Here is a 288,358-nt window from a genome sequence, read left to right on the forward strand (position 1 = left end):
GAAGTCCTGCTATATCCTATTGCCCAAGGGAAAATTTGAATTTACAATCTAGATTGAATCAAAGTTTAGATTATGGCTTGAGTTTTTAACACTGGGTTTTTCTTTCTGGGTTATGGCTTTGTAATCCAGATAACAGCTGAAATCTCCCTGTTTCTTGAATTAATTTCATGAAGTTAATTCAAATTCCAAGTCCATACCTCCTTGCCTAACGTTTCTTCAAACTCCCATGTATGAGTTTCTGATCATCTTCCTTTACCACATGTGGTGTCTGTTCTGTCCCATGTCAGCTCATATGTGAAAACTCACCTTCTGTGTCAATTTCCATTCAAATGTTAGTAGGCACACACACACCCCATGTGCACTAGACAGTTTGTATGTGTGTGCAGTACGGTAGTGTGTGTGTGTGTGTGTGTGTGTGTGTGTGTGTGTCAGTCAGAGGGGACTGGGATGGAGTAGGAGGTTTATAATGGGGCATTATTCCTGTTCGTAAATTTCTTAACTGCTGTGCTAATGGGCCACGTGGAAACTGAAGAGCGGCAACAGTGGGTATATGAAGAGTAGAGAATGAGCAGATGTAATAATTGGTGGCTATGAGAGAATGATATTTTAAAAATGGAATGTTCTGTGAATGAAGAAGCCAAGGGAAATATTTTTCAAACTTTTTTGACCATAACTCTCAGGAAAAAAATCTGACACCCACCCAGCCCTGTACCCCCATAAAATATTACCTATAATTCAAGCAAAAGTTTCATGAAAAAATACCCTTATTACATGCAGTGATTGTGGATATTTTCTTTTCTATTTTATTTTGTAAAAATGCTGCAGCTCACTAGATTAACTTCATGACTCACCACTGGCTTTGACTGGAAGTTTGAAAACATGGTGGGGGTGATGCCCTAGGGTAAAAGCCTGGGCCATGGAGGTGGGTGGGTTGGGAGAGGAGTAAGGCTGCTTGAGTTGACAGAGTTGGGAACTGCAAAGCTCAGGTACTGTATGATCACTCACAGTGCTATCCAAGTTCCCCAGGATGGTGGTGGGACTAGTGGATCAGGGAAGGTTGTAATACACGAGCCCAAGTCATCAGTGAACATAGAGGAACCATCAGGATGTCACTCAAGGTCTAAAAGGAGGATCATGAGAGGGCAGGTTGGAGAAAACCTCAGAGGTAGTGTTTTTCTCTGAGTGGAGGAGTACTGGTGGTTTAGAAGTGTTCTAATCATCCTTCTGGTCCCCGGCACCCATGGCACAATACAGCTGCATTGCACAGGTGGAAAATCCTTGCTGATGGATTCATTCTTTTGACACACATTCATTCAGCACCCACTAACTTACCACCAGATCCATACACTTCTGTGTGCTGCTTTGTTCTTCCTAAGAGCATCCTAGGGGTTCACAGCTACACCTGGGGCGCTGCCTGATAACGTCATCTTTTTCCTCCCATACTTACCTTCTGCATGAACACAGGAGTCAAATGCAAGAAAGCGATCAGAACGGGTAAAAATCTGAACTTATCGCATAAGACTTGAAAATGGCTCCTGACACCATTATAACATAGATGTTAGGGCCAGATTACATGACTCATACGGTCCGAGACTAACTTCAGTGCCTGCGAGAGTGCTGGAATAAGTAAGCAGTGAATCTGCAGTCTGATGATGAAAGACTCAGGTCACTGGATTCCAATTATTACTTCAAACATCATGTCCCTGCTTCAGGCCCTTTGGGAGAAGCCTGTGTTTGAAAAGATCACCGTTTATTTACCCCTTTCCCGGCTCAACATCCATCTGTAGCTCTGCAAGAGTAAGATAGAGGTTGCTATCTCCAGCTCTCTATCCATTGGCAAAGTCTGGGGTCTGTTGGACCCATGTGAACCCGGGATCCGTTGCTCACCAGCTTTCCCATCTAGATGTCAGTTTTCCATTTATAAAATAGGGTTCTTGTGCCTGAAACACATAGTACGATACCTGGCACAAAATAGATCTCTAAAAATATTATTTCTGTTGCCATCCTTCCATTTATCTTCCCTCCTTATGGTAGATGGCTTATTCTCAATTTTCACCCCTCGATGTGTACCATTTCCCGTGTTCCTTCTAGCGAGAGGCAGAATATATTTTTCTGCCCCACTGAGGCTGGACCTGGCTACTTGATTTGATCTTGGGCATGTGACTTGCTTTGGCCATTGGCATATTAGCAGATATGACACAAGTGGAGGCTTGAAATGTGTTTTTACGGTTGAGCTTATTCACTTACAACCCCACTTTTTCCCATGAGAACAACAGGCCTCAAAAAGCTGCTGGGCCGGGGAGGATGGGAAACCTGTGCAGAGACCTGGACCCAGCCTGCAGCTTGGAGTCAAGCCCAGTGGAACCCAGCCTAGATCAACTGAACCCTAACTGATCTTCAGAGGGAGAAACAAGTGCTTATGGTTGTAGGTCTCTGAGCTCAGTAGCATTATTGTAGCAATAGCTAACTGATAACTACCTTAAAGTTTTCACCGTCCATAATAAATGCTGCATACATTAAGTAGCAGAGAGAGTAACTTTTCTAGGGAAGCAGTAGCATAAAGTGAATCACTGGTGCATAAAAGGGACTAGAGCTTTATTCTTCTGCTAAGCCTGAAAAACATGTAGCAGGTGTCACTTGGCCAAAGCAAGTCACATGCCCAAGATCAAATCAAGTAGCCAAGCCCAGTATCAGTGGAGCTGCAACTTCCCCTCCATCGTTACTTGTGGGTAGGAGATTTCATATCAAAATGAAACTGTATGGATAGTAGTTTCATTTTCGGATAATAGATAATATTTGGATAATAGATAATAATGCCAGGATTATTGTTTCTCTGAGACTAGACCCAAACTATTGTTAAGAGAAAAAATAAGCGTATTTTGCACGAAGCTAGATTCTATTGGCTTCAGAAGAAAACTAATTCTTACTGGGTGAGGTCGTTTGCTCTTAGGTAGTCATAAGGTAACCCGAACCATCATGGTGGAGAAACTAAAGTGTGTCCCTGCCACGCATGGGACAGAGCCCCCCTCTCTCTACTTTGCAGCCTGAGAAGGAAAGCAGAGGAGAAAGGGCACCACCGCACACAAGTCCTGGAGACATCTTTCACATTCGTCTGCAGACTCGTCTCCCATGGGAGGGTGGAATCCAAACAGATGGGGGCAAGAAATGGGAAGGAGCAGAGCAGAGAGAGGGGCTACAGGAGAAGAGGGATGAAGGCGTGCTGGAGACAGAGTTGGGAGACCTTGGGGCCCCCAGAGCGGGTCGAGCATTAGTGAGCTGGTGGGCGAGTGAGGACGAGAATTCCAGATGCGCTCCACTTACCAAGCCAGGGGTCAGACATGAGCTGTGTCTGCCTAGCACACCATTGAGATAGAGATAGAGGGGACTTGCTTTATTTTCTGATTCTCACAGGAGCACAGCATAAACTGGCAGCTGTTCTGGGTAAGAACAAAGCACCGCTTCTGTGGGACTGTCCCTGTGGGACATCCTCTGAAGGCCTAAGCTCTGAGGTTTTGTTCTCCCAGCTCCAAATGTGTATGGAGCAAGAAACAATGTTAGTTAAGTAAAGCCACTTCTTCCGGCCCATCTACTGTGTCTGCTGTAGAATACCTTCTTGAACCTTCAGTAGAACGTCCTGCTGAGTTCAGAGTGAGCTCCTTCTGAGGAGGACGGGCGTGGCGCTTCTTCCAAAGGGGAAGCACCTGTTTCCTGATCACCTGGCAGCGCCCGGCCCTTCCGCTTTGGCCTGTAATTCCTTTAGCCCAAGGGACCATCATGCATATTTCTCTGTTTACCCAGGTTCCCCCTTTAAGTAGTGAGGGACATCCCACTGTGAGACGAAAAGAAGGTAGGGTCCTGATGCACCCTGCTTAAATTCTATTCTATTTCAAAAGTAAAAATGTTGCTCAGAGAAGTCCTACCTCTGAGTTTTCTGGTTGTATTTCTCTTTCCTCTGTTTGTATGACACTTGGGATAGATCCAAGTTTTGTAGGGCCCCGCGCTTATACAATGTGAAGGGCCTGATTTACGAAAAACTGTAAAAGAACCGGGTGGAGCTAGGTACAGAAGTGGAGCTTTACTTAGTTTGAGACTGGAAGGGGCTGGTGTAAGTACCTGGACCTGAAACATGGGCTTTCTTTGCTTCATGGTAGTCTGCCTCTGACTGCAGCTGATTTAACTTCTCCCCTTTTTGTCTAGGAGGGTGGGAGCCAGGAGCCAGAGCCTCCTCGGGGGGCGGGGGAGCGAGCTTCCTCCTGGGCTCCCTGTGGGAATGTCCTTCAGTTTGTCCTCGGCCTGTACCACCAGGCAGGGGTACCCTGCAAACAAGGCTGCTCGCCATGTCCTGTGGTGTCACCCTCAGGAGGGCTCCAGCAAGGGCCTAGCCAGGCTGCTGGGGCAGATTCATCTCTCCAGACCATAAAATGAGTGGGATCCTCATGCAGAGGTCTTGACACATGTCAAATGTCACCCTCAGCCCTTTGTCCCCTAGGTGGAGCCTACTGGTAGAGCTGGGAGATGCTGTGATGTACCAGAAACATCTACTGGCCTTTCCTATTTTCTCAAGGAGCACACCCAACCTCCCCAAAGGCCACTTTGTCTAAAACGGTCTCTTCTAAGGCTTCCTTTTCTTAAAATGTCCACAGCTGACCATTCTTTCAGGTAAGAAATGTATTCGGGCTTTTTGCCCTGCAAACAAATCTAAGAAAGGACAAGAAAGGAACCAGGGCAGGTGTGGAGCTCTAGATAGCCAGAAGCAGTGCACAGCGTTTGGAGCCCTACTTTTGGATACATTTTTTCCAGCTGTTGAGTTATTCTTTTGTCACTTCTCTCAAGGAGAGCCTGACTGGCCTGGTTATGGTCATGTGTCCACCTCTTGTTCATGACAGACCAGGTCATCCTGAGTGATGGTCCTGTCAAGATGGCATAAAATGAGGAGCTGAGGTTCTGCAAAGGGGAGAATCTGAGAGCTGCTACAGAAAATGGGGGCGGGACGCAGGGTGGTGCCTGCACTAGATGGATACCCTAGGTAGAAGCGCCTTGTTTCACAGTCTGCCATCTGAAGAGACTTTTGCAGTAGTGTCACTTCACCATGAGATTCATTAACAGAGTCCAGGGCGTGAGGAGATGGGGCACAGGGGAATTTGATGGACAGAGTGTTGGAGGTTAGTGCCAAATGAGATGGGGTTACTAAGAGGAGGAGGATGGGCCCTAACCAGAAACTGTGTGGAGTTCACCAGTTCGTCTTGGTAGAACTCTAAGTTTTTCCTATAACAAAGCACTATCCTTTTACAGTAGCCATTTTCAAAACCGTATCCAGGCATCTCAGCCCAAATGGGGGTCAGAGAGTAAAAGAGGTAAGCTCAGAGGAGAGAGCAATTAGAGAGCAACTTTGTCTTTACCAGCTGAGTCTAAGGCTCTGAGCAGCATCTCTGCAAGGGATTCCGGGAGCTCTGAGGTGTTGAATGATCAGAGGCAAAGCCACCTGGGAGATATTTGTGGGGAACTCATAAATGCCATGGGAAACTATGAAAGGTTGCTTCTCAGAAAAAACAGAGGACAAATAAACCACTTTTGGATTTTAAAAAGGCAAACAGGGGCTTCCCTTGTGGTACAGTGGTTAAGAATCCGCCTGCCAGTGCAGGAGACACTGGTTCGAGCCCTGGTCCGGGAAGATCCCACATGTCGCGGAGCAACTAAGCCCGTGCGCCACAACTATTGAGCCTGCGATCTAGAGCCTGCGAGCCACAACTACTGAGCCCATATACCACAACTACTGAAGCCCGCGTGCCTAGAGCCTGTGCTCTGCAACAGGAGAAACCACCGCAGTGAGAAGACCGCGCACCACAACGAAGAGATACCACCGCCCGCCGCAACTAGAGAAAGCCCGCGCGCAGCAACGAAGACCCAACACGGCCAAAAATAACTTAAAAAAAAAAAAATGCAAACCAATTTGACATCACAGAGTCCAGTGGAAAGACTTACTGTATCAAATAGCAGGTCACAACAGATGCTCGGGGTCTACACCGCAAGGCCTTGATAGTCATAAAATGAAGGTGTCATTGCTGGACTGCAACGTACTCCAACTTCAGGGTTTCTGGGATCGTAAGTCACTTGCATGGTCAAACTGTGGCAATAGTTCCTTTCCCAGCAGATTCCTCAGGCTCAGAACACACGCAATGAGCAAATCTGTAGAGTGCTTGTCGCGGTGAAGGACCTCGGGCTCTTGCCAGCTAGGAGAAGGGCATTTGGTTATTGTCAGAGGCTGAGCAGAGGTGAGCGGCCCCATCTTTCTTCCTGCAAAGAGCAGAAAGACCAGTGCTCTGTGGTCTTGCCTCTTCTTGGCTTCCTAGGTTCCCCTCTCCCCCACTTTTAGAACAGGTGTATTTCCTGTCCACATCCCCCTGAAACCACTGGGCTCTGCCTAGAACCACTGATGTTCATCCCTAATCCATTCTGGGCTCCTGTCGCTCATTCAGCTGTGCTGCCCTTGGCTTTTTATCCCACTAGAAGCTGCTGCACTAAGGGGAACAGGCCACTGTGTTTGTTCTTTCAACTACACAGAGAAGCGGAAAGTACCTGTGTGTCCTTCACCAAGGAACATTTTTAGTTGGTTCCCAATGAGGCTTTTCTTTTCTTTTTTTCTTCCCAAATGCCTAGATTTATTCTTGGAAGCAGCCCCTTACTGCTGCTGCGACATGTCTCCTTGGTTATGCCTAAGTAGGATCGTTGAGCCAGAGTCCCTCGTTATCTGTTTTACGATGAGCGAGATGCTCTTCTGCTTCACAAAAGAACACCGAGCTTGTAGGAAATGCCCTTGTTTCAGCTCTTGGCTGCTCCAGCTGAGGTTTTGTTGGCCAATTTTAAACTCTCTCCATAAGCCTTGTGGGCTTTGACAATCTTAAGCAAATACACGAAACCCACGATCTGAGTTCATCACTCCCTGCTTAAACATCTTTGCTGGGTCACATGCCAAAGCTCAGGCTCTTCATAAAAGGCTACATAAAAGGCCCTTCACGATTTAACTGCAGCCAAATATTCAAGCCTCCTCTTTTTTTTTTTTTAATAGTTCTATTATTTGATTAGTGAATTTCTTTCTTGTTCTTCCTTTTTTTTTTTTTTAAAGAAGATGTTGGGGGTAGGAATTAATTAATTAATTAATTAATTTTTACTGTGTTGGGTCTTCATTTCTATGCGAGGGCTTTCTCTAGTTGTGGCAAGCAGGGGCCACTCTTCATCACGGTGCGTGGGCCTCTCACTATTGCGGCCTCTCTTGTTGTGGAGCACAGGCTCCAGACGCGCAGGCTCAGTAGTTGTGGCTCAAGGGCCCAGCTGCTCCGCGGCATGTGGGATCCTCCCAGACCAGGGCTCGAACCCGTGTCCCCTGCATTAGCAGGCAGATTCTCAACAACTGCACCACCAGGGAAGCCCAAACCTCCTCTTGTTCTACCATGACCAGACACTACACCCCAGGCGTGCAACCTCACTCCTTTCCTCTAAAACTGGCTGCCCAGCCCTGTACTTCCTCTACCCATATTAGGTCCTCAGCTGGGAACACTCCTCTTCCCCCATCCCGGTCTCCTGGATGGTGGCATCTCTCCCAACTAAAGTTCATGTGTCTCCCTTCTGTGTTTCCATGCTGATGGGCATCCCTCCTCTGGGACACTTATCAAGGTTCATTTTTATTATTTGCAGACATCTCCCTTCCTTGACCATGAGTTTCTTGAAGACACCAGGTTCTTATTCTCACCTTTCAAGCCTTAGTACGGGGTCTGGCCAGCGCTGGAGCCCAGTAAATATTTGATGAGCAGAATGAACAGTTCTGCAAGGGCAACTTTTCCTTAGATACCAGAAAATTAGCCCTTTTAAAATGGACACACATCCCTGCAGGGACCGGATGTTTGGGGAAGGATTCACACCCATTCTCCCCTCAACTGGCTCTCCTCTGGCCAAAGGGGCCAGAATTCCCGGGAGGTCGCTATGCCTCTCCTGATGGTCTGTTTCCTGTTACTAGCTAAAGGAAACTATATACCATTGTGTTTGCTTTCTTTCTTTTTTCCTTTCTTGGAGGACAGGAAGTTCGGGGTGAAGCCAGTGCTTCCTGGTATAATTATTCTACAAACCTCCTCCCCCTTTTGCCTTTTCTCCTTCTTAGCTCTTGCCTTCTGACTTTAGTTGAAGAGGTTGCATGGTTCTTTTATATCCGTGCTTTTCATTGAAAGCCGTGTCACATCCTTCTGGAAGCAGGTGGGACATAAATAATAAATGAGAGATGAACATATGATACAGTGCTCTTATGTTGCTTCACAACAAGCCTTGCTGCTAATGCGAGAGGTTTCCCAGTCCGTCTGTGGGTGTGTGCCCCTGCCCTCCCCCAGTGCACACCCTGGATACTTGGTCACACTCACGAGGCAGTGTCATTGTTTATATCATCCCTAGCTGGACCTGGGGAGAAAGTCCTTTGACTATGTCCTTCTCCAGAGCACCTCTCACAGATTTCAGAGAAGGGGTTCCGTGCATGCAATGCATTCATCTTTATTGTAGATGGACCACGCTGACGTGCCTGCCATGTGCTTTGTAGGAGATTCTGAAAAAGTAGGGTGATTAGAAAACTACTATGCCTCAGCATGACCACCTTTCATTAGCATCTCTGTACACATACACACATATACACATGCACACAATTTTACATACACCTTTGAGGCGTTGGGAACTCTGGTTTAAAAACCCATTCTCTACAAGATGGCTTAAATAGGATGCTGTTCCCGGTCAGGGATGGCTACATCCTAATCACAGCTACATCATATGTGGGTGAATAAATATGTGATAAATGCCAAGGAAATGTTGAAAACAGAACAGTATGATGGTTTTGCTTTACCTGCTTTAAAACTACCATAATTAAAAAAGGCATGGTGCTCAGATGGCCAACAAACACATGAAAAGATACTCAACATCACTAATTATTAGAAAAATGCAAATCAAAACTACAATGAGGTAACACCCCACACCGGTCAGAATAGCTATCATCAAAAAATCTACAAGTAATAAATGCTGGAGAGGGTGTGAAGAAAAGGGAACCCTCTTGCACTGTTGGTGGGAATGTAAATTGATACAGCCACTATGGAGAACACTATGGAGCTTCCTTAAAAAACTAAAAATAGAACTACCATATGACCCAGCAATCCCACTACTGGGCATATACCCTGAGAAAACCATAATTCAAAAAGAGACATGTACCACAATGTTCATTGCAGCACTATTTACAACAGCCAGGACATGGAAGCAACCTAAGTGTCCATTGACAGATAAATGGATAAAGATGTGGTACATATATACAATGGAATATTACACGAAATTGGGTCATTTGTAGAGATGTGGATGGACCTAGAGACTGTCATACATAGTGAAGTAAGTCAGAAAGAGAAGCACAAATATTGTATATTAATGCATATATGTGGAATCTGAAAAATTGGTATAGACGATCTTATTTCCAAAGCAGAAATACAGACACAGATGTAGAGAACAAACATATGGATACCAAAGCAAGGGTGGGATGAATTGGGGGATGGGGATTGACATATATACACTATTGATACTATGTCTAACATAGATAACTAATGAGAACCTACTGTATAGCACAGGGAATTCTACTCAGTGCTCTGTGGTGACCTAAGTGGGAAGGAAATCCAAAAAAGGGGGGATATATGTATCCATAGAGCTGATTCACTTTGCTGTATGGGAGAAAATAGCACAATATTGTAAAACAACTATACTCCAGTAAAAAATTTTTTTAAAAAGGCATAGTACTGACACAAGTACAAAAATTAATAAATGGAAGAGAATATGGAAAGGGATCCAGGTCAGTCTGGAGACAGTGTCTGATAAAGGTGATGACGTCACTCAGGGTTCAATCACGGAAGCGGAACCACTCTCAATGATACAGAGCGGCGGTTCTGAATAGAGGCGAGTTGGCCCCGAGGGACATTTGGCAATGTGTGGCGGCGTTTTGTTTTGTAGCCCCAACTAAGGGGCAGGTGCTACTAGTGTCTAACAGGTAGAGGCCAGGGAGCTGCTGACATCCTACAATGCACAGGACAGCCTCACATAACACAGAATTCTCTAACCCAATGTTAATAGTGATGAGGTTGTGAAACCTTCCTGTAGAGGATTTATTATTTGCTAAGGACAATACACTTATAAAGGTAACTTTACTAATATTCAGGGACATGGACACTAAAAGCAATGAGCCTTTGTGACCACAAGATTGACCCAACTTAAAAATATAGAGGCCCTTCAAGGGTGGTCGTGGTGTGGGGAGAAGGAGAATTTAATTTGTGATGGGTTGTTATGGACTGAACGTTTGTGTCCCCCCAAAATTCATGTCAAAACCTTACCTGCACAATGTGATGGTATTAGGAGACGGGGCCTTTGGGAGGCGATTAGGGTTATAAGAGGTCATGAATCGTCTCACCAGTGGGATTCACGCCCTTGTCAGAGTTCCCAGAGAGCTTGCGCCCTCTCTGCTCTGCCAGGTGAGGCTACAACAAGAAGCCGACGGTCCACAGCCTGGAAGAGGCTCCTCCTCAGACACTGATCATGCTGGCACCTGATCTGTTATTTATAAGCCACCCAGTGTATGATACTTTGTTATAGCAGCCCAAGCTAAGACATTGGTATTACTGTGAATTATAGGAGCATTTTGGAGTGATTTTCAGATATAATCATGGATACCAAAATATACGCATCTTTTATAATAGTACTAATCCAACTTCTGGGAATCTAATAAGTAAAAATAATTTCAGTTTTTAATGATATAGCTTCTAGTTTATGTATTATAGCCTTGTGGACATGGGAACAACTATTATAAATACGTAATGCTACATATTTACTACGTTTAAAACATGGTGAAGTTCAATACCACGGTTAACTTGGACATCTGGTTAATGCAAATAATGTGATTAGCAATATATGGATCATGGAAATATAGATAGATTCCATATTTGAAAAGAATCCTGCAAAACAGAAAGTATGTGAGGGCACATGTCAAATTGTCAACAGTGATTACAATGTGTGTATTGTGAACAAGAGGAGGAGGCTGCCCATGAAATGACAGTATTTTGTGTAGACATTGACTGTATCTATCATGTGTGCTGACTTCAAAGACCTAAGCGTCTGCAGAAATGTGTCCGTCTTACATTTGAAGACTTTGGGTGCTTGCAAATTCCTACAGGAGCCATATTCTGCTGGGCCTTTTTAATATATGCTTTCTTTCTCGTGGGAAAAGCTCTGTATGCCACCTACTCCCAGGTCCAAGTATCAGCCCCACTCATGCAGCTAATTCCTACTCATCTTTTAAGACCCAGCTTGAGGGCCGCCTCCTCTGAGAAGGCTTCTGAAAGCCCCCGCTAGCCCCACAGTCTGGGTAGGGACCCCTCCTCTGATTTCTCAATGGGTCCCACATCACCAGATCCTGCCTACTTTTCCAGCCCCTAGAATAGCAACACGCAGCATGACGGGCAATCAATGTTTGCTCACTAATGAATCAGTTTCAGATTTTCTGACAGACATTTTACATTTGTTTTCTGGTGGCCGTTAGAAGTGTGCCACAATTCTTGTCAACCTAACACTACACCAGAGTGAGGCTTAGCCAAGGGGAGAGACTATATTATTAAAGCCCCCATCCCTCCCCACTGCACTCAAGCCCCCCCACTACCCCCCATCTCTGAATACAATGCACATATTGAGATTTTCCCTCTTCACCTGACAGCTGGGTCTCTGATATCCCGGGAAAAATATATTTCCATTTTTAACCTTATAGAGTAAAACTACATTGAGCACCTATGGGGTCCCATTAACCATGTAGAATGTCGTGTTTGTTTAAACACATTCAGGGTCCAGAGACTGCTTACAATGTTGTTACTCAGCCTAATGCTCTCACGTGCAGAGTCTGGATGTCAGAGCAAGCTCGATGAATTTGTATTTACAGTCAAAACAGACCTTCAGAAAAGCTAAGGAAGATCCAGCACTGCCTACACGTGTCTGAAACCTCCGGACCATGCAGAAACCATGGGAAAGAGTCCCTGTCCTCTGATTCCCCTGTGGCCCTCTATGTGGCAAGGCAAGATCGAGGGGTGTGGTGGGGAGAATGGCAGTTATCCTAGGCTTTAGGGCATATGGGTATTTTACTGTCTACATCTAGAGCAGCTTGCCGCTGTAAAGGTACATCACAATGATGTACCTTCAAGGGTACATCCAGTGATGTTCCTTTTGTTCAGGCATCAGTGCCAACCACTGAGAACAGCCTTCTCCTTAAGATTCTGGGAAGAAGACTTTGGTCTAGCTTGGTCACCTGTCTACCTCTTGGTTAGGAGAGGACAAACAACCTTAATTTATGGTCCCATCAAGACCACAGCAAAGGGGGCGTTAACGCTACAAAAGGAAAGTAAGATGCTGTTATCAAAAAAAAAAAAAAAAAGCAGCAAGGAAGCATGGCACCCAAATATCTACCACTACCTGAGGCTTTCATATGTAGCCTCTGTGCGTTTTCACCTGCCTCCTCATTATACCAAGGCACATGGGAAGGACTGCTTTGTTCCCTCCCCATGCATCCCCACGAGCTACATTAAAAATTGAATTTCCCGGGGCTTTCCTGGTGGTGCAGTGGTTGAGAGTCCGCCTGCCGATGCAGGGCACACGGGGTCGTGCACTGGTCCGGGAAGATCCCACATGCCGCAGAGCGGCTGGGCCCGTAAGCCATGGCCGCTGAGCCTGCGCTTCCGGAGCCTTGCTCCGCAACAGGAGAGGCCACAACAGTGAGAGGCCCGCGTACCCACCTTCCAATGAGGTTCCTTATATTCAGTGTAATCCGATTCAACCTGCATTTGAAAACGTGTAGGGTGGGGTTATAGGGTCCCTCTGGGGCCTGCCCTGTCCTTTAGCATGAGCTGGGTCCCTTGAAACCTTAAGGACAACCATTGTGCGTGTCATCTTGCTTTTGGTGGTTTGGCATTTTACAGTTTCTTATCTTAGTGAAAAGGCTTCAGATTCTGGGGTTCCTCCATTTTCCTGGGCAAGTTCTCCCACTCTACCATTTACAAAGGCAGTTATTAAGTGTTCTGTTGATCCTTGAGACTCTCACACCAATTCTCAAAGATCCTGAAAGAGAAACAGTCGTATTGTTTTCAGCTTGAAGAGGTTTCCTCCCAGAATGTCACCCTTACCCAGACTCAGGGGACATGAAGAAAGGTAGGGTGTACATGGCCTGCTGATGCTGGGAGGGGGTCCACCGCAACCAGTTGTCCTCCTGGCCCCCCTGCCTTCTCTGGGCTATCCCCAGTTCTTTGCACGGAGCCGGAGGTAGGGCAATGAGAGTACCTACAAGTGAGGAAGTCCTCGTGAGACTGCAGCCCCCTCCCACCCTTGCCCATCCACAAAAATATCCCAAACTTCTTCAAACGAACATTTTCATCTCCAATTTTTGAATAAGTGAAACTTGAAGTTTTGATGCCTTATTTATTTTAAAATCAAATTTAACTCCTTCCCACACAGCCCAGATGTTCCTTCATTTTTCCTATTTTGACTTCCTCTTGACATGAATGATGAATGGTGGAAATGAGGGCCAGCGAAGGTGTCATTGCAGACAACGCTGTGCTCCTTGAAAGGTTCATGACCTGTGGATTCCCCCAAATCTTTACCCAGAGCTTCTCTGCCGCCTCGAGACCCTGGTGATCTTGCCTCTGAACTTGGGAAATGGGTGAGCCTGCTAATTCAGGCACCCTCTGTCAGCTTGCAAATGCTGGCACAGCACAGAGACGGATGAAGAGCCCGAGTAAAAATCAACCTAAAATAAACGGTATTTGAAGACCTCGAAGCAGATTAATTTAGACATGGTTTGAAAAAAGAGTGGATTGGCTTTTTTTTCCCCTTAATTTCTTCGTTGGGATTTGGAGATTTTCTTTTTTTAATGGTCGAGCAAAAGATTCAAATTCTATCCCTTTAATTTCTTACTTCAAATGGCTGCAGAGAGTAATGAAGGCTCAACTTGGCTCAAATATTTTTCCTTTGTTTAGAGCAGGCAATTAACGAGGGGACACTCGGGCTTCTGGGTAAAAGAGAGCTCGTTCTACCCTCCTAGCTCCCACTGCAGAGAGAGGGAGAGGCAGATATTAAACGCTGTTCAAAAAAATTAAATAAGTAAAGAAGAGCCCTGGTCCTTGAACTACCTCTAAAAGATATCCTATTACATTTTTTCAGTGTTTCCTAGGAAACCAGTTCAGTGTAAAAACATATTCTTTGTCTTCTGCTCTTTGCAAAATTGTTTGAACCATCATATCTCATAAAAGGTTGCTCCACCAGCAATTTGAACAGCATTAAAAAAAAAGCTTAATCTGCAGTTTGCTGCACCAGTGACGGTGATACACCTTTATCGGAGGCTTGAATGCTTCAGACTGTATTTGCTGAAAACGGATAAGATTATGCCATTATTTCTGAAGTGTCTGTGAAATCAAATCTTGTTGTCTTTTTCCCCTCCATATCATGTCTTTTTTCCCCCAACATACCCACGTTGCATTAAAAAAAAATCTCCTAAGATGGTTTTAGGAGATTCTTCTCAGTACTTACACAGCAGAGCATCAAAGAATAGAGAAATAAATCTCTCTGTCTGTCTGTCTGTCTCTCTCTCTCTCTCTGTATTCAGCACATATGTGCTTGGTGTCCAGCACTGATATGCTTCTGTGTCCCCAGTGTCATCACTGGGTCACAATCCGCTAATGCCCACTCTGCTGTCTTGAGTCATCTCTGATTTATCTTCCACTATCATTGCATGTTTAGTTCTTATTGTGGTTTTGCAGATTGAGGTATTTGAGTGTGTACTGGGGTGGGGACCTCATGAGGGTCAAGGGTTTAGGACACTGGGAGATTTCTTTGTTTGTTTGTTTTTGACACCTGAAATTTCAGTTGCTAACTTCATCTCCTATGTGAAGGCCCTTTGGAAAACAGGAGCAGCATCTCCTTCGTACTGACGTGGGCGTGCACATACGGAATATCTGCAAGATGGGCTGCACGGTGTTGTCTGCACCATCGGAAGAGTGTCGCTGAGGGGTTAATCTGACTGCCATCCCTTGTGTCATTAATCACTTAGCTTCCTGCGGTGTTGGCTGTCTCTTGGTTTCTGATAGGCACTCTTTGTCATGTTAAAAAAGCATCCCCAAGCCCACGTCACCTAATACGACACAAGGTGATTAAAAGCACTGGCTATGGTGTCACCCAAATGTACATCCTGGATCCACAAATCGCCAGCTCAGTGAGCATGGAAGTTCTTCAATTCTTCTGTGCTTCAGTTACCTTATCTGTCAAATGGAAATGACAAAGGTAGGATTCTTGTGAGGATTAAATGAGCTAATGCTGGGAAAACACGTAACCCAGTACCTGGTACCTGGTGAGTGTGTAATCAGTGGTTTGTGACAACTGCTAGCAGTAATTTTGTTTCTGTGTGGACGTGTGTGGAGACTCAACTCTTACTATCTCACGTCTGATGATAACTTAGTTTAGCAAATTTCTTGTGCGCCTACAGTTTCAGGTTCGGTGTCAACTGTAGACTTACAAAGGTGAAAAAGATTCACTTCCTGCCCTTGATGTGTTTACAGTCAAGTGGAGAAGCAAATCTTTCCAATGGATTGTGGTACAAATTAGAAACCTTTATGCACAAGCTGCTTTGGGGGACGAGAGAAGGAAAGCCCAGCTCTGCCTGGGAACTCAGAGAAGGCTTGGAGGAGGCAGGGTACCTCAACCAGGTGTTGATGTAGCAATTGTGGTGGTTGATTACATTTCATTTTTGTAAATGAAATGTTTTTATGTGCACAGAATGTGGCAGGCTGCTGATATCCTGCAGTATCCATTCCCCCTTCTTTTTTTTAAAGTCCCAGCACACGCCTGAGTTTTAGCAGAGCACAATAAACTGAAGTTTCCCAGCTTCCATTGATGCCTGATGTAGCCCTGTGGTTACACTCCTGTCCCTGGGATGTGCTAAAGAGTTCCGTGCAACTACTGGGATTAGCTCTTAAAAATGGCTGGGGAGGGCTTCCCTGGTGGCACAGTGGTTGGGAGTCCGCCTGCCGATGCAGGGGACGCAGGTTCGTGCCCCGGTCCGAGAGGATCCCACATGCCACGGAGCGGCTGGGCCCGTGAGCCATGGCCGCTGAGCCTGCGCGTCCGGAGCCTGTGCTCCGCGATGGGAGAGGCCACAACATTGAGAGGCCCGTGTACCGAAAAAAAAAAAAAAAAGGCTGGGGATGGTCCACCACTCTCTCCTTTGCTCTTCCGGTTGACTGAGAAAATGGCACAATTAGAAACGCTTCTCGGATCCAAAGAAGGAAGGCACACATTGAAAGTTGCAGAGCTGCCCCACCCATGCTGGATCACGTGCTTTGGGGCTGTTACATGAGAGTGAAATAAGTTTCTATCTTTCAGCCTCCACGTTCTGCTGTTACTTTTTTTCAGTAGTTAAATATGTACTGCATAGCGTATGGTGTCAGGCAGTGAATTAGGAATGGGGACGCCTGCTTCTTGCCCTCAGCCCTGCCAAGAAAGAGCAGCGTATTATTGAGCCACCTCTCGTGTCATGATTTCGTCTTCTCCAAAAGGAGAGGGGTGTTGAACTCGATTTCTCAGCACCGTGAGATATATGCTAATGACTCTCACTGACATTTTTGGTATAATGCTTTACAGTTGTAACAAAGTAGTTTTTCTCTTGAAAGAAATGTCACAAACTCTTGGGATGAGACATCCCAAGGGATGGGCTTGGGACTGAGTGAGTGGTACATCCATCCAGGCTAAATGGAGCTGAGATTGGAAACGCTCTGGACCCAGACAGGGCAGCACTGCAGGTGTGCTCAGGGAAAACGGCTGTGAGGGTGTTGGCATAGAGTCCAAGGCACCAAAGCAGACAGGCAATCCAAGACCGCCGGGCGTCATGCTGGTGCCACAAGTATTGCCTCAACAGCAAAGGCGGTGAGTGAACCTACAGCTGTGTTCCTCGCAGTGCTTTCTGGGGCCCGTTCTCGAGGCCAGAGAGTCCTGCCCAGAGGCACCACTGGGGCCAAGGAGACAGGAAGAGTCCTGGCAGCAGGGAAGGCAGGATTCAGTGACAGGACAACCTGTTCTCCCCAGCCGGCCATCTGAGAAAGGAGGAGGGGCACAGCACTGTAGTGTTTGGATCCCCCAGGCCTCCGAACAGGCATCGTGTGGCTGAGATGGCCGCAGCAGTGAGAAAGAGCCAGAACCCTATCGGGCCAAGCAGGGCTTTTGTTTAACGAGGTCTGGCTGGCTGCTTTTGTTGGCAGATAAGGAGTGTTTAGGGGAGAGAGAAAAAAGAGACATTTTCATTATCAGCAGGATGGGGACTCAAAGTAATTTATTTAATTTGAAGATTTAAAGGACTAGGATCCCATTTTGGATGCCAAGTTGGAGAAGAAGGATACGGTGGGATTCTGGGTTTTGTAAGCACCAGTAAACGTTCACCTCATGTGCCTTTTTTTTTTTTTTTGCGGTACGCGGGCCTCTCACTGCTGTGGCCTCTCCCGTTGCGGAGCACAGTCTCCAGATGCGCAGGCTCAGCGGCCGTGGCTCCCGGGCCCAGCCGCTCCGCGGCATGTGGGATCTTCCCGGACCGGGGCACAAACCCGTGTCCCCTGCATTGGCAGGCGGACTCTCAACCACTGCGCCACCAGGGAAGCCCCACCTCATGTGACTTTTACACACTTCTGTGAAGTAGACGGGGCCGCCATCATTGTCTACTTTTGCACATGGGGCAAAGGACATGCCAAGAGTTTGAATGACTGCCCCACAAATGGGGAGGCCAGCTCAGACTAGACCCACAGACTCACAGTGAGATGCACTTCCTTCTCAGCTGCTTTGCCTTGTGAGAAGTGAGAACTCCAGATTGCCAGATGAGGGCTGACTGTCCCTAAGAGCCTCTAGGGGGCTGGCCTTGGTGGGCCTGGTCTTGGAGCACCTCACCCTCATGACACCACTCCCACTGAGCGCTGCTCTGTCCCTGGGCCCAGGCCTGTCTGCTGCTCTGGCCAGGTAATTAGAGAGGATCTTTTTGGGTCACTCTTTCCTGAGGACAAAACAAGCCCTTTGGTTTCTCAATTAGAAATCTCAACAGATTGAGTGACAAGGAGAAGTTTTTGATCTTGCTGTTATAGTCACCTAATTAAAATGAGAGGCAGATGCTCCAACACCTAGTAATTTTCACCTCACTTACTTTAGCTCCAGTTACAGCCCTTCCCTACTGACTTACACTGTTTTAATTACAAAGTCAGAGGGAAATAAGACTCTTTACCTGTTTCTATTCATACATGTCAGTCTAACACATTATCTTTTCTCCCCAAGCAAGAAATGGGATTGCAGGACTTCTCTTCACTCTGGAGACAGAGGGGGATAAACCTTTGGTTCTTAAAATTAAACACCAATAAGAATTCAACGCAGCCAACACCTAATCAGACTTCAATAGACAATTTTGTTTCAGACAACAAATGTATCCTTTTCCCAGGAATGGAGGAGGCAGGTCTTCAGAACCACTGCATTTGGTATTGTCTTGGAATGCACACTTTGGAATAGAAACCTTCCTTTTCAAAGTTAATCGGTTATTGACTCGGACCCTATAGATCAGGGAAAGTTAATCGTGTCAGAGGTCGTTCAGTTTACCGAGTACGTAATTAAGTAAATAACACCGTGCAGCAGTTGGAATTATGTGTATATTTTATACCAGAACTACCAAAGTTGGTGCCAGCCAAGCCTTCATCTTTACTAAAAAGCATATTTGTGGGCTTCCCTGGTGGCGCAGTGGTTGAAAGTCCACCTGCCGATGCAGAGGACACGGGCTCGTGCCCTGGTCCGGGAGGATCCCATATGCCGCAGTGCGGCTGGGCCCGTGAGCCATGGCCGCTGAGCCTGCGCTCCGCAATGGGGGAGGCCATAACAGTGAGAGGCCCGCGTACCGCAAAAAAAAAAAAAAAAAAAAAAAGCCTATTTGTGTACTGAGAAAAGGCTTGTGGACTGGGAACAGGGCTTCAGCTGGCAAACAAATAAACAAACAAGCAGCAACGCTCCAAGCAAGCAGAAAGAAAACAGTGGGGTTAAGAAGAAGGGTGATTTTCCTCTCCCTCTGAGTGAAATCTGTCTGAGGTTACCAGTTGAGCAGGCAAGTGAAGATGCTGGCTTCCTCAGAGGGCTATGGAATAGCCCGACACGGCGACTGGCTGGGCCGCGCTGCCCCCAGGGCAGGAGGTAGGCCAGCCACCCGCTCCAGACAAGAGGGCCCTGCCTCTTCTGCACCATGTGCCCTCATACCAAACAGCATGTGAACTCTAGGACAGCCAGTCTCAGCACTGGCAACATGGAACATGGGCAGTGATGTGGCAGAGGAAGATCGTTACCTAGGTGGAGGCCATCTCTACCTTCTGTCTCCCATCGGGAGAATCGTCCCACCATTGACATCAGAGATGACGTCGAATTGTTTAGTTGGTACCCATAGTGCCAAAGTGGCCAATGGGCCTAACATGAGAAGTCAGCAGGGGTATTTCTTTCTTACCTCTTCTTCTCATACTTACTTTACCTCATTCTTCTATGAAGGGAAGGGTAGGCAAATGCTTTACCCTTCTAGATATAGGGCATTTCTTCGACTCTGTTCCCAATTAAGCCTGCATTCTCTTAAGCTTCTTACATTTCTCTTGTGCTCTGTGAGGCTCGGGTAAAAGGAAGAAGCCCTGAAAGCCAGGCCTTTCATCTTTTTCTTCCACTGAGGCAGCCCTTGTCACTGCCCCTGAAGTGGGAGGGTGCATCTCAAGAAGGGAGGTCACGGAATTCGGCTTCAGCTCTTTTTTTTCCTGCTTTGTTGACAGTTCCTCATAACACTGCTGGCATCAGGACTTTGCAGACGCAGGAAGGAAGAGATGTATTCTTTAATGATGGAAAAATATTAGTGCACAATACCCTTAAAATAGAACGTGTGCGCCTGGCCTTTATTTGGGGGATTTTATTGTTGTTAGCCACCGCTCCTGGGAAATGCTCTTGGGGGGCTTTTCCCCTTTGGTGAAACAGAATAATTGTGTAACCTGAGGTGTCCCCGAGAGAGCTGAGGGGATGATGTCAACACACAGGTTTTGGAAACATGACTCCATTTTTATTTCAATCACTGTTCCAATAGATCCCTCCTCTCCAAACTCCAGTTTCTGTAAAATAAGAAGAATCATACATGTGCTGCTGCCCACCCTACTAGGCTGTTCTGAGGATCTAATAATAGAACGGACAAGATTATGTCTGCGAACTGTAAAACGCCCCCGACGTAAATTGTCATGTCATCGACAAGCAGAAGCCCTGCTCCTCTTGGGTTGGCACCATTCCACGTTTCATCTTTTATGAAGCAAAAGTTAGCCCTATTATTGACATTCGTGCTTACGCACTGACATGGGCCAGGTCTGCAAAATGTTCTGTGTCCACACCTGAGAACTAAGTTTCTTACCCTCTCTCTCAAACACCCACTTTCTCACCACCCTGTAACATGGTCAGGGCAGGTGTCATGATGAACAGGATGACAGAGAGCGTTTGGCTCACAGACAAGAGTTCTCATCATCTTCCTCATCCTAGGAGACCCCTGGGAATCCTGCTGGAGTTTCTTTCATGCTGGTTACCTGGCATTGCTCTTGTGTAATGTCACCTTCATCTGTTTTTTTTAAAAAATGAAAATCGTCAATGAGAAAAATGCCTCCAATTTCATGGTTACTTACTTTCCCCTTCATTAGCATCCCCTTATTTGGACCGTTATTGCAGCTCCATCAGCGGGACCAGTAACTTGCTCTGGGGATGATGTTAGTGATTCTCAAGGGAAAATCTCCTTTTATTTGAAGAGATTAGGAAGATTAGGAAGAATAAAAAACTGCTAGTCACCTCGGCCAGCATCCGTGGGCTGCCAGCGACCCGTGTCCAGGCCCCTCTGCAAAGGTCTTGTCTCTCACTCCTGAGACTGTAATTTATGACAGTTCACATTTGACCAGAAAGTGCTGAGGTGGAATGCATGTTTTACCAGGAAGAGGGGTGAAAGACCTCCCAAAGGGTCTACCTTCAGCAGACACTGGTTCTGACCCCTGTGACATGTTTGGTATTAGACACCAAGAGGAAAAAGCCTCATGACAGCAGCTGTTGGCACATGTGTGCAGGGATGTGTTTGCAGAGGGGGATGGGGAACTCCCCACCACTCATCTGCCTCTCTTGATTTACTCAAATTTCATTTCCATTTGCTAGAGGGACATCTGCACATTTTTCTGCCCAGTCACATTGAATGCACATCAGTTCAGATATAGCTCTCTGTTGAGGTCAACTGCCCCCCACCTCCAGGCATCCCCAGGGGGTTAGAGCTAAGGATACACAATAGTCTAAATGGAATACTGAAGATCCCCATCTGTCTGGCAGGCCCGATCAATAAATGTGAGCCCTTCCTTCCCAATTCTGTACAAGAGACACATCACCACGTGGGGTTAAGACAGGCGTGAGGTGTGGGTTTCTAAGGGTTATTGAGTCCAAGCACCCAGCTGTGGCAGTGCTCAGCCAGGAGGAGGATTACACTCTTAATTGTGTTATTTTGTTACTAAAGGGTCTTTGAAATTCCCCTTACCCCTTTCCCTCGAGCAAAATATCCCATGTCTGAAATTGATTAGTACTCCCCACTTTTGTTTTGTCTGACGCTTTTGTTTCACTTGCTGAATGACTTTTTTGGAAAGAGCTTTTGTTCATGCAAACGCCTAGGCACTATGGTTCTGGGCATCTTGTTTGGCTTCTGCCAACTTAGGAGACTGAACAATGAGACCAGTTTGTGTTTGCTTGGCATGGCACTTAAGGAAAGCAGGCAGGTCTAAGACATCAGCTCTGGCCCCGTGAAATACCTAGCCTGTTGGCAGTGCTGGGACAGCCACTCCTGAGAGCCAACAGTCTGAAAACATCTGGCAGAAGCCACCAACCCTGTAACAGGCAAGCAGGCAAACACAACAATTCAAAATCTAGGTTATCTGAGGCACTCCTCAGGCCTGAGCAGGGACATCCCTGGGGCTCCAGCTAAAATACAGGCTGCACCTGTTCAGCCTCTGTCACCTCTTCACCAGACAAGAACAAAGCTGACTTCAGCAAAAGCCACCATCCCAAGTATCAGGTTGCACTGCAGGGACTGTCTACAGTGTGATCTGAGCTCCAACCGACCCACTTGCCTCGGCCCAGATGAAGGAATTTGGGATGCCCAGCTGGGGAAGAGTGAGGCGTGTCTGCGGGCCTTCCTGTGACAAAGGATGGCAGAGTGATTTGGGGATGAAGTTTGGGAGGAGCGAGTGTCAGGTCTTTTTAGCTAGCATTACTCTAATGATATGAATGAAGAGGGCATGAAAGACAATAAATTCGTCCTTGGAAGAGTGTTCTACTGCCAGCTTTGGGATCGTGGCAAGTCCTTTCACTCAATGGACCAAAGCTTTCTCATTTTTTAAAATGAAAGGGTCGGACAAGCTGTTGGCCATTCTCTCCATTTGACATTTGGATATAACCAGGCAGGGCAAACCCGTCAGTCACGTAAGAAGGAAGCTCTTCTGACCGACAAAAGGAAGAATGGTCACAGAGCTGATTCAGTTCTGTTTCCTAAAGAATCCGAAACTGGATGTGGGATTTTCACGCATTGCTCCTAGCAATTTGGCATGCCACGTGGTACATTGCCCAGCAGCCAGCAGCCTCTTCCTGGACCATTTCCACATTACTGCCAGGTAGCTTTCCAAAGCACAAACATATATATGTGCTTGTGGCTTTATAGTCTCCAAATGCACTCCACTGTCCATCAGCTAAAATCCTAGCACATGGTCCACAGGCCGCTCCCGATCGGACCCCAACCCCCTTCCCAGCCCTGGCCCTGTCAGGCTCTCTCACAGACCCTGCTCAAGGTCCACTAAACCTTCTGTGTCCCAGTCACAGCACCTTTGGCACCTTTGTACAAGTTTTCCCTTCTGCCTGCCCTAGCTGTCCAGAGAACTGATTCCGTAAGGACCAGCTCGTGTGTAGCCTCGAGCCCCAAACCTCTGGGCCTTTTCCTCAGCACTTTGTTCCTGTCTCCCAACGGCAATTACAGAGGCCGTGTCCACTCTCCTTATAAATGAGGAGGCAGCAACTATATTCTAGTCAACTTTTGTGCCTGACAGCGCCTCGCCCTATGGGTGGGATTCAAGTAACACAATTGGAAATGAGTTATCAGAAGGTGACTAGATCATTGTAGGTGTAAATTGAGGTCCAGCCGCAGCTTCCCACACTCAAACTGACCCAAAACACTTGTAAAAAATTATTTCAGAAGGTCAAAAGTAAAATACTACAGCTGAAGACTTATTTAAATAACTGTTTTAAAAATATTCCAGAGGGGGAAGAAAAGCCCTGATCGAGGCATTTCAAAAGGCTACGCTGCAAAATGAAAATCAAGTGCTGCATTGCACCATAGCTCTGACCGTGTCTTCTGGCTTACAAGAGATAGATGCGAACAAAGAGTAAAATCCTGCACCCTCCACCTTATTAATATGTAAAAAGGCTGAAGTCACATCTGTGCAAGGATTTTTTTTTTTTTTGCGGTACGCGGGCCTCTCACCGTCGTGGCCTCTCCCGTTGCGGAGCACAGGCTCCGGACGCGCAGGTTCAGCGGCCATGGCTCACGGGCTCAGCCGCTCCACGGCATGTGGGATCTTCCCGGACCGGGGCATGAACCCGTGTCCCCTGCATCGGCAGGCGGACTCTCAACCAGTGCGCCAGCAGGGAAGCCCAGGTTCTATTTTTAGTGGACCTTACATAGTAAAATCCTAGCCTTGATCTCCTTAACTATCAAGCCTACCATAAATGTTTGATGATGAACAAGCCCATAAAAAGAAAATGCGTGAAATGAATTGAGGGAGTCAACGCATGCTCTGCCTTTTAATTACCAGTGGCTTCTGCTCCGATCCTGCTCCAGGCTGGGTGCAGGCAGAGAGAACACTTCAATAATTTGGGGAGCAGGGTGTGGGTATTGCAGACAAATGGTTCTAACTACATTGTGATTTATGCTTTGGAAGCCAAATAGAGATGGAGGAAAGAGGAGCACCCTAGGCAAAAAGGGGGAAATTATGAGATAAATAAAAGCATTCAGGACACAAAAGAGAATGTAGAACAGTCTTGCTTTATTACTTTTAAGTAATAAAGAGCCTTTTCCTTGCCTTTTTGTCTTTTTTTCCCTTCTTTTTTTTCTTTTTTACAACATACATTAAGTCGTGAATCAGATGTTAGGGGGTGTGGAGATGGAAGGAAAATTGGTGACATCACAATATTTTTTACAACTTTACAACAAATATAAATCTGAGTTGGTTGCATCTACCAGTGTCTAGCAAGGGTGGAAAGCAAAGGCACACTCAGGTTTATGGACCCTCTCCCCACACGCTGTGGGGAGCAAAAGAAAAAGGGAAAATACTTAAATGCAGAAGACCAGCTCAATACCTGTGGGCATTTCAGGGTTAACACCACAAGTGATGGGTTGTGGGATACAGGGACTGGGGTGGAAGTTTGACACGGGACTCTGTAACACAGCTGAGGCATTGATGCCCGCACATGGGGACGAGAGAGCAGGTGTTGCACCTCAGTACTTCTGGGAGTGAAGCTTGGGGGAGAGGGTAGCAGGGTGATACATACCCACATCTTCCTAAGTTCCACATTTCTAAAGAAAATAGAAGGAAGAAGACAACATCTCTGTTCCTAGCAAAGTTTCATGGTTTCAGGGTACAGAGTTCACGGGGTGTGAACATTGATTCCACTAACAAAACAAACAAAACAAAAACATAACACAAAAATAACAAAAACCTATCCCGAACAACAGCAAAACTGCAAGGGGTGTTTGGAATAAAAGGCTGTGCACGTGCCCTTGCGACACGCCCAGGTCTCACTCTGTTTACGGAGGTACCACTTTTCACAGCCAATTCAAAATTATCCCCAACTGTCTTTTCTAGAAAGTTTTCTTTTTAAGACAATACTAAACCCAGAAGATCAAACTGGAAATGAAAAAGAGACAAAGAGACCACTAAATATACTGTTTAGCTGTTTTTAAAAAACCGATAACAACCAACAATGCTCACAGTTTACAGTATGTTGACAATTCTTTTGTTCGTGATAAGAGTAAACAAAAGTCCCTTGTGTGTGCTTGAGCTAATGAAAACCAAGGGGAAAAACACACGCCCGACCCCCTCCCCCTACAAACAATACCCGCAAAAGGATAAAGAAATTTAAAAAAATTAAAAACCTTTTGCCCCAGTCAACGTTTTTGTAGCATCCATTGTTGTTGGCCTTGTACTTGGAGTTACTCATTAATCACAGCAGGGACCAGCCTGCCTGCATCTATTTCCATGTCATTTCTTTGTGAGCATTGCACCTGTGTGCTGCGCACATGGCTTGGAGACTCCACCCAGGTGCTTGCCCAACCTCACTGCTGTGTTCTCCAGGCAGTGGACACAGCAGGAATGAGGACTGGGATGTTAGTCCCTTTTCTGCTGGCTAATGAGGATATCATCATTTTGAAATGATCTGAGAATACAAGGGAAGCAGGGAGCTCTGGAGGAAGAAAGGAGATTTGCCACCCACAACACTGGGGTCCACGCTTGGCAGCATGGCCAAAGGGTGGTTGGAGTTGGCACGACCAGAAGAATGCGTGAATCAGAGGGTGTGGTGTCGCCCAGCTTTCCCAGGCTGCAGGATTGTAACCATCACCACTGCATTGTTCTTCCATCTGCTGGACGCTAATCTTCCAGAGGGCTGGACTGGGGGTGGGGGGAGGGAGGGTTAAATAAATATCTGCATTTATTTCAAATGGGGGAAAAGTTGATCATAATGACAGTTTGCAAGTGTACACAACTCAGGGTGTAAGGCACAAATTTACATGTGGAAAACAGGCTATTCACAGATGTAACCCCACGAAAAACCTGTGTGATCAAACCATTAATTGATGCAAGGTAGCAGCCAGCATATTAATTAGTTCACACGGTTGGTGGATTTTGTTTTCTGTCTCACATGCAAAGTGAAATGAGATGGCGTATCACAAGCTGGTGCCTTCACAGAAAGTAGGAACCACTGACAAAGCCATGTTGGCAGCAATGGGACGCGATGTTCCATTCTAAAAGTTCCTCTCCTGGTTGCTTCAGAAGTTAGGATCTGGAAGGACTTTTAAACTAATTACTCTTTTGCATGTTATAAGCCAGGGACCTGACCAGCAAATTTAACTGGTAGATTTAAATAAATATTCCCCTCTTAAGTTTTTCCTTTAGCTAGATATCAGTCCAAACACAAGCTCAGGATTCCAGCTGCAACTTACTTACTCAGTGAATTTATTGTAAAAATAAACTCAATTATTCCAGTTAATGGATTTCACGTTAAATAGTTTTAACTGTCAAAGGACTTTCTGAAGAGCTGTTCAGAGGACGGTATGTGGAGAGTCCTTTCCTTAAGGAAAAAAGCGTGAAAAATAAATAGTTACTTGCGTTAACGGTCAGGTTATTTCATTAAAAGAGAGGAGCAGAAATTTATGACATAGTTGCCCAACATGGCATTCATCTGCTATAACAGAAAGCTGTAACACTGGTGGGCATTTCACAGTATCTGCGCATAGTAAACTTCTGCCCTTGTTAACGTCTGAGTTAGAATTATCAATGAATTCTTTTTTTTCTTTTTAATTGTCATGATTTTTAAAAATGTATCTGTGTTTTGCAGGTTGGAACGCTAGCCCAGTTGGGCAGCGCTTGGTGCAGTCATGGACACAATGTTGCAATTGCCGTTCACGCGCGTGTGTGTGCATGTGTGTGACGTGCGCGTGCGCGCAGACTTGCGCGCAGGCGCACACGCGGGGCTGGGTGGGTGGGTGCGTATGTGCTTTTGGCTCATGTTTGTGATGCTGATTGAAGTCTTTCGTGAGTCCGACCTGTTGCAGGGCGTGGGGGAAGAGTGAAGGAAGAGAATGGAGGTGAGTCCCGCGTCGCGAACCTTCACCGAACAGCTTGGCCCAATTTTCAAGAGCGCCCCCCCCCCCGCCCCCCGCGTCTCAGGGGAGGACCCAGAGTCCTGGGCGCCGCCGCGGCCGTCTTGGTCGAGTGGGTACTCAGCAGCCGCGAACCTTGCTGAGCTGAGCGGGCGCCTAGCCTTTCCTGCTGGTTCGACACCTGACCCCTCCCCCAGGGATTATGTACACGCATCGTTGGGCTTCATGGAGGTGGAAAGGGGGGCAAAGGAAGGTTTGGGGGGCACGTCCGGCTTTAGCGAGGGCGTGCGCTTCAGCCCCGCCCGGGTCAGTGAGTTGTAGGCGTTGAGGCTGGGCTGCCTCGAAACAGTCACGGCCTGGCCCGAGGGCTGCGAGCTGTGCACCTGGATGGAGTCCACCCTCTGCGGGGCGGGGGGTGGGTTGTCTCCCCGGCCAAAGCTCTGGTTTCTGGAGAGGTGGGAGGAATTGGAGGAGTTAGTATTGTTTCTTTTGAGCGTGGCGGCCTGGTGGCTTCTCGTGAGCGAGTTCGTGGGGTAGCTCCTCTTATAATCAAGCCCGTAGGACGAGGAGTGGTGCATCTCCAGCCGCTTGCTCAGGCCGTTCTGAGACAGGGAGGCTCCGGGAGGTCCCAGGGAGGCCTCCCGCTGGGGGACTTTGGGGGGCAGGCTGTCCAGGTTCTCCACCAGGTTCACCCCATGGTTGGGACTCTTGCTGCTGAGATGTTCCTTGATGGTCTTATATTCCAGGGTGGCCGCCTGGTCCTCCAGCGCCAACTGGGCCACCTCGCTCATTTTGGGCTGGTCCACGTACTCGTGCTGGTAGCCCTGCTGCGTGATGGGCAGCACGACCACGCTGGGGATGTGGCTGGGGGAGGCCCGCAGGGGCAGGTCGGTGGGGATCACGGGGGAGCCCATGGGGGGCATGTCCTTGGTGCAGGCGTTGATGAGGTTCTGGTTCCTTTCCCACTCGCGGCTGCCGCGGTTGGGCTTGCGCTTCTGCTGCAGCGTCGGGGTGGACTCTGGGGTAGGCAGGGCGGCCAGGTCCAGGTGGTGCTGGTCAGCCTTGATGAGCATCTTAGCGGTGTTGCTGGGAGTGGCGAGCTTGCCGTTGTGCATGAGTGGCGTGAGGATGGCCTCCGGCTTGGGGTCTTTGGACTGGGTGTCCCCAAAGAGGCCGCTGAGCTTGGTGACGCTGCTCATGGAGCCGCGGCGCGAGTGGGCGAGCTCCTTCTCCTTGCGGTGCACGGAGGACACGTCTTTGCGACGGTGATCACAGACGCAGTAGACGATGATGCCCGAGAAGACGGCTCCCATGACAAAAGCCAGAATGACCGCAATGGCCAGGAGGGTGACAGGAACGAGCTGGTCGTGGCCTTTGAGATAACTCTCCCGAATCACTCCTGCAAAATGCATCGCATATGGTGTTAAGAAATGAAAGCAGACCGTGAGGCTGATTTTTGTTTGGCATGCACCCAGTTAATTAATAACAGTAATAAGTGAGAATAGCACCTCCACAGAACTCGTCTTCAAGACACCGTTTGCCAATCGTTAACTAATTAATCCTCCCCACCCCACCCCCAACTATGTAAATAGACTTCAATTGTTGCCCTCTTTGTGTTCTAAAAGTGTTTCCCCCTCTTTTCAAGTATAGGCTCTTTCTACTTTGCTTCACTCCATGGAATATGGAAGTTTTTCCTTTCCAACATTTATCCTTCTTTCCCTCTCATCTCTTTTCAATCCTCCCGGTCCTAAAACTGCGAGATATTTTGAGTCTGGGGGAATAGGCAACAATTTTATGCATGTTAAATGAACAAACTGCACATCACTCCAGGCTTCCAGGGACTTTGCTGATGACTTCCTGTGGGCAACATGGCCTCTATCTGGAGAAAAGCTGGTTAGCATTTCAACCAACTGGGGGAAAGACAGGGTGTACCATTTATAGTGTAAGAGAATAGCTAAAGTGCACAGATTACAAATATTTATGCTGATTTTGCATCACTTCTACAAGGGAGAAGAAAAACCCTTGCACACTCAATTTCAGATAAATATGCTAAATGTTTGAATGAAGCTCTTCCCTTACTTGAGCTGAAAGAATATTTAGAAAAAGAGACCATTTGGGCTCCTGTAGTGAGTTTGAGAAGTGTCAGGTATCATTATTACCGCTAGGGTTTGTTGTCACGGTGAAATTCTTCAGCAGAGCTAATCTCTTCAGTTTAATAAAAATTGTGTGGCTCTACCTGTCAATAATCTTACACTACGTAAACCAAGATGCCGTGTTTCTGAAGAAAGTGGCTTTCCCTGGTCCTGCTTAATTAGCCACCAAGCTGAGAGACTAATCATATGCAAACACTGAAGCTTTTATTTTTTAATACCAAGTGAGAATACACATCACAATTGTCAGATCTTAAGTGCTTGATGCAGTAGCTAAAAAAATAAAATCTCAAATACCTCAATTCCTGCCTCTGGAGAGTGAAAGAACATGAATACATTAGAGGCTCTGCATGGGCTGAGGAAATGTAAACATTGTTCCTATTATGGAAATGATAGTAAGACAGAAAATGTGCCTTCTCTGGTCTCAGGAGACACATTTTTCATCGACTAAATCAACTCTTTCTGGAATATGTTTAATGTGTTTTACTGGCAGATATCAGTGGCATAGAATTAGAATGAAATGAAATAAAAATCTCTATCCCTTCCCAAAGCCACAACACACAGCCCTTACACTTCTGCTGAAATGCTTTGTGTCACAGCTGAGACCTTGAAGAAATGCAGCTTTGTCACGGAGTTTTTCTGCTAAAATATTTTGATGGGTGAAGCAGTGGTTTTAAATCTCAGAAACCTTAGCCTGAAGAAGAAAACGTTCTCTTTTCTTTGTGAACTCTCCTCCTCCCCCCAATTGTGACATCACAGTTGGTTGCTGTGGAAATGATTGTCCTGTGACAAAGGATTGTGACTTCAGGTGGGGGGATAAATAGAAGCAGCAAATATCTCTTGAGAAATAAAGATTCTGTGATTAAACAAATGCCCTTGGTAGTGAAGGGCAGGGGAGGTAATTCACCCCAGGGAAAAGATAGTAAGACACTGAATGATTTCCGTATGTGACACTTGTCAAATATTTCAAGATTTATCTTCATGAACTTTTAAGGGGTAGAAACTGAGAAGCAAAAACGAGCCGGAAATTCAGCTGTAACCCACACCTTATGTGTTGTGGAGCTCCCCAAACAGTGGGGTGTCTTGTATCCAAATATGTTTTAATACCTAGTCACCAAGGAACTGTGCCAATGAGAATTTCTTCCTTAAATTTGCATTTCCTTGTTGTAATGCTAAAATAGCAACTGATTTTCTTTCAATTTTGGTTTTGAGTGGGTTTCTACTGAACATCATTTTTAACCACCTACATATGATGGCACAAAAAATGTACACCTGTGAATAAAATGGGTTTAATTTTGCTTATTGGTGATGTCACCGATGCGGGGTACTAAATTTTTTCATAGCAGTGGGTATTTCGTGGGTCCCTTCCAGCCAACTGTATTTACGGGGGCTGGGCCTCCCCAGTAGATTCATACCTGTGATAGGTAGTTATCTACAATTGACTTGGGATTTTACAATTTAAATTACCATCTCAACAAGAGAACTATAGAAAGCCGGAGGCTAGAGCAATCCCTTTGTTTCCTTTATTGTTTAATTGGGAGAACTCCAGAATTTTAAAGTTTATCTATTGCTCCTTTACTTTTAGCTCCCAAATAATTTTCTTTCATGTCTGAAGGTCCTTAACTGTCTTAGACTCATGGACCCCACTCGCTTTTTCACTGGGAAAAACTTTTAGTGGATGATATTTGAGTTCAGGTTTCTGGTTGTTAACAAATCAAGCAGGGTCTGACCTTTGAGAAAAATAGTGTCTCAGATGGCTTTCTCTGGCTCATGTTGTTATGTAAATAGCGTCCTTAAAAATCTTTCTGCATATACATCCCTCTTGCTTATAGCTGATTCACTTTGTTATAAAGCAGAAAATAACACACCATTGTAAAGCAATTATACTCCAGTAAAGATGTTAAAAAAACCAACCAACCAAACAAAAAACCTTTCTGCGTTTCTTCGGCTTTGAGATATCCACCGTGAAGCAGGTGGCTTCCCTCATCCACCTGTGCACATTCAGAAACCCCACGTCCAAAGTTAGAAACAGATCAGAGATTAAGTTGAAAGTCAAGAAGATAAGACGTTAAAAGTTATTTTTGGAAAACACCTTCCAAACTGAAAGCTTTCTACTTATATCATGAAAAAGGGCAAATGATTAAATCAACTTTTTGCCAATGGTCACTGCACAGGCTTGAACACACCAGACTTGTCAGTGAGGCCGGGGGTAGTGCAACACTAGAGCTCTCCAAAGGCCTGGAGTTTTAAGCTCCCATTTACTGTTGGGTGACCTTTGGGCAAATGACTTAACGTCTCTGAGCCTCAGTTTTTCCCATCTGTAATGTGGGGTTAACACACTTAATGCCTTACTGTGTAGTTACAAGAATCAGTTTAAATAATGATTAAGAAAGAGCTTAAGTGCTGTAGTTTGCTGGACAAATCTAAAGGTCAGAGGAAGCCACAAAAGAGAAATGGTGGGTTAGTAGTTCACCGAGGGCTTAAGAGTAACAGTCATAGGCTTTGCCATTAGAATCCATTTGCTATAGGTCTCCCAGGGGAGGGATAGACCTGTTCTTTCCAGCTCCAAACCTTCGGCTGTCCAAATGTTGCCAGAGGGTTGCCAGAGGTCGATGAGGCAACATCGGTAACATGTACCTCTGTTTCAGGACTGCCTATAGGTCCTGAGTTTTGAAATAAGTAAAACAACAACAGTGGGAAATGTTGAGCAAAACACAGAGATTATATACTCCTAGTGGAGGAATAATAATCCTGCAGTCCAGCTCCTTGAGGGCAGGGACCATATTTTATATGCATTTATAATCCTAACCATCCCCAGGGCTCTTAGGTCGGACACTTAATAAGTGATTATGAAAGAAATGGGTTTGCAGTACATTGTAGAGACATGTTTTTAAATGGACTTCTCAATTTGCTGGGTCATCTTTGGAGTGACTATGTATAACCTTGCTTCTGAAATCACAGAAACATATCTCTAATCATGCAACAGAATAATCATACTAACATCCATTAGGCAAAAGAATCTATACAGGTGCTCAGTATGTATTCAAAATAATAATAGGATAAACTTTTTTAAAAATGAAGACATTTGTTCTGGGATAATTCCACAAGAGAGGGTGAGGGTAAATGGGTTATTTGTAACAACTGAGTGCGCCAGTAGAATTAACTAGTTCAGAACAAGTGCGTCTTTACAAAGGGCTGGGGCTGGAGGAACATCATTGCTTCAGGTGCTGCGATGACACCCTGGGGAAGCGGAGGGCCTTTGTAGGGTGGTATACTCCCTCCCCACGTTCCCCCACTGTAGAGGGGGAAAGTTGGCTCCAGCCTGGGCTGTTGAAATGCCTTCCTCCACCAACCCCTGGGCCTTCTGCTGTCACCAGTTGAAAATGGGGCATTAGTAATGAAAACAGTATCTGAAAAACCCTTTGCATTGATTAATTAACCGCCAGCTATTTCTCACCAGTCATGAGGTGCTAAATGGTTATTCTTTCCACCTTCCTATTGCAGGAAGCAAGACACACAATGGCGTAGAGATTTCTCTGAAATCATGCCTTAAATTGGCAGAACTGAGAAAGAATAGAATATCCACTTTTTTTTTTTTCCTCTGAGGTGAGAGAGTTTTCAGATGCTGCTAGAAGGAGGTCTCGGAGGGGCAGTTTGAAGCTCTTTAGAGGCTGAAGCGATGAAAAGATTACGAACAACCCTGCCCTCCAGGCCCTACCATATGTAATTCAAAATAAGAACAATTATAAACTGCAAAATAAGAGGAAACCCAACACAGTTCTAACTTTTCCTATGATGACTATATCAATGCACTCTGAAATCTCACACATCAAATTCTTTATTTAAATAATGGTTTTTGGTAGCTCGCGGGTACTCTGCTGTTGTCTCTAGTCTGCACAGGGAGCCCAGCGCCAGGCTCTGGGACAACATACCTCAGAAAATATGCTCTCCTAACTCAGGGCTCGATGGTGATGTTCTTGGTGCCTTGACTGTCATTCTCCTGGACTAATAAGGTTTTGGTGGCAAGCATCTTGCAGCAAACATTTACTAAGCACAGATGAAAGTACTATGCTGGGTTTTGGGGAGACAAAGGTGAAGGAGGCACAAACCCTGTGATCCAGTCGGGGAGAAGGTAGGTGCGCACACATCAACTACATCCAAAGTGCGGAAGCGTCATGAGATGCATTGCTTCTACCTAATATGGATGGGCAAAGGCTTTATGTAGGAGGTGACATTTGAGCTAAGTGTAAAGGGTGCGTAGGATGTCAGCTCAAGTGGAGACAGCAACAAGAACCAAGGCATGGAGGGGAGGAAGGTGAAGGCTGTGTTCAGTAATGGCCAGTGGTCCAACTTCCTTCTAGTCTCTTAGCTGTAGGCACCAGCCTCTCCGCTGCATTCGCACTTGCTTCTGGGCTTTCACACAGGCTGCTCCCTCTGCCCGGAATATCCCTGCTTACCTCCCATCCCACTGACCTTCTCCTTTAGGTCTCAGCTTACATGAGGAAGCCTTCTCCAACTCCCTCAAGCCAGTTTAGCTCTTCCTTCTGTAAGTGTCCCCAGAGCTCTGCACCTCTCTATCCTAAAATCATCAAGGAGAGATTTCCTGCTGAACCCCCAGGCATAAAGTTGCTCAGTAAATAGCTGTTAAATAAATAGTAAATGAATGCATGAGTGAATGAGTACTTGCAGGGGAAAACTAGGAGTGAGTGCTAAACACCATTTGGAAGCAGGCTGTGAAAAGCCATGAAAGTCTGAAAAAGATATTTAGAAGACATGTCAGTTTTGGAAGGAAAGTTATTGGTTAATTTACCTGTCATTTCAATGGTCTTCTTGCTTGAGAAAGCTGACCATGGAGTCAGAGCGGGGTTCAGCTTACTCTGTTTCACATTGAATCCATTATTGAAAAAAATACAGGCTTCAAAGAGTCAGTACCTTTGCATCAAAAGCACAGCCAGTCTACTTGAATTTATTATTACTGTTACTAAAATTAAGACTCTGTCTTCAACTGTACTTATCCCCTGCATCATACAGACATACCTGGGAGATGTTATCTGTCCTATGAAAAAATGAAGCCAAACAGACCAAGAAAAATACATGAACTCTATTGCACCTATTAAAGTAAGTCCCAAGGAAGAGCCCTACCCATCCCCATCCCAGTTACCTTGCTAAGTACGTGAGGCCTTGGGCAGACAGTACCTTGAAATGGTTAAGTGCACACTTTCCTCTCTCACCCCTGTTCACTGGACTGCCTGTGTCAGAGCTGCTGTGATATGATGGATGTGTCTGTCGCCATAGTGAAGTGATTAATAGGCATCTGTATAAAGCGGACCTGGTGACCACAAAGACAACAAAGCCCCTCTGTGTCCTTTAGAGAAATATGCAAAGGCAAAAAGGAGGATGGACATTTCCTCCATCGTAGAGCCGGAGTGGGGTTCGTGTTGGGTCTGAGAGCTAAGAAGGATGGCAAAATACCAAGAAAAGCCCTGGAGTGGGATGCCCTAAAAATAGACTCTTGATTCTGCTTTGTAGTAAGACAAGCCTGTAATTCCCTTGAAATCCTCCTAACAACTTGGGTGGATGGAATCTAACAACCCAATCCTTCTTGTTTGAAAATCTTATTGCAGCAAAATGCCAGCCTCACAGTCCTGCAAGGCAGTGCGAGTGAATGAACGAGTCCCGGGCCAAGCATCACCCTGCTAACCACAGAGGGCCTGCTGTAATCCCTATGAAAGAGAGAAAAAAGCAGATAGGGGGAAAACCCTAACTGGAGACAATTTATCCTCAAAGCCACACCCCAGCCCACAGAGATGACCACACGGGAAGTGCAGTGGGCGCTCTCTGTGGTTATCTCGGCAGGAAGCAGCCTTCTCCTTGTCTTACTGCATAATGCGAACCAGATGGCTTAGAAATGAGCTGAACTGCCAGCAGCCGTGGAAATGGACTCAGAGTTTATAACTCAAACTTTCCTTTTTCTTTTATTTTCAATTTTTTTTTTCCTCCCCCTGGCAGGCTGAAGATTAGGTGCCGGGAGGGGCCATGGTCTTCAAGATGTGTCAAGTTCATGACTGACCATGCCAAAGTAGAGGCAGCTTCCTGGCTGTTTAATATCCTCAGTTCAGAAGCTATTTTAGAACTCATAAATTGAAATAATACTGACTGTGGCTGTCTGCAGATGAATCCACTTCCATTTCTATCACCTTTGAAATTGATACATTTTTACTTCTTGTTGGGATGCCATCGCAAGAGGGAACGGGGGAATGAGCATACAACTTCATTTTTCCCTCTGGGCCAGTGGGAGTTCTGGGTTCACTGTTCCTCCTCTGCTCCACTGCTTTAGACCCGGCACTGCCAGGGGGAGTGCTACACCCAGAGTGGAGATTGAGGTCTAGACCGGGGGTCATGATGAGATCGTTTAAAAAAGCCATGCTCTGGAATGTTGATCTGTGGTTCCATGTGTTAGGACTGTCGCTGTCTTTGTAATGACTATTTCAGATGGGCAAAGTTTTAAGCAGAATTTGCATGGTTTATCTTCCTTCCTTTTGAGGCTTTCTTTCTAATAAGGCTAGAAACCCAACATCTAAATAGGTTTTGAAACCAGACAAAGCATTTCTGTTTTCCAGCTTCCTGGTCCCATCTTCCTTTGCTCTCTTAAGAGGCATCAAAGCTACAAAATAGGGAAGTGGATCTCCTTATAAAATTGTGAAATTCAGGTGATTCTTTGGATTATTTGCAGTGCTTTGATTTTTTTTTCTCTGCCAAATGAAGATAAAACAAATATGAGGAAATAGGTTTGTTTGAATATTCCTAAAACTTAAACTTGCTGGAAATATAGTTCTTGGGATCTTGGGTTATAGATGGGGCTGGGTATTATTGGTTAAGAACGTAAATCTTGAGGTCATAAAGACCTGGGTTCAAGTCTTGGATCTATAAGTAACTAGCTGTATGATCCTGGGCATTGTGCAGGACACATGTTAATGCTCAATTAATAATGTAAGGGGAGTGTTTCTAGAATTTCTGACAAGTTACCTGCCTTCTGCATGGTCTCAGATAGGCTATTTTAATGGAACGCTCTGGTTGGGTGCAAGTGTATTAGCCAAGAATGGAGCAATAAGGATTTAAAAATACAACAAAATCTTGGAAAGTGACCTTAAATAAGAGCCCATACAACTTGGAAGGGGTCCTAAATCAGTAATACTCAGCGTCAGCATCACCAAGAACTTGTTAGAAATACAAATCCTTGGGTCCTCGTCGGACCTTCTGAATCTGAATCTCTGGAGATTGGGTTCCGAAATCTATGTTTTAATATGGCCTCCAGATGACTTGTATGTTCACTAAAGCTTGAGAGGCACTGCCCTAAATGATATGAATAATATTCCAGAAAACAGCATCAAGGTGTTATGCTTTAAAGTCCAACCCCAGACACCCCTGAGGCAGTGTATAGCCAGACTTTCAAAATTATTTGTAAAAAAATGAATAAATAGTCTTCCTTGATGTTCACTGAAGCGTGACTCTTTAGTGGGTCTCGTGTATGACATTTTCTTGCAGTTGCCATATTCTGACAAAGAATACAAAATGGATAAGGTTTTATTGGAGAGACAAACACATCCCTCACACTTTCCCTTGGTACCTGACAAAAGCTTGACATATGGCCTAAAATGTTGTACCACTACTTCCGTAACAGAATCAACCCAATATGCCAGAGCGAAAAGCTGCTGGAAAAATGCACATGGTTTCTTTATTTGCCTCAGCATAAAGACAGGGGAATTGTTGATGCTCCCCAACTCTGTCACAGGGGCCATCAGGTAGTGGGTGGTACTAGAGAGCCCAGTCAGGACTGAGTCTCAGGGACAGAAGAAGCAGAAGCTTGGTAGGAACTCACTATCGAATAGAGCAACCTCCTTTAAAGCTTGCCTCACATGTCACCTTGAAGTCAACTCCACTCAAGCAATGCACAGCCATCAAGCAACATCTGATAATGACTCAGGGGATCTTTTCCCTCACCCCTCCATGATCAGACAAGAGAATAAGAAACTCAGCAAGATTCTTTTCCTTTCTTTTCTGGATGGAAGGAGGGACCCGAGCTCATGTTTCATTCCCCATTTTAAGGTGCTGCTTTAGAGTAATAAAAATGCCTGGTACAAAAGTGCCCTCAGCGGAGCTCCGTGCTTACACATCTGCTGAGTTGAACTGAATCTGCAAATCCATAGAATTACATAAGACATTTTAAGTTACATTAAATTTCTGCTGTGTGCTTTTAAATCATGGAGTGCAAGACCCATCATCACTTACGGTGTATTTATTACCTTAACAAAATGTCAGATGATTGTGTCCAGTGTTATCTATTATTTAAGAATAATAAGAGGCTGTAGGACTGGAAACAACAAGCTCTAATATGTCCAAAAGGTTAGGCATAACGCAGTTTGCTGCCTTATAAATTTCTTGACATCCTTTTCCCTTCTAATAAAGCATTGTCAGTGGTGACTATACTGAACTTCCATTATTTCTATACAGTTCATAATGGCTGCCCCTGCCTTTAGCGAAGAAATCTAATTGCAGATACTTATTTGAAAAAGAGTGCATCTTTTAAAAAATACAAATTTTAAAAATAATTGCATTGGGAAGTTCCTGTTATCCCATTAAAAAGGAATCTCTTCACAAAGATAATGCCCAATTGTAGACTTACAAGAGCTTAAAAAATACTCATTAAGGATGACAGTCCTTCATACCGCCCATAATTAGCTTTCTGACACCGATTAAGAGCTGTGTACTCTGTACCCAGTATATGTGAATTTATCCAACTGCGTTTCACTAGTAGACTCCAGGGCCTTTCTACCACTAAAGTGCTGGGAGACTGACCTCTGATACCGTTCTTGCAGGTCTGCTCAGGCCCGCAGTGCAGTCCACGTGCTTTGCAGGACTTCACCTGTTTATTACTTGCACAGCCTGTGTCTCCCTGGGACCAGCGAGTGGACACAGCTCTTCTGTCCTCTTTCTCTCTATGGCAATGGCATGAATTATGTATTCTGAGCAACTCTTGCAGCTTTTAAGGCCATTCTCATGTATAATGTCAAGAAAAGAGAGGCTGTCCGCAAGAGATTTCCCGGTTTCCACTCTTTTGCCCTTGCTAGACTACTTTGTTGGTGGAGCAGCAAGGTTTGCAAAGTAAAACTTGTGTGTTACAAGCATTTTTTTTTAACTCCAAGAAACGAGGCTATCAGAAAGACAGTTTTGAGACAAAGCTAATATTATTTTCCCATTATTACACATGCTCCAAAATATATGTCGACTCTTCACAATTTTATTGTTAGGACAAAACAAATTTGAGATGAACACAGTGCAGCTGAACCAATTAAAGAGCACTTTTTTTTTTTTTTGCAGTACGCAGGCCTCTCACCATTGTGGCCTCTCCCGTTGCGGAGCACAGGCTCCGGATGCGCAGGCTCAGCGGCCATGGCTCACGGGCCTAAGCTGCTCCGCGGCATGTGGGGTCTTCCCGGACTGGGGCACAAACCCGCGTCCCCCGCATCGGCAAGAGGACTCTTAACCACTGCGCCACCAGGGAAGCCCTAAAGAGCACATTTTTAACTACACCAGATGTTCAGTTAATATGATCATGCCTAACCTAGTCCCTGTAGTCCTTGAAATTTCCATTAAGCTGTCAGAAAACTTTGTCATTTGTGTGTGTTTTTGTGCAAAAGATAGGAGGGAATGGAAAAAAAAAAAAGACTGAAGGAAAAGGGTGGGAGCAAAATGAATTCATGTCAAGGGTGATGTGGCTTGAAAAAGTGGCTACAGATTAAAGTAAGTAGCACTTTTAGAAGGTGAATTGATTTTTTTAATACCCCAAGGTTTAAGTTGCTGATTTTAAAAGAAAAAATTAAAGTCTCGATAATCATAATTTAAGTTCTTCATTTTTTTTTGAGAAAATGATGTTAGGCAAAGAGAAAAGGGTTTAACTGGTATCTCTAGGAAAGAACATTCAAATATTGGTGTTCAGATTCAGGCAGGCAGGGAGATGAAACAGCTTTCTACATGGCTGACATTTAACTTTTGTTTTTTTGCGGTACGCGGGCCTCTCACTGTTGTGGCCTCTCCCGTTGCGGAGCACAGGCTCTGGACGCGCAGGCTCAGCGGCCATGGCTCACGGGCCCAGCCGCTCCCCGGCATGTGGGATCTTCCCGGACCGGGGCACGAACCCGTGTCCCCTGCATCGGCAGGCGGACTCTCAACCACTGTGCCATCAGGGAAGCCCTGACATTTAACTTGATTTTTCTTCTACCCTTTCCACAATAATCTCATCAAGACCTTAGATAAATTCAGCAAGTTGTCAAGAGGATGCAAAATTAATTAGATCAAATCTACCTCTCTGCCCGCACTGCTGAAAGAACAATTACAGCCGACCACGTGGGCATCCTCCCCGCCACACGCTCACAGGGAAACTTGCATGTCTTCCAGTAGAGAGCAAAGCACCTGACCTCACAACCTATCATTTTCCTGGGTGCCTCAAAGAAAAGCCAGAGACTGCAAATAGATTCCTTTTCAGTAGGTGATAAAGAGATATTAATTTAGTAAACAAATAAATGGTGGCACCCTGGATTATATTAGCATTTCTTTCTCAGTCTCTCCACCAATTTCAAAATCTGTTCTGGATGAAAAGTCTGCCATGTGCCCTGCACCCCAGTGTTTAAACTAAAGTGATAGAGAAGGCCGAGTCTGGAGTTGAGCTTGCTTGGGGCTTTACCTAGGATAGCGCTCTTAGCTTGGCAAGGATCATCTACAGAAAATGCCAGTGATGTGTGGAAACACACTTTAGATCCAAAATTGATGCAAGATTCCACTTCCCAAGCTTATTGTGTGTACGTGCAATTAACCACCTAATATGATTGAATAATCAATTTATTATATATCTGTCATCTGTCAATCTCTTGACCTCTGTATTTCCTTCCCTACCACCCATCTTCCTTCGTATCACCCACTGCTTACAGGTAAAGCCAAAACCCCTTAGCATGACTTTTAATCTCAGTTCCCTTTCTGGCCCTTTTAAATGCTTCTCTTCCTCTCAGACTTCACTCTGCCCCACTGCTAGCCAGGATGTCACCTGTGTGTACCCCCCGCTAAACTGCAAGCTCCTTGAGTGCAGGGCTTATGTTGGATCAGATCAGTGTGTACTGTAGCATTCAGCAGAAGGCTTATGTGTAGCGCATGTTTGCTGAACGTCTGTTGAATGAACGAAGAAAGAAGTGAACAAACGTTGCCATTTTGCCTTTCTTTGGGACTAGGGTTATTGTTACCATTATTACATTTTCTCTTAAATCAACTATTAAATTAACTATTATTTTCTAGTGCTCTGATTCCAGTTCATATCCTTCAAAGTTGTGGAAATGAGAAATGAAAACAAAGGCAGCCGTATAATTGAAGAAGAAAAATCACTCCATATAGTTTACATAACTGTTGATAAAAACCTGAGGTTAAATTAAAATTAGAAAGAAACAGTAGTTTTAATCATACCCTTGTTTAGGAACAGTTTGACTTCTAAGCCTTCTTCACTTAAAAGTGGTATTTGGAAGCTTGCTTTCAGTGATAATTTTTAAAATTACTCTAACATATTTCAAACGCATATACAACTTTTAGTGATATTTCTCTGGAATTAAATACAATGATAATATTTTTCACAGGATGAAATCTTTACTTTAATTCCTCTTATATGGGTTATTTTAGATTTTCTAACAGTTGAAGGGCAAATGTAGACTAGAGATTAGATCTTATATACTCACTGGAGAAGTTATCAGTAACCTCTTCAGTAGGCTTGCCAGGTAGCAAATAAATATACAGAACTTCTGGTTAAATTTCAACTTCAGATAAATAATAATGTTTTAGTATACGTATGTCCCGTGCAGTAGGTGGGGCATACTTATACTAAAAAATTATTCATGGTTTCTCTGAAATTCACATTTAACTGAGCACTCCATTTTATGTAGCAACCCTACTCTTCTGCCTCCGAATAATGGGCTTCTACTGGTTCCCCATAAATATTCTTCAGACTCACTCTAAACTTTCGGAGATTAAAATAGCTTAACAGAGCATAACAAAAATGATAGTAAGCCTTTATGGGGCAGGTTTAGCACAATTTACAAATTTAAAAATATACTAATGGACTAAATTTCAAGAATTGTATCTTCATCAGCAACAACAGCAACTTAGATGCCAACTTTCTTATGAACTTTGAAAGATACTTTTCCTCTAACCCTCAAAACCAGAAATAAGGAAACTCAGGGCTTCCCAGGTGGCGCAGTGGTTGAGAGTCCGCCTGCCGATGCAGGGGACATGGGTTCGTGCCCCGTTCCGGGAAGATCCCACATGCCGCGGAGCGGCTGGGCCCGTGAGCCATGGCCGCTGAGCCTGCGGGTCCGGAGCCTGTGCTCCGCAACGGGAGACGCCACAACAGTGAGAGGCCTGCATACCACAAACAAAACAAAACAAAACAACAACAACAAAAAACCAGAAATAAGGAAACTCTAATTCAGAAGCATTGTTGGAAGAACAGCAACCAGTCCCCCATCTCTTAGTGTTCCCTGGCCCTGACCATGCATGTTCCTACCTGGTTGAGTTAGTCGTCGATTGTTAGGTGGAAGTTGCAGCCCTTTGTCCCCCCGCTAGCAGCCCCTTCCCCATCAAACAGAACCCCTCTCAACCCCCTTCTCTGAGTTCTCTTCCAAGACGGTCCTGTTCTACCATCACATTTAAAAATGGCTGTGATACTATAGGTTTTACTAATAAAAGCTATACATATTACCATGGAGTTAAGGTTTTTTTGTTTTAAATAGAGCTCAGGATGTTCAAAAAGAGCCTGAGTTTGCCAGCATTTCCACAAAACTTTTAAATATGAGTCCTGTACCAGATGTACCTCACTTCCCTCATCCTCCCTGTCAAGTGATATATGACTGCTATAATATTGGCACTGAAGGGGACGACTAAAGGGGCAGAGAAGCCGTTTCCAAGTGCTATGTCCTTGATGTGTTCAGCCAGGTTGTCTTCAGTTGTCTAATATCTTTTTCTAAAGTCTGCCGTGCACCGTTTTGCCTTGTTCACAGAGACAATAGCGGTTGTAAAGGCTTTTTGGTGCATTTTTGCGTCTTTGTGTGCTTCATCTGTCTCGCAGTTTGATATTTCTTGGACAGGAACTATGTCTATCTCTAGTTTAGCCTCTAATTCCTTATATTGGCATCCAATACTGCGCTGTAGAGCCAGTAATAAATTTTGCTTGAAGACTCCTCAGAAAACATTTTTGTTATGTAATGTTACTGAAGAAACGGCAGAGAAAATGCAGTCCAAGTTTAGGAGTCAGGGAAAGAAGAGAATCTTATTTTTCTCCCTTTATTACCGTCATCAGCAATAATTTTCTCTGTAAATAAGATCACCTGCATATGACTTGCTAGGAACCAAGAAATCACTTTCCCCATTGGGAGAACTGAGATGCTTTAAAATCCTTCATCCATTAGATTTTAAGCGTTGCAGATTGTTAAAACACAGAAGCTGTCGGGCCAGGCTCTGTTACCAAATATACTCTCTCAAAATGGGATTTCCTAGCCTGTTCATGAAGAAAGCCTGGCTCTGTGGGTTTGGGACTCAAAATAGGTAAAGTTTGAAAGAGAGAAAAGGGAAAGAAGGGTCAAGTGTAGGTTACTGCCAAGTCAGGGGAACATGCTGTAGCCCAAGAGTCCTTACAGATCTCAGAAAAGTAGGCGGGAAGCAGAAGTGCTGGAGGTAAACTTCCCCGGGCCACAATTTGGGAAATAACGAGCTGCTGTCTACACTTGGATGCTCACTGCTGGTCTGGAGAATCATCTCGCCAGATGCTTAACAAGCCTAGAATGACTAATCTCTTTTTAGTCTAAATCCATTTTACTCTCAATTCCTACTTGACCAAACTTCTCATCCCTAATCGCAAAGCTCAGTAGTTGGAAGAGAAATCAGAAGAACACCAGGTCGTATAACTGCAGGGCTCAGAGCCCAGCTAGAAGGTAGGGCCATTATTCAGTCTCGTTCTTCCAAATGCCAGAAGCACAGTTTTGGTCTAGGTTAATCATCACTGGACTTTTTAAATTGCTCCAGGCCAGAGTTACCCACACGTTACTCATCAGCTACCAATGCTACAGTCCTAGTGAAATCAATGAGCCTCACTTACCATGTTATTTACTTTTTATACCTCTGTGTCCCTATACTTCCTGAATTAGTAGTTACTTAATATTTAAATTACCTTTAAGGTGAGTTTCCAGTGGAAACTTTATATAATTATCATAAATGGAAAAAAGTGTCACTTTTCATAAATAGAAGGTAACCATAAAAATAAAATTAACTGAAAGCAAAACAATGTTTGTTCCAGCTAGCTCCAGCTGCATGGCAAAGCCCCCAATCTAAAGCCTGTTCTTTCTCCTCAGAAGGGTAGTAGCAAGTTTCTGGAGTTGTTAAAGCACCAAACTGAGACTTTTGCCTTGACATAACCAAGAAGATGGAAAGAGAAATGAAAGGGGTGTTAACTTTCCACCACATGATTCAGTATTCTTGAAGGCCATGGTGTCTCTGAACCATCTAAATCAGCTCATGTAAGATGTGACATGTCCTACTTGGAGGCTGTGATGCCTTTGAGGAATAAATAATTGACTGTAGAGAGGATTGTTGATAAACTCTATGATTTATACAGTTCCATTCAGGATTGTCATGCAGTGTGGCCAGTATACTCATCATTCTTCATAGACCTTCTGAATCTTACCGGAATGTTATTTCCCAAACTAAAAATTGCTTACAAAATAGCTTGTACATTGATTAACATATATTCACCATTTGCTGTACATTTTAGGTTAAATTATTCATTTGATCCCTAATTTAAATTCTGTTTCTACATCTTTTCCTTGTCTGTAATGACATCTTCTTGACTAAATATAATAATGTGATAATATCTTGTTTTAAAGATTTCCCAAAATATATAAGCACATATATAAGCTCTGGCATTTCCAATCAAATGGGAACATTTTTGTATATATTGACTATTTCATCAGTTTTTTGAGAGCTCACAAGAACTCTAGAAAATAAACTCTGAAGTAGGGGATTTTCTTCTAATCTGACTTATTCTTGTGTCTTTATGGCAGTGGTCCATGATTACATTAGACATTTATGCTACACAGCTCTCTTGGCAAATCTGTCCCTGGCTAATTTCCTCACCTATCTTGCAGTCTTCTTGGAAATCAGGTTTTGGAGGATTATTGCTTTTGGTCAGAAACAAGAGGCACAGGAGTGGCTATTAATTCCCAGTATTGCTTAACCTAGAAAAGAAAGCTCTTATTTCTCTTGCTGTGGGAAGGAGATGAGGGGAGACAAGCCAGATCTAAAAATAAACTGGATTTTCTTTCTTATTCATATGTAATTAGAGCCCCTTTGTAACTACTCATTACCACCTCGATAGTTATAGGATGAATAAATAATATATATTTTTAAATGTGGCAAAACCAAGAAAGAAGTAGCCAGGGCTGCTTCTAATTTATCAACTTGGTGATTAAAGGGCTGGCTCTAGAGGCTCCAGACATCTAGGGAGCCAGAGATAAAACAGGGCAGTTGGCTGTGTTTTTACTAATGAATCTAGGGCTTGAAAGATATCAGGCAATTTTAAAGAAAAGCAGCAAGGACAAGAGATATTAGACAAGGCCAGTAGGGTAATGAAGGACAAGGCCAGTTACTGAGCGAGAAAATTACTTCATTTTCTGTGATAATACTTGTGTGTGCTTTGTAGCTCTCTTCTCACGCTTTGTTAGTATGGCTGTACATATATATACGTACAGCATCGGAATGCTACCCCCAGTGTAGAAGGAAAGAGCCTTGGAACGTTCCGCAGAGGGGCAGAGGGCTTGGGTCTATTATTTTGAAAGGGGGAGGCTAAGAACAATGGTAGCAGAAGGGGGTTAGATTGCAAGGTGAGGAACAGTGCTTTGACAGAACGTGAGGGACGCACAGGATTAAATCAAGACGAAAGACACAGCAAGGAAAAGAAAGAAAAAGGCAAGCAAACATACTCTGGAAATGCAGAACTGTTTGGAGGATGAGCTGGGACCCGGAGTGGGATCAACCCAGTGGTGCTCAACATTTCTGCAGAGCAGAGCTCTGGGCTCGTTTGCTCACTGGTCTTTTTTCAGCAGCCAAAGTGAAAAGGGCATGGGACACTTGACTCCTCAGCTAGCTGGTCAGCAGACACATTTTCTGCTTAGTGGGGAAATGTGCGGTATTTTACAAACAGTTCCAGAGTATATTTAGCTCCTAAAGCTGGGGCACACAAATGTCACATTCCCATAAGACAATTGGCCCAGTGAAAAGAGCACCCACCAGAGGCCCGCAGAAACCCCATTAAACTCTTGCATCCCAGGAGGTGCTGCACACCTGGATGTGACATCATTAAGGCACCCACGTCAGGGAATGGAAAGAAGCGAGGGGATCACAGGTTGGGTCAAGTTAAAGGACGTAATCATGAGTCAGAAAAGAAACAAGACTTTTCCAACGGAGAAGTAACGCCATCACCAAGTCATACCACACAGTGCTTGGCAAAACAAAAGTTCAAAATAAATCATGAACATTAAACAGAAAAACACTTCAGAGCAAAATGGAAATTAAAATCATAAAAAATCATGACAAAAGGAACATCAAGCTACATTACTTTTTTATTTTTAAAGTTTCTGCGTAACAACTCATTGTCATTGCCCTATCAAATACACACGTAATCAGTTGTCAAAAATGAAGCTCAAATTTGACAGGGCAAGGCAAGGAGTTAATAGCACGAGAACAGTGATCATGTTAAACACCCATGCAATCACCTCTGCCACCATTGTTTGACAATCTGTAGACTGCTTCCAGCTTTGTCAATATTCATAATAAGACCCAAGAGAATGAACAATGCCGAATTTTAAAATGATCTGTCAAAGTGTTAATTGGACTCTTTGATAACCTCCCTCCCTCGGGAGAGGTAACGATTGGAGAAAATTCACACCATCCGTCTCAGTGAAGCGAAGAGGAAATGACTGTAACCAACAGCTAGATATTTGGTTGACATATTTAATGCTTTACTGGAAAGGCTGTTTGGTTTTTCAGAAAGTTGCAGTGGGCAAATACAAAGTGATTTTTACTGTGTTGTCTGTTCTTGAGAACTCGGCCAAGACTAACACATCTGCGGTCGGGAGCCACACAGAACAAATAATGGCACATGCTAGGGCTGGTGGCCTGCTGGGATAGTTCTGCCCCGTCACGAATTGGCCTGGTGCTTTCTTGTGATGGTTAAGAGCAGGGATCTCACCAATTTAGAGGCTGCTGAGACAAAAGCCACTTAAAAAAAAAAAAAAGATTGGGGCAGGACATATTAACAGTAAGAAGTTATAGAAGAATAATAAAATCGATTAAGGGGATATATTAAAGAACGAGTTAAGGGACTTCCCTGGCGGTCCAGTGGATAAGACTTCACCTTCGGACGCAGGGGGTGCGGGTTTGATCCCTGGTAGGGGAGCTAAGATCCCACATGCCTTGCGGCCAAAAAACTAAAACAGAAGCAATATTGTAACAAATTCAGTAAAGACTTAAAAAAAAAAAAAGTTAAAAGGACTACATCTTCCCATTTTGGGCTTGGCATGTAGCAGCAGAAGGTACGACATTCTCAGGAGATGAGCCGCCAAAAAAAAAAAGGTGAAAATTTAGTGTGTGAGTCTGCCTAGCAAACATTCTCTAAAAGTAAAGATGGAAATATGTATACAGAAAACCCTGGGGGAAGACACGATAGAGACTGTCTTCCAAGGGTCACTGTGGCTGGTCTGCCCTTGAGACTCAAATCCCTGCTTGGATGAAACTCTTGAAAACATATAGAAGTAAACAAGGCTGAATGGGGGGAAACAGCTCGCAACATAACTGAGCTTTTCAGTCTCTGATTTACAAGACTTTTTTGGACAAGTAAAGGCCTCTTTGGTTGCAGCTGCAACTAAAGTAGGATGTGTTACCAGAAGCAGCAAATGGCGAGAAAAGAGATGACATTTCCTGTCTCTAGTTGAGCAAAGAAAGCCAGGGAGAATTTAGGACAGTTCACAGTAGAGTCCCTTTCATTTAGTGCAGCTTCCTTTCCATTTTAAATGCATAGCAATTCTGCTTGATTAAATAACATATTTTTGTTTTAGCTGTTATCCTCTAAGGGCAATGAAGTGCGTCCCAGGACCTCAGCTCTATTCAAATTCAGCACCATGTGAGAGTGAGGGATGCTACCAGCCAGAAAAGACTCAACTCTGCTATTTCTCCATTCACTGATTAAACGGGCTTTTACTTTGATTACACGTACTTGCCAAAGCCCGCACCGCATTCCATCCCATTATGGGGGGAAGAGAGGATCCAGAAATCACTGAACGAGCTAAGAGGAGTGGAAAGGGATCTCAGCGGCCAGTATCTGCTTTGGGCCAAGCCATGCCTCTCTTGGGTGGAGGAAGCTTAGAGGCTGTGTTATTTGTTTTGTGTGGTTTCTCCTTGGTCAGGGAATCATTGTGGATCAAGCCTAGCATAGAGGATCGGGTTGCAGCCTTTTCTGAGACGCTTTCAATCATAGTGTGTTGGAGGTTCGTTCCTTAAATGCTGCTATGATTCAGCTGGAAGCAGTTCCGTAGTCCTCCCCACTTTTCCCTCCCTCTCCCCCCAGAGGAAGAGGTACTTCCAAGGCCTTACCCTTCTTGTCTTGGTGATTATGGGAAGACACTGCCCCCAAAGAGTCTGTGCTGTCAGGTGAATCCTTCCAGTCCAGCATTCCTCCCCTAGACTCATACCCCTCTTGAGCCGCCGAATTGGACGTGGTGGTGCTGGGCAGGAGGGAACTGGAGTGCCCTGTTTTCATCACAAATATAGTTAGGGAAAACATCACCGGAGACACCCGCTCTCCCTTTGCTCAGAGGCCAGGAGGTTGGACACCCACTCTGGCTGTAAAAGACTCAAAGGAGATTGTCCTAGAAATAACAAGACTGGTGGGTAGGATTCAGCAGAAGACCCCTGAGATTGTCCTAGAAATAACAAGACTGGTGGGTAGGATTCAGCAGAAGACCCCTGAGATTGTCCTAGAAATAACAAGACTGGTGGGTAGGATTCAGCAGAAGACCCCTTGTACTTGTAGTTAGAGGATGAAGGGCCAGATCTCGTCTCTGCTGCTTGCTCGATGAGCCTGAGGGAATCCCTTAAGCTCTCTGGGCCTTGGTTGGTTTTCCCTGTGCACAAAGTGGAGATGATGTCGTTTACCTCCCAGTGTTGGAAGGATAAAGTGACATCACGTTGAAAGTACCTAACAGTATCTGACACACAGTAAGCGCTCAAGAAGTATCCGAGTCCTTCTTTGGTATTCTCACAGCAGCACTAAGGTAGAATGTGTCCACTCTGGGGACAGCGTTTGTGACGGATGGGGCAGGTTTATGGTAGTGGGTGAGCCTCTGCCCCGTCACAAACAGCTCAGCGGCCCTGAGCCTTTCCCATGGAGGACGTGTCTAGTTTTCAGCTGCAACTCAGCCTCACAGGCATTCCTCTTTGCGGGGGAAGTGACTGCTTTCTAAAGGGATCTGCTCCCACCCCCTCCTTCCTGGAACAGAGGCCTCAACTGCTCCATGTTGTTATGGCTGTGCCTTTTGTGTCTTATTCCAGCCAAGTTAGTTTCGTGGTTTCATGACTCATACGAGTGAGAGGTGGTTTTCTGAGGCCACACTGACTGATCCAATTCCGATTAGAAAGGGATAGCTTTTTGAGATCCAGAGCAGCCAACCCTAGGATAATGCCAGAGGAAGGATGGCTAGGTTGGGAGTTACGGCAGAAACTGGATGTTTCCTGTGAACACATTTCTAAGCTTTCCCCCCCATCATTCCACAAGGTTAAATGCAGATCATATCTGGTGCTTTGATCTAAGCTGTCACAATGATTTAAAGAAGCCCCACTACCTGTTCTCTCTGGTGGAAATAAAAAATCACCTCTCTGTGATTTTCCAGTAGAGTCTTTGGCTTATTAAAGCATCTTACCTACAGCAGCCTCTTGAACAATTTTTAAAAAGACATCAAGGCAACCACTGTGAATGTGTAATTGGGGCCTTTGGTAGAAAGTAGGACAGATTCACAAGTGGCTCCAGCCTTGGGCTGTGATCACCGCATATGTGATAAATATGATACTAGCCACCAGAAAGAAAGATGATAATGAATGCACTGCATTCTTCTCTTTTACAATTATGATTGGAAGTTGGATTCCTAGGAGACTTTAATACTGTAAATTACATACTGTGTATACACACACACACATACACACACGTGCGTGTGTGTGTGTATGAATAAAGCGGGGAAAAGCAAGCCAGCCAAGTGGCTTATCTAAGCTATAGGATTTCCATGGAGGCTCCACACTTGAAGTGTTACCACAAAGCTCTGGTAACATCTAAGAGGCCCCTTTCTGTGTAGAGCTTGTTTGGCTCTTCCACAGCTTCAAATATCCGCTTTGTTGCAAATAGTCTAGTTCGCATCCAACCGCTAAAAACCTGTTCATTGAAAAGTAAAGAATTCTTGCGTCTAGACTTTTTGTTTTTATATTTCTGGGTTTCACATCTCATCTCCCAATACTGGTAAGAGAACAAGGGTAGGAAAATTATTAACCTGGAATTGGCAATACAGACTTTCTTTTACTTCCTTTATGCTTATATTGAGGTCTAAAATATAGCCCTATTTTCTACTCTTGAATTCAACAATGCTCTCGTGCAGTATACGGTCAACCTAAGAGACTTCAGCACCCAGCCTAAGCAAACAATTAGAAATAGCTTTGCAGGGAGTCAGGAAGGGGGGAAGGAAAAATAGAAGCCTCTCCTCCAAGTAGCAAGAATTTCTTTTACCTGAATTGATATGCATTTTGAGCACTTTCAATTTAACTGTGTTCAAGGGGCAATTTTATGGTAATGCCATTAAGTATGGTTTAGGGAGAACATTTCTTAATACGGTAATCTAGGGGAAATAGATGCCTAAGGGACACATTCTCTGTAGAAAGATTTCCTGGACCATATGCTGCAAATATATGGAAAACTCATTGGTAATGGAAAGCTATGGCTATGAGAGGAAATTAATGTGGACCAGATGGTAGTTAGGTAGGAAAATGTTTCACACAAATGTGAGAAATCAGCTCCTGCCTATTGCTGAAGTGTTAGTCTAATACCCACCACATCTCCATATTCTACATGTAAATCTAGAGAAACCATGCATCTGATGTTCTCAAATGGAAAAAAAAATAGCGCAGCATGAGGTTTGTAATCTTTTAAACTTATGCTTGAGGACAGGCAATATGTGTCATGGGTGAAGCAAACAGTTGGAGAAAGCAATGCCTGATTCTCAAGAATTTTAGAACTACCATGTAGAAGCACCATGAAGCAGCCATCCTTAGTTTGAAATCAAAGAGGTGTATTATTATTACCTCTCCACCTGTTAAAAGGAAATCACTTATATTCCTTCTTAGAATCTGATTCTACAGGCTATATTGTTTTTGTGCATTCCCTAAGAGACTGTAACCAAAATAATGCTACAAAAATAGGCAATCGTTTGTGGATATGGTATTACATGTCAACAATTTGGAACCTATAATTTTGTGTTGTTAATCCAGTATGAAAAGTCATATTATCATCAATGGAGCTTATGGTGTATTATTCTTATAATATACAAAGAAATATTTAAAAAGTTAACTTTAATATGCATCATATTGTTTCTCTATATCTACAAGTCTTTGTAATTCTAGAGGTTAGAGATCCTTCAAACTACTCTAACCTATTAACAATGATTGTACCCAGTTAGACACAGAAGAGACACTAAATCAATACAAGAGAGGATGAGAGAAGGAAGATAATCAGGGTCCAATTCACTAAAAAAGGGTTCTTGTATATGTAAGTGGTGTTGCACAGAGCTTTTGCCACACAGAGAGTTTGCATGGCTTACCGAACGATCCCTTTTTCAGAGTTAGGCAGTTCTGGTTCTGCGGGTCACCCTATGAGTCTGTACTCAGCCACTGAACTTTTTATGGGAACATGCAAAGGACACAGCTAGACACAGTGGGTGCATTTTGGACTTTGGGGTTGGCTTCCTAGTCTACATCCATGCTCATAAAAACAGCAATTTGCTTTTTTCTTTGATGGTTCAAATATAGCACCTAATCCAGTACCTGGCACATAGTAAGCACTAAACTAATGTCTACAAATGAATGAGTTAAATCTCTTCTAGGTTTATTAGCTCCAAAATAAGCATCTCTTGCAGTAGTTTGTGAAAAGAAAGTCTCCTCTGTTTTTGTAAGTACTGTCTGGACCAGCCCTCATGTTGATGGTCAGTTAATCATCTAACCCCTTCACACCCGGGAGAGATTGAGCCTGAAATGGACAGGGTCATTAGTTGAAAGGAAAATTCCAACTCTTCTTTAGTTTCATCACAGAAACCGCTGACCGAGCGAATGGGCATTGTTCTTTAAAGTGTTAACACGGAGGAATTAATAAGTTCCTTTCCTTTTATAAAGGCAGTAAGAGAGATCCATAAATTGAAGAGTGATTTTTGTTCATAAAGAGCATCCCATGGTTTAATTATTCTATCTATATGAGAAATTACCTGGGAGTTAAAATTGGCCGTAGTACTATTGATGAATGCTGGGGTTACTGGTTCAGTTAGATTCAAGACCTGAATTTCTCAATATCTGATAAAGATTATTCAATTATAGGAAATGACTGCAAAGTATGATATTGGAGAAGTGCAGATGCAAAGTGGGTTCTCTTTGTGAAGGGCAAGCTAAGCTAGATGACACTTGCCTCCTGAGAAGTGTTTCTTCCACCTGTTGGTGTTTGACATTCTGGCTTGAATCATAGACGAGAGAATGGTAAAGGTGGATGAATTCAGTGGGCTCATCTACGCCATGCTGCCTCACTTCACGACAGGAGAAACCGGGCATTGTTTTCCCTACCTGCACAGCCCCAGTTTATAAGATAGTCTTTAGGACTTTCAAAGAGGCTTTTTATTTATGCTAATTAGACACAGGAGTGAGAGTGTCCACAGAGCTATTAGATGTATTTGTAGCCATCTTGAACTATTTTTTTGAATCCTGAATCCACCTTGCTTTCTTTTCTTCCTCTTTTTTTCTTTTCTTTATTTTGTCCCCTTCCTCTATTACCTACTTCTACATTTAAAGACTGACCTAGAGCTGTTATTGTTACGTGTCTTCAACATAAGTTATAAAATGTGTATCAGTGAAGCTTGTAGTCCCCATCATAATGCAGAAGCTTAAATTTCCCATTACATATATGTTGTTCATTATCTTTAAAAAACACATGAATAGTTTACCTTAATAAACATTTGGGGAGGCTTTGAGAAATGGAACTGGAACATTTCAACTACAGTTTAACTTTTCTTCTAAAGAGTTCGGAATAGTCTGTTTATGGACTTAATGGCTTTGTTTAGTATAGTGTCTGTATATTTCAGAGCAGGAACAATGGGGTAAATCCTGTTTGCACATCATTTCCACTGCGTCACTCTTCCTTGTATACATTTAAAGACGTTTCACTGAAGATAGGTCTACGTATTCATACTCTTTGTGTGATTAAATTTCGATGGCTATATTGGAAAGCTTTGCCTAATAAGAACTTAGTATCTGCACTCTGTATAGATTTTCCTGCAGAGGGTATTGTTCTGAAAGTAAGCATTTTGGGGAATGATACTATCAGTTAAGGAGCTATGGCCTATGAGTTATAAGCACTATTCTTTTATCTTGGATGTACTTATGTCCAGAAGCAATTTCTTCTCCCTCAAGAACTCATTAAATGCATTCACCAAATTCCCTAAGGTTGGCATATTTCATGTTCTGTGGATTAAAAATGTAGGACTCATTCTCACATGTCAGTTGTCTCATATATGTAGAGTAATTTTTGAAGCATCATGAAATCTATGAATAATTTTAGTGAATTGGGGCCCTGAAGTAGCAAAGAATCTGGTCCATGATGTTTAGAAATGAAGATTATAAACTACCACAGGATGAATGGCTCGAAGAATAAAAAAAAAACAACCCATAAACTGACCATATACTGTGTTGTAAGACATTTCATGATCTGGTAGAGGAGTTGAAATGTCTATAAAAAATAATGAGAATTTAAAAATTAATTTTAAAATAAACGTAAAATTCGAAAATACTCAAGAGGTTTAGTGAAACAGGATTTCTCAAATATATTTCCATTGCTATTAAATTATGAGTAATATCTTCCTTACCATTCAGTGCCACGAAGGAATCTGAAAGACAGAAGGGAGGAGTAGGTTACTTAACATTTAACACTCTGCTCAGTGTGACTTCCGTAATAAGTGGGAGTGAGCTGATACAGAGCTGTGCTAACATACGATCCCCAATACTAAGTAAGCGCTTTTTACTTTCTGCTTGTAATAGAAGATGCTTCATATTTGGTCCGATTTCATATCCTTATACTATCTCTTTCCCAAGTGAGCTTCCTCAAAGTCATGCCTTTGTTGCCAAGAGGCGGAGAAAAAGCAAGTTAGTGGAAGGAATGTTAACTGCGATTATATGTAAGCCCTACTCCATACAGAGGGATGTGTGTGTGGATAAAGTGAGTCACATCTGGACCACACTTACAAAGCACATTTTCTTTACATTCTCTCTCATTTCATCCTCCCAGCCATTCTGTGAGCAACTGTCCACTATCACAATGTTCTGAACTCAGCAGGAGTTTTAGTTAGGAAATTAACAAAAATAAAAATCACACATACAGGCAGCATACATTTGTGTGTGTGTGCACGTGCGTGCCCCCGCTGTGTGTCTGGGTCATGCCACTTGTTCACTCAGCCTGCTACTCAGCCTCTGACACTGGCTCTTTATGGTTTCCTCATTTTCCCTAAAACTCCTGTTAAAGAGTCATTGTGTACCAAATATCTAAATCCTTTGAATGCTTGTGTGTGACTGGATATGTCTGACAGAAGTAGGTCATGCTCCAGTGGGCGCCCAGGAGCAGAGAAGCCACTAGGAAAGGCGTTACCTCCTGCCCGGAGCAGGCACCCTACGTGCCTCAGCAGGAGTGGGGATCGAGTTACTGAGCACACGAAAACACAGAGGCTTGACCAGTGAGACGGAAGAGTAAATCACTGGCCTGGGGCCTGAGGGTCTGCCCTGCGCTCTGCCTGAGGACCCAGGCGTGGTGTAAGCCTGCTGGTGTAGTGGATGCTCTAGAGAGCCAGTAACACTTTCACATTTTTCATATATTTACCTATTCAATCCAAATGGACACCCCTATTTTTCTAGATGCCTATATCATCGGATCATAAAAATATGGAGAAAATTATTCGCTAAAAACAGCTAATTAAGTTCACTCAGACATACATACCAACCGAAACCTGATTCCCTAAAAATGGGGCCATAAGGCACAAACGTGATCAAGACCCACCAAATCAAACATCAAATTGTTTCACTGCAGACACATAGCAGATCTTTTGGGCTCCGGACGCGCAGGCTCAGTGGCCATGGCTCATGGGCCCAGCCGCTCCGCGGCATGTGGGATCTTCCCGGACCGGGGCACGAACCCGTGTCCCTTGCATCGGCAGGCGGACTCTCAACCACTGCGCCACCAGGAAAGCCCCCTATGCTAATTTCTTAATTCAGATTTTGTGTGTGAAGACAAGAAGCTTTTTCCGGTATATATTTGCAAACAAACAAACAAACAAAATATGACCAAGAATTTGGAGATGAGGCTCTGTGGCCCTATTTATTTGATTGTCTGTTCTCTAGAACATGGCTCAAAGATTTAGAGTTATATCCATGATTTTCATTGTCAAATATCAGAAGTAATATAGTTTCATTCCCTTAGGAGCTATTTTTGGTGCCCTTCTGAATACAGGCTTCTTGAAATTTATCACGTACAACATTTAAAACATGGCAAACTAAATGTTTTCCAAGAGTATGGCATTATTCTCTAAATTAGCATTAATAAAGCATTTTCAGGAGAATATTGATATTAATCAGATCACTGGACAACTGGGCAGACCTTTGACCAGGTTCCTTTATATAAAGTTCTAAGTAAAACGTTGGCATGTAATAACTTTTGAAATGACCTCTGAGATTAGTATAGCAGGTCAGTTCCTATAAAAAGGTTATTTTGAGTCACCTCGTATGTAGTGGGTTCTTTCTGAAATTTTTTTCTACTGCAAATGGTAATAGACCTAAATCTAATTTAAAAAATAATTTTGTTAATCGATATGTTCAAGAGAAATAAAATAGTCCCATTCAATTAAAAAGCTAGAGTACAGTGATCAGCCTTTTTATTATTTGGCTGAAAATCATGGCAATAACATATCTTTAAAAACAACAAAACTGGTTTTAAATGGAAGTGCTGATGTAACTTACTGCTCTGCTGTAGTAGACATCCTCTAGAGTGAATTTGTTCACTCTATGTGAACAAATGAATGTAGGTGCCAGCACTTACGGCAACAGCATCGGCAACAGAGGCTTCAAAACACAGTTTTCTTTGATATTTAGAAGGTGATTTCTGTTATTTATGCATGTTTTAGAGGCAGCTGCACTCAGTTTCACATGTGGGGTCATGTTTCTAGGCCAGTCTATAAAAGCATCTTTTTTATAGAATAAATACCCAAATGGATAAAAAGCTCTACTTACTGTGACAGTCTCCCAGGCCATCTGTGTTGCCACGCTCTATGTCCTGTTCAAAAGTCAGTCTTCCAAAAAAAAGGAGGGAAGAGAAGAAAGAGAGACACAAATTCAATGATATGAGTCTATTGCAGGATGCATCTTAAGTTTCACTAAAGCAACTAACACAGTTTGATAAATTGAGTGACAGATGCCAAAAAAGTAGGTAACGGCTCGAAAGTTTATCTCCAAAGCTTACAGAAATGAGTCCTTTGTGAATCTCCCAAGAGAAGCCATGTTTTAGACAGTTAATTCAGGTATTATTCAGGGAGTTAATTAGTTTGTGGATTACCTATATCACTCTTTGCCTCTGATGCCCTGAGCATTTCTTAAATATCTAAGTTTACATGTTAACACACACTCCTTACGTAAGTGATACAGACGTCTCTAAATTAGAAAAAAGTCTTTTCCTCTCTTTTGCCCCAACTCTTGCCTTCCTAGACCTTTACTTGTTTCTTTGCTTAGAAGTAGCTTTGTATAACAAAGTGTTCAAATGGTCAGCGGCTATGTGGGACCGAGAGGATGGACATGGCGGTGCATTTTGCTGAGACCACTCAGGTGTTTCGTTCACTGCTGCCCCAGGCCCAGTCCTCAGGAGTATTGCCCTCATGCTCCCCTACAGGCTCACTCTTCTTATATAAGGTCACCTTTGGGCTGTATAAGCTATTAACGCCATTAATAAGATCAATCCTAATAGAATGTATTTTGATTTTTAAATAAGCACACTGGAATACTCCAAAGGAGTCTTGTCCTTTTTTGGGGGGAACTTTGCACTTCTTTCTACACCATAACTGAAACTCCTGTTTTGTAACTGCCTTCAGAGTTTACTTATGAGCCATATAGGAAAACTTTTTGGAAAGTCACACCTTGATCTAATAACGCACCATGTTTGTTTTCCACTGTTTTTGTGTTGTATTAAAAATCAAATTCATCCTCAAAGGCTAAAGATTTCTAGTGCTAATGAAAGCCAGTATGCACCAGGCCCTGAAGGCCACTTTCCAAAGAGAGTTCCACATGTTTTTGAACAATGAAATGTTCTCATGTTGACTTTAAAATGATTCTTAAAAATCAGTCTGCCTACTTTTGGTCACACCTTGACTAAAGAAAGGAGACAGGTCATTTCTCAGCTTCCCTCACTGTGCATTGTGATCCTTTCTCCTTCACTTCAAGGTTCCGGTGAAAAGATGCAAAGCTTTAACACTGTAGTAGGTCAATATTGCTACTCACAAAGTTGATCTAACAGTAAATGGTGAGTCAACCCTTTGCATTAGTCAAATTTCCAGGTCAGACTTGATAGTTACCATTAGCTCTGTATATGGAAATACTTTCCCTCAAATTATGCAGGTGGTCATCAGATATGCCCTCCTGTCTGTTGACTAGCTATTCTCAAATGGGAGAGGAGGCTCAGAGTGATGTGAGGACCATCCTTTTCGCCCTTTAGATCAGAGGAAGTTGAAGAAATGGCTAAGAACTGTGCTGCCATCTGGCACTTCCCTTGAATTGCCATAACCTGTCAAGGACATGCGTTGACTATTTTTCCAAATGTCACTTTGGATTTCACATCCACTGAAGTAAAAGCATAAAACCTTTGAGCTAATACCATCCAGGCGTTTAAAGTCAGGGTAACAATTCTAAGCATCCAAATCACATGCATGGCAGACTAGCTTGATCTAGCTGATCTGCTGGAGAAATGCCAAGAATTGATTTTACTGCCTAATGAGTAATAGGGTCAACTGTCCTTCGGTGCAGGGGAGAGGTTTATTGCATGTATACACTGTGCTTGCAGTACAAACGCATTGCTTAACAAATGCTCAGCAGTTTCTTCTCAGCCCTGGATGGTCAATTAGAAGAGCCAGTTTTGCTGTGGCTGGACAAACCACATCGCTAATCTAATTGGTACCCTCCTGCTCCCTTTCTCTGCTGTTCTCGCACTGTGATGATCCAGGCATGTACCATCTTGTCCCTCTCTCCAGGGAATACGTAGAAGTCCACTGTGTTGTTTCTCTCTGTTTTTAATTAGTCTGAGGATGGATGATTAATCAATTGGAAATCTGCCACGTGATGTTGGGTTGTTCTATGAAATGGGAAAAGGAGGGAGAACGGCCGGCAGTCGTATTGATGAGGTTTGTGCACAGAAGGCTGAGTGGCGGTGGTGTGTGTGAGCGCAATTTATTGTACGTCTAGGCCGCTTTATACTCTCCCACACCTCGGGCTCCTTACCTACTGCCAGGTGACAGATGGGCACAGGCACCTCCTTCCTTTACCCACCCACAGTAGGGGTCTCTGGAAGCGATACAGGTTCTGTAGGAAGAGGATGACTGTGAGCTACCTAGGACTCTTTTCTAAGCACCGTGGACTTGCTAATGATCAATGAGGCAAATACATACTTTTTGCACTTCCCATGTCGTTCACACCGGCCAAGGGGAACCTTTATCACACAAGTGGAAAATGCAACATACAGAGAGCTGCTTGCTTTGTCCAGTTGCATGCCCATAATCCTCTTGTCTTCTACTCCGTCATAGCTGCACCTAATTTTATAAGGCAGGATAATATCATTCATAGTCTCTCTTGGGTCAGTTCTCTCTTTCCTGCCACCACCCTTACAGCCCACCTCCCAGCGCACAAGGTCAGATCTCTTAATCTGATCCAACTGAAAGGGAAACAGAACCTTATGTGTGCACCGCCCCACACACATACACATAAACACACAATGTATGTGTTTATATAAACACACATTATTAGCAAGGAGAAAGTAATGCTTTTAATGTATGAAAAGATTTTTACAAATAATACTACAAGTCACCTAAGTGCATAAAATCTAAGTCTGCCATGATTTCTCTGAATGGAAAAGGTAATAAAGTAACGAATAGTTACTAGGAAAGAACCAAACATTCTACGCACTTTTCAGGGTTGTAGACGCTCATCTCCTCCAGGAAAAGGCTGTCATTTAGGAAACCACTGTTTCCTATCCTGGCCAAGAACTTCAAGATGATTCCTTTCTCTGATCCCAGGAAAACCACAGTGTGATTCTGATATGGCCCAGCAGCGGTGTCCACCGCAATTTTGGTCAGGCGGTATCTAAAATGACAGGATCACATTTTTTATCTCTTCGTTGGTCTTTCATTAAAGTGTCCCCTTTTCCACTTCAAACAATTGGGATAGAGCTTTCTAGTAAAAACCTCAAGAAAAATACATGCATATAAATAATGCTCTCAAGCTGTTCTGCTCCTTTATTTCCATATGTAGAGCATTAGTATGGCTCCAGGGGGGAGGAAAGAGGTATGTATGTGTGGAGGCCAAGTTACGTAATAAATACGTAGCCATCACCATCTGAAACCACTCAGCAATTATCCCTTCCATGAACAACAAGGGAAGACTGATGTCTGCTGTGAAGAGGGGAAGAAATAATAAGTGAATTCATTTAACATTTCGCAATGCAAAGTACTAAGCACTATGCGATCACAGCTAACATTTCACTGAACACTGAAAAGAAAAGCAGCGGCTACCATTTTTCCATACTCTTCCTCTGAGGTGCCAAGACTTGTCAACAAAATGTCAGACTGGAAAGCTTTCTGTTTGTGTACAGAGGGGTAGAGAGTTCTGAAGGATGGGGAGGTAGAGTGCTCATGGCAATATTAATAAATAAATGGATATACAAGCCAGACAAGATCCACCTAAAGCCAAAGATGAAGGGCATTAGTCCTCTTGCCTGCCTAGATAAGTCCTATTGGGCACGCTCCTTCTCTGAAATCCCATAGCCGTTCAACACTCCACTCTTCTTAAACATCATGGCAGGAACCAGGAAACATGGACTCTTCTGCAAGTTACATACCATGGTTTCCATCTTATGGGCAAGAGCCATTATAGTATTGGGTTGCCCAAAATCTGCCTTCGGTTTTTAAGTAAAAATAAAAGACACATTTTCACTGAACAACATATTCACCCTTTTGTTCCACTACCTTCTGCCATTTTTCAGGCAACTTCATAATTCCATCTTTCCAAAACTTTTAATCTTTTTGAGCATGGAACTGTTCCAGGTGCCTTTTACAGTCTTCCAGGGAATTGAAATTTTTCCATTAAGAGAATTTTGTAAAGACCCAAATAAATGGAAATCCAAAGGTGCAATGTCTGGTCAATACAGCGGATGAATCAGAACCCTGGCCAAACCATAACAGTTTTTTTGCCTGGTCATTGAAGAAACACGCGCTCTTGCATTATCTAATGCATCATATAATTCTGGACGCTTTTCATCAAGTGCTGCGTTCAGTTGGTCTAATTGGGAGCAGTAATCGTTGAAACTGTTTGGTTTTCCGGAAGGAGCTCACAATAGAGGACTCGCCTCCAATCCCACCATATATGCAACATCACCTTCTTTGTATGAAGACCGGCTTTTGGTGTGGTTGGTGGTGGTTCATTTCGCTTACCCCACGATCTCTTCCATTCCACATTATTGTACAGTATCTACTTTTCATCACCCGTCACAATTTGTTTCAAAAATGGAGCGTTTTCATTACATTTAAGCAGAGAATCGCATGTAGAAATATGGTCAAGGTTTTTTTTTGGCTTAATTTATGTCGAACCCAAACATCAAAGCGATGAACATAACCAAGCTGGGGCAAATGATTTTCAACGCTTGATTTGGATATTTTGAGTATGCTGGTTATCTCCTGCGTGGTATAATGTTGATTGTTCTCAATTAATGTCTCGATCTGATAGCTATCAACGTCAACTGGTCTACCCGACCACGGAGCATCGTCCAGTGAGAAATCTCCAGCACGAAACTTCGCAAACCACTTTTGACAGGTTCGATCAGTCACAGCACCTTCTCTATACACTGCACAAATCTTTTCTGGCATTTCGGTTGTGTTTTCACCTTTCTTGAAATAATACAGCATAATATGCCGAAAATGTTGCTTGCTTTCTTTCATCTTCAGTATTAAAATGGCTACACAAAAATTCACCGATTTTCATAAGTCTTTTTTAAAATGCACACTGATACGACAGCTGTCACACACAACCTAACAAAATTGCTTCGAATGAAGTTAAAGACAACTAAGTTCTACTAGAGCCATCTTATGGAAAAAACGGAATGAACCTTTTGGCCAACCCACTGCTTTAATATCTTTAAATCAAGTCACTGTTTAAAAATGGTGGTAAAGTTAATTAACATTTTGTTTGATGACTGCCCAAACTGGATGGGACTTGGGAAAGCCTGTTGAACTGTTTGGCAGTAAGCCCTAAATAAACATGAGACGGAGGAGTATTTAATGCTGTCACAGATTTCTAAGCAGCTATCCGTTCTCCGTTGGCCACCACTTCAGACAACAAATGCTCAAGTATGAACCCTTCATGCTGGTTTACTTGTGCAAATGCTCCGTTACTCCATGCTCCGTATGACAGCTAACAATCTAGGGACAGTGCTCGGATGACGTCTGCAGCATGCTTTGCAACCATATCCAACCAAACAGGTATCTACATCCATTGCCTGATTCTCTTCACTGCTCCTCTACTCTTACGCACATGGGATGAACAGGCTAACGCAGAAGGAGATATCTTTGTTTCTCTAATTGCTGGCAAGTGTCCAGTGAGCCTGAAACTATCTGAACTGTGTTCACTGGGAATGTGGTCATGGGGCTTGGTGGCATCCACCCATGTGCCCGGGACTTCAGAGCTGAATCAATGCCCAGGATAAGAGAAGATGTTTGTGGCATTTCAAATTGTGATCCACTGATGATAGGTTCTGTAAGCATGGGAAGGAACAGGGGACATCCAGTGAGGACATGGTTTGCTTGACACCCACCTGACCATCGTCCTCAGGAACCATGGCTTGTTGATGATGGAGGGCACGGCCTCATCCATGAGCGGGTGCGTTTTGATGAAATTCAGGGTATCGTCAGGAAATTCATTGGAGGTTGCATATTTTTCTAAGGAGGATGAGCCAGCGCAGCAGCCTGGCCTAAAAAGAAACAAAGGGAGGGGGCTTATATCACGCTTTATGGCAAATTCTTTAAATGAACTGCTTCTCTGTGCGTATTGCATGAGGGAGAATATACCGTAGGCTGAGAAGAGGAAGCTGAACAATGCATAATGCCACCAAAAAATATGCTTAGATTTCCTCAGGGCCACCTCCTCACTCCATAGAGAAGCCTGAGCCAGGACAGTTCAGCCTCGGCTGGGAGCAGCTTGGCTTCTCCGCCAGAAGCACCCACCCCATAAACAGTGATGGAGCTTGAAACAAGTGAGGGTTTGGTTTGCACGTCTCCGGGACTGCTCTGTCTGTCTTAAAACACTGCTAGAGGGCTTCCCTGGTGGCGCAGTGGTTGAGAGTCCGCCTGCCGATGCGGGGGACACGGGTTCGTGTCCCGGTCCGGGAGGATCCCACATGCCGCGGAGCGGCTGTGCCCGTGAGCCATGGCCGCTGAGCCTGTGCGTCCGGAGCCTGTGCTCCGCAACTGGAGAGGCCACAACAGTGAGAGGCCCGCGTACAGAAAAAAAAAAAAACAAAAAGCAAAACACTGCTAGAATTTCTGGAGGCATTTGCTCCACAAAAAGAGACAATTGGGCTTTTTCACAAATGTAGAAAACAAAGGCGTTCAAAAAGCTGCCAGCCTTACGTACCTGCTAGACTCAGTGTAACCATCTCTCATTAATAGGGGGTCAGAGAACATTTGGGTTTTGTTTTTTATTGTTTTTGTTTGATTTGGGTAGGTATGAAAAGCCATTTACAATGAAATTCTTGCCTGAAAAGGCATTTTTAAAATTTCTGAACAATGACACTGAAAATTCATTTCTAAAAGAAATTATGTGGTTTTAGGAGTCAAGGGCACATCTCAGCAAAGTCAGATCAGAGAGACACTGGCACCAGTCTTGTCCAGACACCTGCTTTGCCCACTGGTGCAGGAGAGAAAAGTGGACCCTGACAACACTGGCAGGGTCTAGCCCCAGGCACACGCTTTCATGGCACTAACCCAGTCAGCCAGTGAAAGCGCCCAGATATCTGTAAGAGAGACATGCCAGCACGTGGAAGGATGAAAGCAAACATGCTGCCACCAGTAGAAAGTCACTTGAAGTATGTGTCCTGGTGACAGCTGAGTGACACCATCTTTCGATACCCAGGGGAGCATATTACATAAGTACTCCCGAAACCTGATCCCTTAAGCTTAACTCCCCTTCCTGCTTACCTGGAAGGTAGCTAAGAATCCTAGGCAATGACTTAGAGAAGCTATCTGAGGTTACCAGGGTATGCTTTTTACACCTAGTCTGCTCTCCATAAAGAACAGAGAATGCACATGCCATTTAATTCAGGGGATGAAAATGGATGAACTGTAGGGGTTTCTCCCATGGGAACAGTGTTTCATATTATCTAAGTTAGTTCAATTAAGTGAATTGGGCTGGGTATTTTGTGTGGGGGATTGGATGTCGGAGGAGAGAGTTGGAAACCAAAAAAGTTTAGAAGACACTGGGTTTCCTTCCACAAATTAAGTGGAGGAAGCCGAACACACAGGGATGTTTCTATATAACTTAGATTTCGAATGCTGTGATGGGAGGTATGCAGTGTGTGTCACATAAACAGGGCAGGCACAGGGCTGGGAGAGAGTTTCATCCTGTCCCAGTTAGGAGGAATGAGTTAACTGGTTTAGTGTGAGGATTTGATAGATATTCCACAGGACCAAAAGGTCTCTGTATTGTCTCTCAACAATAGGTTCCTCATGAAAGCACTTCTGGGGCACATTTTGGGGAGGGGAGAATCAACAGTGCATCTGGACCCCAAGCAGACCAGAACCTGACAGACCAGAGACATCCTAATAATGACCCATTGTACCTGCTGCCCTTGGCCCAGAGTCCGGGATCAGCTCTGATCCAGTCTAGTCACAAACTCCAGAGAACACCATTTATATTTTACATTTTTTTTAAGGCTGAAAGACATGGGTCTCTGCAAAACTGAAGAGAAGCGGGGAGGGGCGGTGGAAATCATCTCCCCAGAGATGTGAACTTGCGCAACTCACTTTATACCTCTCTGGGCCTCAATTTCGTCAACTATAGACCATTGGGGCTGCTGGACCAGATGACTCCTGTCATCCTAGGATTGCATTGGATAATCCACAGATAGAGAGTCTAAGCAAAAGACTAGAGAGTCGCTGTTTTGAATACAACTATAGGTAATTTGGGGTTTCGGTTAAGGGAATGAAGGCAAACGGCCTCACCGGCCTTTCTATTGTGTTGGCATTTGTATCTGCGTGGCCAGCATGGAAGGCACTAGTGTGCAGTTTATGAGATGCTTATTATCAGGGGAGCAAATGGCACCATTTCTAGAAATTCAAGAAAGCCGTATAAATATCTGCACATACCTAGGCTTAGGCACTCGTTCATCAGGAACTGGTGTCCACGTGGAATCTGGAGACTTCTGTTCTTTGAATCTCCCAGTAAAAACAATGGCGACATCATGCATGTCATAGGCACACACTGCAGACCCAGGGATGCTGCAGTAGGACATTTCACACAAAGTGTTATTCATGCAACAGTCACGCATGCAGTTTGGAAAATATACTCCAAAGTAACTTTCCTAGTACGGGCGGTTGAAATTTAATGTTCGCATCCTGAACACTAGAAATGTAAGGGATCCTGGCTCATAAGGAGAATGTTTCTGTGACTCAAATGTGCATCAGTGGCCTTAAAGAAAGGGCTAGTTACAGCAGGATCATAGAGGAACATCTCTTTATGTCTTGTGTCTGGCACTGCTTTTGTTTATAAAGGAGGAATGGGCGAGCTGGTGATTTATAAGTTTCATGAACTCCCTGAAATGATCAGTCTTTAAACCAAAGATAAAACGTTTGGACAACATTCTGCATCTCTAATACTGGTGAAAATGGGAAGTAAAAGTGCCCCTACTGTTCACATAGTCCTTCTTTGAATTTGGTTCCTCAAGCCAAGGGCTTCAGGAGTGAGGATGTACGCGTGAGGAACCCAACCATATTTTATGTTAGTCAGTGTACGTTGCAAAGTTTACTTCCTGTTTATTTGCATAAGACTAAACAATTGAAATCTCTAAAGCACCAACACTTTGCAAATAAAATGCTCTATTAAGTGCTAAATAATAACAATGACAGTAATCTCTACCTATAATTACATTCTTGCCTGACACTCCTAGAAGGATTTTGGGATTTTTTTTTTTTCCATCAGTGGTGAACAGACATGAATTATTCATTCATCTAGGTACACTGCTTAAACCCATGTTTGTTTTTGACTACGGTCGTTCCTTGATTTTGATCAAATAAATTTCAGCCACTGGCTGGCCAACAGTTTTAATCGGGCTTTGAGGTAGTGGGTCACTGCACACAGAGGCATCCAGGGCAAGACACAAGCACTTTGCAGCATAAACATCATCCAGGGAGAAAGAATGATTTAGTCCTGATTTTGCAGATGTTGAAAGGATACGGAAATCACTTCATATATGATTAGGAGAATTTTATGCCATCTTTAATTTCATAACACAGTTATGAAGTATTACTAATAAAGCAAGAAATAGGGAGAGGATTAGAAAGCTTATTTAAAACAAGGTGGCAGGATGAATTTTAAAGTATGTAGCGTGTGTGTGTGTATTCATAGTACTGAGTCTGTAATAAGAAAATGATCCCCATTTGTTTTGAAATTTCAGAACCCCCAGCATTATTTAATTTTGTAAGACTCTCTCCACATCTCGCTTTCCTAAAAGAGGTGTACCTATTTACCTTAAATATTAAGAAAAATAGGATAAATATTGAAGTATTTTATGAGGCACTTCCTAACAACTAGAGATGCCCTAGGGTTTTATAATCTTCCTAAGGTTATACTCATTTGTAAATCCTTTCTTTTTCCTTCCCTGCTTTATTCCCTCCCTTTCTTCCCATCTTCTGTCCATTCAGCATATATTTATGGAATCCCTAATCTCAAGCAGTGAATGTCAGTAAATAAGGGCATCCTGCTCTCAGCTGACTCACAGTTCAGTGTGTAAGAAAACAACAGCAACAACAACAACAGTGATAATAACAACGATAACAAATATTCCAACACAATCTGGTAAAAAGAGGTATGTGCAGGGTTCCACGGGAGGCAGCTGGAGCCGCGGCTTGGGGCATCCCCGGGGGTTCAGTGGGCAAACCTGGCAGAGAGCAGGGCATGAGCAAGCTCCAGTAAGCCCTGTGCGCTGGAGGAGGAGCCCGTGCCTGATCACGAGGGAGCCTGCATGCTACGCCAAGGAAGCTGGGCTTTATCCCCAGGGCAGAGAGGAGCAGCTAAAGGATTTGAAACAACCTGACATGATGAAGTGTGTGCATGTGTGGAGGAGCCCGTGGAGAGGGATGAAACCAGAGGGAGTAAACCAAGAGAGGGACTATAATTTATATATGAAAACTGGTATGCATATCTTTGCCATTTTCTGATTTTACTAAACAGACACGGTTTCTGAGACTGCATTAGCACGCACTAATTGAATGTTTCCTAGGGCCCTTTTAAGAAAATTCTTTACATGGGAGTATACATAATACGCAGGAATCTACTACTCTATTGTAATCGTGAAGTGACTCACCCTCTCAAAAAACATACACAAAAACTAGAAATGTGCTCTGAAACTCCACTGGCACCTACATTCTGTGTTCCAAAATAGTATTCTTTTTCAACACTACTAGATACATCGGTTCCAGCAGTCAAGGCCTGAATTTTTTTATCTTTTCTATCCTCAAGTCTAAAAATTCCTTCAGATGGTTGCAGCTTATTTAAACCGAACTCAATACCTCTTGCTGCAGTATGGGTTTGTGTTTTCATATCTCTTCAGTGGGAACTCTTGACTCTTGCCCTCCATATAATTGGAGAACATTATTTCATCTTTCAGCTAGCTCTGTTCTGGGCTCTACCCAATTCTTAAGCATTTCTTCCTAGCGGCTATCCTGTCATCTAGCCACTCATCAAGTTCTTCAAAGTTTTTGTAAAAAGTATGATCCAAAACAAAACAGTGCATTCCTTATGGAAGATTATATGGAACACACAGAATTCTACATGGAAGTGAGAATATAGCACATGTATTTCAATTTCATGACAGAGTTAGGATCATTTCCACACAACGGTGCTAGTACTCTAAGGTTTGGGAGAGCCAAGTACCAGGGAACATAGTGTCCCTGTTCCTTCTGTTCTTTAGTCTCTACACATTTCACTGTTCCAGGGGCAGTTATTAGTGTGCCGTTTAATAGCTCAGTGTCTTCGCTTAAGTAAATACAAAAATAAGGGTGAACAGGCCGAGACGGTATTTCTCCGTGCAACGTTTGATGACTTGTAAGCCATCAGTAGAACCCTCCAGAGTCAGACAGTAGTGCTGTGGTTGGGATCCTGGTTCCTCTGGCAGGATAATAACCAGGGTCCCTTAGGTGGGATGCAAGATGGACTCATCTAATTCCTAAATTTCACTCTGTAGCATTTTAATAAGTTTCCAGTATTTTTACTTCAAAAATTACTGATCTAGTCATAGAAATATTAAAAGTCAAATAAAATGTTAGATGACCTAGAAGGGAAAGGAGGAACGTTCTTGAGTTCCAAAGCTGCTGCTTCCACCCATTGGCTACCTGGACCAGATAGTATAATTGAACTCAGTTTCCTCAAGTGTAAAAAGAAGGCAGCAGTATTCACTTTTCAAGATTACTGGAGGGATTGAGGAATAGCGCATGAATAGTGTTTATACCCCAGGCATATGAAAAGACTATATTGTTATAATTTATCTAATTACTTTCTCCAGAATCCTACTCTAACAGTGCTTATAAGTGACTGATAATTTGTTGATGAAAACTGAATGTTAAGTGCTTCTTAGCTACAAATAGTGAATGGCAATTTTTCCGTCAGTTGCAAATCTTGTGTGTTAGACGACAACCCCTTGGGAAAAGGAAGCCAGGAAGGACCGATTAGGTCCACACAGCCAGGGCATGGTTACCTGTTATAAGGTGTGGAAAAGGTTGCCAGGACAACATCACGGCCATTAATACGAATCACATCTGTAACGGCCTGGAGGATGTTGAAATAAAAATGAGAGTCCCCTGGAACTGAGCAGTTCAGGCGAGCTTTAAGGAAGGATGTCCACTGTTTCTCCAGGACTCTTTGTGACCCTCCCATGTCATTCTTACAAACCTGAGCCACTCTTGGGAAAACTACCTGCAGAGGAAAAACATGGAGAAAGCGGAATGCACTTACTTTTTGTGGAGATCTTAGTAGAATTTGCCTTTCTTAGAAAACAGAAACAGAACAACAAGGTGCTTAACTTAATCCTGTGTTTCTAAAATCAGTAGCAAAAAAAAAGAAGGGAAAAACTCAGCATTGGAACAGCATGTTTTGAAAGATAAGGCTGTGGCATTTAATACAGAGCCATAAATCCTTCAGGGGATCAGCTCCCAGCCACATAAACTCATTTCCATACAGACTGCTTAGCTTTTTATTTCCTCAAACAAAAGCACACTTGTATGCACCGTCTCTGCCATGCTCACTAGCTGCCTCTGGGCTCTGCATCTCATGCTCTGAATTCCTCTAACTGTGCAAGCCCCCCTGGCAGTGAATTGTGCCCTCTAACTTAGTGATCTTGATCTACTCTCTGATAAAAATAACTGAAATAGACATCCCCTAAGTGTTCTATTGCTTTTTGTAATACAGTCAAGACCCTTGGTTCTCTTAAAAGATATTGAATATTTACACTCTCTCTGGAGCGACTCAATTTAAAACAAAAAAACCCTGATGAGTGGACCTGGAAACCACATCTTAAGGTACTTGAAACTCAGTATGAAATCAACCCAACATCTGTCTATTAAATTTTCAATATGAACATTTAAGAGGTTTCCCCGTAATCTGTTACTACTCAGAAAAAGCATACAGGGGTTTGAGGAAGCGAAATGTTTCACTTCCACCCGTCTTTGGCTGGATCTTCTCAAAACGATGACCTTGTCATTCGATTTATGGTTCTTATTTCAAAGTCATTGATAACCACACTGGCCCCAAATGGAGACATCCTCCCCGCTTACCTTTCCCATGGTGTTGTACTCCACCGCTATTTCTCTAAAGAAGAAGTAGATGTAGTCTCCATAGTCTACCGCTTGGACAAAATACGGTTCTGTGGACAAATGGGCACTTTAATTGGGGACATGTCACACAGAGTTAAAAGAACTGCAATCAGCTGCAACCAAAGACATGTTATTAATTAAAAGCGTAGGGCCATCAGACATTTGGTTAACACTAACCATTTCTAGTGACTTCACACATGCAAGTGCTGGTGATTTCAGAAAGCATTTAAGCCTACAGATCTTTATCTTTCAGAAGCAGTTGCAATGAACAGTGAAGAATAAATGAGTTTTGCATATCTATGTCATTTTATTTTCCACAATACAACGCTCAAATTACAGAATGGATTTTGTACACATCCCTTTGTCACCCTTGACTCATACAGTGTTGTGAACAGCTTTTTTCCTGTTCCCCACCACCTCCAATCCCCTGTTCCCTTCCATGAATGAAGTGTTTAGTTGTTTTCGCGTGGGACTCTGAAATGAGAGCTTGAAGCAGGAAAGATACATGTCACGTGTTCTATTATAGTGGCATTGGTAGTTTTGATAACACTCCAGAAACTCATGGGAAGTGAAAAGGGGAGGTAAATCAATCAACTGGGGGCAGAAGGTGCAATTTCCACCTTCCTGTCCGTGAGAAGCCATCACTAAAATGCAACTACAGTCTGGTCCATCCAGGCTCTGAATCTCCCTCAGGATATGTATCTCCCCCACCTCCCCTCCTTTTCTTCTTTTGTTTGTTCACCTTTCAACCATTTTGAATCATGCTTGACGGTCCGTAGGGTTGGGCTGTCTCCGAGACTCCGGTAGATGACTGCATCAATGGCAAGGAAGTCAGTCACTGTAGCAGAGTACAGTTTTCCGTCTTCGAAGAGAAAGAGAAGAGGTGGTCGGAGTTGCAGCAAGACAGTGGGCATGCGGGAATAATAGAGGCCTCCCCCCGCCCCAGCTTTCCTGTATCAGGTAGATAAGATAGGGCACCTGGGAAAAGCCCAAGAGTCTCTGGGAAAACACTTGGCCCACATTCCTAACCATTTTCAATTGGGATCCTGAGAGATGAAACATTTTTCATTTTTTAAATTGCACGGCAATTTCTAAGCAGCAGCTCAGGGAACAGGGTAAATGAAAAATGTTGTTTGCTTCACTCGATTAGATGTACCTTGACGGAAATCTCAAGGCCAAGGCCTCTTGGACGCTGCAACTGCCACCACACCATGGTTTTAAACTGGATTAGGGAGGAGCCCAGGGAAAGATAGAGGCTGATTTTAATCACCAGAAAATTTAAGTGCAAGCAGAAGTAACAGCGTCCTCGGCCTGAGCAGGTGAGGGAGGTTGAAGAAAGGGGATTCATAAGCAAAAAAGAGCTGACTAAAATTGCTACGTGTATCCTGCGCGTCTCTGCCCCTCTTTACCTCAGTCGTGAGAGCCACTAAGCCCTGCCAATCTCGCTTTCCATTTAAGAAATATTTGCTTCATTATTTCCAAAGTCACAAACTGAGAACGTTCTGATATATAAGAAGCCAAAGTAAAGTGGGGCGGGGAGGGGACGGTGCTGAGTTCAAACTGGTCTTTCTTTAAGAATTCATGCTCTTTGGGACTTATGCTTGAGGATACATTCAAGGCAAAAGAGAGCGAAGATGACTGAAGGTGAATCCTTGAAATTTTGCGTTCTTTTCGCGGATTAGCAAGCATTGTTTACACAAATAATCAAATGGGCTGTTCTGGAACAGCAAAATCTATGTAGATGAAATGAAAACACTAATTATATTTAATATAAAAAATTACTTCCTTGGCTCATTTTTAATGGATTACATATCTTCATTAATTGTGGCTTCGAAAGCATCTTCAAAAGTGGTTTATATACAATACAGTGTTCTTTTAAGCTCTTCCACTTGTGGAATAAGCATATGGTTTTTCTTAAAAAAAAGCCTTATCCAGACATACCTAAGCAAAGTTCTTGATGTCTACTTTTGGTCTTAACTGACATTTGCTTAGTTTCAGGATAGAGCTGTCTTCACATCTACACTCTTGGCATTCATATATCAGTAAGTGTTGACTGTTTGGGTTAGATTTTAACTGCAGACAGCACACCTTTCTATTGATAAACATATGTCTACAAAAATCACAACTTGTCCTATAGAATCCTAGCCCCAGGCCATCCAGATACACCTGAAGGGTGGAGGGCAGTGGCAGCGCTGTGTGTGCGTGTGAGGTTATTGCTGTTGAACACTCCCCCGTACACTGGGTGTCTCACCAGAACTTTTACTTGTAACATCAAGTACTATTTTGGCACTCTTCGTAATATGGCAACCGTTGAGGTGCAACAAATATCTTCTGTTTATAAGGGCTGAGCGCTTACGAGATTTCAGACATTTCAGTGAACACTGATTCAAGTATACCTGTTGGAGCGGGCAGAGGGGCAGTCACAGTATGGTCTCACATGGCTTGCTTCTTGAAGCTTGGTGGCCTTAGTAAACACTCTGCCCATTCTCCTCTTTCTACCTCAGGCTACTTCTTTTTAGTTAATGCTTAAACTTGTGTTCTCCACTGCAGCCCACATCCTCCATGGTACTGACGAATGCAGGTGCCAAGTGTCAGAAAAGTGTTGCTGCAGAAGTTATGCACTTAAGAATATGCTCAAACACCCTAACCACTGGCCTTGCCCCTGACCATGCTTACAAACAGGTTTACAAGACTTTGTGTTTCTCACAAGGCTGCTTCCCGACAATGCTGTGCTCTACCTTTGGAGGAGAACCTGAGAAACGTTTCCTTCTGAACCTGGCACGAACCACTTCTTCAATCTTTGACTGCAGATTCAGGCCCACAAATGGATGACACTGAGGATGAAGTTCAAGGAGCTAATCTTTTTTCATAATCGAAGCCCTAAAGTCTCTTATCTGGCTAGGATGCGCCAGTTTTTAGCTGCTGTGATGGAAATTATAGCTAACTGCTTTATTACATGCCATAACAATCACTGTTATACCAACACTTCTCCCTGTACCCACCTCCACGTGCACAGCTGGCCGTGAATTCCTAAATAAATTTCTAATTAAAACACACACACATGTGCACACAGAAATCCCAATCTGAAAGTCATGGCTTCCTTGCTGTTGTTTTATATCCTTTGCAATGGAAGGAAGGAGTAGGGATGGGGCATATGGGTCAAGCTCCGCTAATCAGTATCATCTCCTTGGCCACTACAATTTTTCTAGCAGAGATAGGCATGCAACCTAATCAGGTCAATGATATTTGAGAAGATCTTTGCTGCTAGCTTATGAGTATGTGGTCTCACTGCTCTGATACAGCTTCCAAAAGCTTCCTTTTGTCCCTTTCCTTCTCCCTTCTGTATGTAGACAAGAGGACATGTAGCCCTAATTGAGCCCCGGCAGCCATCCTATTATGACTCTGAGAACAGCCAGTCTCTCTCAGAGAAAGAAAGGAAGCAGAGCAGAGAAATGAAAAGGACCTGTGTCCTGGATGAGACTGTTGAGTTGTTGAATCAAACCAACCCCAAAGTCTACCCTCCCTTAAATACTCAATCCACATTGGTGGTTCAAGGTGGGATTTTCTAGTATTTCAGCCCAAACATGCCCTAACCAGTATGTCGCACGTTCAGTACAAAGTTGTTATTCTTTCTGAAGGCACAAAAGCACGGGTAGGCGTGGCAAAGACTTCTCTTAAGAAGCGAAAGTACAGTTTCCATATGAATTTCAAATGGAAAAGGCGTTGTTAATTACACTGTTCACTAGAGAATCGAAGTACAACTGTGACTCTGCAAATCCTCCAGAGTAGATGTGTGGCCACAGGCGGAGCACACAAAAGCAAATGCAATGAGAAGAAATCAGGTCATTTACCTGCAAACAGTGCAACGTTGGCATGTTTGGCATCGTAAGGGCATCTGGCCATTCCACTAAATTCATCCCCAAAAGCTTCCAAAGTATCCATCTGAATGAAATAATAGGACTTAATTAAGAACGACAGAAACCAACAGTAGTAACAGCAACTAATATTTACAAAGCTCTTAATTTGCTAAGTAATTAATATGCATGGCTCAAATAAACCTCGAATACCCTTTGAGGTAAGTCTTTCGGTTTCAGATGACGAAGCTGAGGTTTAGAGAGATGAAGTCACTTGACTAAGATTCTACGGCTAGGAGAGTCAGAAATTCAGTCATGTCTGCTTGACTCTGAACCACTACAATAAAGAGATTCCTTTATTCCAGTAAAGAGTATCATTCTGAAATGCTCAAGAAGTAGCATCTTTCTCCTTGGAAAAGGAATGTCTGAGACAGACACCAGGAAAACTTAATTCCCCTCCTTCCTCTCCTCTGCATGAATTATCTGTTGAGTCATGAACTCTATAGAGAATGACTTCAGTTTTGGTTTTGTTGTGCCCGAGGAGTCCTGCCTTTGTGGGTTAAATCCTAGAAGACGACGCTGGAATTCTTTCTCGGGTTACCTGATAAGAATAGTATGGTGTCAGCAAAGGTACAAAAACATGGATGCAAGCAGAGCTCAGGTAGCCTTTGTACCTACTTCAGAAACATGTCCCATCCTCAGACTGTGCAGCTGAGAAAGGCCCAGAAGCTGAGAGGCTCCCAACAGCCACAGGCTGCTGCTTGACTTCCATCTCCTACTGCCCAACCCTGGCCTTGTTCCTGTGAGCTAGAGGTTATTACTGGCGAGGGGTTATTACTGGCCTGCCTGTGAGCCCTATTTTAAAAATTTTATTTACTTTTGCTGCGTTGGGTCTTTGTTGCTGTGCGCGGTCTTTCTCTAGTTGTACCGAGCAGAGGCTGCTCTTTGTTGTGGTGCGCGGGCTTCTTGTGTTGCGGAGCGTGGGCTCTAGGCATACGGGCTTCAGTAGTTGTGGCATGTGGGCTCAGTAGTTGTGGCTTGTGGGCTCTAGAGTGTAGGCTCAGTAGTTGTGGCGCACGGGCTTAGTTGCTCCGTGGCATGTGGGATCTTCCCGGACCAGGGCTCGAACCCGTGTCCCCTGCATTGGCAGGTGGATTCTTAACCACTGTGCCACCAGGGAAGCCCCTGTGAGCCCTATTTTAAAACAGGGAGATTGCATATAAAAACCTGGATTTCTTGCTTCTTTTGAACAAGTTGGAAAGTCAGTTTAGGCTGTTCTTACCCAAGTGGCAGCAGGCTATAGTTGAGTACTGGCAGCCCCTGCCATTTTCTTCAAACAGGCACGTGGTCTTTAGCACCAGGGCTCCTTCACCCACAGATGATCCTGACAACCTGATTGCTTCACTCCTGTGAGTTACCTGTCTGGCTCCATAGGCATTTGCAGGTGAGGCAGGGCCTTACTAGCTGTTCACCAAATTTCATTTCCCTTTCCTGCATATCCCACTAAACTACATTTCCCATCCTCCCTTGCAGGTCAGGTATGATCACATGACTGAGCTCTGGCCAATGGGGTGTGTGTAAGGCTCTGCACCACCTCTAGGTCTGGCCTCTAAAAACCTTGCAGAGTCCTCCCCTCTTGCTCTCTCTCTACATTCTTCCCTTAGATACAGAGGATCCAGTGGAGAATTCCGAGATCCTAAGAGATGGCAGACACAAGAGCAGAATGGAGCTGGCTTTCCGAATAACTTCCTCATAGAACAGAACCTCTCTCACTGACCCACACTTGACTGTGATGTGAGCAGGAAATGAACCTCTGATGGTCAGCCACTAACACTGGTCAGCGGTTGGTCCACCTAGACCAATAATTAAGGGGGTTCCTACCACACAGGCTTCTTCCTTACGCCATGGATCGTCCTAGAATTTAAACCTCAGCAGCACAGAGTCCCTAGACAGATCTCCACACTATTAATGTTTTGACCCTCTCTGTAGTTCAGTCTTCTTTACGGTTTTAGGGTATTTTGTGTATCATGTGGCAGTTGCCTGGTTTGACTACATATATGAAAACGGAAAGAAGATAAACCTAAGACAGCCGTGGTGCTGAGGAAGGATCTGTGGAAAGGCCTTTAGCGCTAAATCAGGGTGCCTTAAATCAGGGTGCTTGGAGTTGCTGCCCAGGAGGAAGGAGCGAGGTTCTTACTGAGCAGCTGCTAGTGTTGTCCAACACTAGCCCTTTGCCCTCAACCCACAGAAACCTTTTCAGGGATAGGACAGGCCATTTCTACGTACAAGCACTTTGAAATCTCCCCCATCGGAGCCATCCTGTTTGTTTAAACTGTAGCCGAGAATCCCATAAAGCAGTGTGTTAAAAATGTAATTTTAGGGAAAAGATGTTCAAGTTAGACATCCTTTAAAGCAAATGTACTCTCGCCCCAGCACATTTTTATGAAAGTCTTTTCCTGATATTTTGTCCCAAGGAGAGCTTCGTGATGAACTGTGACAGACTTTGCGGTCTGTGGCAAGTATTCAAGGTGAGGCTTAGTACACAGTGATGCAAAGGAAATGCTGTTATCCCAAGCAGTGCATGCTGTAATCCTGGCAATGGGGAAACGATAATATACAGTGGGGATATATGTTTTAAAATGTACCTACTTGTAAAAAAGCGGCTATAGCTATAGCTAGTCAAGGGCAGGAAGCAATGAAGAATTAATGTATTGGTTTGGGAACTTGGAAAAGCCCAGAGACAAAACAATGCCATGGTGAAATCCTCCTTCCATGAAGTAAGAACTAATCCTTGTAGCAGTCATCAGATCTTAGACTTAATAGCAGCCCCGAGTAAATTAAGTCACCGTAGGGTACAGATAATTATACTAAGAACCAGCCTGACTTGTGCGGAAGTTCAAGAGGTTTAGAGAACAGGAGGGAAAAGGTGTGGAGTGTAGTTGTAGATTTATAGTGGGCAGCCTTCAGAATTCTTCCCCACATAATCTTATTTGGGGCTCTAATCTCTCTAATATATTCAGCTTACTTCTGTTACAAAAATTGTGTAAGTCAGGGCTTCCCTGGTGGCGCAGTGGTTGAGAGTCCGTCTGCCGATGCAGGGGACACGGGTTCGTGCCCTGGTCTGGGAAGACCCCACATGCCACGGAGCGGCCGGGCCCGTGAGCCATGGCTGCTGAGCCTGCGCGTCTGGAGCCTGTGCTCCGCAACAGGAGAGGCCACAACAGTGAGAGGCCCGCGTACCGCAAAAAAAAAAAAAAAAAAAAATTATGTAAGTCAGGGCCCGGTGCAGAAGCAAAGACCAAAATTTTGTCACTCTCCTGCTTCAGGTAGTTTAACTTGACGCTTCTGCGCTCTGAGAGTTGGGTTAGTGGAAGACTGGTCATTGTTTTTGCTTTGACCCTTTGGTCCTGATCTGGAGATAACAAGCACTTAAGAGAGAGGCTGTCCATTCTCCCTGCAGCCAAATACATTATGTCTCATATCCTCAGCAAAGTCCCTCGTGCCCCGAGAGTCTAAAAACACTTGTCTGAGCAATGCCAAGGGTTCTCACTACCATTCGCCGTGCTAGGTGTATCCTGTCTGTGGTTTCTGAGAGGCCCAGCCTCCTGGAACATGTTTCAGCAGGTGTGGCTAGAACAAGGGAGAGATGAAGGCATCCCTTAGAGATGAAGCGCCCTGGGGAATAGAACATGTGCAGGAAGAAAGAGCTGGAACACTTGCAGGCCGGGCCTCACAGTGCCAAGAAAACCTGTAATTTGTCATAAAAGATAGCTTTCCAGCTAGGGAATTTGTTAGGATTTGTTAGAAGCATTGATCTTAATGAGTCCTAAACAATGACAAACAGGGATGGAATATTACGTGGTAGAATGGAAGTCCGTGCTCCAGTATACTGTTACTGGCTGAATGTTTGACTGGACTGCTGCCTCTATTACAGCCTGAATCGGCTCCTGTCATTATTTAAAATTTGGATATGACAGTATTTTTTGCATTAATTTAGATTTAAAAAAATACTGCATTGAAAAAATCATTTATCTTGATTACTGAATTTTTGGATGCCCCCCGCCTTACATGTTGCTCCTGAGCCAGATGCCTCACTTGCCTCACCCTAATCCTGACCCTGCTGGTGCCCGTTTCCAAACATAAGATGAAAGATGAGCATGAGGGTAAAACAGACCCTCCCTCCGATGTCTATGCTAAGGCAGTCTTTTAAAACTGTCAGACCCAGGCTGGTGAGCCCTCTGGTCCTGATATCAGCCCAGCACTTTTTTGCTCATTCTTCACACCCCTAAGGTTTCACTTTATGCTGGTGAAACCCAAATCTAGATATGCCCCCCATGTCTCTCCCTAAATCAAGGTTGACCCCGTCCATCTTCTTGTTGGAGATCTTTATTCATGTCCTGTAGGCCTTGCCATCCATGGTGCCAGGAGTACTGCTAACATGCAAGATGGAACACCCGTGTTCTCACCACCCCCCTCAACCTCACTGCTCTTCCTTTACTCCCTGTCCAAACTGGTGGCCGCCCCATCCGTCCACCCACCCAGGAGATAGCCTCGCAGCCGTTCTTAACTCCTGTCTCTCCTTATCCTGTGCTTCCTGTTAATTAGCAAATCCTCCTGGTTTTTGTTACCTAAGTATTTCCTGAATCTCATCTCCTCCCTTAATCCCTGAGGCCACCGCCCTCTCTAGGCTCTTTTTTGTTGTCACTGTCACCTCACAGTCCAGCACTTCAGCACCAAATAAAGTTTCTCAAGCTCAGTAGACTGTTTCTTACTCCATGCCTTTGTTCATGCTGTTCCCCTACCTGGAATGCCCTTCTCCCTTCATTTGGTAACTTCTTCTTCTTCTCTAAGACTGAGGTTAGGCATTATCTCATTCACTATTTACCCCTCAAAATTAATCGAACATCTGTTTGGAGACACTGTGTCAGGTTCTGGGCAATCACAGACGCTTGGGTTTCTCCTGGGCTGGGGTGTTCGTGTTCCATACGTGCGGACAGCAGGAGGGAACACTTGAAGACAGGAGTCGTCTACCTCCTTCTGGAAGCTTCCCCTGACTCCGCATCTCAGGCTGATATAAGCACTTTTCTGTGATACTTCCATCATGCTCTGCATTATGTCACCGTGGCAGCAAACCCATGGGATTGCAGTTTTCTTCTCCCTGTCTGGCTTCCCTAAGGATGGAGGCCTCCTATCTGTCTTTACAACATCAATGCCTGGTCACGGGAGAAACTCAAAATGGGTTTGCTGAATGACAGACTGTTGCAGAAAGAAGGGACAAGGAAAGACCTCAGATCATTGCCATCTCTGCTCCTTCAGCAACACCACCATCAGCTGCATCAGAACTAACTAGATTTATTAATGCTGCGAGGGTTAATTTTTTTTTTTTTTTTTTTTTTTTTTTTGCGGTATGCGGGCCTCTCACTGTTGTGACCTCTCCCATTGCAGAGCACAGGCTCTGGACATGCAGGCTCAGCGGCCATGGCTCACGGGTCCAGCCGCTCCGCGGCATGTGGGATCTTCCCGGACCGGGGCACGAACCTGCGTCCCCTGCATCGGCAGGCGGACTCTCAACCACTGTGCCACCAGGGAAGCCCGAGGGTTAATTTTTTTCCCTTGCATAAAGGCCAAGTTAAGTAAGGCCATAGTCAAGTAAGCTGAGTGCTGAATGGAATTAACTTCCTGTGTTCTTGAAAATCTTACCTAGAGGAAAGTCTGCAGTTTCCAATGACATGCTTTTGAGATCCCTTTAAAAATAGGAATCGTTCACAATATAAGTGTGTTTTTGTGCTCAGAGAGGAGATGGTAGGGTGGGAGGGAAAAAGAGAAAGGGAGAGAGAGGAAATCCACTATGTGGTACATATGTTGGCGTTCTGAACAATAGAGAATAGGGTTTTACAGAAACGAACTTAGCCGGGTCAGCTCTTTAAAGCTGCGTCAATCAATCCTGAACAAACAGGAAGCTTAGAAGCCTGCCCAGGATCACTCATGTGGAGCAATACATTAAGTCGAACAAGTGAGAGGAACCCAGGTGGTGTTGAATTAACCCTCTTAGGTTACTGCAGGCACAATCACAGTGAATTATGAAATACCTCCGGGCTGTGTGGTTCCAAGAGACAAGAGAGCATTTACCTTATAGTTTCTGCAGGAAGGGTTGAAGGCATTAGTTCCACAGACAAACAAAGTATCATCGTTTTTCTTTAGAAGCACTTTAATAAAGTTGTGACACTCATCCTGAAAAATAATTCAAACTTTTTGGTATCCAGTCCGTTCAGTATAGAGACCCCTTGACCGTGTACCATGATCTGCTAACAGCAAGGTTAAAATGCTGGTGGCTGGAGCGTTCCCCTGTGAAAAGTTCGAGCCCCTCCTTATGTTTACCACAAGATGATGATGAGAGTAACAACTGCTTTTTCAACAGTAAATAAGAACATGGCATAGAGTGAAAATGTGTTTATGCCTCAAAAGGAAGGCAGGCCTGGAAGTACCAGCCTCCCCATCACATTAATTCTAATGCCAGAGACTCCAGGGTCCCTTGATATATAAGGTTCCTGGCTGAAGTGTGTTTTTATGTTCTATGACCAAAGGCACAGACTTTTGTATGTCTGCGGCAGCCTTTCTGAGCTCTTCTGCAGACTCCCTGAGGGCTCTGGACCGTGAGGCGTGGGCTCCCGGAGAGGGCACTCACAAGAGTCGGGGCAGGCAGCTTGGTGTCCATAATCCCTGGTGCCCCTAGATAGTTCATGACGCATCCCTAGCAGCTGTCGTAATGTTTTATCACATTAAAAGCAAACTATTTTTGCAAATTAAAGCCTTCAATAAGTTGATGGAAGAAACAATTACTGGGGGAAAAGGGACTAGTGTGACCCATTCCACATGACGGTCTACGGCTAGAGATAACAGTCAAGGACTTAACCCAAAGTGGCAGCTGCAGGAGAAATGAAAATTGCCTACCTTATGTTTTCCCTTCATTCTGCATGTGTCTACATCGGCCTGTCTAGATTTCCATGTCAGTTTCTGCAGTGATCAAGAAAGAAATCAATTAGAACCCAGAGGTTGTTGCATTTGATTTTAGAAGTAAGAGTTCCCTGGGGGAGACTAGAGGCTGAACATATATTTATTGAAAGCTTTCCGCACCCTTTCTCCATGATTAATTCACCATAACAACAAAAGATTAGAGGTGGAAATGTTCATTTAATTTTGAACCCCTATCTATTCATTAAACTACAAAATGATCTTCTTCTCCTTGAGATGAAGATGAAGGAAAAAGGAAAGAAGAATAAACAACAGCGTGGATGGACATTTCACATAAAATCTCCACATTAACTTGCTAAATTACGCTCATTTTGATAAAATACATGTCCTTGCCCTTCTTTTTCACTTGATAAATCAGTTTCCGTGAAGCAGGCCTTTTTCTTAAAATATGGAAGTCATTTTCTTAAACATAAAGGAGACATTCACTTTAGGTTGACAATGATTTAATTCAGGTTATACTCCTTCGCATAAACTCATGGGCTGAAGGGATCATCTACTTCTGGGGCGGATTTTATTAACTAAAATACCTCCATGTGGAGTTACAAGGGAGGCTTAAGGTTATATTTTATGTGTGTCTGAAATGGGTAATTATCAAATTCCTGAACCACAACAGTCAACTCAAACTTAGTATTGCAAGATATGGAAACATAACAGTGAAACGTTTGTACGACAAAAGTTTCCATATGAAAACTGATATTTTCCAGGACAAACATCCAATATTTTATTAAAACAATTTAGCAATTACCTAAAACTCTAAAGTGTACATGCACACATAATTGATGAATAAAATATGACGTACATAACCATTTCTGGGTACGTATTAAGCCCTAACTTACCCCCAAATTAGGACTTCACAGAATGTTCCAAATTATTATAAGCCATGTCATCTCAATCAATGCCTTTAAAATACATATTCTCTTCAAGAACTATCCTAAGGTCCTTCATTTCAGAAAGAAGGTTTGAAAACTACTTACTTTGCTACAATAAATTTCTTCTGTGTGTGAGGTGTCTATATCAACAGTATAAATATGGTCCCTATAAACAAAGAAATATTAATACAACGTCAAACACAAGAGTCAAGATCGTTCATTTTCTCCTGAATACAAGTATATATCTCATTCAAGGCAGATAAACCCACATCCATGTTATTAAAAACAAAACATGCATATGCAAGAAAAAGGGGAGGGTTCAGCCTCCAAGAGATGCCTCTGGCTGACATGCAGCATCTTCTGACAAAATGTGGCATCTTGCCACAAGGGACACCTTTTATGAAAACTTTCCAGTCGTCTCTCTCATCATAGAACTATAACATCTGTATATATGTAGTTTAGTGGGAGATGTCTGAAAGTTGAATAGGCTTCCAAACTGGAACACAGATGGGTTCGCATGCCCTTTCACATGGTATTCAACACGCTACAGTTGTTCATCAAGGGAGCTAACAAAAAGCTCATCTCCATCTCTTTTTAGACAACATATTTTCAGCCTTAGCTTTGATAATTTGAGAAGATGGAAGACGATAAAAGTAAAACTGTTTCCAGGAGCCGCTCTCTCTTTTCACACGATGATGGTCAATTAAGGTCTAAAATGTACTTGAGCTAAAGTTTACATTTCTTGCTTCTGTTTACCTTCCTGTTTTGCTGAGAATTTGGTTGACTTTATGATTTGCTGCCATTCTCCCCTTGGAAGGGGAGAAACAGAATCAGCAGCTCAGGTGTGGGGCTATATTTAAACATCCCCTTCTGTGTGAACTGAGTACAAGGGCGTTTTTGTCTGGAATTCAGAATAAAGGAAAGAAAAGAACTACACTCAACTGGGGAGATGGGGGGCTAGTGAGGGAAAGCAAAACAGCTCGTTTTCCCTTGAAATAACATTGACTTTTTCTAAAATGCAGGAAGTCCTGGGGCTGGAAAATTACCCACAGCTTTAAAGCAAGACCTCAAGGCTCCAGTGCAGACTTTCAAGCCCCCTCATTACTTAAAAGAAACGGAAAGGGGAGAAGGAAAGAAAGAAAAAAGAAAGGAATCTGCTGTCAGGATTCACTTCAATTCTTTTCCCCCCAGTTCTTTGGAAATCTGTTTGCTACTGCTTTTAGGGAAAGTACAACAGAGAAAAATGGAAATAAAAACAGGCTCTCTCCTGTGAAAATAAAAGGGGGCAAGGCAGTTGGCCTACAACATTCCCTTGCTTGCTCCTGGACTGTGAAAGAGAGAGAGAGTGAGTGTGTGTGTCTGTGTGTGTGTGTGTGTGTGTGTGTGTGTGTAAGGGTGGTGAGGGGGAGAAAGGGGAGCCTGTTTTGTAAATTGCTGAATTGGGAAGTTCTTCAGACTTCAATAGGGTGCCAGAATCGCCCTGCCCTTTAATTCCAAGGCAGTTTTGTGGCATTCCTTTATCTCTTGTTTGACTCTATTGGTGGTGCTGTAGGTCAGGTTCATTATTGGAATGGAATTGCCTATTACTTTGGTATTAGGTTTGAGATGACTCGAGGTTTTTCCTGGCCCTGTCTCTCCTCAAAACTTTAGTAAGAGCTGAACATATGAATTGTAAACTAACAACTGATTAATATTGGCAATTCCTCAGAAAGCTCTTAGATTGCCCCCTTTTGGCATGGCCTGTTTATGTTAATTAGCAGTTCAGAGATTAAACAACAAAAAAAGAAGAATTTACAAAATGGATAATAATAAAGCAGAACTGAAAAGCCTTCTTCCCATCAAGCTTCACTCAGTCCCTGGGCTCTGGATGGGACTTGCTTCTGATTGCTGACACACATTGTCTAGAAGAATGGGGGAGCCTTTTAACTATAAAATTCTGTGAATGAAATCTCCTTTTGGACAGTGGCAATCTTTTTCAATCTCCAAGAGATCACATTGCCCAGCAAACAGAACGACACTGGATGCTAAACCACAGACCAGGGTCAGGGGTTATTCCCCAGCACCAGTGTGTGCATCCCAGGGTTCATACCCTGCTCTCACTGAATTAAGCTATTTGAACACAAACTGACTTAATCCAAGGACTTCCTCTTCCCCCCTTCAGTGAGTACCACTGAACTGTGTTGCCATGACTTCAGCGTGGGGGAAGGATTTCACTTTAAATCGTGTTACTTGCTGCCTGAGAATGGATCTCTCGGGGCACTGTTGGGAAACCTGAAATTAAAGGGAGAGGAGGGACCCTAAATACAGCGACCACAGAAATCATTTAGGAACTTCTCCAGGGGTGTATATTGAAGGGAAGTGGCTGCACGTAGAGTGAAAACCAACATGTCAATGCTAGGCTGTTACAAATTTGACCTTTAACCAAAGACAGTCTATTTTATGGTGTTAAAAAAGTGAATGTGTTTCCCTTTTTTTTTTTCCTTCTCTCCTTTCTCCTTTTCTTGGGGTAGGGAGTTACGATAAAACGGTCTTGGTTTTAACAAGCTGTAGTAATGGTTACTTTGAAGTCTGCATAGCACCTTGCTCCTAACTCAGGTGCCCACCGAGGCCTGCAGTTCCCACCCATGCTAAATCATCAGGCACAAGCGCAGTCTGTTATAATGTTTCTTTTCCCCTAAAGACTCAGTTGCAAAGTGAGCAATTCATAGAAGATTCTTGAGTCAACCTATTTCTCACAGATGCAATGTTTAATCATTTGTTTTGACCATCCTTTAGCTAATTGGGTACAAATGTAATCTTCCAGACTTGCTACATTTAGGAAACTAAAAATGGGATTTAAGAAGGAGCTGATAACTCTCCCAGAGAGGCGGCTACTCAGGACTCATTGGATTGCTTTTTAATGAATACCTACAATGGCCATGTTCTTGGGCAACAGCTATGAGAAGGTTATCAGCCAGGACAAATAGTACCGCTTCTACGGCTCAGTAGGCTGCGGAGTACAGGGAGTAGTGACCCAGACTCTAGAGCAAGACCATTCCAGTTCAAATCCTGCCTCTGTCATTCTGACCCAGTCATTTCACCTTTCTGTACATGGTTTCCTCCTGTAAGACATGGGTATGATAATAGTTCCATCTCATAGGTTTTTTTCCAGGATTGAATGGATTAACATTTATAAAGGACTTACAACTGTATTTGCAATTTATATAGCACATACAACCAATATGTACTACATAAGTATTTGTGAAGTAAAAATTTTAGAAAGTGCTTTGGCGTTGCTCCCTGTGACCAAATGTAGGGTACTCGTAGGATATTTTAATCCAGCCAGTGGATTTTTACTTTATGTTGTATAGCTTGTATTTTCAGGACATTTAAGTGCTTTGAAGGAATCCAGCAGTGTTGTTACTTACCTGTTTGTTGCCTGTGCTCACAGCCAAACAGGTACTACAAACATAATCTCTATTTCTCCTTCCCAGTGTAAAACGATTCATCAGGCTAGACCCAGGTTATACTTTATATTTTGAATGAGCTGCACACACACCCCCAGATGGGAAATCATGTATTTTTAGAATCCCAAAGGACTTCATTAAGATCATCTAATCTAGTCTCTCATTTAACAGAGGACACTTACACAGCCAGAGAAGTTGTGGTCCAGGTGAATTAAGATTAGAGGTGAAACAAAAGCCTAATGCATGTAATTCCTGTCTGGGCAGTATTCTTACCGTGCCATGCAGCCTTAAGACATGGTCTGTTTAAATGACATGTCCCTAGTGGATAAGTGTTTTCTTAACTAGATCCAAATCAAAATCTTCTAAAATGGATGGCTACTGCTAAAGTAATGATATATACTATACATTAGCTGCAAAAACACAAGATTAATATACACACACCCACACACTCATTGAACTTAAATCGATACATGTTTACACATTCAACTTAATTTAGTAAGTATCAAGGAGAGAAGCACTTTACTCTGTGCTTGAGCAAATATTTGTATATATATACGATGTTCAAGATAAACAGTGGATTATTTGAGTCTAAGCTCCAAAATATGCCATTATTTCTACCCAAATCCACATAATAAAGTTAAGCAGACACAGAAAATCTTGAAAGCATGACTGCTTGACAAACTAAAGTAGACTTTAAATTAAAGAACACTCTGTTGGGGATCTTTAAAACGATGCATAGCGGGGACATTTAGGTATTAGGACCCTTGGCTTGCTCTGAAGGCAAACGTGAGGAAAAGGTGGCTCACCTAGCAGCAATGTAGAGGGTTCTGTTCATGATCATGATCATCTGGATGTCCAGTCTATGCCTCTGTGTGGTGTTCCGTCCTGGCTTGTGGCCCACAAACACCGGATACTGTTTTGTATCTGTGAAAAGAGGACATGGGGCAAGAGAGGGGAAAGGAAATGAAGCCAAGAGTTGACAGGGCAGGGAGAGGAGGGGGGCAGCCACAAAACAAAACCATATTTAAGTCCAACCGGGCCACCATTTTCCAGTCTGTTATTTTAGGAAATGCTGTGATAGAAGAGTCCTCTTTAAGGATAATCAAGTTACAGTTTCATTTCCTGATGCTAATAAGACTGGGCTTAGATTTCTAAGTGTCACTCTTTCTGACTTGTCCTTCTTTCTGGGGGTTAAACTTGCCAGTGAACCCTTTACATGAAGGTGCTCTTTTCATCCACAGTTTTCTTTTCATCTTTAGAGTGCTAAGGCCCGAGGGGCAGTCTGCCAAAGATCTTGTCTCCGGACAAAACTATTTCAAAGCAGCCTTCCCATCAATCACCACAAAGGCAATGTGGTCTGGAGGCAAGAGCCCTCATCCAGGAGCCAGAAGAAAAATACAGTCTCCACAGGCGTCCAGTTGGAATAATCTACTATTGAAGGCAGCCCCGCTAGGTTGGTTGGCATTCTAGGAACTGTGGGAAGTTCGCTCTTGAGTTAAGCAATTGGCTAATCTCACAGAAATGGGGGCTTTGACAGGACAGGGTCAAACTGAGTGTAGCCAGTCGGGTGATCTGGAATTTTCCCTGACCTGGAGAGTCAGTGAGCGTATTTCTCCTTTTCTGCAATTCCCCTTTAGCTGAGAGTGGGCAATTTGTCATAATATTTGACCTTTGGAAATACCTACACCTCAAAAATCTCTCTGCCTTTAAACCTACAATCTCCAGAGCACTGGCAATCCTCCAGAGAAACTAAGGAGAAAAGAGAGATGAGTCACACTTAAAAGGCAGTTGTTTTGGGGGTGAGAGGGGTGGAAATAATGACTTGTAATCCATTCACAGTTGTATGCTCAGACCCCTACACCTTAAACCCCTGTAGCATCTGAGCATGACTCACTCTTACTAGAGAGCCTCAGTATATTTCACTCACAATCAAGCTTAGTATGGGATTGTCTTGTGCTTTTTCCTCACTGCTCTGAAATTTCATTAACCCACTGATCAAGGAGGTTGCTAAAACAACTCATGTCTCTCTCCTATCAAAGATTTGACTGTCCACTGAAGCAGCACATTTGGGCCCGGGGTGTCTTCAGTACAGGGGCACCAAAGATAGAATACCTGCCTCAAATGGACATCAATAAATGCTTATTAAGGTTTGGTACCTTAAGTTAGGTGGACTCTGCCACTTCAAGAATGATGGTCTCAAACTACACAGTTTGGTCCTTAGTCATACCCTGACTTTTGTTCTCAAAGCTGTCAAGGCTTGACACCTCCCCTTCATATAAAATTATTTCCTTTTACAACCTAGACCGTCCAGCAGAAAGCTGGGTAGATCTCTTTAGTATCCTAGTATTACTGTCAAATACTTTTTTAAGGTTCCTTCAGTGTTTGGAGATTATTACTGTGAAGATAGATATTTGGGTAAAATGCTTTCACTTTTACTGTGACAAAATATTTTATCTTTTGGAGAGAAGGAAAAAAAAAAGTAATTGTCTATTTCATCCCACACACAGGTAGAACTTTCCTCTTTTTGAAGAGGAAACTGACTTTTTCATCATGTTGCTTTCTACCCTTGACAATGAAGCAGAGATCAAAAGAAAGTTATAAGCAGTAAAAGTCAGTCTACTATGAATTCAGAATCTCTCTATCCAAATCTAGCAATGATGAAACTTCTAAGTCTAAACAAAAGTTCATTTTTGTCTCTGAAGTACTCAAAAACAGTCTTCTTTTCTGTTATCTTGTAACAATGCCTCTGTCGTAATTACTTATGAAAATGTGGAGTACTGGCAACACCCAGATGACGGTGATGTTCTCCCATAGCTGGTTTCCAGGCATGATCACAGCCTCCTTGTAGTAACTGAGACTTCATCGGAGGTATCGAGGGATGTCTCAAATCCTCACAACCACGTTTATTGGAGTTACAGAACAGTCATCCCACCAATTTTGGCTAGACTTGAATTATCTACCTCTGCCATCCACACAAGTTAAAGTGACTAACAAGTTTCCTGTTTCATGAAATGTTTAATTTGTATGTTTTGCCTGTTGACGCAGGCTCAAGTGCCCACAGAGGGAGAGAGTGAGAGTGAGAGTGAGATTGTGGATACTTACAGTTGCCATGCGAAATACTGATTGGCTCAGAATCTTCTGGGAAAGCAGCCCCAGCGAAGTGTAGCAGTGTGAAATATAGCAGCAAGGCTTCTGACCTCATAGTAGTTCAGCGGGGAGACTTTATTTCTCTACTTCACCCTGCCAAAGAGCAAAGAAGGGATTTTTTCTTTCTTTCTTTTACAAGTCAGCTTTATTCCACTCCATAAAATGAAACGGGCTTGAAGATACATTTTAGAGAAAGGGGCTCCAGTTTCCTGTCTCTTCCACTGTGAATTCACCGATGACAGTGTTTTGCATAAGGAACCCGTGTCCATTACCCACTGCAGCCTCCTTCCCCATGCATCTGGGCCCTTTTGCAAAGCTTCTACCAAACAAGTAACTCGGAGCCTTAACTGCTTTGTCCTGAGTCGGTGTTAGGCCATTGTGGGTGGCTATTTCACAGTCACGAAATAGCATTCCACAAAATGTGGATGATTTAGAAAGCTTTTTTTTTTTTTAAGGTAAATACATCTTTTTTCTTCTCAGCAGGTTTATAGCAGCATGCCATCCCCAGACATGAGTTGTTTGGGCAGCCCAGAATCTTCCACAATTTTGAAGTAGTTGCCCAATATTGAAAAATTAAATATCTGATATCATGACCTAAATGTCAGTTCCCTTCAAGCACCATGCTCCCATTCACCAACCCCCGTCCCCACTCTACTGGCCCAGTTCACTGATTTCCATTACCTGCTTGACCCCTTAGTTGAGATTTTCACTCATTTATGTAATTCTGTAGTAATTCTGTAGTGACCTTAGACATAAATAAAATCACAGAATCTACGTTCAAAAAGAAATAAATGGATCCTTTCAGACTCTGTGGAGAATGTTATAGGGACCACCTGAAACCACATCCTGAAATAGTATTGTTGATTTTTAAACATATCTCTGTATATTTTAGTGTCAGATACTACCTTGCAATGAAACAGTAGTGAATAAAAATGCCAATATACTGTTTTACCCATCTGCATTTTCTTAAAGATGCTCTTCATGTGTAGAAAAAATTCTTCTAAATCTTAGAAGTAAAAACATTCCCATATGGGGCTGCTGGATACAGTGAAAGGAAACTCGTAAGACAGTACATATTGCATAATTCTCAGGCATATTTCAAATAAGTGTTGATCTATCAGGGAAATTAATGTAAAATGGGGCTATCTTTTTATCTTAGTAAAGCCTTTGAAGTAGACTGCCAAAGGTCTTGTTTTGAGCAAAGCTATTTCACAGTAGTACATCAATCATTTAAGATTGGTGTGTAATAAAGTCAAACTTAGTAACTTAGATGTCTTTGAAAGTTAATCTGGCAAACAAACTGCTAACTTATGCTTTTTAGAACACACTTAATATGAGATACCTGTGTCTCTCTTCTTCGTTGCCAAAAAAAGCATTAACAAGTCCCGAGTGTTGCATCCCAACTGATAATTTCACAGACACAGCTGGGTCTTAATCATTTCTTCAGTCGAAAAGTGCACATTAATTAATGTGCTTTATCTTGAAAATCAAAGAGGGAGAGAGGTTGAGAGAAAAGCCTGAGCAATTCCATATCTCCATCTCTGATGTGTAGATGAAAATTAAACTTTAAATAATTACTTGTTCACAAGGGCGGTCCATAACCAAGAGACACGAACATGTATTTACAGACAGGTGAAAAGCACCGGTCCATTCATTCATTTGCTAGTTCTTCCTATTCTGGAGAATCTAAAACCAAAGGGAAGAAGCTCTGTGGTGCCCTGATTTTGCTTGTCGTAGCTTCTGTTCAGTGTAACATTAAAGGCGAGAAATCAGTCACAAGAGCAAGTAAAACATTTTTTAAAAAAAAAAAAGAGTAAAACTTAAACCAGCCACCAGTCAGAAAGTATACGGGGAAGAGGAAGTGGCAACATTTACCGAGGGCTCAAGAGCAGTATTATAGTATTATACAGAAGCCTATTACCTCAGAGAGTTTGCAGCACGCCGTGGAAGAATAATGGAGACTCAAAAGGCTGATCCTCATTCCGTTAGAAATCTTTGGGAATACAGGTATACTTTTAAAGATTCATTTTTCTTGACATGACAAAGGAGTCTGTATCCTCCCATAACTGCATTCATCTTTGTACAGATGTCCTAAAGCTAACGAGACAGAGTCCTGCTATTTTAGTCTGTCTCCCAGTTTTAATTTTTTCCATCTTAAGATTGCATGGATTGATGCAACATTCTCAACCCAGAAGCTGGCAGGAAGAGCAATGCATGCATAAGAAATCTGTTATGCAATCCAATGGCTTTTTTTCAATCCTCATCCTAGCCAGGATCATGGCTAAGATGGGTTATTTAAATATCTCCAGGTTTACAGAAGGGCTCTCTGCCAGGAAAAATATCTGTTTTATGTGTCTTCCTGTCATCGTATCATCAGGTTGTTAACATGTACATCATGTGGGTGAAAGTGTTCTGGCAGTCCCGGTTCATCTTGGCCATTCCATACGAACGCTTTATAATTTTCTTCAGCTGAGGTTTTGATGTATTATTCCCTTCCTACACAACTTTGGGCTCTAACCCTTGTAAATATGTAGACAGTATATTTTCCTGTTGAAATGATTACTTTGTGGCGAGATCCCAATCAATCACATTGTCATTTTCCATCCTGCTGAACAGGGGCTGAGTCTCCCTGCTAAGACCTTAGCACGCAGACGTGCGCTAGCCCAGCAGAACAAAAACAAACAAGAACTTTCCACTGCGTTCAAAATCTGGAGCTAGCTGGGCTACCGCTACGAGGTGGTTGAAGCGATCTTGAAACTTTGTAAAGCGGTACCCACATATAGCACAGTTATAGGCATCTGCAGACACTTGTCGATTTCTCTCTTTGTGACTGTGCTTGTAGAGGCTAAAAATGACTTAGACTTAATCAGCTACCCAGAAAATTAGATCATGGGAAGACTGTCAACATGAGGATTCTAAACAAAAACGTTTACTTCAAAAAGAAGCTCATTATGCCTGAATTGTCCATCTAAATTGTTTCAGCCTCCCATAACTCTTAGCCTGAGGAGAAATGACCTCTGTAAAATACACCATCACTAAAAAGTGATATTCCTATTCTTCTCCACCCCAGAAAATTCACTGGAAAACCTTAAGAACAGGCAGGTGAGGTTAATGGGTAAAAAAGGCTTCCTAAGACAATGGTGGGAATGTTTCCACTGGGGGAGGGCCAGCCCCTCTACTCTGGGCACCTGCTGTTCAGCTCTGAAGTGCAGGCCCTGTGCAGTGTTGGCCCGCAAAGCCAGCTCTCTGATTTTTATTTTTATTTCTTAAGAAGCCAGAAATCTGGAGTTGTATGTTAAACCTCCTATTTTTTTTTTTTTCTCTAAATGTTGACACCTAACTTAGTTTTTTCTTCTCTGTGAGTCACCTTTGGCCAAGTCCTACCAGTTTGTGAGCCCAAGTACAATTTTCTGGGGCAGGATTTGGGGAGTAGTGGGCAGAGGATTAGAACTAGTATTGGGGAAGTGTGAGGCGTACTCTGGCCAGGTGGGTTTGTCATGGCTTCTCGGTAGTAGTGGCTCTTGTGAAATTAACCTGATTAATCAGAAGTAAGATGTGGCCATTTGTGACCTGATTATCTGACTTCATAATCATTTCTGGTTCTCGTGACATCCCCTTTGCTTTATGCTCTGCTGACACAATGACTTCTTTCTTTTTTCATTTCTTTTTAGCTGTGTTGGGTCTTTGCTGCTGCGCGCAGGCTTTCTCTAGTTGCGGTGAGTGGGGGCTACTCTTCATTGCAGTGCGCGGGCGTCTCATTGCCGTGGCTTCCCTTCTTGCGGAGCGCAGGTTCTAGGTGCGCGGGTTTCAGTAGTTGTGGCATGCAGGCTTCAGTAGTTGTGGCTTGCGGGCTCTAGAGCGCAGGCTCAGTAGTTGCGGCGCATGGGCTTAGTTTCTCCGCGGCATGTGGGATCTTCCTGGACCAGGGCTCGAACCTGTGTCTCTTGCATTGGCAGGCAGATTCTTAACCACTGAGCAACCAGGGAAGTCCCAGACACAATGACTTCTATACTACGACAAGGGTATGAGGGGTAGATAGAAGTCCCAGTTATTGTCTGTACACACAAGTGAATGAACATTGCTTGTTTTAAAGACCCAGTTGGGCTGCCCCACATACCCTCTGTGTGTCCAACTGCAGCAGACAATGCATCAGTGTACTTGCACTTGGACTTGGCTGTACGGATATAGCTTGTATCTGATTTGGTACAACCATTCTTCCAGAATGTTGGTATCCAGTGAACATTTTAATAGTAAGTGGTAATGATGAGAAAAATAATTTATCTGGAAACTTGCAAATGCAAAGTGCTCTTGATGGTAACTCTAAGTGTGGCCTAGAAATGGAGATGGAATCATGGTAGTGGCGCTTCTCTTTTTCTGTGGGGAAAATTATTTGCTGCCATGCTTCTTTTAAAAAGCACATTTTCTACTGACATAATAGGAAGTTTCAGAGATAATCATTAATTCATGCCGTCATTAATAGATGGAAGGTGTGACCCTGGGTCAGTCTCGTAGCTGCACTGGCTCCTAGCATCCTCACCAGTAAAATGAAAGGATATAAAATATAATGGCCTATCAAACTCCTCTGGACTCTGAGACTGTACAATTCTAGGCGATTCTGCCCTAGTGAAGAAAGGATTGGGTACCAGATGGTGACTCAGGAGGATAGTACATGAAGTGACCCTGAGCTCGGACACTGCAAGGCCACGGACACCTTCTGGAGGTGTGGGGCTGGGACGGGAGGAGTAGGCATCGACGCAGGGTGGGGTACTGGAGCTCGAGACAGCGGGAGATGCGGTTGGGCTCTGGTGGCGGTTCTGTCCGCCACCCTCTGAGATGATGGCAGGGCGGGGGCAGGACAAGCTCTGTGCACTTGGGCAGTGATCTTTCCAAAGAGAACAGGGCTGGGTTTTTTCTGTACCCTTTCCTGGTTGCCCCTAAACTACATGTGGTTTGGAAACTCAAGGAGCCATCAGTGTGTCACTGTGTGGTACTGCGTGTGGCAAACAGGAGGGATGGAACAGGTTCTCTTCAACTTTGCTCTTGGGGGACTGCAATAGGCAGAGCACACAAGTTGTAGGAAGTTAGTCAGGCTGGAGCAAAGAACTGTGACTCTGTCTAGTTTCAACATCAGGACAAAGTTCAAGTCCATTAAGTAGTTCCACCCTGGCCAAAGAGAACCACCGTTATTACCGCTGAATCATATTCGGAGTTTAGTCGGGTTTTACGCTAAGATAACGTTTTCATTTTTATTGCTCCAGCCTTCTGACCTCATCCATCATCATCTTTGTTTTCACAACGAGAGTATCTTTAAAAATCTGACTTGAAACTGGCGTAAAAGCTTTTCCGAGAAATCAAACGATCGCTAATCGTACAGGGAGGCAGCGGGAGCAGAGGGTAAAAACACAGGATTTGAATGCCTCTGCTCCACTTATTAGCTGGGACCTCTGGCAAGATGCGGAAGATCTCTGAGCCTCAGTTTCCTCAACTTCAGAGTGGGGAAAAATAGCGTCTCAAGATTAGCTGTGAGATACTGCACGTAAAAATGGTAGTCCTCCATAAATGTCTGTTTATTCTTCAGTTGAGATACTAAAAATTGCCTTATTTGAATAGTTTCTCTTGGAATTCCTTAAATTCTCAGAGTAGCAGCTGGGGTTCTGTGTCTTCAGCAGGAGAAGCAGCTCTCTTCTTCTTCTCCTTGCCGGCCCCTAAGCTTCCCAGCTCTGGAGGTGGGTGTCTGGGAGAGGCAGGAGAGTCTGTCTCAGGATGGCACAGCTCGTGTTGTGTGATTTAAAAAAATGTGAATCACAGCACTCGCACAGGTGCAAAGGAAAAGATCAGTGTGGACATCGGTGAAAGGGTGGGGTGGAAGTGAAAGTTTACTGAGCACCTTCTACGTATGACGTACACATGTGTGTTATTTTATTTAAATATGACAGCCATCCAGAGAGCCAGGCCTTATCCTCTCCATTGTGCACACAAGGAAACTGAGGCTCACAGAGGTTAAGTAACATGTCCAGTCAATATCTATAGCACATCAGTAAAAACAGAAGGCCAGGTGGCCAAGCCAGGGCTATGTGATGCCACAGTTGATGTCCTTCCCAGAATGTCAGGGAAAGGGGAACAGAAGGAAGGCTGGGAAGAGAGAGAGGCTGGCATAAATGGAAACTGCACTTAAGATCATAGTTGAGTATAGGTTGATGCATCTATGCTTCCGTGGACAGAGTGGCTGAAGGTCCCTAATGGCTTCAGTAATAATAAATCTATTAAAGGAGTGCATAGTCGCTTGCAAATGTGTAGGCATGCGAAGGCTCATTCCACTTGGTGGCCCTGCGATTGCAGGCTTAAGGTGACAGAAAGATGCAAATGCTTTTCAACCACGGTTTTAGGAGGAATTGATTGTCTCGTGACACCACTGGGTTAAGTGGAACCACGTGCCTGCTTGCAGCCCCCTCAAGAGTGATGTTTTAAAATAAATACACCAAAGAGAACAACGTCTGTTATGAAGGATAAAATCAAAGTTGCCTGTTTCGGGAGCTGAGAGGATAAACAGATTTGGGTACCTCTCAAATCCGAGTAGGGAACCTCTGCCCAGAGAGAGGTGGGAGAGCAGACGTTGGTGCAGAAACCCCAGCTTGCTGAATGCTGAAGACGGCTGGTTATTCCTGCACCAGAGGGACAGTTCAGGAATCAAGGAGTGTTCAAACAGCAGGTTTCCTTCACTGGCCTGGACTGCCCTGTTTCAAGGGCTGCAGCATGACGAGGATGCTGCTGTCCACGGCAAGCACGGCCAGGCCACAGAAGGACTCCTCCCAGATGGAGTTAGGAACAACTTGGGCCCGTTGATCCTGGTTGAAATGTCCACTGTACCCAGTCTTCAGGGGTCACGCTGGCCACCTGTTTGGTGACACTGCATTAAGGTATAAGTTTTATGCAAATGAGAAAAACAGCTCTAACCTTTTAATAAAGCATTTGATCTTTATGTTCTCCTCAGCCATTAACAGAGACATATAAGCTCCCATTTCAGAGGAAAGGGAAATGCCACAGACCTAACTCCAACACATTTTGGAGAAGGATGATGGCATTCAGTGGAGTATAATAATAAATATCGACTGTGTATAATAGATGTTCCAATTTGATCTGAAACCACTGTCACAAAGGGGAGAGAAAACAGCTGTGAATTCAGAAGTCTTTTTAGAAAAAAATTTTCTTTTTTAGGAAAATAAAAGTTGGTTGTAAACCTATGATCTTTTGAGGAGAGAAGGCGAGTCTTGTCTTTCAGGTGATCCTTTGTTATGATCGTTTTCTTTCTTCCTACCAATGCTCTCCCTATCCTGTAAATGCTTGAGACAGTGCATTTAAGGCACTTTGCTTGGATCTTTCAGGTACAGTCTCATGACTCATTAGGGCTCTGCAGTTCTAGGCGTGATCTCAGCAATCTGTGCAGAATATCCTGTGGAAAACCACCTTGATCTCAAAAAGTTGCCACAGTCGCCAGCATGTTTACCCATGTCACACCTCAGCTTTTTGCCATCTCCATCTTTCTCAACTTTTACAATAGCGCTGACCTTAAACATATGCTCCAGAGACAGAAACAAATACCCGCTTTGTTCTGCTGTTAAGGAAACTGAGGCCCTGAGAAGTGAGATCATTTGCCAAATGTGGTGCAGCTCAAAAGTGGCCAAGCTGAGCCGCCACTGAGGACTCCTGGCTCCAGCACCGAGCTCTGTCCCTACATTACGCAGCTTTCAGAAAGGAAGCCAAGACTCATTCATTTCTCCTTGGCTTGCTGCCTGGTGTTCATTACTTCCATCGCTTGCTTTCCCTCTCACTGATTCCCTGCTTTCTGCTGGGAGCCAGGCTCCTGTGCTAGGTGCTGAGACAGAGATGGAAAAAATAGATCCCTTACCCTCTAGGACCTTGCTGTTTAGTAGGTGGGCCTGACAGTTCCAGATCATTGACCAAAAATAGAACACACAAACAATAATTTTTCCAAAAGAAATGAAAGTTCTGTTGGGGAGAATACTATCTGGAGGGTGAACGTGTTGCAGAGGGACGCAGGTGGGAAGCTCAGCGAAGGCCTCTGTTTGGAGGAAGCCTTGGCAGGTTGCGGGATTGTTCACCGAGGACTGGGGCAGTTAGAGGAGAGGCAGCTGGGGGGACATATCGGGTAGAAGGACCAGATCTGGAGAGCAGGGCATTGAAACGGACAACTCCATGCTGGTTGGACTTCAGACACTTTCAAACTGGACCATTTCCCTCTTTGATTAAGGAGTTTCAAATATTTGTCTCAAGTAGTGAATGGATGGATGTTTTTTCACTTCACCCAAAGTGTGGTTTAAAGAATATAACTCAGAATAAAGATGGTATCTGATGACTTTTTTCTTCTAAGAATATGACAGAAGAAGAAGTAGTAGTGTAGGGAGGAGAAGTCTGAGGTAACAGCTGGGAATATTGGTATTTATTCTTTGAGTTATTGTCACATTATTCTCCCTAGCTTTCTGTACATTTGTAATTTCATTAAAGATGAAAGAGGGCAAACATAATATGCCTAAACTGAAGGCACTTCTTACCAGCCCTTAGAAAGTTACTTGCAGAGCAACTTTTAAGGGAACAAACTAGGGATATTAGCGACTGGAGTTTTCCATGAACCTTTGTCAAAATCCTGAGCTGGTTTAAACCGAAGCAGAGCAATGGCTGCCCCTTGCCAAGATGACTCCCCCTCGTAATTTCTCCTCTGTTTGCTGTCAGTGTGGTTTACAGAAAACAGAATCTCCCAGCCATATCTCTCAGGTTCAGGTGGCTACGGCAGTCTCCCAGCCATATCTCTCAGGCTCAGGTGGCTGACCCTTCCTGGTTTTGAAGGGGAGGTCAACTTCAGACATGACTTGGAGAGAATTAAAAACAACCTGCACGTCTCTCCTGAATAACAGTCCCAAATAACAGTATCACCAAGCATGGATGATTGAAACTTTAACAGAACGCTACAAATTCTTACTGCTTTTTTGGTAAAAAGTCTCAAGATCAGGGAGTGAAAAACATTTCCTTGAGCTAAACTTTTTGAATCCGTTTCTCTGGTGTTTACCGCATGCCATCTTTCACTGTATTGCTTGTCTTTCTCTGTGACCTCTGATGCTCTCCCAGTACCTTGAAAGCCAAAAATAGACTTTATATTTGACTACAAGCTTCTGATTGTATATAGAGAGAGACATAATATCATTTCAGGATCTGTTCCATAACAAAGCATGATACTGCTGACTGGTACTTATCACCAGCAGAAGATCTACAAACACAGTGGACTATCTGTATGTTTCTGTATGTCTAGACACACCCAGAACAGAAATGAGATGGAACTATTGTCTCTTGAATTTCCACAATTTTCTTATATTCTTTAGGAAATTCATTTCATTTATTGAAAGGAAAAAAAAGTCCACTTTGTGTCCCAGTAAACTGCTGGGAAACTGCAAAGCCATACATTTAAACCTATTTCAGTTTATTATTGCATCTGGTGGATAGCACTACATCTTTCTGGAATTAATGATTTCTTTATTGGCTTTGTTCATGTTCTCTACACATAAAATGGACTCATTAGTCTGGCTTGATTTACTTAGAGCAGTATCAGTTTGAATTGGGGTGGAGAAAGCACTATTTACTAGTTACCCATTCCCTAAAGTGTTCATTTGTTTTTAGTGTGAAATCTTACCCTCGAAATTACTAGCTATTTCCAAACATCCTGAAAATATGCTTCCTTAAGGCCAATGAGAGTAAGCTCCAGGAAATTATGGGTTTGTTTAAATATCTCTACCGCTTGATGACTTGATTCCGCACACAGGTGACTTAAAGGTCACTGCACAGAAACATTTGAACCCCATCCACTGAGATGAAGGTGGTCAGCACACAGGTGAACTATTTTGGTGGTAGTAGCTGGTTTTTTGTTTTTTTTTAATTTTATTTATTTATTTATTTATGGCTGTGTTGGGTCTTCGTTTCTGTGCGAGGGCTTTCTCTAGTTGCGGCAAGCGGGGGCCACTCTTCATCGCGGTGCGCGGGCCTCTGACTATCGCGGCCTCTCTTGTTGCAGAGCACAGGCTCCAGACGCGCAGGCTCAGTAATCGTGGCTCACGGACCTAGTTGCTCCGCGGCATGTGGGATCTTCCCAGAGCAGGGCTCGAACCCGTGTCCCCTGCATTGGCAGGTAGATTCTCAACCACTGCGCCACTAGGGAAGCCCAGTAGCTGTTTTTTAAAATGCCTCACTTCTCCTTTAGTTTAAAGAAAAACAAGCAAGTTGCCGTCTGAAATACAGGTACACAATCCCTCATTTGCAATTAAAAACGAGAACAATCTCCCGCCCCACCCCGAAAACCAAGAGTTTTTTCCTTTTCAATGGGCAACAGAACTTGACCTACAGTGGCGTGACACTTTATCCCTCTTAGGATAAATATTTGTACATTTCACTGCAAAAACATTAATGGGTTTGATTACTGGATGTTGCCCACGCTGGGAGATACGTCTCATGCTACCTTTCTAAAATCTGAAAAATTTTAAATTCTGAAGCACATCTGTTCGAAAGGTTTTGAAAAAGAGACTTGTCCCTGAAGAGATTAAAAAACAAGGATAAAAAACAAATGAGGGAAGAGGAGATCCGTTAGAGCAGAATCCCCAACACTGGTTTTGCTAAGCCCAGCAGCTCTCTAATTACCCTTGGTGTATTGTGAGATTCTCACAGAATTAAAAAAATGTAATCTGATTTCATTAAAAAAAAACCCGTATATCCTATTATACTTTGCTTGCAAGAATAATTCGGACATTAGGAACTGCAGACAGAGTCATCTAGCCTTAATTTTCTCTATTCTGTGCTCATAGTGACAGGCTCCCAGGCTCGGAAACCATTCAAGGGACTGACGGGTGCAGGCTTCCCCAAGATGAGTGATGCTCACAAGGTAGAGGTGATCTTGGTAGAGAGGGTCTCCAGGGCTCCCGTGAGTGAGCTAGGACGTCCAGCAGTAGCAGAAGGTGACAGCCTCACCAGGCGCAGCAGCCCTCTCCTGGGTGAGGGTTTTCCTCCTACCGAACAGCCAGCTACAGGCAGTTCAGCACTCCTTCCTCTCTCTGGGTTAAATGGATAAGACTTCACCAGGCTTTTTTGTGCAGTTGGTGGTGGTTTCTCCAAAGGAATGTCCATAAGGTCTGCAGCCTGTACTCTCTCTCGCCCATGGAATGACCCTGGTAATGGCTTTCTCTAGTCGCTATAATCAGAGGGAACTGCGGGCTGGCAGTGTCAGCCCTTTGCTTTGTTATATGTACCTGCCTTTAATTTTCAGTCACCTGCGATTTTCTTTCCATGGACAACACCAGTAGGTTGAAGGATTAAGTAATACCGTGAAGAATTTGAATTTCAAGAATATTTCGGGAGGACAGCTATTACCTTGGGCGGGTGGAGTGGCTGAGGAGGAAGGCATACTCTCTTCCCTTCCTGTCTGAGGGGCTCTTCCACAAACTGTCCCCCTCCTTTCTTCCTTACTAAAGGGGTAGGGGGCATCAGGCACGATGGTCATCAGTCCTAACTCTGGGATAAAATGGAGGCAAATGGTTAATAGCAGATAACCTGGACACCAGGTTAATCGCTGCAGTCTAGATTATCTGGAGGGAAGACAGCACATGGCCGCCAGCAATTAGCCTCCGAATCTAAAAATAAATAAATAAATAAACCACCATTCCTGTAATTAATAGCACGGCAGACGATCAGTATAATTACCATTTCTGTGAGAGAGTCCAGAATCAGGAGGAAAAGTGAAATTATTCAATAAGCTTGAGTGTGACAGGCAGAAACCAAATTAAAGTGCTGAGGGTTAGACAAAGGGGACACGATAAATCAGAGAGAAAGTGAGTGTGTGACCTGTGCCCAGCCCAGCAGGCGTGCCTGGGCAGCTGTCACCCCAGGAGCCCTGCAGGCACAGGCTCACCTTTCCGGGGAGGAAGTGGAGGTGCAGGAAGTGCATAAATGGCTCTGAAAGCTCATCGCCTGGTTACTGGAAAGCACAGAGGTCCATCTGGGTCACCCAGGCTTTCACTGGTGAGGATTCTAAAGGGCTGAGCCGTGAGATGGAAAAAACACAGCTGTGGAACACATGGAGAGGGGATAATACGGGAACTTCTTCCTGAAGGGGAGATTGCCCCGCTGCACTCTGAGTAACTAAAAGACTATGGCAGAATTATGTTCTACTCAAGTAGCAATATTCTTCCTGTGCAGTTCACAGAGCCTTCACCTCTCCAAAGAGTAAAAACAGAAAAGTCATTCTGAAGTGTTAGGCAAGAATAGGCAGACATGCTCCTCGAATATGTTTAATAATCAGTCCTGGGCTTCCCTGCTGGCGCAGTGGTTGGGAGTCCGCCTGCCGATGCAGGGGACACGGGTTCGTGCCCCGGTCCGGGAAGATCCCACATGCCGCGGAGCGGCTGGGCCCGTGAACCATGGCCACTGAGCCTGCGCGTCTGGAGCGTGTGCTCTGCAACGGGAGAGGTCACAACAGTGAGAGGCCCGCGTACCGCAAAAAAAAAAAAAAATCAGTCCTTTCCAGCAGCACTAAAATGAGTAAGCAAGGCTGAGTCTCCTCCAGAATCTTCAGTGAGGAGGGAGCATGGTGCTACAGGGCACGAGGGCAAGATAACCCCCACTGGGGCACTGCTTCCCCATCTGCAAGTGAGGGACTTACGGATGCCTCCTCCTTCCTCACACAGAAGGTGTATTTGAAGGTTGAGAGTCGTTATTAGTAATTTTTCCATGTTTTGCAAGTACTTTTACTCCAAGGGAGCATTCCTTTTGTGCATCACGGATAATTTCTTTAATGTTTTGGGAGTTACCAGTAAGAACATTAGACGCGAGAAAATATCTTACAAGTGTGTAGGCACTGAAAGTAAAGTAAGAAACTGCCTTTGTTGATGGTTCACCTTGACTCATTCACTCATCTGTTCATTCACTCAAGAGTCTGATGTGAGCCAGCAAAGCACTGTGCTGGGGCAGTGGGGGAGACCCAGGTCATGGGTCGGTCTTGGGGTTCTGCCCTTGAGGAGCCCCCAGACTGCTATAGGAAATAGTACAGGAGCAGCTCTAACAAAGTGTTTATAGAAAGCATGTAAAGAAATACGAGAGGGCTTCCCTGGTGGCGCAGTGGTTGAGAATCCGCCTGCCGATGCAGGGGACAAGGGTTCGTGCCCCGGTCCGGGAGGATCCCACGTGCTGCGGGGCTGCCGGGCCCGTGAGCCATGGCCGCTGAGCCTGCGCGTCTGGAGCCTGTGCTCCGCAACAGGAGAGGCCACAACAGTGAGAGGCCCACGTACGGGAAAAAAAAAAAAAAAAAGAAATACGAGAGTTCCTAGGACTGAGAGAGAACATCCTGGCATTGATTCTACAACCCAAACACCTGTCAAACCTCTCCTCTTCTCTACATGCTGCCTATGATCATCTGACCCTCCATCAGCTCCTGCCTGGACTACTACAGTAGCTTCCTCATTAATCTCCCTACTTCCACTTGGCCCTCCATCCATTTACTGTCCATGCAGCAACTGATGGTCTTTTAAAAACGTAGATCAGGTCATGGCCTCCCCTGCATAAAACTCTCTAGTGATTTCTTATTACATTTACAACACAGTTGAAACCCTCTATCCTGGGTGCAAAGGGCTTCACCTACCTCCCTGACCCTATTTTGTTCCATCCCACCATTGCCCACTCTGCTCCAGCCTCTCAGCTTGGGTTTCCTCCAACACAGAGCTCTCATTCCTGCCTTAGGGACTTGCCCCTCCCTCCTCGCGGAATGATCTTTCCCCACCCCGATCTTCACGTAGCGGGCCCACTTCTGTCCTTCAGAACTCACTTAAAATGCCACATCCTCGAACAGGCCTTCCCTGACCCTGAAAAGAGCCCAGTGCCTTTTCTTTCATCACTTTATTCTAAATTTCTCTGATGGATTTGCCCCTAATTGGTGTTTCTTCATTTATATTCTTATTTGTTTTTGTCTGTCCCTCCACTCCATTAGGAATATAAGCTTTGTACGGGCAAGTTTGTCTTGTTAATCATTGCATCTCCACGTTCTGGAACAGTGAACTTCCAGCAAATATTCACTGAATAATGAATAAATGTTAATCCAAGGAAGAGCATCAGAACAATTTCTGACGAATCAGTGTTAAAAGCAAAGAAAAGTGGAGATGCAAGGGGCAAGGATAGGTATTTTCAGATATCTGAAGAAAAACCTGGAAGACAGTTACGAGGGTAGAACTAAGATCAATGGGCAGAAATTATGAGGAGATAATTTCTGCTCACAATAAGGAGGACCTTTCTAGTAGTCCGAGTAACACAAACCTGGACTGGCCCCCGTAAGGGGCCGGGAGGCCAGAGGAGGGCTTGGGTGGAAGGAGTGTTGTCCGTGGGAGGCAGACATCGGGTGTGGGGCTAGACTAGACAGCATTTGAGGTCCCAGTGGAGAGCCTGATTGCCTACGATTCTTGGATCTTCTGATGAGCCCTCCCCCCACGTCCTGAGGAAGCACTGCTTAGAGCGGGAAACCACAGATGGTCCAGCAAAATCCTGCTGGTGACTCAGTCTCTTTAGATGAAATAATGTACCTGCAGTCAAAGGATCGAAGAGGAAGTCCTTGGGCTTTGGCTAGGCCTCATTCATTCAAGATCCCAGTTTGACCAGCCTGTAGGGGCTCTAGGTCAGTAGCCAAAAAAGTACATGCAAGGAGAGAGATGGTCATAACCTGCTGAGCATTACTGGCAATAATCAGAGGCCTTCTGGGTTGGGAGCATACCGTGTCCATACTGCCCTGCCTCTTCCCGTCTCTGCAAGGCTTACGGAAGGTCTTGAAGTGTGGGATACAGAGTTAAGCTCTGGTGTGTGGCCTTCCTGGGGATGCATGTCATCCACTGGCTTGTTACTAAGGCTCAATTGCCAATGACATACAGACCCCAGGAGATGATTTAACTCCACTCTTGTCTCACATCCCTTACCAGTGACTCATAACTTTCTCCCGACACCAGAGCAGCTGGGCCAGCCAGCCGGAGAGAAGACGTACAGATGTTGCTGGCTGGAGTTGGAGAGGGCTATGGGCCTCTCATCTGCAATCAGCGCAGAACGCTTCAGTGGGGCACAGAGTGGGGTTGAAGACAAGATGTGGGTGCGGATGTCAGCTCTGTCATGGACCGTCTCTCATCCTTCCACACATCCGTGTCTTCAAGCAGAAAACACTGCAGTTCCTCTTTTTCTGCAACTCAGAGAAGTTTTATTTCTTTGGGGAATATGAGACCCTTAAGCCAATCCATCTGGAGAAGGTATGCGAGATAGTACTCTGGCCAGAACGTACCACCCACCCAGATGTGCGGGCTTAAAACAGATCTCGAATTAGAGAATTGTGAAAGGATGAGAAGACAAATGAGCGGGTGGAGGTGGGGGGCAAGGAAGAGATGATCTTTGTTTCTGAGAAAAGGATGTAGAACAAAGACATTCAATTAGATCTGTTGATTATACACCAGAAAAATGAAATATATACGTGTGAAATTCGCATTAGAAATGGCTTGCTCAGACAACATTTTGTACACTGAAGGCACTTGTTAAATATTTGTTGATATTGATCCAAGTGGCTTTGAGTATTTTTAAATATCAGTGCATTGAGTTCTACAGTGATTTGAAAAGAGGCAAATTTTTAAATGAAAATTGAAACACAAGTCAGGACTGACTGACTTTTTTGAATTGTGAACGTTGCAGTTCTGTTACATATGCAACTACTAATAGTGGCTGTCTCTGAGGGAGAAGGACTGGAGGTCAGATGTGGGAGAGAAACTCACTTTTTATGCTGTACCCTTTTATGTTTTTTGGAATTTTTTTCTTATGTATGTGTTTCATTTTTGGAACGAAACAAGTTATTTTTTTAAATCTGTGTCTCCAGAGGCAGACCCGGAACGCAGGCCTGCTGCTACCTGCCAATTCCCACAGTTTTTCCCAGGATCCCGTCCCCTCACAGTATGCTCAGCCAGTGGTCATATGCTGCAATACAGGATGAGGGTGAGGGACGTTTATAGGCATTGTAGTGTCAGTAGTGGTAACTTCATCTGTGACCCAGATGGAGATACACGGTGGCTGGTAGTTTTCACAACACCATAAACCCGCCTGTGTACCATACGAGTGGCTGCCTAATTTATTAGCTTTCAAATAAATTTTCAAATAAAAATGTAACCAACTCAGAAAAGCAGGACATAATGAAGTCAAATACAAAGAATCAGATGAGCTCAAAGCAAAACCCCTTCATATTTAAAATTTTATTTTCCATAAGGAAGAGTACAGGGCTGTGTATGGGAACTTACTTTTCCTCCCCTTGCACGTTCATATCTGGGCAGGCTCCTGCCCCCATGTTCTTTGGCACCATTGCCCTTTCTTGGCGTTCATGTCCCATGGCAAAGGAAGGCCAAAGGCTGCTTCTGAAGCATGCCCAAAGGATGCCCAACTTTTTAGAAGTGGAATGAGTGTTCTCTTCTGGGAATGGTCACCTTAGTCTCTCCCAGAATGACTTCTCCCAGAGAACAGAGGTCACTGACTAGAGAAAGAAGGAGACTTCATCAGAAGAGTGATGAGGGCTGAGTGGAGAGGTACCCACTGTACTGGGATATGATGGATGAAAAGTGTCCTTCACCCTTATCCCAGCACCCCTCTCTGGGGAGTGAGGTTTACTCAACAAACACTGAGCTAGGTGCTGAGATGGGGGCAAAGGCTTGTTTCTTCCTTCCTTGGTTTCCCTTCTCCCGAGAGCCTATTTCAACCACTGTGAAGTTGCTTCTCCTGTTGGGTGGGTCACATTACGCTCCTCTTCTTGGGGCTCTAGGTTTCTCACTGGGGTGGGAGACAGTAGTTTCTGATTTGAATTTCAACTCCAACTTGAACCTTGGAGGCAAGTGCTACCTATTGGAACATGCATGTTCTCTTTTCCACACTCCACCAGTACCTGCCGCCCTGTCTGTAGCTAAGTGCGAAAATGGACCATACTGTGGCCATAAACCACTGGTTTCCAAACTTGCCTACACATTGGAGTCACCTGGAGAGCGTCAAACATTAAGGATGCCCGTGTCCCACACGCAGAGATTGTGACTGAATTGGCCTGGGAGTGTGACGTGTGCTTTGGAAATTTTAGTAGATTCCCCAGGTGATTCAAGTGAGCAGACAAGTTTGGGAACCGCTGATGTAAACACAAATGGTATCCAAATTACAATCCTTGTCCCTTTCATTCCAATGCCTTCAGCTACAGCCAGGGATAATTAATCATGACTCAAAAAAACTTGCATTTGTGCCAGGCACATGGAGTGGCTTTTAAAATATCCAAGTTTATTTTGTGCCCACCACCCTCATGCCAAACCACTAGCAAAATATAATTTAATCCATTAAAAGTTACAGGGAGCCCTGCAGAAACTTCTTTTCCAGCATGGGGCCTGCAAAGTATTTTTAATGTAAACACAGACAATAGGTATGTTCTCTCTTATAACAGAGTTGAAATAAAGCAGATCTAATTAACCCACTCAGATGATATGGAGTGGAGGCCATGTGAACACTGCCTTAGGAAGCCTGTCTTGCAGCCTTATCAGAATGGCTTTTCTCTTCACCAGTGCCCTGGTAACCTGGGAAATACAAATTTTGATTACTAATTGCTACATTGTTAGTAACTGACTATATATCATCAGGAGCTGGTCACCAGTGTCAGCCTAGACTTAATTATCTCAGCTGAAGAGAAAGTAACCCTCTGAAAGAACTGTTTTCCAATTAAAGCAGCATAGAATATGCGATTTGTCTCTCTGGCGATATCCAATTCACGCCCCTTTTCATGTTATTTGTATTGTCTTCTTTTCCTCATTACAGGCTCAGAGTTGTGCATCTTGGGCTCCCTAACAAGAAACACATAAATATCAAGAGGGCAGCTGTCAGACCTTTGAAAAAAAATCATCACCACCACCAAAAACACAATAGTTATTACAGAGTTTCCACTAGCAAATGCTACAGCTAAGATTAAAGACAGCTTTCAGCATATCCATTTACTTTCACAGTTTCGTAACCTCAATAGAATGTGGGTATGATTACTTGTACACACACACACTCACATACTTAATTTTCAGAAGATACTCTTTAGGGGTGCTTTGTCTTAGCTATTGTTCCAGTGACAAGGACAACATTTTTATAATAATACAAGAAAAAATATTTGGGGTAAAATCCCAGGCAGTACTATCTCTTTAATTCTTCATCTTTCGTATCTTGTTTGTTTTTACTGCTGTTAATTTGTTATTTATTCCCACCCAATGTGTGCCCACTTGCCTATCAAGGCAATTCTTTTTTTTTTTTTTGCGGTACATGGGCCTCTCACTGCTGTGGCCTCTCCTGCCACGGAGCATAGGCTCCGGACGCGCAGGCCCAGCGGCCATGGCTCACGGGCCCAGCCGCTCCGCGGCATGTGAGATCTTCCCGGACCGGGGCACGAACCCGTGTCCCCTGCATCGGCAGGCGGACTCCCAACCACTGTGCCACCAGGGAAGCCCAAGGCAATTCTTTATCCCAGGAGAAAGTATAAGTTTGTCTCTCTGTGACTAGCTCGACCCTGACCATGCCATAAACAAAGGTTTAGAAGTCTGGGTTGTTTCAGAAAAGATTTATCGAGCACCTGCTGTGTGCCAGGCACAGGTATATTCCAGTGGGTTTCCAGCCCATTCCTTCCGTTAATGGCTACGTGGCCTTGAGTTGGCTATTTAATCTCTGTAAGCCTCTGGTTCTTGTAAAGTGGGACAGTGATGCTTTCTCTTCAACTGGTTGTGGTTAGGACTTAAAGCCCCTGGGCCCTGAAGAGGTGTTTAATATATGCTTCCATTTTCTTCTCCATCCCCTTTGTGCTTGGGGGCTGGCATTGGGAAACTAAGGATCTTCAGGTTTCAGCATTTTCAATTTTGTGTACTGTGCTTATGCATCACTTGTTTCCTAAAAATACTTCCTCTTTGTAGTTTCAATTTTCTGCTTTCCCTAAAACTTCCCAACCACACATAACCTTCTGTGTCTTGCCTTGGAGCTGCCCACATTTTGATTCACTTATGCATTGCTGCCATTCTGAGAAGACAGTAATTGCAGTTTGGTACTTAACCAAAATGTCATGGAAGTTTAAATTACTTCTTTGGGGGAGGGAGTGCTGTATTTTTTTTGATGCATTTTTCAGGGCCATGTCATTTTAAAAAGGAGGAATAGCCTATGGTCACTGGTGTTAGTCATTATCTACTAGTCTCATATCCCTCTCCCCAGCTACTTTACAGATACCTCAAAGGAAGGAGCCCTTTTATAATAGACAGTACATTGAGCATTTATTGTCTATATTGATGAGCAAGGTACTGTCTCAGGCACTGTGGCCAGTACAAAAATGAAGGATGGCTAATGTACAAGAACTTGGAAGGAAGCAGCATTAAGAACATTTCTGGAATCCTCTCACCTAGCATTTCTTGGTGAGTGCCCTGCCCTAGTGCCTTGGCTTTCCTGCCTGTGCCCATTATTGGTTTTTCTTCTCTCCTGTCAGTCCTTTGTGTCTGTCTTGCACTGCTCTTCCCTCCACTAGGGGTGGTTTCTTTTTTCCCCCAGTGTTTTCCTCATTGCCATCCCCCGCAACTCAGCCAACTTCTTTATCCCATTCTTTTTCCTGCCTTGGGAATTCCTACCTTTTCCTTAAGACACTCTTCAAATATCACCTCCTCGTGAGGTCTTGTCTTTCCTGATCTCCACTGACAGTTAATTACTAATGTCTCTCTTCTTTCTTCCACATGAAAGAGTTCTGTCATAACAAACTGACATTATTTGTTTACTGATCTGCCCGCACCACTAGACAGTGAACTCGGCAAGGGCTAACAAAATAACAAAGGTTCGATGGATAAATAAATGGATCAACGAATGAATAATCGAATACACAATCTCTGTCCCCAGAGGATTTACAATTTATGGGGGAGACAGATATGTCAATAACGAACTGCAAAGTAAAGTACAAATACGAATGTACTACAAGGAAAATGCCACACATTTTGAGTTTTTTCAGAAAGGCTTAGATTTACTTGCTTAGTTCACTTCATAATGGATTGGAGCCGTGAAGCAGTTACTGTAGATTGCACCCGACCTTCTTTTTTAAAGGCCTTAGTCTAGCTGGCCTCAGAAACCCTGTTATGTATATATGCCCTGGTAACACACAGCAGCAGACTAACACAGGCTTGGCCTTTCTATTTGCAAATACAGGCTCTTGAAATATACATGAAATGTAAGACGCTGGTGTTCGCACAGTGACATGAACACCTCCATGTTCTATGAAATCCCTGACCTAGTTACACTGCTGAAAGCATAGCTTTAGTGCATGTAATGCCCAGCACGTGGAAGAAATTGTTATCTTGAGAAAAGTAAATTTTGCATTCCCCAAGTTCTATATTATTAAATCTGTGATCTTAATATTACATTAGAGTAGACATTTTATTCAATTATATGGACAATGAAATAAGAACTGAGAAAGAGGTAGCTGGCCCAGATTCCCCTGGGTGTGAAAGGATGATATTTATTTTATCTGCTTCTGACAATGAAGGTTAAATTGTTACATAAAGCTCCTACCAGCAAAATATCAATTCAGATGGAGGTTAATTCTTCAGTCATACTTGGCTTTCAGCATTTTGTCATCAGAACTAAGCAGCTGAACATTTCTGCCCTAAAAATGGGTGGAGTTGGATCTTCCAATATGCTGGATCAAGAAAATTGAACGTGGCCAAGAGCTGACTATTGCCAAATTAAACAAATGGACTTGGGGCTTGCTCAATAAAATAAACTGTTTCTAATGATCCAATGCATGGAAATATAGGGGCTTTTCTTTTTTCTATATGGAGGGAAATATTTCTCACCAACGTACTTTCAGAAAGTGATCTTTTATACCCAGTAGGCCATGAAAAGGTGAAAGTATAAATGAGGTTGGAGGAGGAATTCTTCTCCATCTTCCTCCTGCGAGCTGATGTTTTAGCTCTGTTCTAGGAGAAAGGGGTAGGGAACGTGGACCGTTTCATCTGTCCTTGTCAACCAGTTGGTTCTAATGAAGTCTAACGATTAGTCTTAGACGGTCTGTTAACTGCATGGTGTGAAAGTCGGTAAGAACCTTCAGTTAAAAGTCAACCCTGAGACCACAAAACCTTAGATAAGATTAAATTCTAACATCTAAAGAGCTCTCCACTAATCTGTCTAACAGGCTGAAATCCAACTCAAGTGTCATTAACTTAATAACACTCAAGTCTAAATGCCACAAAGCAAAAGCTTATTAAAAATGAACAACTTAGAGAACCAAAAAAGGGAGGGGGAGGGAAATGAGGATTTTTTTTTAAATTAACAACTTCTTGCAGGATATAAGTTGCAGGTATCATTTCCTTTAGGCCAAATCATTTAAGTGGATCTAGTTGTAAAGCAGTTTACACTCTGCAGGATCACTAGAGGTTAAACACCTAATCAACAAATGGTAGCCTGTTTTGTCGCTTCCCTTTCCTTTCTTCATTTCCTTTCTTAACAATTGGATACGATTCCTGAGTGATTAACATAGCACATGATCTCTTTCTCATTTTCCAACTTCATCCTTTGAAACCAAAAGTGAATTAACAATCATCCCTAAACTTCCTGCCATGGTTCTCACTTGCTTACGGATGTGATGTGGATTTCTGGAAATGCCCAGTTAAAGGAGAGTATGTCCACATAGACTCCAGTTCCCTGATGACCAGCCCCTCTCACCTCACCCCATCCTCCCATCCTCATTTGCCTTTACAGTATGGAGCTGATACTGCAGAAGCAGCCGATTATCAGGAAAGCCAGATCAGGTAAATTAACTTAATGAAACAGATAACTCTGTATATAAGTATACCTTTGAAACTGACTAGGCTCAAATATCCACTCAGCTAATGAGCCTGCGATAGGACCCTGGCAGAGGTGTAATCCTTCTGCCACTAAAAGCCTTTCCACAGCCCTGCATCTTATCTTTCTGTCCGAAAACTAGGCAGGAGCTTAACAACTGCCGAGCTTCCAAAATGCAAACAGCAGCAGTTGCCTATCTAAGTTGTGATTGATGGTGCGCAAAAATACACAGCTACTTCATAGTTACGCTGGCCCGCAACAAATTAAGGATCTAAACCTTTGTGCTAGGCAGATAGCCAGTATATCGTGGGGTACTGCTGGGGCTCTATAATTATATCCAGCCTGATAATTATCCATCCCACCGCTGTGAATGGCCGGCACCCAGGGACTTTCATTTCACTGTCCCCCTCCACCAGTTAATGCCTGACCCTATGTCACTCTGACTGTGAAAGACGCTGAAGGAGACAAATGAGTTTTTCTCTGACTATGTTAAATTAACTAATGGATTCTGATTGTGAAACGGGCATCGTCATAACAAACCAAGGCTCTGTTTTGCTGGGTGGACATGTAGACAGTCTCTAAGGGTTATTAACTTCAGGCATTAGAACAAAACGGCAATAAAACCAAAAAAATCTGGCGAGTGTGAATGTAAAGAACCTATTTAGTGTGAATAGTGATTAACGAAATACTTTATATTTCAACCCGTTATTTTGGTGTCCGAGACACATCTACAAGAGAGCTGTTGTAGGGCCTAAAACTAGGGATTAAGTGACCGGTTTTAATCAGCATTTCCCCCTTTTCTTCGAGTGCTTTTGTTTTCCTACTCACAAGGTAGCTGTAATTCAATATGGCTGCACATCTATTTGAGCTAAATGTAAATCCTGAATATCTTGGACTGAAAATAATCACTGTTTTCATTGCTTTCATTCTAATGTAAAAGGCACTATTGCTTCCAGTAATTGGTAAAGGACATTATAGTCTGTCCAATAGGGTAATTGTACAGATTCCAGTGTTGTAGCTATACAGACACTCCCTGTTACACATGGTCTTAATTTTTAATATGTATTTTTCGTTCAGTTCACTAAAATATTATGGGTTTCATTTTCGTGCAGCTGAAAAGATAAATGTCCTTTCCCATGTCCCCATCACAAGTCTGTGTTCTGGGAGATTAAAAAACTGTAACTCATCTGTTCCGTACCGTATTAAGAGTGAAATTTGGCAATCTAGATGTGAATTTATTTCCAAAAAGAAACAGAATCTGGTAAGTTTTTGTCTTTTAGAGGAAAGAATATTTTAGAAGCTTAACTTATTTTAAAAAAGACTCATACTGATTTTTTAAAAAAGATAAAATTGTATATAATTTTATTTAAACCCTTTGGACTTCTGAAGAGTAAAAAACCCATATTAATCTAAGAATTTTACTTTTGAGAACAGGATACTGAAAATGCAGAAGTCATAGAATCTTTCTTAATCAGTGACCAGAAATACCTGTTTACCTTTATTGTAGGTGGTATATTTTCAGAAGGGTTCCCTCTGCCCAAGAGGAATTTATTTTTGCAAAATAATAACGTTTTATTGTGTTTACCATGAGTCAGGCTCAGCACTCTTTATGTGTTATGACTCATTTAATCCTCACAACATCTCCAGACAGATGCTATTATTGTCCCCATTTTACAGGTCAGGAGACTTCCTAAGGTCACACAATAGTTAAGTGGGGGAGCATGGATTTGAACCCTGGGCAAGCCAACTCAAACGCCTATTCTTAACTACTATGCATACTGTCCTCTAATCATAGTCATTTCCTAAATCTTAAATTCACTAAACATTTAATAAGTGCCTGCTATTCTAAGTGCAGGGCATCGTACTGGAGGTTGGGGGTTAGAAATGGGAGGGTCTAGAGTGGAGAAAAGGGGGGACAAAATTTTAAAGAAACATTCTTCCTACAATCCGGTCAGATGGACACAACTCCATGACTTTGATTTGATGTTATAAATCCTGCCTTTCCCAGTTGGCCTTTCCATCTGGGGAACTGTGGGACCCAGAGGCTAGTGTCAGAGGCACTTGGGTCTCTCGGGTCCTGCCCGGCCCAGTCGACCTGTGTAAAGGCCCTCCTTTGCCACTGGAGACATTTACAGGGTTACCCTCCTAAAGGCATCCACAACCTGGTGGTAAAAGTCCTCACCTGCGTCACATCACGGTGCCTTGTTATTTTCCCTCAAACTCCAGTGGACATCAGTCACAATGCCTTTGGATGCAGTTGCTTTGAAACCACTGGCTCTTAGCACCCTGTCACACATAACCCAATTGTTAAAGTGTCATTAGCAGAGACCCAGAGAGATGACAGGTGTAAACAGTTTATAATTTACAAAGCGCAGGATCAGGTTTCTCCACGCCCTCTGCCAGCAGCTCACAAGCACTCCTTAGCTTGGCCCTGTGTATGCACTGTACACATTTTTACAGGACTGTTTTAAAATACATCCCATGTCGTGCCTATTTAGTAACCTTTTGGCCATTTGAATCCCTTTGACTGTTCGGGAAAACTATGCAAAGCTATTGGTTCATTTTGAAGTTAAGATTTCAAAACGTCCTGTCAACTAAGTAAAACGCATGTGCCTTGGAATCCTCGGAATGGACTGTCCTTCAACTCTGTGCTGTGGATTTCCTTCTTTTCTTTTTCCGTTTTTGAACCGGTGGTGCTCTTGTGCATTGGAGATGGCAGGTTGGTAAATGACTAGCTTTTAAAGAGACCGGCCGTTTGTTGCTCTGTGCACAGATGTGGGATTTCTGACGCCTTTTTAGTCGGTCCTCCTGAGCCGCCTTCTGCATTTTTCAGTGCTGACATGTCTCAGTAAAACTTTGACTAACTGGGATACTTGGGGGAGGGGGGTTCTGGCTGAATGATTTCCTGGTTAAACTGAAAGTTATTTAGAAAGCTCTTGTTATTGAAAATCTTTCCAAAATACATCAGCACACTTTTCTCTGGAGTGAGGCAGCACGGCTGGAGAAAAATTGAACATAGCTGTTTGGAAGGGCTGCAAACAAATTTAGCAACGCTGCTAACTGCTCTCCAGTCCTTTCTCTTACTCGAAAGCAGCCCCTCTCTGGATTGACAAGGCAGTTCAGATGGCAGACCCGTACTACCCTCTTCAAAACCTCTTTTCCTGTCTAGGTGGAGGTCCCACTTCCTACCGGGGGCGTAAAACCAAGGCCAGGTGGCCATCGGCTGTTTCTTTCCCGTCCTCACACACCTCCAGGCTTCCCTCCCTCGGGTTTCCACTTGCCTTCAAGACTCACCCCTCCTTCACCTCGTTCCACATTCATTCTTTCCACCCTCCCCAAGGAGGCTGCCTATCTCTTTGGCCCTTTCTCTGGAAGTTTCACTCTCTCCCAACCCACTGACACAGCCATTAACACGCCTGTCTCCCTACTCCAAACAGACCTTTCTCTCCATCTGTCCTCCCCTTGAAGGCCTTAACCTTCCTTGCCAGATGCCTCGCCCGGGTTGGTACAGCTCCAACCCGCATTTACCTCCCGACCTCCATCCGCTCCCCAGTGATCTGTGTCCCCTTGCCTGTAACTCCGCCGGAGCTGCTCTCGCAAAGGCCGTCAGGGACTAGCTCCGGAATCCAGTGGCTCTATCTCCCAAGCCTTGTTGATTCTTCCTAAATACAGCTAGAATTCCTTCCCTTCTTTCCACATCTGCTGCCACCTCTGTTCTGCTGACTGTGTATGGAGCATGAAGCGGGTCTCAACCTGCTTCACTGCTTCCACCACACTTGGAACAAAATACAGACTTCCTGAACCCACGGCCCTGCACACTCAGCTCCTGAGAGCCCGTCCCCACATTCCAGCCAGCCAGCGCCGGGGACCCTCCAATGTTCTAGAGCTCCGTCTTGCCTGGAGCTGTTTTCACTCGTGGTTCCCTCAACCTGGAGAGCTCTTCCCCCTGGCCTCCCTGGCTGGGCCCTCCTCCACTTCCAGCCCTTAGTTCAAATACTACCTCCTCTGAGACCTTTCGTGCCCAAACCATCTGTGTGGGTTCCCGACACCCCCTCCTCATCACAGCGCTGTTTGTTGTTGTTTTGTGGTACGCGGGCCTCTCACTGTTGTGGCCTCTCCCGTTGCGGAGCACAGGCTCCAGACGCACAGGCCTAGCGGTCATGGCTCACGGGCCCAGCCGCTCTGCGGCATGTGGGATCTTCCCGGACCGGGGCACGAACCCGTGTCCCCTGCATCGGCAGGCGGACTCTCAACCACTGCGCCACCAGGGAAGCCCCACAGCGCTGTTTTTCATGCAACCCCGTTCTTTCCCTTCGCGCTGCTGACCACAGGCTGTCGTGGGCAGTGTACTCACTTGCTCACTGGTCGGGTTATCTTTTGTGGCCACTAGACTTTGAGCTTATGAATCCTTGGATCATGTCCTGTTTATTCACCACTAGACACCCAGTGCTGAGCCCGCACTGGGAACATAGTTACTGAATAACTGAATGAACAAATGAAGACTTTCTACTTTTACAACAGAGGACCTTTCTAGAAGGTTACAGAAGCCTCACCAAAGATATAACTCAATAAAGAGCAGCTGATGAAGTTCACATTTTCAGCTTTCTAGCGTTTGAAATTCTGTACGCATCTTTACCTATACGTAAATCAGGCCCCTCAGCCGGGAGGGGAAAAGCACTCAGCATCATACAGATACACGTGCTGCTATAAGGAGACGAGAGTCTAAAGAAAAGCACAGACATTGTGTCGAGAGCAGGGACTAGGGTGCCCTGAAGGAAGGGAGGAGGGCAGCCTCTGCCCTGGGAGGTTAAAGTTAGACCAAGCAAGAAGGTCATTGACCTGGCTGGGCAACAGGGAAGCTGGGTAGCAAGTGGGATGCAGAACTGCAAGTCTGCACAAATGCAAAGTTGGCTTTGCGACGGCGAGAGGGAGAGTACAGGAAGGATTTGGGTGGAGACAAATAGAAATCGCAGCGATGAGCAAAATCTTGTGGCATAAGGGGGCTGCTGTGAGTGAGCAGCGGGAATCTTGTGATAGGCACGTGATCTTGGATTTTGAACACGATGAAACTGTGACCCAGGTAATATCACAGTTATTCTGACTTTGTATCCAATCAGAAACACAGGTAATTGGGTTGATGATGTTTCTAATGTTAGATGGGAATGTAAACTGCAGGAATAAAGGCTGCCGACAGCCTGAGGGAGATGATGAGAGCAGCCCATCAGCTGGGGCTCAGCTGGAGTCATAAAGCATTCCCATCCACACTGGCGTCCTGCACGGTCCAGCGGGGCCCACACACCCTGAAAGGCGGGGCTGATGCTGAGCTGAGGGAGAAGTTGGAAACATGCAGCACCTTTCAACAAATGTACAGCTTTTAAACAAGTCATGTTATAACTGTAGGAGCAGAGTTTCTGCTTAAGACTCCTCCTGTGAACGATTTTGTAAAACAGGTTACACCCACTCCCTCGATTTTTCTCCAATCCAGATTTTCCTATGCTGAGACTGTTGACAGCAGGGATTTCTGTATCATTCTAAAGCAAGAAGATGTGGTAGTCATTTTGCATGGCCCTTAAGTTTTGAGGCATTATAAAACAACTATTAAAAAGTTAAATGCCAGTACTAAATAACTCAATCCTATATACCCAAAAGGAAATGATTTCAAATAAAGATTGATTTCAAATAAAGTCCATCTGGCTTTTAGTTCACCCAGCCCTGTCTACCCACAGGGAACACAGTCATTTCCTCTGCACAGACGGGTTCTCCAGAATCATCAGTTAGAAAACTCACCTTCGGCAGTGTGAGGAAGCATCAGCCAGCACCAGTAAAGTTGCCTTCCTCTTCCTCCACCCCCTTATTGCAATTAGATTCGTTTTTTGGTATTATTTTAAGAGTGATTGGAATTTTTTTTTTTGCGGTACGCGGGCCTCTCACTGCTGTGGCCTCTCCCGTTGCGGAGCACAGACTCCGGACGCGCAGGCTCAGCGGCCATGGCTCACGGGCCCAGCCGCTCCGCGGCATGTGGGATCCTCCTGGACTGGGGCACGAACCCGTGTCCCCTGCATCGGCAGGCGGACTCTCAACCACTGCGCCACCAGGGAAGCCCGAGTGATTGGAATTTAATTTTAGTTAGGAAGAGCTGGGCCCATTGTTTACTTACAAACAAACAAAAGAACCCTCTCCCAGGCACTAGAGTCCCTGCTTGGCTGGTTTTAAATAGATGAGGCTGACCAGATATTTACCATCAGCTTGGTGAAGAAAGAGACATTGTCCTAGGGAGCCAGAGCCCTGGGAACTCAGTTCACACAGTGATGCGTTGCTAACTGGGTGTGGACTATGACCAATCAAAGTCTCACTGTACATTTCACGGAGGTGGGACCAAAACAGGAAAAGAAAAAGTCCCCAAGTGTCAGCATGTTGGGAAGACATGGTTGCAATAATATTGTGAAACAAACGCTGGCTGGCAGACAACAACCAATAACAAACTGCAAACTGCTTATCGGGGTTTGACCGAGAAAAAGGCCCCCAGTCTTTCTGAGGACACTGGCAAAAATCCCAGGTCCTGCAACTCCTGGAGAGCTCCCTGAGCAGTGTTTCCTTCAGGTACTGCATTGTCAGCAGCGAGATGTTCTCAGCAGTCAAGGAACAGCTGCACAATGCAAGCAGCCTCTGAATGGTGCAAGAGCTTTTTATTCAGCCCTTGTGTGATAGAAAAGAAACAAAAAAACACACACAAAATCACCCCAACTGGTATTCTTTTGTGCTTTACAAAGGCAGTACTTTTCTGGCTCCAAGTTCAAGACTCATGGGCTATTAGGAGAGGCATGATAGACAATGTATTAGCATGTGTGAAAAAGAATAGGCGTTCCTAAAAATCAAGTCCATAATAAGAGCAGCCCAGTGTTTGGAACACCTACCTAGTCAGAAACATTTCTAGCAGCAGTTAGAAGGTAAGCATTTTGATTCATGTGCTTTTGATGAAAATCTTTTGGCAATAGTCACACACACACACAAACACACACACACGCGCGTGCGTGCGCACGCTCCCTCAAAGATCTATCGATAGGAGACTATAGCAGGTATTTATAATAAAGGTATTCTTTACGTAAGATGGTAATCGAAGCTAGAATCACAGAGAATTTAGAGCTAAGAAATCATCTAATCCAGTATCTCAGGCTGCAGAGAGGAAGAAACCTTCTTCCAGAAGAATAGGCTTCTGGAGAAGTTAAATGACTTGCCCAAAGACACAGAGATACTTCATAAGGAAGCTTTCATATGCCCTGCATGTGAGACAGTGTTTAGGAGTCAGTGGAGACCAGATCATGGATTTTGCCATCAGTCCAGTCTGGGCTTGGAAGCCTAGCACTGCTCATTTCCAGTTGTGTGGTCTAGGGAAACATGCTTTTACTCTTCAGAATTTCAACTAATTTAACTAAAAAATGGGGATCATAGTAACAGGTGCCTTTAGGGTTGCTGTTCGGATTAAGTGAACAAATAGCATGCACTAAAAAAATACTGGTTGCTATGATTGTTGCTATTATTATTATTTTTAAATTAATTTATTGGCTGCGTTGTATCTTCGTTACTGCGCACGAGCTCTCGTTGTGGCAAGCGGGGGCTACTATTTGTTGCGGTGTGTGGGCTTCTCATTGCAGTGGCTTCTCTTGTTGCGGAGCACGGGCTCTAGGTGCGCTTCAGTAGTTGCAGCACGCAGGCTCAGTAGTTGTGGCTCGCGGGCTCTAGAGTGCAGGCTCAGTAGTTGTGGCACGTGGGTTTAGTTGCTCCACGGCATGTGGGATCTTCCCAGACCAGGGCTCGAGCCCATGTCCCCTGCATTGGCAGGCGGATACTTAACCACTGCGCCACCAGGGAAATCCTTGATTGTTGCTATTATTAATAGTAGTCATGTTTTCACCTTCTTGGGAATTTTAGCACATTTAGAAAAAATAACAGAAAAGATACTAAAAAACCCCCAAGAGAGTATATGAGTTAGCATATGGAGAATAAATGCAGGCAGGTCACACAAGCAATATGTTTAATTGCTTTATCTGCTCTTAAAAACTTAGGTCAGCTGCTCTGTAGGAATAACAGTCTGCTGTCTTCACACATGAATATATCATTCCTCTTACCCATCTACTTAGGGTCAATGGTTTGAGGGTTTATTTCCCAATGTTAGTAATAGGTATTTGTTGATTCTTTAAAAATATTTTACCTTCCTCAAATAACTTACTGCTGAGCATTTTCATTTTTTCCCCCTGAAGATGGGTGGGTATCCTAAAGTAATGAACTTGGATGGCCAGGATGCAATGCCACTTACTGTCCTGAGATGTCAGCCTCACATATGTGGAGCCACCCAGGCTGTTGAGATAATGCATGACTTTCAGGTCCTTCAAATTCCATGTGTTCCAAAGCCCTTTTAACACTATCATTTTACATGAGTTCTCTGGATAGTTCTGTTCAGAGGAATAGAATTTCAGTTAGTGCTTTTGCTTTCAGCAACAGTTTTGTAATACTTTTGTCTGTTATCTTATTTAACCTGTTGTGTATATGTTAGACTATACTTAATAACTTTTTCATGCGCTTATATTAACTCGGAGTTGGTAGTGTTTTTTGATGGAAGTCATTCATAACCACCAAGAAAATATCATTTTCAGTTGTATGTTCTGCAACCAGGCAAATTTTTCTTCATTGTATATGAAGTGCAGTTTTAAACGGCTACATCTTTTCCTTACGTACCGCACCCCAACACCCCAACTTATGGAAGTTAGAACAAATGGCATTTCTTTCCTCAGCCCTAGGCAACTTTCTGCGATGGGGTTTTAGCTGTGATGATCTGGGCAAGCATTATGTGGTAGGTCTGCTTCCTAAAGCTGAAGGTGATACTGGGTTGCTTTTGTAGTTCTTGTTGGTTTTTGGTCTTCTTCCTGGAATAAATGTCACAAATTCCTAATTCTAAGGGTGCTTAAGAGGTGTGAACTGTGGAGTATGCACATAATCTGACATGCTATGAAAAGCATTCTCCTGGTTTTGCGATCTGATAACAAAACAAATCATTGACGCTTAGCGCTTGTAAGAACCGTCTTGCCCCTGCAGCTGCGCTGGGTGGTACACAGAGCTGCCATCCATACTCTTAGGTTATATTTCAAAGAAATGGCTCCCAGTATTCTAATATGGTAACCTTGTACCTCTCACTAAAACACATCTTCATAATTCCCCTAATGCTGACTTGTGTGGCCTTTCTTTAATTTGTGCCTGATTGATTCCCCTCAAATCTCACATAAACATAAAAAAACTGATGGATTTCCTTCAGTAACTTGATTTTCACTGCTAGAATTGTTAACACCATTTCCGTCAGTGGTAGACGTTCAGATTAGATGATTTATGGGTCTTCTGTATGCAGAAAACTATAAGACACTGATGAAAGAAATTAAAGATGATACAAACAGGTGGAAAGATATATCATGTTCTTGGATTGGAAGAATCAGCATTGTGAAAATGACTCTACTACCCAAAGCAATCTACAGATTCAATGCAATCCCTATCAAACTACCACTGGCATTTTTCACAGAACTAGAACAAAAAATTTCACAATTTGTATGGAAACACAAAAGACCCCGAATAGCCAAAGCAATCTTGAGAAAGAAAAATGGAGCTGGAGGAATCAGGCTCCCTGACTTCAGACTATACTACAAAGCTACAGTAATCAAGACAGTATGGTACTGGCACAAAAACAGAAATATAGATCAATGGAACAGGATAGAAAGCCCAGAGATAAACCCATGCACATACGGTCACCTTATTTTTGATAAAGGAGGCAAGAATATACAATGGAGAAAAGACAGCCTCTTCAATAAGTGGTGCTGGGAAAACTGGACAGCTACATGTAAAAGAATGAAATTAGAACACTCCCTAACACCATACACAAAAATAAACTCAAAATGGATTAAAGAGCTAAAAGTAAGGCCAGACACTATAAAACTCTTAGAGGAAAACATAGGCAGAACACTCTATGACATAAATCACAGCAAGATTCTTTTTGACTCACCTCCTAGAGAAATGGAAATAAAAACAAAAATAAACAAATGGGACCTCATGACACTTAAAAGCGTTTGCACAGCGAAGGAAACCATAAACAAGAAGAAAAGACAACCCTCAGAATGGGAGAAAATATTTGCAAATGAAACAACTGAAGAAGGATTAATCTCCAAAATTTACAAGCAGCTTATGCAGCTCAATATCAAAAAAACAAACAACCCAATCCAAAAGTGAGCAGAAGACCTAAACAGACATTTCTCCAAAGAAGATATACAGATTGCCAACAAACACATGAAAGAATGCTCATCATTAATCATTAGAGAAATGCAAATCAAAACTACAATGAGCTATCACCTCATACTAGTCAGAATGGCCATCATCAAAAAATCTACAAACAATAAATGCTGGGGAGGGTGTGGAGAAAAGGGAACCCTCTTGCACTGCTGGTGGGAATGTAAATTGATACAGCCACTATGGAGAACAGTATGGAGGTTCCTTAAAAAGCTAAAAATAGAACTACCATACGACCCAGCAATCCCACTACTGGGCATATACCCTGAGAAAACCATAATTCAAAAAGAGTCATGTACCAAAATGTTCATTGCAGCTCTGTTTACAATAGCCAGGACATGGAAGCAACCTAAGTGTCCATCTACAGATGAATGGATAAAGAAGATGTGGCACATATATACAATGGAATATTACTTAGCCATAAAAAGAAATGAAATTGAGTTATTTGTAGTGAGGTGGATTGACCTAGAGTCTGTCATACAGATTGAAGCAAGTCAGAAAGAGAAAGACAAATACCGTATGCTAACACATATATATGGAATCTAAAAGAAAGTGGTCATGAAGAACTTAGGGGCAAGACGGGAATAAAGAAGCGGACCTACTGGAGCATGGACTTGAGGATATGGGGAGGGGGAAGGGTAAGCTGTGACAAAGTGAGAGAGTGGCATGGACACATATACACTACCAAACGTAAAATAGATAGCTAGTGGGAAGCAGCCGCATAGCACAGGAGATCAGGTCGGTGCCTTGTGATCACCTAGAGGGGTGGGGTAGGGAGGGTAGGAGGGAGGGAGACACAAGAGGGAAGAGATATGGGGATATATGTATATGTATAGCTGATTCACTTTGTTATAAAGCAGAAACTAACACACCATTGTAAAGCAATTATACTCCAATAAAGATGTTAAAAAAATGATTTACGGGTCTCTGAAGTCCAGATACTTTATATTTTAGTTATTATTTTACTTCTGTCCTGGAATTACTTAACCTCTTGATTTTTATATAAAAATTTAATTATTTAGGTCATTGGTCACATCAGTTGTTCTCTCCCATGTATCTTAAATTAACATTAGCTGTAGAACACATTATATTGCTGTGGTGAATTTTTAGTTTGTTGGGTAAGTGTTCTTGAAAATTTTCTGATCTCGTTGATTGTTTTGGTAAGTCTTCTTTCCATTACCAGTTAATGTCATCATATTCATTTTCTTGTACTAAACTGCATTTTTTACAAAACTTCTTTTCTTTTACTGTAACTTCTTGGTTAGGTAAAAGATGGATCTTTTTTATATGCTCAGGCTGATATTTTCTTCAGATAATGAGACAGGATCCAAATACTCTTCTCAGGGCATGCAGTTATTGTAACACTGAGATATACAGATTTTTTTTTTGATAGGGAAAAGTATCCATTATCATTCTTTTGATTCACCATCAGTTCAAATACCACTTGTAAAGTAGGTAAGTGAAAAATGACTATGGTAAATGCAGGCCAAAATGGACTCTGTCATCACCGCAAACTGCAACACGGAAGCCACTTCCTGCCCTGTGCCCTCCATCTCTGGCTAAACTCCTGCTTCAGGTGTTCACAAAGATCCCTTAATTTCTAGCTATAGCTCTATTTCAAGCCACTTCTACTAGAAGAGGCTGGCCCCTGGTTATTCCCTGAAACGGAGCAGAAATGAACTCCCCCATCTTTGCCACAGGTCACTCTAACCTCTCACTGTCAGAACCATATGGCAAGATAAGGAGGTGGGGCACGAGGGTGCACTGGAGTTTTGTCCCCAGAGTCCCTGTTTGCTCGTAATCCGGCATCCCTCACATTTCAGAGACCGATGTTGTGTGTACGCACGTGTTACATACCTAATGTCAAGAGTGAGAGAGCGAGAAAAGCAAACTTGGTCCAAGCTAACGTTTTTCACTTGTGTCTTCCCTGGCGGTTTATTCTCGTTTGACTGGCACCAGTACCAGCCAACACCTTTTCCTTCAGATCAGCATCGTTTGGCTTTTAGATGACAGTATATTTCTGCATGGCTGAATGCAGACAGGAAAAAGTCTTGTGTAAATAACATTTTCCATTAGCAACGCTGAACTGATGTAAGAGCTCTCGATCCATCCCAAGACAATAAAATTCACAAGCACGATAATAGGAAGATGACAAGGTAAATGGTTTACGGTGGAGATTGTGGTGCTCCACTTGATTCTCATTGGGGCAAAATAGAGGAGTCACATCTGGAGCATGTCTTTCTCAAGCTGCAAATGCTTGATAACATTCATGTGGATCAGCGATGATGGGTGGTGCCAGTGGAGGGTGAACACAAAAACAGCTGAATCACTTGCTGGCCTGGCTATGCGAAATGCTAATTAGTGATGATCACTGTGTCCGATGCACGTTAAATACTCAAAATAAGAATCCAGATTCATACCACAGGTCTTTGATCTAAACCTGTTGTGTTTGTTTTCAGAAATCTTATTATGACTATTGGGCGTGAGGGAGGGGGGGAGGCAGAGTCACCAAAATTCTTATTATTTATTTTTTAAATGATAACTAGTATTCCAGGACATTTGAAAGCAATATTCTTAAAAGGTAGCAACCCTCGACGGATGTGACTAAATAAAGGGTAAATGACTGCGTGATCCTATGCCGAGGCCACACGCACAAGTTCATTCTGTCGGTACCAAGCTCACATTGTCGTTGCTGTAAGTTCAAATGCTAATTAATAGTTAGAAGAACTTGGTAACATCTTACACCTGAATGGGTATCTAGGGCAGAAGAAGCTTTAAGCTTTTTAAGATGCTTACTTTATCCAGTTTCTCATGTGCAGAAACACATGTTGTATCTTGGGAAACGCACTGCTGTTCGCCCACTGCATTTCTTCCCCATGTTTTCTGAAAATTCTGTCCCTGCTGCTGGGAGGGTAGCCTGGAGAGCCATCAAAAACTAAGTCTCTTTATATTTCGTCTTCCTTTGAGATAAAGGAATTGGTGTGGGATTTTTTAAAAGACTTTGGATAGGGAGTTTGAGATCATCATTTCCTATATCCTTTCTAGTTGTTCTTTGCTAACCAAAAATAGTGTAAAGGTCTAGGAACTATGAACCAAAGCCACTACCATAACTAACCAATATTCTGGTGTTTATATAAGTCAGAAATCTGGACAGTTCTTTGAGAAATAAAGTATCTTCTAAAGGACACTCAGCATTTTCATCTTGGTTGCTCTACTGTGTTTTCTTTCTTTCCAAGAGATGCCTCCCCAGCCTCTTCACACACAGATACGATTTTAACAGCCTTTTTTTTAAAGGGCCCTGTCTCTTTATCTTTCATTAACAGGGTTAAGGAAACATTTGTTTTCTCCCCTCTCATTTACTTTAGACTACAGGGAATTTAAAAGCAACACCCACCCATACATCTACTGTATCAAAGAAACTAAAAAAAATTTTTTTTCAAAGGCAAATAACACACTCTACTGGATGCCGAAAGAATTTGGATTTCTTTGAAGGTGAAGCCTGACCATTTGCAGATACTAGTGGATCAGGGCAACCTTGTGGGGTTTAGCATCATTTTAAACTCGGCATAAAGCTGGTTCCTGTGTCACGCTTGGAGAAACAGGAAGCGTCTGTGGCTGAATGGTCCCAGGAGCAAGGAAGTGAGGGTGCCAGAGCCTCTTCTGTTCGGGATTGCTTGGTTCACTTCTCCATCTCTTTACTCCTCTAGGCCGGCAACCACTTCCCTTATTCCAGAGGCTGCTGTTTCAGCACCACTTGAACCTTTTCCCTGATATTTTTTGTCCTGTGGGAGATAGCATCATTTTCCATTTGTAACATTGGGATTCTGTGATGTCAGTCTATTTGAATATTCACAGAGCCCAAGCAGCATAACATCAAGTTGAAGGTTTTTCTCCCCTAAGCTCTGAAAATACTTTTCTCTTCCAAAATGATGTCAATTTCATTTTTCAACGACTGCGGGTTATGGTTGGTTTTTTGGTTATGCCTATGCCTGCGTTCCTTTAAGCCTTAGAAGGTGCTGCCTTTCTATTTCATAACTAACTAAATTTTACTTAATGTTTTTGGAAAGCCCTTACAAGTTCCCTTGGTTCAGAAAAACCCTCTCCCCCTGCGCCCTCCCATGCGTGGAGCCTGAGAGCCCAGATAATCCAGGTCAGGAGAGGGTCGCTCCCACGTGGAACCCCTCCACTCTCACCTTTTCTGGGATCCTCTCTGCAACTGCAGATGTGTCTCAATCTTTTGTTTTTCTCTTGATCTAGTTTCTGCTGCAAATACTTTTTTCTTCCTAGAATAATTCTCATTACTCTTGAACCCTAATAGGTTCTATTGTAGAAATACTATAGAAATACCCACTAATCTAAAAACAATACTTCTCCTTAACCTCTACACTTGTTAACCTTTTAAATAAGACCAAAAATTTCATTTTCTAATTCCAAGTGGTCAAGACTGGCCAACATGTGCTAACTCTTTGATCTTCTCCAAAAGTTTATAATCCTACTAGTTTCCTGGCTTGGCAGGGCTGTCGCACCCAGATTAGGCAGCAGAGATACCACTCCCACATACTGACATGCGTTTGTGCTGGAAGAAGAAAAAGAGAAGTGAATGGGACAATACGATAAGGCACACCGATTTGGTTAGATGATGCGGTTAAGCCTCCACGCTCTTGGTCAAGTCTCCAGTGTGGTCAGATTCATGCCCAACTAACCCTTTTCACGTTTGTGGTAGACTTCATGGGTTGTCTCTTCTCCTTTGCTTGTCATTAAATTCTTTAACCTTTTGGGCAGCTCTTAAAATACATTTGGCCAGTCTTTAATTACATGGCAGTCAGTATTCTCTGCTGTATTTCTCAGGCAGATTAAATGTGCCTTGGTAGAGATAGGAAAAAGAAATTCTCTTTGGTCCCTAGTATTTCCAAGAAATAACTCGTCTACTGGAAAAGCTTGGAATAGACTCTAGTCCTTCTTCCAGCAACATATTTACACTTCCGGTTTATTACTGCCGAAGGCACTCCTTCCAACCTCTGTCACTAGGGGTGGCCCTTCCTTATGAGAGTTGGTTTCTGAGATCACTGAGGAATCTCCTTCCCAACCGTCCCTCCCGAGCTTGGGGTCAGGCACAATCTGGGACACGGATGCAGTTTGCAGTTTCCTTGTGTACTTCTTGGGAGAGGTCTTGGGAGAGGTCTCCTGTGATTCTCAGAATGAATTCTGCCTGCCAAACAGGACTGAGATGATTACATCAAAATGTTACAAGGACAAAAAATTACTGGCCAGCATGTAATCACTGTGATATCACCATTCCTAGTCAATATTTCTCTAGCTTGGTACTTATTGCTTTTAGACTTTGGCATGAAAGGTGAAGTGGCAGGGGTTTATCTGCAGCCTCACCCTCCACTGTTACAGGAAACTGTAAGAGGCTTATTCACATACTACCTAAGCACTTGATTGCTCTGGAAAATGGTGGCCCAGAGTGGGAAAGTAAGAGACAAGGGTCGATCTAGTCTCTCCATGGAGGTAGGAAGAGGCCATTCAGATGTGGTGACAGTGTGCTCTGAAGAGGAGCCCTTTTTATCCCGCCATCTTCACAGCCCCATCCAGTTCTGCTGTCCGTCAAAATTGTGGAGGTGATGGCAGAAATCCTCATTTGCCTTAGAATCAGAGAACACAGTGTGAGCTATCCTGGGAAGCTGTTATGATGATGAAGATTGTCGTGGGCTGTAAAGCATTTTGGAAGCAGGAAATTTTAATAAAATAAGTCATTTCAGTAATAAGTGCATCCTAGAAACCAAGGGCAGAGTCCTGTTTCCTAGAGCCAAAGCTCTGAGACCTGACGAAAGCCATAATCCTAAAGGCCATTGAGATTAGTGTCACTCTTCTTATCACCCAGCGCTCTCACCTCAGTTCTGTTTGCCCATGTGGCCTTGGGGCTGTTAGACAAATCTTGGGCCCTCGTGACTCCACAGGTACAAGCATGTCAAGGTCCAAGTTAACGACTTCCCGGAGACATTCTGCTTTACATCTTGAAAGATAAACTACCAACAAAGATCATCACATCCCTACAGTGTAGTTAGCTAGCAAGCTAAAAAGTTTTTGTTTCTCCTTTTTCTATGACGACCCCATATTTGCACCCCACATTCTGTGTGTCCTCACATCTCATGTCCATGAATCCTTTTGCCCAGTGCCTCTCAAACATTACTGGGTACCACAGTCACCCTGTTACAATACAGACTCACCGCCAGTGAGTCTGGGGAGGTGGTGGGGAGGTGGGGAGGTCTGAGCGTTTGCGTTTCTAATAAGCTCGTTTCCCAGTGGTGGGGAGGTCTGAGCGTTTGCGTTTCTAATAAGCTCGCAGGTGGTGCTCGTGCTAATGCTGCTGGTTGGTGGGCCACACTTCCAGGAGCAAGGCTATAGATCACCTGTCAACTGGATCCTAGGGCTGGAAGTAGGTGATGTCCGAGAGCTCTTTCCTGCAGCCAGAAGACTGTCCAGATTGCCTGGAAAGCCCCCATACCATTACACAGGTCCTTATCGTAACCCCTTCCAGTGAACATAACACCACAAGGGGGGATTAAAGGGCTTTCAAAACTCGGATCTCGAAAACGACCCTGAGTCCACCCATTTTCCCTGATTCCATGTCCCCGCATGTTAGCCACTCCCACCTCTTTTTACTGCTCATTGTAGCTAGTCTGAACAAACACAAGCTTTGGCCTGATAAGCTATCAACTGACTTTTCCATAGATTCTCATGAAAAACAGAAAGAAAAGGGAACAGAATGGAGAGGTGTCCTATGTTCAATTTATTTTTGGTTCCAAACCTATTTCTTTCCTTAGGCTTGTTACCTGATTTCCATGAAGTCATCCTGTTTGCTCTCTGCCTTTGCATCAGTTTTTCCTGCTCTACAGAGACATTAAAAGGATTTTGAAAAAAATCTATTAGCCTTAAAAAAAAAAATCCATCCTTTGATTTTAGTGGCATTGAAGAAATGGACATGTCTACCAAGTGTCCTGAAGAGGTATATGGCCCTGATGTGGCTGAAGAACCTCACATTCTATTCTATGGCTCTTTGCTTTGATCCTTTTCTTCCATGTCATCCCAGTTGGGTTCCCAGCCAAGGAATCCAATGTGCTAAACCCTCGAAATATATTCACACTATATTTGTATTTGTTTATTTTTCAGTATTCAAACATGAAATTAACTCCTAAAATGCCAGCCAGTCTGGGGTGTATGTTATCAGAAATGAGTGGTTTTTATATATTCTTAAGGTGAAAAGGGACGTTTTAAAAGCATTTACCATTTTTTCTCGTTAGTAACCTATTTGATTAGTATTCTCTCTTTTTAAAAAATATTTATTTATTTATTTATGGCTGCGTTGGGTCTTCGTTGCTGCATGCGGGCTTTCTCTAGTTGCTTCTCATTGCTGTGGCTTCTCTTGTTGTGGAGCACAGGCTCTAGGTGCGCGGGCTTCAGTTGTTGTGGCTCACGGGCTCTAGAGCGCAGGCTCAGTAGTTGTGGCGCACGGGCTTAGTTGCTTCACAGCATGTGGGATCTTCCTGGACCAGGGCTTGAACCAGTGTCCCCTGCATTGGCAGGCGGATTCTTAACTACTGCCCCTCCAGGGAAGTCCTTGATTAGTATTCTCTTAAGTAATGTACTGATTAAGAAAAGGCCTTTATTTCATCTCTTAAGGAAGCCTCTATAACAGAAGCTTTTATTTCATAACAGTATTACTAAGAAGCCAGCATTCAGACTGGCTAATAATGTCTTTGGATCTAAACCAGAGGAGGAACTCCAATGATATAAACTCCTTTACATTTGATATTTAATAAAAGAAGCCAAATGATCCCTTGAGTCAACACCTTGAATGTAAAGTATTCTGCAAATAAGGAGGGAACATGATCAATGCTATTAATTAAGGTGTATTATACCCAGAACCTTCTCCCTGGGAGGAGCTGAAAGCACTTTTAGGGACTGCAAATTAACGCCATCTCCAAAAGTGCTGAACCTTATTCCTGGACATACCTTTTGTGCTGAAAGACTCTGGCCCCATGGCTATCGTGGTTATTGTGTAAGACCATCTACCCTATCACTTACATTCACACCTGCAGACAGGAATGTCTGGCAGCCCTGGAACTTAATTGTTTAGTTTGTGGTTGATCAGTCTTGAATTGCTTCCAAAGCTCCGTGGGTGTCCACACACCTGGGCACTACAGAACAGCAAGAGCCAGTTATAATGCCTTCACCCTCCTTGACAACTTTCTTTTCTTTCTTTCTTTTCCGTACTTGAGATTTGCTTTATGGACCTTAGTTCTTGCTCCCAGGGAGGACTGGCACACTCCTGATACTGCCCACTTAGCTGCCATCTCCTGGTCGGCTCAGCAGTGGTTCTCAAGGCTCATGATGTGTCTCAGTAAATATCACATTTTTCACACTGGAGCAGAAAACTCGCTTTAGGATGGTGTATAGAGAAAAGTTTCAGGCTCCTGCCGTGCAGGGCGGAAACTGTGCGTGTCATTCTGACACAGACTACTTTGAAAATGGGTTCTGGAGGGTTGTTGTGGGCTGTTAATACATCTCTGGGTTTTTGTTGGTCAAGAAGTAGAAAACAGGCCTCCCAGCATTTGTGCTACATTTTTTCAATTTAATCTAGAAATATAATAGTATATACCATGCAGAAGCTGTTGTTGTGCTTAAATAATACATTTTTCATTAATATAGCTTCTTCAGCTAAAGAAAGGGTTTTAAGATACGTTTCCAAAAATCCCCTTTTCCATGAGAAAACTGAGGCCAGGGAACAAACAAGGCTTTCTGACAGATAATACCAAGTCACAAGAAGATATACAAAGGCAACTGTATTCTCTTTGTCTGTACAGCTTCAGTTCACCTTAAGACAGTACTGCTCCACACAGTTCCATTCTGTACACCATGATGGATAACCAAAAGGGTTTTGTTACTCTCCAAAAACATTTAAAACTCTGTTCTTAAGTGAATGCCATCTTGAAAACTAAAGGAATAATGGGACAGGCCTAGCATTCTCTGTCGCAGTTTTTACTTCTAGAAAGAAGTGTACAATAACTAAGGCATTATCTTGTAGATACAGTATTGTAAACCACTCATTTAAAGCTTCTCAGAACTAGCTGATGGGAAGATCAGATAAGGACTTTTCAGGCTCTCGATGGATCAACTAAAAATACAGTTAAAGATCATTATAAGCAAACAAGAAAATGGACCTGATAAATCATCTCTTAAATGTCTGTGAAAATTAGGGGGAAAAAAATCACAGGCTACATCCCCTCGATATAGCCAAGGACCTCTAAGAGATTACTTCATAAGCCTCTACCATTTGAGGACTGAATCAAGAAATAAGAATTTCTCTTGGAGTCTGTTAGCCATAACAACGCGATACATTCTGTTTTGTACCATCCCACAGCATGTAGAGATCTCAGATACCAGAACACAGTTCAGGCTAGAGCCTGAAGAGAGATAAGCAGCAGAAGGATCTTGATGATTATGTTTATCTCCTGGAGAAGACTAGACTACCGGGAAACCCTTGCAACATTTAGAAGGGGAGGAAAAGGATGGGGAGCTGACACGGGGCGGGGGGGGGGCTTCAGCTGGAACGCCTAGTGAGCCATTCCGCACCCCCCTCTGACTGAGAGTTAGAGAGGTTAATTTCCTTTTCACTTCTGCCAACATTGACCAGAGAAATAAAATGTAAACACAGATGGAAACTGGAGACATGACATAAAAATAATTTTATTTATAATAAGTGAGAAATTACACTTTGCTCTTCTAATGAGGCATAAATATCCAATTCTTGTTAGCAGAATGTGCCACGTGAGTACTCTTCTGCTGGCAACAGGGATGCATGTACCATCTATGCAAAATGCACCAGAGTTTTCCCCTGTATCATTCATACCGTGTATAAATGATCAATTTTCAGAGCATTTAAAAGTATACAAACAATAACCAAAACACTTAACCAATATTCAGACACTGTCACAAAGACCTCACTGCCAAAGGCCAGTGCTACCTTTTGGACTGGTGACAGCACACATTCAATTCACTTGGCCGTGACTGGTTCCATTGTTCGTGGGCCTTCTAAATGGGCATCTTATGTTCACGTTTAAGTCAGTGATGGATCCTAACTTTGTACAAATAGAAAATAAGGAACTGTATCTGTTTAGGGTTTGAATAGAAAGGGGTTCATGGTTTAAAGAGTTTATATTTTTAGAAGGCATTTTAAACAGAGATGTTCTAATAAATATCCCTCAATTATTTCAGGTCATTAATTTCCTAATATTTCCTTCCATGCCCACTTCTAAGCCTCCTTAATTTTATTTTAAAAGCAAAATAAACGTATCTGCTGAGGGTTAGTCACAAATTTCATGCTGTCAGCAATGTCTGGAGTATTTTAAGAAAGGAGAGATTACCAAGAGAATGATCCCCTCCAAGGTTATCTGACACCATTACTCTACCTTTTAGTTCTTGAACTTGAAACCAGCTCTGTGAAATAATACTGTGTAAGTGCCGATGTTAACAGTATCTAACGATGCAGAGAACCCCATGTCCGGTTCTGTGGGCTTGAAACCTTGCTTTTAACGGACTTCTCTGAATCATAGCAAAAGCAAAGGAGATGCCAAAGGAGAGATCCTTGCCAGTGACCAGCCGCCGAAGGCCCTGTCAGTGTGCTCAGCAGACATCTCTGTGCCCTGTGGTCTAAGGACCGTCCACAGCACCCAGGGGCTCTGTATCTAACAGCAAGAATAGTACCTTAGGTTCGCCTGGTGCCACCCTGGGTAACAACAGGTATGACATCTGCAGCAGAACCTTGGCAGAAAAGTTTGACTCTCTAATCATCTTACACCGTGAGGAACATTATTCTCAGAACAGTTTACTAATCAGAGGCTCCCCACATTGACCGATCATCACAATCACCTGAGGAACATTTGACTCCTGTTAGTTCCCAGGCCTCAATCCTGGAGATTCTGGTTAGGTAGGTCTTTGGTTGACTCAGTTCCCCAAATAGCCTCATGCCTAAAATTCTCATCTTTAAGGACAGAAATCCAACATTATCAAAAGAGGTCTCGGGTTAGCTCCATTTTTAAATATTAGCATCCATTAGCTCATTCAAAAAGTAACATTGGGGCTTCCCTGGTGGCGCAGCGGTTGAGAGTCCGCCTGCCGATGCAGGGGACACGGGTTCGTGCCCCGGTCCGGGAAGATCCCACATGCCACGGAGCGGCTGGGCCCGTGAGCCATGGCCGCTGAGCCTGTGCGTCCGGAGCCTGTGCTCTGCAACGGGAGAGGCCACAGAAGTGAGAGCCCCGCGTACCGCAGAAAAAAAAAAAAAAAAAAAAACACTGAATGCAAAGATGATAAGGGTATATAGTCTCTGTTCTTGGGGACCTCAAAGTTGAGTAGCTTTATGGAATTTGCAAAACGTCACTTAGGTGGGATACAGGCCATGACCGAAGAGAACATGGGTAGAAGAATCTGAAGCGGGAAGGTGGAGGACGGGATTGACAGAGCAGGGGCTTTGGGTGTAGGGAAGGTGTCAAAGCAGATAAGGTGGGCCCAAAAGGGCAAACTTGCCCATGTCATAATTCGTGTCGAATCAATTCTATATCACATTCTCTAGCGCGCGCGCGCGCACGCACACACACACACACACACACTCTTTGTAGCTTATTCCTCATCAGCATGCTTACATAAACAGATTTGGGGGCAAAAAGTAAAAATACCAAACACTTATCTACTGCTTAGTATGTAATAGACCCTTAAGGCAATTTACACATATTGACTCATTTAATCCTCAAAGCAACCCTCTGGGGCAGACACCATTACTATTCCATTATACAGAGGTGTGAACTGAGGAACAGGGAGGTTAAGAAGTTTGCCTGAGGTCACACAGCCCAGTGAGTGATGAACTTTGAATCTGTACCCAACTTCCAGCCTCTCTGCTGGTGACCACTGCCATGCTCCCTTTCTTCTCTCACACACATGGTTTCGTTTGCTGAAGTCATTTCCCTCCCACCCACCCGTAAGTTTTGACCTGATTATTGGATTCAGATAGAATAGGTATCTTAGAGGATGTAATCACAACAGGCTTGCTCTGTCAGCTTCCTCTTTGGAATTAAATGCAGACACGCCACAACAACAACATCAATAATCCCACTAAGGAATTAGAATGTCTGAACCGACACTTAAAAGTATCAGGAGCCATCAGCTTTCTGACAGCTAGGATAGGGCTTTAAAAAATACCTGCCTGACGTTTGCCACAAGGCCTCTCTTGAGAGTGTGTCACAGGATCCTGTCTGTAGATCCTGACTCAGCGATCTACATTAACCTAAAGACGCGGTGACAATAAAAAATGCAGGCAGGCCACCACCACATGTCACTGGCAGCAGTCGGAGAATTGCTGATTAAACTGGAGAGCACTACGAGGTGAGCCATGGTCTTTGTTCTTACTCTTGAAAATTTCCCAGAATGTGTAAAATAGCTGTAGTCAGGGCCTCAGGCTTTCTCTGATGTTCACATTTCTGTTTAAAAAAGGATTTTGTAGCCAACCATCCTTTTCAACATGTTTTAGTGTGCCAAGCTGAAAATTACAAAGCACAAAAGTTGGGCAAAATAATGAGCACACATAACTTTACACTGACTGTCTTTTTATTCAAGAGGAGAATGTTTCTTCTCTTTTTCCAAACTAGGGCAAAGACAGGTGCCACAGTGTATTGTGAGAATCAAATGACATGGTGCATATAAAAGAGCGTTGAAAGCCTTTCACTAATTACTTGGTCACCCTCCAGGTCAATTACTGATTTGGTACTAAATGAAATCCTCCAGGGTGGGGCCCGTTAGGATGATGCATGCTCTCCGGCATGGTTGCTCGAGGCCGTAGAGCGAGCTGGGTAAGCACCTGAGGAGTTGGAAGGTGAGAAGGTGAGGTCATTTAGGTGGGGCATTAGGTTGCATCCTCTCTACCCGGAGGAGCATTTGCACCTGTCATTCAGGTGCAGCTCTGCAGATCAGATCCTCTCTCAAAGCCTTTTACATCAGTGGTGGATGATTGTTTATACTCACTTACTTACAGGAAGTGTTATTAATGGGGCCGTTTTACACACCCAATAGAAAACTATTTCATAAGTGCAGCCACATGCTGCCAGAGGTGACAAGAAAAAACAGAACATTTTCATTCAGGCATTGCCAAAATATACTCAAAAGTTAAGAAAGTGGGCTTCCCTGGTGGCGCAGTGGTTGAGAGTCCGCCTGCCGATGCAGGGGACGCGGGTTCGTGCCCCGGTCCGGGAAGATCCCACATGCCGCGGAGCGGCTGGGCCCGTGAGCCATGGCCACTGAGCCTGCGCATCCGGAGCCTGTGCTCCGCAACGGGAGAGGCCACAACAGTGAGAGGCCCGTGTACCGCAAAAAAAAAAAAAAAAAAAAAAAGTTAAGAAAGTGAAATTTTACGTGGATTGGATATAGGGATACATAAGAAATGATGGAGATCCTGTCTCCAGGAGAAAAGCATCTCCCTGACAGATGAGGATCCAGGGGGAGTTGAGTGTACTCTGGAGAGCATTCCTTCTTCCCAAGAATCCTTGAGAGGCACCAAAGGACACTCACTTCTCCATTGGGAAAATGAGGACAACGTTACGAGTTTGCAAACTGCTTTGAAAACTGTAGATTAAAAATATAAATGCATATAGGACATTCAAATAACACATTGTATCAGGCCTATTTTTCGTGACTGTATTGGGAAACTTTTATTAATATGTTCAATTTAAACACAGATAGCCACCTCATCGATCGTTAAGCACTTGAAAATCCACCAAGTATAATTTTAGCCGGATTTTCTTACAAACCTTCATGTAACCACTGTAGGGAGACCACCTCTGAACTCCAAGTTCAGTCCCTCAAAGGGATTAAATCTTAACCACACCATCACGTCGACTGCTTTCAGTGATCACGCTCGGTGTCATTAGCATCTATTTAATATGGCAGCTGATGCCTTGTGGCCCCCTGCAAATGGGGGTGAGCAGAGCCTTGGCGAGAAGTGAATCGTAATTGCTGGCCGCGGGGCTGTGCGGCGCTGTGACAGCGGCAAGTGGGGAAAAGACGAAAGCATTAGAGAAGGTCTGTTGTACTGATGAAGTAGAATTCCTAGAACACACTGTGCTATCAAATGAGATTTGGCTCCACAGTGCTGGGAGCAAACAATGGACTCAGTAGGACCAAGCATTGGTTGCTGCGCATATTCTAGCTCCTTTAGTTGCAGCTGCCTTTCATTCGGGGGAGCAGGAACCGCACTAGAGAATGGAAAGGAGGGGCTGTATTTTTGGGCCAGAGAAATCCAGAGAGTAAGACGTTAGGGAAAAAAACCTAGAGAATTTCAACCAGGATGAATACAGTGGTAAGTTATCTTCTCACACTCAACCAAGTCTATAATTTTTTTGGATAAACAGTTATAGAAAGGACTAGTAAAATGTGTCCAGCCTCTTTAGCTGGGTTAGTATAGAGCATGTTTTAGAAAGAACTGGATGGAGGATGAGTCTTTCTTGGACCTTTAGCTCTGGAAAGGGGTGGGGAAAAGGACGCTTTAATGCATGGGGGTGGGAATAGGGGCTGCAGAGTCTGAAGTGTTAGGGAGGGTCTCTATTCTGGGTCCTCATCTGCATATGAGCTGAATCCAGGGAAAACAATGAACAGTAACATCAGGAAAAAAATGTTCCAAATCACTTATTATAAAACTACATCTTGCTTTACAAAGAATTATTTGTCAGTCTCCAGATAGGTAATATTCTGTTAGTAGTAATAATCCAGGATATAAGAGTTTGTGCCCAACTTGCAAAATGGAGAGAAGAGAGGCGAGAATCCCTACTCAAAAAGTGCCTGAGGCACCAAAAGACAGTTTGACTGTTGAAATCAAAGACAGTTGATTGTAGCCTGTACAAGTAGGAACAACTCTACCTAATTATGAATGGGGCATTGTCAAACCAGTTTGCCCCTGAAATACTCACTTTAACTTAGTTTTTAAAAAATCCATTTTATCCAAAATATTTGAACAAAATTATGCTGCAGCTGTTACTAACCAAGTACAACCAGAGGTATGAAGTGCACACATTCTGTTTGAGGGTTCACATGAAGGTAATAATTTTTATAAAGCATGTGTTCAAAAAACACTGCATAGAAACCAAATTTGTGGAGAAAATTCCGCACTCTTAAGAACTGCCTAGGAGGGCGGTGAAGTCCAAACAACCCTGACTTGCCCACCTTCTTGAAAGGTTTCGATTCTTAAGCACCTACATTCAAGCATCCATACACTCAAAGCAAACACTAAATATCTGTTGTGGAGGTTTTGTCACAGAGCCCAGGAACCCCAAATCCCTGAGTACGGAGAAAGCTGGGTTTCCCAACAAGGCCTCCTCCCTAAGCCGGGAGAGGCAGGCTTGGACCTTGGGATGGTCACGGCAGATCCTGCCCATTCGTGCCTTATTTGTTCTGATCGTTAGGAGGGTGCCAATTAGCGCCTATTTTGATGACAGTTTTGTGTTGTGGACGTCTGTCCACTAGCATCTGGCTAGGGCCCAAGTCCATTTCACAGGAAACAAACAAACCAAACAGCTGTCAGATGGTCCTGAGTTTGGGCGAATACCAAACAAACACAATCCTCCCCGCCACAGGGGAGGAGGGCCAGCGTTCCCATCATCCATCATCTCAGGAAGTGCGCAGTCTCCAACCCATTACCTAACTCCTGACCGGCAGCTCCCTTATTTTTGTGAATTAGGCTTTGCCCACTGGAGTAAGTACTTAGAATGGATAAATCCAGAATTCACTTGTGTTTGCTTGAGAGCTAACGATCAGCTTGGCCCTTGTGTTTCTTCTTAAATCACTGAACCTCTTTTCTGTCCTCTCATTGCACCCGGGGGGAAGTAGGGGGTGAAGGCTGGGTTGGAATAGGGATTCACTTTCCAATCCAACTACTTTGCTGTTCAGTTCTTGGGTTTTGTGAAAAACAAGTGTTTAAAGCCAGTGAATCAGTTTGACGCTTTTAGCTTATTGGTGTAGGTAGTTAATGCCACATATACCTTAAAGTTTTGTCGTATAAACTTTTTGTATTTACACATTGATTTTGAGTCAGGTTAGATTAACAGAGACCTTTGGGCCCTCTTTGAAATATCGTGATTCCAAATATAACATTAACTACAATCTAGCACAGAAAACTCCCTCAGTATTATTCCTTTGGAGTTCCTACATGGTCTGTTCCCAGAGTGTAAGAAGGCTTGTGGCATAAGCCTGATAAACACAGGCTCCTCACTGAATGCCAGAACCAACAAAGGCAAATTAAAATGGGATCAAAACCTACTCATCTAACATCTACTTAATATTTTGGGATTATCCAGTAGGATCTAATATATAATATAGCTCAATGCATATTGTAGGTGTGTGCTAAGTATTTCCTAAGTAAAATGAAGAAATGAATGATTATTCAATCAACTATTTAAAATCAGGCTCTGACACACAGAAGTATATAGAGAAAGAGACAGAGATAGAAGCAGGCAGAAAGACTCATCTGGTCACTATCATCTTGTCACTTCAGTTTTAACTTACATGCCAACAACCATGCCCTCCTGGTGGCATGAAACACTGAATTTAGCCAATTCTATAAGGAGAACTTGGTGTCAAATTATAATAGATAATTTTTATTGTGTGCTTACCATGTACCAGACATCATTCTGGTACATATGGTCTCATTCAACCATCAGAATTGCTTTATGAGGTTGGCACTATTAGTATTTCCATTTCACAGGTGAGGAAAACAAGGCCCAGAGAGGTTAAGTGACTTTCCCAAGATCTCACAGCCAACAGAACAGGAAACTCGAGCTCATACTTTTAACTCCTGCATCATGTCACCCCTCTAGAAGAAAAGTTGACTCCCAAATGCAATTTTAACCCTCAGCTTCATTCTGTGTCTCTCTAGCAGTAATGAGATCTTAGTTGTTTTTCCTGATCTTAGTCTCAAAATTAGGGAAATCATCATCATCAGTCAACATTTCTATCAAATTCATGTCAGTCACTCTACTGCTATGAGCTGGATGTACCTGGAACATTGTAACGTTACCTCCGTAACCCACTGAGGATGCCAACATTACACATGCAAAAGATAGCTACGGAGATTGAAATTTACTCTCTCCACTTATTGCAGACTCTGGAGTGTGCTTACTCTTCATCTGAGAAAAAGCAGAGCTGGCACTACTGTCAGAAAGTACTTAATGCCACAGTTTAGGCTGCAGTGCTGTGCTTCTCAATATCTTCAGAGGATAATCTATAAAGTGCTGAAATTTACTCATTGAAGGTCTGTAATAGGATAGTGTACTGAAGTTAGAGAACTCTTCCCTGAGGGCTAATTATGCCACGGACTTGGAGGTGAGGCTATCTGGTCAAACATCTCCCACCCAATGGTGGTTGAAAATTCTTTCTTGACGTTTATAATTTTAATTTAAACTTATTAAAGAAGGTCTTTTAGACTTATTTGACAGAGCTTATTTCATCGTATATTGTTCTTTTGCGTGACGTAAAAGAAAATATAAGTGAACTTAATTGGATAACGCAGTCTTAAAACTTCTTGTTCGGTGTTTAACTCCTTATATGGGGTTGGAATTCCCAGTCATGAGTGTGTGTGTTTTTCCACACCATATTGTCCTCTTTGCCATCAAGAGCTTTGATGATGGACACATTTAAATTTGTTCACCACCTTTCAAAGCAGGTATCAAACTTCTTAACACTATTTAGAGACAGTGACTAGCTGGGCTAGGTTAGCTGCTAACTATCTGTAGATGGTAAGAGTCTCTGTTTTTTCAGCTTTCCTGGAATGTAAACAAAAGTAGTTGTGTTGATATCAAGTAACACTAGAGGGCAGCCTGCAAGTTAGAAAGTAAGTAATCCTACACCAAGCACTACTTTGGCATAGTACAATAGATAACAGCAACTCAAATATGGTGTCCCAGTGTAAAAAAAAAATCATCAGATCGTTCTTTAATGTTTAATTCGAATGTGCCTTTAGAAGACTTCAAAGCAAACAATTTCATAAACGTTTTCTCCCTTCTAGAAACTCCCTTATTTGTTAAAGTCCCCTGAAGATACTTGATGTTTCCAATCCTGTTTTTTTTCACTTCCATTATTCAACCTCTTTTAAAAATGTAAAACAAAACTTTATTATGGAATAAAACTTTCCTGTTAGAAGTTTCACTTAGAAGCCTCTGAAATAAAAATGCACTGTGAAGGGTAAAGACAGAATATCCATCTTTTTAGGGTTTTTTTAATAGCATAAATATTAGTTATTTTCAACTATTAAAGGTCTTTGGAGGATTCTTGTGGACAACTGTACTGTATCAGTACTTATCTAAAGGTTGAAACCATAAAACGAAATCTGTAATTCCTCATTCACCTATGTATTGAAGGTTTATTTCTTCCTAAATAAAATATTACTGAACACATTTTTTTTCTTCTACAGTAAGCAGTGTTCAGTTTTAGCATAATGCAGCAAAACTAGGCTTAGCTGTCTGCTAACACTGTCTTATTAAATAAACACAATTTAGGTGTTATTTGTGTTTTGTGAATTACATCATCTGTAACATTTCAGTTGCAGGAGGCAACTTAAGAGATAAACACTGGTAAATATGCCCCAGGCAGGGTTAGGAGGACAGAGGGGAGGAAGGGACAAACACATCTACATTTAGTTTCAGAACTCAAAGACTTGCATAAAGTAAAACCGTTCAGAATGAAAAAAATAGGAAACAGGTGGCTCGACCTATGCCCTGATTCTTCCATGAGTGAGTCACGCACGTGCTCTCCTTCCTCCTGTACTTTGTAGCCAGTTTTTATAGATGCGTTGGACGGTGCTTCAGTCTTTCTTATTATTATCCACCTCCTATCAGGGTATTAACCTCCCTAATGTTGGAGAAAGTGGTCCCAGCTGCCAGACCAAATGCAACAGTTTAAATGCTCTTACTTTTAAAATCTTTAGCACTCATTTTACAGAGCTGGGTATGAGCACAATAGAACTCATCCCAGGCTTTGGCGTTTGGCTTCTTGTGTGTCATTTACATATGGTTTTATGATAGCTGTTAAATATTAACTATTTTGTCTGTAAACCTGGGTTCCTGTCCTGGCCAGTGCCACCACGATCCACTCAGCTCCCCAGATGTGACATCTTGGAACCATTTTTTACTACTTCTACCCCCTTATCCCACACGTCCAACTGGTCCCTAAGTCCTGACGGCTGTACTTTGTCAACACACCCAGAATCTGTTTCCTTTTTTTCCACTCACAGTGCTAGCAGATTTATATTTCTAAAACACACATCTGAGGATATCATCATCTTGCTGAAAAGCTTGGAGCCTGCAGCTCCAAGTCCCACCTCTTCAGCAGGGCAGAGCCCTCCACAAGCTACTCTCCATCCCTCTTTCTGTCCGCTGGGCTTTCAGGCCACATCACCAGTCATCAGGAGGCCCCCTTGCTGCTCTGGGGCCAAATCCTGCATTTCTCTGCCTCTGGCCTTTGCTCCTGCCTCTCCCTTAGCCCCACTGCTCTTCTGCCCCTTGCCTCCCATGTACCAAAATCTCACTCATTCTTTAGATGCAGCTGAAATGCTTCCTGCCCAGCTGGACAGAGCACTCCTTCCTGTTCTTAGCATCCTTACCACTCTGCTTTGGGGATGGAGAATAGTCAGACCTCAGACACTATAGTAATTTTTTGCAAATCTAACTTCCTCGATAGAATGTCGACCCAATGTCTGGCCTTGAATGGGTATGCAGTTAATCAGTAAATTCTGAACTAGGTCATCATTGTGTCTCAGCAGTATCTAGAACTTGCCTAGAGTAGGTGCTAAATATCTATCTGCTGAATTAAACGGAACTGCTGCTTTCACTAGACCCAGCAGCGTGGACCAGAGGAGTAAAATAACCTTGGTCAGAGGGAAGATCCATTTATGTTGAGCCATCTGGTCTACTTTATTCCTTGCAAAAAGTGTGTTTCTGTTTCATAGGTACAAGTTGCAAGCCCCAGCAGGATATTCCTGCTGAATATCTGGTTCACCCCTCTGTCCCTCCAGTTGTACCCTGCCCCAGGGTCAAAGTTTCCACTTTTATGTTACTGTTTATTTTTATCCCTACTATAAAACAGGACTAGAATCCTCAATAACAACATCCTCCATTTTTCAAATGATGTCCTTTCGGATGACAGACTCAAGGCCCTAAGAGCTGCTGGAGACAATGACCTGCAATAGCGTTCCACCCAGAACCAGGAATTTAGGTCCCAATGGCAGTGAACCCTCAGGTGAAGTCCTTGGAAAGCTACTTCTAAGCTTGTTTTCGTGGCAGTAGTCAACCTGCATAGTAGGCATAATGTAAAAACATCTTCAGTTGGAAGACCGTAAATTGTTTTCAGAAATTTTTAAAGTATTGAGTAAACCGTACAATGGCACGGAACATAAAAAACGCAGATTCAGAAGGCTGGGGACCTTGTCTCAAGCCCCTTACCAGAGGTATATACTCTTAGGCCAATCATTTGACCTCTCTGAACCTCGGTTATCTCATCTTTAAATTGGGCATAATAATTTCTGCCCTGCCTAACCCAGGTTGTAATAATATTAAATGAGGTGATGTTTATAAACACACTTTGAAAAATATAAGCACTATATAGTGAGGTCTTTATTAGTAGTAATAACACTGTTAAATACTGTTGATGTTGATCATCACCACTAAGCCTAAATCTGATACGGGACTTGGCAAGACTCCTTCCTGGGCAGAGCAGTCCTGGGTTTGCACCTCACGGCTGTAAGCCAGTCTGTCCTCTCCCATCCTGGGAAGGCCGGCACTTGAAACACAGGCAATAAGAAACAATGAAATATGCCAATGCATTATGATTACTTTTAATAGAATGAGCCCTCCAGTGAAGACTGGGTATGGTTGACAACAAGCAAGAAAAGACATTGCCCCAGTCCTACGCTGGAAACCTTTGCAAGCTCTGCTCAGAGGAATTTGCATTTCAATAACAATGCGATAATGTCAAGCTATTCACAACATTGCAAAGCCTTCTCTCGCACACCTGGCTTGGGGAACTGGAAGTGGCTGTTTTCTAACAGCAATGGCAGTTATGTTGTCCTTTTCATTCTTGGGAATGGATGTGTTTGGGCAGTATTCGCAGGTCTTGTGTTCTGGACATGACAAAATATGAAAACGAAAGCCCCACACTCCAAGATCTCCCAGGAGAATTAATTAATCAGCATATTCAACATGTTGAACTTCCCCTCATCACCAATGAACGGAAACAGCATGTAGATAAAAGTTGACTTTTTAATAGAAAACTTTTCCCTGTATGCTGAACATCACCTTAAAAAAGAAACGTATCCAAAAGATGTTTGTTACCTTCCTCTTGGCTACATATGAAACTACTCTGTTCCTTCTAGATGACACCAGTAGCATCTCCTCTTGTCTGGGCAAACATGGGATCATAACACAGGGTTGACTTAATTTATATTAGAAGTAAAACCATATTGCACGCAGTGGGACAACCATCTTGCCAATTATTTCAGATAATCACTCCCCTAGAACACAGTACAGCAAATAATACCAATCATCTTAGGTAATTTCTCATTAAGACGCTTATAGATCAGTAAGCTTAATTGTAAAAGCTAAGCATTTATAATTCGTAAGCACAAATTATGCTAAACTAGACAGGTTAAATGCTACTAAGAGTTTCCTGTAAGCTGCAAAATGATTATTCACTCAGTAGTTCAATCCAGAAGTTGGCATTAATATACTATACCTAACTTTCATTAGGCCCCTCTAGTTAAAAGCTGAATGTAAATAGCGCATTAACATGACAGTTCAGCTTCTTGATATCTGTTCTAAAACTCATGACACAGGAAAAGTACTGTAAATGAAAAGTAAGGCCTGTTTCTCTCCAGTGCCTATAGTGTTCTGGTCGTTATGGTTAGCACTCGGTAAGGAGTACTTGTAGGCGAAGGAAATACCACTTGGTCCAGTATCCCCAGCATAAGTGGCTTTCATTTGAAAGAATTGGGGCACTGCTCAAAAGCCCCATTCAATCTTTGGAAGTCATGGCCTCGAATCCAGCTAGGAGCCAGTATATATAACAATTTTGATAGGTAAATTCCTTTAAAATACAACATGATTCCTCTAAAGATTCAAAACACTCCACATCACTTATAAATTTCAGCTGTTCCCCAAGTGATATTTCATTCTTTATATGATCATTCTGCAAATGACACAGAATCACATTTCTCATAAAAGAAGAACCTAGCATGGTTTGCATGGCAAGATAATGGAAGCATATTCAAGTCACCGCTGTCTGAAAATGTTCCAGCAAAAGGCAGCCTCCGAGGCACGGATGCCTTGGAGACACCAAAAAATCTGTAATCAGAAATCATTAATTAAGGTTACCTAAAGTCTACATTGTATTTGACTGACAGCCTCACAAAAGCACTGCTTACTTTTCGTAAGGCTGCAGTGTGCAATGTCGTCTCTGACCAGATACCAAAGAGTAATCACAACCTTGTCATTGTCGACAGGACAGCAAACTGAATCCCCACAAACTCTTCTTCGAACAAAAAAAGCTTCTGATCTGAAATATTAATCCCATTGTCCTCCCCACTCCATGCTTTTTTCTTTAAAAAAAAAAAAAAAAAACTATCGTAAAAGAATACTCTAAAACAAGCAGGACCTATTTTCTGACCCTGCCGAATAATCAGAGGTCCCTAATACTGAATTTACAAATGGATATTTTCTTTGCTTCACAGAGATATTTGAGGGGGAGGTGGGGGAGGTCTGGGGGGATAATTGCAGCCTATGGGTAAGCCAGACCACATGATCAAAAACTGCTGTGACACTTAAAAGTGTTTCTCCACAAGGAATTCCTGTGCCCAGAAGCCTGGTGAAGCCAGTAGCAATTAAGGCCATGTTATCCTTTTAATTTACTTCAAATTATTGGCCTCTAAGATCAATCATTTAGTGTGGTTGAGTAAGGGAGGGGTCAATATAATAGGCACGTGCATTAAAAATTCTTGTTGATCTTAAACAAAAATTTTGGCAGGCTGGATCTGGGGAAATTTAAAACGGCTGCTTTGAAGCTCACCCTGAAATAAAAACTAGTTATTTTCTAGTTTAAAAAAAATGACTAATATTCTAGATTAGGCCCATTTGTAATGAATTCAAGGTTTTCTTCTTCTGAAATCGCCTGGATTTTCAGTTGCTGCACTGCGTGTCCTGAATTCAGTGCTGTTTGCTTCAAGTGTGAGATGGTTTTATTTTATGTTTTAATTTACAAAGGAATTAAATGGCTGGGCTTAGACTGATGGAGGAGTCCTTGAAAGTCCACTTGAGAAATGGGAACTAAAACATTAAGAAGTGTACCAGTATCTGTTACACAAGGCCAACTCTACCTAACAAAGGAGAGCTGTGTTCTTCATCACACACGAAGCACATAAATCATGGGGTGCGGTGTATCTCCCTCTTGTAGCAATTTAGTCCTCCAGATCTTTTCTTGACCAGGTGTCCGCCACTGGAGAGCTTTTTCCTCATCAACCCGAAATAGCAAGATCTTATAATCACAGGAAGAAAAAAATGCTCAGACACTCAAGAGCTGGCAAAACAGTAGACCTTTGGGCCAGTGTTGCAAAATGCAGTCAAATGGTCTCTAGCCCTTTAGTAATGTGCGTCGAACCAAAGAAAATAAAGGCGAAACCTGAAGGAAAGCACGAGTGTTTACGTGGCCATACCAAAGCACAACATACAACACTCGTGAGGTCATTTTATTAATTTAGCCATCTGCAGAGCCAAAACCAAGTTGTGAAACTGAGATTTGAGCGAAGTCAGGAATGGCCTCGTTTACCTCCACGTTTAGAGACAGCCTTAATGAAGAGTTCGTACCCTTTGGCTTTCTTGTCGAAAGATGAAAGTGACATCAGCCCCTGGACTGTAATTTTTTACCAGCAAGACTGAGTAAGAGGCAAATCCTGGAGTAAATCATCAGCTTGGATGTGCACGTAACAAGGTCCAGAGAGACCCTCTCAGAAGTTGCCTCTTTTAATCCAACGCTGACTTATACGAGAAGCGGTTTTCAGTGCTTTCAGAAGACCACAACAGCCAAAATCACTGCAAGCCTCGCAAGCCTAGTAGATCTCAAACCTTTCCCAAGACATCCCAACACTATCTGAGGCCCTGAAACTATGGCAACCGAATAAGAAAGTAGCCTCCATGATTAATAGATGAAGATCCCAGCGACAGTGTCTAGCTAGGGCCATCCTTCATGATGCGAGAAGAATTAGCACAGAATCCGTCTCAGAAACCATTAACAAGTATTCTTCTTATAAAAATCCACCCAACTGCCGTTCTGCTACCTATACCCCAGTTTAGAATGCCATGAACAGTTCGGTTTCTAGTTATCGCTCACTCTGCAGAGATGAGGATGTTTTCAGTAACTCAGATGCTCACGTTTTTAGAATAATGAAAGGCTTAATAGGCTGGTGTTCCACCTGGGTATCTGAGGGCTAAGAACAAAGGCGTTCAAACACCAAAGTATGTGAATGAAGTCGAGTGGCTCTCAGGGTAAAAAGGAGAGACAGTTGTTGGACTGTTCCGAGTGTTTTTTGTGGAGTGCAGTTTTTCGTAAAGCATTCCATTTTCAGGAAAGGAACGTTTCCATTCACCAGCTCCATCAGTATTCTCTTACTTTCCTCATTCAAGGACGGTAGGAGTCTGGGGGGGAGGCAAGCCCTAGAGTCGCTGCAATATTAATAAAAAGATTGAGTACGCTCCTGAAAAAAGGACTCGGGAATAGGAAAAAGGAAGGAAGAATAGATCCACAGAAAGCCTGGCTTTAAAACTCTCATATAACATTAAACCACAATTAATATATCCGTTATTTCCCGGTCCCTCAAATGCTTATTTTCCAATGGCATGTTTTCATTGTGTTCAATGCCAGCTCCTGTTCTGTTCTATAAATGCTTCAAATCAAATCATGGCCAAAGGCTTGGTCTTCAACACGTGGGAGGGCAGAAGGGATAAGAGAGGGATAAATGGCATCACTTTTAGAGATTCTTCCGCTAAGGTTTTTGAATTGGCTTGGATTCTTTGAATTAAAGTTTCTGCAGATGGCAATTATAGGTTAGTTGGAAACCACTAGCAAGCGCTGAGTCATATTAAATGAAAGCCTCAGGTCTCAAGGCTGTATGTGGAAACATCTATTACTAACAGTACTTTCAAAGCAACAGTCGCACACTGGCTGCTCCACAGGACCTGGTCCTTCAGTCTCTGGGGCATGTGAATTGCTGATTTATTCCCCTCTCTGTATGTCATCTTTCCACTTGCAAAATTGAAGAGAAAAACATTTTCCTAGATGAAAATAACTGTAATTCTAAGCCATGGAGGGATTCCTGTTCCTTCAGGGAACTGCAGCGATAATATTGCCCCTTTTGCTGTGCTTCTGAGGAGTCAGATAAGATAAGAAACTGTATGATTATCATTTGAACCAAATTTCAGGTTGTATAGCAATATACCAGCAGTAGAGTAATCACTGTCTCCACTGCGGTCAGGTGACTATTTCCCTGCATTTGGTGGGGAAGGTAGTGGTTCGCTTCTGCATGGAGATTCAGGTGCTCCCAAACTGTCACTGTTTCAGGCTTGGCCAGGGAAGATTGACCTGGCAAATATGGCCACCATAAAGACTCTCATGCAGTAGTCCCAGCCATAGCCTCTTAGAGAAGTTGATTGACAGCCAAGCTTCTCCCCTGTGTGGTCCTTGGGGTCAATTCAACTCATCCCTGAACAGTCATTATGGGCAGCTCTCAGATTTCAAATGTGGGTACTCTCAGATTCTTTAGTGGGTGTATTTTACTTACGGTGTGAATGTTCCTTTCCAGTTCGAAGGTGTTTCCTTCGCATCATCTCTTTATGTCACAGATTTGTAAGGCCATTTCCTTTTGTACTCTCCCCACCAGGGCACTCTCCATGACAACTGTCACCCAAATAAAAATAATACTTTATATTTAATGAGTGTGTGTAGTGTATCCGGCATTGGGCCATGAAACTTACAGATGTCATATTTACTCTCCTCGAAAACTGTAATACAAATGTAAACTGTAGCATTTTACAAATGGAAACTGAGGCAGATAAGTAACTGGCTCAAAGTCACACCATTTGTAAATGGCAAAAAATGGGATGCAGTCTGTGTTGTGTCTGCCTAAGATGTGTGACCTCTGCATCGCCTCCAGAGCTGTCTACAGCCCTCCCTCCAACAGTTCTTGCACATTTTTTATAAACTTATGCCACAAAATTGAATGAATTTGCCCTGTATTTGGTGGGGAAGATAGTAGCAGATAGCAAAGATCAAAACTTCTTTCCTCTCACTCCTAGTTCGCCCTGATGTGTCTGTTCTACGTTAATGCTTTCACTGACATGAGCTGTGTTAGAACTTACCTGAGCAAAAACAAGCCCTTACTTTTTTTTTTATAATGCCTGGCAGAGTGCCACTCCTATGACCTTGCCCAATGCATTGGTCACATTGGAAACAATCACTAGTTGACACAGTTGGCGTCTGATTCATAAATTTGCCATCTGTACACTGCGTAGATTGTGCATTTTCAGTGAATTTGAGGATCTTACTTAATTTCATAATGTGGTTTACATTAAAATGACATCAACACAGTATAATCTTTCTTTTGTGATTTAGAAGACAATGAAGCAGGGTCTCTGCTAGGCCTGGGGTCTCGGGAGCAGAGGAAGGAGTCAGCATCAAACTTTTCAAATTTCCAGACTGCATTTAAAAATAATTAATTTTTGGCTGTGTTGGGTCTTCGTTGCTGCGCCAGGGCTTTCTCTAGTTGTGGCGAGTGGGGCTACTCTTCGTTGAGGTGCATTGCGGCGGCTTGTCTTTGTTGCGGAGCATGGGCTCTAGGTGTGTGGACTTCAGTAGTTGTGGCACGTGGGCTCAGTAGTTGTGGTTTGCGGGCTCTAGAGCGCAGGCTCAGTAGTTGTGGCTCATAAGCTTAGTTGCTCCACAGCATGTGGGATTGTCCCAGACCAGGGCTCGAATACATGTCCTCTGCATTGGCAGGCAGATTCTTAACCACTGCGCCACCAGGGAAGTTCCAGAGTGCATTTTGTATTTTACCGAATACAGCTACATTCATGATTTCATATTATTCTCCCAGCAGTCCTACTAGATAGAAAGCATAGGTTTACTATTCACAATTTTTATTTAAAATAATGCAGCTTGAGAAAAGTGGCTTGTCTGTTGTAGTGAGTCTGGAACCCAGGTTGTCCAACTCCAACAACAGGGTCTTCAACAACACTTATCACTGCACTGGGACAGGATAGAAATGTGGGTTAATGGGCATACTATTTCCTCCTGGTAGGAAGTTGAATTTTATTTAATAAATTTATTTATTTATTTTTGGCTGTGTTGGGTCTTCGTTGCTGCGCACGGGCTCTCTCTAGTTGCGGTGAGCGGGGGCTACTCTTCGTTGCGGTGTGCGGGCTTCTTATTGCAGTGACTTCTCTTGTTGTGGAGCACGGGCTCTAGATGCGTGGGCTTCAGTAGTTGGGGTGTGCAGGCTTAGTAGTTGTGGCTTGCGTGTTCAAGAGTGCAGGCTCAGTAGTTGTGGCACACGGGCTTAGTTGCTCTGCGGCATGTGGGATCTTCCCGGACCAGGGCTCAAACCCATGTCCCCTGCATTGGCAGGCCGATTCTTAACCACTGCGCCACCAGAGAAGCCCCAGAAAGTTGAATTTTAAAAACTACTATTAGCAAACTCCAAAAAGGCAAGAAGGTTCTGTGGCCAGTGGTTAAAATGCAGAACAAATGAGTCCAAGGTCAAAAGCTCAGTCTCCGTAAGTGCTGGCTGTCTTCTTAGCTCTGTTTCTCAGAAGGGTGATTCTACCTAACTCACATTCCCTCCAGCTTCAACCAGGTGTCCCACAGATGTGTGCTCTTGGCTATAGAAGGGGACTGACTGGATGTGAGTGTGGGAACGAGCAGGCTTCAATCCATCACGAAGACTGGAAAAACAACCCAGAGTGAATGCTCCACTGATGATGCATGAGACACATCACCTATGTATATGGAAGACAGTGTTACACACACACACTCGTGCAGGCAGAGAGGTGTCTCATTTGATGGACACATATCACAGAAAAACGAGAGCAGGCAAAAGAGATAAAGACGGGTTGTTTGCAAAAAGATTCACTCTTCATTCATTCAACAAATACTTGTTATGAAAGGGCTGTGATGTGCCAGGCACAGGTTTAGGTGCTGGAGATACGGCAGTGAAGGAAACATAATGGCATTGTGTCTAGCAGAAGACAGAAAATAAATGAGGACAACAGACAGTTTGTCAGGATGTGAAAAGTGCTAAGAGGAAAAAAAAAACAAACCTGAGGCTGTCCACTGGGGTAAGGAGTGTTGCGACAAAAGGGTGAAGCAAATATGATCAGGAAAGGCTTCACTGAGGAAGTGACATGTGAGCAGAGAACCTGTAGGTGCAGAGGAGCAAATCCTGCAGCTCTCTGGGCAGAGGACCGCCCCAAGCCTTGAAAGGGCAAGTGCAGAGAGACCCTGCAAAGGGGCCCGGGGGGAGCACGCCCAGCACAGTCAAGTGACCCCAAGGAGGAGTGGAGGTCAGAGAGGTGGGGACCCGAGTGCAGATCATGTGGAACCACAAAGGCCATAGAAAGAACTCTGGCTTTGACTGGAATAAGATGGGAAAGCATTTGAGCACATGTAACCTGATCTGTAAAAAAAACTATATCACTTCAGCTGCTGTGTTGAGAAAAGACTGTAGGGGGCCAAGAGCAAAGCCCGGAGACTAGCTGGGAGCCTAACACAGTAGGTTCCCCAGCAGGAGGAGACAGTGGCTTGGCCAATGTGAGGGCCACTGAGCTGGAAGACCTAGAGGGAGTCTGCATGCTTTCTGAAGGTGGGGCTAACAACATGGCAGCTAGAATGGATGCAAATACCAGAAAGAGAAGAGTCAAGGATGACTCCTGAGTTTTTTGGCGTGAGCAAACTCAAAGGATGGAATTGCCATTTACCAAGATGGAGAAGATGATAAGAAAAGCATGTGTGGAGGAGAAAGATCCAGAACTAGGCGTTTGGAGCATTTGGGTTTGAGAAGTCTAGATTCTACCCCCTGTAGGCATTGTGTATATCACAGATCCAGGAGAGAGGTCTGGGCTGAGGGGGTTATTTGGGAAACATCAAAGTATTGATACTTGTGTGTGACGTTCTCCATTAGTGTAATTAGAATTATTCTAATAAAAAGGTTTGCAAGAACTCATCTGCTTCACAAAGCAAGATACCCTTGTGTATAAACTATATTGTAATAGTCCCATGATGAGAAGTATCCCGAACTCACTTCTCCCCTTGAGGTTTGTGTGGTATGACATCTTACTTGCCCATTTCAAAGGGATTAAATGCCTCCCTCCCTTCCCTACCTTACCATATCCCCAAGAGGCAATTGTGTGGTTGCCAGCAGAGAACAGCTCAGTTGCTCTTACAGCACATTTTAAGGCAGAGGAGAAAAGCCTTCACTCTGGAATAGAAATCTCTCAGAGACAACTTGGCTCCAGGGCACCCCAAGAGAGTGGGGGGCACTGATACGGGAGGGCCCAGCAGGATGCTTCCAGGTTTCCCCTTCCCCTGGAGATGTGAACACCCAGGGAACACTCGCTGTGGGACGAGGGCAGTGAACTGTCGAAACTTAAAGTGTGTGCGCAGGGCGGGCGGCAGTGTCGAGATACGTGCAGGCTTTTCCACCGTCGCAAACGGCAGATGCCTAATTAAAGCATTTGCAATTAGTTTGGCTTGTTCTGTGATTCCTTTCTGCAAACAAATATGATGGGAGAATATATTAGCTCTTGGCAAATCTAGTTCTAAAAAAACTTTCTCTTCCGTGATTACTCTTTTGTCCTGCTCAGAAAAGAGCTGAAGCACTATGTACACACCCTGAAGTATGTGACTTACCTCCTTGTCCAAAACAGTATTTTTCCTTCCATTTCATAAAGGAGTGCAACTGCCCATTTGCCTTTAAAGCATGAGGATTTATTTTGAATTTAATACAGGTTCTTAATTTGGGTCTCTTAATTTTATTCAATGAATGTAACAGTCTTCCTAATTCTTGCCATCCTTCTGATTCAACACACTTGGCAATGTTATCCACCTCCTCAGAATGCAAATGCTATATTTTTTTAATGATGGGAAAAGCATTCACTAGACTTCGAAAGAACTCTAGGGGTGAGTGTTTGTGTGTGTGTCTCTGTGTGTGTAAATAAAGAGTTGCACTTATTGCCACTTTACAATAACCACTTACTTGAAGGCATAGACTTTCTTTTTCACTGTAGGAGGAAAAAAAGCCTAGGTCTATTCTAAGTGGAGAAATGTGAACTGTTTGGGACTATTTCTTTCATTTATTCATTCAATATTTACTTGAGTTTCTACAGTGGTTCTTATGAATTTTTAACCTATTTCAACTTAGATGTTTTATCCAATAAGTATATTCTGCAGGTAGCTACTGAGATCATGATTTTGGGTGTCCGCTGAACATTTACATATGTGGTTATATGCCTTATGAGAGTGTGGCCCATCTCTAAACGGTGATAACTGCAAAACAGAACGCTTTGGGAAGATTGTCACCAAACAGTGTAAATAAGAAACATGAACTAGAATGCCTCTTTATATCAAGTTGAAAAAAGACACAACACAAAAAAGAGGTTTAAATCTGTTGGTCATTCATTTCTCCTTTCAGATTGGTTTGCAAAGTGCCTCATCTAAGAATGTCCTAAACCCAAAATAATAACAGAGAGTGGGGGGTTACTCAAGAGTTGAATAAAAGTCACCATATAAACAAGCATGGGTAAACCAAATTCAAATAATTAGTGCAGTTATTTTTTAACAGATGGTTTAGGTTAATAGGTGGAGACACAGTGTTGCCACTGTAGTATTTAAGGTTAGGTTAATAATTAACTTTCGTGCCTGGAGTAGTTTAATCAAACCTTACTGTAAAAACTGCGCCATGCAGACTAAACAGGGTATTCAAAAAACCATGCAAAATACTTGCAATCTTGACCTCTGGTAGTCATTTGGAAAAAGTGTGAAAAAAGAAGATGTTTTCATTCAGAAATGTGCACTAGTATCTTTACTTTGGGGGAAAAACCTTCATAAAGGGTTCATATTATCTGGAACCAACAATCTTCTCCCTGCCATGAGAGTGGCTGACTGTGGACTTCAAATGCCCAAGATGTATGTTGAAAGGAAGACCAGACAATTATCGGGATTAGAGGAAGGCAAGGCAAAGGCACTGGACCTTCGTACCCGGAAAGACTTCAGAACCGGCGCTGGGGGGCATTAAATAGCTTTCCTGAGACCTGCTGGCACAACACTGTAACAGGGTTAAACATCTTTTCAGATACCAAGCAAAGAAAGTTGGGCATACATGTGAGAGAGTGTGTTTGTATGAGTGTCTTCGCGCCCCTGTGTTTTAAACCTTTCATGGATCACATTCAATTGCAACTTGATTTTCATCCAGCCTAGGCAGAGAGTGATCCCACTGTGGCCGTCCCTGGCCACCACATTCCCAAAGCAGACGCCTTTCTCCCAAGGACCGATGCGGATTGGTAGCGGGGCTGCCCCCTGCAGTACAGGCAAGAGGCGGCCCCTGGAAATGCTCGCCTTGGCCGTGAAAACAGCGATTCCTACCCCGCTCCACGCACACCTGATTTCCTGCTCTGCCCCTCCTTGAACACCCGCCGGCTGGAAAACAGCGCGAGGGGTGCAGGAGGCTGGGATGCTGAGCTTGGAGCCAGCGAGCCCGGGCCCGTGCCTACACGCACCCGGCGCGCCAGCCGCTGTCCACAGTGGCCCCGCCAGCCGCTGTCCACAGTGGCCGCACCAGCTTCCTGAGTGCTGCGCTGAACTTCCCCTTCTCGCCCCTCCCCACGCCCACCCCTTGCTCAATTGCTTGAGAGACTGGGCCAGCAAGTGCAGCGCCACGACCCCAACCAAGCTGACCACCGGTCGGGGTGGCACTCTCCGAAGGGCCGGCTGCTACCTCCTAGCCGTACGTATCCTGGGCGGTTCGCCCGCCTCCCTGGGGGTTCCGTTTCCCGCGGGCTGCACATGCTGAGCCCCAATTCTGTAGTGCCCCCCCACCCCTGGCCTTCAGAGAAACTTTCCAGAAGCGCCTGGTCGAGTGACCCCGCGCTGGAAAAAAAGGAGGCGGCGCTGGGCGGAGGGGCGGCGAGGGAGCGGGAAAGAGGAGTCCTGTTTCCTTCCCCCATACCCACAAATCCATACTGTTCCCTGGCTCCCCCTGTACCGTTACGGTCGTGGGAGGAGGGAACGGATCTCGGGATCCTGCTTTGCACCGTGTAACACAGTGGGGAGCTGAAAAAAAAGCGGAGCATCTGGGGGAAGAGACACTTGCCATCCCAGCAGGGTCGTGCAGAGTGGGTGGGCACTGTCGGGCTTGCTCCCGAGCGCCCCACTGCCAGCGAAGCAGCGCTCTAGACGCAGCAAGTAGTCCGGACAATCCAGAACCTGGGGCCCGGGCAGAGCTGTCGTCTGGTTAGCAAGCACTGAGCCATCTCTTGCCTGGTCTTCTCACCCTTCCCCCTCCCGGGACACCTTCTTTCCAGAGAGGGACCTCGTAGATTCTGGAAGACGGCACAGTGGGCGCCAGTCCCGGCGTGGCGGGTTCTGTGCTTGAGGGGGACACAGACACGACGGATGCTGTCTTCGCCGCCCAGGAGGGAGCTGCGGCGGGGAATAGGACCCAGGGCGGGGGCGCCGCGGCACACTGGGAGGAGGCCACTCGTTCGAGCAAACAAAGCCCGGAACCTCTGGTGCCAGCGTCCGAGGGAGCCGGGATGTCACCAAGTGGTAGGGTGCGCGAGTGCCAGGGCCATTACAAGTTTCCCGCACTCCACTGAACCCAGCCCAGACCCCGCACCGACAACAAAAGATTCTCTTTGCTTCCCCACCGTATCTGCGGAACCCCTGAACCCAAACCTCGTGCCGAGCGAAAACAGCGCTCTTCTACCCAACCTCCTCCAGCCCTGGAGGGCAGAACCCCTTCCCCTGCCTTCGCACCAGGACCGGGCACTTCCGAGAATCTCACCCTTTCAGGGCTTCTCTGCTGCCTGCTGGCCCGAAAGTGAGGACGAGCCCCCGGGTACTGCATACACATCCCAGGGCCAGGGAGCTATCCGCGCGGTTGGTGTCCCGGGCGGCGCCTGGCGTGTGCGCAGCGCGGGTGGGGAAGCTCGCAGCACGGAGCCCGGCGGTCTCTGGGGCGCCGGGTGGAGAGGAGCAGCGGGCAGGGCTCGCGACTGCTCCCCCAGGGCCGGGCAACGCTTGGGAGACTGACACAAGACAAAATAAAACGCAAGCACCACAAAGCCGAGACAGGGCGTGCGGACCGCGGCCCCGGGACCCGCAGGAGGGAGCCGAGCCGCCCGGGAGGTGGGGCGCGCCGGGGCGCCCCAGCCGTACCTTTTCGGTGCATCGACGGGCAGGCGGCCGGGGCTCGGAGCGGGCTGGTACAGCGTGTATCCCATTTAGTAATCCATTATCGAGGGGATCTCTCCGGGCCGCGAGCTGCGCTCTCTCCTTCGCAAGCCTTTGTCATTCCTACATGTGTGCTTGTCTCTTTGGGGTAACAGTCGCGGCGACTACTTTCTGGGATGCAAACGCGCTGTATTCATCTCCAATGACAGGCGGAGAAGGGGAGAGGAAGAAAGAAAGAAAGAAACCAACAAGAAAGGAGTAAATGTTCAAGAAACTCTTCTCCAAATCCAAATTCCACTTGGATTCCACTCCGGCAATCCCTTCGGTAGTGTCTGCGCCGATTAACAAGTCATTTCAGGGTGGGGGGGCGGGGTGGGGGCTGGCGCAAGGGTTCGCCCTCTAGCCCCGCTCCACGGCTGGGAGCGCTACGCCGCGGGTGTGGCAATGCTGGCCGCTGCCGCCGCTCCTAAGCGGACATCGCGGGCGGTCGGCCCCGCGGAGAAGCGCCGCTGCTGCGTCCGGAGCGCCTGGACAGCCGAGTGCGTGGGGAGCGGAGTTGGCTGCAACCTCACCCCGTGCGGCTCACTACTCCTCTGTCACTCGAGAGGCCGCCGCTCCGGGGCGGAGCCAAGTCCCGGACTGGATTGCGCAGAGCGGACTCTCCTCCTGCAACCCCGCCTCCTTTGGCTGGCGTCTTCTCCGACCCAAAGGAGAGCTGCGGTCTATGTGTGCGAACACTAGCGAGCGAGGCGGAGAGACGGAGAACCTACGCGGTTTGGCCGCAGGTGGAGCCTTGGATCGACTGGCCAGCGCAGCTTCCTTCCACCACTATTCCCTGCCCCGCCGCGCGCTCGGCCGAGGTCCCCGCGGGGGCGATGCCGGCAGGAGGCCAGCCCTTGCCTCCCCCAGCCCCGCATTTGCTCTAGCAAAAAAAAAAAATCCCGGACAGCATTGCTGAGCTCTGACAAATCAGAAAAATTAATAAAAATAGACGTAGTGCAGGAGCGAGTCACAAGAAAGGATTTCATCGATTTTCTTAAATGGAAAAGTTTTAAAGGATGAGGGTGAGTGAACGGCGAACCTTTCTAATTCTGATTACTGTATCAAGAGGTAGATTCCAGAAGTGATGGACGCTCTGCGCACCCAGATGAATTGGATAAAATCCGGTGCGCTTAAAAATACACTTCGAAGATACGAACACAGCTATTAGTTAACGTACGTACAACACAACACGTTAATAAAGCATGTTAAGTAAGCAAATAAACTATAGTGGAAAGGATGCTGTTAACGAAGATTTGCTTTTCAAGTTAGAAAGTGTGTAAACTGTTCTTAGAAATAACTATGTAAATTTCAGAAATAAGACACAGTTCCAACGAGAATCCAACAGCTTCATGGAATAAGTAAATCTCAACTTCTTTCAAGGCGCTTTTGTTACCATTAGAAGAAGAATGGCAGGCACAGCCTTCCTCCTCCGCTTGAAAGTTCAGTCGCCAAAAAAGCCTTGCTGTTACAGGCTTGGGCCCACTGGGCAGGCCACACGATGTCCCCCCTACCCCGGCCGCTGCGCGCTACCCGCCTGCTTGCCCCGCAGACTGCGCACGGTAGCACGTTGCTCCCCGAGTGGGCTTCTCACTTGGTTTGGATCGTAGCCACAGCCTTTAAAGAAAGTAACACGGGGCGGCCAAGCAGTTCTCCGATCATTACTTACTAGTCGTGGGGTCGGCCGAGAAAAGCATTGGGAAGCAGATCAGGGTCTCAGTCGCCCTTAGGCCGAATGCCGTCATATAAATGCAGTAGAAACTGTACCTGTTCCCTAATTGGGGCTAGGGCCACTAATAAGTCTACCCCCCCCTTTTTTTAAATTACCGTTCCTACATGGAACTAGACTACATACAGACATCTGCTAATGAGGGCTCACGAAGAATAAAATAAGTGCACACGCGACAACAGTGTATGTATATATAAGATATATTTTCCACAAACCGTTTAGAAAAGGTGAGAAGGGTAAGCGGGAAAACGTCGGTCTCCCTGCTGTCTGCCAAAGGTGCCAGCAGGGGCCGCTATCCCCACCTTTCGCAGGCAAAAGCAGCTACAGATCCGCGGCGGCGGGGGGTTGGGGGGCTGCGGCCGTAGGTGCGCGCGCAGCCACCGCGGCACGCGGAGCCAGCTCCGAGAGGGGGCTGGGGCGTGGGGGCGGTGCTCTTGGCTGCGCGCTCCCGCGGCCCGGGTGGGGACTGGCTCGCGGACGTCCCTTTCGAATCCGGTCGGGACCCGGGGAGGGGCCCTGGCCGGCCGCCACCGGTCAATCGAGGGGCTGCGCTATTTAACGCCCAAATTTCGGCGTTAAGTCCCGAGCTCGTCCGTGCGTCCCCGGCGGGGTCCCGCGGCCCGCACGTCGGGCCCAAGATGTCCCTGGGGTTCTCCGCCTGGTGTCTCCATCCCGGCCGGGTCGCCGAGGCCCCTTCTTCCTTCTCTGCCGCTGATTTACATGCTAATTGTGTCTGGGAAAAGTTCTTTAATTGGCAGGATTAGTCAGAGCAAACGAATTGTTTCACAGGCTGAACTAAATTCCGGGTTTAGCGTCTTCCCTTGGAGAAACAGACAAACTGTTTTGTTTGTTTCATGGATGTATTGGAAATGCCCCACATCGAGTTTCAGGATATGTTTTTAAAGGGAAATTATTTTCATTATTAATACTTGCATGTTTAATTTGCAGTAACGCTGAGCCAAGAAGCAGGATATTAAATTTACCTAGTTTAAAATTAGAGAATACAAGAAGAAAAGACTTTGAGTTAATTTTCGCACGGCTGGGAAATATCACCCAGAATCTTCCTGGCAATGACTAAATCCTGAAGCCTCACCATCCAATTAGGCACTCGTCATCCTGACCAGGTGAGATTACATTTCCACCTGCCGGGGGAGAGATGCTTCTGAAGCTGGCAGAAAAGCCAACTGTTGTGTCGCTCCCAAGCCCTCGGGGGAGCACCTGTGGGAAGGCTGCCCCCTGAAACCTCATGATGTCATTTCCCCTTCTGTGCGCTGCTGCAGACTCACTCCCAGAAGCCTGCCTTAAGTTTTCAGTAAAACTTCTGCCCTTTCAAAGCCTTTGAAGTCTGCAATCCACCCTGTCCCTTCAGGGAAGAAAGCCAATGGGAGTTAAAGAATCACCAAGTGTTAGAACTAGAAGGAAACTTGGACTGTTTCGTAGTTAAGTGGCATGAAGTGGAGTGACCAACGCCCTAGTCTCTGGAAGCCAGCTGTTGTTAGGGTAACTTACTAGCTGGTGACCTTGGGGCGGTCCCTTATCTCTCTGGAGCAGTGGACTCACTTGTAAATGAGGATTCAGCTCCTACTGTCTTCCCAGGGATGGTGTGGATTAAATGAGATGGTGAGTGTAAACCATGGGTCTAGGGATAAAGGTTAACTAGCATCTGTAAAGGTTAACTAGCATCATTGTCATCACCCGTGTCGATCCTCCCACCACCGTTTACAGGGGTCAGACAGAGGCAGAGGAAAAAGGTGGCTTGCTTTGTGTCAGTGCTGGGAGCTAGCCCGTAACAACTCCTCTTCAATAAGCCCACACTGCTGTGCCCCACAGCACCTGGAAAAAGTGTGATGAAGGAGAAGAGGAACTGGAAAGGTAAACTCAACTCACCCAGGAACCTTTGGAACCTTTATTTTTTCTTTGCGGTACACGGGCCTCTCACTGCTGTGGCCTCTCCCGTTGCAGAGCACAGGCTCCGGACGCGCAGGCTCAGTGGCCATGGCTCATGGGTCCAGCCGCTCTGCGGCATGTGGGATCTTCCCGGACCGGGGCACGAACCCGCGTCCCCTGCATCGGTAGGCGGACTCTCAACCACTGCGCCACCAGAGAAGCCCACCCAGGATCCTTTTAAAGACCGCATCCAGCTGTTTGATCAGAATCTCTGCTTTACTACAAAAGGGAGTAGTGAACTTGGAAGAAGTGTCTGCTGGTGTGCACCGCTCAACTCCTTGTGGGTATGAGTTCCTGGAGCACACTGGGGAGTGCAGTTTGCACAATCAGGCCATTACCGCTCATGATCAGGGAGCCTCTGTGTCTGTCTTTGGAGTCCCTTCTCCAAAGTTCACCTGCTTGCCTTAAATCAGTGGTTTTAAAATCCATTTGTACATTAGAATTACGGGGGAGCTTTTGAATGGCGGAAATCCCTGGGCTCCAGAGATTCTGATCTATTGGTCTGGGGTGGGGGGACATGGGCATGGATATCTTTCAAAGCTTCCTGGGTGGTTCTAGTGTGTAGCGAGGGATGGATGAGAGCCACCATCACCATGAATCCTGGCTCTGTTCTAGAACACTGCTTTTTTCCAGCCTTCTTTGATGAGGCTGTTTGTTATCCTTCTTGCCTGTTTATCCCAGTGTCAGGAAGTGCGGTTAGTGTCCTTCTTGCTTCTCAGACCACTTCTCCTTCTCTCAAAAACACCCAGACCATTGGAGGCTGTGCGCTACAAAGACATTGGCACTATCTTCCACAGACCTCACTTTTAAAGATTTAGCACCAGGCTTACTGTCCTTCTACCTGTCCCACCACCTGTCACCATTCATGGGAGTGTTAGCGTCCACCTAACTACTAACGCTTTGTTTTTTCAGCTTCTTGCCTTCCTCATCTATGCTGTCCTTTGTTCCTACTCCCCTCTGCCCCCCACGCCAGGGCTTCATGCTGGGCCTTGTTATCAGGAAAGGTGCCATGTTTTAAATCGCTAGTTCTGACATCCCCTCTCCAATCACAGCTTCCTCTCGTTCCACCTTACTTGCCCACGCACCTGCCTGCGCTCACTCTGATTGCAGGAAGCCCTCCAAGCCGTGGGTTCTGCCACTCTCTCCATCCATCCATTCCCTGCCTCTTTCATTCCCCTCTGTGTCCACTTCATAATAACAGTGTCTCTCTGGCTAACACTTTCAACTCCTGGCTCCTCTTCTTTTGGTCACACTCATCTGAGTGAAAACCAGTCCTGAATTATAGAAATACCACCCTTCTCTGCTCTTGCATCGGGTAGCTGAAGCCTACTAGAAAAAACATTTCAAGCGCGCATCTAGGTAGGCTGCACACTCAGTCGTCAGCCTCAATTGGGTCCTCAACACTGACTCGTCATCTTCCCTTTCTCTCAGTTAGTCTCTAACTTTCTCCCCTAATTGGATATTTCACCCTCAGTGCCTCCTACTTCCCTGAAAAAACAGAGTCCATCAGATGGGAACTTCTTGCATCTGTACTCATCGTTTCCTGCTTATCTCCTTACGGTGGAGGCAGTGTCCCTCCTCCAATCTGAGGCCAATCCCTCTACCTGTTTTCAGATCATTTACACGTTCTCAGAAATCTTGTCCTACTGTCTCCAGCTCTTCTGCATCTCCCCATCCGCACATAAACAGGTTTTAGTCTCTCTCATCTTAGAAACAAGCCTTTCTAGGGTTTTCTGTGCCTTTTACCCCTTGTCTCCTCTCTTCCAAAGACAAAGGATTGTTGACAGTCTGCATTGCCACTACCTTCTCTCCCACTTGCCCATTCCTGCCTAGCTTGTGTTCCCAGCATGCCTTTGCCAAAGCTTTTGCTCTTGTCTTCCGTGACATCCATGACGGTAAATCCAGTGGACGTTTGAAAGTTTTGATTTTATTTGAAGTCTCAGCATTGATGCACGTGACCACTCCTTCCTCTGGGAAATACCCTTTGCTCTTGATTTCGATAGCACATCACTCTCAGCTGGTTCTCCTGCCTCTCTCCTTTTTTCAACTTTGTTTTTCTTTTGAGGCCTTTGAAAGATACAGAAAATTTCAAAGAATAATAATAATAATAAATCCCAGAATTAGCAACGGTTAATATTCTGTCTTATTTGTTTCCTGTCTTTATTGCAAGAAATAAAACATGGTGTATAAAGCTCAGCTTCCTTATAATCAACACTGTCTTTCCCATTCCCCTCCATTTCCTCATAGTAACAGTGTCATGAGTTTCCTGTACATCTTTGTAGTTCGTTTTCTATACTTTAACATAGATCATATGTGCCCACAACCAATATATAGAGAGATATTTTTGGTGGAGTTGTCCCCCAAATTAACATAAATAATGTCCTGTTTACTCTTTTCCTCCAGTTCACTCTCCACATTGTAGCTAAAGCTGTCTCTGAAAGATGCATATCTAATCCCATAGCTTCCCTGCTTAAAACACTCTGACATCCCGAAACCTTAATAGGACCTTCAAGGCTGTGCATGATTTGGTTCTTGCCTACCTCTCTGGTCTTATCTCTCTGCCAGGCTCCCATCACTTTCTTACATCTGCAACATCACTGGTATGGAAAGTTCCAAGCTCCTTTGTAACTACAGGCCTGCACTGGAACACCGTCATCTCCCCCTTTTACCTCTTTACCTGGCTAATTCCTACTCATCCTTCAGGTTTCAGCCTAAATGTTTCTTCCTCAAGACAGACTTCCCTGATACTCCAGAAGACATCATACCCCTCCATTATGTGTTCTCAAAGTACCCTGCCATATTTGTCCATCTATGACAGCTAGAGTTAATTTTCGGTCCAAGAGCTTGTTGAATGCTTCTCTTTCCTGTTAGATGAGAAGCTCCTTGAGTCATGGGACTATATCTTTTTCGTTTCTCTTGCATCTCTAGCACCTTACAGACGGTAGGGGCCTGGTACCTAAAAGAGAGGATGAATTTGTGAAAGCAGTGAGTTCTTCTTCAAGGATTCGGTGGGAAAAGAAATAGATTGTTGGATGGGATAGGACCATTTAAAAAGGGAAAGAAGAAAAAACACTAGAAAGTTATTTTGAGATTTCAGTTCTCAAGATGAACAAAATCTAAGCTTTCCCCCAACACAGAACTTTCAATGTACGGTGTCTAACTTGTTTTTTGAATGAGGAAAGAAGGATTTACAGGTGTGAATGATGAGTAAATACCACAATTACAAAACAAGATGCTTGAAACTAAGTTGCAATAAGAATATAAATACAGCTCTAAAAGACCACCAGTGGAAGGAGATAAAACTGCAATTTGAATCCCCTGGGGACAATGCAGTCTCTGGGGAGTGCTCTCGCAGCAGGCTGGAGTGTGCTAACAGTGATTTACTGTCTGCTCCTCCGTGAATAGTTTCATGGGTCGCACCCTCTCCGTGTAACAATCGTGCCACTGTCCCACAGGGCTGCTTGGGCTCCATTCCCTTCTGATATCAAATCATTGTTTGGGAAATGAAGAGAATGGTAGGTTAGAAATAAGGTCGTGAATGAACAATAAATGTTAAGTAAACCAGAACTGCATTTTTTTTCCCTCACAAGAGCACTTGACATTTAATCGAAGTCTTTAGTTATGTAACGCAGAGCAAAAGCTATGTCTGACCTTATTTTCATCTTTCTGTTCCAACCTAACTTCTTTTAATTGTCCCTCCTACTACCATTGAGACTTAAAAGTATCTGCTTGGTTATGAGTTTGTTTAAAAATGCAGTTCGCTAAATATAATTTATAATTTTCATAACCAGATAAATCAGATGATGAAACACTACTTTGGAATTTGCTGTTTAGTCAAAAGAATGGCGAAAAGTAAAATATACTTATTATTGAGAACTGTTTTCAAGGCCTTTGCTTCCAGGTAATGGAAGGTCTCTAGACGAGGGCTCTGGCCTATAATTAAATATCTAATTAGCTTCAAATTCAGTCCAAATCTAGTTTTTAGATTATGTGAGAAGACACTATACTGATATCAACTGAAAGACTTTTTCCAGGCTGTTTCTGATGAGTGTGTATTTAAGAGCAATTTTATAACTAGAGAGATGGAGATAACCAAGGGTGTTTTTGTTTGTTTTAATATCGAAACCTTAGAAACGGGAAGACAGCTGTCTTAAACATCAAACTTAGGCTGGATATTGCGGACAATGAAAGTACTTAAAAAAAATGATATGCTTGGATCTAAAGTAGATTTTTAAATGAAATATAAAAAATGACATATTTGGATATAAAACAATCCTCTGAAAACTCCTCTGTACTTATAAAATATAAGGATGGTTTCCTAATGTCTTAACCTGACTTTGGATTTCATACCTGGGCAAGTCTCTAGTTAGTAGTCCTATAAAACACTGACAACATGTAGCTAGCTAGATTTAAGAATGTTTTCAGAGATAACTTTTAGGTGGAAATTAGCTTAAATATTACCTTATAAACTAAGTAACATATTGTTCGGCACTTCCCCGAAGTTTCAGATGATTCAGTCACAAGCTACTAGTGATTAATTTGTACTTCACCAAAATTTAAGACAAGTGGAACAATTGATGTCACATTCTTTGTGAAACCTTTTAAATATACCTTTATTCATAACCGGGTACTTATTAATTTAAACTAGAATGTTAACGTTTTAACATTTGAACTGAAAACCTACCCACCCATTTTCTTAAGAAATATTGTGTCATGAACTGTATTATTAAGACTCATGTAAACACACACGTTGATTTCCTCCTATAGTTCCTCTCCCTCTCTCTCCATGCCTCAAAGCAATTGAGTCATTTCCTTTCTCCAAATGGCCCTTTAAAGGCTTTTTCTTGTTTAAGCAAATTTTTGAAGGCCCTAACCCTCGCTGCCTCCTCCCCATTTCTGTACCCTTCTCTACCCTTTGAACAAGATCGCAAGCATGGATTTTTGTATTATTATAGCCCAATGTTGACATCGTTTTGCTAGATTCCCTTGCCTTGGGCAGTTTTTTCCCTTTTTGCTTTACATTACTTTTTCCAGTCACTTTTTTTTTTTTTTTTTTGCGACCGGCGGGGAGAAAACTGTTTAGCTGTTTTTCTTATAATAAAGCACATCATATAAACTGTACTAAGAATGTTGTATGGTAGTATTGACTTACTCACGTGGAGGGAGAGTTACCCTTATGCTCTCAGGTTCCTATCAATGCGTTATTAGACGATGGGGACTCAGATGCAGTGGTGCTTTAGTTATCAGCATGCTGTCTCCGGATCACATCACGAGGTCATCGTCATCCTTCCAGCTGCTCGGGCCAAGCAACTTAGATTCATCTTGACTTCTCTTGGTCTCCCATTTGTCGCATCCAATTCATCAGCAGAACCTGTTGGCTCTACCTTCAGAATATATCCAGAGTCTGACAACTTCTCATTTCCCCCATTATCACACTGGTCCACGCCACCATCATTTTCACCTGGAGTCTCCTCATAGCTGGTCTCCCTGCTCCTGAACTTGCTGTATGCTGTACCCTACAATCTAGTCCCCAGATCACTGCCAGAATGATCATTTAATGTTTTCAATAAAGTCAGGTCGTTCCTCTGCTCCAAACCATCGAGTGGTTTCTCTCCCACCTCCTCAGGTTGAAAGCCAAGGTCCATTCTTCGTGGTCTGCTCTCCACCTCTCCTTCTCATCTCCTCTTTGCCCTTTCACTCATCCCACATCCCACCTCATGCTCTTTGTTTCTCCTCTTCCCGAAACATTATTTCCTGAGATATCCCTCAGGCTCACTTCACCTTCTTTAGGTCTTTGCTCATATGTCAGGCCTGCCTGACCACTACATATAAAATTACAAATCCTTAACCTATTATACTTTCTTTAATACCCCTTACCCTACTTCTTTTTTCTTACAGCCCTTATTGCACCTGTATATACTTACTTGCTTATTTGTTTAGTGTTTATTTCCTGCCACTTAGACTAAACTTCAATAGGGCAGGAACTGACTTTCATGTACCACTATATCCCCAGCACTTAGAACAGTGCCTGACATATCTTAGAAATGCAATATGTGTATATATATATATATATATATTTTTTTTTTTTTCCTTTGGCTGCGTTGGGTCTTTATTGCTGCACATGGGCCTTCTCCAGCCTCAGCGAGCAGGGGCCACTCCTTGCTGCGTGGGCTTCTCACTGCAGTGGCCTCTCTTGTTGCGGTGCACGGGTTCCAGGCACACGGGCCTCAGTAGTTGTGGCTCATGGGCTCAGTAGTTGTGGCTTATGGGCTCTAGAGTGCAGGCTCAGTAGTTGGGTGCGTGGGCCCAGCCGCTGAACGGCATGTGGGATCCTCCCAGACCAGGGCCCGAACCCATGTCCCCTGCATTGGCAGGCGGTCTCCCAACCACTGCGCCACCAGGGAAGCCCACGATATGTATTTTTTGAGTGAGTGAATGAATAACCACACCTTACCAGGTTTAATGTCAATCATGTTAGAACCCCTGGGTGCGTGGACTATACTAGGTAACATTTAAAGCAAAGTGAGTAGCTCTCTGTTGAGAAATGCTCCCAAATACATGGTTCTCTTAACAGTTTCTTTGTCTAATGTTACAGTAGGCAGCTCTTGGTGAATTTTTGTTTTTGTTAATACAGTTTGCTTTGGGGCAGTGCTGCTGTTTGGTGGCGAGAGTAGGAATAGGTATGCTGAGCTAGGAGGTTCTGAATGAGAAATACCTGGTGTGATGATGAGGCTCTTTCTTGCTCCTTGCTGGTTACTTCAGATGATCACTTTCAAAGACCAAGAGTAAAGGACAGCTAGCCTCACATCACAACCTTGGGCTGCCATAATAAAATCTCACAGACTGGGTGTCTTAAACAACAGGTGTATATTTTCTTCTGATTCTGGAGGCTAGAAATCCAAGATCAAGGTTCTGGCTGTTTGGTTTCTGGTGAGCCCTCTCTTCCTGGCTTGCAGATGTTTCCCTCTCACTGTGTCCTCGTGTGGCCTTTCCTGGGGACATGCAAACACAGAACAGAGAGAGAGTGAGCTCTGTTGTGTCTCATCTTATAAGGACACTAATTCTATTGGATCAGGGTCCTAATCTTATGACCTCATGTAACCTTAATTATGTCCTTACTGCAAATACAGCCCCCACTGGAGGTTAGGGCTTCAACATATGAACTTTGGGGGAACATAAGTATTTAGTCCCTAAAAGCCTTCCTTCCAGGGTTAGCTGAATCCTGGGAGGTCTCATGCTTACTGTCCTAGAGGCAGGCATACATAAAGGCGTGGCCAGCAGGGCCATTGGGTTTGGGCCCACATTCAGAAAAGTTCTCACATGATCTTTTTTAACCTTGTTTTCAAATAATGTCCATGTACTTACATATACTACATGCATAAAAATAACCACATGCATAAAAATATTACATATAATATGTATATGTATATAAAATACATAGAATACATTATATATAATGTATATATAATTACTGTATTGTTATTTTATTGAAGTGTAGTTAATTTACAATATTATATTAGTTTTAGGTGTACAACATAGTGATCCCATATTCTTATACTTTATACTCAATTTAATGTAAAATATTGGCTCTATTCCCTGTGCATTACAATATATCCTTGTAGCTTATTTTATACATACCTCTTAATCCCCTACCCCTATCTTGCCTCTCCTTCTTCCCTCTCCACACTGGTAGCCACTAGTTTATTCTCTATCTGTAAGTCTGTTTCAGTTTTATTATATTGATTAATTTGTTTTATTTTTGAGATTCAACATACAAATGATAACATACATTATTTGTCTTTCTGTGTCTGACTTATTTCACTGAGCATGACACCTGCCAGGTCCATGTTGTTGCAAATGGCAAATTTTCATTCTTTTTTATGACTGAGTAATATTTCATTATATATATATTTTATAGCTTCTTTATGTATTCATCTGTTGACGGACACTTAGGTCACTTCCATATCTTGGCTATTGTAAATAATGCTGCTATGAACATTGAGGTGCATGTATCTTTTCAAATTAGTGTTTTCATTTTCTTTGGCTTTATACCCAGGAGTGGAATTGCTAGATCGTATGGTAGTTCTGTTTTCAAATTTTGAGGAATCTCCATACCATTTTCCATAGTGGTTGCACCAATTTACATTCCCACCAACAGTGTACAAGGGTTCCTTCTTCTCCATGTCCTCACCAACATTTGTAATTTGTGGTCTTTTTGAAGATAGCCATTTTAACAAGTGTGAGGTGCTATCTCATTTTGGTTTTGATTTGTCTTTCTCTGATGATTAGTGACATTGAACATCTTTTCATGTGCCTGTTGGCCATCTGTATGTCTTCTTTGAAAAAATGGCTATTCAGGTCTTCAACCCATTTTTAATTGTTTTTTTAATATTGAGTTGTATGAGCTGTTTATATATTTTGGATATTAACCCCTTACTGGTCCTATCATTTGCAAATATTTTCCCCTGTTCAGTAAGTTGTCTTTTAGTTTTGTTGACTGTTTCCATTGCTATGCAAAAGCTTTAAAGTTTAATTAGGTCCCATTTGTTTATTTTTGCTTTTGTTTCCTTTGCTTTAGGAGACAGATCCAAACATATACTCTGTGATTTATGTCAGAGAGTGTTCTACGTTTTCTTCTAGGAATTTTATGGCTTCTGGTCTTGCATGTAGGTCTTTAATAGATTTGAGTTTATTTTTGTATATGATGTGAGAAAATGTTCTGATTTAATTCTTTGACATGCACCTGTCCAGTTTTCCCAGCACCATTTGTTGAAGAGACTGTTTTTTCCCTTTTGTATATTCTTGCCACCTTTCTTGAAAATTCATTGACCATAAGTGTGTGGGTTTTTTTCTGGGCTCTGTGTTTTGTTCCACTGATCTGTTTCTGCATCTGTGCCAGTACCATACTGTTTTGATGACTTTAGCTTTGTAGTATAGTCTGAAGTCAGGGAGCATGATACCTTCAGCTGTGCTGTTTTTTCTCAAGACTGCTTTGGCTATTCTGGGTTTTTTTTTTCATATAAATTTTAGGATTATTCTAATTCTGTGAAAAATGTCGTGGGTATTTTGATCAGGATTACATTAAATTTGTAGATTGCTTTGGGTAGTATGGACATTTTAACAATATTAATTCTTGCAATCCATGAACATGGGATATCTTTACATATCTTTGTATCACCTTTAGTGTCCTTCATCAGCGTTTTACAGTTTTTAGAGTGTAGGTCTTTCACTTCCTTGGTTAAGTTTATTCCTAGGTATTTTATTCCTTTTGATGCAGTGGTAATTGGGATCATTTTCTTGCTTTCTCTTTCTTACAGTTCATTATAAGTGCATAGAAAAGCAAGAGTTTTTTTTTTTTTTTAACATCTTTATTGGGATATAATTGCTTTACAATGGTGTGTTAGTTTCTGCTTTATAACAAAGCGAATCAGTCATACATAAACATATGTTCCCATATGTCTTCCCTCTTGCGTCTCCCTCCCTCCCACCCTCCCTATCCCACCCCTCCAGGCTGTCACAAAGCACCGAGCCAATATCCCTGTGCCATGCGGCTGCTTCCCACTAGCTATCTACCTTACTACGTTTGTTAGTGTGTATATGCCCATGACTCTCTCTCGCCCTGTCACAGCTCACCCTTCCCCCTCCCCATAACCTCAAGTCTGTTCTCTAGGAGGTCTGCGTCTTTATTCCTAAAGCAAGAGATTTTTGTTTATTAATCTTGTATTCTGTATTCAACGTTACAGAATTCATTTATTAGTTCAGATAGTTTTTTTGATGGAGACTTCAGGGTTTTCTATATGTAGTATCATGTCATCTTCAAACAGTGACAGTTTTACTTCTTCCCTTTCAATTTGAATGCATTTTATTTCTTTTTTTGGTCTAATTGCAGTGGCTAGGACTTTGAATATTATGTTAAGTAGAAGTGGTGAAAGTGGCATTCTTGTTCCTGATTTTAGAGGAAAAGATTTCAGCTTTTCTCTCTTGAGTATGATGTCAGCTATGGGTTTGTCATAAATGGTCTTCATTGTATTAGGATATGTTCCCTGTATACCAACTTTGATGACAGTTTTTGTCATGACTGGATGTTGAATTTTGTCAGATATTCTTTCTGCATCTGTTGAGATGATCATATGATTTTTATTCTTTGTTTGTTAATGTAGTATATCACATTGATTAATTTGCAGGGGTTTTTTTTGTTTGTTTGTTTGTTTTTTTGCAGTACGCAGGCCTCTCACTGTTGTGGCCTCTCCCGCTGTGGAGCACAGGCTCCAGACGTGCAGGCTCAGTGGCCATGGCTCACGGGCCTAGCCGCTCCGCGGCATGTGGGATCTTCCCGGACCGGGGCACAAACCCGTATCCCCTGCATTGGCAGGCGGACTCTCAACCACTGTGCCACCAGGGAAGCCCGATTTGCAGGTGTTGAACCATCCTTGTATCCCTGGAATAAATCCCACTTGATCATGGTGTATTATCCTTTTTATGTATTGTTGAATTTGGCTTGCTAATAATTATGTTGAGGATTTTTGCATCTACATTCATCAGTGATATTGGCCTCTAATTTTCTTTCTGTGGTGTCTTTGTCTGGCTTTGGTATTGGCATAATGGTGGCCTTGTAGCATGAATTTGGGAGTGTCCCCTCGTCTTTAATTTTTGGAATAGTTTGAGAAGGATAGGTATTGGCTCTATGTTATATGTTTGGTAGAATTCCCCTGTGAAGCCATGTGGTCCTCTTTTGTTTGCTGAGATTTTTGATTACTAATTCAATTTCACTACTAGTGACCATTGTGTTCAGATTGTCTGTTTCTTCCTGATTCAGTCTTGGAAGATTGTATGTTTCTAGAAATACATCCATTTCTTCTAGGTTGTCCAATTTGTTTGTATATAGCTGTTACTAGTATTCGCTTATGGTTTTTTTGTATCTCTGTGATATCAGTTGTAATTTCTCCTCTTTCATTTCTTATTTGGTTTATTTGGGTCCTCCATCTTTTTTCTTGATGAACCTGGCTAAAGGCTTATGAATTTTGGTTATCTTTTGAAAAAACTAGCTCTTGGTTTCTTTGATCTTTCTTTTTCTTTTTTGGTCTCTATGTTATTTATTTCCTCTCTAATCTTTATTTTTTTCCTTCCTTCTGCTGCCTTTGGGCTTTGTTTGTTCCTTTTTTATAATTCCTTTAGATGTCAGATTAGGGTGTTTATTTGAGACTTTTCTTGTTTCTTGAGGTAGGGCTTTATCATTACAAACTCCTCTCTTAGAACTGTTTTTGCGATGTCCCATAGATTTTGAAAAGTTGTGTTTTTATCTTCATTTGTCTCGAGGTATTTTCTGATTTCCTTTTTGATTTCTTCATTGATCTGTTGGTTTTTCAGTAGCATGTTGTTTAGTCTTCATGTGTTTGTGTTTTCCCATTTTTCTTCCTGGAATTGATTTCTAGTTTAATACTACTGTGGTCGGAAAAAATGCTTAATGTAATTTCTGTTGTCTTAAATTTGTTGAGACTTCTTTTGCAGCCTAGCATGTGACATATCTTGGAGAACATTCCATGTGTGTTTGAAAAGAATTTGTATTCTGCTGTTTTTGGATGAAATGTCCTGTAGATACCTATTAAGTCCAACTGGTCTAATGTGTCACTTAAAATCCTTGTTTCCTTATTGATTTTCTGCCTGGATGATCTGTCCATTGATGTCAGCAGGGTGTTAAAATCCCCTACTATTATTGTATTATTGTCAAATTCTCCCTTTATGTCTGTTAGTATTGGCTTTATATATTTAGGTGCTCCTATATTAGGAGCATATATGTTAACAAATATTGTATGCTCTTTCTGTATTGATTTCTTTATCAATGTATAATACCTTTTTTTGTCTTTTGTTCTACACTTTGTTTTAAGGTCTGTTTTGTCTCATGTGAGTATTTCAACCCCAGCTTTCTTGTAATTTCCATTTACATGAAATATCTTTTTCCACACCCTCACTTTCAGTGTGTGTGTGTCCTTAGCTCTGAGTTGAGTCTCTTCTAGGCAGCATATGGGTGTGTCTTATTTTTATTAATCCAGTAAGCCACTCTTGTCTTTTGATTTGAGCATTTAGTTTATTGACATTTAAAGTGATTATTGATAGGTATGTATTTATTGCCATTTTGTTACTTTTTTTTTTCAAAAACAGCTATTTTAATGCAACATCAGAGAAGCTATAAGCAAGTTACACTCTAAAGGATATAATTGTCTACGCTCAAGGTTTAAACAGAGAAAAGAAAAACAAAAATGATTTTTTCTTCCTTAATGAAATGAAAACAAAGTAGGAAAATTTCAACTTGAGAAGAAATTTAGCACATTATCATTTGCTACTATCAATATTTCTAATAAAATAGTGAGTAATTACTATATAGCTGGAACTTCACAAAAAGTGTCTCTAATTCTTTTATTTTAATTTTTAAATTTAATTTTATGTATTTTTTATACAGCAGGTTCATATTAGTCATCAGTTTTATACACATCAGTGTATACATGTCAATCCCAATTGCCCAATTCATCACACCACCACCACCACCCCCCTGCTGCTTTCCCCCCTTGGTGTCCATACGTTTGTTCTCTACATCTGTGTCTCAATTTCTTCCCTGCAAACCAGTTCATCTGTACCATTTTTCTAGGTTCTACATATATGTGTTAATATACGATATTTGTTTTTCTCTTTCTGACTTACTTCACTCTGTATGACAGTCTATAGATCCATGCACGTCTCAACAAATGACCCAATTTTGTTCCTTTTTATGGCTGAGTAGTATTCCATTGTATATATGTACCACATCTTCTTTATCCATTCGTCTGTCGATGGGCATTTAGGTTGTTTCCATGACCTGGCTATTGTAAATAGTGCTTCAATGAATCTTGGGGTGCATGTGTCTTTTTGAATTATGGTTTTCTCTGAGTATATGCCCAGTAGTGGGATTGCAGGATCATATGGTAATTTTATTTTTAGTTTTTTAAGGAACCTCCATACTATTCTCCATAGTGGCTGTATCAATTTACATTACCACCAACAGTGCAGGAGGGTTCCCTTTTCTCCACACCCTCTCCAGCATTTGTTGTTTGTAGATTTTCTGATGACACCCATTCTAACTGGTGTGAGGTGGTACCTCATTGTAGTTTTGATTTGCATTTCGGTAATAATTAGTGATGTTGAGCAGCTTTTCATGTGCTTCTTGGCCATCTGTATGTCTTCTTTGGAGAAATGTCTATTTAGGTCTTCTGCCCATTTTTGGATTGAGTTGTTTGTTTTTTAAATATTGAGATGCATGAGCTGTTTATATATTTTGGAGATTAACCCTTTGTCAGTTGATTTGTTTGCAAATATTTTCTCCCATTCTGAAGGTTGTCTTTTCATCTTGTTTATGGTTTCCTTTGCTGTGCAAAAGCTTTGAAGTTTCATGAGGTTCTATTTGTTTATTTTTGTTTTTATTTCCATTACTCTAGGAGGTGGATCAAAAAAGATCTTGCTGTGATTTATGTCAAAGAGTGTTCTTCCTACGTTTTCCTCTAAGAGTTTTATAGTGTCAGTCTTACATTTAGGTCTCTAATCCATTTTGAGCTTATTTTTGTGTATGGTGTTAGAGAGTGTTCTAATTTCATTCTTTTACATGTAGCTGTCCAGTTTTCCTAGCACCACTTATTGAAGAGACTGTCTTTTCTTCATTGTATCTCCTTGCCTCCTTTGTCATAGATTAGTTGGCCATACTAGCATGGGTTTATCTCTGGGCTTTCTATCTTGTTCCATTGATCTATGTTTCTGTTTTTGTGCCAGTACCATATTGTCTTGATGACTGTAGCTTTGTAGTATAGTCTGAAGTCAGGGAATCTGATTCCTCCAGCTGTGTTTTTTTCCCTCAAGACTGCTTTGGCTATTTGGGGTCTTTTGTGTCTCCATACAAATTTCAAGATTTTTTTGTTCTAGTTCCATAAAAAATGCCATTGGTAATTTGATAGCGATTGCATTGAATCTGTAGATTGCTTTGGATAGTATAGTCATTTTCACAATATTGACTCTTCCAATCCAAGAACATGGTATATCTCTCCATCTGTTGGTATCATCTTTAATTTCTTTCATCAGTGTCTTACAGTTTTCTGAGTACAAGTCTTTTGTCTCCCTAGGTAGGTTTATTCCTAGGTATTTTATTCTTTTTGTTGCAGTGGTAAATGGGAGTGTTTCCTTAATTTCTTTTTCAGATTTTTCATCATTAGTGTATAGGAATGCAAGAGGTTTCTGTGCATTAATTTTGTATCCTGCAACTTTACCAAATTCATTGATTAGCTCTAGTAGTTTTCTGGTGGCATCTTTAGGATTCTCTGTATAGTATGTCATATGCGAACAGTGACAGTTTTACTTCTTTTCCAATTTGTGTTCCTTTTATTTCTTTTTCTTCTCTGATTGCCATGGCTAGGACTTCCAAAACTATGTTGAATAATAGTGGTAAGAGTGGACATCCTTGTCTTGTTCCTGATCTTAGAGGAAATGCTTTCAGTTTTTCACCATTGAAAATGATGTTTGCTGTAGGTTTGTCATATATTGTCTTTATTATGTTGAGGTAGGTTCCTTCTGTGCTCAATTTTTATCATAAATGGGTGTTGAATTTTGTCAAAAGCTTTTTCTGCAACTATTGAGATGATCATATGGTTTTATTCTTCAATTTGTTAATATGGGGTATCACATTGATTGATTTGTGTATATTGAAGAATCCTTGCATCCCTGGGATAAATCCCACTTGATCATGGTTTATGATCCTTTTAATGTGTTGTTGGATTCTGTTTGCTGTTATTTTGTTGAGGATTTTTGCATCTATATTCATCAGTGATATTGGTCTGGAATTTTCTTTTTTGTAGTATCTTTGTCTGGTTTTGGTATCAGGGTGATGGTGGCCTCATAGAATGAGTTTGGGAGTGTTCCTTCCTCTGCAATTTTTTGGAAGAGTTTGAGAAGGGTGGGTGTTAGCTCTTCTCTAAATGTTTGGTAGAATTCACCTGTGAAGCCATCTGGTCCTGGGCTTTTGTTTGTTGGAAGCTTTTAAATCACATTTTCAATTTCATTACTTGTGATTGGTCTGTTCATATTTTCTATTTCTTCCTGGTTCAGTCTTGGAAGGTTATACCTTTCTAAGAATTTGTCCATTTCTTCCAGGTTGTACATTTTATTGGCATAGAGTTGCTTGTAGTAGTCTCTTAGGATGCTTTGTATTTCTGCGGTGTCTGTTGTAACTTCTCCTTTTTCATTTCTAATTTTATTGATTTGAGTCCTCTCCCTCTTCTTCTTGATGAGTCTGGCTAATGGTTTATCAATTTTAGTTTTATTGATCTTTGCTATTGTTTTCTTTGTTTCTATTTCATTTATTTCTGCTCTGATCTTTATGATTTCTTTCCTTCTGCTAACTTTGGGTTTTATTTGTTCTTCTTTCTCTAGTTCCTTCAGGTGTAAGGTTAGATTGTTTATTTGAGATTTTTCTCGTTCCTTGAGGTAGGCTTGTATAGCTATAAACTTGCCTCTTAGAACTGCTTTTGCTGCATCCCATAGGGTTTGGGTCATCGTGTTTTCATTGTCATTTGTCTTGAGGTATTGTTTGATTTCCTCTTTGATTTCTTCAGTGATCTCTTGGTTATTTAGTAACATATTGTTTAGCCTCCATGTGTTTGTGTTTTTTACGTTTTTTTCCCTGTAATTCATTTCTAATCTCATAGTGTTGTGGTCAGAAAAGATGCTTGATATGATTTCAATTTTCTTAAATTTACTGAGGGTTGATTTGTGACACAGGATGTGATGTATCCTGGAGAATGTCCCATGTGCACTTGAGAGGAAAGTGTAATCTGCTGTTTTTGGATGGAATGTCCTATAAATATCAATTAAATCTATCTGGTCTATTGTGTCATTTAAAGCTTGTGTTTCCTTATTTATGGATGATCTGTCCATTGGTGGTGTCTTTCCATACTTCCTGTACCTGGATTTCTATTTCCTTCTTCAGGTTTGGGAAGTTTTCAGCCATGAATTAATCAAATATATTTTCAACCCCTTTCTCTCTTTCTTCTCCTTCTAGGACCCCTATTATGTGAATTTTAGTATATTGTTGACATAGAGGTCCCTTAAAGTATCCCTGTTTTTATAAGTTTGTTTTCTTTTTTCTTTCTTTTTCTTTTTTTTTTTTTTTGCTGTATGTGGGCCTCTCACCATTGCGGCCCCCCTCATTGCAGAGCACAGGCTCCGGACGTGCAGGCTCAGTGGCCTTGGCTCATGGGCCCAGCCGCTCCGCGATATGTGGGAACTTCCCGGACCAGGGCACGAACCTGTGTCCCCTGCATCGGCAGGTGGACTTTCAACCACTGCGACACCAGGGAAGCCCCTTTTTGCTGTTTTGATTGGGTGATTTCCATTATTTTATCTTTCAGATCACTTATGTGTTCTTCTGTATCCCCTAGTCTGCTTTTCATTCCTTCTAGTGTGTTTTTCATTTCAGTTATTGTATTCTTCAGCTCAGACTGGTTCTTTTTTATATTTCCTAGTTCTTCTTTACAATTTTCACTGTGTCTATCTATTCTTTTCCCAAGTTCAGTTAGCATTCTCATTACTAATGCTTTGAACTCTATCTGGTAAATTATTTATGTTTCATTAATTGTTTTTAGGGTTTTTTCTTATTCTTTTGTTTGAAGCAAATCCTCTGTTTTCTTATTATGTTTAACTTTCTCTATAAATTAGGTGAACCAGTTACCTGTCCCTGTCTTGAAAGGATGTCCTTGTGTGGGAACATCCCTGTGCAGTCTATGTGTGCTCAGTGGCTTTGGTGGGAGAGCTGGGTCTGAGGTAAGCACAGGTCATGTCTTTCCCCAGGATATGCTGGCAGCTATCACCTTGGCGGGAGGTGGGGCTGGAGATGGAGGGGGAGGGCCAGAGCCAGGTATGAGTCACGTCTTCTATGCTCAGTGGCTGTCACTGCCCTATTTGGGGCAGGGAAAGAGCCCAAGGTGTTGGAGCAGAAGCCCTGAGGGTCAGGTCTGAGCTGGTTCTGTTCCTGCTAAGGGTGTGTTCTCCAGTCTCCTGGCAATGGCACTTTTGCCCCAGAGGGGAGCAGTGCTGAAGCATGAAGAGCCAGAGCGGGTGCCAGACGTGACCCAGGGAGCAAGCTGGGATGGTCTTGGCATGCCAGTCAGAGTTCCAGACATCTCCCAATCCACTGCCTTCATGAGCACCAGTAATGGTGTCCTCGCTCGTTCAGATGCAGTGCTAGATCTGAACCAGCTCTGTCTCGCCAAAGTTTGCACTCTCCCTGGCAAGGGCAGCCTTCACCCTAGTGGGGAGCTTTACGGAGCTAGAGGGGCAAGGGCATGTGCTAGAATGGTTGCCGGAAACCAGCTAGAGCCCCAGGGAAGTGTCAGTCATCTTCCTCAGCCTTGTTCCTGGGAGTAAGCAAGCATATGAGCACTCTTCAGGAGCAGAGTTTCAGTTTCTTACAGCCCTCCTGTGTGCTCCACTGGTTTTCAAACCAGCTAAGGGGACACGTCTTCCCAGTGTCAGACCCCAGGGCTGGCTTGCCCACTATGTGGTTTGAACCCCTCACTCCCCAGGGAGGATCTCTGAGCCTGTGTAATCCCCCCCACCCCCGCCGCTTCTTTGTCCGCTTCTAGGAGCACGGTTCCTGTGATTGCTTCTCTTCCCCTCCTGCTTGACTCTGTGTGGATTTTTCTTTACAGCCTTGGTTGTAAAAGAGTCTTTATTCTAGTCTCTAGTTTGTTTTTGGTGAGAATTGCTCCACATGTAGATGTATTTCTTTTATTTTTTTATTGAAGTATAGTTGATTTACAATGTTTCAGGTGTACAGCAAAGTGATTCAGTTATACATATATATGTCTATTCTTTAAAAGATTCTTTTCCATTATAGGTTATCATAAGATGTTGAATATAGTTCCCTGTGCTATAGTCCTTGTTGTTTACCTGTTTTATATATAGTAGTGTGTATCTGTTAATCCCAAATTAAAAATTTATCCCTCCCCCCCTTCCCCCTTATGTAACTCTAGGTTTGTTTTTTTATGTCTGTGGTAGATGTATTTTTGATGTGTTTGTGGGGGAGGTGAGCTCTGCCGTCTCGATCTCCTCCCCACTGTAATGTTATTTTACAAATTAAATATTTGCACAGTGCTTATGAGCATGGTATAGCACTTCTTATCTTTTTTAGTGTGATGGAGCGTCTAGCCTCTATCAACATCAGAGAGACTGCCTTCTAGATTTGCGGAACTGTATCCACCATGCTGGACATCCCTATTATTCTTGGTTATCATCCAAACATTGGCCCTTCCTCCCAGCAATTCTTTCCAGTGGCTTACTGTCCACACGGCTCTGAAATTTTCCCTTGACTGGGTCTCCCACTCCTCCCTTCCAAACATCCCTTTATTGTCCTTGTCCCTTTTCTTGTCCCATTCCGGAACTTCTGCAGGATGAACAATGCCTCCCATATCCTCAGCCTCTTCAGTGACTAATCTTCCCACCTCTGGTTCTCCGCTAATATGGCATAACAAAGGACCCTGGGTGCTTTACGGCCGTTCTTGGGTGACGAGGACTTCATCAGTTTCAGGGCAGAGCCCCAGACATACGAAGTGTTTCCCAAACTGATCATCCCCCAGGGTGGGGTTGACGGGGGAGCCCCTGAATGAGAACTGAGGCCTGGGTTGTATAAAATGAGGGCCTCTGGTGAGATACCATTTGGTACATGGGGAGGAAGCCTGTAAAGGAGCTAAAAGGCCACAGGGGTGGGACCCAGGAAACCTAGGTGACCCTGGCAATCCTGAGCCTTAGTTTTTTTAATCTGGGATTAAGATATCTGAAATCTCCTACCAAAGTGCCACTCACGAAAAGGACCTCAGACAGTAAACATGACAAGATGCCGTTGAAGCTTCATGGGGGAGCGGGAGTGCTGCGGACCTGGAGCTGGCCTGGGGCAGCTACGAAAGGGTCCAGGGCTGGGACGCACCTCCCCTGGGATCAGGCTGGGTGTGGGGATCAGGGTGCTCTTCTCATTAGGCTGGTGGCAAAGACATTTCCCAACTTTCCTTGACAGTGCATTCAGGTCAAAGACTCTGTTTTTGAGAATAAATAAGAAAGTCCTAATAATGGAAAAGAGAAGTGAATCTGAAAACATGCAAAGTTTAAAAAGGAGAAAAGTGGGACGGTATGAAAGCATCACCTGCAGGTCTGAAATCTTCCCCTGCCGTGGAACACTGGTCATGCTGGAGACTTCTTGAAGAGCTTTGTGGGTGTCAGTGCATTTAGTCTTTTCAATGATTCTAATATCTAAATGTTATTATTATCCCCATTCAACAGATGAGGCAGATGAGGCAAACACATTAAGAAAACGTGTCCAGTGACTTCTTGTTGTGACGTGGCTGAGGCAGAATTCAGAGCCAGGCCTTCAGCGTGCAGCCACCACCTGCCCTGTGCAGTCGGGCCAGAGAAGCACGGGAGTTACATGCAGCTGATCCCTTGTTTCAGCCCTTTCGAGAAGCAAGTAAAAGTCCAAAACATCCTTGAGGTGGGTGGTGTTTAATGCCGCTGCTAACTTGACAAAATAGAGTCTGGTTCTAATGTGTGTAATGTTCTGGTGAATCTCCCCCAACACAATTTCCGACAATTGTTTAAATTTAAATGTGTGCTTATTCAATCAAAACAAAATTAGAGGAAAATCTTAATTGTAAAAGAGATAAAGCAGGGGTTGATAATTTCATTTATAGAAAAGGTGTTGTGCTTTTGAGAGACATCAATATTGAAGTCATCTCTCAATTCAAGTTTAATGTTTAACCTTACTAAAGTATCACTTACTGTATATGTCTGTTGCATGAAGAATGGATACACCCTGGGTTCTGTGCTTCCAAGGGTGTGGTCCTGTTCTTCTGGGGCATGTTGGGGATGTCTTTATACACCAGTGTATTTTCCTCTCGAGCTGGGTCCAGAAACAGTGAGGCACAAAAGGGTTTTCTCTTTTTAGAGCTTGAGCTTCTAACAAAAAGAGTCAGTTCTCTACACTGGACAACTGGCTATCCATTCCAGAAAACAGTAAAGTTAGTTCCTACCTCACACCACTTTCAAAAATAAATTCCAGACGGATTAAAGATCTAAAAGAAAAACAAAAACAAAATATAAGGCAGTTGGTTGAACATATAAGAGAACATGATTGTGATCTTGGGACAGAAAAGGCCTTCTTTGACCCTAAGAGCAAAACCTCTAAAGGAGACAATATATGCAACCTAACTAACAGACAAAGGATATAGTACATGTAAAGGAGCCAGACAAATTGAGTAAGACAGTGATAAACAATTTGATAGGAAAAAATGGGCAAAACACATAAAGAAGCAGAACTTAGGAGGGAATGCAGTTGGCCAATAAATATCCCAAAGGATGCTTGACTTCACATTAATCAGGGAAGTACAAATTTAAACAATAAGATTACTTTTGTACTCATCAGATTGGCAAAGATATTAAAGTTTGATATCGCACATATTGCCAAGGATGTTCAAGTAGCCTCATAAGTTACTAGTGAGGATGTAAATTGGGATAGCCACCTTGGAGGACAGTTTGACGGTATCTATTAAAATTGATAATCTGCATATTCCATGATCTTGCAATTCAGCTTCTGGGTATCTACCCTGGAGAAATATTCATTCACCTTTGTCATAGAGAGGCAGGTATAAAGATTTTCATTGCAGGATAGTCTGTAATTGGGAAAAAATACTAGAAATGACTTAAACGTTTATCAATATGGTGGTAGTAATTTAAAATAGCTAATAGGATCTGGTAATCATATTTTAGAATATCGTGCAGCAACTAAAAATAATATAGTACATACTTGTATACCACTCTGAGAATTCCCCAAGACATATTTTATTTTTAAGAAGTTGAAGAAGTCTACACACAGGAAGATTTTAAAAACTAGACAGAATTAAAACGACCTCATAAAATCTATAGTTATTTTTTTGTTTGATTGTTTTTAAGAAAAAAGTCTAGAACATCCCTGTACCTGAGGACTGATAATACAGGGCATAATTAGGGAAGAAGCATTTAGGTGGGGGAAGGAGGGGATGACGTTGTTATGGATTGAATGTCTGTGTCCTTCAGAATTTATATGCTGAACCCCTAACCCCCGAGGGTGACTATATTTGGAGTAAGGAAGTAATTAAGGTCAAATGAGGCCATAAAGGTAGGGCCCTGCTTTTATGGGGTTAGTGTCCTTATAAGAAGAGACACCAGAGAGCTAGCTCTTCCCCACCTTGCCTCCTCTCTCTCTTTCCCTGTCTCTCTCTCTCTCCCTCCCTCCCTCTCCCTCTCTCTCTCTCTCTCTCTCCACTATGTGAGAACACACTGAGAAGGTGGCCCTCTGCAAGCCAGAAAAAGAGCTCTCACCAGAAACCAAACCCTATAAACCCTGTACGAACCTTGATCTTGGACTTCCAGCCTCTAGAACTGTGAGAAAATAAATGACTTTTTTAGGCCACCCAGTCTGATACTCTGTCATGGCAGCTCAAGCTGACTAAAACAGTTGTTTTAGCCTTAGCTGGCATGTTAGCTATAATGTTCTAATGTTCTCATATTTTAGAATGAGGATGTATTTACATATGTCATTTACATTTACGTATGTGATTAAAACTTTAACTTTTTAAAATTGAAGTATAGTTGATTTACCATGTTGTGTTAGTTTCAGGTGTATAGCAAAGTGATTCAGATATATATATATATATATATATATATATATATATATATATATATATATATATATATATTCTTTTTCACATTCTTTTCCATTACAGTTTATTATAAGATATTGAATATAGTTCCCTGTGCTATACAATAGGACCTTGTTGTTTTTCTATTTTATATACAGTAGTTAAAACATTGACTTTTTAAAGTCAGTTGTCTTCCCTCTTCCCCTGTAATTGCCCTTCTCCCCTTCTTCTCCCCTTCCTCTGAGCTGTATTAATCTAGGCAGACACTTATGTTCTGAGCCTCCCAGCAAAATTTTCCAAGAAGACCTCCCATAGGTCAGGATTCTTCACCACAAACCTGTGAGGAAACACCATAGAAGGTACTTGAGGTTAGATCAATAAAGTAAGGCAGTGTAAATTGGGAAGGGGATTTACAGTAAGGGGAAATTGCTTTCTCTTAGAATTAAAGGAGAAATCTCAAGTGAGAAAGTCACTTTCTGTCATCTTCTAACACTACATAATATGCACATAGTGTCTTAAATGTATTACCTTACTACTGATGGCCAACATTTATTTCATCCCCAGTATGTGGCAGGCAGTCTGCAAACATTTTATGTGTATTATCTCATTTAATTCTCACAAACCCCCTATGAGGAAGTTGAGATAATTATTCTTAAATCACAGAATTTTCTCACTGAATTTTATTTATTATAAAACAATACTATATCAACATTGCAAGAAACTTAAAGACAAAATAGTTTTCCATTACCCTCCACTGTAAACACAAACATGATTTCCATTTGTAGGTGTTTCTAGGTTTCATCTATATGCTCACATATTTTTCTGTTGTCACTAAAGGGCTATATCATTTTTTATGTACCTTATTTCACTTAGAAGACTTGTTATATACTCCTCATAATTGTCATTTTAATGGCTACTCAATATTTCATTCAGTTGTTACGTTGGAATTTACTTATCTGTTCCCCTGTGGTTGACATCTAGGCCATTTGCAACTTACAGATAATGTTGAGTAAACATTTTCACACACATGAATTTTTAAATTTGAGTTAGTTCTCTTGGATAAGTTCTCAAAATCACTAAGGGCCAGATGATACAAGCAGTTTTTATTCTTATTGATCAAAATTGCTCAATAGCCTTCCAAACCTTGTGTCAATTAATGATGGCCCCAGCGATGTACAAATATACCACGTTCACCTCAGTATGGTCGGCATTGGCTGGTATCATTTCAAGGTTTTTGCTGATGTAATAAGTTGAGGGGCTCCTCAGCTCTTCTAAGACTACTTGGTAAGCTGATTGAAAACTCCAGAGATGCATAAAAGGAAAAGGATTATTTTTCCCAGCGCAGCATCCATCCTTTCCCTTTCCTCTAGGAACAGCACCCAGAGTTCCCCTGCTCTCTCAATCCACGTGGTGTGAATGGGACCCCCACCTACCCTCAGATCCAGGAGATCAGCATGTGACACAGCGTGCCCATGCATACCTTCTCCCTCACACACATGCATGCGCACAGAGGAATGGATTCAATAAAAGGCGAGCAGAGCCGGGAGGAAGTGAGAATAAGTCCTGGTGACAGTGTTGGAGTCCCCAGATCAGCTGGGCTTGACGCCAGATCCCCCTTGGATTCAGGGCCATTGTATAGAGTTTGTGAATTGCAAAGGGTTCTCAGCCAAAGGGGGAAAAGGGGCTGAATCCATTTTGTGGCTCTGGGAGCCAGACGGCATCTACCTAGAGGAAGGGACATGTTTTTTTGTTCTCTTTGTTGTTTTCACACAAAGGCTCCCATTGGGTGCCAAACCACATACTCACTCAGGAGTCCCTTTTTCCATTTCTCAGAAGGGGCTGTGTAGGCTGCCAATGGCTTCGCAGTTATAGGAGCCGATAAATCTCCCCTTTTACTTAAGTCAGTTTGAGGTCTGCTTCTGCCCCGTGAAACCTAACTAATCCTCATGAATATATCAGATCGAGGTACTTTAAAACTAGGATAAACCTTGAAAATTCCTGAATACCTAGAGGTACTTTACAGATGAAATGACAGGGAGCTTAGTAACTTGCTTGAGGTCAGCATGGGCAAGTGGTAGGCCACTAGTCAGTGGCACTATGTTATACCACTGTGTTAGTGGCCGGCCAGCACTAAAATCCTGGTTCCCAAGTAAGCATTCTTTGCAACATAGTATACTGCCCCTCTGTTTACTACCTGAGATGCTATTTTTCGAGCTTGGGTTTGAGAGTCTAGCTCTGCAGGATGGCTTAGTTCCTCTGGGCTACTCTGCCTACCACACAGCTGCCCATGGTCAATGTTGACCTCTTGGCTATGGCTTTGGGATCCAACTACTGACACGTCTCCATGGCATAAACATCAGAAAAATAAATGGTAGGATGTGATTTGATAAATTTATTTCTATGTATAAGAAGTCAACTCAGAAGGAGCTGGAACACTAGGAATACTATGACTAGGAAAATTAAACAGCTGTACTCTTTAGCCTACAATTTAAAGAAATAAATATATTTAGACATATTTGCATCTATCCTTTAGCTGTTACTAAACGCTGTTATTAAATTTGTGCATGGTCTTTTTGAAGGCCTAAGTAGAAAATTCCTCACAGGTCCTCTTAGACTCATAGATAAATTCTCAGAGGGAACTTCACCTTGGCCTGTGCCCAGCAAATGTGTCTTCTGACCACCACCCATTGGGTTTATCATTCCCCTTACTTATTCTGATGTTCCTGAATTTTACTTCCCTTGGAGAATCTATCTTCTGTTCTATATACCTCTTCAAGCTGGAAAAAGGAGGGCACTTTCAGCGTTTCGACAAACGCAAGGAAAGGCTGCACGATTTCTCTGGGTTTCTGTCAAAGCCTGTTATCTCTTCCCGGACAGAAGAGAGAAATTTTCTTCCACCAGACAGCCTTCTTGCTACCCAAATTTGCCCCGTGACAATGTAAAATCAGATTCTGTGCCAAATTCTATAGATGTCTTCTTGTTCTGAGGCCTAGTTTCTTTGACAGTGACCTTTGAACAAATTACTTTTCAAGGAATAAGGCCCCTTTCCTTACGCTCATTGTGAAACCCATTCAGGCTGAGCTCTCAAACTGGCTCCTCCTATTACCGCATTTGGTCAGTGCAGTAGCATCCGGGGAAAGGTGTGGAATGGATGCCATCCAAGGGGAGCTGCCCCCCTCTCCCCAGGAGCCCTGTTCTGCCCGCAGGCGTGGACTCCATCTGCTGCCTGTCTGCAGCTTTCCACTGTCCGTTATCCCTGCGTACGTGTGTATCATGTGCTACTCATGCTCAGTCTCACCCTAAATAACTCCTTTTCTTTCCTTTTCTTTTTTTTTGCGGTACGCGGGCCTCTCACTGCTGTGGCCTCTCCCGTTGCGGAGCACAGGCTCTGGACGCGCAGGCTCAGCGGCCATGGCTCACGGGCCCAGCCGCTCCGCGGCATGTGGGATCCTCCCGGACCGGGGCACGAACCCGTGTCCTCTGCATCGGCAGGCAGACTCCCAACCACTGCGCCACCAGGGAAACCCATAACTCCTTTTCTTAATCCAAATTTCCCTTCCAGATATCACCCCGCCTTCTTTTGTCCCGTTCATTCCTATGTTCTCTAAAGATTTGTCTGCACGCATCATCTCTGCTTCCTAACTACCACTTCCTCTTTCTACAGCATTCTCTATAGGCATCCTTCCGCATCTCCCCACAAAACAGCTTTGGCTCAAGGCATTAGTTAGGGAAGCATACAGGCATCTAAGTAGCTCTAACACAGTAGATCCTTCCTGAGCACTCCATTATCACTTCCTGCTGACCTTTTCCTCCTCCATCCAGTCTTTAAATGATGGGATTCATTTGGGCTCTACAGTGCCAACCCCCTTCTTTTTTTTTTTTGCCTCTGTCTTCATTCCTGTGATTTGAAAGACCATCCGTATGTGATGACTCCCGAGTATGCATCTTCAGTCTACAGCTCTTCTCTGGGAATCAGATTCACACACCCAACTGCTGCTTGACACCTCCGTTTAGATGCCGTGCAAACATTATGACCCAGATAGGGCTTTGCTTTTCTCCTCAAACTTGACCCACACTCAGACTTCCTCATCTCACTTTTCAGACTAGAAACCCAGGGATACTCCTTGATTCTTCCTCATCTCTCACAGTTAATCCATCTGCAAATCTCGTCTTCTGGTTCCAACATATGTCACATCCCTCTCTTTCTTCTTTCCTGTCCCACTGCCCCCACCCCCATTGAAGCCACTGTCATTTCTTAACTGTTTCACTGCAACAGCCTCCTAACTGGTTTCCCTGAATCCCATCTTAGTCCCCTCTAATCCATTATTCCTATTGCATCTCGAATAAAGATACAAATGTCATCATATCATTCTATCGCAGAAAATCATTTGCCATTGACCTTAAATCCTTACTGCCATCTGCAAGTCTTGGTTAATCCTCTGGAATGTAAGCCTCATGAGGGCAGGTATGTCTTCTCTCTTATTCTCTGTTTCCTCCCCAGTGCTTAACATCATATTTAGCACATGGAAGGCATTTGATAAATATATTGAAAAAATGAATGATGAACACTTTACCATACTGTGTGCAGTTATTTGCTTAATGTCTATTCTCCCAACTGTGGAAACAGAAACCATGAATTTTGTTGTTTGACCCTTTATACCTAATCACTAGAAAAAGGCTCCATCATTAATATACAAGAATTGGGAATAATGGACTGGCTGTGTTTATGGCATTGTAGTTGTATCTAAAAACATAGTGCTGAGTGAGAGCGGTGTGGAAGAAAATTCAATATATAACACAAGGCCATTTAAAAAAATAACAAGTACGTACGTGCAGAACAGCAGTACATACTTGGCAGGATACAAATAAGAAGGTATACATTAAACATATCAGAATGGCTGCTTATAGAAGGGAGGGATGGGCATAGGAAATAAGATAAAATAGAAAAATATCTAAAGCCAGAGAGGACAGACGTGTTGGTTAAATGATTGATGAATGGAGTCTGCAGGTGGTATGAAACTCCAAGGTGAGGAAGCATGGATTTTTAAGCACTGTCAGAACAGGGCATTGAATGTGTTACAAAAATCCATTTGTTGGGGATTCTCTGTTTTGAGAATAATGATGGAAATGCGGCAGTCATAGCCTGGTACTTTAAAAAGACAAAATTCCTTAGCACAGACAATATAGAAACATTCTGATTCCCACTAGCATCAGACATTCCAAATATCTTATTTGGGCAGAGTTGTCCTCTAATTCTTAAAAAAAGTCCTTGAGGGGAGAATTCTGTTGTTCTTTCCTCTTGTGCATGCTAGTTAAGAATGGGTAAGTTGCAGTATCCTCAGAAAAGTGATTTCCAAATCTGATTCTGCTGATCTGCAAGAAAGCTCCACGAGTGCCACCAAATTCCTCAAACAAAATTGGCTTTAATTCATTTTAATAAGGACAAATAAATATGTTATGCAGCACTTTTAAGAGAAAAAATGGATTATCACATCAAATTAATGAGGCTGGGCATGATAAGTGAGGCACTATCATGTTGGAATCAAAACCTTAGGCTCTGTACAACATAGTGTAAAGATTTTAGGCCATTAAAAAAATTTCCATAGTTATCACATGATGGATTCATGGCTCAGCCTGAGCGTGTAAAGCCCGCTTTTTTCTGCTTGAGAATCAGAGTCTGCTGATTCCAGCACCTAAAGCACTGGTGCAGCCAAAGCAAAATTTACAAGTCTAAGCTGACTTTTTTTTTTTTACATCTTTATTGGAGTATAATTGCTTTACAATGGTGTGTCAGTTTCTGCTTTATAACAAAGTGAATCAGTTATACATATACATATGTTTTCATATCTCTTCCCTCTTGCGTCTCCCTCCCTCCCATCCTCCCTATCCCACCCCTACAGGCGGTCACAAAGCACCGAGCTGATCTCCCTGTGCTATGCAGCTGCTTCCCACTAGCTATCTACCTTACGTTTGGTAGTGTATATATGTCCATGCCTCTCTCTCGCTCTGTCACAGCTTACCCTTCCCCCTCCCCATATCCTCAAGTCATTCTCTAGTAGGTCTGTGTCTTTATTCCTGTCTTACCCCTATGTTCTTCATGACATTTTTTTTTCTTAAATTCCATATATATGTGTTAGCATACGGTATTTGTCTTTCTCTTTCTGACTTACTTCACTCTGTATGACAGACTCTAGGTCTATCCACCTCATTACAAATAGCTCAATTTCATTTCTTTTTATGGCTGAGTAATATTCCATTGTATATATGTGCCACATCTTCTTTATCCATTCATCCGATGATGGACACTTAGGTTGTTTCCATCTCCGGGCTATTGTAAACAGAGCTGCAATGAACATTTTGGTACATGACTCTTTTTGAATTATGGTTTTCTCAGGGTATATGCCCAGCAGTGGGATTGCTGGTTCTTATGGTAGTTCTATTTGTAGTCTTTTAAGGAACCTCCATACTGTTCTCCACAGTGCCTATATCAATTTACCTTCCCACCAACAGTGCAAGAGGGTTCCCTTTTCTCCACACCCTCTCCAGCATTTATTGTTTCTAGATTTTTTGATGATGGCCATTCTGACTGGTGTGAGATGATATCTCATTGTAGTTTTGATTTGCATTTCTCTAATGATTAATGAAGTTGAGCATTCTTTCATGTGTTTGTTGGCAGTCTGTATATCTTCTTTGGAGAAATGTCTGTTTAGGTCTTCTGCCCATTTTTGGATTGGGTTGTTTGTTTTTCTGATATTGAGCTGCACGAGCTGCTTGTATATTTTGGAGATTGATCCTTTGTCAGTTGCTTCATTGGCAAATATTTTCTCCCATTCTGAGGGTTGTCTTTTGGTCTTATTTATGGTTTGCTTTGCAAAAGCTTTTAAGTTTCATTAGGTCCCATTTGTTTATTTTTGTTTTTATTTCCATTTCTCTAGGAGGTGGGTCAAAAAGGATCTTGCTGTGATTTATGCCATAGAGTGTTCTGCCTATGTTTTCCTCTAAGAGTTTGATAGTTTCTGGCCTTACATTTAGGTCTTTAATCCATTTTGAGCTTATTTTTGTGTATGGTGTTAGGGAGTGATCTAATCTCATACTTGTACATGTACCTGTCCAGTTTTCCCAGCACCACTTATTGAAGAGGCTGTCCTTTCTCCACTGTACATTCCTGCCTCCTTTATCAAAGATAAGGTGACCATATGTGCGTGGGTTTATCTCTGGGCTTTCTATCCTGTTCCATTGATCTATCTTTCTGTTTTTGTGCCAGTACCACACTGTCTTGATTACTGTAGTTTTGTAGCATAGTCTGAAGTCAGGGAGACTGATTCCTCCAGCTCCGTTTCTTGTACTCAAGATTGCTTTGGCTATTCGGGGTCTTTTGTGTTTCCATACAAATTGTGAAATTTTTTGTTCTAGTTCTGTGAAAAATACCAGTGGTAGTTTGATAGGGATTGCATTGAATCTGTAGATGGCTTTGGGTACTAGAGTCATTTTCACAATGTTGATTCTTCCTATCCAAGAATATGGTATATCTCTCCATCTATTTGTATCATCTTTAATTTCTTTCATCAGTGTCTTACAGTTTTCTGCATACAGGTCTTTTGTCTCCTTAGGTAGGTTTATTCCTAGATATTTTATTCTTTCTTTTGCAATGGTAAATGGGAGTGTTTTCTTGATTTCCCTTTCAGATTTTTCATCATTAGTGTATAGGAATGCCAGAGATTTCTGTGCATTAATTTTGTATCCTGCTACTTTAGCAAATTCATTGATTAGCTCTAGTATTTTTCTGGTAGCATCTTTAGGATCTTCTATGTATAGCATCATGTCATCTGCAAACAGTGACAGCTTTACTTCTTCTTTTCTGATTTGGATTCCTTTTGTTTCCTTTTCTTCTCTGATTGCTGTGGCTAAAACTTCCAAAACTATGTTGAATAAGAGTGGTGAGAGTGGGCAACCTTGTCTTGTTCCTGACCTTAGTGGAAATACTTCCAGTTTTTCACCATTGAGGATGATGTTGGCTGTGGGTTTGTCATATATGGCCTTTATTATGTTGAGGAAAGTTCCTCTGTGCCTACATTCTGCAGGGTTTTTAACATAAATGGGTGTTGAATTTTGTCAAAAGCTTTCTCTGCACCTATTGAGATTATCATATGGTTTTTCTCCTTCAGTTTTTTAACATGGTTTATCACGTTGATTGTTTTGCATATACTGAAGAATCCTTGCATTCCTGGAATAAACCCCACTTGATCATGATGTATAATCATTTTAATGTGCTGTTGGATTCTGTTTGCTAGTATTTTGTTGAGGATTTTTGCATCTATGTTCATCAGTGATATTGGCCTGTAGTTTTCTTTCTTTGTGACATCCTTGTCTGGTTTTGGTATCAAGGTGATGGTGGCCTCGTAGAATGAGTTTGGCAGTGTTCCTCCCTCTGCTATATTTTGGAAGAGTTTGTGAAGGATGGGTGTTAGCTCTTCTCTAAATGTTTGATAGAATTCGCCTGTGAAGCCATCTGGTCCTGGGCTTTTGTTTGTTGGAAGATTTTTAATCACAGTTTCAATTTCAGTGCTTGTGATTGGTCCCTTCATATTTTCTATTTCTTCCTGATTCAGGCTTGGCAGGTTGTGCCTTTATAAGAATTTGTCCATTTCTTCCAGGTTGTCCATTTTATTGGCATAGAGTTGCTTGTAGTAATCTCTCATGATCTTTTGTATTTCTACGGTGTCTGTTGTTACTTCTCCTTTTCATTTCTAATTCTATTGATGTGAGTCTTCCCCCTTTTTTTCTTGATAAGTCTGGCTAATGGTTTATCAATTTTGTTTATCTTCTCAAAGAACCAGCTTTTAGTTTTATTGATCTTTGCTATCGTTTCGTTCATTTCTTTTTCATTTATTTCTGATCTGATCTTTATGCTTTCTTTCCTTCTGCTAACTTTGGGCTTTTTTTGTTCTTCTTTCTCTAATTGCTTTAGATGCAAGGTTAGGTTGTTTATTCGAGATGTTTGCTGTTTCTTAAGGTAGGATTGTATTGCTATAAACTTCCCTCTCAGAACTGCTTTTGCTGCATCCCATAGATTTTGGGTCATCGTGTCTCCATTGTGATTTGTTTCTAGGTATTTTTTGATTTCCTCTTTGATTTCTTCAGTGATCACTTCGTTATTAAGTAGTGTATTGTTTAGCCTCCATGTGTTTGTACTTTTTTTTTTAATTTTTTTTATTTTTTTTTATTTTTGGCTGTGTTGGGTCTTCGTTTCTAGAGGGCTTTCTCTAGTTGTGGCAAGCAGAGGCCACTCTTCATCGCGGCGTGCGGGCCTCTCTCACTGTCGTGGCCTCTCTCGTTGCGGAGCACAGGCTCCAGACGCGCAGGCTCAGCAGTTGTGGCTCACGGGCCCTGTCGCTCCGCGGCATGTGGGATCTTCCCGGACCAGGGCTCGAACCCGTGTCCCCTGCATCGGTAGGCAGACTCTCAACCACTGCACCACCAGGGAAGCCCTGTGTTTGTACTTTTTACAGATCTTTTCCTGTAATTGATATCTAGTCTCATAGCGTTGTGGTCAGAAAAGATACTTGAAACAATTTTAATTTTCTTAAATTTACCAAGGCTTGACTTTTGACCCAAGATATGATCTATCCTGGAGAATGTTCCATGAGCACTTGAGAAAAATGTGTATTCTGTTGTTTTTGGATGGAATGTCCTATAAATATCAATTAAGTCCATCTTGTTTAATGTATCATTTAAAGCTTGTGTTTCCTTATTTATTTTCATGTTGGATGATCTGTCCATTGGTGAAAGTGGGCTGTTAAAGTCCCCTACTATGAATGTGTTACTGTCGATTTCCCCTTTTATGGTTGTTAGTATTTGCGTTATGTATTGAGGTGCTCCTATGTTGGGTGCATAAATATTTACAATTGTTACATCTTCTTCTTGGATCGATCCCTTGATCATTATGTAGTGTCCTTCTTTGTCTCTTCTGTCTTTATTTTAAAGTCTATTTTGTCTTATATGAGAATTGCTACTCTAGCTTTCTTTTGGTTTCCATTTGCATGAAATATCTTTTTCCATCCCCTTACTTTCAGTCTCTATGTGTCTCTAGGTCTGAAGTGGGTCTCTTGTAGACAGCATATATATGGGTCTTGTTTTTGTATCCATTCAGCCAAACTGTGTCTTTTGGTGGGAGCATTTAGTCCATTTACATTTAAGGTAATTATTGATATGTATGTTCCTATTCCCATTTTCTTAATTGTTTTGGGTTCGTTATTGTAGGTCTTTCCCTTCTCTTGTGTTTCTTGTCTAGAGAAGTTCCTTTAGCAGTTGTTGTAAAGCTGGTTTGGTGGTGCTCTCTCAGCTTTTGCTTGTCTGTAAAGGTTTTAATTTCTCCATCAAATCTGAATGAGATCCTTGCTGGGTAGAGTAATCTTGGTTGCAGGTTTTTCTCCTTCATCACTTTGAATATGTCCTGCCAGTCCCTTCTGGCTTGCAGAGTTTCTGCTGAAAGATCAGCTGTTAACCTTATGGAGATTCCCTTGTGTGTTATTTGTTGTTTTTCCCTTGCTGCTTTTAATATGTTTTCTTTGTATTTAATTTTTGACAGTTTGATTAATATGTGTCTTTGCGTATTTCTCCTTGGATTTATCCTGTATAGGACTTTCTGTGCTTCCTGGACTTGATTATTTCCTTTCCCATATTAGGGAAGTTTTCAACTATAATCTCTTCAAATATTTTCTCAGTCCCTTTTTCTCTTCTTCTGGAACCCCTATAATTCCAATATTGGTGCGTTTAATGTTGTCCCAGAGGTCTCTGAGACTGTCCTCAGTTCTTTGCATTCTTTTTTCTTTATTCTGCTCTGCAGTAGTTATTTCCAGTATTTTATCTTCCTGGTTACTTATCCGTTCTTCTGCCTCAGTTATTCTGCTATTGATCCCATGTAGAGTATTTTAAATTTCATTTATTGTGTTGTTCATCGTTGTTTGTTTCATCTTTAGTTCTTCTAGGTCCTTGTTAAATGTTTCTTGCATTTTGTCTATTCTATTTCCAAGATTTTGGATCATCTTTACTTCATTATTCTGAATTCTTTTTCAGGTAGACTGCCTATTTCCTCTTCATTTTTTAGGTCTGGTGGGTTTTTATCTTGTGCCTTCATGTGCTGTGTGTTTTTCTTTCTTCTCATTTTGCTTATCTTACCGTGTTTGGGGTCTCCTTTTTGCAGGCTGCTGGTTCGTAGTTCTCGTTATTTTTGATGTCTGCCCGCAGTGGCTAAGGTTGGTTCAGTGGGTTGTGTAGGCTTCCTGGTGGAGGGGACTAGTGCCTGTGTTCTGGTGGATGAGGCTGGATCTTGTCTTTCTGGTGGGCAGGTCCACATCTGGTGGTGTGTTTTGGGGTGTCTGTGGACTTATTATGAACTTAGGCAGCCTCTCTGCTAATGGGTGGGGTTGTGTTCCTGTCTTGGTAGTTGTTTGGCATAGGATGTCCAGAACTGTAGCTTGCTGGTCATTGAGTGAAGCTGGGTGCTGGTGCTGAGATGGAGATCTCTGGGAGATTTTCACTGTTTGATATTATGTGGAGCTGGGAGGTCTCTTGTGGACCAGTGTCCTGAAGTTGGCTCTCCTACCTCAGAGGCACAGCACTTACTTCTGGCTGCAGCACCAAGAGCCTTTCATCCACACGGCTCAGAATAAAAGGGAGAAAATGTAGAAAGAAAGAATTAGTAGAAGTAGAAAGAAAGAAATAAGGAAAGAAAGAAAGAAAGGAGGGAGGGGGGAGGGAGGGAGGGAGGAAGGAGGGAAGGAAGGAAGACAAGAAAGAAAGACGATAAAGTAAAATAAAATTAAGATAAAATATAATAAAGTTATTAAAATTAAAAAAATCATTAAGAAAAAGAAAGAAGAAAATTAAAATCAAACAAAAAACAACCAAAAATACCCCAGATGGATAGAACCCTAGGACAAATGGTGGAAGCAAAGCTATACACCATAACTCTTGCTCTCAAAGTGTACCCCCTCAATTTGGGATGATTCGTTGGCTATTCATGTATTCCACAGACATCGAGTTGATTGTGGAGCTTTAATCTGCTGCTTCTGAAGCTGCTGGGAGAGATTTCCGTTTCTCTTCTTCTCACAGCTCCCAGGGGCTCAGCTTTGGATTGCCCCCACCTCTGCGTGTAGGTCGCCGGAGGGCGTCTGTTCTTCACTCAGACAGGACGGGGTTAAAGGAGCCGCTCATTCGGGGGCTCCGGCTCACTCAGGCCGCGGGGGAGGGAGGGGCACGGAGGGTGGGGCGAGCCTGCGGCGGCAGAGGCCGGCGTGACGTGGCACCAGCCTGAGGCGTGCCGTGCGTTCTCCCGGGTAAGTTTTCCGTGGATCCTGGGATCCTGGCAGTGGCGGGCTGGACAGCCTCCCCGGAAGGAGGGTGTGGATGGTAACCTGTGCTCGCACACAGGCTTCTTGGTGGCGGCAGCAGCAGCCTTAGCGTCTCATGCCCGTCTCTGGGGTTCGCGCTTTTAGCCGCGGCTCGCGCCCGTCTCTGGAGCTCCTTTAAGCAGCGCTCTTCATCCCCTCTCCTCGCGCACAGGGAAACAAAGACGGAAGAAAAAGTCTCTTGCCTCTTCGGCAGGTCCAGACTTTTCCTCGGACTCCCTCCCGGGCTAGCCGTGGAGCACTAAGCCCTGCAGGCTGTGTTCACGCCGCCAACCCCAGTCCTCTCCCGGCGCTCCGACTGAAGCCCGGGCCTCAGCTCCCAGGCCCGCCCTCCCTGGCGGGTGAGCAGACAAGCCTCTCGGGCTGGTGAGTGCCGGTCGGCACCGATCCTCTGTGCGAGAATATCTCCTCTTTGCCCCCCCGCACCCCTGTTGCTGTGCTCTCCTCCGCGGCTCCGAAGCTTTTCCGAAGCCACCCACAGTCTCCACCCGCGAAGGGGCTTCTTAGTGTGTGGAAACATTTCCTCCTTCACAGCTGCCTCCCACTGGTGCAGGTCCCGTCCCTATCCTTTTGTCTCTGTTTATTCTTTTTTCTTTTGCCCTACCCAGGTACTTGGGGGGTTTCTTGCCTTTTGGGAGGTCTGAGGTCTTCTGCCAGCGTTCAGTAGGTGTTCTGTAGGAGCTGTCCCACGTGTAGATGTATTTCTGGTGTATCTGTGGGGAGGAAGGTGATCTCTGCGTCTTACTCTTCCGCCATCTTCCCGGAAGCCGCTAAACTGACATTAATGAACAAAGAAAAGGTGAGAAAGCAAAACTGAAATATCATAATTAAATTTAAGTATTTTATCAAAGAAGGCCAACATCACTATAACAGACACGCACACTCACACTTTGTTGTACAAGTTAGATAACTAATTCTGAAGACACTATACAACTGCAGTTTATGAGATTACTATTTGGTAACTTCAGCTGTGTTGCATAATTGATTATGAAATATTTATAAATTTGGAGGGTTTGATTTCTAGACTTCGCCGAGGAATCTCGTATATCAATTTAATTGTAATCATAAACTTGACTCCTGCATCTGTATTCCCACATCCTAAGTTTCTGGATCATCTGAAGAGTTCCCCCATCTTCATATCCAAATAGAGGAAGGAGCAGATATTAATTGGGAATCAAGATTCCATTTATAAAACATGACCAACGTATTCTGTCCTGAGGAATATAACCCGGAGTGTTTTTACTTAGTTGTAATAACTGGTTTGTTGCAAGCGGGTTGACTTAGTAATACCATTTCTCCAGTACTCATTACGTGCTGGACTGGGTTAGTCAGGTTGTCTGTGCAGTGGTTCTCAAACTTGAGAGTACATCAGAATCACCTGGCGAGCTTGTTAAACCACAGATTTCCTGGGCTCCATCTCCAGATTTTCTGAGTTAGCAGGTCAGGGGTGGGCCCTGAAAATGTGCATTTCTAGCCAATTCCCAGGTGATGCTGCAGTAGAAAGGAAAATCTCAGGAGCTTAACACAACAAAAGTTTGTCTCTTGGTTTCACAGACTCCCATGTGAGTGGGCAGCCCTCCTCCGTCTTATGGCTGTGCCACCTGTGCACACGGCCTCCAGGGATAGAAGCAGCACTGAACTTCCTTGATCCGCCTGAGACATCCGGGAACCGGATTCCAGGAGCACTCTTTACGCCCAGCAGGTACTTGCCATTCACCGTCTTTTCTCTGCACCACAAAGCTGAAAGGCAGTGTGTGCACACTGCATTCAGAGATAAGAAAATTGAAGCTCAGAGAGACTACCTTCACAGGCCACACAGCTACTAGAGAAGGGCTGGAGCTGGGATGTGGCTGTCTAACTGCAGAGCTGCTGGGCTGTCCTCTTCAGAAAACCACTGAACTTGCTGAAGGGGCTAATTCAGTCAAGGGTTGGCACGGAGCAGGCTGTTCTATTGATGTTGGATGAGAAATTTGTCCAGCATCAACAGAACAGGCCCACAGTTGCGGGCCCACGGCAGGCTCCTTCCACAACTCCCTCTCTCCATATAGTTTGCAACTTGAGAGCCCGTCAAAGTAGCATGAAATAGCCGTGTATTTTCACAGTGGTGTATGCCCCTGCGGTGGCTAGATATTTTGAGGAAATGGATCCTGAAGAGGAGAAAGAGAAAGCGGTATTTAAACAAGAAACCTCTAGGAGATGGCAGAGGAAAGATCATCACAAGTACTTACTGATTCATTTCTCAGTTTAAAACACTGAGGAGAAATTGAGTCAGCCCAGCTCTTCGTTTAGTCTGTCATTTTAAGAAACTTCCAGCCATGTACCTCTTTTCTCTTTATCTCTCTGTCCAAGCTTTACCTCACCATAAATAATGCAATTTTGTGTTTTAAATATAAATCTTTCTTTATACTGAAGTATAGTTGATTTACAATATTAGTTTCAGGTATACAACATAGTGATTCAATATTTTTATAGATTACACTCTAAAGTTGTTATAACATATTGACTGTGTTTGCTGTGGTATACAATGTATCCTGGTAGCTTATTAACTTTATACATAGTAGTTGGTGCCTTTTAACTCGCTACCCCTATCTTGCCCTTCCCCTTCTCTCTCCCCATTGGTAACCATTAGTTTGCTCTATCTGTGAGTCTGTTTCTGTTTTGTTACCTTCATTTGTTTGTTTTATTTTTTAGATTCCACATGTAAGTGATAACACAGTATGTCTTTATCTGTCTGACTTATTTCACTAAGCATAATACTCTCTAGGTCCATCCATGTTGTTGCAAGTGGCAGAATTTCATATATATGTGTATATATGTATAAAACACATCTTCCATTCATCTGTTGATAGATACCTGGGCTGCTTCCATATCTTAGCTATTGTAAATAATGCTGCTATGACCATTGGGGTACATGTATCTTTTCAAACTAGTGTTTTCATTCATTTTCTTCAGATATATACCCAGGAGTGGAATTCCTAGATCATATGGTAGTTCTCTCTCTTTTTTTATTTTTTGAGCAACCTCCATACTGTTTTCCATACTGTCTGCACCACTTTACATTCCCATCAAGAGTGTAACAAGGGTTCCCTTTTCTCTACATCCTCACCAACATTTTTTATTTGTGGCCTTTTTGATGACAGCCATTCTGACAGGTGTGAGGTGGTATCTTATTGCAGTTTTGATGTGCATTTCTCTGATGATGAGTGAGGTTGAGCAACTTTTTGTGTGCCCTTTGGCCATCTGTAAATACAAATCTTAATAGAGTGGACTGATGCACAGTGATGCCTGCATGTCCAAGCTCTCCCACAGATGTTATTGACTAGTTCTTCAATTCTAGATGCAAGTGTACTTATTTAGTACTGCTTTAAAACTTGATGTTTCAGGAGCTAATGATCCTATTTGTGAATTATGTAGTCTTTATCAGCCTTTCACCTGTTCATTCCTTTCTTTTGGTTGTTTTGCTCTTCCATAGAGCTTTTAAAAGAAGTTGGTATATTAATGAAGATAAAGCAAAGCTCATTCCTTCCATCCGCCCACCATGCGTGTTTTGAGTCTTTTTTAGTAGCTCTTACAGGAGAATCAGTGGACAAAGGGGTCTGAAATACAGACTGAAGAGTCAAATTTTCTGTGGATTTACTTTCTCCTTACTCTGTGACTGATTGAGAATTTATAATATCTCTTTACCAGTTCTACCAATTCTATAGGTTAAATTTCATATATCAGTTAAACTTGCATCTGTTTCTTTGAGGGAGGGTCTGTAGAAATTTCTAAGGTGATAATCTTTTAGATAGTCTTTAAAAAGCATTGTTTAAACACTTCTGGGGACATCAAAAGGTTATGTTATCTGTAGCATTTCTTTCTCTTTAATTAAGTTATTTACATTTTGGCTGCATTGGGTCTTTGTTGCTTCACGTGGGCTCTCTGTTGCGGCAAGTGGGGGCTTCTCTTCATTGCAGTGCACGGGTTTCTCATTGTGGTGGCTTCTTTTGCTGCAGAGCATGGGCTCTAGGTGCATAGGCTTCAGTAGTTGTGGCATGTGGACTCAGTAGTTGTGGCTCGTGGGCTCTAGAGTGCAAGCTCAGTAGTTGTGCATGGGCTTAGTGGCTTCGCGGCATGTGGGATCTTCCTGGACCAGGGCTCGAACCCGTGTCCCCTGCATTGGCAGGCGGATTCTTAACCACCGCGCCACCAGGGAAGTCCCTTATCTGTAGCATTTCATTTCATTTTGTTTAATGACAGAAAATTTGGTTTCTTCAGGTCTATATACTTGTTAAATATTAATAAAATGAACCCAATCCTAATATATGCCATTTAAAAAGAACCACAAATGGTCACTTCTTGGCCTTTTGGCTAAGATCAAGTGTAGTAAAAAGAACCACTGACATGGTAAATAAAAAATTAATTCAGTATAGGAACTTGTTACTTTTTGATTCAGAAAGTAAAATTAGCCACATTCTAAGTAAAATTAAGTATTGTGTATTTTTTTCAAACAGATATCCTTAAACTGCTGAAAATGAATGTATTTATGTAGAAAGAATATTAAGATTTCCTGAAAATTACTGCAAATAAATAGGCACATTTTAACTGTACTCTGAAAATATAGTGATTAAGCTTTAAGGAAAATCACTTTATTAAATGTTGAGACGTCTTATTCATCCAGGTGGAACACTTTTAAGAAGGGCACTTCTGCTTAATAAGTTTGGTTATGCTAAAGATAGTTTGAAACTTTAACAAAATTCTCTGACAGTGAGGCCAAAATAAGTGTATGTATGTTTTCTAGTGATCTAACTCTAATGGATTTATGGTTTATTAAACAGGCTCATGTCAAAGAACAGGGCTGAAGAAAAATGTATAGATCATAAATAAAGTAAAACAAAACATTTTAAAGTTAAAACAGACTAGAAGGAGTTTGTATTATATACCAAAGACTGAATTGATATCCAGAATATAGTTTATAAGAATGTCTATAAATCAGTAAGAAAAAGACCAAAGAGTAGAAAAAAAATCTGTAAAGGTCATAAGCAGACCATTATCAAAAGAAGTTCAAAAAGAATGAGCAGGTATGTAAAAAAAAGATTCAGCTTCTCCAATGACCAAAGTTATGCAAATTGGTACAAAAATGAGATGCCATTTCACTCATCAGAATATAAATACGATGTCTATGTTGGCGAAAGTGTGGCCAAACAATATACCAATGTAGGGAGTACTACCATTTCGGAGAACATTCTGGAACTATTTAGTAAATTTGAATTTTGCATATGCTAATACTTAACATTTTCACTTCTAGATATATTGCCTATAAAATTTTTCACACATGTGCGTAAGGAGGAGTAGCAAAAATGTTTACAGCGGCATTTTTCTAATGGCAAAAGCAAAAAACAATTGAGACAGTTTCAATGTCTGTAAATAGAGAAAAACATAAATAAAAGATAGTTGGCCCTCGGTACCCTAGGATGTGGAACCCTTGGTTACAGGGGCCGATTATACTACACCATTTTGTGTAAGGGACTTGAGCATCCCTGGATTTTGGTGTCTTGTTGTCCATAGGGGTCTTGGAACCAGTCCCCTACTCATAGGGAGGGAAGACTGTATTGAGATGCCAAAATAACAACAGCACTTGAAGTGAATGAACTGCACCTGTATATATTAACACAGATCTTAAAAGAATACATTACAGCCTCACATATAAGTACAGAAAAAAAAATCAGAAGTATAAGTTAAAGAGTGCTGTTGGGTGTCCCAGTCTTCCCTGGGTATCTCCTAACCCCGCCCCTTTTCCAGCATAGCTCATGCTTCCTAATTCCTGGAAAAAACCTTGCTCACTCGCTGCCTTTCCCACCACCACCTTCCTCCTCCCACTACCCCAGGGCTGGGCTGCACTGTCTGGCTGTTTGTATCACAGTGGCTGTTTTATTTGTGAGATCCTTAAAAGCATGGTCTGTGCCTTTTAATTCTGAATCCCTAGCACTGAGCACACTGCCCAGCACATGGAATAATGGGTGAACGAAGCAGATTGATTTAACTGACGGCACCAGGATTCATCTGAGGCAGCATGAACAGTGACATGGTGCACATAGAACAGAAGACAGTTACAGATTATCATTTTATTTCTTTGAAGGATCATCAATATTTTAAAGAAATTTGTTGTTTTCTAAGTACAAAGGATGTTTGAAGGTAGTTAAATAAATAAACCATTACACTGGAAACAGAAATGTCAACTGAGATCCAATTTACCAATTGGACCTATAATTCTTTTAAGGTCTGTTTTTAATACAAATTAAATTCTCAGCTACTTACCTCCCTTTTTCTCTATTCCATTTTCATATAGGAACCATCTTTTAGTTTACAAATCAAGGGTTTAAATACTGACCTATGTTTTTCTTGGAGTTAATTTTTCTTTACAGCTTTGATCATAACTAGATTGACTTCTTTAGTTATATCATTTGGGAAGATTCTTCAAAGTATGCAATCCATGTGGACACTGAACTACTGATAACTGCCCTATGGGCAGGACCTGTCATTTGAGGGTGTTGTTTACCTAGGAGTAACAACATAGTCCATAACAATTCTGAACTTATGTGTGGAGGACATTTTCATATGGGGAGCTAGTCAAAAGTCTTCCTTAAATATTGATGCATTTTAACTATTATCAATCAGAGTTATTGCTCCATCAAGACATAGGTCAAGGGCTTCCCTGGTGGCGCAGTGATTGAGAGTCCGCCTGCCGATGCAGGGGACACGGGTTCGTGTCCCGGTCCGGGAAGATCCCACATGCCGCAGAGCGGCTAGGCCCGTGAGCCATGGCCGCTGAGCCTGCGCGTCTGGAGCCTGTGCTCCGCGGCGGGAGAGGCCACAACAGTGAGAGGCCCGCGTACCGCAAAAAAAAAAAAAAAAAAAAAAAAAAGCAGCTACTACCGCTCCAGCACTTTTGCTATTTACTAGTCTTTCTGCTTCACTCTGACTGTATACTCAAACGCACACACACATACCTCCACAACCACCCAAATTATGTTTCAGTGGGGTCTGATTTTAATAAGTATTGATTTACCCATTAATTTATTCATTCATTCAGCAGAGATCTGTTGAGTGCCTTCTCTCTACAGTAACCTTGTAGGTATTCACATACCTAGGTGAACAAAGGTATTCACCTACCTAGATCCAGAGGTGGGCAAAGCAAAGTCTCTACTCTCAAGAAGCTTACATTCCGTTGCAGGAGATGGATGAGCAAACAAATAGGTGAGAAAGTAATATAATTTTTAATAGTGGTGACTGCTGTGAAGAAAAGTAAGGCAGAGTAAGGGGTTGAAAGCAAGCCAGTGGGGAGTAGGAAGGGGCAGTTATTGTAGACAGCTTGTGCAGAAGCGTCTTATTGCTGCTGTAACAAAACTACAAACTTAATGGCTTAAAACGACACAGCTGCTTCCCAGGCACTTTGGTGAATCAGTCAGGGAAAAGGGCATAAATTCTAAACCAGAAAAAAATTGAGGTGTCCTCCTCCATCCTATGTTGAGGGCTGTGGTTGGGTAGTAAGGAGAGTTGAATATGATGCCTTCCTAACAGAAACCTTAGTAAAAGAGCTGAGATGATTTTGACTGTCTTCCTTTATTTCTATGTTTTTCCAACATAGGTAAAGGACAAAATGATGCGTCCGAGTTGGGTATATAATCTTCCTGGCAGAGACCAGAGAAAAGTGTGTATTCCATAAAATAGTTTATTATATAGGATTATTCTTAATTTAGTTAAAAATCACTGTCATTTTGGTTTATCCCCCAAGATATTAAGGTAATTTAGCTATACAGAAATATTTTTGTAGCAGTATACTTTGTGATGTAATTTTACCTGCAAGTTAAATTGACCTGCCATGATTCTCCTGTTACACAATCTTATCGGTTGCTATTTCATCATCTCTATTTACATTCTTCTAGGATTTTTATATTTAATATTTTTTGTGATCTTGGCCGGCATTAAAATTAAGCTGACCAATCTAGCATTATAAGCATAATGTTTTCCTCTTTAAATTTAAAGGATTTCAGGAAAATGGTATTTTTTTTGGTAGTGATCTTTAAGCAAAAGTGAAACCAAGTGTTTGTATGAACGTAACATACCTCACTACCTACAGAAATCATGCAATAATTATTAAAAAAATTATTTTCCATTTTCTTTTTGACACTCTTTCTTCTTAAACATGAAGTTGGCAACTTAGGTCCAAAGACAGTAAAAGTCAGAGTTTTGCAGCTGCTAGCCCCGTTTATGTGCTCCGGAGCTGCAGCTAACCCTACAGTATTGTTGGAAAAGAAAACGCTCTCACAGGGAATGTGCGAAAGACATCCTGACAGGAGCGTCATGGATTAAATGCTCTATTCACAGCAAGGCTTCGTAAAGGCAGAGCATCAATCAAGAATTTAGTGGAGCAGGGGGAAAGGATTGCGTTTATCTTGGCAAGGTCTATGTTATCACAAAAGAAGACTGTGGGCCGGTGTAGACCATAACCATGCCTCCCGAAATTGCCGAAGTCAAGGAAAGGGTGTAATTGCCATAATTGTAAATAAGTGGCCCAGAGAAGTCTGTATTGTATCATAGGGGTTTTACATACATTTAAAACATTGAACAGATTGTTAAAGATCAATTGAAAATAATAGAAAAAGTATGAATGGGTAAATCAATAGCTGTCTCTGTGACCTTTCCCTTGAATCCTGCCATGGATGTAGCCTGGTCAGCTGGACACGAAGCAGTCTCCAGCGGTGGAGAAGCCATTCACACCCTTCAGAGGCTTGAACCTGGATTTGAACGGCTAATTTCAGTTATTATGAAGCCAATCATTTTTGTTCTTGGGACAAAAGGGACTGGAAAGAAGACGACACTCTAAAAGTTTTACAGTAGAGATTGTGCTAGAGAGAAAGTCGAGGCAAAAAATAAAAAATGAAAAAGATCCAGAAAGGAGATGAGAAACAAAGGGGGAAATAGAAGAAAACACTGAATGCACTAAAAAGGACGAAGAAGAACCAGGAATCTTATCTTGGAAAAGTTAGGGAGAACGTGGTTTATTCCCATGTTAGTATCTAGAAAACAGCTAATATTTGGCTGTTCTCATTAGCTGAAATAGGCTGACTGCCCAAATCTAGATGAAAAGTGAAAAATGTCATCGGTTATCCAGATGTTTCCAAATACCTGAATTTTTGACACCAAATAGGTAAAACATCTCAATGATCAACTGAACTTTTTGCTTTGCTTGTATAGATGTTGACATCACGTGACAGCCAAAGATGGCTTGGCACCTGTCCACATAAAATATAAAATAGGTTTCCAACTTGAATTTGTTTAACATATAACAACACTCAGGCAGCCTCTATAAGCACGTGTTTGCTCTGGCTCTGACACAGCACTGTGCTGCCACTATCTTTGTATATCGGAAGGAGAATTAATGTTAAGCACATTGTCATTACCCATGAAGAAAGGTGACAGTGTTTTGAAAGATACTGCAAAATACTTGGAAAGAAGAAGAATGCCTCTTTTCAATAGATGATACTCACTCATGCTCAAGAATTTGAAAAATCTTTTTGATTTAATTCTAACCCTTGGGAACGGAGCTGGTGAAAAAAACACCTTAAAACGAGGCTCTGCAAACCCTTTCGGCAAAGGACCAGAGAGAAAATATTTTGGGCTTTATGGCCCCTACCATCTCTGATGTTACTTCTAAACTCTGCTGCTGCACCATAAAAGCAGCTGTCGACAGTACGTACATGAATGAGCATAGCTGTGTTCCAGGAAAACTTTACTTATGGACAATACAATTTGTATTACATGTAATTTTCATATCACAAAATATTCTTCTTTTGATGTGTTTGCAACTATTGAAAAATATAAAAACAATTCTTACCTGTCCAGCTGTCTAAAAGCAGGTGGTGGGCTGACTAGTTTGCTCTGCCCTAAAATAGGAGAGATTTAGAGGAATAAAAATGCAATAATAATAGTAAAGATTTGCAGCATGTTTAAAATTTGCAGACACTATACTAAACACTTCCCATGTTTGTTCTATAGCAATTTAATCCTCAAAACAATACCGTGAGTTGGATACTCTCATTTCTTCAATAGACAAAGAGGAAATGAAAACTCAGAGATTTCGAGCAATAGAGCCACTGTGTACAGTTGTGTGGATTGCTTACTGCACATGGGCGTCTAGTCATGTGAGTGGGAGGGTGTGAGTCAAAAATGGGTCCTCACCCTCCTTGGGATTTCATCTGCCCAGAGGAGCGCCTGTTTCTAATTTGCCCGGAGGTCATAAGGGCCAGTCTTTCAAGTTGTTACATGCTCAGGTCTACGGTGGTGTTTAAGTGGCTGATCAGAATTTGAACCCAAGACTCTCCATCTAAAAACTCTGCTATACTGTTGAAGCAAATTCCTTGTGTCCTTTTGAATAGATTTTTATGTTCCAGAGGTAATTTTTGCACACATCTTGTTTGTTTCTTTATGAACTCTGTCTTCCTTCCTGAGGACTAACAGATGCAAGTTCTCTAAGGTGGCTTTGTTCCTGCAATTAGCTCTGTTTGTCTTTGTAGCTGCCTTTTGCAGCAGTGAGTCAAAGTGTCAGAGGACATAAAACAGCAGTAGCACCAAACGTTACAAGAATGAAAACATTCTGAGGATGGAAGCACTTGTTTTCTCTTCACTTCTGTAATTCTTTCCCAGCCCAAACCAAGACAACACATTTCCAGTGGGACTGAGGTGAACAGCAGCTTAAAATAGCAAACTACAGTGTAGTTCACAATTTTGGCCTGTAACGTTACTTAGATGGAGTGAACTGTCTTATGCCCAGTGTGTTCAGATGATTGTGGGCTCTGCTAGATGGGACGCTACATCATAGTTCCCAACTTGCCGAAAGGAATTCCACTCTTCCAAACATGTTCTTCCACTACCTTAGGCACGAATTTCTTTCTCCGTCTACCCCATGCAGGTCTTTACTCCCTTTTTTCCTGGATTACTGAAATGGCTTCTCATATACTCTGCCTCCTTCCAGTCTCACTGGCTGTCAGTAGTTTTTCACATAATTTCATGCTCATCTTAGAACATACTTTTTAAAAAACAATTTCACAGTCCAGTTTGAGACTCTGGGTTGGCATCTGGTTGCCTATAGTATCCAGTGCAAACTTGAGCCAGGCTCCCGAGACCTTCTACAGGGCTGCCCACCTTTATTTTTCTGTTATCCACTATTCCCTCAATTCATTCTGTCAGGTTATCTCCTTCTTATCATCACCCTTGAATGCATATGCTCGCTCTCCATCTGAGTCCTGGCTCCAGCTTTGTACATCCTAGCGTTACACCCTCTTGCTGAGGTACCACGTCAGGTACCCACCTTCTCCAGAGGGCTTCTTGTGGGTCCCCAGCTCAAAGTCATATCTCCTACCCCACATTCTGTCGTTTAACTGTTTTCTGTGTTTGCTGCTCTCAGATTCATTTTGTCTCCGTAATCTGCGTACTGGAAGCATAAGCACTTAGGGTAGAGTAATGCATTCTCCTTTAGCAGCCCCGGGATCCAGCCCCCAAACTCTGCTACACAAGCAATACTTCATCGTTTCGCTTTCTGTAGCGCAACCTGAGAATTGACCGATGCGCCCGTTCTGTCAGGCCTGTGGAAAAACAAGGCAACAAGCAAAACACAGCTAGATTTTAGTTCTTCTTGGGCTGCTCTAAGCCCTACTCTGGAACTGTGCCATGGTTCTGGGAGCTTCCGCAGAGCCGAGTATTGGGGAGGCGGGGGACACTGGGTCCTCTGTTAGTGCCCCAGACCGGGTAAGCCTGAGAGCCTGTCATCTCTGTCCGCAGCTTTAATACTCTTCTGCTGTTCCCATGTCATGCTGGGAGCCCAGGAATCTTCGTGAAGGCTGTTGATATTTCTGTCAATGTGCACAATGTAGCCATCCCTTTCGGGGCTGGCAGCCTTCCTAGCGGGCTGCTTAATGCAAGGCGCTGCTGTCTGCTCTTGGGACTGGTCCCGGGCCCCCGCCTCTTCCACGCTTCCCCAAGCCCAGGGAACTGGGAGACTTTAGAGGAACTGCTCCATTCCTGTTTCTTCAGGATGTGAAGAGAGAATCTCTCCCGTAGGTTGAGGCTTTTGGAAAACAAAGACACAAAAGCTTGTGGTTTGCCCTGTTTTCCGCTCTGCTGTGTGCCTGTCCTGAATGAGTGGAGATCTGATCTGGTGCTGGAATAGGGTGGGGTGGGAGAGGTTTACTGGGAAAGAAGGAGAAAACGAAAAATATGGGGGGAAAAAAGTAAGTGAATATTTTAAAAGAGTAACCATCCACAGGCAATTTTTGTTGTTTTCTATAGTGCCTTCCCAGCATTAGTGATGATGCAGAAAGAGCTTCATAAAGACTGTCTCATGTAACTCATGGAGCTCATGACTTATGTGTACAATGAAAACAAGAGGAGCATCCATTTCTAGCATCTGACGTTTTCATGCAGTATTGTGTTTTGTTTACTTTTATAGCTGGATTAGGCTTAACTAACACGGTTACCATGTAAGCAAAAAGGTATCCTCTTCCAAATGGGTGCTTTTTCGTCCTCACATCACATTCTTGTCTGTAGAGAGGAGTGAGGAAGAAAGGTAGGATCTGTCTACAGAGAACTTTGGCTCTCAATGACATCAACAGGTAAGCAGGTGGCAGTGAAGTCTGTGCACATAACTGGCAGGGAGGAGAACTCTCTCTGTTTACCTAATTCCTCGCCATGAGTCACTTGCAAACACTGTCCACTTAGCTCTGCCAGGTATGACCCTGTCTGAACATCTTGCTTCATCCAGTTGAATCCTAGGTATGTCTCCTGCTGAGTTTCAAAGGAAGTTACAAACAAAGAGTACTCAGGGAATGCCCAGTATTGGTAGTGGGAAATTTCTACGACAGCCTTAAATTAAGGACCAAAAAGGCAAGAGCAGCAGAGGGTGATGAGGCCGGCACTGGAGCCAACCTCTGGCTTGAGTTGCAGCTCTTATGAGCTGTGGGACCTGGCGTGGGAGCACCGTGCTTAACCTCTGGTGCCTCTGTTGTCTTCTCTGAAAAAATGGAGATATATGTAATAGTATTATAAGATGATTATGAAGAGTAAATGAGTTAATTTGTCTGCTGCTTAGAACACTGCCAGGCATACAGTAAGCACAATATAGTGTTATTATTATTATTGTCAGATCTCTACTGTTCTTTTTTGTTATTCCTTTCCTGATCACACCTAGAAAGACTCTAAAATTCTTTACAGTTTAGCATTCTGTTCAACATAATTGGAGCTGTAATAGTGACTTACCATGATCTGTCATTTTAGGAGGCTTAGGCTTGCGGTCCGCTTAAAGCGATTGCTCTGTATAAATTTATTTATTTATTTATGGCTGTGTTGGGTCTTTGTTGCCGTGCGTGGGCTTTCTCTAGTTGCGGCGAGCGGGGCTTCTCTTGTTGTGGAGCACGGGCTCTAGGTGCGTAGGCTTCAGTACCTGTGGCGCACGGGTTTAGTTGCTCTGCGGCCTGTGGGATCTTCCCGGACCAGGGCACGAACTCGTGTCCCCTGCATCGGCAGGTGGACTCTCAACCACTGCGCCAGCAGGGAAGCCCGTCATTTTAATTTTTAATGTCTAAAAGCATTTTGCTCTCTGCTAAAAATCTCATTTGGCTCATTATGTTCAAAAGGACTGGTTTTGTTTTGTTTTGTTTTTGCTTGTTTATTTTCTGTATTAACAGCAAATATCATGATTCATACCTGTCTTGGCCACCTGGAATTATAACTGGCCACAGCAAGAAGTTAGAAGCTCTGCCCTTTGCTAATTAAACTAGGCATAACTTTAAAGGGCTAATTAAGTGCACATAAAGGCTTATTCATATATTTTTAAAGTAATTCTTTATGGTGTCCTGCTTTTTAAAGAGAATGTTGGTGGAATTAGGCTTTCACAGCTTGGATATATGTTTAGATACATTCATTTTTGAATCCTGACTAAGCTGATGAACTAGCAGTGGGTATGCACTTGTCGAGGGGGACACGCACCTCAGCCCTTTGGCCTGCCAGCCCCCATGTGATAATCTGTTGTTCTCAACTGTTTTCCCACCAAGTCACTCATTAAGGAAGATGTTCACCCTGAGGACGGGCTCTCATGTGCACCTTGCAGTACATCCACGTTTCCTTAACCATTCCCTTCCGCTGAAACAAGAACACATCAAAATGCAAGTAAATGGGGCTTCCCTGGTGGCGCAGTGGTTGAGAGTCTGCCTGCCGATGCAGGGGACACGGGTTCGTGCCCCGGTCCGGGAGGATCCCACATGCCGCAGAGCGGCTGGGCCCGTGAGCCATGGCCACTGGGCCTGCGCATCTGGAGCCTGTGCTCCGCAACGGGAGAGGCCGCGACAGTGAGAGGCCCGCGTACGGCAAAAAAAAAAAAAAAAAATGCAAGTAAATGAGAGATGTATTTTTGCAGGCATGAACTTGAATCTGCTCTAATTTATAAAAAGAGAAAAGTTATTCTCAAACTTTAGTTTTTGTATTATTCAGGTAAGGCTAGATTATGCTGCAGTATGAAACAACCCTTCGTGGCTTAACACAACATTTTGTTTCTTACTCAGTGTGAGCTTACAGTGGAGGGGTCCCTGCAAATCACCCAAGGACCCCACTGACAGGATGCCATCTCGAAGCAGCTCACACAGTCACAGAGCTGGGCGAAGCCAGCATCACCAGTCCCAAAGTCGCTCTTAATGTTTTTACCCTGACATGACACACATCATTTTCGTCCCCATTTTATGACCAAGATGAGTCATGTCGGCCGTGCAACGTGCCGACAGCAAAAAGTGGTCCTATCATTCGCTCATATGAAAGCCCAATGACCACTACAGGTTTAAAAAGAGAAAAATTATTAGTAACAAACGAGCCCTATTGTACCTCATTGCCCTGCTCATGAATAGTACCTTCTGCTAGCCAGTAAAACACTGTTGGGCAAACCCATAAGCTGAGGAAGGTGCTTCCTGGACCATTTTCTCTATGTTTGCTACTTGGGAAGAAGAACTTTTTAGATATTTTGCTGATGCTGATTTGTTGCACATTCTGGTTTAGCAGAATTTAGAATTATATGTGTGTGTGTATGTATATATATATGCAAGTGTTGCATAAACATAGGGCTACTTTATAATGTATGCTCAAACCCAAAAGACGAAAATAGTCCTCCAAGAGTACAATGAAGAACCAGCCTGAAAACCTCAACTTAAATAGCTATCTAACAGTGCATACAGTGAGATCTCCTTTCTATAAATACCCATATATGTGTAGTTGTCATACTCAGGAAAACCCTGGAAGCAGATTCACTAAAGTGCTAGGAGTGATTATATCTGGTTATAATAGTGAATGGTATTGTACTTTTTATTTTACTTTTCTTTGTATTTTCTAAATTTTTAATAACATCTTAAATAGAAAAATAATCTCATTGCCTTATCAGTTAGGTGAGACGGCTGAAAAGCAATTGTGGAAGCAGAATTCCAAGATGGCCCCGAGTCTCCTGCCCTCAGTGTACGTGCCTTGTATAATCCCCTCCCCCGAGTGTGGGTGGGGCTGTGAATATCATGGGATATTACTCCCGTCATTATGTTATGTTATATGGCAAAAGAGATTTTGCAGATGTAGTTAAGGCCCCATATCAGTTGATTTTGACTGAATCAAAAGGGAAATGATCCTGGCTGGGAGTGAGCTAATCTGGTGAGCCCTTACAAGAGAGGAGAAGCAGCAGTAGCAGCAGTAGCCCTATTCTCCTGGCCTTGAAGAAGGAAGCTACCCTGTTGGGAGAGGAGGGAGCCATGTGGCCAGGACCTGAGGGTGGTCTCTAGGAGCTAAGAACTAAGAGCCATCCCTGGCTGACAGTTGCCAAGAAGCCAGAGGCCTCAGGAGTTCAGCTGCAAGAAATGAAGTCTGCCAACCACCAGTGAGCTGGGAAGAGGGCTCTACACCTCCGAGGAGATAGCAGCCCTGGATTACACCTTGACTGCAGCCTGGTGATGTCCTGAGCAAAGGACCCAGCTCACCCATGCCCGGACTCCTGACACCTGGGCATTAAGAAAGAATAAATTTGCGTTGTTTTAAGTCGCTAAGTTTGTGGTCATTCATTACACTGTAATAGAAAACTAAACAGCAATGCCAACAACTGCCAAAAGAGTCTACGGAATACAATCAAGAAAAAGTGAAGATGAACAAGTGTTTTCAAAAGAAGAAAAAGATTCTTCAACTAGAAGTCAGGATTGCAGTTAGCTTTGTGGAGAGGTTCTGGGAAGGGCAGGAGAGAACCTTCTGGAGTGCTGGTGGTTGTCTGCACCTTGCTGTGGTCACTTGATCTGGGCATTGGTGTGTACACATATGAAAATATGTTGAACTGTATACTTAAGACTTGTGTGCATGTAACATATCTCAATAAAAAATAATGAACTAAAAAAAATAAAATAATGAACTAAGCCTAGTGAGCTTGGTGTCAATCATTACCAAAATTCTGTAGGTAAAATCTGTGTGTCTTGTGCATGGCAGGTATTCGAAAAATATTTTTTCTTGTGGTAAAATATACATAACCTAAAATTTACCATTTTAATCTTATTAAGTGTACAATTCAGTGACATTAAGTACATTGGCATCGTTGTGCAACCAGCAACACTGTCCACCTCCGGAACTTTTTCATTATTCCAAACTGAAAAAGATATATTTTTACTGTTGAGACTCCTGGCTCTATTTTCTTTTGGCTGTGTAAACAGGTCACGAAACAATACAGGATGGTCAAGGCACTGTTCATATTATGCTTTGTTTATGTATGAGTTGACATGTGCTCTGACATGCTTCTAGGTTTTAGTGGAGTAAAAAATTCTTGGAAGATGGCCATTTATTTTACACAATTTTATAAACTAGGATTTTTGTAATCCCTTTCCAGCCCCACTTTTCATCACTTTCTCACTCATTCTCTATTGTAACAAGGTATTTGTGATTCTCAAAACGAACCAGGACCATTTGACCCTTGCCTGGGTACCTGCCCTGAGATGGCTGTCACGTCCTTCTATGCCTGGCAGATTTACTCAGGTAACTCATTCAGAACATCTTACTGTGCACGTACTCTGTCCTAGGTGCTGGAGACACACGGGTGGACCAGCCTTAATCCTGCCTTCGTGGCACTAAGGACCAAGAGGGAGATGGACACTTGTCCTTTAAATTTTTATTCAGATATCAGCTCCTTTGTGAAACTTCCGCACCTGCCTTCCTCTGTGGCTGCTCTTCCTGTCACAGTTGCCTGAGGCTCTTTTAGCAATATTATACATACATCCCCCTTCAGACAGTCCCTCCCTGTATCACATTTATTTATATCCTTCTCTCCTCTACTTAACTGAAAGTTACTTAAAAATCAGGCTCTCCCTGTTCATTTCTGTGTCCCGTGTACCCAGCACACTGCCGGGCCAGGGTTGACACTCATTTACTATTCCCTGAATGACTGAGTTGGGTGTGGGGTAGGGATGCTAAGGGTATAATTAAATCGCAAACTCTACCTGAGGATCATGGCAGCTGAACATCTGTAAGTTACTGAAAAGTTCAGTTAATAGTTCAATAGGTAGAGAAAATGCAGAGGGCACTTTTAGAGTCTCCTTATGATGGATTTATATTATTAATCAAACAGAGGTATGTAGGAACCTGTGAACATGTACTTCCTCCTCTAGAAATCAGCTCGCTTTCCTATTAATGAGGTTGGATATGGTATAGTATAAATCTCCTGATGCTTGTTCCACTCTTTCCATACATACTAATGAGGACACGCCTACGAGTGTGTTTGTGGTGGGGAAAATAACATCAAGACTAAGTAAGACCCCCTGCTGACTTTGCACCCAGTTTTTTAAGGATTGTTATTGGCATGCTAATGAAGTAGCTGAGTGCATTAAATAAAGAGCATGTCACTGCAGAAGTTATTAGCGATTCCTTGTGTTTCTCCACATCACATCTTGTAGGGGAGGGTGGAGAGTATGGACATTATCTCCCATTTTCAAGTTTTCTGCTTCCATCAAAAATTAATCACAGAGTTCAGAGAATTTTCAGAGTTCCCATTAACTGTGGAAAGACTCTTTTTTTTTTTTTTTCCGATACGCGGGCCTCTCACTGTTGTGGCCTCTCCCGTTGCGGAGCACAGGCTCCAGACGCGCAGGCTCAGCGGCCATGGCTCACGGGCCCAGCCGCTCCGCGGCACGTGGGATCTTCCCAGACCGGGGCACGAACCCGTGTCCCCTGCATAGGCAGGCAGACTCTCAACCACTGCGCCACCAGGGAAGCCCTGGAAAGACTCATTTTGATACAAGACCCCATAGTGATGCTTGTCCCCTTTATACTATGTGTATTTAACATTTAAAAATGTGGATGATAGTCTCATTAGCTAAGAAAGAGCGTATTCTGAAGACATATCCTCAGACTTGATGACTGTGCCTAGATTATTTACTAATTTCTAGAAAGAGAGAAAAGGGTAAGATAAGTCCCTGAGTCATTGTTTTATCTTCAGGAAATGATTTGTGTTCTTCCTGGAAGTGAAATTTGCATTGTTTTTTTACAAACCCACATGCTTAGTCAGCTCTGTTTGTATCCTGCCTGACTATAGTTAATGATGGCAGAATTGAAACACAGTAATATTAATTTTACAGTATATCACCTACTAGTTTATTTTTTGAATGTCAGTACAAACAAAATTTTTCAAAAAGCACATGGAAAGTATTTGTGTGTGTGTGAATATGTTAAGATGACTTTTAAATTATTTCATGAGTATTGAAATGAAACAGTCTTCCTACAAGAAAGCAGGTGACTTAGTCTAATGGTTTCCTTCTTTCCCTTTTGCTTCTTTGTATGTTATGGACATAAAAATGTAGGAACAATTTACGATGGGTAAGTGCCAGTGGATTGATTCACTGATTGGATGTGTTTGTTTGGATTGTGGCTGGACCAAAATTGGGAACTGAGGGCCAGAAATTGGCACTGTATTGGCCAGTGTCACACAGCCAATTAGTAGCATAGACAAGACCAGACCGTCAGCTCCAACTGCCAATGGGTTCTCTTTCCACTGGAAAAGGAGACACAGTTGCAAAAAATTTTCCCCTTTCTTTGCTTTTCTTATTTATTTTTCCCCATATGTTTTCCTCCATCTGTATCTTGACACTGTGTATATTAGTAGTGATAAAAGAACTCACTTTTGTTTTCATTTCTGTTTCTCTTGATGCATCCAATTTTCCTCCCACTGGGCTCCCAGCTAACTGTTGCCATCCCTTCTTGTCAATATTCTGTTCCCAGGGAGCTGGATCTGTTTTCGATGTTTTCCTGGCTGAAATCAAGACAGCAGGAAGGGTTGCAGTGTTGACTCTGTCTTGTTTCTTGTTTTACCGTGAAAGTTGGGGGAGGTAGGATGGTGGGAGGGAAATCTTAAATCATGGTAAGAAACTCTTCCCTCCCTTTTCTTTTTTTTTTTCCAGGTCTCATTTTATTTTTTTCCTTTTTTAAAAAACATTTTATTGGAGTATGGTTGATTTACAATGCTGTGTTAGTTTCAGGTGTACAGCAAAGTGATTCAGTTATACATATACATATATTCTTTTTCAGTTTCTTTCCTCATATAGGTTATTATAGAATACTGAGTAGAGTTCCTTGTGCTGTACAGTAGGTCCTTGTCGGTTACCTATTTTATATATAGCAGTGTATGTTAATCCCAAGCTCCTGGTTTATCACCCCCCCAACCATGTTTCCCCTTTGGTAACCATAAGTTTGTTTTTGAAATCTGTGAGTCAGTTTCTGTTTTATAAATAAGTTCATGTGTATTATTTTTTAAAATTAGATTCCACATATGAGTGATATCATATTGATATTTGTCTTTCTCTGTCTGGCTTGGTTCACTCAGTACGACAATCTCTAGGTCCATCCCTGTTGCTGCAAATGGCATTATTTCATTCATTTTTCATGGCTGAGTAATATTCCATTGTATATATTGCCACATCTTCTTTATCCATTCATCTGTTGATGGACATTTAGGTTGTTTCCATGTCTTGGCTATTGTGAATAGCGCTGCAGTGAACATTGGGGTGCATGTATCTTTTCAAATTATGGTTTTCTCTGGATATATGCCCAGGAGTAGGATTGCTAATTCATATTATAGCTCTATATTTAGTTTTTTAAGGAACCTCCATGCTGTTCTCCATAGTGGCTGCACCAATTTACATTCCCACCGACAGTGTAGGAGGGTTCCCTTTTCTCCACACCCTTTCTAGCATTTATTGTTTGTAGACTTTTTGGTGATGGCCATTCTGAGGCGTGAGGTGATACCTCATTGTAGCTTTGATTTGCATTACTCTGATGATTAGTGATGTTGAGCATCTTTTCATGTGCTTTTTGGCCAACTGTATGTCTTCTTTGGAGAAATGTCTTCTTCGTTCTAAGTGGAGGTTTTTCCGTCGCACCAGCTGCCTTGCAGAACTAACTCATGGATCAGATCGCATTTTCTTTGCACTGCATCACCCAGTTCCCTTCTCTTCGAGACAGGCACCTTGGCGGGAGAGAAGTGGGGTAGGGGAGGGGGTAAGCACTGCAGGGTGGGGGAATGTATCCAGCATGTCTTGGAAGAAATGTACCACTTAAGAGCAAACTCTCAAGATTTGATCCCCTGCCCTTCCACCTTTTAGGGCAGGCCTGGGTAAACCATGACCCCTTTGTGCCTTGTTTCCTCATCTACAAAATGGGGACAAAAATATCTCCTTCCCAGGTTAGAGGTGAGGATTAACTTAAGTGCTTGGCACAAAGCCTGACCTGAAGGTAGTTATGATTTTTGGAGTGACACCGATAGGCAGGACATAGTTTCTTGGGAACACTCTCAGATTCTCTCTGAACCAAGAGGTCATGGATTGGAGCTCTGTTTCAACAAGTTCTCTTTCTCAGAGTTTGGGGTAGGAGAAAGTTCGTGCTCCCAGGAGGATGAAGGAGGAAGATGGTAAGACCCAGGTTGGATGTCAGGGCCTCAGTCAAGTGGTCTGAGTCCTAGCTATGCTCTAATTCTCAGAAAGAGCTGCAGCACCAGGCTGGAAACAGATAAAGCCCAGAGACCCACACGTAAGACTCTGGCATTTCCGAAGCTACTTCGGTGTATGCAGTTTAAAAATTTCCACACTGGCTTTTCCTGCCTGCTTTGGTGTAGAGGTGGCCAGCATTATACAGCAAGAATGGCTGCAGGGCTTCCCTGGTGGCGCAGTAGTTGGGAGTCCGCCTGCCAACGCAGGGGACACGGGTTTGTGCCCTGGTCCGGGAAGATCCCACATGCCGCGGAGCGGCTGGGCCCGTGAGCCATGGCCGCTGAGCCTGCGTGTCCGGAGCCTGTGCTCCGCAACGGGAGAGGCCACAACAGCGAGAGGCCCGCGTACCGCAAAAATAAAAAACTAAAAAATAAAAAAAGTATGGCTGCAGGCCTGTGCGGATCCTCAGCTGACCTGGAATCTCTTATCTCAGAGACACTTCACGGGAAGCCTCTTTAGGGCGTTTATATGTCGTACTGGGCCCAGACTCCCAGCCCCAAGCTTGGTCCTCAAGTCTCGGTCAACCACCACGAATGGGCCTCAGCCCAGCAGCTCTCACTGTGAAAGCCTTGTAAGATGTACAGGGTGCCTCTTCTTTTCCCAGCATTGTTCTGTGTGGACCAGACTTGTGGGCTTTAATTGAGTCGACCCCCTTTCCTGTGCTCCTCCCACTGTGATGAGAGGGAGAGTGGGGCTCACTATAATCTAGTGTGAAAGAGATAAGAGGGAGCAGAATCCAGGGTAAAAATTCATTTTTCTTGTTGCCATATTTCTTTGCTTGTTATAGTTTCTTTGCACCCTAGAGCTCTTGTCAGCGACGCATTTTGTGAATGGAGACATTTCTGCTTTGAAGTCATAATTTATCCTGCAAGAGCTGCTAAAAGAAGCACTTTTAAACTCAGATCTGAGTGTAGGCTGGGAATTGTAAGTCACCTCTGAGCACTTGGGTAAATTGCAAAGAGTAGGATCCTTTTTACCTTAGGGAGTCAATTTTAACTTATTGCTTTTTCCTCTGAAGATAGTTTTCGCAAACATTTTGTCCTCCTTGCTTTCATTGCAAATTCTGACTTAGGTTGTACGAATGAGCCATTTGTGATTTATTTATGACATTTAATTTGCTGTTAAGTTAACTTGTGACTACCTTATCATTAACCATCTAGCTAAACAAGAGTTTTAAAAATTAACCTGTGGAAGGTCTGGGGGAACACTATATTTTTCCAACCTACTCCAAAGACAATTACAGTTACTAACTAGCCATCTCTGTTCCTAAGCCTTAGAGAGAAAATGTGGCAGAGAAGGTGAGAATGTGAACACTGGCATCCACATGCCTGTGTTCAAATTATGACTTTATTACTTATCAGCTCTGTGACATAGGGTAAATTACTTGACCCCTCTGTGCCTCAGTTTCCTCATCTGTGAAGGGAAGTAAAGCTCATACCTTCCTCCTAGGGTTATTGCACGTAATAAATGAGTCAAGATACCCAAAGATTTTACAAGTTGCTTGACACGTAGAAAGCAAAATATAAGTACATCTTTTTCTTATTAAATTGTCTTGTAGATGTGTAATATTTGAGTACGGAAAGAAAGACATCCAGATGGACCAGGAAAGCATATATTTGTAAAAACAGGTATCTTTTACTTTTATGGTTTGATTAATCTTAAAATGGCTGTGAGAAGCGAGTCAGATTTAATCAAAGGTGATCCTAGATTTAGTCACTGAACATGTTTTGTTTTTTGTTAAATTATATTAGAGGCATAAACTATTTAAATCTTCTGGGTCTTATTACAGTGCTGTTTTGAATGTCATGTTTTAAAGGTTGAAAAGAATGTCTTCAGTGTGTGAGTTTGCATAATACAACCATCTGACTGAATAGGCCTATATTAAGTGGCCGGCCAGACTCCCTGGGGCTCGCCCCAACCCTTCCTTACCTTCCCACACGCTCTCAAGAGGGACATGTAGCACATGTTATGCAAGCTCTACAGGAAAGAAAGATAATAAAAACACATCTCTGTCTCCATATGTTACTGCTTCTTCTACACACTGAGTTTTCAGGGTAACTATCTTGTTAAATTTGTCTATTGCTGACAAAGCTATTCAGGATTAAACAATACCCGGTGTCGTTTGATAGGAGGCCAAATTTCCCTAAGAGGATTCTTTTGGAACCCCCTAAAATGTCCTTTTGTTGAAACCCACAGAAAGTCACAAGAGAGCAGCTGAACTGTGCAACTGAGTTTTGTTCATTGAATGTATACACATGCGTGTGCTCACATATGAGCACACACACATACACACACACAGAGTCCTTGTGCCTTATTCCTTCACATTTTTTCTGGGATTGGTTAGTGAAGAAATTTGGGCATAAATCTCTGCTAGTTTGGGGCCATGATTGCTTTATGTTTCCAGGAGTTCAAATGCATTACATTCATTCCTTAATCTTCACAGTGTGCATTTAGTAGGGCTCTATTATACCCATTTTATTATCAGAAAGTCCAAGGAGAATTCTAGGGATTTGGCCAATATTGGCAGATTAATCACCTGGCAGTCACAATTTGGCCATGTGGACTCAAGCCGCTCTTTAATTGCTTGGAAGCCCCCAAAGGGAAGGTTATGCAACTTGAATTTATCGGGGAGGTGGATATGGGGGAGAGATTTGCACAGTCTTAACCTAGAGGCTCAGAGTTCTGTTTCCAGGATGGTTCCCTTCCTTCTGATCACACAGGGAAGGCCAGGTCCTCCTGTATCTTGCTTTCAGAGCTCACATATATCATTGTCTTCTAATATGTATCATGTTGTAATCTCATATTGATTTTTAAAAATTAATTAATTTATTTATTTTTGGCTGCGTTGGGTCTTCGTTGCTGCACGTGGGCTTTCTCTAGTTGTGGCGTGCAGGGGCTACTCTTCGTTGTGGTGCACGGGCTTCTCATTGCAGTGGCTTCTCTTGTTGAGGAGCACAGGCTCTAGGTGCATGCGCTTCAGTAATTGTGGCACGTGGGCTCAGTAGTTGTGGCTCACGGGCTCTAGAGCACAGGCTCAGTAGTTGTGGCACACGGCCTTAGTTGCTCCGCCGCATGTGGGATCTTCCTGGACCAGGGCTCAAACCTGTGTCCCCTGCATTGGCAGGTGGATTCTTAACCACTGCACCACTGCACTACCGAAGTCCTGATATTGATTTTTATCATCACTCGAATAATTATCTCCACCCAGAGGGCCAGAACTCCACAAGGAGAATGTTTTACTAATCGCTGTGTTTTTGGTACCCAGTCCAGTGCCTGGCCTACAGTTGGTGCCTAATAAATAATGACTAGTTGAGTGCTCTCCTCTTTGTACATATTTCTTGTGCCAATTCTCAGTGTCCTTTGTAACACCACTGACTCAGTTAGTGCTGACTGGGGCCAGACGTGATTCGGGGGCGCAGAGGGGCTGAAATGACCACATAATCCTCTAGGCAGCCAGGGAGGTGTTCCATCAATCAGTACTTTAACAAGAATTTATTAGATTTCAACCATATGCTTTGTGCTCAGTGTTAAAAATCGAGGGAAATATTGTAAAGAATAATAGTCTCCTTGCCTAGAGAATTTCAAAATCTAGCTGGCAAGACGAGTCTTTTACAAATATCACAATTAAAGGCTAATCAAAAACATAAAAAAACCAAAAAACTGAGACTGATTCTAAGGGAAGTAAAGTTTCAGAGAATGGAGAAATGAAGGTATTCTGAAATGGACAGAAAAAGTTCGTATGGAGTTAGGACTTAAGTAGGAAAGATGTGTAGGATTGGGATTATAAGGGGGCAGAGTGAGACTTTCTGTATGGGAAGGGGAGACCCAGTGAGCAAAGACATGGGGACTGGCATGAACATGGCTTATGTGAGGACAGGAGAGGCCACTAACCTGACTGGAGTGGAGTGTGCTTGAGAGAGAGGAGGAGATCATAGCCAAGTAAGTGATGGAGAACCCTGACAGGTGGTTTGTGATCTTGACTCAGCCTGGTCAGGCCGGGACTTTTGTGCTCAGGGTGGCGGTGACAATCGTTGGGGCAGTAGTGGAGGTTGGAGGGAGCTACAGGGGCTCGTCCTAGCGCCTCCACGCCACACTCTCCTCTTGGTTTTGATTTCATTACAATCGGCACTCAAGTTTTTGACTTGAAAACTCCCCTTGATGAACCAGCCTCATCTCTTTACAAGGGAGTGGTTTTCAAACTTGAGTGTGCATCAGCACCCTTTCGGGATCTTATTTTAAATGCAGATTCCTGAGACCTGTCCCCTACCGCACACCCAAGTTCTGATTCCATAGAATAAGACTTAGGGAGCTGCATTTTTGCAAGAACCCAAGGTGCTTCACAGACCACACTTTGTGAATATTGCCCTAAGGAGTAAGTGGTCCAAGGAGCAGTAAAAACTTAGAAGATGGACAGCCAGCAAAAGGCGTGTGTCATAGAAGCAAACTGCACAATTAGTCACTGGGACGTTGTTCTTTGATGAAATGTAAACACTATCCAGATAATTCTTAGCTTTCCTATCATCTGGGCCTTGCCTTAATTTGATGACTAGGGTGATATATATATGATAGACATGGAAATGGTCCACTTTCCAGAAGCTCAGGTAGTGAGAATACGCAAGCTCACCTTAATCCGGGGACGTCCTAAGAGCAGCCACTTGATTTATGCTTTCCTATCAGCTGTTTAAAAAACTACAATTAGTAGCAAATGACAGTCAGACCGACTTTCAAAAGAACTGGTTACATTCTGCTAGGAAACAGTTTAAAGGATCAGATTCGTGCTGCCGGTAAATCAAACAAGCTCATCTGGCCCCTGAGACTTGGGCCTCCCAACCCTGCGAAGTCAGTGAGTTGGATTCTCTTTCAGCAAAAAGCGCAGCTTCGGGCTTTGGTATTCTCATCAGTGTTCACTCGTACAATGGCCCGATCTGCTCAGGGAGGATGCAGAGAACTCCCGCGCAAAAATGCAGAATGGTAAAGATGTGTGTTCCTTCTACATCTCCAGATGGGAAAACTGCCAGGGACTCTGGTGCCCGATCTGGTTTCTTCAATCATGTGCTGTAGCCTCTCTGCAACCCTTGATGGGAAGTAGAGAGGACCTTGGAGGTAACACAAAGGAGGGGGACTCTTTTCTGTCAACTGTTCTTTCATTCAATCCACATTGAAGAAAGGGCAGACAGTGCAGAGTAAAATCATGCCACCGGGCTCCCTACAAAGTCACGCCATTCGAGTGTGATGATTGGAACGCTGTCAGCTGACATAGTCCGGTACAGAGTTGGAAGGTGGGGTGTGCAGGTTGGGGTCCAGTTTTGAATGGATCAAGTGAACCTTCTCAGAGTTAGAATTTGCGGAAATTGTAAAAGGTATTTCAGTTTTTCTATCACAGCTCTGGGGGGGATGGGTGGGGGAAGCCTGCACAGTAGTCGTTTTACCAGAAATTTGTTTTGTGTTTCCCACTCTCCTACAGCTTTACAGTGACAGCACAGCCATTTCACCAGAGATAAAAGCAAAGGAAAGAACTCTAATAGTGAAGGAAGCATATTTTAGAACTAATACCACTCTGTTTTTTCAACCTGCCAGCAAAAAACTGTTTGGCTTCATTTTATGTGATGCTGGTTAGCTAGAGTCAAGGGTCATTAGGGAATGTGCAGAGCCTTGTATCTTAAGGTTAGGTGAGTCCAGTGCAGCTGTCTTGGCTCATCCATGCCCAAGCACAAGCACCTAGAATGCCTGGAGTTAGGGAAACAAAAGCCCCCGCTTCTGTGAATCTCCAACTAAAGGCACCAAAGGCAACCTTCGACTCCCCCCAAGGCCAATACAAAAGAAGGGAGAGAATGTTGTTGAACTAAACTGAATTTTAATTGAAAGCCAACGCCCTTTTCAAAAATGTAAAAACTTCTGCTTGCTTAGAATATCTACCATGCACTGAATGGGTGGGTCACTGGCGGTTCTCCAGGACCACCCAGTCTCTAACTACCATCCAGGTATCTTCCAGTTTCCAACTCAAGGTAAAGGAGAGACACCTATCCTAAAAGACATCTTGCATGTTTTCTTCTTTTATTCTCTTTCTTTGACCATTCTCCCTTTACCACCTACCATGGATGAGTTAGCTGTCATAAGGGGAAGCTAGAGATGAATTCAGTGTCTTCATGTCCTGTATTATACACCGAGGTAGAAAGTGTATAAACATAAACCCAGGGCCTCACGTCTCCTCAGCACTTGAGGGGTGGAGGTAGGAACACTTGTCTTCACCCTCCTGAGCTGGACTGCTGGGAATAGCGTGGATATGCCCATTCTGACCAAGGCCTGGTATTTTTTTTCACTCCCTCATGCACATCATATCAGCTCTGTGAACTAGGTATTATTATCCGCTCATGAGGAAATGAAGGCTCAAAGAGGTTAAGTAATTTGCTCAAGGTTGCACATCTGGGAGGAACTGGGATTCGGATCCACATCTGACTTGGCCCGGGATTGTTCCATCATACCATATCTCTAGGGCCCTGTGTAGAGCACTGCCCAGGCCTCTAGAGATAGGCAGCTGTGCCTGTGGGATGCGGGGCAGAGCCATGCTCTCAGAGGACAAGCCCGTCACCTCTGATCCTTGACGCAGGGGAGAGGCTGTATGTGTGTACGTTTGTTGGTCCCGAAGGACAAAAACACAGGTGAGACGGGCTATTCTGCTCAGCAGGCACTGCTCCTAGCCACCTGCCCTAGTTCTCGCCACTTTGAGCATTTTTTTCCCCTCTGAAGTGACATTGGAGGAAAAAGGATCTTGCAGAGGTGTTATGAATAATGACACTAGGGTTATGTGTTGCATAAGCTGCCTGATTGCATAGGGCCAGCAGGGACCTGGGTGGGACTGGGGAGGTGGGGGAAAGGTGCGGTGCAGGCATCTTCTTTTCTTTAGGGGGATGAAACTTAGACCACCCTGCCTGTTAGGCAGATATGCAGCAGGGCACTGGTTCTCATGCCCTTAGCAGAGAAGATGCTTTTGTTGAAGCACTTTTGTTCACTTTTTCTGGGTATCTGTTTAGAGGCTGGTTTCCTCCCCAGGTGGCCCTCTGAACGGAGGTGGGAAAGGAGATGAGTGAGAAGGGAATTTACAAGTATTGTCAGGTGCAGTGTGTCAGGCACAAGGCTCCCAGCTTCACCTGCACTTTCAGAACCAGAGAAGACAGGGCTTGCTACCTCTTGGCCCAGAAGACTGACTCGGATCCTCTGCGTTGGTTTGCTAAGAGCACTGTGAGAAAAATGTTTTCTAACGTGGGACTTTTCTTGGAGGAAAACCTCTGAAGAGGAAAACCCATAATCTAGTTAAGTTGTCATTTCTTCTTTCCTTTTGCTTGCTCTAGGCCTTCATTCATTCCATTTGTCTTTTAGACATTAGGACTGTAATTAATCCCACTTTTTCTCTATCTCCGGAGATTTAACTTTAGCTCATTTTAAGATGGCATATTACCAAACCCTTTTTCTTCATCTTTCCAAATGTTTGCAAACTGGTAGGACGATTTAAATGTGGGTAATCTGAAGAAATGTTGGCTTATTCTATCCAAACATAGATTTTTTTTTCCTGAGAGAGTACAGAGTGACTTTTTGGAGTTCAGAGGAAACTAAAGTTATTTTATTATTTTACACAGGAAGACAAAACCCTGAGAAAGAGCAGAAAATGATATAAGAATAACATCAGACTGGGGTGGAAGTTTCTATACGTTTCCACGTTCTTAATTACACGAACACTCACCGCCCTTTTCCATAAAACCTTGTTAGGAATGCTGACATTGCTGCTGCTTTGACAAGGGTGAAAAGTCAATCCACTGCCATGAGTTTGACTTGCAGGATTATTACTGGAAGAAAATCTATACAAGTGTGCTTTTCGATGGCCACGGCAGACTTTTTAATTTCTCTGATAATTCCTTCACTCTTCTGTTTTGGTACAGCTGGGACTGACCTGCTTTGTTCCTTCATTACAGGGTTTTGCATAGGTATTAATAACAGGAGAGGGAGGCTCTGATGCTCAAACTCGTCCCTGAAACTCAGCAAGACTTCTCAACTTCAAATCCCCAGACCAGCTTCATGGATTTTATTTATGTATTCACTTATTTATATGATTTCTGGTGCTGAGACACGGATGAAAAATTAAAACATAAATTCATCAGCAAGACCTAGAGGAGAGCAAGATTAAAATTTGAACCCCTGAACTTCCAGGCACCTCCTGCCACAGAAATAACAAGATCATCACTGAACTCCACAAACAAAGGGAGCTCTCTCTCCTCCCCCAACAGCTGGCGAAAAGGCAGGCCTGAGAATACACAGGCTCAAGACATCACTCAGAACATCCCAAACCAAAACAAAAGCAATGCACCAAACAACCAAAAACAAACAGAGGTGGGATCAGATTCCAGCAAGCCCTGGTGAGTTGCCAAATTCGGTTTCTGGCTGTTTGCCCCGCGGGAATTATGTAATTTCCCAGACAAGGGCCCTGGACTCAGAATTGCAGCCTCTCATCTGTGAATTTTACTCCTAAGAGCTGGCAGCAAAAATAGGTGAGAATCTCACTTCCACTGATGCAGTGAGGCTGCTGATTTCTATTAGGTAATTTTGTTAGTGTAGTTGGGATGGTGTTGGAAGGAAATGCCGTGTTATGAGATAATAGAGTGAATTCCCTCTCCCCTAAAAGTAACTAAATTGCCCTCCATTTTATACTCTTAAGTAATCCGTGCCCCAGTTCTCTGAGGGCAATCAATGGGAGTCTCCAAAGCAGAGCGAGCCTTGTTTATTTCACCCTTCCACAGTGGGACAGCGAGCTCAGACTGAGGAATGGGGCTGACGTGCTGGGGATTCACTAAAGAAAAGCAGGAGGCGTAGGAGAGAGTTGAGGCTGGTATCAGAAGAATGAAACGACCGACCCCTGTGAACCAGATACCTTCCAGATGTCCTCTCATTTCATACTCACAAGAGCCTTATAAAAAGTAAGTATTATTCTCATTTCATAAGGGAGGAGATTGAGTCTCAAAGAATAAAGCAGGGCTTCCCTGGTGGCGCAGCAGCTGAGAGTCCGCCTGCCGACGCAGGGGACACAGGTTCGTGCCCTGGTCCTGGAGGATCCCACATGCCGCGGAGCGGCTGGGCCCGTGAGCCATGGCCGCTGAGCCTGCGCGTCCGGAGCCTGTGCTCCTCAACGGGAGAGGCCACAACAGTGAGAGGCCCGCGTACCGCAAAAAAAAAAAAAGAATAAAGCAGCTTGCTTGAAATCACGCAGCTGGTTAGTATGACCGGGGCTTATAAGACTTCAAAGTTTATTCCATATCCCAGGCCAAGAGCACTGCTCTGTCAGGTTCAAGGGATTTAGGTAAAGCATCCAGTGGCTTCATTGGTTCCATAGGACCTTGTGTGATTGAGCCACTAAAGGTCTTTATCGCTAGGGTCAAGGCCTCTGTATTCCGTAGTCTCTCTGCTGTCTCATGGCTACAAGTCATGTGTGGCCATTTAAATTTAGATTAATTATAGTAAAACAAAATAAAATAATTTAGTTTCTGTGTCACACGAGCCACAAGTCAGTGCTCAGTAACCACATGTGGCTAGTGGCTGTCTTTCTGGACAACACAGGCTTCTAGAACATTCATTTTCAACTTAACAAAGTTTTGTTGGATAACAGTGGAGGTGGAACATTCTAGTTGTTGATGGGACCTCCCCCTTTCAGGCTGCACTTAGTTCTTCTGGACCTGAGAATCCAGCTCATCCTGCTTATCAAAGCAGAAATGTTCAGTCCCACTCTGGGTTTCCATTGGGAGGGATTTTCCCTAAGCACATTTACGACCTCTGTCTGCCTCTTTACTCAGTCTACCCTGGGGAGGTGGAGATGATTTACTGATTGGTTAACTTGGGGAGAATAATTGGGAATGAGTTACCTACTGAAAAGAAGTTCTGCTGTTCCCCCAGGTCTCTGCCCCTGTGGTGGGCATGGTTTGGGGGTGCCCTGAATACCTTCTGTTTGCCTGTAAATCCACTCTCTACCCTTCTCCACCCTGCTCTGGGCTCCAGGAGGAGCAAAAAAAAAAAAATATATATATATATATGGGCTTGTGGTCAGTAATCAATGGTTTATCTGATTGATCAAGGCCTGGAAAGAGAAATATTGGAGGATTAGGGACCAGGAGGTCTGGGGAAGAGGCATGTGGAAGCATCTATGGGCTCGAGCATGATGTGTGACAAACTTTGTATCAAATATTAGTGCTCAACAGAGAGCATTTATTTACCATGGAAGGACACTAAACAACCAACTTGATGAAATGACTTAGCCAGTTGAAGTCAGTCCTTGGATACTCCGGTAACTGGCAAAATGGGCTTCATGACACGGCGTCCGGGATGGAAGCTATGCATGGACCCAACAGCATGGGCTCCCTCTCACCAAGGCTGGTTTGCCACTGCTGAAAGCCCAGCTTTCTAGGAGCAGAGAGGAATACTGAGCTGCTGATTTGGCACCGCTATGGGGACCAACCAGCCACTTGGAGGCAAGTGATTACATCAGACCCCTCCCATCTTGGAATGAACAGCCATTCGTCTTGACTGAATCAGCATGCACACCAGATACAAGATTGCCTGAAAGCGTCTGCCAGCAAGACAGTCAGAGGACTTACCGAGTGCTTGATTCCCTGCCTCGGGATCTCGTTGAACTGAGGAGCCCAGTTATAGACCAGGATGTGTGGCGGTGAGCACGTGACCATGGAGTCCGCTGGCCTTATTACATACTGCATCATCCAGAAATGGTTGGCTGTGATGAAACAGCTTCTTAACAGCCACCAAAGATCCAGCTTAGAGATGATAAGCTCTGAGGACTGGCACCATCCTCTAGGACACAGTATATACCCTACATCAACAGCCATTATATGGGGCTGTGTTCCCAGTAGGTAGCAAGCATGAATCTGGGAACCTAGGAGTAGAAGTAGGTGCGGCTCTGCTTATATGACCCTCGGTGACCCATTTAGGGAATTTGTGCCTCCTGTTACTGTATTTCTAGACTTTTGAGGTTCAGTTTCCAGAGGGAGGACATTTCTGTCAGGAAACTCAGTAGGGGCCTCATTAAGTTTTAAGCTCTATCTGCTGACTGACCCTTGTGCCAAAGTCTACCAAACCCGGGCACTAGTCTCCGTCCTAGTAGGAGTAATTGACCCCAATGATTAGAAGATGCAGGGCTGCTGTTACAGCCTGGGTGTCTCTTGGAATCCCCTTAGCCACTTTTAACAATAAGTGGACAAAGGAGTAGCCATAGCCTGAGAAGGGCATAGTGACCAGGAGCTGAGATCATCTTACTGGTGAAGGTCAGGGTGACCCCACCAGGTAAGCCACTTAGACCGACAGAGGTGCTGGCCAAGGGGGAGAGGAATCTAAAACGAGTAGCAGAGTGGAGAGATGATGTGTCTCAGTTACCTTGAAAGCAGCAACAGGGGCTGTAATTCATGTCACTAACCTTGTAAGTTTAACCAGGAAAACAGGCCAGCCAGAATCCTGGAGAAGGTGTTCTCAGATTTTACAAGTGAAGAAGGTGGGGCTCTGCCCAGACCTCCCTTTAGGATGAGGAGACCGTTCTCCCAGCTTCTGAGAATGTCAGTGACTGGGTGACTTGCGCCTCTCAGATGAAGCCTCTCCAGGAGTTGGCTTCCACCAAAGAGCGCCACGGGTCACACTCCACTCCCAGGGGCAGCCCGCACCCAACGTGTGGTCAGTGTAAATGCCAGACTTCCTTGCATCAGGCAGGACATCTGGGCAGGTTCCTCCCGGGCTCTGGGTTAGATGAGGCTTTGGACGCCGCTTCTTCGCAGTTCAGTACCTCCCTGGGCCCAATTCCACTTCTTTGCTACAGGGGTAGCTCTTAAGTGGACACCCAGTAAACCTCCTGCATGCTAATCTCTCTCAGAGCCTTTTTCCTGGGGCATCGACTTCAGACAGTGCTGTTCTTCGCCTCAGAGTACTTTCCCAGCCTACACTTCTGACGGATTCTTCATGAATTATTCCTAATTTCAATGTGCCCTCTGAACACTGCTGGGACCCTCACTGACTGGCACAGCAACCTGGGGCAGGCCTGCTCCAGGCTCTGGATCCCCAACAGGTGGGTAGCTCTGCCCAGTTCTGAGGTTCAGTATCTGTAGGACCCCCTGCCCATGGATAGAATCTGCATCCTCAGACTTACAAAAATCAGCTTGATAAAGATATTTTGGCCTCTCCATTAATTCTGTGTTTAAATTAGTCAGACCATGGGTGGGGAAATACTCATTTGTGGCTCCTTCAGAGACCCCGGCCCCGAGAGCGCAAGTTATACCAGATTTAGTGTGTGTGTGTGTGTGTGTGTGTGTGTGTGTGTGTGTGTGTGTGTGTGTGTGTGTGTGTGTGTGTGTGTGTGTGGCAAGCTTGGCCTACTTTCAGTAGGATGCCTATTTCTCCCCCTAAACGGGGCCCTGATAGGATAAGTAGGTTGATTGAATCTCTTTGATTCTCAAGGTTATTTAAGACATTGATGTGTTCTGTATCTAAAAATCTTTTTAAAATTTGTTGTTTCATTACATAATTAATAAGTGAATTCATTCACTTTGTTTAAAAAATAAAGCATCACAGATGAGGCTAAAATTCTGTTTGGCTGTCACACCAATCCCCTCCCAGAAGACAAATTATTACCCTCCAGACTTTTTCCAAATCGGCAGTACCTATTTAAATTAAAGTTGTTCATTTTCTTTGACCTGGAAATTCTAGTTTTCAGAAGGTACACTTAAGAAAGCCTCTTGGATACGCATGAGAAAGAATGACAAGGATATTTACGGCAGCACTCTTTATAATAGCCATAAAGGTAAGTAACTTAATAGGGGTCTAAATAAATTGTGGTATATTTTTACAATGATACTGGATGCAATAGTGAAGACAGGGAAGTGGCTCTGGAAAAGCTAACAGGAAAAAACCTTCAGGAGATACTGTGGCATGAAAAAGGAAGTTGCAGAGTGATAAACGTACTATGATTCTGTTTTATCAGGGCTATTCAAATAATTGCCTAACTGAAACGACCTGGGTTAGAGAAAGAGAAGGAGGAATCAGGGAAGTGACTAGTCCTCTCCCCTGCCCTGCCTCTCTCAGCCATTTCTTCCCATTTTCCTGTACCGTTTCTGCTTCCCTTTCACTCCATGTTCTTCCGTCTTTTTTTTTTAACTTTTTATTGTGTATTGGAGTGTAGTTGATTAACAGCGTGGTGATAGTTTCAGGTGTACAGCAGAGTGATTCAGTTATACGTATACGTGCATCTATCCTTTTTCCAATTCTTTTTTCTCTCTCTCAATCACTGCTTTTCATGGGTTAACACTGGAGCCAGATCTACATCCTGTGAACTGTTTTTATTTACTCTCTTTAACAACCGGTTGAACTCAGTTGATGAGCAACATGGCCAATCCAAACTGATAGTTAAAATGTCAAAATAAATGGTTGCATTGCCTGCGCCCCAGCTCAGGTGATGTAGTTGATGAATAATTCATTGAGCAGCAATATGATCTGTTTGTGGAAACTTGCCCGCTTTGGCTACTCTAAAAGCTTCAAAGATAAACCAACAATTTGACCAAGTCATAAAAAACAATGTATATATAAAAGAAACTTCAATTGTGGGTTGAATAATGAAAGTCTAGTGTTTGCATTAAACAAAGTGCAAGTAGCCGTTGTATTTTGTGTTACTAGAGCATGTAGATTATTTGAATTAAAGAATTCTAGTCTTAGTTTCCCTGGTGGTGCAGTGGTTGAGAGTCCGCCTGCCGATGCAGGGGACACGGGTTCGTGCCCCGGTCCGGGAAGATCCCACATGCCGCGGGGCGGCTGGGCCCATGAGCCGTGGCCACTGAGCCTGCGCGTCCTGAGCCTGTGCTCCGCAACGGGAGAGGCCACAACAGTGAGAGGCCCGCGTACCGCAAAAAAAAAAAAAAAAAAAGAATTCTAGTCTAATGGCTTCCTTTTAGATTGGAGAGAATTGTGGCCCAAGAAAGTGAGGTTGCAAAGCAGCATTCCCGGTTCAGCTGTTTTCTGATGATACATTTTTTAGACAGTACAGATGTTCATTCTCCTGTACTCTGGGAATGGTCCTATCTCTCTCTGGTATGGGATGATCCAAATGTCTGTTCTTTTACTCATAGGTCTGTGATTGGGGCACAATCTTTATGGGATGGATGGAAATGGTTGACACAGTCCTGAATGGGGTAATGGCAGGAGGGACCAGCTCTGTGCCTCTCTGGAGTTCCCTGTTATGGTTTAAGGATGTTTCAACGCTAGAGGGTCTGGGAATAAAATCACATGAAAATGGCCACAGAAACTGGACATTTTTAGCTGGAAGAAGAAATCTAGGAGTAGGGTTACCAGATAAATATAGGGCATCAGTTAAATTTGAATTCAAGATGAACGATGAATACTTTTTAAGTATAATTATGCCCCAGATATTGCATGGGACAAACTTACACTAAAAAAAAATTATTTGTTGCTTATCTGAAATTAAGTTCGATTGGGTCCCCTGTATTTTTGTATTTTGTATGTTTCTTTGTCTTGCTGACTCTAAAATTATAAATTATGACCAAATTCTCTTTTTTTCTATCGTCTGAAGCTTCTAGCTAATTTTATGATAGCACTGTCACTGCTCTCATAATGCGACCGTTTCCCCAACAGACACGCTGGTCTCTCTGACTCTTCAGGGATATTCCTCCTGCCCTTCAGGATGGTCCCCTGTGTATCCACAGTGGGAAGATGTCCAAGTCCCTCTTGAAGTTAAAAAAAGGTAAATGAGCAGCATGCATGGTAAGATCCCATTTGTGTAAATTTTCAAAAGCATAAACAGAAATACAGGTAAAAACTTTTTTCTGGTTAAATATCTAAGAAACTCTTAAGACTTTATTTTAGGATGGGATCAGTTATTAAAGGCTGGTGAGGAAGACTTAGTTTTTATTTTACACCCTTATGGATGGATATTTTAAAAATAACTGTTCACTTTGAAACAGTCTAGGTATTTACCTTTTAGGAGCACTGTGGTGGCATTCCCAGTGATGGGTTAGGATTTGTGATCGAAGGACGCCATCTCACGTTCCTTTCAGTTTAAAGATTGTATACATTTAAATAGTTTGAGGCCCCATCAGATAGTCTGGGTAACACCATTGATACGTTTGAGCATTCTCGATCTCCCCTGCCCACCTAAAAGCTCAGGTGAGAGGGAAGCATCTCCCAACGCAGCCGTGGCCAGTTGCACGTATGTTAGCCAGTGAGTGTGTGCGCACCACCTGAGGGTAAGGAATATGAGCCCAGGGTCCACGAATCCACATGCAGTTCTTGGCCTTACGTTCAAGGCAGGTCTGGACAGTTCAACAACAAGGAAAACAAACTTTTTTGTTCTCCTCTTCATAATAGCTCAGTCCACATTGAAATTGCTGTTGCATAGGCCAAAAAAAAAAAAAAAAAGATTGCCTGAATGCCAGCAATTTCATATAGTTCAACTAATACTACTTTGGGACATCACTTTTTACTTTCTCATTTGATCAATTAGAAAAACAAATCAAAGCAACTAAAGTATGTATATTTCCAGGCTTCCAAATCTGCCTTACCTTTTATTTACCTATTCTTTGTGATACATATTAATAACAGCTAAAACTTACATAACATTTTGTCTGTGCCAGGTATTTTAAATGCTTTGCATATAGATGCCCATTTAAACTTTCCAGTAAACCTATGAGATAATTCTGTTTGTCTCATTTTGCCAGTGAGGAAGCTGAGGGGCGCAGAGTTTCAGCATCTTGCCTGTGTTGGTGCAGCTGTAGGTGATGCAGCAGAGGGCCCTGAGCCCAGGCAGCGTTGGCTTGTAACCATGACATCACGCTGCCTCTCCTTTGTTCTGGCCCCGAGTTCCTGTTATGATAGGCCCGTCACTGCCCTCTTATAACCTGACCTACTAACTCTTTCCTCGGCAGACGAGTTGATATGTCTGGATTCCACAGGGGTACACGTACCATACTTTAGGATGGTCCCCTTGAAGCAGTATAGGAGTTTATCCAACTCTGGTGAGGCCAGGGTGTCCCCGCACCCAACAGTTTGGATTGGGGGCCCTCAGGCAGGCAGCCTGATCCTTCCTTGCTGCCAGTGCCAGTCTTGCTACAAGGAAACGGTCCTTGATAAGAATCATCAGTTTTCCCCTGAGCTGGTGCTCCTGCAGGCCTGGTGGAGGCACCTGATTTAACCATCCCCACAAACACGCTCTCCACCCATTGTACACCGAGCTCGCCTTTGTGCCTCTGCTTCATTTCTCCTTTCCTACAATGGTGGTGCTGAGGCTGCAGTGAGGCAGAGTGGCTGGTGCGTCTCACAGACAGGAGAGGAGGACCCACCGCTTAGTGCCTATGGGCGTGTTAACTTTTCCGCAAGTCAGTTACTTCCTGTGTAGAATGAGCATGCTAACACTGATGTTTTAGGGGGTGGTTGTGTGCCTTAACTGGGTCCTGGACATAAAGCCCAGTATAACATGGGACATGCGGAAGATCATAGGAAGCAGCAGCACTGGGGCGAGATCACTTCTGTGTGAGGCTGGGCCTGTGACGTGGGCTAACGCAGCTTTCTCTGGCTTATAAAGTGTCCTTTTAGCACTGAAAGGCACTTTTGCATTTATTAATTACATCTTCTTATCTGTAAGTGAGGAAGTTTAGACCCACTGTTCCCTTCCACGAGGATGGCTTTGGACTATTTTTGGTGTCTCGGCCCGCACTCTTCCCTCCCCCCGGGGGAAAGAGGAGGGTGTGAAATTACCTGTTTGGTGAGTCTCTCCTTGCTTTCTTCTTACTCCTGGGGCCTGTTAGCTCCCCTGAGCAGCTGGCCTCTTCTGTTCCCAGCAGAGACAGCTCCCCATACCCACTGGTTCAGAATCTGGGCTGGGAAGGCAGGTTCTGTATCACAATTTTTGTTGAGATATTAGACCACAGGGTCCTTCTCAGAAATATATCTCAGAAGATCTATTAGAATTCGATTTCTCCCTTGCTCTCAGACCGTACTTTGGCTTTGCCCCAAATTTCAAATGCTAATTAAACTCATGTGTTGCATATATCTAGTATTCTAGAAGGCAATAGCTACCGTATTCATACGAACATTTGAGATATTTGAATAATTTGATACTAGAATATTATAGGCATTCATGCTGATTTTAAAACATGGGATGGCGTAATAGATTTTTCATTTATTTTTGTGACTGTGTTTTTTCTACACTCGATTTTGGAATGGAACGAACGCAATATTCATTTTAGTGTGATTGAACTTCGGGCTTACTGATGAAATGGAGTCTGTTCCCTTAGAAGTGTCTCACAGTTTGCTTTTTAAAGTGAAGTAAAATAAACATATAGAAAAGTACATTGTGATGTAACCAGCACTCAGATGGAGAGAGAGCACATTACCAGCACCCCAAAACTCCCCATCACAGCCCCCACCTAGTAAACTACAGCCTTGACTTCTCACATCATACATGAGTGTTGCTGGTTTTTGAACTTGATGTACGTGCAGTCACACAGTATGCACTTGGTGGGATCTGGCTTCTTTGAGTTAGCACAACTCTAATTTCTTGATTCTGAAAATAATGCTGTGATGGTTTCTAAACCACTTCTTGGAAAGGAAAGGAGGGAGGCAGGGAGGAGAGAAGGGAGAGTGGGGAAGAGAGTGAGAGGTGTGTGTTGGGTACCATTTGTCTGTAGCTACTCTGAAAGGGATGCAGCCCATGAAGAACTTTGGGAGACTATATACCAGCCATATTAGCTAGTCTCTGGCTACCTTAGACCTTATTTATGTGAGAAAATAAATTGGACCTGAATGAAAATTTTGTTGAACTGACTTGCTTTGGCTGTGCTGTGGGGCTGTGGACACGTGGTCCTGATACCTGTGAACCCTAAGAGGACCCCAGGGTGTTGGCCTGGCTGGATTTTGCAGTACTGCCCTGAGTCTTAAAGTTATAGTCTTAAAGTTATAGTTTTGTACCCCAGCCGTCTTCCCAGGATCTAAAAGAAATCTCTGTTGGAATGTTTCCTTGTAGGTTTCCATTGTAGTGTTAGATAATAAATGGATGACAAGATCTATACAGAAATGGAGTAGAAAGGAACTTAGATGGTGTGATTTTTAGAGACATTATGGGGCTTCTCTTGTCCCAAAGTAGCTTTCCCACCACGATACCAAGGCACCACTGTCCCCTCCTCTCTGTCCTACAAGTCCTACATTAGATTCAGTCCCTATTAATCCAGAGTAATGAAACCAAATAGCTAAAACACACACTTATTGTGAGATGTTGGTAGGAGCTCAGAGAAAAGTCGGGTCTTACCTCCTTTACACATTATGCATCCTCTTTGGAACACTAGGACGTGCTAAATAAGAGGGAGACTATGTTTGTGGTGGCCATATTCACACTACGGAGTCAGGCTTCATGATGGAGGCAGCCTTGTTCGTCCTTGTGCCTCCCAAATTCTTCAACTTCTGTTCCCAAGGACACACCCTGAATATTATCTTTCAGGGTCTGGGCGCCTACATGTTGCTCACTGCTCAGGTTGGAGGGTGAAGTTAGGTAGTTTTCTCAGGCTTCTGAGTGAGAAAGCTAGAATTTGAATCTAACAGTATGACTCCTAATCCCATGATTATTTACTCCACTGCATGGATGGAACAGTGGTCGTAATCCACTCCTTTAACTTTTCAGATGGGGCAAGAAGATTTTGTAACGTTTCCAAGGCCCAGTGCCCTTTGAGTTCATCACCCTGTCTCTTGTCTTCCTTACCTCTTTGCCAACCTCAACCCAACTTTTCTCTGAGCTCCTACCAACATCTCACAATAAGTGTGCGTTTTAGCTATTTGGTTTCATTACCCTGGATTAATAATGACTGAATTTAATGTAGGACTTGTAGGACAGAGAGGAGGGGACAGTGGTGCCTTGGTATCGTGGTGGGAAAGCTACTTTGGGACAAGAGAAGCCCCATAATGTCCCTAAAAATCACACCATGTAAGTTCATTTCTACTCCATTTCTGTATAAATCTTGTCTTCGCATTATTTATTTGTTCAAAAATTATGCATTGAGCACCTGCTAAGGGCTGGACAATACTCTGAGGGTTTGGGGGCACATCCATGAGCAAAACTGACAAAAGTCTTTGATCTTATGAGCCTTATATTCTAGAAGGGAGGGATAGAGAACCAACAGTAAGTATTATAAATGATAAATGCATCAGTTTCATGGTCTGTTAGATGATGATAAGTGATACGGAAAACAGCAGAGTAAGAAGGATGGGGAATGTTGGGGGCAGGTCACTGCAGGTGTAGTAGAGTGTTCCGAGTGGACTCACTGACAAAGTGGCATTTGAATGAAGACTTGCAGGTGATAAGGGAATAAGCCACGCAGATATCTGGAAGAAGAGTAGTCCACAAAGAGGGACAAGGCAAGGCAAAGGCCTTAATATGGGAGTATGGCTGGAATGTTTGATGTAAAGTAGAAGACGAGTGAGGGAGGAGAACAATAAGAGGTGAAGTCACAGAAGTAACCAGGAGTCGAACCATGTAGTTACTTGTCGGTCATTGCTAGGACTCTAGCTTTCCTGCTGATTGAAATGGGGGGAGGGATTGCAAAGCTGTAACACAGAAGAGAGACATGATGTGACTTATGTTTTAACTAATCATTTTGGTTGCAGTATTGAGAACAGGCAGTAGGTGGGTGGGAGACAGGGAGGGAGACCAATTAGGAGGCAGTTTTAATAACCAAGGCGAGGGATGGTGGTAGCTTAGAACAGTGAAGAGAGGTGGTCATAGTCTGGATACACGATTTCCTGATGTAATGGATGTGGAATATAAGAGAAAGAGAAGCCAAGAATGACTTCAGTATTTTCGCTGTAAGCAACTTGAAGATTGGAGTTGTCATCAGCTGAGATGGGAACGACCATGGGAGCAATGGAACAGAAGGTGGTCTCGGAGCTCTGTGCTGGATTCATTGAGTTCATGATGCCTATCAGACGTCTCAAGTAGAGGTGTTGAGTCTGGAGTTTGGGAGAGAGTTTCAGTGGGGGGATACTGTGGGAGTCGATCCCCACATACAGGTGGTATTTAAAGTTAGCAGACTAGAAACTTAGCAAAGCAGTGGGGGTAGATAGAGAAGAATTCAAGGTCTGAGCTTACAGCACCCAACATTAAGAGGTAAAGAAGAAGAGGAGAAGGAACCAAGAGAGGAGATATAGGAGTGTCACCCGGCGGGGTGGGGTGGGGAAGAGTGGTGTTTTGGAAACCAAGTGAAGAAAGTGTATGAAGGAGAAGAGAATGTCAACTACATCAAATGCTGCTGATGGGTTGAGCAATATGGGGACTGAGAATGAGAAGCTTGATTTAGTACCGAGATGGTCCATGGTAACCTTGACAAGAACAGATTTGGCGGAGTGGGGAGGGTGAACACCTTATTGGGATGAATTTAAGAGAGAGTGTGAAGAGATGTGGATGAAACAGTGAGTGTACAACTCTTTCAAGTAATGTTTTTATAGAAGGGGAGAAAACTAATGGGTTGGTGGAAGAAGTGTGGTCAAGAAAAGTATTTTTTAAGGTGGGAGAAATAATAGCATCTTAGTATGCTGATGGAATTGTCTGTATAGGAGGCAGAGGGATGGACTCGGGAGCATTGTGGTGGGAGGGAATAGAATCCAGAGTTAGAGCAGAGGGACTGGCTTTACAATGGGGCATGGATGGTCTATGTATGGAAGGCAGAGGGCCCGTGTGCAGAGGCTGGTGCCTGGAACATGAGAGGGTAAGGGGTCAATGGGGACTCTCTTGAATTGCTTTGTTGTTTCAGAGAAGAAAGAAGGTCATCAACTGAAAATGAGGAGGTAGGAGAAGATGTTGATGGAGAGGGGAGAAGGTATGAAACAGACGTCTGGGAAAGCAGGAACATGAATGAACTAGGGAAGCACAGCACAATTGCTGGCAGCATTGAGGTTCAAGGTCATGGATTTTAAAGGAAACCTGTCAGCATGATTGTGTGTTTTTCTCTAGGGATCTTCATCTGCACAGCTGATGTGCATGAAAGGTGGAGAATTGGATCTTTTCTCCTTCGGAAATTTTAAAAATGCAACAATTTAAATGTTTTGTGAATGAAAGAGCCGCTTCAAACCATTATGCCTATTTGCTTGCATGCTCCCTCGCTCCCTTCCTTTCTTCCTTCCAAAAGCACTTGTATCTCCTAAGTATATAATAATCATATCTGAAACTAGTTTAAAGCAATCCCCATTTCTTCAATGAACTTTGTGTGTTTACTAAGTGCCAGGAGCTCTGTTAGGTACCAAGAAGATACAAAAAAGAAAAGAAGACCCTAGGTGCTCATCTAGGGAGAGGTGAAGATGAAACATGTCTATGATAATTGTAATATAAGATGGAAATCGGTGAGCATCAATTTGAAAATAGAGTGTTGTGAGAATTGAGAGAAGGAAAGCTCGTTTCTAGCTGGAAATTAGAATACCATGTGGCCTGAAGGGTGGCCACATGGTTTCTTCCATCCCACGTGCTCTTCTGGGTTGAGACATTGCTACTCCCCGCATTCAGAGTGGGAGTGGATGTGTTCTCCTGAACGGGCTTGTGACTCATTCATAACCAATACAATGCACAGCAGAAATGACGCCATATAACTTCTGAGTCTAGGCCAAAAGAGGAGATTTGGCTCCCACCCTGTTTGCTGGGACATGATGTAAAAAGTCCTGAGCCTCCATGTGAGAAGTCCAGTTCCCCTGAGGCCACCATGCTGTGAGGAAGCCCAGGCCACATGGGGAGGATACTTGTAGGTGCTCTGTTTGACAGTGGCCAGCATCAGCAGTGGACATGTGACAGAAAGCACCTCCACATGATTCTAGCCCCCAGCTGCTGAGTCACCCCTGGCCATTAAGTCTTTCCAGCTCTGGTCCCAGACATCATGGGGCAGAGTCAAGCCATCCCTACGCACTCTCTGAGTTCCTGACCCACAGAATCTCTGAGCGTCATACAATGGACTTTTTACACTACTGAGTCTTAGAGTGGTTTGTCAAGTAGCAGTAGTTATCAGAACAGAAGATTTCTTGAAAGAGGGAACCTGAGAATCAAGTCAATGTTTAGATGTGAAGAAAATGTGATACTAAATGAGACTGGCGATTTTATTGATTATGGAGGAAATGCTTGGAATTTCCCTTTCACATTTGATATTCCGGCTATTAAACACTGTTTTGTAGAAATATCTCTAGATTTTTATCTGAATTCAGAAAATTTATGAAGACTTTGGAATGCAGCTCTTCCTGGTGATTTGATTTTGTGATGACACAGCACCATCAAATACATTTTAGCAGAACCTAGGTCTTTTATTTTTTAATTTTTATTTTTTTTTGATGTGGACCATTTTTAAAGTCTTTATTGAATTTGTTACAATACTGCTTCTGTTTTATGTTTTTGGTTTTTTGGCTGTGAGGCATGTGGGATCTTAGCTCCCCGACCAGCGATCGAACCCACACCCCCTGCATTGGAAGGCAAAGTCTTAACTACTGGATGGCCAGGGAAGTCCCCAGAACCTAGGTCTTGAAGAGAGTAACTTTCATGCAAAAAGTTGACAACTTCATTAGCAGAGTTACTAGTATATTTCCTATAAAACTAACAGTATTAAACAGTACTGTTTACATGGTTGTGTAAAAAAACTTGGTAGAATATATATATTATATATATAGTATATAATTTACTTTTAAAACTCATTTTTATTGTAACCACACCAATGTTTTTATTTTTGTCTTGAACTTTTAAACTTTTATTGACTTACCAAGAGAAGAAAAAGGGAGATATTTTAAGTATGGTGACTGTATACTTACTGGCTCATTTACCTGGCTAATCTTCCCTGCCTTTCCTAGTGCAGTAGATTAATAGGTGATCAAATGGTTTGATTTTCTTGATTTCCTCTCCTCTGTCCACCTTCTGGCTGCACTGATCTGTTAGTGCTGCTGCTTTCCCAGTTAAGGTGCTTTGTTCGCAAGTAGCTGGGGTCAGCACTAACCAACTCAAGAAAAACCAATAATAACAAGAGGGCATGATGGGATTTAGTGCAAGGATCTGAAAGTGTTTCCAGAATTAAAGGGAAGGCTGAAGAACCAGGCAGGGTAGGCTGAGGAGCAGGGAGCTCCAGGAATACAGGAGGTGAGAAGCCTCTTACAAGCTCTGCCCTGGAGGCGAGTGAGCTCCAACTGTTCTTGGGCGCCATATTCTTCTGCTCACAGCTCTAGTTCCCCTGAAGTATGACTTGGCCTGAGGAGGGCGAGTCCCTCCATGAAACTCCCTTCTTGTCTATATCCAGTGGGAGGTATTTCCCAAAGTATATCTGTACCTTTTATGATCTGAAGGGAAATGGAAGTCAGGCAGCACAGACAGCAGCTGTCCACCCCACTGTTGATTCCTGGAGTCATCTCAATGGCCAGTAGCAGACTGGACCTCATAGATTTTTAGTGCATTCATTGAATCCAAGTGTTTCTGTTAACTAGCAATATACCTTATTTTAAAAATCATCTCTATACCCAGATTTTGAAAAGAGTTAATATCTTTTAAAATAGCTTCCTATTCATTTGCTCCTTCTTTACTTAAAAACTTGATGGAGTAGAAAGAAAGAACTAGGATTAACATTCCCTCTTGAGAGTGGAAAACTGGAGGTGCTACATGTTTAAGGCACTTGTCCCAAGTAACTCTGATGTCTTAAAAACATAGTCAGGGCTCCAGCTGAGTTTGACTTTCATTCATCCATCTGTTCTCCTTCTCTTTTTTTATGAGGCAATTTCCTTAAGGACAGTGATTGTACCTCCTGCCCACGTAAGTCTCAACATTCACTAGGAAAGAAGAGTGCTTTGGAAAGGGAGGATTCAAGTCTTGGCTTTACCACCTACAACCTGATGGTCACGATCACAGTCTCTCTTACCTGAACCCTACTGGCTGGTCCCTCCCAGGGCTGATAAAAGAATAAAATGGAGGGATAGATATTACAGGGGGGGTTATAAAGCAAAGTGTCATGCAGTTGTGAAGTGTTATCACTTTATCCATGCTCTTAATTCTCCTTATATGTGTAGGCATGTCGTACATTGTCATTGATTGTTACGCCATGTGCTACTGCAACATAGGAGCAATAGCAATGCAAGGTGGATTCCCTAGGTTTTATCAGGGCAGACGGCATCAGTGGACTCAGTCCTTTACACCTGAATCACAGTCTCTGCAGTTTGTTTTTCTTGCAACCTGTTAGGCATGCAGTAGTAAGGTGTTCGATTTCCAAAGAATACTTAAGCCAAGGACACTGTGTCCCATCTTGGATGAAATACAGTTTACACTTTCAAATCAGATCTTTCATTTTTAAAGGCTGAATAGAATAGCATCTAAAAAAAGAAGTCCCACTGGTTAATTTTAGGCTGCTGGGGAAAAAAAAGAGTTTAATGTAAGATTATTCTTGGTACAGAAACATTTTCACTTGGCTGTGAATTGGATACATTTAAAAATCATTTTAGGCTCTTGCCTTTGAAATTGTGTGTGATAAGCGAGATTATCAAACAAATGTCAATAGGCATCTTGGATCCAGTAACGCTGCTTCCCTCATTCTAATGAACTAGTTCACGTGTGAGTGCCAGGTAAAGGTGGTCTTCTGCTTGCAGGAGCACTTAACAGTGACTGATTGGTGGAGAAAGGTTGATGGTAATTTTACCGGTGTTGCCCTCTCCATTCACGATGGCTTACCTAGTTCCTGGACAGGCAGGACCTTTGTCTTGCGTATTTAAAGCTATTAGCCTTATCTATACAGGCCTAGGCATATAAGTACAGATGGCAGATCTAGCCATTTCAACAGACATACCAATTTATACTCTCTGTTGCGGATCTTCTGCATATGATTACAATAATAGATGACATTTAATGAACTTGTACTACATATCAGTCTGTGTACTAGACTAATAACTCTCTATATGTTTTTAAACCTCATGCTGTAAACATAAAAGTTATTGAGGAAGATAATACGACTCATCTGGCTATGAAATAGTCCATCCATTTGCCACATATAAACTTGACCATCACCGGCTAAGATAGAAAAAAGAATGCCATGCATCTTTCCTTGAAATTTAGAAATATGTGCTTTCTTGCTGCTTTAGCAAAGAAAGAGCTCCAAACAAAAAAGAGGGATGGTTCTTTCTCATCCTGTCCCATTACATTATCATCTGCCAGATGGAATGAAGAGAGTCAAGACTCAATGCTGGTCCCCCGATGCCTCAAACCCTGTGGACCCTAACAGACTCAAAAGGAGAAAGTGATCCCGCAGGAGACCAGGTCTCATCCCCAGCTTACCCACTCCTGCCAGACAGAGCTGCTGGCATCCATCTGGGCAGGCTGCCCTTTTCTCAGGACTCTTTCTTTCAGCCACTTGCAAAGCCTGGACACACTGTCAGCCTTGGAGGACCTTTCTAAGAGGACCAGAAAGTGATGGGGCTGCTCTCCCTGCTGTGGGAAACAACAGCTTCCGTCATGAACCATGACCATTGGCAGGAGAGCGGCTGAGTTACAGTAATACCTGTCCTTCTACCTCCCAGGAATGTCATCGGTATGAGATGGCATCACGGATGTAGAAGTCTTTTGAAAAGTTTAAAAACATAAGTCAAAATGATAAAAGAACAAAGCACGTTATGATTGCTGGGACATCAGAGCATTCCAGTCCGGGACAGTCAGGGCTGTCGATGACAAGCCAAGTTCTCTTCAGGCCTCAGGATTTTCACCCAAGTTTTTAGCAGATTTGTCTAAAACTGTCCACTCCTTTAGCTGGGGAAAAAGAAGAATGAAAAAGAGCAGTGAGCTCAGATTTTGGGTCATACCCTACCCCAAATTTTCTTTCTCACACACATATACAGACTCCTACATGTACACACGATGTGCGTGTAAGAAATATATAACTTCTGTGTAAATGTTGAGAGAGGGGAAAAGTATAATCCAGATATAGCTGGAACTTCTCCGCTCTTACAGGTCTGGATCAATTACCTCCATCCTAACTCCACAGCAGGGGAGCCCCAGGCACCCTAAGTCTGTGAGATTTCTGCAGGCTCCCCAGGTTTCTTCTGGCTATGCAAGTTCTGGTTTCTGTCCTTGGATTTCTGTATCTGATAGGCGGACTGTTTGCTGCTTAATCTGGGCAGCACGGAGAAACTCAGCCCCTCGCTGATCTCAACAGTCAACGTTATCCATCCCAAATATACCAGTCGATTGTGCTGGCTTGGGTGAGAGTGTAGGAGGTGTGCTGTGGGACTGAGTTCACATGGCAACAGTGAAGACAGTGTGAATCAGCTCAAGAGGTATTGTCTGTAGTGACCACCTCTTTTCAGGGGAGATTGAGAGCCTGTTTCCAGTGACCTACTCTTCTTCCTTCCCTCTCCTCACTTCTGTCTACTTCCAGACACCCCACATCCCTAACTCCTTAGGGGAGTCAAATAATAGATTTCCTCATTTCAAGCAGGGCACCCGCCATAGCCCTGATGGTGGGAGGGCACCCCGCCTTCCACAAGTCGCTCTTTCAAACAATGAAGGGGTGACCCTAAGTGAATCTAGAGAATGAATTGTCTTCACCTCCTTCTAAAACTGTAAAATATTTACATATTACCTAAGTCTTGGGACCCATCAGGGCTGAACGTTGATAACAGAATCATGTCCAGTGTGTTTTTCTTTAAGGTACGTCCAATATGTTTTGACTGTAACTCTAAATAGGTCACTTAGTGAAAGCTTTTGGTTGGACCCAATTGTCTTGAAGATCTAGCTGAGCTCTGACATCCTATGTTGCTCTGTTATTCTATTGAGAGAAAATCAGGGGAGAAAAAAGCTTTATTTCTGTCCCTAGAAAAATGATCATCTGCCTAAAAATAATGTAAGGGGGACACCCATGATTCCTGTCCTTTCTCAAATGTCACATCCCATTGATCTAGGTCAGCCAGGAAGTCACTTAGCGAATTCTTTAAAAAGTCATATTGTCCAGGGGACGAAGGACATCTTCTTTCACTTCCAATCAGCCAACCCGTTACTCCTCTTCTCCATTTGTAAGTTCTCAGAGTAACTTAAGTGGCATGAGTCATGTTCTGAAAATCAAAATGCACACGCAGAGCATATAAAATGAACCACGAAGAGAGTAGGAATTAGAGACACGATGTGGCCCTTTGTGAAACATGACTACATCCCTGTGGGCCAAGGTTTCGGAGTGTTGTTGAACTAAGGAGGGTAATGACAGGGTTCAGGGTTTGCCAGAGAGTGTGTCATAACATGGAGATTTTAGGAGAAGTGCAGAGTGCCTTTAATCAAGCCTAAGAGGAGCTTGCTAATGGTGCCCTGTTTGTCAGTTGTTTATGCGGTGGGTGAGTGGGTGGGCTGAAATCAGACCGGTTCCATTTTTTGTTATGAAAATTTATAGAGTATCTAATTCTTCTACAAGGAAACATTTGCAGAATGTTAATTATAGAGATTCTAGCTTTACCTTTCCTGAAAGATTAACTCTGGAACATTACTTTTACTTGGGGTCACCTCTGTTAACTGGGAACTTGAGTTTTAATGACTTGGCATGTCACCCTCGGGGGATATCTGTGTCTTCAGAGGAACCCCTTGGGATCCACCACTTGTTTAGGGAAAGGTATTATTTTGGCCTCTGGATTCTGGCAGCTGGACAACACCTTGGGAGGATCCCAACCACACACAGATGGAGGGATTTTTACTTGGTAAGCCTTCCATTTTGCCAAGGTAGTTATTACCTTATTTCTGTGGCGATGGAAGTTTGTTCAGTCACAGAGTGTTATGGTTGAGTCTTTGATCTCATCTCCGAAGTTAATTGTAAAACTTTCGCATAGGATCCTCTGTATTCCTGGAGTACTAAATGACACCATCAGGCAATTCTTATTGTCATGGATAATTGCCATAAAGAGGTGAATAGGATAGAGGGCTAGAATAAAGAATGAAAGTAAACACGTATGGGGAACGTTATGCTTTAGAAAAAGGCGTTGCAATGTAACAGTATGATGATTTCAATCCCAGACTTATAGTGATTTAATGAAATAAGCAACATGCATTGACTCTAAACATATGTTGATGGAGACAAATTGAATATCAGAGATTTCTATTGTAAAGTGATTTTTGTGTCCAAAATGTCATTATCTTCAAAAGATACATAGTCCTTTGAGGTTTGAAAATACCGACAGTTTCGTTTTAATGCTTCTTGAGCTTAGCACTCATTGTTTTATCTTGGAAGACACTTGCTGTTGCCGCGTGTGGACATTGTAATAGGATTTACATTTCAGCAGTCAGCAGTCGCAAGCCAGGAAAGGCTTGGGAAGAATGAGAAGACTTCTTATTCTGGCTGTCATAGATGATGATTGGGTTTACAAAGGACTTCACATATAATGACAGGGAGAATTCATAACCTGATGCTTTCAAGTCATTTCTCTCTTTTCATTTGCCAAGGGACATACCTTTCCTTAATTTCTTGGGGGAGAAAAGTCTGCCAAAACTGGATGAAAAATGGTTGATTTGAAATCATGTCATAAAATAGAACTAAAGGAAGGGGTTGAACTGGCTGCTTCAGCCTGAAACAGCTCTCCAGGGTTGGTCCCGCTGAATGTACTGTTGATGGCAGAGAAAGCCAAAGCAAACACAAAATTGTGTTAAAGTGGTAACTAGTGCAGTCCTAACTTTGAATATCTGCCAAAGCTGGGATGTAGGATTTCACTTAACCCAACTATATATTTTATCCCATTGACATAATTTGAAATTCGGGGCCCTTTTCCACACAGGACTAGGAATCCCCCTTTGTTTGGTTTTAGGAGAATGATCACCTCATTATATATTGATCTGTGGCTTCCTTGCAACCCTTATCTTTGGTCCATAGCCTTCCCTTGTTGGGCCTTGGCTTTCATGCATTACAAGGGTATTCAGTGTTTTAAATTATACCTGTACTTACTCATGTTTCTTTGAGTACAGACCTAGGAAATTGTTACTGAATGAAGAGATTCAGCAGCTCCGTTTTAATATTTTCCTGTTTCTAAGTCTTGAATTCTTCTGCTTTCTGCTTACTCCAGCCTTCATTTATCCCAGCACTAGGATACAAGATTTCAGAGGTCACTTTTTCCCTTGAAATTCTCCATGTTTTTGACTTAAAGAAAAACGCTCATATTTCAGTAAATAATCCATCCAAATTTGAAGAAGGGGATTAGGAAGTTCAAATGTTATTCCAAATGGATGTTTTTTCCAAAAGCCAAACTATCAAAAAATGAAGGTAAAATAGAACTAAGTAGAAAGCAAAATGCTTCCAGTTTGAATAAACAAAATTCACTAGTTTATTTCCTTGGCTATCAGTCTTTTCAAGATTTGAGTATCTAGTCGTTGGAAAGCTTTGCTCATTTTCTATGGTGGTAACATATATAGAGATTGCGGTAGCTAATTGCAATTATTAGACAAAGACCAAAAAAAAAGCATTTTTCTTCTTCCAATTTCTTAGTCTGTGTGCAAAATTGCCATTCCAGATGGGGCCCATTATGTGATGTTGTATTTCAAAGGGAAACATTTCTTAAAGTTGCTGAAAAATGTCTCTTAAGGAAATAAGAGCCACTGGAAAAAAAAAAAAGACAGGTGTTATATATTTCTTCAATTAGTGGCAAACTCCTGGTAGTATTGATGCAGAATTGTGGAGGTTCTAAGTGAAATATTTGAATTATCTCTCCTTCCTAACCCACCCAGTGCTGTTGTAAAAAGTGAGAAAGAATCACAGGGTTTAATTCTGGGGGAGAAACCATTTCTGATTTTGTAGCTATGAGAACATAGTTGCGCTCTTTTGCTTAACGTGTCATTAATTAAAAGTTTTTGTCAGTAGGACAGCAAGCAATTATGTGAAGCAGCTGGGTTACAAGAAGGACTGATCACATGTTATTACACGCAGAGGAATTATGGATTATGGAAAGATGAACAATGTAATTATGCTCATGGAGTGTCACTTATTAATTTTTAAGGTGAGATTTGTAATAATTTCATAATAGCTATAAAACTCAGAGCAAATGTCTGGATTTCTAAGGGTCACCAAGGTTGAAAAACTGGTCCACGGGTTTAATTTTGTCAGAATGTGGTCCAGTGCCCAACAGTGCTCATTGTTTCAAGGGGAATGAAATCCTACAAATGCTGAAGACAAAATCTAGAACTTTTAATCTCAAACTTCTCATTTCATTAACTCTCATCTGTCACAACCTCATTCCCTTGCTGGGTTCATGTAGAGATGGACTCAGAATAGGATAGCCCACAACTGCCTTGCATTTACTCTGAGTAACTATGCAAAGGTGAAAAGAGGCTGTAATCATGGAAGTCAATTAACACCTTTCCTGGTTCCACCTGGTAATTATTTGAGAAGCATCATCTTTCAGAAGCCCCACAATCACTCAAAAATCAGGGCCATCTTTGCCTTTCTAGAGCCCCTCCCCTCAACCATTTAAAACCCTTTCTCTCATTCTTCCCATTGCCTCTTCCACCCTCTTTCTTCTCGTTTCTTGTTGGCAGTATTGCTAATTAGGCCACTATTTCAAACAGGATGAGGAATCTCTTTTGCCAGGTAAGTGGGTGGTATTTGCAGTAAGTAATTAAAATGGATTTACTGAATTTAAAAAAAAGACTAGTAATGACAGCAGCAAAAGAACAGCAGCAACAAGTGAGGGCAAAAAACTGAAGTGACCTGGAAATGAAGCTATGTTAGTAATCTGTGAAGTGGCTGGAAAATCCTGCAGGTGAGATAAGTGAGTTGCTGGAACAGTGGCTCTTTGGCCTTCTAACATAAAATAAAACAATAAAGGAATACAGACTCTTCATTATCCCAGGTTTGGGATATTTAAAAATTTTCCAGTTGCTATATAGTTATAGAGCTTTAATTTTTACCTTGAAATATTTTTTTCCAAATGGCAATAACCTGATTTTTTTAGCCTCTAAAAGCCACGGATACTATCAAAAATTCAAATTAGGTAAAAATCCCCGGTGGAAAAATCTGCTAAAATTTAATGCCTATTTTTTCTAGCACTTTCTATGACACATAAATATAAATCACAGATACAAATATACGCAAATACATTTTTAATGAAAATTCATGTATTCAGCATTATTTATTGAGCACCTATTAGGTGTTAGGCTATGGGATACCATGGTGGGTGAAAACAGACATAGTCTCTCCGCTCATGCAGCTTAACAGCATACTGCAGGAGAGAGCCGTTAATAAAGAATCAGGTAACTGAATATAATGTTTTGAATGTGGCAAGTGCCCTAAAGAAGAGGTACATAGTATAAGACCTTATGTTAGGGGACAAGGGCTTAACCTGGAATGCCAGAGAAGGTTTCACTGAGGAAGTGATGATATTGAGTTTAGATTTCAAGGAAGAGTTGGAGTATATATAGGTGGTACCTAGAGGAAGATGGGGGTAAAGGGAAAGGAGGGATCCAGAGCAGCTGAGTAGCTTATTAAAGACTTTGCGATAGCAGGGAGTATGTACATTTTAGAAAATAAGCTGGGCTAACATCTAGAGAACAAGTTTGTTGCAGTGGGAGAAACGCGCAGCATGCTTTGTGGGGAGCCAGACTTTGTGGGGCGTTGCAGACCCTGCAGAGGACTTGGTTCTCAGCCCTAAGGGTAATGGAAGCTGTGATTCAGGCATGGAGGTGGCACGAGTTTCATCAAGCTTAGCCTGGCTTCAGTGTGGAGGACTGATTGAAAGGGGCCAATTGGATGCAAGGGGCTTAAATGAGAGGCTGTCACGGTAGAAGGGAGAGAGATGCTGGTAGTGTGAACTGGAGTCATGGTGTTGGAGCTGGAGAGACGAGCACTTGGTGAGGAATTGTATGTGTGGGTGAGTACGAGCAAGGAGTCAAGGGAACCTCTGTTTCCCTAGTTTCTTCTGTGGTTGACTCTCAAACCTTTGGCCCATTTGACTGTAGTGCTCTTTCTCTGTCTCTTCCTTACTGATTTGTAGGGTATATCTATATATTGTGGAGATTATCCTTCTTCCGTTACATGTTCCAAACATTTTCTCCTGGTCTCTTCCTTGTCTTTTAATTTTATCTTATAGTATTTTTTGATAATCAAGAGTTTGTTTCACATAGTTACGCTCATCAGTCTTTTTTCTTCTTCTAAATTTTATGTCTTCTGTGGTTTTATGATAATGTTTTGTTGGTTTTTAAAATTCACTTGGAATTTATTTTGAGGTATGTTATAAAGTAGGGATTGACCTTGTATTTCTAGATGGGTAAAAAATTGTATTTGTATCATTTATTCTCCTCTCTTCACTAATTTGAAATAAAACCCCATACACACACAAACACACACAGATACGGCAGGGGTTCAGTACATTATTCTAGTCCGTTGTTCTAGTTGCCTTTTCCTGTGCTAATCATGCATTGTTTTAATTAGTATAGCTTTATTTAATTAATTAATTTAAAAATATTTTGCTTTCTTTTCGTACATTTTCTTTTCCACAGAAATCCAGAGAATCAGCTTGTCAGTTCCATGAAAGGAACTGTTGGGGTTTCACTTGAGATTTCAGTAAATTTATAGATTAATTTAGAAAGAATTGGCCTTTTTTTTTTTTTTTACAACATTGAGTCTCCTTACCTAGCAATGTGATATGTATCTTTCCATTTCTTCAGTGCTGTGTGTCTTCTTTTATGTCCTTCAGTAAAGTTTTATATTTTTATTCATATAGATCTTAAGGTAAAAGTATTTTGTTTGACTTGAGTTATTTTAGAGTTTCCTACTTGGTGACTTCAGTTAAATTTGTATATTTATAAATACCTATCCCATCTTCTCTGTGGAAAATAGGCTGATAATTTTGAGAAGTTGGTATGATTGAGATGTTGAGTTGTGTCCTCTCTCTCCAAAAGGTTTGACATCTGTTCCAGGCAGGAGACCGTAGGGAAGGTAAATTTTTCTTTTCTTGGAGTAAATACCTCGATGGAGAATTTCAAATCCGTCTCTCTCTGCAGCTGAGGGCCTGCCGTCTCTAGTACAAGGTTTAATGTGAGTGGAGGATGTGTGTCTGTGGCTGTATATCTACATCTTTAGAAACACACTGTATAATGATTTGGAGATATTCCAGCATAATTCCTCTGCTCGTACATGTTCAAGGCCCAGGTGAAGAATCACTCATCCTTAACCTTGTGTGTTCACCTGCTTGCTGATTCTTGACTACTACCTCTTAGATTCATTGAAGGGTCGAGGGAGTCTAGCCATAAGCCCTTAAGAACCAACCCTCAAGTTCATCTTCTGTGTTTTTTTTTCTTTTGCGGTAGGCGGGCCTCTCACTGCTGCGGCCTCTCCCGCTGCGGAGCACAGGCTCCGGACGCGCAGGCTCAGCGGCCATGGCTCACGGGCCCAGCCGCTCCGCGGCATGTGGGATCTTCCCGGACCGGGGCACGAACCCGTGTCCCCTGCATCGGCAGGCGGACCCTCAACCACTGCGCCACCAGGCAAGCCCTTGTTTTTGTTTTTTAAATTTATTTAATTAATTTATTTTTGGCTGTGTTGGTTTTTGTTGCTGCACATGGGCTTTCTCTAGCTGCGGCGAGCAGGGGCTACTCTTTGTTGTGGTGCACGGGCTTCTCGATGCTGTGGCTTCTCTTGTTGCGGAGCACGGGAACTAGGGCTCGCGGCTTCAGTAGTTGTGGCTCGTGCACTCTAGAGCGCAGGCTCAGTAGTTGTGGTGCACGGGCTTAGTTGCTCCGTGGCATGTGGGATCTTCCCAGACCAGGACTCGAACCCGTGTCCCCTGCATTGGCAGGCAGATCCTTAACCATTGCGCCACCAGGGAAGTCCCATCTTCTGGGTTTCTGAAAGATGTTCTCTTCTTGCCCCTCCTGCTCCTGCAAAGAAGGGAGTTATCATTAGTTGATAATGCACACAGGGACATGCACACAAAAAAAGATCAAAGGCTCCAAACATATTTATCTGTTTGATGGATCCAGCATTCTTTGTTCACACAGCTTTGTTCAAAACTGTTCTTTCAATATCCAAGCTAAGCTTGCGTCTGGTAACTGCAGACTTGATTTAAATTAGAGAGACCTGGTCAATTCCCTGGGAGAGCTGCAGGGACAAAGCTGGGTTTCCTCAGCCTCTCTATCTTTCTATTTTCCCTCAACTTCTTTAGTTTTGCTTGCTTGTGAAACTCTATGAATGATACTTGTGTCTTTGTTTTGTAGGCGTAGCCTGGGCTCTGCAATGGTGACGGCTCGCCGCTTACTATCAATTTCTTTGGGGGTTAATACTTTCCTATTATACCTATTGTCTGGCCCTCACTTTCCTGCCTGGTACTGTAATACACAGCTTTCAGTATTCTGATGGGATTGCATGGGTCTGCCATCACTAGCTTGATTTTTAACAGGAAGCTAGGACAATAAAGGCCTTGAGAAAGCAAATGTGAGAAATGTTTGCTTCTGCCTAGGGACATGAGTGCAAAATGAAAACAATACTGTCCTTTTTGCTTGCTTCTGTCACCCTGTTTTGACAGTAAAAACTAGAGCCCTTCCCTGAACCATGGGTATGAACAAAGAAAAATGGCTGTAGCCATCAGAGGCTGCAGTTTGAGATATTAAATATGTTTTCTTATAAACATGTAATTATCACCTGTTGTCTGCTTTCTGTCCTTCCACTCAATACTCAACTCTAAGCAAATTCCTTCTTGATTTAAGGAGTACATCTTGAATACTACTGCTACTACTACTACTAACAATATCGATAAATAGCATTTTCAAAGAGAAACTCATAAAACCTAGCGGCAGGTAACTATTAACCACTCCACTATGCGTTAAGTGAACCTAAGCAGATAACATAGCACAGCTTTGTTGGGACCAGCTCCATGTGGAGGTGGCCTTTGAGGAAGGGACCTCTGTTTTTCTCCAGACTCAGTTAATGATGCTGTGTTTAATAGTGACAAGTTAATGAGACTTTAAACAGGATTTTGCAGCTTCTGGGGAAGAAAAACATTCAAGAAAGGATCATAAGTTTTAACTATTCTAAAGGGAGAAAATATGGAAAGTCAGAAGTGGTCTGTATTTTAGCTTTTAGACAATGTCAGATATCTAGTTTCTAGCTTTCTTTGCAGGGTCCTTCTTCTCCTCCTTCGTTGGAGTTACCCCATTGTTCTAGATAATTCCTCTTTCTTTGCCCTGGGTCTTTAGGGATATTGTTCTCTGCCCTCACATACCTTCTCCTACCATCTTGTACTGAATTCCAAAATTCTGTTCCTTCTTTCATAATTAGAGACTTTTGGCTTGGCACATGGTTGCCTACTTAGAAACTACATTTCCCAGGCTCCCTTGCAGCTAAGATTCTACCTATAAATTAGGTTCCATTGATAGAAGTTCTCACAGGAGACTTACAAGAGAGACAGGGGCTTCTATTGGATCCTGACTGTCTTCACTGACCATCCAGACTGTGGGTTTCCTGCATTGTCTTCCCATCTCCTCTAGCTTCCTGTTTGTCAAGAAGCAGTGCAGGTAGGGGCCCCCTCTTGATCTCACGTCTAATCTCTGGGCGCTGCGTCTCGTGTCCATTTTCCTGCTTACTGCTGTGGTAGGGGCCTCAGACTGGACTGTGGGCCTTGGCTCTAGTTGTGCCTTTGAGTTAGCAGCCCCTCTGCTAGGCTGGTTCTGGGTTTTTCTGGGAGTCAGCCCAAGAAACTCATCTCGCACTCTTTCCAGCGGTTTTATAAATCCCTCAATCCCTGTATTAAACTCATTTTGCATAAAATACCTGGGGTGAGTTGTGGTTCCTGCACTGACCCTACTATAAATAACATTATGTCCACTGCCATAGAATTTGCGGGCAGGGGTTGTCCTGATATTATAGTAGCTCTCATATAGGGCATCAGTGAGTTCCATGGGCCACGCTCCTGGTGAGGCCCTTGACATTCTCTCACTGACTCATCCCAACCACCCCGGGAGGCAGGCATCACTGCCATTATATTGAGGTCTCTATAAAGAGAGGGTTGGGGAGTTCTGTAACTTGCCTAAGGCCGCAGGGGTAGAAGTGAAATCCGCTTCTTCCTTTAATCCTTCTCTGTCACCCCAGCTATGAGCAAAAAATGGTTAGCGTGTCAGAAATAAATGCTGCCTCCTAAGATGTCAAGATAATGTCCTTCATTTTCAAATGGGGAAACTGAGACTGTTAGAGGGACCCGACCTCATTCCTTGCCTCTTCGTCGTGAGCTGGATGCTCTGCATGGCTGAGTTAGACTCATCCCCTGAATCCACTGTGGAATCTTATGCCTTCATGGGATGTGATGTGTTGCTCCTTGCAGGCTCCCCCTCAGGACCCTTCTTCTCCTCCAAGGAGGGGTAGGTACTATAATCAGTCCCTTATAAGGACTGCCAGTGGCTGAAGATTTTATTACACTCAGTTTTTTTTAAAAAAATAAATAAAAGCAGCAGTGCATGTATTGTGAACGCTTCAAAGGATCCCACAAGGCAGGAGTGGAAGCGAGCATGGAGGCTACTCCCTGCCACAGCCCTATTCTCTCTCTTGCTCTTTCCTGCATCCTTGGCTTCCCCTTCCTTACCTGGAGTTGTTTAAGGCCTGGGAGGCTCCCGTCTCTCTGTCTCTCATGCTGCCCAAGTCCTTGTGTCCTGCTCTCTGTAACTGGCTCCTCTCACTTGGTGCTATACTCAGGACTAGCTTTTCCTCAAGCCAGAGTCATGAGACATACACATTGGGTTTGGGTTTTGGGTGAAATAGAGCAAGGCTTCTATGCTGTGTTGGGATTCTAGGGCATTTCAACCATCCTAACTTAAAGGCATTTTCCATGGGTCTCACTTAGCTTCTCAGAGTTTTTACTAAGGTTTAGGGTTGGGAGGGTGGGAAGCTAAAAAGAAAATATTAACTGGTCCTACTTTGCCTTTTTTTTTGTGCACATATATCGAGCGGGAACCTTGAGGAAAAGGGTGGGCAAGGCCAAAGCAGAATTTAGGGACTGTGACGGTACCGTTTTATTATCGCCCCTTATCAGCTCTCTGCACAGCCATCCCCAGAAAGTCCTCTCTCCCGTGCACAACCCTCCCCGCCTGAGTGCAGCCTGTCTTCTGTGAAGCCTCAGCTCAGTGGTTACCGCCTCTTTGAGACCTGGCAGACAGCATTAATCCCTTTGTCTTCAGCAGCCCACAAGCTTTGTTGACACAACAGAAATACTACTACAGCACTTAGCAGGGTGCACTGTGCAAAGCTGTTTGCTTATCTGTGTCTCCCACTACATATTGACCTCCTTAAGGAGAGTGACTGCATCTTACTCAGCTCTTAATCCTCCACAGCTAAATAAATATTTGCTAAATCAAACTGAATTCACACCCCCAATTCAATGCAATCTGTCAGCTATAGTGGTATCATACAGAGTTCTTGAATTTTTAGGACCCGTTGATTGTATGTAAGATGCACCTTTGATTTAGCTAGTGTTCAGGGTGGATATATTCGATGTCCATGTGTGATATTCCCTTAAATGTATTGCTGATGAGTGTGGGTTCTGGAGCCCAGCTCCCTAGCATGAGCTCTGGCCAAACTCTGTGGCCTTGGTTGGGCAAGCACCTTAACTCTTCTTCAGTTTCCTCATCTGTAAAATGGGGCTGATGATAGTATTTATCTCATACAGTTGTTGTGAAGATTAAACGAATTACCATTTGAAGAGCATCTAGACTGTATCCTGGCACTCAGTAAGTGCTATATGAGTATCTGTTGTTATTATTGATACCAGATACAGTGAAATGTAAAATCAAAAATGTACATCTTAAACTCATTAAAAATAAAAAAATGCTGGTTTGAGCAGCTCTTAGTGTAGAACAATTTCCACAATGCTAGCTGCCTCCAAAATTGTCTCTTCTTTCTCTGAACACTTGAAGGGTTACCCTTGTTCCACCCACAGGGACTTTGATACGTTTCTTGTGCTACCATTTTTCTTCCTTTTCATCAGTCTTATTTTCACCTGAAGGGCTGGCCCAATGTCTTGTGTGCTTTATCATCAGCTGGCAGGACATCTAAGAGACAGTAAGTACCTAATAAAATAGTAAATGAACCAATGAGTCTCCAAGAGAACCCACACATAACACCTGGAATCAATGAATAGCTACTATGTATTCTGATACTTGGAGTTAGAATCAACAGATTAACAAACAAGCCCCTCCTCTAGCTCTGACAGGCACATAATCACATTTTGGGGCCAGATCTCAATGGGTACCAGGTTGCTTATACATCTTGTGCCTGTTTCCTTTATTACATTACCCCCTTCTCTTACTTGAGCTGAGATGTGGACCGTTTTCTCTATGCCCTTCTTCATTATTAATCCATTGGCCCTTCTTGCTGTCTGCCTCTATCTCACTGCCCTAAAATCCACTCTCCTGCTCGCGGGAGTCCTTGGCCTGTATGTGACAACTGTCTTATCCTCTTCTATATATCCAGAATTTTCAGTCGACCATTTGTACTTTTGCTGCCATCTTTCTTACTTACATGCTCTGCTCTGCAAAGGCATGAGTTTGCCTACATTATTATCACTCCAGGACTCCTCCAGGTGCTACAATTGGAAACCATTTAATAAATGCTTTTAGATTAAACATTGGTACTAGCTTGGGTGACGTTTAATATGTGAGATAAATAATACAGATGATACGGTCAGTATGATCATTTATTCTTTTATTTATTAAGAACCTATAGAGCCTATATGATAGGTATGGTGCCAGGTGTTGACAGTCTAACTGGAGAGACAAGATTAAAAGATACTAAAATAGGGCTTCCCTGGTGGCGCAGTGGTTGAGAGTCCGCCTGCCGATGCAGGGGACACGGGTTCGTGCCCCGGTCCGGGAGGATCCCACATGCTGCGGAGTGGCTGGGCCCGTGAGCCATGGCTGCTGAGCCTGCGCGTCCGGAGCCTGTGCTCTGCAACGGGAGAAGCCGCAACAGTGAGAGGCCTGCGTGCCGCAAAAAAAAAAAAAAAAAAAAAAAAAGATACTAAAATACATCATTACTTGCAAAATTGTTTGATACAGCAGTATTCAGTGAAAGGATCATCAACTGTGGAGGGCCAGAGTGGTCACAGATGATTTTTGTGAAGTGAGTGGGACTAGACTGACCTTGAAGGACTGAAAGATTCAAGCTCGTAATGGGGAGGTAGTCAGGTATTCAAGAAGAGGAGTATGGCAGAGAGGCAGGAATGAGCATGCCACGTGTGGGAGTGAGACCAGTTTGAGGGGAATGGAGAACAGGAAGCTTTGAACGCTAGGTCCAGATATTCGATGTAGATGATGTAGACTGAATCAGGTTTCTGGGAGGGGATGGATGTGATGGAATCACAGTTAGGAGAAGATAATCTAAGTTTTGAAAATAGGATTGAAGAACAGGAAGCATAGCCTGAGGGAGGCCAGCTGGGAACCCCAGTGTGAATGAGTCAGGATGGCGGCACGGGGATGGAGAGGAAATAGGAACATGAGGACATTAGGAAAGAAAAGCAGAGCCTAACAGATCACCCTTCTTGTTACTTAATTAGACTGCCAGCACATTTTCTTGCCTGTGGGAATTCTATGGTTGCTTTTACATCACATTTCTGTAATTACTCTGGGCCCCATCTCACCTTACCGTTCCTTATAAACTATTCACATAGAGTACAAGCCCATCATGATGTGATAGGTGGTGTGATGGTTAGTGTTCTGTGTCAATTTGCATGGGCTACAGAATGCTCAGCATATTAAAAATTAGTTCTGGGTATATCTTTGTGGGTGTTTCTGTATGAAATTAGCCTTTCAGTCCATGGACTTGGTGGAGAAGATTGCCCTCCTTAGTGTGGGTGGTTGTCATCCAATCTGTCCAGGGCCTGAATAGAACAAAAGGCGGGGGAAGGAGGAATATGCCACTTCTTTCCTGTCTCGATGTTGAGCTGGGACATCTCATCATCTTCTCCTGCCCTTGGACTGGGATTTACACCATTGACTCTCCTCGTTTTCTGGCCTTTGGACTCAGACTGAATTACCTCACTGGCTTTCCTGGGTCTCAGGCTTGCAGCCCCTAAAAATTGCTTGAGCTAATTCTTCAAAATAAATCAATCTCTTTCTCTCTCTGTCTCTGAAAAAACCAAAATATATATATTCAATTTCTGTTTCTCTGGAGAAGTATGACTAATACAGGTAGGGAAAAATTCAATCATGTAAAACACAGGTCTCTGTTATTGGGTTGTGTGGTGGTGGTGATGGTGATGGGTGTTAATGAAATGACCAGAAGACCCTGCACAGCTGGCCCGGCTGGCCTGGGACTTCAGAGAATCGTCCTCATTACAGCTTTGGTATAATGAATGACAGACGTCTGACACCCTTCCCCTCTCTGCCACACCCCTCCCCACTTCGAGCAAGAAAATAAGAAGGGAACGGAGGCACACGGAAGATAGAAATCAACCAATCATCAACTCCTCCTCCCCCTCCCCCAATTTCCTTTCTGTACATGTGTACTAGAGCTCTTTGTGACATTGTTAATCGTCTAGAAGACAGCTTAATGAAGCTGCTCTGGTAAGGACCCGGCTCTCAGTCACATTTAGGAACTTGACAAACATCACTGATATTTTCTCCCATTACTCTGAACTTTAAAGGTATTTTAGCCTGACATATTTGTTAGCCCTCACAGAAGCTGCTAGTATTCTTTTATTTATTTATTTTTTTTGCGGTATGCGGGCCTCTCACTGCTGTGGCCTTTCCCGTTGCGGAGCACAGGCTCCGTTCGCGCAGTCCCAGCGGCCATGGTTCACGGGCCCAGCCGCTCCGCGGCATGTGAGATCCTCCCGGACCGGGGCACAAACCCGCGTCTCCTGCATCGGCAGGCAGACTCTCAACCACTGCGCCACCAGGGAAGCTCTAGTATTCTTTGCTGTTGTTTTATGGTGATCAGTTTTCTTGAGGTTCAGTTTCTTTTGAGGGCCTGACATGTCTGGCACTTTTCTTTATGTCTGACAGAGGTGCTTACTAAGCAGTGGTTGAAAGAATAAATGAATTCCTTGGAGCGCTAGAACCAGTGAAAAACTCATGAAAACAACACAACTTTGCGATTGATCATGATATTTGAAGCACTAAAAATAACTGGATTCACAAGTAGGCAGATAAAATAATTTGAACAGGGGGGTAAGTGTAGCTTAAGCGTCAAGTATATTTACATAGACTTTAAATGATAATGAATGGAGGAATGGCAAAGCTGGAGCAGTGTCCTGGTCACAGAACCGTAGACTTTAGGGTATCTACTCTACTCAGATCCTCCCACTTTTTTTTTTTTTTGGCTGCACCACACAGCTTGCAGGATCTTAGTTTGAACCCACGGCCCCCGCAGTTGAAGCACTGAGTCCTAACCACTGGACCGCCAGGGAATTCTAAGATCCTCCTGCTTTTTAAGTCATGTTTAAAAGAAAGAAGTGATTCGTCCATGGCACTGTATCTGGTGCTCGTGCCTGCAATAGAATCCAGAATGGCTTCCCTAAATCTGCCTTTAGGATGCTGGTTTTGGAGCCACATCCATCAGGGACCCCTCCAGAAGATCTGCAGATGCTCTTAGAGCTTTCCGTGCCCAAAATACTATTATTTCAAAGGCTTTGGCGAGCAGCTCTTCCCGAGGCTTTGCTGGTTAATGAAGCAGAGAAAAAGAAGTGCTAGCAATAGCAGAAAGATTAGGAATGTAAAGAAGGAGAGGGCCAGGAAATGTGGGGACACTGGTAATGGTGGGCGGGGGGAGTATGCCTGAGAATCAAGGCAGTGGTGACACAAGTTGTTATGGAGTGAATATTTGTATCCCCCTCAAATTCACATGTTGATGCCCTGACCTTCAGTGTGATGGTATTTGGAGATGGCCTTTGGGAAATAATTATATGACGTCATGAGGGTGGACCCCCATGATGGGATTGGTGCCCTTACAGGAAGATAGAGTCACTGGAGCTCTCTCTCCTCCATATGAGGACATGGTGAGAAGGCAGCTGTCTACAAGCTGTCAAATCCACTAACACCTTATCTTTGGTCCTGCCAGCCTCCAAGACTGTGAGAAATAATGTCTGTTGTTTGAGCCACCCAGTCTATAGCATTTTGTGATAGCAGCTTGAGCCAACTAAGACACATGTCGATGCTCTGAGAGTTTGGAGAGCCCCTTTGTGCTGCTGGAGCAGAAAATAGATACAAGTTTCTAGTGAACCAGATATTCCAGAGAGCATTTACAAACCTATTCAGAGGTTGCTTTTTTTTTTTTTTAGGAATGTATTTGAACTGGGATGTGATATAAAGTGGGACATTCTTTCCCCTGAGTATGGAGAGGCAGAGAAAATTACCCTCAGAGAGAGAAGAAGCAACCTCACAGAGCAGAGCAAAGGCAAGAAGTGGCCCCCAGTGCTAGAGGGTAGAGTATCTGTTCCTGCTCGCTTCCCCATCTAAGCCTCCTTCTACCTGTTCCTCCTACTTTACTTAAGCGAATTTAAATGAGTTTTTGTTCCTTGCAATCAGATAGTCCCTGGCTAATATCTAGGGTGATGAATTGCAGTTTTTTGCCTTCCTTCTCCCACAACAAATCCAAACACCTAATCCAAGAGAATTAAGAAAAACAAAATAACGAACAATTAATGCAGCAGCGATTAAGCATTTATGTGAAATTCTGCTGTCATTACTTGTTTGCAAACTGGTCTTCCAGACTGTCCTTTATAATGATACTTATATATCAGAACACACTTTGAGTTCTCAACAACCAAGTCAATAATTTTAAAACTTGTTTTAAAGTTAATTTCTGTGTGTATATGTGAAAGAAGTTGGTCCATTTGCAGGTTAATGGTATATATAGTGTAAAGAATATGGACAGTTTTGCTCTCTGGTAGCTGAATCCCTAGTAGCTGTGGGATACTGGATAAGTCAGTTAAGTTCTTAGGATGTCAGTTTCTTTCATCATTGCTAAAATGGGGACAAAAATATTCTTACCATCAGATTGTTATGAGGGGTAAATGACTTAGTCTACATAAGTTACTACTGTTTGACTCATAATAGCTCTTAACAAATGGTTATTCTTCACTTCTCTTTTTTTTTTTTTTAGCCATGGCCAGGTGAGTTCCATCCATTGACATAAATGTTAGTCTCCTACTTAGGTAAGAACTTCAAACACATCAATTATTTGGTTTATTTTTGCTAAGTTCCAAATAGATGACAGTTGACTTTTGCATTACTCATAACCCTCTTTCAAAGTGTATTGCCTCATATTTTTTCAAATGAATTATTTCATTATTCCCTAAGAGAAGAGGGATTTTTCCAAAAAGGCAGTTAACTAAACATACATCTTAACTCAAAGAGTTGCCTGTAAATAATCTCTGTATTTTATAGAATGATGACTATAGCGTGAAAGAGTAAGATCTCGTACTCTTTAGGAAAGCAACAGGGACAGCACCCTCTTAGAGTCTTTTTATAGTTAGCTAGAGGGATTCTGACTTGATTTCAGTGTGATTTAGTTTGTAACTGGATTAAACTTTGCCCTCCATTAAAAACCAATCAGCTGACTTGCCCTGCAGGGATTTTGCTTTTATGAACAAGACTTCATTTCAGAGCTCCCTTTTATTCCTTCTGGATGAGTTATTTAGCCTACAGCTTTCCTGGGTTTGCCTTATTGGTGTCTCCTTATCTTAATTTGAATATGGACATGAGTAAATTATAGATTCCCTGTTGGCTATGGCTTTGTTCTTTGGAGTGGAGATGAATTTCTCAAAGTTCTTTTCATCACATATCCTGTGAATTCTATTGCTGGAGAAGTTGAGAATTACTATGCAGAGTATGAATCTGGGTTTAAGAAGAGATTGGAATATGTTTTAATAGCAGATGTAACATAATCATCATGCAGATTATTGGGAGAAACGGCTCCATGACTCACGTGGGGCATCAGAGTACCCATGATTAATTCTGAGAATGTGAAGCCCATACCCTCTTTCTTCTGAACTTATTATAAGCCTATACACACGTACAGCTTGATAAGTATGCTTTCTAATAACATTGCATTTTAATGCGTGGACAGTAGTCAAACTTTTACACGTGAGTATGCCACAAGGCATTCATTTTAGGAAATCGGCTCTCATAGTTTTGCAACAGTAATACTAACAATAGAAATAAGACTGAAAAAACAACAAGAATAATGGGATTACTACCTCCTGAGCACTTAGTTTATGCCCAGCATTGTGCCAAGCATGTGACGTGCTCATTGCCTCTGAACACTCAGAGCCACCTTTTAAAATAGGTTCTACTGTTACTTCCTCTTTACCATTGCTAAAGTCAGATTAAGTTACTTGCCCAGGGACACATAGCTGGTATACGGTGCAGTGAGGTTCAAACCCAGGCAGTCCATTCTGCTGAGTAATTCCACCAGTACTTGGCATCTAATTCCACAGAAAAGTATTAGTTAGCAAAGTCAGATTGAATTTATTAGTGATGTGAGAACTATTTAGCAAATAGGAAATTTAGAACAGTTGGAAATATCTCAGTTAGTGACAGATGTTGTTGAACACAAAAGTTCTTACAGACTGCTTGCTTCATTGGTCAAATTCAGTTTTAGAAAGGTGCTGATTCACTGACACAGTTGTTTTGCCTTATGAACAGGTGCTTATTCAATACTTGAGAATGTTTCCTTTTGATTCAGTCTAATGGGAAATTAACAAGTGACTTTTGGGGAAAGCAAAAAATATAAAAGGGCTGGGGTAGGTTACAGATAATATTGTTCATAAAGGAGCTGCCAGCCCCTCACCCCCACCCCATCCTCAGCCTATGGCATTCCAGTGATTGCCAGTTGCTTTGTCTTGGTTGACACAGAACTCTGTTGTTTGCCCAACTGTTGCCAAGTGACACTTTGTCATTTGCATAGCCAGGAAGTTCTGGAAAATAGGGCTCCAACATTTCCCTGTATTATTTTTATAGTAATTAGGAGTAAAAATTATTTTTAGGTTTCTGGCAGGAATTATTTATTGCAGCTTCTATTTTAACTTTGTAAATAAAGTTCTATTTCCTGGTTGCTTGGAATAAGAAGTTCATGACTTATACTCTCTCCTGGAAGATGAAGGGGATTTCTGTGTGACTTTTATGAGACAACTTCCAGGACTGAGTAGCAATGAATACTTCATGGAAAAGCATTTATAGTGGGAACGTATATGGGAAGAATTACTCACTATCACTCACTGTACCTGCAAAATTATAGCACTTTTCTTGTTTTCATTGTTTAAAATGTATAAGGATTGGTAATTTCTATGGAATCAGAAAAATCCCTACTTTGTTCTGATAACTTAGTAGAACAAAGGACTACATGTTGCTTTGGCTCTAAATCTTTCTTGGTTTCACGTCCAGCTCTGGTTCTCCCTCAGTATAGTGAGTATATTTCACCTTTGAATTAAGCCAGAATTCATTAGGAGGGTATTACAGTGTGCCTATGTATTACTTCTCTTGCTTTCTTAGCATATTACTCTTTTTAAATTTTACTGTTTATTGTTCTCTTTCATAGGATCTCATTAGGTTTGGCTTGGAAAGGAAGGGCTTGATTTTAGATCAAATCATTTGACATGTCTTGTATATGCTTGCGCGGTCATAAGCAGTGTGAGAAGGATTCAGAAATGAACTAGACATAATCTGTTCCTCCAGAATATAGTAGCAGAAAAGTCACCAACGAGAGTCTTGCATGGAAGGAGGAAGAAAGAAAGAAAGAGGAAAGGGCATCTTAAAATATACGTCGTCACTTAGAAATCTACTCTGTTTCTCTCCAAAGTTTAGGGTTAGAAATACTGATTTCTTGCCTATAGAATCAGCACCAGAAAGATCAGTGAATTAGCCACTATTGACCTCTACCTTGGGAACTTTCAGAATTCAACCTTTCATATGCTGTTCCCTTGGTGGGTTAAAAAATGTGGTTCTTACTTGACATATTGCATAAGTTAACAGTTTCTGAAAAGCTCTAATTGACTTATCAGAAACAATCTCTAAATGCACAGCAAATGCAAAGTCATATTCAAAGGAATCTACTGTAAGAAATTTGACGCCATGTGATTTAAACATTCCTCTAAAATGTGGGGCCCGAGTTTGTAGTTTTCTCCTGGATTTAAGAAGACATGTGAGCTTGAAGTGGGAGCAGAACAGAATCATTGATGGTTCTGTTCGTCCTTTACCCCATTCTCATGGCCCCTGAAGTGCACTTGTTTGTAGTTTGGTTGAACAAGGGAGATGATTAGGCTTTAGTGTGTGACCCTCTCCGTTTTAAGTCTATACCCAGGCTTTTCTCATCTCTGTGAGGTCATAGAGATAGGTCCTCTACCAATAGTGACTTGGTATTGGGGGCGTAGGGTGTACCAGTCAAACCTCCACCCACTCAGGTAGATGCTAGCATGCCTCAGTTCCCTGCTGGGTCTCGGCTGGAGGCTTCAGTTTCGCTTCCGCAGGCACCTCTCATAGGTCTCTTCAAAACATGGCAGCTTGTATCCCCCAGAGGAAGTGATGAAGGGAGGGAGAGAGAGAGAAAGATTGAATGAAAAACAAGAGAGTACCCAAGAAGCCACAGTCTTTTACATCCTAATCTCAAAAGCAGTGTATCACAACTTCCGCCATTTTCTATTGGCCACACAGACCAAATCTGATACAATGTGGGATGAGACTTCACAGGGGTGCAAATCCCAGGAGGCAGGTATCATCAGTGGCCATTTGACGACTGGATATCATAGGATGCTGCTTGTGATTTGGGTAACTTTCTGGTAAAACTTTACTGTTTGTGTTGTGTTGGTAAAGGATAGAGTAAGAACAGGGTGCTCAGTGGTATCCACACTGACTGTTGTCTTTACCTGTGACATTTGAAATAATGGCACTATGTTTTATTATGCTTGCAGTCTGATGCTTTTGAACATATGATTAAATTTTACTAAGAGTTGACAGCACATCTCAGAGAATGTAGATTTATAACTGGTTGCTGACACATGCATAATATTAATGGTGTAAAGTATCCATATAGTGCATGTATACTTAAAAGTAGCTTTATATACTCAGAAACTTTTGGTCAGTTTTAATATGTGGGATTTAAACTTGCCTTTTTTTTTTTTTTTTGGCGGTACACGGGCCTCTCACTGCTGTGGCCTCTCCCGTTGCGGAGCACAGGCTCCGGACGCGCAGGCTCAGCGGCCATGGCTCACGGGCCCAGCCGTTCCGCGGCATGTGGGATCTTCCCGGACCAGGGCACGAACCCGTGTCCCCTGCATCGGCAGGCGGACTCTTAACCCCTGCGCCACCAGGGAAGCCCTAAATTTGCCTCTTCTTAACTCTTTCTGAGTTATTAGATTTTTTCTCTTGAATTGTATCCTGTTTACTATAATTCTGCATAAGAATAAATATGCAAATAGCCTGTCCATAATGAAAATACCTTACTTTAACCCATTTGATGGACTTAAACTGCTTGAGACCTCAGTGTCCCTATTATGCCTTGTACAGCAGAAAGGAATATGTGTGTTAACAGGTCCTGACACCACACTGTATTTCGTCAGCTACTTTCTTTTGTGAATTAACATCCTTTGGAATATGGTTTATAGATAGGCTATGAAAGAAGTAGAGAGATTGAGATCTAATAAAATCATGTTAGGACACTAAACAAAACCTGATGTTTGTACAGAAGAATACTCAAGTGTTTTAAGGAATGGAAGAAAGAATGTTTTCTAGTGATTAAGTAAATCATAATGAGCTTGGTTTTCATGCCATTATTTTATCCTGGAAGTTAGGAGGAGCTTGGCATCCTGGTGGAATACAAATAGGGATTCAAGGTGATAGGGAGAGGCTCCTGGATTTGACACCTCATACTTGAGGTTCAGTGATAACAGAATTTAACCAAGTGTATGTGATAGATTATCACAGTTTCTTCAACAGGGTACTCTGTCCGGCCCTTGGAGGATGACAGCATTGGTGGGAAAAAACATGGCACATAATTTTTTTTCAATAAATTTATTTATTTATTTATGGCTGCATTGGGTCTTTGTTGCTGCGCACGGGCTTTCTCTAGCTGTGGCGAGTGAGGGCAACTCTTCGTTACAGTGCACGGGCTTCTCATTGCGGTGGCTTCTCTTGTTGTGGAGCACGGGCTCTAGGCACGCAGGCTTCAGTAGTTGTGGCATATGGGCTCAGTAGTTGTGGCTCATGGGGTCTAGAGCGCAGGCTCAGTAGTTGTGGTGCACGGGCTTAGTTGCTCCGCGACATGTGGGATTTTCCCGGCCCAGGGCTTGAACCCGTGTCTTAACCACTGCACCACCAGGGAAGCCCATGGCACATAATTTTTGATCCTAGGAAAAACTGGGCTCTCCTTCAAGGATACTTTGTTTTCCTATGAAGAGGATGTTTATGGTGAAAGATCTTGTTCAGAATCCAGTGAAGAACTGGTCAGGCAGGGTTAGTCAGAGCTACACCAGAATCTCTAGCAATGTTGATCATATACCTCTTTCAGCCTCTGAAATCTCAGGTTCCAGAAAGTTTTGCTATACTAGCCCTTTGCCTACTGTCTATGATGCTATCTGGTGACTTCTTGTGCACCACCTTGAGTGATTGGCAGGGATGAACTCTTTAGGAAAAATACAACACAGCTACAATATAAATTAGTATGAAAAGAAACATTCATTTAGAATGCAAAAAGAAATCAACAAATTATACGTTTCAAAAGGCTATCAGATACCATAAACCTCAAGAAATCCGGAAAAGAAGCCAAAATAGCTTCTGGCTTCATGCATTGCAAAACTTTTTTCTCTTTTACCACCCACGAACTTTTGGTGCTAGGCACTGTGGGGCGAGTTCATATCACAGTATTACTTCAGACCATGTGCCTTTAGGACCCAACTGGGTGAACTGGACCTGTGGGCGAGAGGTCCATTACCGGAAGTCATTGTTACTCTGCGATTAGTGATAATTATGCACAGAAGTCACTGAAAACCTCATAAATATATTAAACCCAAGCCAAGGGATCCCCAACTCGACTTCCCATTATCAGGTACTCAAAATGCACATGACCACTCTGGGGCCTCCCAACATGAAGGACGTGTGATGGAGGGCAAGTCAGAGTGGAAAGAGACAGCAGTCTGTATCCATGGTAATTAGATTATCTTACTTTTACAAGTTTTATTAGAAAAACACATGGCCGTAAGAACACATACTTAGGACTCCTCTCAGAATCTGTGCAAAGTGAGGGGCCCTGAAACTTAAGTGTCCTGAGCGTCACTGGAAATCTCCCTCTGATGCTCAGACCTGAAACCATTATTCTGAAACATGTTGACTGATCCAGACAGGCTGATCACATTTTGCCTTGACGTTAGGTCTTAACCCTTTAAGACCCGGATTGGTAACCTTAGAAATGTGAATACTTTCAGCTGTCCTCGTGTCCCTGGTCAGCTGATCCAGATTCAATATACTTGTCTCTGTTGTATTCAGCATTCAGGCCCTGTGTTTTGGAAAATGAAATGATGCTATTGATAGAGCCAATGCTGGAATTGGCTGTAACATCATTTTCTTTCTTTCTGCCTCTTCTCCAGTGGACATTGAACCCTGCAAGGGGCTAGGAATGCTAATTCAGGGCTGGCTTGCTATCATTTTACACTCATGGAAGTGACTTAAGGGTATTTTAATTCTCTGGAGACAGAGTTGAAACAACTGACATCTTTCCAGTGGAGATAGCGAACTAAGCATGATCAGAAAGTGAAATTATTAGCCTTTTGTATCTTGCGTAACATGAGCATTAACCTTACGAGTTTTAAAAAGCGGGCTTGACTCATCTCTGCCTCCCATAATAAACATTTTCTACCAACTCCATATGTATTAAGCATGCATCTTGCAATATAATGGATATCCCAGGTTGGATTTTAGTTTAATCCATCAAACATGTCCTTAAGCATACGGAACTCTGTGTTACACCCACCCTGGGAAAAATTGTGCAAGATCAGGCAGTCATGACGGGACAAGTCGAGCTCTGGGGATTCTGGTTTTTCAGGCTATCACATTCCTGTCTTGCTTTTCGTTTTCCTAATTTCAAGTAATTATCATCCTCACTAATCTAACACATAGCACAAAAGCTTAGCCATTCCCCCAGATCTGCAGTTCAGATTTCCTCCTGGTTTTTATGTCAGTTCCCTCCTCCTTTCTTTCATGAATCAATTCCTAGGCGAACAAAAGTGCTGTCTTTCTGGTCCAATTCTGAATTTTCACTCTATGTTGGCAAGATTGTCTTATCTATCCTGGTGGGAGACTTGGGCAAAAGTCAGACCTCCTGCTGGTTGGAACACCTGGCTGAACTTGGAAGGTAAACCGGGTAACTTGTGCCCAATGTAACCAGTAGGCTGGGCGATGTTTTTGTTTTCCTTTCCTCTTCTATACTTTCAAGCTCTCCTGTGCTGTATAACCGAAAATAAAATCATGTACAACTTATGTATATGTTTAATTCAAAAGCATTCCATGTCAAGATAAAACTGAAATTTCATCTTAAAGAGGTCTATTCATCTAGTGCTCTGGAGGCCAGCCAGGAATGAACTCCAAACGTGAGACAGCAACTAAAAGCACATGCTCTATGTGACTTAAACCTATATTTTCAAATGGCCAACAGAGCAAGCTTCAAATGCTCTCAAGCTGCAACTCGGCTCATATGGAGAGATAAACAGGGGCCCCAAACTGTGCACTGAATATATAAGTCATGAAAGCAATTTTAAAATCAATTCAACGTTTGACCAGGAGCCAGTACGGTTCCCCTGTGATTAGAATGACATGCTCAGCCTACTACTATGGGTAAAATTCTGATAGCAGTGTTCTGTACATACTGGAACCTGTGCAGGACATCCCCACGCCTTACTCCCCCCTCCTAGGAAAACCATAATGAAGCATTACAGCGGTGTATCTGCGAGGTCACTAACACATGGGCGCCAGTCAACTGTGAGGGCATTGATGAAATTCTAGTGAGTGGGCAAAAGAGCTCAAGACCCCAGAGTGGATGGTATGGTTCCAACCATATTTAAAACAAGCAAAAGGAACGATCATCTCTGAATCTACAGATAGTTGAAAATAAGCTTCTTCTAAGGATGGGGAATTTTTTTTTGTTTGTGGGGAGAGGGGCAGAAGGAGAATAGCAGTGACTAAAACACCATTGCATGCCCTCATATTTTTAATCTTTATAAGGGAAAATATAACAAATCTTGCTCCACCAGAAGCCCCTTTACCGTTGATATTTTCTCTCTTTATATGAGTTCCAGTTCTAAGTCTCTTCTTATTCTGAGAAGTTATCTTGGCTCTTCAAGGTTTAGAGACGAAGACCTGGTGTGAAAAGAGGGTGGAGGAAAATGGGGGCTCGATATATCCAGTTTTGCTTTATCATTTAACTTCTGCTTTGGCTCTTTCATTTTTTCCCACTGAACCTTCAGAAATAATTAACCTGTTTCTTCTTGGGGAAACCAGAAGAGACCAGTGTCTCACAGCTGTGATTCTGATGAGGCACAAAGCTAAATTTTCTCCTCAGCCTTCATTTCCCCATCTTTCAACCTCGTGCTCATCATCTACAACCATTGCTTTTGCACCTTGCTGCCATCTGGCGTCTCCAGAGCGCCGCCCTCCATTTCTTCTCTAGCATCTCTGTATGGCACTCCGGTCACAACAGGCCTCATTGGCTCTGCCCTGGTCCGCCACCATCTCCTTGGTCTTCATGCTCCAGGGAGAGACAGGTGACAGAGGGAAGGGCTCCCTACACAAGCAGCTACGCAATAGAGACTTTGTTCTTTGTTAGGATCGGTTCCCTCTGTTGGACCATGTGCTTTGTACATTCCTCTACCTGGATAAGTAATACCTAAAACTGCTAAAGATGCTGGAGCAAAGCCCAGATGAAATGTTACTAAATGAAGATCACAGATATGGTTTGGCCTGCTCCCTGTGCAACCTTCTCAGGAAAGGCACAGTCACGGAAAACTGCTTTTCTTTCCTCCAAGGGTATGAGGAACCGGCTTGGACCACCTCTAGGGGAAAAAAAATATCTTCATGGTCAGATCATGCCAGTGTCCTGCTAAACACCCAAACTCTCTTTCATGGGGCTCTTATGTGAGCTTCCCACCTTTCTGAACTCACCCCCAGGCTCTTTCCTCTTCTCCCCTTTAAGTCCCATATACACAAGCTATCTGCATTTCACTCTCCTCTCTGCCTAGAATATTCTTCTCACGTGTTTTGTCACCTTCTTGTCACGTAGTTTTTAGCTTAATTATTACCTTCTCAGTTGGTTGCTTTCACTTCTTACTCCATTTTTCCCTTGGCAATTATACCTATGTGCATTTATATTTTAATTTGATTTGTTTACTTATCTTTGTCTTTCCCTGGTAGAGTAAGCTCAAGGCAGGAAGCTTGTTGTCCTATTTGCTGCTGTATCCCAACACCCAAAACAGCGCCTGGCCTGTAAGAGACACTCAGTAAGTAGTTGTGGAATGAAAAATGGATGGATGAACGTGGAATGATCCAACAATAGGCCTTTCTCAAAGTGATCTTCCTGTAGAATTATTCCTTTGAAAAAATTGTGCCCTGTTTGGCATTATCATAAATTAAGTTTGCCTACTAAAACTTAGGTGTTTTGGCGAATTCAGCAAAAACTTATTTAGGCTGTGCTTATGTAAGATACCATTGAAGGCAACATGAAGTGTCTATAGCTGATTGAAGATTGTGCCTATTATCAGGGACTTTAAACTTTGTTGAGGGTAGTGCTACCTCTTTGGGTGCAGTTTATGTAAAATAAGACAAAAAAGGAAAAGCTAAGTGGAGACTAGCATTTATCCTCCTTCCTCTCTGTTCACATTCAAGTCCACCATTTGAAGTTTCTACCTAGTATATTTTGAGTCTGTTAACCAGTCTTTGGACCCATTGCCAAACCTGTAGTTCTCCATCAGCCTCAAAACAGGTCTCCGTCTCTACTCCAAACTGGCTTTCGTCTCTCCTCCAATCTGTTGCTAACATGGTATTTCTAAGTTGAAAATCTCTGCCAGTCAATCCCTTGCTTAAACCCTGCAATGACTCCCACACACTACTGAATAACATTTAAGGTCCTATCTGAGCTGACCTCAGCCAGTTTCCCAGCTTTGTCCCCACCCTGCCCCATCCTCAAGCTACAAAGAAGACACAAAGTTAAATATTCACTTTTCTAAATGGCCCATGATCTCACTTGTCACATGGCTTTTTCACAGATAACCCCCTCTGCCTGGAGCTCCTGCTTACATCCGGACTTAACTTTTTTTTTTTAGATGTTGGGGGTAGGAGTTTATTCATTTATTTATTTTTGCTGTGTTGGGTCTTCGTTTCTGTGCGAGGGCTTTCTCTAGTTGTGGCAAGCGGGGGCCACTCTTCATCGCGGCGCGCGGGCCTCTCACTATCGTGGCCTCTCTTGTTGCGGAGCACAGGCTCCAGACGCGCAGGCTCAGTAGTTGTGGCTCACGGGCCTAGTTGCTCTGCGGCATGTGGGATCCTCCCAGACCAGGGCTCAAACCTGTGTCCCCTACATTAGCAGGCAGATGCTCAACCACTGCGTCACCAGGGAAGCCCCGGACTTACTTTTAATGTCCTGTTCTCTGTGAAGTGTTTCTTGATCCCAAAGTCTGTCTGGTTAGACGCCCGCCCCTCACACCCCAGGTTCCCACACCATCTCCCTTTAGAGTGCTTATGATTCTGTTTGTTCTTTGCTTGTCTATTTCTCTCATTAGCTTGGACCCTCCTTGAGCACAGGGACAGTATGTGGTTGAAAAGAAAAAAAAGGGCAAAAGAAATAATTAATACATGAATGATTCAGTAAGGAAGTACAACTAATATGCTGTAGGATTTCCAAGGAGGAGATCATTGAAGACACCATGGAGAAGTGACATTTACTCTGGGCTTTGAAGGATGACCCAAAACTCTCTACAGTCAGGGAGGAAGTATGAAATATCTGAGGCTGAGGGCAAGGGCAAGGGGTCTGGCATGGGTGGAAGGGTATAGAGGACAATGAAAATGGCTTAAAGCTAGATCACTGAGAGTTTTGAAGGCTAGACCATGGAGTTAAGACTTATTCTGAAGGCCAGAAGGATTGTTTCCCTATAAGCGTGTGATGTGAACTGGTTTATGGATCAGAAAGGGTGAATGGGGTGTAAGATGGGTGGCAGAGGTGAGGGGATGAAGGTAGTAAAGCCATTGGAGACCACTTCAATAATCCAGGTAAGGGATAATTAGGCCCTGGGCTGAGGCAGGGGTGGGAAACAGGTGGGTGAGGTGGGGGGAGACATGAGAAACATCGCGGAAGGAGAACAGACAGCGTGTAGTGTGGGAGAGGAAGAGGGGGGGTTGATCAGCAGGGAGGACGGTAAGGCGGATGTGCATTGGGGCTGCCAGGCTGAGTGTTGCAAACAATAGTCCACTGTACGAGTCGCTGGTCAGCACCAGCGGGGAGGGTGCGATCCACGCTGTGCCCTGCAATTTAAAAGAACATTAAAAAAATGTAGCAGATTCTGCGAAGGGCAAGGAAGAGGCCTGGAAACCTTGACTAATGAGAAGTGGACTGAAAAAAACAGAGTCGTTTAGTTTGGCACCAAAAAGAAAAAAACAATGTCAAGGGGAGATGTGACGGCTGCTTTCATGTGTTTTAAGACCGGCCTATAGAAGAGATATTACGCATGTCCAGAGGGCAAACTAAGGCTGAGAGTGAGCTAGAGCTTAAAGCAAAGGCATGTTGTGGCTCCATGGGGGGCGGGGGGGGGGACCTTTCTAAACTGTAGAGTTGGAAGCGGCCTTGTCATCTGAAGAGCTTACAGATGACAATAGGCCAAGCAGAGAGTAAAAGATCTTGTTGGGACACATAGAAGAGGGTTTGGGGGGTTAAGATGGGAGATTAGACTGAGGTCCTACAACCTCGGAGACTTGATGTTTCCCTCCATTGATGTCCTAATTCACACCATCTTTTCATCATATAGTATTGAAAGCAGAGACTGTGGCCAGGATATCTAGTCAGGGAAGAGGAAATGTATTAGGAGGGCCACTCTGACGCTCAGGGAGAGAGGGCTTGGGTTGTGAAGTACCCCCTGGGGTACTTGCAGACTTCCACACTCCTTGCACCCTCCCTTCCTTCTTCTCTCCATAAACCATGGAATGGTTCTCTGAGCTGATGTGGCCGTTTTGCTCCCTATGTGCCAGCCATATGGCAGTCAGGAAATATCCCCACTCATTAAACCCTGAATTCTTCTTTCTTCAGTGTTTTCAGACATAGAACAGGGCAAATCCAGTGTTGGGTCTTGTCCACAGGGAATCTCCGTTTCCCTTTCCTGGGGTTCTGTTTCCCATTTCCACCTTCTCTGTCCCACTTACCTAACTAACTAGTTATTCTTATCTCTCTCATCCTAGGGCCCTGTCAGCCATTGATAAATTAGATCTTTTTTGAGGATCTGGAGATAAGGGAATATGCCACAGTCTCAATTAAAATATCAATGATAGTAAAGACTTTATAATTTATGTCATTAGAGCTAATATTTCTCTCTTGCTAATTAGGGCCAGGCCTCAAAACAACCCTATGAGGTGAAGAAACGGAAGCTTGGAGAAGTTAGGTATATTGCCCAAAGTCACACCCCTAGTAAGAGGCAGAGTCGAGGTTCTGTGTCTGACTTCAGAGCCTCCTCGACCCTAAATCCTAAACTATCCCACCTCGTTTTTCCTGGTAGAAGGCTTCAGATAACTCTACCTCATAGACAGATGGTCTTCAGACTTTTACTGTGTCTTCAGACTGAAGAGTCCCTGGAAGCAGGGAACTTTAATAACTGCATCGTCCAATACACAGTATGAAAAAAGTAATATGGTTTATAGGTTGAAATGATGCTATTTTGGATATATTGGGTTACAAAGCTAATGAGTTTAATTTCACCTGATTCTTTTTTTTTTTTTTTTTTTGCGGTACACGGGCCTCTCACTGCTGTGGCCTCTCCCATTGCGGAGCACAGGCTCCAGACGCGCAGGCTCAGCGGCCATGGCTCACGGGCCCAGCCGCTCCGTGGCATGTGGGATCCTCCCGGACCGGGGCACGAACCCGTGTCCCCTGCATCGGCAGGCGGACTCTCAACCGCTGTGCTACCAGGGAAGCCCTCACCTGGTTCTTTTTACTTTGTAAAATGTGGTTATTAGAAGACTTAAAATTACATGATGTGGCTCTTACTGGTTTCTGTTGGACAGCACTGCTTTAGAAGGGGGAGTCCAGGACTCTTCCCTGAGACCAACTCAATTGTTGTATTAAGGAGCTTGCAAAGGGAGGAAATTAGGGAGAAAACTGGAAACTAAACCCCTGTAAATTCTATGAATGATATTACATATGACCAAGACTGCCACTTCAGCACGACTCTGTATTCCTGGTCCCTTTCCTCCCCTAGACTCTTAAAGGTTTTGTTTTAAAAAATGGCCTCATGTTCACAGGACAGGTCCCTTTGTCCTGCCCTGCTTAGCAGAGAGCCTGTTCTGAGGCTGAGAGCACAGCAGCCCTCCCAGCTCCGCCCCTTTTGTCCACGTGGTTCCCATTCTGTAGTGCCCAGGGCTGAAGGCCTGTCTGGGGTGTAGATATATAAAGGCACAAAAGCATCCCTGGAGATGTAATGACAGGGGGAAATTCATATTGACCAGAATTCCTTTCTGGGTGAGAATTGTTTGGATTGAATTGTTGGAATAATTTGGTGTAGTGCTCTCTGTGGAGCAGGGTAAGGAACCTAAGGGCCTTCAGCAGGACCTAAAGTTACTAATTTGCCTTCTGAAGAGCATAGATTTGGTTGATTGCTGGGCTTTTGTTCTGCTGAGTTGTGAGTGCAAGTTTGAGGCAAGAGGTGAATTGCTCAGGACAGTGGAGAGGTGGGAACGGTCACAGGGATTCTCCCTCTCCTCTTAATTCATCCAGCAGGTGTTCTTTTGTCAAGAATTTAGTGAATACCCATTGGCTGAGAAAGCAAATTATTAGTCCCTGGGGCACCCACATGTCTTAGCCTGGCACTGGCATGCTCTGATGAAAAGCATTTTCCTTATAGTTGCTGTCACTGCCTGACCTCGTTTGGTTAGGACTGCATGTGTCCGTGGATGAAGAAATGACAGAGCTGTGTGTGTGTGCATGAGGTTTCCCTGTGCCTTGAGAGACCATCTTCAGGAAAGCAAGGCAGGAGCCAAGTCTGCAAACTAGACTATTGATTCCTAGGATTTAGTAAATAGAACTTTTGCATTAATGGGAAATGCAAATGAATACATCCTCATATGAGCCTGTGAAGCCAAAGTAACAGTGGAAGATGTAGAGGGAAAGCCAAGGAAATACTTGCTCAAACTATAATCCATCCAGCCGATATGAAAAGAAAGGAAGTCTGTGACAGACTTAGAGAACGAACTTATGGTTACCAGCGGGGAAGGGTGGGGGGAGGATGGATTGGGAGTTCGGGGTTGACATGTACACACTGCTATATTTAAAATGGATAACCAGCAAGGACCTACTGTACAGCACAGGGAACTCTGCTCAATATTATGTAACAACCTAAATGGGAAAAGAATTTGAAAAAGAATAGATACATGTATAACTGATCACTTGGCTGTACACCTGAAATGAACACAACATTGTTAATCAACTATACTCCAATATAAAATAAGTTTAAAAAAAAAAGAAAGGAAAAAAAAACATTCATCAGTCTGGTGTCTTGATCCAATTCTAACCCAAGAACTATAAGCAGATTCTATTCTTTTCTGTACCCAAGGAATAGCACCATCTTTAACTCCTTTCTAATAGCCCCTCTCCACCCTCCCCAAGCACTTAAGCTGGTATTCTGCATCCAGTAGATACTGACTACATAAAGACAAGGGACTGAAAAGGACCTTCTTGCCAGGGTCTGGCAGTGAGGGTGCCACTATGATCAATCCTAGTCGGCCTGGACCCCCCAGGACTGATTCAGAGTTACTCTCTGTCTAGAAGCTGAGTATGACTTGAACAGGCCTATGGCTGTTTGCCATTTGCTGAGCCTAAAACTGCAGGACCTGATCGTGCGTGTGATCAGGTAGAAGCAGGCTGTCTGAGCCGTGGGGCCTGGCTCTTTGAGTTGTGCCTGGAGCGTGTGTGAGATACAGCAGCTCTGCACTTATGGGCCACTTAGATCCCAAAGCAGATGTGGGTTGATGAGTTTGCCGAGCTGCAGGGAGTTGTTCTGGACTTTCTTAAGAGATCTGAAGGACACAGAGTCACGCTTCTCCAGAGGGTACCTGGGCATCAGCCCAACATTCTGATGGTGACTTGTCATCTTTGTGACCCTTGTGTGGGTCTGCTCTGTGGAGATGCCCGTTCCTATCATTTCTATGTAGGAAATCAGAAAAGTGCCGAGAGGGATGCACTCCTTCCAAAAATGGAGTCACAGATTAGTCTATTCTAGTGAACACGGTAGCAGCAATTTCCGGTGATATTAGTCATATTAACAAATACTTAAACGGGGCTTGCTGTGTGTCAAGTACCATTCTAGGCACTTTGCATGTACCAAGTTATTTATTTCTCAGAATCCGTTATTATTGTTGTGCCCATTTTGTAGATGTGGAAACCAAGGCACAGAGAGGATAAATAATATGTCTAAGATCACACATTTGATAAATAGAATAATGTGAGTTCAAGCAGAGTCTGGACTCTTAATCACTATACACTAGTTTGCCTTTCACTGTGTATTTACCCTCTAAAACACTTCTTGTTTGTTCACTCATACTGCAGTGGGGGAAAATGTGTGGCGGTATTTAGCAGTCACAAGCAAATTTATCACAGGGACCAAAAAAAGATTCAGCCCTAGGCGGAGGCCTCTACATCTCTGCACAGAACTTAGGGGTGCTTAGTAACTTAGTGACTTAGGAATGCTCCTTAGACCAAAAGGATGACAGATGTGAAATGTGTATGCCTGTCTTGGTGGTATGCACACGGTGGTAAACTGAGCGGGCCTCACTTGCATAGGCAGGTCTCTTTGGCCTTGGCTGTGTACTCGTGGCCCCTGACACAGGGTCTGTGTAACTTCATCTAAATGCAAATCCCACAGTTTGGATTTTGATAAAAGAAAGGAGTCTTAACACATACTGACCTCAGAATCTCATGATCATTCTGTGCAGACTTCAAAGGTTTGATAAGGCAGACCAAGGGGAGGAGCAAAGAGCAATGACTCCACAAAGGGTCACCAAACCAAGAAGCAGCGATTTCTTATCAGGTGATCTAAATCTCCCTTTAAAAGAGAGAGAAAAATAAATTCAGGGAACTATTTCTTGGGTAGAAAGATTAAGAAAGTTTGCCCAATGTAAGCATGTCACTGAAATAGTGCGGTTTAATGTTTGTGAGACTGTGCACTGCAGACCTAGTTAATTTATTTAGATTCAGCATGAAAATATGGAGGTCGTGTGTGTGTGTGTGTGTGTGTGTGTGTGTGTGTAACTTAAAACAATGTTAGTAACATTGGGGGTTAGGCCAAAGGGATGGATTGTGTAGACTCACATTCTCTCCCCCGTCAGCCATCTCCTCAAGTCCTTAGAATGAACAGACAGGAATGAACAGACAGGGGATCAGGAATTAAGAGGAATCTCTGCAAGCTTGAATTTAAATGAGATCAGATTGAAGAAGGAATCCCAGCCCAAAACTGGTTCAGGAGAGGATGAGGAAGGATGTGACAATGGCCCCAGGGGAGCTGGAGCTGAGAGGCAGTGGGTGGGGACAGGAGGGGAGTTGTGTGAAAGCATCCTGGAGGTGAGCGTCTTCCTTCCCTCTTTTACATAATAAATAGCTGCAAATCTGGGAGGTGGGGTGATGCCCAGGCTGGTTGATGAAGCATACAAGGGACGATGACCCCCTCGTGCCCAGAAATCCAGGTTGGTCGTGGTTTGGAGGCAGGCTGTGATCATAGACAGGCTAGTGGGAAACAGCTAATAAAATGATGACCTCATAACCCCAAATCAGGACACATTAAAGGAGGACGGTCATGAAAAACAGGCATAGTGTTTTATAGGAAAAAAAAAAAAAAGGAATATCTGAAGGGATATAATTATATGTATAATTAGTATTTTCAGAGAGCTGTATGAAAATAGTATTCTGTATCCTATCAACCTATCGTTCAAATACGATGGTAAAATAGGACATTTTAAACAACGAAACACTTTATTATTATTTTTTACATATTTATTTATTTGGCTGCACTGGTTCTTAGTTGCGGCAGGCGGCCCTGACCAGGGATCAAACCCGGGCCCCCTGCGTTGGAAGCGTGGGATCTTAACCGCTGGATCACCAGGGAAGTCCCCAAAACACTTTAAAATATGCCACTTGTGAACATTAGGTGGAATAATTAATAGAGAATATACTTTAGCAATATTAAAAATAAGCTCAAAAGGAAGATATGGAAGCAGTACTGAGCAAAAAAGCATAATTTGTAACTGAGTATTAATTATTTAAAATATAATAAAATTATATTTTAGATTTGAGAACTAAAATCTCATTTCAACATGGAGCTCGGGTAAAGGGAGAGGACAGGAGGTTATAAGTATGGATTAGAGCTAGGTAGGCTTCAATAGATAAACGTAAGTTTTACGTAAATTTCACGTTTGAATATATATGTTAGACATTTGAATAGAACTACTCAGATAGAAGAGATAGGAGATATCACTTCTAACCAATTAAAGGAAGAACATGGAATCAAAACAATACGTAAAACAAATATAATCAATCTAATAAATTTATCAAATAGTCAAATAAGAATAAATAATGCACAGTAAATATAATACACACAAAAATAATGATTGGGACAAATACAAAGTATGAAAAATAAATGTAAATGGTTTAAGTAACTCTGTTAAAAACAAAGAACTACAGCTAAGAAAAATGAATATCTAGCTTTATGTTTTTTATGAGACATAAAATGAAATGGCCCAAGAAAGATGAAAATATATGGATGAGTAAAGATATTCTAAGCAAATATGAATAAAAAACAATAATGATAACAAAAGCTACTGTAAGGTACTAATATTAGACAAAGTAGAATTCAAGGCTAAGATTATTTAAAGAGAAAAGCAATATACACCATGTTGAGAAAGATTCAAACAAGTGTACCTGTCATGACCCTTTATGAGCGCCAATGTAAAATTACCTAAGGCAGAAATCGCTAAAAGTAGGAGCAAATGTACATTTAGATAGTTTTAGAAACTGACAGGTCAAGTAAGTGAAGTTTAAAATAAAACTATAGTGAGTTTGAATAATAATTATCAAGCTTGATGTCTTTCAACTATCAGGATTATGAGTTGGTACTTGGGGCTATACAATACAGGATTAAAGACACATTTTGCTTCACAATTTAGACCGTCACAGAGGCCCTTCCTCCGTCCCTCCGTTCTTCGATTTCTGTCTTTCTTTCTTTCTTCTACCTACCTATCTATTTTCATTGATTTGTCCTAAATGATTCAAACAGTACAAAGGAAAGGGAGGATAAAGTCTCTCTCCTCCCCCATCCCTCAGTATCCCAGTTCTCCACTCCCGAATCAACTACCATTTTCAATTTATGTATCATTCAGGATAATCTATGCAAATATAAGTTATACCAGTATGTATGTATCTATGTATTTAAGTATTTCTGCTTTTTTAAAATGCATGCATTAAGAGGGAAGGGGATATGGGGATGTATGTATACATATAGCTGATTCACTTTGTTGTACAGCAGAAACTAACACAACATTGTAAAGCAATTATACTCCAATAAAGATGTTAAAAAAATAAAATAAAATGCATGCATTAGACATATGCATTTCCCCATGTTAGTTTTCCATAGCATCATTTTTTTCACATTTAATATAATTGGATTTATTTCTTAATCCTTTTTTTATTTTTAATTTTTTTAATTGAAATGTTGATTTACAGTGTTTCAGGGGTACAGCAAAGTGATACATATATATTCTTTTTCATATTCTTTTCCATTATAGGTTATTACAAGATATTAAACACAGTTCCCTGTACTATGCAGTAGGTCCTTGTTTATTTTATATACAGTAGTGTATAGCTATTAATCCCAAATTCTTAATTTATTCCTCTCCCACCCCTTTCCCCTTTGGTAACCATAGTTACCATAAGTTGTTTTCTATGTCTGTGAGTCTATTTCTGTTTTGTAAATGAGTTCATTTGTACCATTTTTTTTATAGATTCCACAGATAAGTGATATCATATGATATTTGTGTTTGTCTGACTACTTCACTTATTATGATAATCTCTAGGTCCGTCCATGTTGCTGCAAATGGCATTATTGCATTCTTTTTTATGGCTGAGTAATATTCCATTGTATATATGTACCACATCTTCTTTATCCATTCATCTGTTGATGGACATTTAGGTTGCTTTATTGTCCACAGCATCATTTTAAAGTTCTAATTCAGGTTCTCTTGCATGAGTGTGTCTTTCTTTGTGACCATTATGAGTAATGTGTCTATGACCATCCTTATACATATATTGGTGACCAGTTCTAAAAGTGGAATCAAATGTAGATCAATGGAAAGAAACATTTTTAAGACTTTTGAATATGTGTTGCCAAGTTGTTTTCTAGAATGTTTTCTTGTATTTTTATTGTGAATTCAACATCAGTTACCCAGGTACTAGTGTAAGTTTGTCTTTAACAAGCGAGTAAAAGCTAAGAAATTTGCTAGTGATGAACTGAGGGTTAAGGTATAATAAACCGCTTTCAAGTTGAAGACCCAGGCCTGTTCTTGTGTATTCAAGCTTATCAACCCGAATTTGCTATAGCCAAGACCAAGCTTTATGTGTGTGCATTTTTTCACCCTAAACTTAAGGATAAAAAGTAGGAGGGAGATGAATGAAGTACTCAGTATTCCTTGGCTTGCTCTGAAGTTTAGCCTTAAATGTACTTTGCACCTTGCTAATAGGATGAAGAGAAATACTCTTTAGAGGGAGTGACAACATGGCAAAGTTTTGTTTTAGAGGGTTTTTCAACTCTCTTAAATGAGTAAAGCAAGAAGGCAACCAAACTTGTTTCACAGCATAAAGCACCAAATTTAGGTTTGACCATGAGACTATGTCAGTGGTTCCAAAAAGACAATTGTCCGTTAATATACCCCTAATATATTACCAATAGAAGGATTTCCTAGAAAAATGAACTTGGAATTGGAAACTACTACTTATTATATCAATATCCTGAAGATTCATAATTCACATTAGCATATTAATGGCCCTGAGAAGCCCAATTAAAAAACCCCTTAATTTCTCTCAGCATTTTTGAAATTTATTTAATCAATAACTCACACGCCTTTTAAAAACATGTAATACCTATTAAATGGCCTCAGAATCAGTGTTCTGGAGAAAATATTTTTAATAATGTTGGTCTATAATGTGGTAGATTCATTGAAATAATACCAAAATATTTTGCTGGTACAATTTCCTAGTAGCTATCTTCAAACTGTTGAATGGCAAGACTGGTATTTTGGGACCTGTCATTCAGATAAGCCATAGAAATGAATCGTGCTGAATTATATGGCTTTAACTTTTCTTGTCTCTGTTGACTTCATCTTGATACTAAGTTACAATTAGCTGTTCTCTCTAATTACAACAAATGTTAAAGAAGTTCCGTGATTTTCTTCAAACACCTGTGAACAGATATAGGCTACATGACTTAGTAATACTTTTTTGTAGACTTGCCATTTCTACATTCAGTCTGCTCAGAGTCTATCAATATCCATTTATCCTTGAAAAGACATGTTGAAGCAGGTAAGAGGATTGCTAAGAGAAGGAAGAGGAAGCGATTGTAGGACACAGCCCACCTCACACAGCCCATCTATTAGTCTGACAGCCGTTGTATTACCTGAACAATAATGGCTGACAGAGACCCCTTAATTCTGCTCACCGGTAACTAACGGGAAATACCTTAATTATATGTCACAATTTAAAAACTTGTAAATAGCATAGATCAATCTTCTCACTTCACTCACTACCTTTGTCTCACTTCGATTCTATATTATGCTGTAAATTACTTCTGTTAAAAAGATTTAAAATGAAGTTTTATTTTATTAATTTTTATGTCTTTATCACTTGCTTTTGATTAAAATGGGCAGATATTCATTATAAAGAATTCAAACAGTCAGAAGTACCTAAAGTAAAAAGAAAATGCTCACCCTTCCCCTAACCCTACTATTCAAGGAGTAAGCAGTGCTAATAGTTTGCTGTGTATACTTTCATATCTGGATAAACATTTGTATTTTTATACATTTATCCATATATAATTTTTATGTTCACAAAAATCTTATTGCTGATTGTATGTTCCTAGAGCTTATTTTTTCCCCCTTAATATTTTTAACACTGTTCCATTTTGGTCTATGTATTGGGCTGACCAAAAGGTTTGTTCGTTTTTTTCCATAAGATGACTCTGGTAGCACTTAGTTTTCTTTAACTTCATTCGAAATAATTTTGTTAGATTGTATGTGACAGCTGTCATATCAGCGTGCATTTAAAAAAAAGACCTATCAAAATTGGTGAATTTTTGTGTAGCCATTTTAATATTGAAGATGGAAGAAAAAAGCAACATTTTTGGCATGTTATGCTTTATTATTTCAAGAAAGATAAAAACGCAACTGAAATGCACAAGAAGATTTGTGCAGTGTATGGAGAGGTGCTGTGACTGATCGAACATGTCAAAAGTGGTTTGCGAAGTTTTGTGCTGGAGATTTCTCACTGCACGATGCTCCGTGGTCAAGTAGGTCAGTTGAAGTTGACAGCGATCAAATCGAGACATTAATTGAGAACAATCAATGGAGATAGCCGACATACTCAAAATATCCAAATCAAGCGTTGAAAATCATTTGCACCAGCTTGGTTATGTGAATCTCTGATGTTTGGGTTCCACGTAAGTTAAGCAAAAAAAAAATCTTCTTGACCATATTTCTGCATGCGATTCTCTACTGAAATGTAATGAAAACGTTTCGTTTTTAAAACAAAGTGTGACGGGTGATGAAAAGTGGATACTGTACAATAATGTGGAACGGAAGAGATCGTGGGGCAAGTGAAATGAACCACCACCAACCACATGAAAGGCCGGTCTTCATCCAAAGAAGGTGATGTGTATATGGTGGGATTGGAAGGGAGTCCTCTAATATGAGCTCCTTCTGGGAAACCAAACTATTAATTCCAACAAGTACTGCTCCCAATTGTACCAACTGAAAGTGACACTTGATGAAAAGTGTCCAGAATTAGTCAACAGAAAATGCATAATCTTCCATCAGGATAACACAAGACCGCATGTTTCTTTGATGACCAGGCAAAAATTGTTACAGCATGGCTGGGAAGTTCTGATTCATCTGCCGTATTTACAAGACATTGCACCTTCGGATTTCCATTTATTTTGGTCTTTACAAAATTCTCTTAATGGAAAAAAATTCAATTACCTGGAAGACTGTAAAAGACACCTGGAACAGTTCTTTGCTCAAAAAGATAAAAAGTTTTGGGAAGATGGAATTATGAAGGTGCCTGAAAAATGGCAGAAGGTAGTGGAACAAAAGGGTGAATATGTTGTTCAATAGAGTTCTTGGTGAAAATGAAAAACGTGTCTTTTATTTTTACTTAAAAAACCAAAGGCACTTTTTGGCTCACCCAGTAGATCTACATTATTCATTTTACATATATGGATAGTTATTATATATACTTTTTTTTTTTACAAACAGTGCACAGTGAACATCATTTAACAGCGCAGTTGCATCTTAATTCTAAACTTAAAATGTAAGGTAACAAACCCTAGAAGTGAAATGAACATAAATTCATTAAATCATAGTACTTGGTTTACCACAAGTGATATATGTGATTTATAATATATATTTAGTCTTCCTCCCTGTTTCTGGCAGAGAGCTCCTAAAACACTTGGAATTTCCTAAGTGATGAGAGCCTTATAGGTATTTTTTGCTATGTTAATAAGTTGACTTTCAGAAAGCATCTAAGAATGGGGGCTGGTTGCCTAGAGAACCAGTCGTGTGATTAGAGAGTTGGCATTTTAAGTCCTACCCCCAGACCCCTGGAGAGGGAAGAGGGCCTAGAGGTTGAGACCAGCTGCCAATAGGTAAGACTGATTAAACCATTGGTCTTATAGTGAAACCTCCATAAAAACCCACGAAACTGAGAGTTCAGAGAGTTTCCAGGTTGCTGAACATGTGGAGGTATGGGGAGAGTGGCATACTTGGCGGGGAAGTATGGACGTGCCATGTCCTCTCCCCGTACCTTGCCCTGTGCATCTCTTCCATCTGGCTGTTGCTGAATTATTTCCTTCTGTAATAAATGGGTAACCTAGTAAGTAACATGTTTCTCTGAATTCTTTGAGGTGCTCTACCAAATTAATTGAACCCAAGGAGGGTGTCATGGGAACCTCTAATATGTAGCTGGTCGGTCAGAAGGACAGGAGACAACCTGTCCTTTGACCAGTGTCTGAAATGGTGGAGGTGGGCACCGTCTTGTAGGTCTGAACTCTTAACCTGTGGAATCTGATGCTATCTCTGGATAAATAGTGTCATAATTGAGTCAAATTCTCGGACACCCTGCCGGTGTCTAAGAATTTCCTGTTGGAGGTATGGAGGACATGTTCCCACAGTGGAATTGGGTCCAGAACAGCTTTTGCCATGTGTAGTACAAACCTGCCCTTGTCATACATATGTATGAATGTAAAATATATACAGTCATGTATCATATGTAATACATTCATATGCAATATATAATTTACAGTGTTTTAATTATATAAAAAAGAACGTGTGGTTGAATTCCTCCAAGTGCAGAGATTTTCTTGTACATATGTTTTTGTGCATATGCACAAGAACTCAACATAATTTTCTACATAGTTTTCCAGCCAGGAGGATTTTTATTAAGATGTAAATTTGATTATGTTGCTTCCCTGCCTAAAACTCTTCATTGGCTTTCACGTGAATTTAGACAATATCCCAGATCTCTAACGTGGTCCACATGGCTCCACCCTGTTCACCTCTGCCAACCTCTCCAGCTTCATCTGACACTCTTCCCATCACTCACTGACCTTGGGCCATCTGGTCTTCTTCAGTTTATTGGATGTGCCTTTGCGTATCCTCTTCATTTTGCCTGGAAGATTTTTCTTCCCACTGATCCTTGGATAATCCTTCATGACTGCCAATCCCTAATGTACATCTGGGACCTCCTTTGTTAGTTCTCATGTCAACCACAGTTTTTCTATTAGGATAGTTATAATTTTAAGAATATGAGTATTTGTTGATTTAGTCAACAACCTACATAATTTCTTCCATGAGAACATAAGCCTTATGAACTTTTTACCACTGTATCCTCAGCCCCTAGCACATAATGGGAGCTCAGTAAATAATGATAATAATAATAAACCCTTGCAAGGCATTTTTCAACACTACTCCGAGTGGTATATTTATGAACACATTTAATCCTCACTATAGTCCTAAATTGGTATTACTATTTTCCCCACTTTACAGATAAGAAAACTGAAGTGTTGAATGGTTAAGTCACCTGCCCAAGGTCATACAGCTGGTAAGTGGCAGAACTGGGTCTTGAACTTAAGTAGTCTGGCTCCAGCATCTGTACTCTTAATCTGCTGTAGTGTCTCAATATTTTCAATAGGAGAGCTTTAATACAGGTCAATAAAAGAAAACCCCTTGCGCAAAAGTGCAGCAACTCTCCACCATTTTTATTTTGTCCAAAGGCTTACTTATTAGTGTAAGACATATTTGCACTATTGGGGTATATTTTTGAGTTATTTGACCTCTGATCATTAACTTCATCATGTTCAATAAATGTAAAAACAGTATAAATGTTAGAAAGTAACATGGGTCTATTTATTATGGAAGCAGTTTGAGTTAAAAATTAAATAATTTAAGAAAAAGATGATTGTTTGTAGAATCAGTTTGGACTGCCAAATTTCCTTCTAAAAAGTTACATTGGTTATTTTTTTTTTATTCTTCAGAGTTTATGAAAGTGCCTTTTCCCCACACTCTCCCAAACATTGAATACGATTTGTCTTTTACATTTTTGTTACTCTGATGTGTGTTTCAAATGACGATGTCTTCAGTTAAATGAAAATTGAGCATGTGTGTGCTTTTGGTAAGTGCGTTTTTGCTAAGAGGTTGCTATTTAACAAACTGCATAAATCACTTTCTTTAGGCTTAATAACTGTGTTTGTGTGTGTTTGTGTGTGTGTGTGTGTGTGTGTGTGTCACGTTGAACAATTCTAGGGTTCTATTCACCCAGCACTTACTGTGTTCTTAGTTGTGTGTTAATAGATCATAAAGATGTATACCACTTGGTTTCTACCCTTAAGGACCATGTAATTTAGTTAAATATGCCAGACTAACACGACTTAGAGGTAAACAGTATAAAACAACAAATGATTCAGTACTAAACTGTGTACTACAGACCACAGTTGACATATCATCAACAATATGTTTTGAGTGCCATTGTGTGCAGGCTACTAAGACAGGCCTTGAAGGGAACCAAGAGAGAAGAGGTGAGGTGTATGTAATCAAGAAAGCAGTAGGCAGGTGGAGGTCAGTGAAGGCTGCAGAGGCAAACCGGATTAGACCTTGAAGAATGATTAGAATTTAAATAGATTGGGGTGTGGCTCTTCCAACAAGGGTCATAACAGAAGTGAAGGTATAGTGAGTGAAGAATTAATGTGACCTATTTTGGAGACTGACATTCTCTTTCTTTATGAAAAATGATCCCACAAATAAAATCACCTTGCTCTATCAAAAATTTAATACATAGCTGGAAGTAATTAATGAAACACCGTGTAATCGCTGCTTGGTAGAGCAATCAGGAATCATATAGCAGTATTCGCTAATAAGGTAATTTAAACTCATTTTCAAGGATGAGAAGAACTGAACACTGAAGGACTTGTTGATATGATTCCACTCGGCCTCGACAGCATCCTGAGTGTTCTGCTACCCAAGGCATATGGTGCATATTTATACGGCTCCATCTCAGGGCTTACATAAATTAAGGCTACACGTTTGCCCTTCAGAAAGTAAAATAAGCAATTTGCTCTGAAAACCATAAGAAGTTTTCCAAACCCTACCTCTGTGCATCTAGTTATCTACCACAGAATTCTGAAAGATGAATTCTGTAAACAGTGAAAGCGCTAATCACTCTTCTTTAACAAGCTGACTTTTTCAGAACTTATGTAAAACACATAAAGAGTGCACAGTTTAAATTAAAAGTTGGGATTGACATATACATGCTACTATATATAAAATAGATAATCAACAAGAACCCACTGTATAGCACAGGGAACTCTACTCAGTACTCTGTAATAACTTATATGGGAAAAGAATCTGAAAAAGAATGAATATAGGTGTATCTATAACTGAATCACTTTGCTGTGCACCTGAAACTAACACAACATTGTAAATCAACTATACTTCAATATAAAATACAAATTTTAAAAAAAGAGTGCACAGTTTAGAACCATCAATCTTCACTCTTGCAGATTCATTTCAGTGTGTCCACAGAAATCTCTGGATGTTCCTTTTTGACCAGTTTGGGAGAGGAGGTAATCCTCCTTTTTTAAAACTTGCTATCTAAATTGTGGGCAATTTCCTTAACCTTATATATAACATGAGGATAATTATACGATCTGTCCCACAGAGTTGTACAAATTAGAGCATATTTAATGTACAGTGGTTTCCACAATGATCACATATACTAAACACCAAGTGAAAGGCACTTCTTCTTCTTCTTGTTATTATTTTTCTTTTTCAAACTGTATTAAATGAATTTGAGAGAACAAGGTAAGCCCTCAGGGAAAAGGGAAGAAAACTAACGTTCATTGGGTGCATATTATGTGCTCAGTGGCTCAAGTGGCTTATAGATAGATTCATCTCACTTTTTGGCTGAAAAGTGGTGTTTCAGCCATATGCAAAGACTGAGCTTATATATTACTTATAAAATCTAAAAGATTTTTAACAAAATAAGATACCTGATTGATGTTAAAATGTACACCTCACTTTCTGCTGTCATTTCAACCCTACTGGATTTGACCTGATGTTACAGATTTTAGAGAGCCATAGAAAAATCCAGGTTTTTCAAATCTCCTAGGCTGGTGACAGACTGTAAGATCAAGTGGTTATTATGACCTTTGCTTGGGTAAATATAAGCAAGTAATTTTGCAAGTCTCTAAAATGGTGTTATTTAAGCAAGTCTTTATTTAGGCTGTTGCACTTGAGGAAGGAGTTTGCTTTTTGCTTGTATTAGAAATTGCAGTTCTCTGATGGCTTTCTGTGATTAGCACGTGTTGGACGCTTCAGGTATTTCTTATTGGGAAGATACAATATGATCCCCTCTGTTTTGTGTCTTCAAATGTATCACTGAATGGCCACCTGAGAAGGCATTTAGCAGAAACACTTGTTAATGGATTTTTTTCTTGTCCTGGGTTTATTTCTAATGGAACAAATAATCACATATATTTCCAAAGTGCTTTTTATCCCCACATACTGCAGAGCTTTTTACTAACTAAATGTAGTTCTGAAATCACCTGTCCCATCTCAACTATGCAATTCTCTCTGGTGTAGAATAAGAGCAGCAAGGGAAAGGAGTAATTCAGAGAGGATTCCAGGATTAAGACAGGACTTGGGGGGGTTGGGGGGGGTGAGGGCATGGAATTGTTTCTGTTGGAAATGCTGACTGCATGGGCTTCAAGCTGAATGCAAATCAGTACTCCAGGAATGAACCATTCTGCTCTGGGCCAGAGTTCATGCTCTACTCCCACTCTCTTTTGTTCCACATTCACGGAGAGCCTTTGGCAATCAAGCCAGGAGACAGTTTTAGTTACGGAGAAGAGTACAAATTGGACTGAAGATAAATCAGGGGAATTAGTTGCTTCGATATAAAAACATAAATATTATTTCATTGTTTTCCTCTTCCACTCCTGATTATGAAAACCATAAAGTAACGTTACTTATTTTTAAAATTTTGTAAAAGTGAATCACATACTATGCACTATTTTGTGTCAGTTGCTTTTGCTTAAAATTATGTTTGAGATTCATCTAGGCGTTGGATATAGCGGCAGTTCATGTATTTATACTTGTTAATAGTATTGTGTAAATATACTAGTTTATTTTACACAAACACACCCCCCCGTTTACCTGTTCAAGGGTGTATGTAACGTATAATGGCATTTAACTTAAATACATAAAACAGATTTCATGTTAACCAAAAGAGGATAAAGTTAGCTCCATGCCAATTTTTAAAATGCATGAGGTAAGTCAGAAAGAGAAAGACAAATATCGTATGCTAACATGTATATATGGAATTTAAGAAAAAAAAATGTCATGAAGAACCTAGGGGTAAGACAGGAATAAAGACACAGACCTACTAGAGAACAGACTTGAGGATATGGGGAGGGGGAAGGGTGAGCTGTGACAAAGCGAGAGAGAGGCATGGACATATATACACTACCAAATGTAAGGTAGATAGCTAGTGGGAAGCAGCTGCATAGCACAGGGGGATCAGCTTGGTGCTTTGTAACCGCCTGGAGGGGTGGGATAGGGAGGGTGGGAGGGAGGGAGATGCAAGAGGGAAGAGAGATGGAAACATATGTATATGTATAACTGATTCACTTTGTTATAAAGCAGAAACTAACACACCATTGTAAAGCAATTATACCCCAATAAAGATGTTTAAAAAAATTAAATTAAAAAAATAATAAAATAAAATGCATGAGGTAAATTGCAGAATATCTACAAAACAGGGTACTTCATAATCAGATCAGACAGGGAATATTCTCAAAAAGGGTTTTTCTTTTTCTTTTTGACTTGATGGTGTAGAAGAAAAGATATAGAGGAGTTAGGCTGCCAATAGGTAAAAGTCCAATTGTGCATGTGTTTCTTGGTAGCACTTCATATAACCTTACCGGTATATACAAGGTGTGTAGGATGTCTAATATATGTTAAAAATAGCAACAACACACAAACTGGAAAATAACATCCCAGGCAACTATTTGCCTTGGGAACAAAGCAGTACACAAGATACTGATTTATCACTGATATGCTTCAAAAAACACATTGAAACTACCAACTAAATAGTAACAACATTTGACTGAGAAATGTCAGCATGCATAAAGTCTAATTATATCCTGATGAATAGCCAAGGTGCATTTTCAGTGGAGAAACATATTTTTTCATATTCAGAGAAACTTTCTGTGATGTAGTCTAAAGAAGTTTTATTTTATTGTCCCACGCTGCTACGCTGCCGCCGTTTGTAAATTTTGCTCCTGTAGTTAGTTTTCTTCTGAATGTTTCTTTGGATTAAGCCTGTACTTATTCAGGGTGGAAAATGGGTATGCTGAGCTTTACACAGGCTAATAAAATGAAAACATTGAACTAGGTGTATAACTATTTTCGAACAAAATTTCTAATGTAAATAAACATACATATTTAAAAAAAGAATAAATCGTGAGGGTATAACAATGGATTATCACCAGATGACCACATCTATGGAATTAACTTTGAAATCAAGTAGAATATTACTAGCACCTGGGAAGCTTCTCTTTTGCCCCCCACCTTGATGCGTTCCAATTCCTGTTCCTCCCATGATTGCCAACAACATAAATTATTTTTGCCTGTTTTTAAAATTTTATAAAAGAGTTGTGTACTATGTATTATTTTGAATTGGCTTCCAGGTTTTGGACAGAGCTGTAGTTAATTGTTTTATACTGGTGAATAACATACATTGTATGAATATACCATAATTTATTTATCTCTTCTACTGTTAATGGATATTCAGGTTGTTTCTAGTGTTTTGCAATTACAAACACTGTTACTACAAACATTTTGTACACCTATCTTTTGATATACACATATCTTCATTTCTCTTGGTTCTATAACTTGGAATAGAATTGTTGGACCTAGGATATTTTTTATCAATTTTAATATTGATACATACTGCTGGAGAGAACCTTCAAGATGGCAGAGGAGCAAGACGTGGACATCACCTTCCTCCCCACAAATACACCAGAAATACATCTACATGTGGAACAACTCCTACAGAACACCTACTGAATGCTGGCAGAAGACCTCAGACCTCCCAAAAGGCAAGAAACTCCCCACGTACCTGGGTAGGGCAAAAGTAAAAAAGAAAAAACAGAGACAAAAGAATAGGGATGGGACCTGCCCCACTCGGAGGGAGCTGTGAAGGAGGAAAGGTTTCCACACACTAGGAAGCCCCTTCACTGGGGGAGACAAGGGGTGGCGGGAGGGAAGCTTCGAAGCCACGGAGGAGAGCACAGCAACGGGGGTGCAGAGGGCAAAGCAGAGAGATTCCCGCACAGAGGGTCAGTAGTGACCAGCACTCACCAGCCCAAGAGGCTTGTCGGCTCACCCGCCGGGGTGGGCTGGGGCTGGGAGCTGAGGCTCGGGCTTCGGAGGTCAGATCCCAGGGAGAGGACTGGGGTTGGCAGCGTGACCACAGCCTGAAGGGGGCTAGTGTGCCACAGTTAGCGAGGAGGGTGTCCGGGAAAAAGTCTGGAACTGCATAAGAGGCAACAGACCATTGTTTCGGGGTGCACGAGGAGAGGAGATTCAGAACACTGTCTAAATGAGCTCCAGAGACGGGTGCGAACTGCGGCTATCAGTGCGGACACAAGAGATAGGCATGGAATGCTAAGGCTGCTACTGCAGCCACCAAGAAACCTGTGTGCAAGCACAGGTCACAGTGCACACCTCCCCTCCCAGGAGCCTCTGCAGCCTGCCACTGCCAGGGTCCCACAATCCAGGGACAACTTCCCTGGAAGAACACACGGCGCACCTCAGGCTGTTGCAACGTCATGCAGGCCTCTGCTGCTGCAGGCTCGCCCTGCGTTCCATACCCTTCCCTCCTCCTGGCCTGAGCGAGCCAGAGCACCCTATTCAGCTGCTCCTTTAATCCTGTCCTGTCTGGGTGAAAAACAGATGCCCTCAGGCAACCGACCTACATGCAGAGGTGGGGCCAAATCTAAAGCTGAACCCCAGGAGCTGTGCGAACAAAGAAGAGAAAGGGAAATCTCTCTCAGCAGCCTCAGGAGCAGCAGATTCAATCCCCACAGTCAACTTTATGTGCCCTGGATCTGTGGAATACCTGAATAGACAACGAATCACCCCAAAATTGAGGCAGTGGACATTGGGAGCAACTGTAGACTTGGGGTTTGCTGTCTGTGACTGACTAGTTTCTGATTTTTATGTTTACCTTAGTATAGTTTTTAGCACTTGTTATCATTGGTGGATTTGTTTATTGGTTTGGTTGCTCTCATTTTTTTTTACTACTTTAAAAATTTTCTTATTTTATAATATTTTTTATTTTGTATTTAAATTATTTTATTTTATTTTTTCTTTCTTCTCCCTTTTCTTCTGAGCCGTGTGGCTGACAGGGTCTTCGTGCCCCAGACAGGTGTTAGGTCTGAACCTCTGAGGTGGGAGAGCCGAATTCAGGACATTAGACCACCAGAGACCTGCCGGCCCTATGTAATATCAGGCGGTGAGAGCTCACCCAGATATCTCCGTCTCAACGCTAAAACCCAGCTCCACTCAATGACCAGCAAACTCCAGTGCTGAACACTCCATGCCAAACAACTAGCAAGACAGGAATACAACCCCACCCATTAGCAGAGAGGCTGCCTAAATTCATACTAAGTTCACAGACACCCCAAAACACACCACTGGACGCGATCCTACCCACCAGAAAGACAAGATCCAGCCTCATCCACCAAAACACAGGCACCCGTCCCCTGCACCACGAAGCCTACAAAACCCAGTGAACCAACCTTACCCATTGGGGGCAGACACCAAAATCAACAATAACTAAAAACCTGCAGCCTGCGAAAAGGAGACCCCAAACACAGTAAGTTAAGCAAAATGAGAAGACAGAGAAATACACAGCAGATGAAGGAGCACAGTAAAAACCCAGCAGACCAAACAAATGAAGAGGAAATAGGCAGTCTACCTGAAAAACAATTCAGAGTAATGACAGTAAAGATTATCCAAAATCTTGGAAATAGAATAGGGAAAATACAAGACATGTTTAAAAAGGACCTAGAAGAACTAAAGAGCAAACAAACAATGATGAACAACACAATAAATGAAATTAAAAATTCTCTGGAAGGAATCAATAGCAGAATAACTGAGGCAGAATGGATCAGTGACCTGGAAGATAAAATAATGGAAATAACTACTGCAGAGCAGAATAAAGAAAAAAGAATGAAAAGAATTGAGGATAGTCTCAGAGACCTCTGGGACAATATTAAACACCCCAATATTTGAATTATAGCGTCCTAGAAGAAGAAGAGAAAAAGAAAGGGACTGAGAAAATATTTCAAGAGATTATAGTTGAAAACTTCACTAATATGGGAAAAGAAATAGTCAATGAATTCCAGGAAGTGCAGAGAGTCCCATACATGATAAATCCAAGGAGAAACATGCCAAGACACATATTAATCAAACTATCAAAAATTAAATACAAAGAAAAAAATATTAAAAGCAGCAAGGGAAAAGCAACAACTAACATACAAGGGAATCCCTATAAGGTTAACAGATGATCTTTCAGCAGAAAGTCTAAGCCAAAAGGGAGTGGCAGGACATATTTAAAGTGATGAAAGGGAAAAACCTACAACCAAAATTACTCTACACAGCAAGGATCCCGTTCAGATTCGACGGAGAAGTTAAAACCTTTACAGACAAGAAAAACTTAAGAGAATTCAGCACCACCAAACCAGCTCTACAACAAATGTTAAAGGAAATTCTCCAGGCACGAAAAACAAGAGAAGGAAAAGACCTACAATAACAAACCCAAAACAATTAAGAAAATGGGAATAGGAACATATCGATAATTAGCTTAAATGTAAATGGATTAAGTGCTCCAATCAAAAGACATAGACTGGCTGAATGGATACAAAAACAACCCATATATATGCTCTGTACAAGAGACCCACTTCAGATCCAGGGGCACAAACTGACTGAAAGTGAGGGGATGGAAAAACATATTCCATGCAAACGGAAATCAAAGAAAGCTGGAGTAGCAATTCTCATATAAGACAAAACAGACTTTAAAATAATGACTATTAGAAGAGACAAAGAAGGACACTACATAATGATCAAGGGATCAATCCAAGAAGATATAACAGTTGTAAATATTTATGCACCCAACATAGGAGCACCTCAATACTTAAG

The 288,358-nt window shown here is 42.9% G+C and overlaps 1 protein-coding gene and 2 long non-coding RNA genes across 5 annotated transcripts; 2 read left to right on the plus strand and 1 right to left on the minus strand.

The window, feature by feature from the left end:
• The first annotated feature begins 23,662 nt into the window (after positions 1-23,662).
• LOC307184706 lies at positions 23,663-193,615 on the plus strand. Of its 2 annotated transcripts, none has more exons than XR_013827801.1 (3): positions 23,663-27,040; positions 176,233-176,440; positions 192,590-193,615. It is a non-coding gene; the product is annotated as an uncharacterized lncRNA (long non-coding RNA). The 2 variants fall into 2 exon arrangements; XR_013827802.1 differs by lacking the exon at positions 23,663-27,040 and adding an exon at positions 156,733-156,813.
• Positions 27,021-153,292, minus strand: SEMA6A (semaphorin 6A). 2 transcript variants are annotated; one of them, XM_079918380.1, is made up of 20 exons: positions 153,159-153,292; positions 87,309-87,446; positions 85,013-85,130; positions 80,866-80,926; positions 79,811-79,873; positions 78,989-79,090; positions 72,857-72,947; positions 69,748-69,867; positions 68,967-69,055; positions 67,892-68,109; positions 64,287-64,418; positions 61,739-61,894; positions 58,840-59,016; positions 58,326-58,466; positions 58,159-58,239; positions 55,909-55,967; positions 53,502-53,522; positions 53,315-53,365; positions 47,938-48,093; positions 27,021-28,454 (listed from the first exon to the last, which is right to left on the minus strand). In XM_079918380.1, exons 2-20 carry the CDS (start codon positions 87,406-87,408, stop codon positions 27,256-27,258), a joined length of 3,135 nt encoding a protein of 1,044 aa, XP_079774506.1. In that variant the 5' UTR covers positions 87,409-87,446; positions 153,159-153,292; the 3' UTR covers positions 27,021-27,255. The 2 variants fall into 2 exon arrangements, with proteins under 2 accessions (XP_079774506.1, XP_079774507.1); XM_079918381.1 differs by lacking the exon at positions 53,315-53,365.
• Positions 193,616-225,862: 32,247 nt separating the features above from the next.
• On the plus strand, positions 225,863-255,473 carry LOC307183590. Its single transcript, XR_013827533.1, has 3 exons — positions 225,863-226,888; positions 242,001-242,136; positions 254,395-255,473. It is a non-coding gene; the product is annotated as an uncharacterized lncRNA (long non-coding RNA).
• The last annotated feature ends 32,885 nt before the right edge of the window (positions 255,474-288,358 follow it).

The sequence above is a fragment of the Stenella coeruleoalba genome (assembly GCF_951394435.1).
Source record: "Stenella coeruleoalba genome assembly, chromosome: 3".
Taxonomy (NCBI): domain Eukaryota; kingdom Metazoa; phylum Chordata; class Mammalia; order Artiodactyla; family Delphinidae; genus Stenella; species Stenella coeruleoalba.

What these genes read in the sequence shown, in the direction of transcription:
- SEMA6A (XM_079918380.1), bottom strand. Translation starts at nt 87,408, where the DNA reads ATGAGGTCAGAAGCCTTGCTGCTATATTTCACACTGCTACACTTCGCT. An exon ending in GAATGAAGGGAAAACATAAG is followed by an intron (nt 79,091 to 79,810) that starts GTAGGCAATTTT and finishes ATTATTTTTCAG; the next exon opens with GATGAGTGTCACAACTTTAT. An exon ending in AGCGTCTACAACCCTGAAAA is followed by an intron (nt 58,467 to 58,839) that starts GTGCGTAGAATG and finishes TTATAAAATTAG; the next exon opens with GTGCAGCTATGACGGAGTAG.